Below are 251,554 nucleotides of genomic sequence, written 5' to 3' on the forward strand. Positions count from 1 at the left end.
GTGTTAGAATGACTCAGTCAAAGTCCTTCCCTAAATACCATTGAGATTCTGTGGCAAGACATGAAAAGTGCTGTTCACAGACGCTCTCCATTGGTTTGAAATGAAACAAATGAGAAGAAATTGTACTGTAGACTTTAGTCTAATTAAAGGGGTTGAACAAAAATACCCTGTGAAGCGTTTAGAAATTACAAATGTTTTTCCTACAAAGCGTCTTCATTTCAGGAGCTCAAAAGTAATTGGACAATTGAACTTTACCATAAATAAAACATTCATTTAAAATACTTTGTTGAGTATTCTTTGTACTCATGACTGCCTGAAGTCTGAAACCCATGAATTTCACCACACACTGGGTTTTATCTATTATGATGCTTTGCCAGGGCTTTTCTTCTTTTGTCTTAAGCAAGAGAAAACTCCTGGCTTGCTTTCGCAGTATGATTTGAGTCATTGTCTATCTGCACTGTTCAGCCCTGTCCTACCGACCTTGCTGAGTTTAGCTGAATCTGAACAGAAAGTAAATCCCTGTACACTGTACCCTGTGGAAGCCATGCACACCCATGCCACCACCATGTTTAAGAGAAGATGTTGTGAGTATTATGTCAAGCTGTTCCAAGCCTTCTTTATGCTTTCTGCTTTCAGTGATTCCGTTTCAGGTTGAGCATAGAACACTGTCCAAAGAACACTGGTCCAGATCTGGGCTGGTGTATATAGACGTTTTAGGTAAAGTCTAAGCTGGCCTTTCTACTACAGTTTTTTTTCCAATTGCTAACACACTAAAATAACAAGCATATTGTAGCACAATTATTATTTAAACTGCCACACAGAGATAGGGTTGCCACCCGTCCCTTAAAATACGGAATCGTCCCTTATTTGGCAACTAAATGTTGTGTTCCGTATTGACCCAATAAGGGACACGATTTGTTCTGCATTTCCATAAATGTTCAATCCACATGTCTGTCACTCACATCCACACTAAACCCCTCCTCTCTCCCTCCGCTCTTCTGTGTGCTGCTGCTGCAGTTAACTACAGAACTATTTCTCAGATTAAAAATATGTTTGTACGGATTTCTGTGTATTTTGTGTCAAAATGTTTACATTTTTAAAGAATACTGTGTAAGTGGGGTTTAATTGTTTGGATGACCTGACTTCCTTTCAACTCATGAGAAAGAAAAACAGCAAATACTGTTCAATTTAAGTAAAAATGACCCCATGGTTCAAAGAGTGTCCCTATAGTTATGCACATAAAACGTTATGTTCTCAATTTATTTAGTTTATATTTTAAACGTTTGTTGTTGCACACAAACATATTTCAATTAAGATATAATTAACTGCACTTTAAAGTTTTAAGTTTGATGAATTGCTTTTTTGATTACCTCTTAAATAAAAACACCAGCACACAATAAAACTACCACTGCTGTGAGTGCCCCGCCCAAAAGGTGTCGTGCCTGTGGTGGACATGTCCCAGAGGAGCGGTAGTTGGCGTCCCTTATTTTAAATTCTTAAAGGTGGCAACCCTACACACAGAGTATAACCGTTTCTCAAGTCTCTAAAACTTTATAGAAAGTTTCTGCTTTACACACATTTTGTAATGCATAACACACAACCATCTGACATAAATTCACATGTTTCCATATCAAAACACTGCCATTCAAAACCACACAACATGAGCTAATTGGCTTATATTTGTGCCAACTGGCCAAACACCTCATTGGTTAATTGTTAGCACTTTAATCAGGAAGTAAGCACTATAGAAAGACCACAGGTGAGCCTTTCTTATGTAAAAATTATGGGATGTGCTGCAGAGAGAGGAGGAGGGAGGGGAAGAGTAAGAGGTGGGAAGAATGAGAGGTAGGGGTAGAGCTGCTAGAGGAATTCATGGTCAAAGAAAATTAATTTTAAAAATCAGAGCAGCCTTAGTTGACCGTGTCATCAACCATGGGCTGACAATGAGAGAGGCTGGACAGAGAGTTCAGTCAAACTTGAGCCGCTTTACTGTAGTCTCGGTCATCCAGACGTTTAGACTGGAGAACAGGTATGTAAAAAAAAATCTTTCACATGCAGTACACCACATGTCATACTGTATCAGTTGGGTAATACATATATTACCTTTTTGTTTATTTCCTCTATTGTGTGGGAAATACCTTTAGACAGCATTGTCCAAGCCTTATATATATATATATATATATATATATATATATATATATATATATTTGTTGTTTTTCTAAAGGACTGAGAGATGTGACCACGATGGAGGAAGAGGCCAAATATTCACTGCGATAAAAGAAGCTGCTATTGTAAACTTGGCCAAGGGAAAATAATGAAAATTAGAAAATTACGAGAAATTGAAAGCCACATCATCCAAAAAATATACATATTCAGCAACATATCACGTGTCAGTCATTCCACATTGACTCACATTTTAAAACGAACCCAAAGCATAATCAAACAACTTTGTTTGCCTCTCAAACTCTCAAAGAAACAAAGAGCTCAGAAGAGCATTTGTGGATGTAATTAAAAAAATGTCTAGAGTACACATTGTTTCCTACTGTACTGGATAAACACCATGTTCACTCATTTGTGTTCTTTGTTTTTAGACAGTACTGGAAATGGATGTTCATCTTTATAGATTAGAGAAAGACCAGAGAAAGAGGAAGAAATGTCATTGGCCAGCCATTATAGATGTTTCCGGCCAACGTCGTGGGAACATCACAGTGTGTGATGCACTCTCAAATACGCATGGTGTCCACCACCATTATGCCAACCTTGGACAATACAACACAACCCATATTCTCACATTTCTGGATAGACTCCACAACATAACAGAGTTATTTTCGGCATAGCGATGGAAGGTGTACGACCGGCAGCCCTTTGTGTTGCAGGCTATGGAAAAGGCATGTGATGAAATTGATGTTTCCCATTGTTCCTTTCCGAGTATTGCCTCTGTGCATACAAAGCTTTATTTCCTTGCCTTTATCTCTGTTTTTTTTTTTTTTTTTACCCCTTTTGTGTTTTTGATCTCGATTTTTGGATAATCCCTTGGACTCTGGTTTTACTCTCGTTAGACCCTTGCTTTGACTCTGTTTATGATTTTGGATTATCTCGGATAGTTTTATGTGGTGGTATGTGTGTTTATAGCTTCTGGCCGTTGTTGTTCTTGTACATATTTGTAAATAGTGTAAATCAAACTTCCTCAGATCCAACTCTGCTACTACCTTTCCTATTTGTAAACCAGAGGTTTTTGATGGTACGCCCAGTCGGTGCAGTTGTTTCTTCTTGCAGTGTTCTTTGTACTTTGCTAACTCTCAGCCAGTCTAAAACAGCATTTATTGTGTCACGTTTATCTGGCGAGGTTTTAAATTGGGCTTTTGCTAGTTGGGAGGTGATTCAGGGTAAGACCTACACTGAGTTTGTTAAGATATTTCGTGACGTTTTCAATCATTCTCCTACTGTTTTATCTTCTGGTGATCTGTTGCTTTCTTTAGTTCAGGGATCACATAGTGCAGCTGAGTGTGCCCTGGAGTTCTGCACTACTGCTGCTGGTAGTGGTTGTAATGAGTCAGCTTTACTTACCTTGTTCAGGAGAGGTTTAAGTGAGGAATTACAGAGGGAGTTAGCTTGTCGCAATGATCAACTCATTTTAGAGCAGCTCATTGCCATGTCTATTCACCTGGATAACTTTTTAGCCTGTGGACCCAAGTCTACAAGATCCCCTCGTACTCGCCTTCCTGTATTTCCCCCTATTACCTTGTCCTCTGTGAATTATCCGGAGCCCATGGAGTGTGACACCACCCATCTCTCTCCTACCGAGAGACAGTAATGACTGCAGCAACACCTGTGCCTTTATTGTGGCAACCCAGGACATGTCAAAGCTATGTGTGGGTTACGACCCCAAAAACCTATGGCATCAACATTGGGAAAGCACGTAAAGGAAGTGTTCCCACTTCCGCGTTGACTTCAAAGTCGCTGATAGTAGAAGTGATCATTTAGTGCTGCTCTGTATCTGTTACTGTTCCAGCACCTACCTGTTGAACACCTAACCAACCCTCTCAAGGTTCGGGCTCTGAGTGGTACCTCCATCGGCTACGCCCCATCTCTCACATGACAAGTCCTGTCACCATCCAGACCAGCTTTCTTCATAGAGAGAGACTTTGTTTTTTGTTTTACCTGCTACTATCTATGACATTGTTCTTGATCTCCTCTTGTTTGAAAAACACCATCCCGTTATCTCCTGGGGCCTCATGTACTAAAGGTGCGTACGCTATATTTCAAGCTCACGGTCAGATGTACTAAAAATGACTTGAGCGTGAGAAAGTGTGTTTCCCCACAGGACTTTCATTTCGGGCGTACGTATGACACTTAGAGGCGATGCATTGAAATGGCAACTATTAAGATATCCTTTACGCAGACATTGTAGTAAGCCATTACTGGATAAATTAATCAGACAATTAAACAATAAATTAATCAGACAATTTCATTAGCTTACTGAAGTAATCATTCAACGTCTTTCCACTTAGCCTAGTTTATATAAACATGCATATAATGTTGCGCAGATAGCAGATGGAGATGGCAGCGTTTGCATTATTGGAAAATATTGCTAATGGACGAATTCATTGAGAGCGCATTTTCTGTTACCATTATGTTTTTTTTAGTTCATGAAGATGACTGGCTTATAAACCGTTCCAGATTTCCAAGAGCATGGTTTGGATAAGATTACAAGCTGAGTGTGTGACAGGTGGCTTCTTGGTAAGCAACTCATTAAAAGCATTTAAATGAAAGCATTTATTATCCATCTTAGAACAATTAACTTAAAACATGGGTAATTATTAAATTACTTAGAAGACAGCAGCTATGCTACACATTTTGCGACACTTTTTTGACGAGCATATTATACTCTAGCACAGGGATGGGCAACTTCCATGATGGAGAGGGCCACATTTTTTTCAGCATGACCATTGGAGGGCCACATGACCTCGCACTTCAAATAATTGAATATGAAAAACGCTACAAATGATTTTCAATAAGAACAAATTTTATATGAATTTATATCTGTATGTTTACAGCACCAACATTTATCAACAACTATTTTCTGCATATTAATGCATTTTAATACGGCAAAAGACAAACCGTTTGCTTAAAAAAAGTGCAAAAAGGAACTCCTTCATATCAAAGAACAAAAAGTTTGCTTAAAAAACTGATTGCAAATACAGTAGTTCCTCTGTGTAAAATAAGTTCATTATAACAAGTCCTTCATAAGCAACAAGGACAAAACATTTGCTTATAAAAGTGCAAAAGGCATTTGAACTCATTTATAACAAAGAACAAAAAAGATTTAAAAACTGATTGCAAATAGCTCATTCAATAATAGCAGAAAACTAGACCAAACTAGACCACCAATGAGAGAGCTCTGGTTTGGCCTGCTGGCTCACAATGGACTGGATGTCAATGTCAATTTTCGTGGTTGTTTGGTCAAAAGTAGAATTACGTTTTTTTTTTTTTGGTTTTTTTAAATTATGAAATTATGAAATTATTTTTTATCTATTCGCGGGCCGCACTGAGTGATGACGAGGGCCGTGTGCGGCCCCCGGGCCGCCAGTTGCCCATCCCTGCTCTAGCATATAATAATAATAATTATAATAACATTATACTCTGCGTAATTGAGGGAGGAGACATGGCAGGTGTGATGTTTTCGTGCACTTGCGCTTAATTTCAAGTTGATTGCAATGTACAAAGAGAAAGTACGTGGGATTCTGTGTATGCACGATTCGATACATCCAGATTTTTTGTGCATGCGAAACTTTTCAGCTCTGAGTGTACGGTACAATTTAGTAGGAAGTCCACGCAAGTCTTACAAGTACATGAGCACCATGATGGTTTCCTGGTCACCTTACTGCCATAAGAACTGTATTAATCCTGGCGCCAAGCTCTTCATTCCACTTGATAGCCCTCATACCCAGTCCACTTTTCGTGTTCCCCAAGAGTATTCTGATCTAGCTCTCGTCTTTAGCAAAAAGCAAAAAATAGAGCCACTAAACTTTCCCCACTTTCCCCACCATTTTTGTCTGCTTTGTGTAGTTCAATTGATTTTTTATCCTTTAATTTCTAATATGTATTGGGGCGTGAGGAGGCGGGGGTGTTGTGGGTCCGCCCCACGCCGGCGCGCAAAGCCATGTCTGTCCCAGCTGGTCCGCATGAGGACTGATTGAGCCGCCAGCTAGGACAGGCATATATACTGAGCCTCAGTCCTCACTCGAGAGTGACTTTCACTGGGGAGCTGAGGGCTGAGGCTGCACGGACTCATCTGTAACGCTTTAAAAGAATCTCTACAGACTCTAGAGCCCCACTGGGCTGGAGTTATGTCCTTTTAAGTTCTTTTGGATGTGGTGGAGGGCGTTTAAAATCGAATAAAGGTATGGTTTAAGTTCATTTACTCCCCATGTCTGTGTTATCTGTGTGCTTCCTCCTTCCGGGTCACAGTGGTCACGCCCCTAACCCCAGGGGCCTACAACAGTATTTTCTGAATTTCTCTGATATAACAGCTCAATTCTAATTCTTCAGGTAAAAGGTGCTTCCTCCTTTAAACAGCTATAACAACGCAACTATGTCTTAAAAGCATTACAAATCTGTTATTTCAATTATGCTTTTTAAAACATGTTGAAGCACAGCATAGAGGCTACAAAGTCAAACTATTATGGATTATAACTACACAGATTTTGGGAAGCATGCAAATATCCATAAGTATTGATACTAATGAATGGACATTGCTCATCATTCTCATGTAATAGAGCTAACATTACCTCCATCACCTCAAAGTCCCTGTGTCCCTGTGTCAGTCCACTATATATATATATATATATATATATATATATATATATATATATATATATATATATAAATATATATATATAGTCTATATTGAAGATCTATATTGTGGGCCGGTCTCTTAGAAAAAAAAAAGTGAAGAAAAAAAATCAAACAGACCCCTAAGGACTGTCAGAACGTTTTTTGAACATTTAGAGTTATCTGTTAATCTCACCCTTGGTTTGATGAGAAATAATAAAATAAAAATAATAAAGTCAATATAAATAAAACAAATAAAAAAATTAAATAAGATAAAAGATAAACTAATATAAAACAATCCCAGGCTTTCTGACATTAGTTCACTTTCAAATCATAGAAACAGCTCTTTTATACCATTGCTTTGCTGTTTGATCTACACTTGATCCGACCTTATTTATTAAAAAAGATTTTTCTTTTTTTTAACAAAACAGAGGCAATGCCACGCTCAATGCTGTGCTGTGACGTGCTCCACCATGCCATGCATGCAGCATTTTAGAACGCTGGACGAGATTTAAATTTATAAATTAATATATTTTATATAGTAATAAATGTGACCTGGTGATGAGAAATGAATGCAAACATATAACTATAGATCTGTGTATTTCCCCCTTTTTTTTTTTTAATAATTGACAAGCAGAGCGAGACGAGAGCACGGTGACAATGTGCTTTGATGTTTTTTAAATATAAAAGTGAATTTCAGTAAGATAATATAGGTGAAATAAAATGAATTTATTTTCAGTCTAAGTGCTTTTCTCTTTTCATTTTTTATTTTCTAAACTGGGTTTGAGAGAGAATGAGTGAGAATGAGCATCTATTAAATTCTCAAACAGCAGAATACCTATATCTACTATATTAAGCTACAATTAAAAGTAACTTATAATAACATAGTTACTGTGCACATTTTAAAGAATATTTTCTTTTATAATTTTGAAGATATTTTATTTTATTTTATTGCCGAGTTGTGAGTTGTTTTTTGCTGTGGTAAAGAAGTGATGGGTATATTACTTGGGTTGTGCAGTGCTTATGGTGGTCCAGTCATGGGTTTGCGTTTAATCTGGGCAGTCGCGCATCTCTTTTTTTTGTGGCCAAGATAGAAACACGTCAGAAATGTACCTGAACACACTTTACTTTTACATTACTCCTAAAGTCCAACACTATTTTAAGAATGCCTGCGCAAGGCGTGAAAATAGACTGTTGATGGGGTGTAAGGGTGTTAGACAGTTTGAGGTCCAGAGCACTCTGGAAGAGGTTTTCTTCAAGTATATCTCTGTACTTGACTGCATTCATCTTTCTTTCATTGAATCCAGTCGTCCTGTCGCTGCAGCTGAAAAACATCCACATAGCATGATGCTGCCACCACTATGTTTCACTGTTGGAACTGTATTGAGCAGGTGATGAGCAGTGTCTAGTTTTCTCCACATATACCGCTTTTAATTAACGTCAAAAATTTCAATCTTCATCTGGTCAGACAGGAGAATTTTATTTCTAATAGTCGTGGAGTCCTTAATGTGGGCTTTCATAGGTCTTGCACTGAGGAGAGGCTTCCATCGGGCAACTCTGTCATAAAGTCCTGAATGGTGGAGAGCTGCAGTGATAGTTGACTTTGTTGACTTTGTGAAACTTTCTCCCATCTTCCTACCGCATCTCTGAAGCTCAGCCACAGTGATCTTTGGGTTCTTCTTTACCTCTCTCACCAAGGCTCTTATCCTGAAATTGCTTAGTTTGGCTGGAAAGCCAGGTCTTTGAAGGGTTCTGGTCGTCCAAAACTTCTTCCATTTAAGGATTATGGAGGTCACTGTGCTCTTAGGAACTTTGAGTGCTGCAGAAATTCTTCTGTAGCCTCTCTCTGAGCTCCTTGGACAGTTCCTTCGGCCTCATTCTCATTTGCACTGACGCACTGTGAGCTATGAGGTCTTATATAGACAGGTGTGTGAATTTCCTAATTAAGTCCAGTCAGTTTAATTAAACACAGCTGGACTCCAGTAAAGGAGTAGAACCATCTCAAGGAGGATCAGAAGAAATGGACAGCATGTGGGGTAAATATTAGTGTCACAACAAAGGGTCTGAATACTTATGACCATGTGATTTCAGTTTTCCCTTTTTTTAAATATTTTTTTTCTGTCAAGATTGGGTTGTGAGTGTATATTAATGAGAAATACAGCATTTTTTTTTAACAAATGGCTGCAATGAAATAAAGAGTAAAAATTTAAAGAGGTTCTGAATACTTTCCGTACCCACTCTAAATGCTAACGATGTATTGACTAATTGGGAAACAGGGATTTCCCCGTTTAATTGTGTGGTTGCATTTGGCTTTTTGTTTGAGTGCGTTAGCTACTGCAAACAATAGAAGATTGGGACAATTTCAAATTGTTATGCTGACCTTAAACCAAATGATTTTCAAGCAATAGTGACATGAACAATGACAACAACCAATAGAAGAGCGGTGAAGGGGCTCAGCAGCAGCCGCTGGACAGAAACTGCGATAGAAGTCAGAAAAAGTGATAGAAGTCAGAAAAAGTGATAGAAGTCAGTCTCCAAACACAAGTAGCAACAAAAAAAACACCACTAATAGAAGCTTGATTTTTTTCTAGTCGTTTTTAACAAAGAAAATGCAGCTAAGAGGATTAGGAAAGTCTCTGTTTCAACTCAGAACAGAATGAAAAGTAAAAATGCTCCCAGCACGGATGTTTGCACCAAAAGATCACTGATTCGCTCATTTTGCTGTCAATCAAAAAGGGATTCAGCCTCAGACAGATCATTCAATCATTATGCAGAAGCTAGGTGTCTGGGCCAGCCAAGGCCAGCCCACTGCCCCATAGACCCCCAGAGATGCTGAGCGTCCGATGGGCGGGACAAAGCCCAGCATTTATCCAATGACTCGTCTCGTTTCGCTGCACTCTTTGCTTCACTTTTAAACTCTGTAGACGCCCAGCCTCCGCACTGTTTAAAGCACTGTGAAGCTGCGGGAATGAGTGAGAGGAAAGCCGTGTCGTTACCAGTGATTAGAAGCTAATTCTGGACAAAAGTTGAGAGCGTTGTAGCACATATTAGGTCAACGACATGTACACACAACAGTACATATTTGATCACTTATTTTTTGACATTTTAGGGGAAGCTGAGCTTCCCTTGCAGTCTTAGAGCAATCGCCTCTGGTGGTAATACATTTTATAGTGACTATATTTAAAGTTATTTTATTTTGCACTACTTTGTCTTATTGTGCAGCATTATTTTTAATACAAAGTTTAATAGATGCACATTTTGCAAGAATGATGTTCTTTATTGCATTAATTCTGTCTAAAACTAAGGCAAATGTATAGCAGTGAAACTGTAATTCTTTGCTACACATGGTTAAATTAAAAAAAGGGTGGGAAAGAAGCTTAAAGGCAGAGTTGAACACAATATTTATTTTATAAAATAAAAATAATAAGAACTCACAGTGTGACAAACTGTTGAATAAGGACAAACGTTGTGAGCCTCTGTTAATCACAGTATTGGTATACAAAGGCAGCTGTGGCTAAAAGTGCTTCTGTTTCTGCTCTATTGTTTAACAGCTTTTCTTTCTGTTAAAGTTCACCAGAAGCATGATGGGAAATAATCTAGTTGCAGTCTTGCAAACAGTGACCCTGCAAAATCCCTAGTCTTTGCAAAATCTTAGCCTGTGACTAAAAAGTCTGTGACTAAAAAGTCTGTGACTTGTCTATTGAAAGTCTTTTCAGAGTCTTTTCGAAGTCATCTAGTGTATGGTTATCATTAGATGCCTCTCGATGTGGATGATTTTAAATCAATTTACGAATGCCAAACATTTATTAATACCTGTCATGTACGCATTTTGCATAACGGGTATGCATTTTGATCTCCTAGTATGCTTGTACGATTCCATGTATTAAAATATGCATATAGTGATTTTGCATTTTGGCATGGCCTAAGTTTGTCTGTGTGGGTGTTTGCAGCCACTTGTGCTGTTTATCGAAGCGGATTTATGTCTGGTTACCATGAACAATATTCCAGTAAGGATAATACAGATCAAAGATCAAAATAATACAGATCAAACACAGTTCCACAACATTAAAACCCACACCGTATATATATATATATATATATATATATATATATATATATATATATATATATATATATATATATATATATATATATATTTACATGTCTTGTCAAGTCCTCCCACCAAATTCTTGTTGGTTGATTTCTTCTGGGAGCAGATGATTTTTTTGTGGATGAGTATACACTGAAAGGACAGTTATATACCGTATAATAATGCCATAATAATGACGATTTGTACCACTCCCTGGACAGGGAATAAACCTATTTATAGAATATATTTTACTTTCAATGGAAAATCTCTCATTCAAAATGCTGTGTTGTCCAAGACTATGCTTAATCCCTCTCTGGAAAACTGCCCATAATGTACAGGGACTGTAAAAAAGGAAATGGATTTGCTGTGCTCAAAGTTACTTCTATATACAAATTAAAGTTACCGTATGTAGTCAGTTCTTATTTTTCCGTAGTTCCTCTTAAGGAGGTTTTTCTTGTCACTGCTGCCTTTGGCCTGCTCACAAGGTGCTCAATGCCAGATGTCTGTATAGGTACTTTATGATTAAAACCCTCTGTTATATGCCCTAGATAACTAAACTTGACTTGAACTGGGCCATTAGCTCTCTGTGCAACTTAAGGAACAATCATAGCTTCAGTGCGTAAAACATTTTAATTAACAGCGGCTCCTAACTTTAATTGGGATTATATAAGTCTTTGATCTGTGACATCACCCTCGTCCCAGTTGCAGCACGGTAGGTCTGTTTCTTATTTGCTGGACTCTTCTCTGGCTTTTCTTCCCCTTTTCCGTTGCTGCAACTCCCCTCAGAAAAAGGAGGAGGTGCTGGAGAAATGCGAGTGGCAGCGCTCCAGCTTTCTGAGAGTGTGTCCTGTTTCGGGCTGGGATTCTCCACCACTTCTCCACTGGAGAACACACAGCTGGACGTCCTGACCAGTGTCCTGCAGTGTCTCCTTGGTCTGATCCCCCAGAACCCGGACTCACTTTTACACTTCGCTGTCAGGAAACACCAGAGAGATAATGACTTAGAATCAGAAGATTTGTTATTTTGCAGAATATTAGAGCCTCTAAAAATTCTGTGGAATACCACGTCTTTTATTCAAGGTAAGCAAAACTAAACTACTTTTTAAATGCAGCTTTTTAATGCATAATGCAGTGAGGTTTGCTGGCTAAGGGCTTGCTTGGTTCAGCTCTGTCCAGACTTGGATTGAACTGTAACTGTGAGAGAGAGAGAGAGAGAGAGAGAGAGAGAGAGAGAGAGAGAGGGGGAGAGGGGATGAATTCCTGAATGCAGCACTAGGCTATCTGCTGAAAAATGTAAAGATAAAAAATAATCATCTGCTGTGCACTTACTGTTTTGATTGGGAAAGTTTTTTCAGCTTGAAATTACACACACAAAGCATTGTATGTTAATATGTTACTAAAATGACTTCAAAATATATTAGAAAACACTTAATGGCTAAAATATTATGACAACAAAAATAGGCACTTTACTAACTCCTTCTAATGAACATACTATATTTAAGCTTATGAAAAGACAAATGAGTGAACTGCAGCTACCCCAAGAGTCCATCTGCATCTCCATCTCCAACCCCCCAACTCTCCACAAAAAAATCGAATAACACGTTAATAACTTACTGCAGAAAAAAAGGTAATTATACATCATCTACTCTATCTGTGGTGGGCGAAGGCATTTTAGCAGGTTAAATAAATAAAACTGGGATTTATTCTGCAAGGTAGGATGATGAACACGATGAGTCAGCTCTGTTCTGCTAGTTTTAACTGCTAGAGGAAAGCATGGATTTGTTTAAATTCTTCTGTATGAGCTGCGTTTAGTTGAGCCTGGTGTTGCCTGGTTAAATCACACCCTCGCAGCAGTAAAGACTAAGGCTGAGTGAGACATTTTTTCCACAGCCTTCGCCAGATGGTCAGAGAAGCCTGGGAGAGTTAGGGCGCTGGCACGTCGAGCAGAACCAGATGTCTGTGGATGAAATTACTCATTACTCCCAGAACGAGCAGAGTCACTGGTGCAGATACTTGTTCATTTCATTCATTGTATAACTCCAGCTGTGAGCCTCTGAATAACTGTATGTATGTGTGCACGTACTCGTAACAATTTAAACGTATTTCATGGGAATTGCTTTAAGATGCATAAACACGCTTTGAAAACACTGAGTCTCATACTAAACTATCTCCCAGCTGAAACAAATAAAAAAAATCCCATATAGGCCAGCCAGGGGGCAGTGGTGAGTCAGAATATGGTGCTGGAATTCAATAAATTGGATTAATCCATTTTCTACCTTCATTCAGGACATGACTTCAGAAATGTACAAAGTTCTGTACGCACATAAGGGTAGTTAATCAATATTATTAAGCTAAAGTGAGAGAATGTAACTGGGTTTAAAAGCTTATAAGTGGAGTTTAAAAGGTTTTAACAGGATTTAAAAGCTTATAAGTGGAGTTTAAAAGCTATTTAATTGGAGTTGAAATGTGTTGTTATAACTGAAGATTTAAAACCTTTAAAACTGCAGTTCAAAAGCTTTCTAACTGGAGTTTAAAAGCTTTATAACTGCAGTTTAAAAAGCTTATAACAGGAGTTTAAAAGGTTTATTACTAGACTTTAAAAGATGTATAATTGGAGTTTTAAAAGTTTCTAACTGGGGTTTAAAATGTTTATAACTGGAATTTAAAAAAGTTTATAACTGGAGTTTAAAAGCTATTCACTATATATGTAATTTTACCTTAAGTATAAAACTATGAAATAACTATAAAATTTTACATTTTAAACAGCTAAATTTGGCCAGTTAGCCAGCTAATTCAAGGAATTTAGCCAGTGCTTGCTAACTCAGCTTGCTCATGGTCATTACTTCTAAATCTCACTGTAATTAGAATCCCTAAATTGCTAATCTAAGTTATTTAATTATTAGCAAGCGCAAATTGTACTAGCCTTTAGTTAGCTAACATTTTGAATGTGGAAGTTGTGGAAATGTGGAAAGCAGCCCTGGTTTCTGACTGATTTAATGAACAAACATACTAGTACATATATAAATATAATGGTATTTTTAACTGTATTTTACATTTCTTTATATCCATTGTAAAAACTTTGTTGTAATTATTTTTTTAATTGATTGACACCACAAATAGTCTGGGCCAGGAACTGAGGAAGATAACTTAGCATTTTCACGCCAGCACTATTTGGTCTGGTTAAAACCTATTCTGGTACCCTGCGGTACCCTGCGGATTGATTGACCTATTATCGCACTCAAAACAACTGGATCAAAACAACCAGCCCGAGACCAGCTACAGGAGGTGGTCTCAGTCAGAGCCTGTGACTCTGGGTGGCAGTGTGAATGTAAATCACAGTGTCAGTATGTTCAGTGAATCATACGTGAGTGAACGGAAGCGTTGTCAGCCCTGAGTTTTAGTACGTTCAGTGAACAAAACACCCAGTGAGTGAAGGGGAGCGCCGTCAGCCCTGAGTGACAGTATGTCCAGTGAAGGGAGCACACAGTGAGTGAACGGGAGCGTCAGTACCTTCAGTGATTGGAGCACACAGTGAGTGAACAGGAGCCCTCAGCCCTGAGTGTCAGTATATTTAGTGAACTTTTTAGTCACTCTGCCACCAGATTTGTGGGTGATTCAGTGATTCACAGACCACACAGCAGTTCCCCTACCGGCCTGCATGGTCGCTGCTGAGCTCAACTACTGAACTGAGAAAGGAATGAATCAGCTGAGAAAGTGATTTGATTCAGTACGTTCACTCAAATGATTCTTCATTCAAACGAATCTGACACAACACTAATTTCAAACAAATGGAACGTGCCATAAGCTAGACAGTGATGCAGAGGAATGTTACCTTGAGAAAACTGTGGGAATTAATGGGCTTGTGCTTGGCCTTTTGCTTAATGTGGTGTGTTATAAGTTATGACTACCTAACCTAGCTTTAATGTATAATTTAAGACTAGCTGACCTAGCCTTAATTTATAATTTATGACTAGCTAGGGTGACCAAACGTCCGTATTTCCCGGGACATGTCCGTATTTCACTTCCTGTCCCGGGTTTTTTTTTTTTAAAAAGTGAGGAAATGTCCTGTTTTTTAAATTACCTTCATTGGACCATTACATTTACAGGCACTAGGGCACTGCGCACGGTGCTGCATGTGAAATAATCCCTGAGTCCTTTCAGTGAAAGCAGCCCTCTTCTTAAGGGGGGGGTATGCAGCCTAAAGGGGGCGCCAAATCAAAGTTCCACATAAATTTCCTATCCGGAGAAACAGCTTGCTCAAGCCAGGTGTCCTGGTTTACCCAAATAAAAATATGGTCACCCTATGACTAGCTAACCTAGCTTTAATTTATAAGTTATTACTAGCTAACCTAGCTTTAATTTATAAGTTATTGCTAGCTAACCTAGCTTTAATTTATAAGTTATTGCTAGCTAACCTAGCTTTACTTTATAAGTTATTGCTAGCTAACCTAGCTTTAATTTATAACTTATGACTAGCTAACCTAGCTTTAATTTATAAGTTATTGCTAGCTAACCTAGCTTTAATTTATAAGTTATTGCTAGCTAACCTAGCTTTACTTTATAAGTTATTGCTAGCTAACCTAGCTTTAATTTATAACTTATGACTAGCTAACCTAGCTTTAATTTATAAGTTATTGCTAGCTAACCTAGCTTTAATTTATAACTTATGACTAGCTAACCTAGCTTTAATTTATAAGTTATTGCTAGCTAACCTAGCTTTAATTTATAAGTTATTGCTAGCTAACCTAGCTTTACTTTATAAGTTATTGCTAGCTAACCTAGCTTTAATTTATAACTTATGACTAGCTAACCTAGCTTTAATTTATAAGTTATTGCTAGCTAACCTAGCTTTAATTTATAACTTATGACTAGCTAACCTAGCTTTAATTTATAAGTTATTACTAGCTAACCTAGCTTTAATTTATAAGTTATTGCTAGCTAACCTAGCTTTAATTTATAACTTATGACTAGCTAACCTAGCTTTAATTTATAAGTTATTACTAGCTAACCTAGCCTTAATTTATAAGTTATTACTAGCTAACCTAGCCTTAATTTATAAGTTATTACTAGCTAACCTAGCTTTAATTTATAAGTTATTGCTAGCTAACCTAGCTTTAATTTATAACTTCTGACTAGCTAACCTAGCCTTAATTTATAACTTATTACTAGCTAACCTAGCTTTAATTTATAAGTTATTGCTACCTAACCTAGCTTTAATTTATAAGATATTACTAGCTAACCTAGCTTTAATTTGTAAGTTATTACTAGCTAACCTAGCCTTAATTTATAAGTTATTGCTAGCTAACCTAGCTTTAATTTATAAGTTATTACTAGCTAACCTAGCCTTAATTTATAAGTTATTGCTAGCTAACCTAGCTTTAATTTATAAGTTATTGCTAGCTAACCTAGCCTTAATTTATAACTTATGACTAGCTAACCTAGCCTTAATTTATAAGTTATTGCTACCTAACCTAGCTTTAATTTATAAGTTATAACTAGCTGACCTAGCTTTAATTTATAAGTTATTACTAGCTAACCTAGCTTTAATTTATAAGTTATTGCTAGCTAACCTAGCTTTAATTTATAAGTTATAACTAGCTGACCTAGCTTTAATTTATAAGTTATAACTAGCTGACCTAGCTTTAATTTATAAGTTATTACTAGCTAACCTAGCCTTAATTTATAAGTTATTGCTAGCTAACCTAGCCTTAATTTATGTTATTACTAGCTAACCTAGCTTTAATTTATAAGTTATTACTAGCTAACCTAGCTTTAATTTATAAGTTATTACTAGCTAACCTAGCCTTAATTTATAAGTTATTGCTAGCTAACCTAGCTTTAATTTATAAGTTATTACTAGCTAACCTAGCCTTAATTTATAAGTTATTGCTAGCTAACCTAGCTTTAATTTATAAGTTATTACTAGCTAACCTAGCTTTAATTTATAAGTTATTACTAGCTAACCTAGCCTTAATTTATAATTTATTGCTAGCTAACCTAGCCTTAATTTATAAGTTATTGCTAGCTAACCTAGCTTTAATTTATAACTTATGACTAGCTAACCTAGCCTTAATTTATAAGCTATTGCTACCTAACCTAGCTTTAATTTATAAGTTATAACTAGCTGACCTAGCTTTAATTTATAAGTTATTACTAGCTAACCTAGCCTTAATTTATAAGTTATTGCTAGCTAACCTAGCCTTAATTTATAACTTATGACTAGCTAACCTAGCCTTAATTTATAAGTTATTGCTAGCTAACCTAGATTTAATTTATAAGTTATTGCTAGCTAACCTAGCCTTAATTTATAACTTATGACTAGCTAACCTAGCTTTAATTTATAAGTTATAACTAGCTGACCTAGCTTTAATTTATAAGTTATTACTAGCTAACCTAGCCTTAATTTATAAGTTATTGCTAGCTAACCTAGCCTTAATTTATAAGTTATTGCTAGCTAACCTAGCTTTAATTTATAACTTATGACTAGCTAACCTAGCTTTAATTTATAAGTTATTACTAGCTAACCTAGCTTTAATTTATAAGTTATTGCTAGCTAACCTAGCTTTAATTTATAAGTTATTGCTAGCTAACCTAGCCTTAATTTATAAGTTATTACTAGCTAACCTAGCCTTAATTTATAAGTTATTGCTAGCTAACCTAGCCTTAATTTATAAGTTATTACTAGCTAACCTAGCTTTAATTTATAAGTTATTACTAGCTAACCTAGCTTTAATTTATAAGTTATTGCTAGCTAACCTAGCTTTAATTTATGTTATAACTAGCTGACCTAGCTTTAATTTATAAGTTATTACTAGCTAACCTAGCCTTAATTTATAAGTTATTGCTAGATAACCTAGCTTTAATTTATAAGTTATTGCTAGCTAACCTAGCCTTAATTTATAACTTATGACTAGCTAACCTAGCCTTAATTTATAAGTTATTGCTAGCTAACCTAGCTTTAATTTATAAGTTATTGCTAGCTAACCTAGCTTTAATTTATAACTTATGACTAGCTAACCTAGCCTTAATTTATAACTTATGACTAGCTAACCTAGCTTTAATTTATAAGTTATTGCTAGCTAACCTAGCCTTAATTTATAAGTTATTGCTAGCTAACCTAGCTTTAATTTATAAGTTATTACTAGCTAACCTAGCCTTAATTTATAAGTTATTGCTAGCTAACCTAGCTTTAATTTATAAGTTATTGCTAGCTAACCTAGCCTTAATTTATAACTTATGACTAGCTAACCTAGCCTTAATTTATAAGTTATTGCTAGCTAACCTAGCTTTAATTTATAAGTTATAACTAGCTGACCTAGCTTTAATTTATAAGTTATTACTAGCTAACCTAGCTTTAATTTATAAGTTATTGCTAGCTAACCTAGCTTTAATTTATGTTATAACTAGCTGACCTAGCTTTAATTTATAAGTTATTACTAGCTAACCTAGCCTTAATTTATAAGTTATTGCTAGATAACCTAGCTTTAATTTATAAGTTATTGCTAGCTAACCTAGCCTTAATTTATAACTTATGACTAGCTAACCTAGCCTTAATTTATAAGTTATTGCTAGCTAACCTAGCTTTAATTTATAAGTTATTGCTAGCTAACCTAGCCTTAATTTATAACTTATGACTAGCTAACCTAGCTTTAATTTATAAGTTATAACTAGCTGACCTAGCTTTAATTTATAACTTATGACTAGCTAACCTAGCCTTAATTTATAAGTTATTGCTAGCTAACCTAGCTTTAATTTATAAGTTATAACTAGCTGACCTAGCTTTAATTTATAAGTTATTACTAGCTAACCTAGCTTTAATTTATAAGTTATTACTAGCGAACCTAGCTTTAATTTATAAGTTATTACTAGCTAACCTAGCCTTAATTTATAAGTTATTGCTAGCTAACCTAGCCTTAATTTATAAGTTATTACTAGCTAACCTAGCTTTAATTTATAAGTTATTACTAGCTAACCTAGCCTTAATTTATAAGTTATTGCTAGCTAACCTAGCTTTAATTTATAAGTTATTACTAGCTAACCTAGCCTTAATTTATAAGTTATTACTAGCTAACCTAGCCTTAATTTATAAGTTATTGCTAGCTAACCTAGCTTTAATTTATAAGTTATTACTAGCTAACCTAGCCTTAATTTATAAGTTATTGCTAGCTAACCTAGCCTTAATTTATAAGTTATTACTAGCTAACCTAGCTTTAATTTATAAGTTATTACTAGCTAACCTAGCCTTAATTTATAAGTTATTGCTAGCTAACTTACCTTTAATTTATAAGTTATAACTAGCTGACCTAGCTTTAATTTATAAGTTATAACTAGCTGACCTAGCTTTAATTTATAACTTATGACCAGCTAACCTAGTTTTAAGTTAAATAGCTGACCTAGCTTTAATTTATAAATTATAACTAGCTAGCCTAGCTTTAATTAATAAGTTATGACACAACTAAAATGTGTATGTCATCTTAAATATTATGGATTATTATAAAAAATGTATATTTTAAAATCATAGATGGGATTTGGAGTCACACAGCAATCTCTGGGAATTTTAATAGTTATATTTCATATATATATTTGGTAAAGTTTATAGTTAGAGTGTGGGAACAGGTTTTTATTTTTTCAGTGTTCTTTTTTTTTTTTTACATATCATACTTTTGCAATTAGGCCAATGTACAAGACACTGTGCTTTATAATAACATGTATTTTTGTGTGCACATTTATACATGTAATTTCCTGGGGACCAAAATGGCAACAATTTGGCAGAATATGCCATTTCAGTTTGTTGTAGTCAAGTCATAAATATCAGTGCTGTTAACAGATGATAAATAATCCAAAGAAGGGTCTGGGGGTGCTATGTTCACATTTTACTTCTGTTTCTTCAGGTTTATTGCTTTACATTCTACAGCAAGTCTGTTTATAGTACTTCTGCTGCACGGTTCACAGTAACATTACCTTAAGCTTGCCACTTTGGTGATGTTACACATAGTAAACACACGTGACTGACATCCAACTATACAGAGTAAGTCATTAGCATTTATGAAAATCTCTGTTATTACTGTAAAACAGCATACATATTATACAAAGGTATAAATCTGAATACAAGTAAATATTTTACATATCCTTTATATGATAGATATTGGTAACTGCTGATATATAATTTAATATTAAGGCAAAAAATTGTGCCTCAAAATTATGCTAATTGTTCAAAGATCAGGACTAAGTCTATGTATGACTGAGCGTGAGGGTAGCATTTGCCCTGTGCTAGTTTCCCATCATATGGGAGGAGCTAAATACAGAGATTTTTACTAATACTATCACATTAATTTAGTGCACAATCAAAACAAAATGCAAGAAAATTCTGTAAATATATATTAAGGTTTAATCATAGATTCTTGTAGTGTTTTTTTTTTTTTTTTATAAATAAGTGGATGCAGCACATCTAGATTAACCATGTCTTGTTTGGTTCTAAACTCTGTTAGTGCAGCCCAGTCTATGTATAGTAACTGGACAAAACAGTGATTGTGGCTGTTCTGAATTTTAACCCAAAAGCATTTGCTGGCAAGTGCAATGTTTTTGTGGGAGCACATGTATTTGAAAACCCACAATCAAGCAGCTTTGTAGACTTCGCCAAAAGAGTTTGAAACATACAAACACATCACATTTGTCACTTACATTGCCAGGCATTCAGACATTCAGTGTTACTTCTGTGGGTTAAAAATTAAAACACAAAATATTGAATCAATAAATCAGCAGGTATATATATTCACACAGTTTATTCATATTCTTCAGTAACATTTAATTACATTTAATAATGGGTCATTTGTAGGGGTGTGACGAGACACTAATATCACGAGACGAGACATGATACTGGGTTCACGAGTACGTGACCAGAGGAGATTTAAAAATTAAATTTTAAAGAAAACGTCAAAATGAAAAATGGCTTGAAAACTAGAGTTCTATTTGACAAAATCATATAACACAAACGTAACAGACTGGTTTATCTCACACATTGATTCTATGAGAAATAGAAATAAGAATAAAAAATAAAAATAAAACTTTTCTCGGTCTTATATAGTGCAAACAATAAGTGCAAACCACAACCAGTCATATTAAGACTATGGTTTGTGATTTTTTTTTCTCCTAAATCTCTTGTAATGTAACTATGCATAACCATAACCAGTCATATTAAAGAGGACATGAAACATTTCAGTTTGTACAACTTTAATATAATGTAATATAATGGAATTTATTTGGGGGGGGGGGGGGGGGGGGATTTTTTATATAAAATGTTTGCACACTAAATTATAATATATTTATGTTTGTTACGTTCGGGCATGTTGCCCGTGCAGCACACTGGACGTCACGAGGTTGGTTGGTTGAAGAGCCAACGCATATAGCTAGCGGAAAAGAGCTTATTGTTTGTGGAGATTATGGATGAAGATGAAGCTGAACTAGGCTAACGTGGAGCATTTACTCAGAGATCTTTCCTGTATAAACCTGAGCAGAACTTTTCAGATGCTTTTCTGAGAGTGAGAGGTTTTGGAGGTGTCTATTCTCTCTCTACGTGGAGCCGTGCAGAAACCCTGCAGCCCGTCAACAGCAGGTAGTGCAATTCAGTTAACTAGCTAGTTTATATACATTTAGCTAGTTAGCATGTAAAGTCCAGAGTTCATTAACCCTCTATTGCATGTTGTTGCCATATGGCAACAAATTCTTTTTATGAGTATTTTCAATAGAGAATGACATAATATCCACCACTTTTCCCATTGTGTGTGAAAATGGGACTTTACTTTTGAAATATTTATCAGTTTGATGACATCAGTTAATCAGGAAATCCTGTTTGCCAACCCTTTCCATGTGGATGCGCCACACTGTGAAGGTCACGTCAAAGTGGGAACCTATACATTGCTAGTTTTCAAACTTCAAGACATATTTTGATCATAAAAAAATTCAACATAAATCTGGGATAAGTAAGCTTTCATTTTTTATCATTTAATCCAAATATAAAGTTATACTTTCTCTGTAAAAGGCAAAAATGAATTTGTTGCCATATGGCAACAACATGCATACAGTGACATTCATTCTATACATGTCCTAATGGGCTCCCATTGAGTTACATAGGACAGGGCTATCCTGGCACTGTATTTGCAGATAGGTATATGATTTTAACTTGAAAACATATTTAATTTCTTAACATTATGCTATTTTCACATTTTCATATGATATATTAACAAATATATTAATTTCCTGATCAGAAAAAATATTTTTTGCAAATGGTTTGTTATGGAAAGTGATAGTTCAATATAGGCCTATATAAATGGCTTTTTAGAGTGTTATTATTGAAATTCATGGTAATGTATGAATACAACTAAATGTGTTTTATTGTAAATAAATTATACTACACATTTTATTAATATAATGTTACAATTGTTTAGAATTCCCTTCAATAAGAGCATGTTTTTGAAAGAAAAACAGATTTTAAGGCATGTTCACCGAACCCGCGTTGTTGCCATATGGCAACAAATTACCAAGTACCCCCCCCCCAAAAAAATTTTTTATGATTTTTGTTTTAATTTGAATTATTTAACCAATTTGAAGTCACAAAAACACAATTAAAAAAATATATGATGTTTAATATATATGATGGTCTGTACATCCGACATAAAAACGGAGGAAAAAAGCCTCGAACTGCAGCTTATTTATCCGGCGCTAATGCTCCTGACTCAAACCCCTCTCTTCCACTAGTCCTGGTCTAGAAAGTGCTCGCTCCTAACCCCTAGCATTGAAGCCAACTGGAGGATTATCGCGCTTCAGTTACGGTAGACTCATAGTTTATTGTAGTGAGGCGTTCGAGAACCAACCTCTTGACGTCACTTTCAGAGCTGGGACAAGATGGCGCTGCGCTTACTTAAAATAATGACATTTAGATGGCTTATTATTTTAATTCCATTTCACTGACAACTGTTAAACTTATCAGATTTGTTAGAGTGAAAATAAATTTTGTGAATTGTGAATTAAAGTGTTTCATGTCCCCTTTAAGACTATGCTTGAAGTGCAAACAGAGACAGAACATTTTTTTTAAATACAGTACAGAGCTAAGGGATTAGTACACCTGCCTATGAAACAGTCACGTGTTCGAATTACTTAAAGTATTTACATATGGTTTGTGTCTTGTTGGTCACTCTGTTACGATTCATTGTTTCCACTGGAAAAATGCCAAAATGCAGCCAGACATACAACTTAAAAGTAGCAGAAGCATCTTCTCTGCCAGATTTCGACAGGCCAAGGTCCGGACCGATTGTTAACTTGTGTTAAGTGCTATATCCTGTAAGGTTGTAACTGAATGAAATATATAAAAAATATATATAAAAATAATAATAATAATAATAATAATAATAATAAATGACTCTCTGGCCAGATTTTGTATACATTCCTCGCTTGTCTCTCTGCCGCACTCGGCGTGACTTTAGTTTTCGCCCGTTCTTGTTTTTCCGCCCGTTCTCGGGCTCCCTATCTCCTTATAAAGGCGTTTTTTCATGGCCGCGTCCCAATTCAACAGCCGGAGCAGCGGTACCGCAACCTTGAAATCACGGGTTTGATCCCGCGTTGATTGAATGAAGAGAGCGTTTGGTGATCTTACCCCACACGTGATTGGTCTGTGAGTTTACTGTGCCGCAAAGCACGTATACAATTAAATCCTTCTCAGTAGGTTTGGGTCCGCTTTGGATAACGTTTGGGTCTGGACCCAGACCGCGGTCCACCCATTAGTGACCTCTGTTCTATGCAAATTACATATTCTAAACATACAGTCATATGAAAAAGTTTGGGCACCCCTATTAATCTTAATCATTTTTAGTTCAAAATATTTGTGTGTTTGCAACAGTCATTTCAGTTTGATATATCTAATAACTGATGGACACCCACAAACCGCCACAAACAGAGTCACCTGAGGTGTGCTTTTGCTTTTGCATACCTCAGGCGACTCTGTTTGTGGCGTGCTTGCAGAAATGGCTTCTTTCGTTCATAAGATATTTTACAGTTTTTTCAGTTTATAAATTATTTAATCCTATATAACTAGCAATTGCACCATAATCTGCTTATTGTACTATTTTTTATATATTCTTATTTGTTTCAGTAATCCAATTCATTTTTAGTTGTTTATATTTATTTATAAAATCTATATAAATTAATTTATAATTAGGGATGATATTTCGTTTTAGACCGCGTTTTCTTGGTGGGCTTTTGGTTAAATACTTGAATTTATTGCTCTTTTAATGTGTTTATGAAGAGGTAGAGTTGGTATACAGTGAATTTGAGGAATGTACTTATCCATATTATGGCAAGAACTACTCAACTCTTGCCTGTGGTGCTCGCTCATAAAAAGCATGAACCTGTTTTTTCTCTGTAAAGCTGCTTTGGAACAACTTTTCTTGTAATTGAATTGAATTGAAATGAATTCAACTAAGAAAAGGTTAGTCAATCAAAAAAAGAACTGAAAGTATCTTTAAGTGCAGTCGCAAAGATCATCATATTGTATACTCATTTAGTGATCATTAACAAGACAGAATTCTGGTTGGATAAAAAGAGCAAGTAGCAGAGCTCAATTAAATGTGTGGTTTCTGGGCACGGACTCACAGACAAGTGTTTTAAAGTATAAATATATTTGATTTTGTATATTAATATATTTTAAAACCCAAAATGACATGTTGTCTAGTTTGTGACCTGGTTCACACACTTTTCTATATCCTACATTAATTGTACTACCACCTTTACAAAATCCTAGAAACCTGGCATGTTAAAAGAAATATTATTTTTATGTTCTTAGAATTTTTGTTGTAATGTTGTGTTTCTTTTGCCTCCTACAAAAAATCATCAAAACTATGAATGAACGCATATGGAGTTATGTACTTAACAAAAAAAGGTTAAATAACTGAAAACGTTTTATATTCTAGTTTCTTTAAAATTAGCCACTCTTTGCTCTGATTACTGCTTTGCACACTCTTGGCATTCTCTCAATGAGCTTCAAGAGGTAGTCAAGTGAATTGGTTTTCCCAACAGTCTTGAAGGAGTTCCCAGAGGTGTTTAGCACTTGTTGGCCCCTTCACTCTGCGGTCCAGCTCACCCCAAACTAGGCCAGGTCATCTGCCGCAGCCCTCCATCACTCTCCTTCTTGGTCAAATAGCCCTTACACAGCCTGGAGGTGTGTTCGGGGTCATTGTCCTGCTGAAAAATAAATGATCCTCCAACTAAACGCAAACCAGATGGGATGGCATGTCGCTGCAGGACGCTGTGGTACCCATGCTGGTTCAGTGTCCATTACTTTTTGAATAAAAACCCAACAGTGTCACCAGAAAAACACCCCAACACCATCACAGCTCCTCCACCATGCTTTACAGTGGGAACCAGGCATGTGGAATCCACCCATTCACCTTTTCTGCGTCTCACAAAGACAGCGGTTGGAACCGAAGATCTCAAATTTGGACTCACCAGACCAAAGCACAGATTTCCACTGGTCTAATGTCCATTCCTTGTGTTTCTTGGCCCAAACAAATCTCTTCTGCTTGTTGCCTCTCCTAACAGTGGTTTCCTAGCAGCTATTTGATCATGAAAGCCTGATTTGCGCAGTCTCCTCTTAACAGTTATTCCAGAGATGCGTCTGCTGCTAGAACTCTGTGTGGCATTCAATTGGTCTCTGATCTGAGCTGCTGTTAACTTGCGATTTCTGAGGCTGGTGACTCAGATTAACTTCTGAGAAGCAGAGGTGACTCTTGGTCTTCCTTTTCTGGGTCGGTCCTCATGGGTGCCAGTTTCGATGTAGCGCTTGATGTTTTTTTCGACTCCACTTGGGGACACATTTCAAGTTTTTGCCATTTTTCAGGACTGACTGACCTTCGTTTCTTAAAGTAATGATGGCCACTCCTTTTTCTGTAGTTAGCTGATTGGTTCCTGCCATAATGTGAATTTTAACAGTTGTCCAATAGGGCTATCGGCAGTGTAGTAACCTGACTGCACAACACACCTGATGGTCCCAACCCCATTGATAAAGCAAGAAATTCCACTAATTAACTCTGATAAGGCACACCTAAAAACCACTTCAGCTGACTACCTCTTGAAGCTCCTTGAGAGAATGCCAAGAGTGTGCAAAGCAGTAATCAGAGGAAAGGGTGGCTATTTTTTAAGAAACTAGAATATAAAACATGTTTTCAGTTATTTTACCTTTTTTTGTAAAGTGCATAATGCCACATGTGTTCATTTACAGTTTTGATGCCTTCAGTTATTTTCCATTGGCTTCTGTCATAATCTATTTGCATACTGTGTGTGTCCCCCAATGTAGTATACAGTATGTGAGCAAATAAATGATATAAGTTCAGGAAAATCTTAATTTTAAATATATATGTATATGTATTTGTTAAGTTCATTGTACTTAAAATGATATTACATGAACTTAAAATGTATAAGGTAATCCATTATAATTAAAGGTTTGAGTTTAGTCAACGTATTGGGTTTTGCAGTGTATGATGTTTTATTTTTTTGCATGTTTGTCACTCTTAAATGTTTCAGATCATGAGTCAGTATGCTGAACAGCAGTTTTGTCTCTTTTACAGGCTTCTTCTGGTGCCTATGAAGACGATGTCAAAAATGCGGTTGCTTCCACTGTGCATCCTCCTAGGTGCACTGTTTTTCAGCCACCTCCCAAAACTTGATGCTCAGGACTGTAAGTTTACCCATATTGTTATAGTGGTCTAATACCTTGTCAAACATTGTTTCTGCTAATTGTTTACTATTATTGTGTAAACCTCAGGAAGGATTCCACACACATATACAAATCACAAGGTATACTGGTTATTATCTTTCAGTTTTTGAGGTAATGGCAGTTTTAATACTGTGCATTGGTGGAAAACTGTGTTACATCTGCATAACACATCTATATAAATTGCAGTGGTTAGGGGTTACCTTGGGTGCGGGGGTGGGGGGGTTGGTTGATAATGTTGTCTAAAGGATGAAAAATACAGAGAGAGTGATTTGTCATGATTGCAACACAGGAAACTGAGGCAGGGTGTTTCGCTTTATCATGCTGATGCTGGTGTGTTCTTGTTTAGCTACAGCCAAGCCTAAGAAGCCAGCACTGGTGAAAAATATAATTAATGCAAGGATGGCACAAAAATAACCTTATTAACCCTTCACCTGCACTGTTAACATCACTGTTTCCTTCAAAAATCACATTTAGTGCATGAGTCTTTTATAACTGGTAATTGGTAATAATTAGCACAGCTGTCTTGTGTTTGATACATTTGAGTAATTTATATCAAACAAAAATCCATCTGTCTTATTCATTTCTCCTTTCTTATTTCTCAGGCTATCTGTAATTTACCACAGAATAAAACAAATCTTTATAGAAGGGAAGCTCACATTATCTGTTTTACATTAATATACAGAAGAAATACAATCATAGCGGCTAACCCCACCACAGCTTTTGTTTGTTGAGCTCAGTGTCTTATTCTGTATATGTGAATGATAATAAATGTCTACTTTTATTATAACTGTGAAAAAATAAACCTTTTGAATACAGTGATAAACCTCCTGCTTTCATCTTTTCATTAAATGAACTGCCAATAATAATGAATAAAATAAAGATGAGTATGAATAAATATGTATTCCAGATATTTCTGAATTGGTTTTCTATTTTTATAGATTTCATATTTTTGAATATGAAGATGTAAAGATGAGGCAAAGGTTCATGACTGGTACTTTGAGCAAAATTCTGTAACCTGAGTCTGCATGGTGTGACTGAATACCAGATGAAGATGTTTAAATTTCATAGTTTTTAGAACACCAATTGAAAATTGAAAAAAACAGTGTCCCACTTTTTATTAATTGTCATAAACAAATATTGAGTGGATATTAGGCACAGTGTAGTTCTAATGCTATTCTTCTATTTGTATTTCATGTAGCGAGACAAATAGTTTATTTTAGAAAATCTCCTGTTTACATTGTTTTATACTAAAAATTTAACATTATAATGAACTATACACTATATAACAAGGACTAACGTAAGACCCTAACAGAGTTATATTTGATTTGATCAGTAGAACTGTGGACTTTACTCTGTTACTTTCAGTCGTTAAAGTCTTTTGACCAAAACAAGGCATTTTTAACATTGGCAAACTGTAACATATTAAATTACCTATTATTTAAGTTAGATATATTTCCTACAGCTTAAGTACATAATTACTAAATGTATAAAAAGTGTGGACCAAATCAGGATATCAGTTTTTGTAAAAATGTATACATTTTGTGTGTACAATGAAAAGCCACAATCAGATTTGTTGACAGGTATACAGCATAGATCCACCCGTACCAGTAATCTCTTTTATCTGCCTGACAAAATAGGCCACAGCACTTTATTACATCTCATACAACATAATATTTTTATTATTTTATTTTAGGGACAAATGTGCCTTTTTTCTAAATTTATAATTTATGCTTTTAAATTGGTAACATACCAGGCAAACTACAGCATTATTATATAAAGTTAGGTCCGAGCTTACTGGGAAAAATGGAAAACATGATCATGAAACGTGTGGTCATTAATGTCATTGGTACATTTAATTGGCACATGTTTATTGTAAGATAATACAAACAAACAGACATGAATGCCTCGATTGCTAGGTTTTACTCAATTCTATGGTTAGTAAACACTCAAATAAAGCTGTTTGAGGAGAGTTAAAAGAGTTTGCTAAAGAAAAGCAGATTGTTAACAAAATGTAGGTCAAATGCCTGCAATTGTTAAATGAGCATTTCTGAAATATACAAAACCAAGAAAAAAAAAATTCAGTTCTTTTAAATGTAATTATTAATGCATTAATCAAATCTATTGATTAAATAAAAGGTAGCATTACTGGTTCTCTCCTCCTGCACTTACCTGCCTCCCCACAGAGATTACAAAAGATTACTAACTTACTTTCCCGTTAGTGTGTTAACACTGTAAGGCTCAGTGGTCACTGTAAGAATCTCTGGGTACACAGGAAATGATGTGAATAATGTAGTTTTTCTGCAAAGCTGGGTCTGGCTCTGCTAACACTGATGTTCTGATCCAGCCCAGTGGACATTTTATGGCTTATTTAACATTGATTGAATATTATCAATATTAAGCCATTGACATAACATCTCTCAGTGTATGGGACCCAAGCAAGGAAAAGCTTTCAGCTGCTCCCATTATTAAATAAAAACATTGATAGTGTTACACCACTTATTGCACAGCACTAACTCAGAAACACCTTTTCCAAAATCATCTTAAACCCTGCAGATAAACAACCACAACCCTAATTCAAATTAGTTTAATGGTTTACTATTCTAACTTATTATGTGTAGGTTTTAAAAAAATCCTGTGGAACCCTTGTTTTCAAGACCTGTGCCCGTGAAAACAAGGAGTTTCCCTTAGGAAGTTCACAGTCTAGCGCTCACTCGCTAATCTCTGGATCCAGAGCTTCTTGTTTTGTCTTGGGAATTCCAGCTCCTGATTGTGGCTTTAACAACAATATTGATGTGAAATATTTTGAGTAACTGTTATTGGCCTTAAATAAAAGAAAATGTTTTAGTATCTTCATTGATTCAGTCCACATGCAGCATGATGTTTTTGTGTTGTATTATGCTTTGTGAATATCCATGACTGTGACACTCATATCCAGTCATGTGCGTGCACTGTTTCTTTCTCTTTCATTTTTTAACCTTCACATTTTGCATTTGCTTTGATTCTTTCTTTCTCTTATTCTCTCCTTCAAAGCCCAAGATTCAGCTGACCTTGTACTCTTAATTGATGGATCAGAGAACGTTGGAGCTGCCAACTTCCCTCTCGTCCGTGATTTGGCTCTGCGAGTGATCGAGGGGCTCGATGTGGGCAGGGACATGATCCGGGTAGCCCTGGTGCTCTATGGTGCTGACCCAGAGATAAAGTTCTATCTCAATAGCTATGACAACAAAGCGGACATCCGGAATGTTGTGCAAGGGCTTAAATTCCTGGGTGGAGACGATTCTAATCTGGGGGCAGCTTTGGAACAGGTTACCGAGAGTCTGTTGGGCCCTGAGGCAGGGGGCAGGGCAGAGGAAGGGGTGCCCCAGGCCTTGGTAATTATCAGCGCTGGGCAGTCCACTGATGATATTAGTGAGGGAGAAAGGGCACTAAAGCAGGCCAATGTGTTCACATTTGGTGTTGCGGTGGGCGAGTCAGCTAGTGCCCAGCTGCAGGCTGTCGCAACTGAGAAAAGCTTTGTTCTGTCCGCCCCTGATGTCAGAATGGTGACAGGAATGGGTGATCAGCTGCTTCCGTATATTAAAGGGGTGGCCCAGCGCACCATTGTGATAGAGACTGAATTCACAGCAGGTATGTAATTGTACTAAGAAGGACTCTATAATGAAATGTCAACAAATATTTCATGCATTTTCCTACTGCTGTTGGTCATGTTTCCAAAAAGCGTATCATATTAGAAATATAGATGCTTTAAAAAACATTTAATCAGAAAAAAATAATAATTTAAATATTGAAGAATATGCTGTATGTGGTGACTCTGAAGCTCCCTGAAGAAATTTTATTTTATAAAATTCTAACAGCAAAAGGTAAAATGTTAAAAGGGAAAATATAGGAAGAATGCATGATGCTTGTCATGTTCATTCAAAATTGAAATGCAGGGTATGATGTATTCGGCATTGATGTGATTCTAAATCAGGTTTCACCTAAGATATATTTAAAGCAGTACATCTTCAGTTCCAGCCAATTTCTATTTAAGGTAAAGAATGATGCATTGAAAGTAAATGTGATTTCTGCCAATGTCGCTTGTTGTTGCTTACATACAAGATGCCATCACATTCACCATCATTAGCCTTCACTGCACTGTCCACCGTGGGTGGTAATATTATGTTACTATGGTGTATTCCCAGTACCCACTCCAACTTCCATAATTCACCTACATTCGCCTCCAAGCCCTCACTCCAACTTCCATAATTCACCTGCACACTTTCAGCCCATCACTCCAACTCCCATAATTCATCTGCACCCATCATCAGACCTCACTCCAACTCCCATAATTCACCTGCACCCACTATCAGCCCTCAGTCCAACTCCCATAATTCACCTGCACCCACTATCAGACCTCACTCCAACTCCCATAATTCACCTGCACCCACTATCAGCCCTCAGTCCAACTCCCATAATTCACCTGCACCCACTTTCAGACCTCACTCCAACTCCCATAATTCACCTGCACCCACCATCAGACCTCCCTACAGCTCCCATAATTCACCTGCACCCACTATCAGACCTCACTCCAACTCTCATAATTCAACTGCACACACAATCAGACCTCACTCCATCTTCCATAATTCACCTGCACCCACCATCAGACCTCACTACAACTCCCATAATACACCTGCACCCACTATCAGACCTCACTCCAACTCCCATAATTCATCTGCACCCACTATCAGCCCTCACACCAACTCCGTTAATTTACCTGCACCCACTATCAGCCCTCACTCCAACTCCCATAATTCACTAGCACCCACTTTCAGACCTCACTCCAACTCCCATAATTCACTAGCACCCACTATCAGCCCTCATTCCAACTCCCATAATTCACTAGCACCCACTTTCAGACCTCACTCCAACTCCCATAAATCATCTGCACCCACTATCAGACCTCACTCCAACTCCCATAATTCACTAGCACCCACTATCATTCGTCACTCCAACTTTCATAATTCTCCTGTACCGACTATCAGTCCTCACTCCAACTCCAATAGTTCACCTGCACCTGTTATCAGCCATCATTCCAACCCCCATAATTCACCCTCACCCACATTTACACCTCACTCCAACTCCCCTAATTTACCTGCACCCACACTCAGCCCTGACTCCAACTTTCTTAATTCACCTGCACCCACTATCAGTCCTCACATTTTTCATAATTCACCTGCACCCACTATCAGCCCTCATTCTAAGCTTCATAATTTACCTGCACCCACTATCAGCCCTTTGTCCAACCCCCATTATTCATCTGTACCCCCTCTCAGCTCTCACTTTAACTCCCTTAGTTCACCTGCACCCGCCATCAGCCCTATCTACAACTCCAATGATTTACCTGCACCCACTAGCCTCCCTTAGTCCAAATCCTATAATTCACCTGCACCCACTATCAGACCTCACTCCAACTCCCATAATTCACCTGCACCCACTTTCAGCCCCTCACTCCAACTTCCATAATTCACCTGCACCCACTTTCAGACCTCACTCCAACTCCCATAATTCACTAGCACCCACTATCAGCCCTCACTCCAACTCCCATAATTCACTAGCACCCACTTTCAGACCTCACTCCAACTCCCATAATTCACTAGCACCCACTATCAGCCCTCACTCCAACTCCCATAATTCACCTGCACCCACTTTCAGACCTCACTCCAACTCCCATAATTCACTAGCACCCACTATCAGCCCTCACTCCAACTCCCATAATTCACTAGCACCCACTTTCAGACCTCACTCCAACTCCCATAATTCACTAGCACCCACTATCAGACCTCACTCCAACTCCCATAATTCACCTGCACTCGCCATCAGCCTTTATTTCAACTCCCATAAATCATCTGCACCCACTATCAGACCTCACTCCAACTCCAATAGTTCACCTGCACCTGTTATCAGCCATCATTCCAACCACCATAATTCACCCTCACCCACATTTACACCTCACTCCAACTCCCCTAATTTACCTGCACCCACACTCAGCCCTGACTCCAACTCCCATAATTCACCTGCACCCACTATCAGCCCTCACTCCAACTCCCATAATTTACCTGCACCCACCATCAGACCTCACTACAACTCCCATAATTCACCTGCACCCACTATCAGTCCTCACTCCACCATAAGTCTCCTGGCCTCATCATGAGTACGCTGATCAATCAACCTCACTCTTAAGACCTGTCAAGAACTTTCTGTCCAGATTTCATACCAACACAGGAGATTTTCTATAGGACTCTCCACCATTATCAAGACTTCAGGAAAAACATGTTCTACAACTGCAGAACAGTTTCAGAGAATATTATATGTTTATTTATAACTATTTATTTATAACTTCCAGAGTTTAGGCTTCAGCTGAGATGGGTGTTTGTTTTTGGTTAATTTGTCACTTAAAGCATCCATTAAAGGGTATATATGGAGTGTTTAGAGCAGGCTAACTATGTTCACAAAGGTTTTACCTTTTTTCACATAAAATGAGACTTTAGGGGGCGCCGAGTGGTCCAGCGGTCTAAAGCGCTATGAGCGGGAGGTCACAGGTTCGAACTCCCACTCATGTAGCTTTGCCATCAAGCTGCCGGCGCTCAGTGGGAGCACAATTGGCCCTGTTCCATCCGGGTGGTTAGATGGCGATTTGGGTGATCACTCCTAGGGTGATGTCTCCAGCACAGGGCGTCTGTGAGCTGATGTATCAGAACCGAGCCACTGCACTGTCCTCCAAGCGCGCTGGCTGCTCGGCAATGCTGCATCAGCAGCAGCTCGAAAAGAAGCGGTGGCTGACTTCACATGTATCGGAGGAAGCATGTGTAATGCCTCCTATTGGGGCATTACTAGTGATAGGGGGAGTCCTAATGAGTGGGTTACGTGATTGGCCATGTAAATTGTGGAGAAAATGGGACAGAAAAGAAAAAAAAAAGAATTTAGTTCTTACCCTAAACTCTGCAAAATTGAAAAACAGTTACCAGTAAAACTATTGGCATCCCTTCAATCTTGAAAAAAAGAAACCAAATACAATTGCAAATGCTTTAATATTTATGTTTTGTTTAGATTTGAAGAAGGTATTGTTTGCAAAGTGTGTGCTATCAAATGTTGACGGTGCCAGTAATGTTGTTCAGTCCATTTCTGGTGTTCTGTGTGGAAAGATTTAACAGTGTTGTTTCTCTCTAAACAAAAAAAAATAACCATGCAACTAACAATATAAACAGTATAAAAATAATTGATACATTCAACCGGTTCATAGGAGCGTTGCATGGGTGACAATATTGTTGGCCATAAATATGTAGATGTGTTCTTTACAATATGTCAAAATTTCATGATGAATGCACAAAAAATGCTTTGAAATGACGTTAACTTTAAGATACAGTTTTGGAGATGCAGGGTTTTTGCATGACATCTACAATTTACAAAAATTAATGAACCTCTAGACGCAGTGCCGTTACACACTGTATTTACTCATTAAAGAAACAAAATGTTCTAACTTCATGAGACCCAGACATTTGCTTGGTGTGCATTTTTAATTTCCTAGCTATTCAGAATTAGTAGGACCTAACAAGTATAAAATCTAAACTCTGTCTTTGTACAGGACGTTGTTTTTTCCACAAAAAAAAAGTAGTTTATTTTAACAATTAAAAATGATCCATGCAATTTGCATCCTTATATCCCTGATAAACATAAATACAAGTTCATTTTCACAGTTTATGCTGTAACATGATGTGCGCTGAAGCCAAATTTTAATGCTTGTTACTCTGGATTTTTTCATTTCAGCCTTGGCCGTTTCAAAGAGGGACATAATATTTCTTATTGACAGCAGCATGGGTTCCACCTCCATCAATGCAGTACGTGAATTCATCAGAAAATTTATTGACACAATGCCAATTGGGACTGAAGAAGTGCAGATTGGCGTGGCTATGTTTTCCAACACCCCAAGTGTTGAGATTGATCTCAATTCATTTGACTCAAAGAAAGGTCTAATATCAGCCCTTGGTCGAATTAAACCTAAACCCTCACCTGATGTCAACATTGGTGCTGCTTTGGACTTTGTGAGGACCAATATGCTCACCTCTGGAAAAGGCAGTCGCATTCAAGAAGCAGTGCCCCAGCTTGTATTGCTGATCACCAGCAAGAAGTCTAGAGACAGTGTCCAACAACCAGCTGAGGCCCTACAGCGTGTGGGTGTCCTAACCTTGGCTGTTGGATCCAAGGCAGCTGATGAAGCTGAACTCAAGCAGATAGCTTTTGCGGAGAGCATGGTCTTCATGCTGAAGGACCTTCGGTTGTTATTACGCAATCCCAAACCGATTGTATCCCCACTCTCCACACTCTCAGGTATTATAACCCCAGAGGGACCTACTGAATCAGGTAAAGGTACAAGAATTAGAATTTCAGAATTTTAAAAAAGACCTTAAACTTAAATATACTTTTGCGATTAATTTAAACCATTATTTATGGGAAAGTAATGCTGTTCATTGTATTTTTTCCACACAGAAATTGAAATAACAACTATTCAGACCCAGCGAGTAGTCAGGGACTTTGTCTTCTTGGTCGATGGATCAGACTATGTTGGAAATGCAAACCTACCTTCTGTACGGGAATTCATGTCCGGTATAGTCACCCGACTAGATGTTCGTCCGGAGCGAGTGCGCATTGGCCTGATGCAGTTTGCTGACACACAGAAAACTGAATTCTATCTGAATTCTCACACCACCAAACAAGATGTGCTTACTAACATAGCTCAGCTACGACTGATGGGTGGAAACGTGGTGCGCACTGGAGCAGCACTTCAGTATGCTATCGCCAACCACTTCCAGGCTTCAGCTGGTTCTAGAAGAAATCAGGGGGTCCAACAAGTACTGATACTTATTACTGGAGCTTCATCTCAAGATGAAGTCAAAAGAGTTGCAGACCAGGTAGCACTGGCTGGAGTCCTGACCTTTGCTGTCGGAGCTGGCCAGGTAGCAGAAAATGAGTTGAGGACAGTCGCTTTTGTTCCAAATCTGGCATACTATGAACAGAGCTTTACAGCCTTGCCAAGCCTTGTTGAACAAATCCTGACACCCCTCACCACCGTTGTAGGCAATCATGGTGAGTATATCTGAGTAAATCTGAGCATTTTTAATATACTGTATTCCCTAACTAAATTGTAATGCACTATTGTGTTTTTCCCCTCTAGAAACAGTTACTCCTACAGTCATTTCGACGAGTGGCGGCGAGAGGGATGTTGCCTTTTTAATAGATGGCTCTGATGATGTTAGACGAGACTTTGGTTACATCCGTGACTTCATAATCAAGGTCATTGAGCCCCTCGACGTTAGTTTTGATAAAGTGCGGGTTGCTGTTGCCCAACACAGTGATAGAGCAACCCCTAGTTTCTACCTAAACACCTACAAAACCAAAGAAGAAGTCTTGAGGGCCCTCAGGGGGCTCACTCCAGTTGGTGGCAGGAGTCTAAATACTGGGATTGCTTTAAAATTTATGAAAGACACCGTCTTATCATCAAACTACGGCAGCAGAGCAGCCCAAAATGTCCCTCAGTTTTTAATCGTTCTAACAGGAGGGAAATCAAGGGATAGCGTTAAAGAACCAGCTAATGCCTTAAAGACTGAAGGAGTGGTGCCTTTTGGTGTTGGAGTGAAAAATGCAGATCCTAAGCAGATTGAGGCCATTTCTCACAATCCATCATTTGCCTTCAACGTAAAGGAATTCAGCCAGCTCAGCACAGTCCAGCAAAAGCTTAACAGCTATGTGAGTCTACCGAAGGAACAACTGGACGTCGTCCTCATGGAAGGTACGTGAACTTTTACAATGTTCTCATGGTCAGCAGTGCAAAATTGTTGTGTGGCAGAGGCTGGGACTTTGTGTTTTTGAAAGTCTTTTTTATTATTTATTCTGTCTTAGCTTTTGGCAACAAAGTAGCAAAAGATGTTGTGTTTCTACTGGATGGTTCTGATGTTTCCAAAAATGGCTTCCCTGCTGTTCGGGATTTTGTTGAAAAAGTTGTGGAAAAACTCAATGTGGAGGAGGGCAAAGACAGAATTTCAGTGGTTCAGTACAGCGAGGACTCCTCAGTCAATTTTTATCTCAATACACATACAAGGAAACAGGATATGCTAAACGCAATAAAGGTTTTGAAACATAAGGGTGGAAGTGGGGCAAAGCTTGGAGCTGCCTTGCAGTTTGTGAGGCACCAGGTTTTTACTTCCTCATCTGGGAGCAGACGACTTGAAGGAGTCCAACAGGTTCTGATTTTATTGAGCAGTAGAGGATCTAGTGATGAAGTAGCAGGTCCTGCCTCTGCTCTGCGAGATCTTGAAGTTGTTTCACTGTGTATTGGTGTGGGAAACGCAGATCCAAATGAGTTAAAAGCAGTTGCGTTCCAACCCAGCTTTATACACCAGGTCAGTAGTTTTGATGACCTTCACAAAGTTGAGCCACGACTGGTTTCATCCCTAAAGAGTGTTTCCAGAGACTTGGACTACATATCATACACTGGAATGCCTGACACAGCTGGTAAGAGCTTTCACTTTTATATGCAATTTATTTCCAGGCCTTGTTTATTGGCATTTTTTTATTGTGAAACACTGAAATTGTTTAATATGACACGTTGGCTTTAAAATCTTTTTACAATGCCAGTTTTTACTCTAGAAACGATCTCCGTCTTTTCTTCACTTGGCATTTTTTCTTTTGAAAGAATGTCCTGCCCAAGAAAGTGTTTTTCCTTGGCAGTTTACATGCTCTCCTTGGAATTTTCTCACACATTAATTTCTAAGATGTTCCTATTGTTTTGCCTTTAAACCCTTTGGTTTGTACTTTGTCTCTTGTGTTAAAACGCATCACTGTTCAGTTAATCAACTGAATCAAATATTTCTTCTAATATACCTTGGCTGATGCAGGAGACAACTTCCGAGATATTGTCTTTCTTTTTGATGGCTCGGACCAATCCAGAAATGGACTGCCCGCCATCCGTGAGTTTATTCGAAGAATGGCTGTGGATCTGGACATTGACAGAGATGATGTTCGAATTGCTGTAGTCCAATATAGCGAAGATACTTTAGTGCATTTTGATCTTAACACTCACAAAAGCCAGAAAGACATCATATATGCCATAAGAAACCTCAGGCCCAAGGGTGGAAGAGTTCTAAATACCGGTGCAGCACTGCAATATGTAAGGTCCAACATTTTCACTACTGCTTCTGGAAGCAGGTATGAGCGTGGAGTTCCTCAGCTTTTGATTGTAATGATTGGAGGAGAGTCCAGTGATGATGTGGCAGCTTCTGCTGAAGATCTCAAGACTTTTGGGGTTCTGTCCATTGCCATTGGGTTGAAGAATGCTGTTCAGAGGGAGCTTGAGAGCATCGCATATTCACCTCGGTTTCTTTTTAACCTACCAGTCTTTGGTGAACTCTTATCAGTTCAGCTGGAAATTCTCTCTTTTTTGAAGTCCAAAATGGGAACAGAGCCCCCCACCATTATTGGTAAGAAATGTTCTCTTTATTTGCTTTAAAAATGGTGATTTCATATACCGGATCTTTTCTTGTGATCGGTTTATAACTGGATGTGAAGAAAAAAAACAATGGATGGTCCTTTAATGGATTCAGCCTCCCAATCCTTATGACAATATCTGCTTTGCTGCTAAATCCTTTCATCTATTATTGTCTTCTTCTGTTTCACTTCTAAGTGGAAACTTCCATTGTCTTTTGGAAGACTATTCCTTTCATTAGAATGAAGCCTGTGTTTCATCATTAACTCTTCCTTAAATCAATGATTTCCGAATCATTGTTGATGTTCCATCAGCATAAATTCCTCATCTTCAAACTTTTGCTCAGCGGCTTGTTATTTTGACAACTTTCATAGATTTCAGTCGGGAAGAAATCTATGTTTTTCTAATATACTTTATTTGCGCCCCAAATCTTCAAGAGTCTAACAGTATGGTACAACAATACTAATAGCATGTATTTATTATGTTTAATGTACATTCATAGCATAGTAATTAATAATTTTGTTTTTCTGCTAATTAAAAGACTGGATAATTTATAGGATTTTCATTTTGATTATGCTATTTCATTTGTATCCCAGTTGAATTAGATGCAGAACGGAGAGACGTTGTGTTTCTACTCGATGGGTCTGGCGACACTAGGGATGGATTTCCAATCATGCGTCAGTTCGTTGAAAGAATGGTGGATAAATTTAACATTGACGAGAACAAAGACAGAGTGTCTGTTGTCCAATACAGCACTCAAGCACAAGCTCATTTCCTCCTGAATTCATACTTCTCAAAGAGAGATGTCCTTAAGTCTCTTGGAAACATGCAGCACCGTGGAGGAAGGCCTCTTAACACTGGGGCAGCTCTTGAATATGTTAAGAATCATGTCTTTATTGCATCTGCTGGAAGCAGGCACTTTGAGGGTGTTCCTCAGATTCTTATTCTGGTGACTGGTGGAAGGTCCCAGGATGATGTTCGAGGTCCAGCAGCAGCACTGAAACATGAAAAAATTGTGCCATTCAGTGTTGGCACTCAGACTGCAGACATTATTCAGCTTCAGGCAATATCATATGTCCCTAGTCACAGTTTTACTGTATCGCAGTTTGATAACCTTCAGAGTATTGAGCAGGAGCTTATGTCCTATGTTAAACGAGTGCCTTCTCAGCCAAGGAGACTGCAATCAACTTTAGTGGGTAAGGATTCATTTAACTACTAAGATATCATTTTTGGAATGCAGTATTTAAATGTCTTCACAGACCTGATCTGATCTAAAGATCTTTGTGTAAATGTTTTCTCTAGAGTAAAAAGAAAAATATTAAATTATTTTAAGGAAATATATGGCATGTCAGACTTTTTTAAGAAAATAAATGACATGAATAATCACAATCATTAATCACATCATCCTAATTTCTGTGTTTCTTATTGTACATATGTACACGTTTGTGTGTTTAGTTTTCCTCTGCATCATGCAAAATATAAATATCTCTGAGATGTCTATATGTGGTTTGAAAGGAAATAAGTAATTTTTGGCAATACTTTAAAATAAAAGTACATTAAATAACAGTACCTGTGGCTAAAATAAACATGGTTAATGGTTAAGTAATTTCTCAAGTAATTGGTAATTGACACTAGCTAAAATACATTGTTACACATTGCTATTTTTTACTGCTTAAGAAGGCTGTAAATAATAATGAATAAAGACATTATTTAAACATTTTGTATTGATTAATAATGCCTCATTAATTATATCTGTTAATTAACAATTTTTTTTATGTGAAGTCAATTAATGTATTATGGTAAGATAAGCTATAAATACTTACTACATTTCTTTTTTACCTTCTTACAACAGATGATGGGCAAAAGGACATTGTTGTTTTAATCGATGGTTCAGACAACACAAAAGAAAGCTTCTCAAGTGTAAAAGCTTTTGTCCAGTTGTTGGCCGAGAGGCTGAACATTGGACAGAATCAAGATCAGATGTCTGTAGTCCAGTACAGTGACAAGGCAGCAGCTGAGTTCTTTTTAAATACACATTCAACAAAAAAGAACGTTATAGCTGCCGTAAAACAGCTAAAACACACAGGTGGACAATTGCTAAATACTGGAGCAGCTTTAACATATGCCAATGACAATGTGTTTACCATCCCCTCAGGAAGTAGACGTTTAGAGAATGTTCCACAGATTTTGATACTGCTGAGTGCTGGGCGATCTACAGATGATGTTAGAGGCCCAGTCAAAGCCCTGAAAGAAAAAGGAGTCATTATATTCAGTATTGGCACAAAAAATGCTGACACTCTTGAACTACAAACACTATCCCACCAACCAAATTATTTCTTCATTTCTAACTCAGATGAGCTTTTTACAGTTTCAGAAAACATTTTGTCTTTGATCCAAGGGTTGTCAATAAAACAAGTGGCAACTATGATTCCACCATTTTCTGGTAAGAGATTTAAAATATGTTTCATTTTGATTTAATATGTTACTGTAGTTTTATACTGCTGCTATGATTTGTTGGGTTGTGCTTTACAAAGTCTATCTGCACATGTTGCTGTCTTGAAATCGAGCATTTATTAAATTTTGTTTCAGATTCTATCAAAAGGGATGTGGCATTTCTTGTGGATGGATCTGATGATTCTAGAAACGGCTTTGATGCAATCCGTGGCTTTGTTAAAAATGTTATTGAAAATCTCAATGTAGATGAAAATGGTGACAGGGTCGCCTTTGTCCAGTACAGTCAGAATGCCACAGCCGACTTTTATTTAAATTCATATTCCACCAAAAATGAGGTACTGAATTCCTTACGCTCTGTGAGGCACAAAGGAGGATATCCAGTGAACAGCGGTGCTGCCCTTCAGTTCACTAGTGATAATATATTTACCTCATCCTCTGGAGGCAGGCAACTTGAGGATGTGTCTCAGATTCTATACATGTTTTGTGGTGGCCGGTCAAATGATGATGTCAGGGGTATTTCACAGAAATTAAGGAAAAGTGGAATTAAAGTCTTTACTGTTGGGACAAGAAATGCTGATACTTTGGAGTTACAGACAGTATCCTCTACACCCGCACATGCCTTTTCCATTCCTGACTTCAACCATCTGAACAGCATTTACCAAAGCATTGCGAAAGTTGTGAATGGAGATGAAGAAGGTCCAGAGGAGTTTGTAGCGTCTGAGGGTAAGAGTGCATATGCTTAAGTAATTCACAAATTAAAAAATGGTTTTAACCTATCTAGCGCTTATGTTGATTATCAAAAGTAAGAATGCATTTGAGGTTTATTTTGAGTGCTGTACAAAAGCAGCATGAGCTACAGCACAAACTGTAGTACTTGTCATCTGCTAAATATTAAAGCTTATTTTAAGCATAGCTAATATACAGAAAAATACCTGTCTAACTTTTTCCACCAATTAATTTAATAAATCCAGTCAATCATTCAAGCTAATGAGGAGTTTGTTTTTTGTGTAATAACTTTTGGATAGTCAAAAATTTTGAAATGTAATTAAATATCATTGTTTGCTATGCCTATTGTACGGATAGATCTGACTGTACAAATACTAACCTAAAAAGAGGCTGTCAAATGTACTTAATCATTGAATCAGTCAAATGAATAAGTTAAAAAAGTTTAAATGTTCATATTTTCATTCTAGTTCAAACTCGGGCTGCAAAAAGGGATATCGTGTTCCTCATTGATGGATCTGATGATGTCAGAAACCAATTTACAGCAGTACGAGACTTTGTGGCCAGTTTGGTGAAAACATTGGATGTTGGCCAAAATAAGGATCAAATTGCTGTTGTGCAGTTTAGCAACACTGCAGCTACAAGCTTTGACCTCAACGCTTATACTTCAGTTGATCAGGTAGTGAACGCTGTGCAAAATCTGAGACCACAGGGTGGAAGACCTCAATATATTGGCTTAGCTCTACAATTTGTGAGAGACATGGTACTAACACCTAGAAAAGGAAGTCGAGAGAGTGAAGGTGCCAAACAGATTCTTGTGCTAGTAGCAAGTGGGAGATCAAGAGACTCTCCTCGAGGGCCTGCAAGCAAATTGAAGAATGCTGGAGTAATTATCTATGCCATTGGATCAAGATTAACAGATCATGTTGAAATGGAGGCCATATCTTCACAGACAGACTATGCATTTGCAGTACCTGATTTTTATAATCTGCAAAATATTCAGCAGAGCTTACTGGTAAAACTAGCAGAAGAAAAACACAGAGAAAAAATTCAAGTTGATGGTAAGGATGCTTTCTATTTAAGTTTAAAAAAACTGTACTGCTTGTTCCCTTTTAATTAACATTTTGTAAAAAGACATTTATTATAAGACATGGGTAGTGTTAATGTTCTTTTTTGAATCACCAAATCATGTGTATTCTACTTTCAGCAATTCCAAATAAAATTGAAGGAATGAAAAGAGATATTGCTTTTCTTGTGGATGGCTCAGATAACACTAGACGAGGATTTCAAGCAATACGTGATTTTCTGTACAATATCATTGCAAATCTACCTGTTGGAGTTGATGATGACAGAATTTCAGTAATTCAGTACAGTAACATAGCAGTTGCTAATTTTTATCTCAATTCATTCTCAAGAAAACAAGATGTGCTAAATGCTGTAAAAAGTCTTACCCACCGAGGCGGAAGACCACTCAATACAGGCTCTGCTTTGTTGCATGTAAAAAGTAATGTATTTGCAAGCTCTTCTGGAAGTAGACAAACTGATGGAGTCCCTCAAATATTAATTCTGCTAACAAGTGGAAAATCTAAAGACAGTGTGGTGGAACCGGTCAGTGCACTAAAAAATGTTGGTGTGTCCATAATTACAATAGGAGGACAAAAATCTGACAATGAAGAACTACAAAGCATATCATCTATCAAAAAGCCGTTCTTTGTGGATGACTTATCTTACTTGCCAGATATCCAACAGCAAATCGAAGAGGAAATGTTAACTGTTTATTTACAAAAAAAACAAAAAGAACTAGAAATGGGTAAGTCAACTCTCAATACATGACACAAATAAATGACAAAAATAAAGCAAAATTTATTCAAAGTTTAAGTTATTTCTATGAACATTTTCAATGTCTTAGGCAAACTACACATACAGAGAGACATAGTGTTCCTTTTGGATGGTTCAGATGGAACTAGGAACTCTTTCCCAGCCATGCGCGATTTTGTTCAAAGAATGGTGGATAGATTGAATGTGGCAGAGGGGAGAGATCGTGTCTCTGTAGTCCAGTTCAGCAGAGACCCAGAGGCCCTTTTCTACCTTAACACATACGTAACAAAGGAGAACGTTCTCAACGCTCTCAGAGGACTACGTCACAAAGGGGGTCGACCCCTCAACACTGGAGCAGCTCTCCAGTATGTGAGGGACAATGTCTTCACTGCATCTTCTGGAAGCAGGCGTCTAGAGGGGGTCCCGCAGCTACTGATTTTGTTGAGTGGTGGAAGGTCGTTTGATAACATAGACACACCAGCCTCTTCGCTAAAAGAGCTTGGAGTCTTGACCTTTACTGTAGGATCAAGGGGCTCTGACAATAGAGAACTGCAGAAGATCTCATATGACCCTAGTTACACACTCTCAGTGGCAGAGTTTACTGACCTCCCCAATGTACAAGAGCAGCTTTTCAACAGCATTAGCACCGTACTCGTAGAGGCCACGACTGCTCCTCCAACTCTGATAGGTAAGACAAAAAGAGCATTGATCCATTTCATGCAGTCTTTTTTGAGCTAGATTTTCTCATAGTTGCTCCAAATTCTGCCTGTTGTTTATAGCAGTGAAGATATGAAAACCTATGTACCATCAGAAACTTCCTAAAATCAAGCTACAGTCTTGTTTTTATGACCAATGCAGCTTGTTTACAATGATTTTCCTTTTTAACCTTAATCTCCATAGTACAACCAACTGCACAAAGGAGAGATGTTGTTTTCCTACTGGATGGATCAGATGGCACTCGCAGTGGGTTCTCTGCAATGAAGGACTTTGTCCTAAAAGTTGTGAACAAGCTGAATGTAGCTGAGGACAAAGACCGTGTTTCTGTAGTCCAGTTCAGCAGAGATCCTGAAACCCATTTCTACCTGAACTCGTACACAACAAAGGATGACGTTCTTGACACAGTTAGAGTGCTCAGGCACAAAGGAGGAAGACCACTGAACACCGGAGCCGCTCTCCAGCACGTCAGAGACAATGTCTTCACTGCCTCCTCCGGCAGCAGACGTCTGGAGGGCGTGCCACAGATACTGATCCTGCTGAGTGGCGGCAGGTCATTTGACAACGTTGATGTGCCAGCCTCTGCTCTGAAGGACATGGGAGTCTTGATATTCACAGTAGGCTCAAGGAGCTCTGATAGCAGAGAACTGCAGAGGATTTCATACGAGCCTAGTTATGCTCTGTCTGTGTCAGAATTCACTGACCTTCCAAATGTCCAAGAGCAGCTTCTGAACACTGTTGAGGCTGTTACTGTTTCTGTCACGCCAGCATCACCAACTCCTACCGGTATGTCTGTGTGAAAGAATGCTGTTAGCACATTTTGCAGTACTATTTTTTGTAGCTTTTCTGTTTTCTTTGGTCTTATGTTTGGAAATTCTCATGTAGCCTCCGTAAAGCGATTAGCGCTCTCTTAGACAGGTTTTAACAAATGCCATTGTTGTCTTTCTAGTTGATTTTGACACCTCCAGAAAGGATGTTGTCTTCCTACTGGATGGCTCAGATGGCTCTAGGAATGGATTCCCAGTTATGCTTGACTTCGTACAAAAATTTTTTGAAAAATTATCCATAGATGACAACAGAGACCGTGTCTCAGTGGTGCAGTACAGTAGAGAGCCTCAGCTCCATTTCAACCTGAATACCTACTCTGCAAAGGCTGACGTTCTTGGCACTGTCAGAACTCTAAGGCACAGGGGAGGGAGACCCCTCAACACCGGGTCAGCTCTCCAGTATGTGAAAGACAATGTCTTCACTGCCTCTGCTGGCAGTAGACGTCAAGAGGGTGTCCCTCAGATTCTCATCCTGCTCAGTGGATCAAGGTCGAATGATAACATCGATATTCCTGCCTCTGCTCTGAAAGAAAGTGGGGTCTTGATTCTTGGTGTTGGCACGAGGAATTCGAGCAGAGAAATTCAGAGAATTGTCAGTGATCCATCCTACACTCAGTCTGTTTCTGAGCTTTCTGACCTTGCCAGTGTCCAGCAGCAGTTTATCACCTCGCTCCAAAGTGTGGTTTTATATGCAACACCAGTGACACCCACAGTCATAGGTAAGACAGATTCTCACTAATATTTACAAACTTTAAACACAGCCATTGAAGCTAACTACAGATTGTTGTCCCTATGTTTTTTATTTTAAAGTCTATCAGGTTATTGTACATTTAACTCTGCAGAGAAAAATTCGTACAAGATTAAGTGTAGGGCTTGTCTGAGGGTTTTAGACTAAAGTGTTCTGCCTTCAGAATTGGAATCCTTTCATTAGGATTTTTAGTGCTGCACAGCCTGGTTATCTGTAATTATCTCTAAGAGTTTTGCCAAAACGTAAGACAATAGTTATGCTTTCAAAAGAACATCAAACATAAAGCATGCTTACGAATCCAAGATCAGCCAATTGTATCAAATTAAGAGATTTGAACAGTGTATCGCATAAGACTGGTTGTAAATGATTGAGACAAGATGTGATTTTATTCAGTTCATAATCTCATACTTAAAAAATGTCCATTGTTCAAAGCATACAGCGAAGGCTGACACGACTGTTTTCTATTTACTGCCTGTAGCTGACCGAAGAATGGCCAGGAGGGACGTAGTGTTCCTTTTGGATGGTTCAGATGGAACTAGGAACTCTTTCCCAGCCATGCGCGATTTTGTTCAAAGAATGGTGGATAGATTGAATGTGGCAGAGGGGAGAGATCGTGTCTCTGTAGTCCAGTTCAGCAGAGATCCAGAGGCCCTTTTCTACCTTAACACATACGTAACAAAGGAGAACGTTCTCAACGCTCTCAGAGGTCTACGTCACAAAGGGGGTCGACCCCTCAACACTGGAGCAGCTCTCCAGTATGTGAGGGACAATGTCTTCACTGCATCTTCTGGAAGCAGGCGTCTAGAGGGGGTCCCGCAGCTACTGATTTTGTTGAGTGGTGGAAGGTCGTTTGATAACGTAGACACACCAGCCTCTTCGCTAAAAGAGCTTGGAGTCTTGACCTTTACTGTAGGATCAAGGGGCTCTGACAATAGAGAACTGCAGAAGATCTCATATGACCCTAGTTACACACTCTCAGTGGCAGAGTTTACTGACCTCCCCAATGTACAAGAGCAGCTTTTCAACAGCATTAGCACCGTACTCGTAGAGGCCACGACTGCTCCTCCAACTCTGATAGGTAAGACAAAAAGAGCATTGATCCATTTCATGCAGTCTTTTTTGAGCTAGATTTTCTCATAGTTGCTCCAAATTCTGCCTGTTGTTTATAGCAGTGAAGATATGAAAACCTATGTACCATCAGAAACTTCCTAAAATCAAGCTACAGTCTTGTTTTATGACCAATGCAGCTTGTTTACAATGATTTTCCTTTTTAACCTTAATCTCCATAGTACAACCAACTGCACAAAGGAGAGATGTTGTTTTCCTACTGGATGGATCAGATGGCACTCGCAGTGGGTTCTCTGCAATGAAGGACTTTGTCCTAAAAGTTGTGAACAAGCTGAATGTAGCTGAGGACAAAGACCGTGTTTCTGTAGTCCAGTTCAGCAGAGATCCTGAAACCCATTTCTACCTGAACTCGTACACAACAAAGGATGACGTTCTTGACACAGTTAGAGTGCTCAGGCACAAAGGAGGAAGACCACTGAACACCGGAGCCGCTCTCCAGCACGTCAGAGACAATGTCTTCACTGCCTCCTCCGGCAGCAGACGTCTGGAGGGCGTGCCACAGATACTGATCCTGCTGAGTGGCGGCAGGTCATTTGACAACGTTGATGTGCCAGCCTCTGCTCTGAAGGACATGGGAGTCTTGATATTCACAGTAGGCTCAAGGAGCTCTGATAGCAGAGAACTGCAGAGGATTTCATACGAGCCTAGTTATGCTCTGTCTGTGTCAGAATTCACTGACCTTCCAAATGTCCAAGAGCAGCTTCTGAACACTGTTGAGGCTGTTACTGTTTCTGTCACGCCAGCATCACCAACTCCTACCGGTATGTCTGTGTGAAAGAATGCTGTTAGCACATTTTGCAGTACTATTTTTTGTAGCTTTTCTGTTTTCTTTGGTCTTATGTTTGGAAATTCTCATGTAGCCTCCGTAAAGCGTTTAGCGCTCTCTTAGACAGGTTTTAACAAATGCCATTGTTGTCTTTCTAGTTGATTTTGACACCTCCAGAAAGGATGTTGTCTTCCTACTGGATGGCTCAGATGGCTCTAGGAATGGATTCCCAGTTATGCTTGACTTCGTACAAAAAATTGTTGAAAAATTATCCATAGATGACAACAGAGACCGTGTCTCAGTGGTGCAGTACAGTAGAGAGCCTCAGCTCCATTTCAACCTGAATACCTACTCTGCAAAGGCTGACGTTCTTGGCACTGTCAGAACTCTAAGGCACAGGGGAGGGAGACCCCTCAACACCGGGTCAGCTCTCCAGTATGTGAAAGACAATGTCTTCACTGCCTCTGCTGGCAGTAGACGTCAAGAGGGTGTCCCTCAGATTCTCATCCTGCTCAGTGGATCAAGGTCGAATGATAACATCGATATTTATGCCTCTGCTCTGAAAGAAAGTGGGGTCTTGATTCTTGGTGTTGGCACCAGGAATTCGAGCAGAGAAATTCAGAGAATTGTCAGTGATCCTTCCTACACTCAGTCTGTTTCTGAGCTTTCTGACCTTGCCAGTGTCCAGCAGCAGTTTATCACCTCGCTCCAAAGTGCGGTTTTATATGCAACACCAGTGACACCCACAGTCATAGGTAAGACAGATTCTCACTAATATTTATAAACTTTAAACACAGCCATTGAAGCTAACTACAGATTGTTGTCCCTATGTTTTTTTATTTTAAAGTCTGTCAGGTTATTGTACATTTAACTCTGCAGAGAAAAATTCGTACAAGATTAAGTGTAGGGCTTGTCTGAGGGTTTTAGACTAAAGTGTTCTGCCTTCAGAATTGGAATCCTTTCATTAGGATTTTTAGTGCTGCACAGCCTGGTTATCTGTAATTATCTCTAAGAGTTTTGCCAAAACGTAAGACAATAGTTATGCTTTCAAAAGAACATCAAACATAAAGCATGCTTACGAATCCAAGATCAGCCAATTGTATCAAATTAAGAGATTTGAACAGTGTATCGCATAAGACTGGTTGTAAATGATTGAGACAAGATGTGATTTTATTCAGTTCATAATCTCATACTTAAAAAATGTCCATTGTTCAAAGCATACAGCGAAGGCTGACACGACTGTTTTCTATTTACTGCCTGTAGCTGACCGAAGAATGGCCAGGAGGGACGTAGTGTTCCTTTTGGATGGTTCAGATGGAACTAGGAACTCTTTCCCAGCCATGCGCGATTTTGTTCAAAGAATGGTAGATAGATTGAATGTGGCAGAGGGGAGAGATCGTGTCTCTGTAGTCCAGTTCAGCAGAGACCCAGAGGCCCTTTTCTACCTTAACACATATGTAACAAAAGAGAACGTTCTCAACGCTCTCAGAGGTCTACGTCACAAAGGGGGTCGACCCCTCAACACTGGAGCAGCTCTCCAGTATGTGAGGGACAATGTCTTCACTGCATCTTCTGGAAGCAGGCGTCTAGAAGGGGTCCCGCAGCTACTGATTTTGTTGAGTGGTGGAAGGTCGTTTGATAACGTAGACACACCAGCCTCTTCGCTAAAAGAGCTTGGAGTCTTGACCTTTACTGTAGGATCAAGGGGCTCTGACAATAGAGAACTGCAGAAGATCTCATATGACCCTAGTTACACACTCTCAGTGGCAGAGTTTACTGACCTCCCCAATGTACAAGAACAGCTTTTCAACAGCATTAGCACCGTACTCGTAGAGGCCACGACTGCTCCTCCAACTCTGATAGGTAAGACAAAAAGAGCATTGATCCATTTCATGCAGTCTTTTTTGAGCTAGATTTTCTCATAGTTGCTCCAAATTCTGCCTGTTGTTTATAGCAGTGAAGATATGAAAACCTATGTACCATCAGAAACTTCCTAAAATCAAGCTACAGTCTTGTTTTTATGACCAATGCAGCTTGTTTACAATGATTTTCCTTTTTAACCTTAATCTCCATAGTACAACCAACTGCACAAAGGAGAGATGTTGTTTTCCTACTGGATGGATCAGATGGCACTCGCAGTGGGTTCTCTGCAATGAAGGACTTTGTCCTAAAAGTTGTGAACAAGCTGAATGTAGCTGAGGACAAAGACCGTGTTTCTGTAGTCCAGTTCAGCAGAGATCCTGAAACCCATTTCTACCTGAACTCGTACACAACAAAGGATGACGTTCTTGACACAGTTAGAGTGCTCAGGCACAAAGGAGGAAGACCACTGAACACCGGAGCCGCTCTCCAGCACGTCAGAGACAATGTCTTCACTGCCTCCTCCGGCAGCAGACGTCTGGAGGGCGTGCCACAGATACTGATCCTGCTGAGTGGCGGCAGGTCATTTGACAACGTTGATGTGCCAGCCTCTGCTCTGAAGGACATGGGAGTCTTGATATTCACAGTAGGCTCAAGGAGCTCTGATAGCAGAGAACTGCAGAGGATTTCATACGAGCCTAGTTATGCTCTGTCTGTGTCAGAATTCACTGACCTTCCAAATGTCCAAGAGCAGCTTCTGAACACTGTTGAGGCTGTTACTGTTTCTGTCACGCCAGCATCACCAACTCCTACCGGTATGTCTGTGTGAAAGAATGCTGTTAGCACATTTTGCAGTACTATTTTTTGTAGCTTTTCTGTTTTCTTTGGTCTTATGTTTGGAAATTCTCATGTAGCCTCCGTAAAGCGTTTAGCGCTCTCTTAGACAGGTTTTAACAAATGCCATTGTTGTCTTTCTAGTTGATTTTGACACCTCCAGAAAGGATGTTGTCTTCCTACTGGATGGCTCAGATGGCTCTAGGAATGGATTCCCAGTTATGCTTGACTTCGTACAAAAAATTGTTGAAAAATTATCCATAGACGACAACAGAGACCGTGTCTCAGTGGTGCAGTACAGTAGAGAGCCTCAGCTCCATTTCAACCTGAATACCTACTCTGCAAAGGCTGACGTTCTTGGCACTGTCAGAACTCTAAGGCACAGGGGAGGGAGACCCCTCAACACCGGGTCAGCTCTCCAGTATGTGAAAGACAATGTCTTCACTGCCTCTGCTGGCAGTAGACGTCAAGAGGGTGTCCCTCAGATTCTCATCCTGCTCAGTGGATCAAGGTCGAATGATAACATCGATATTTATGCCTCTGCTCTGAAAGAAAGTGGGGTCTTGATTCTTGGTGTTGGCACCAGGAATTCGAGCAGAGAAATTCAGAGAATTGTCAGTGATCCTTCCTACACTCAGTCTGTTTCTGAGCTTTCTGACCTTGCCAGTGTCCAGCAGCAGTTTATCACCTCGCTCCAAAGTGTGGTTTTATATGCAACACCAGTGACACCCACAGTCATAGGTAAGACAGATTCTCACTAATATTTATAAACTTTAAACACAGCCATTGAAGCTAACTACAGATTGTTGTCCCTATGTTTTTTTATTTTAAAGTCTGTCAGGTTATTGTACATTTAACTCTGCAGAGAAAAATTCGTACAAGATTAAGTGTAGGGCTTGTCTGAGGGTTTTAGACTAAAGTGTTCTGCCTTCAGAATTGGAATCCTTTCATTAGGATTTTTAGTGCTGCACAGCCTGGTTATCTGTAATTATCTCTAAGAGTTTTGCCAAAACGTAAGACAATAGTTATGCTTTCAAAAGAACATCAAACATAAAGCATGCTTACGAATCCAAGATCAGCCAATTGTATCAAATTAAGAGATTTGAACAGTGTATCGCATAAGACTGGTTGTAAATGATTGAGACAAGATGTGATTTTATTCAGTTCATAATCTCATACTTAAAAAATGTCCATTGTTCAAAGCATACAGCGAAGGCTGACACGACTGTTTTCTATTTACTGCCTGTAGCTGACCGAAGAATGGCCAGGAGGGACGTAGTGTTCCTTTTGGATGGTTCAGATGGAACTAGGAACTCTTTCCCAGCCATGCGCGATTTTGTTCAAAGAATGGTAGATAGATTGAATGTGGCAGAGGGGAGAGATCGTGTCTCTGTAGTCCAGTTCAGCAGAGACCCAGAGGCCCTTTTCTACCTTAACACATATGTAACAAAAGAGAACGTTCTCAACGCTCTCAGAGGTCTACGTCACAAAGGGGGTCGACCCCTCAACACTGGAGCAGCTCTCCAGTATGTGAGGGACAATGTCTTCACTGCATCTTCTGGAAGCAGGCGTCTAGAAGGGGTCCCGCAGCTACTGATTTTGTTGAGTGGTGGAAGGTCGTTTGATAACGTAGACACACCAGCCTCTTCGCTAAAAGAGCTTGGAGTCTTGACCTTTACTGTAGGATCAAGGGGCTCTGACAATAGAGAACTGCAGAAGATCTCATATGACCCTAGTTACACACTCTCAGTGGCAGAGTTTACTGACCTCCCCAATGTACAAGAACAGCTTTTCAACAGCATTAGCACCGTACTCGTAGAGGCCACGACTGCTCCTCCAACTCTGATAGGTAAGACAAAAAGAGCATTGATCCATTTCATGCAGTCTTTTTTGAGCTAGATTTTCTCATAGTTGCTCCAAATTCTGCCTGTTGTTTATAGCAGTGAAGATATGAAAACCTATGTACCATCAGAAACTTCCTAAAATCAAGCTACAGTCTTGTTTTTATGACCAATGCAGCTTGTTTACAATGATTTTCCTTTTTAACCTTAATCTCCATAGTACAACCAACTGCACAAAGGAGAGATGTTGTTTTCCTACTGGATGGATCAGATGGCACTCGCAGTGGGTTCTCTGCAATGAAGGACTTTGTCCTAAAAGTTGTGAACAAGCTGAATGTAGCTGAGGACAAAGACCGTGTTTCTGTAGTCCAGTTCAGCAGAGATCCTGAAACCCATTTCTACCTGAACTCGTACACAACAAAGGATGACGTTCTTGACACAGTTAGAGTGCTCAGGCACAAAGGAGGAAGACCACTGAACACCGGAGCCGCTCTCCAGCACGTCAGAGACAATGTCTTCACTGCCTCCTCCGGCAGCAGACGTCTGGAGGGCGTGCCACAGATACTGATCCTGCTGAGTGGCGGCAGGTCATTTGACAACGTTGATGTGCCAGCCTCTGCTCTGAAGGACATGGGAGTCTTGATATTCACAGTAGGCTCAAGGAGCTCTGATAGCAGAGAACTGCAGAGGATTTCATACGAGCCTAGTTATGCTCTGTCTGTGTCAGAATTCACTGACCTTCCAAATGTCCAAGAGCAGCTTCTGAACACTGTTGAGGCTGTTACTGTTTCTGTCACGCCAGCATCACCAACTCCTACCGGTATGTCTGTGTGAAAGAATGCTGTTAGCACATTTTGCAGTACTATTTTTTGTAGCTTTTCTGTTTTCTTTGGTCTTATGTTTGGAAATTCTCATGTAGCCTCCGTAAAGCGTTTAGCGCTCTCTTAGACAGGTTTTAACAAATGCCATTGTTGTCTTTCTAGTTGATTTTGACACCTCCAGAAAGGATGTTGTCTTCCTACTGGATGGCTCAGATGGCTCTAGGAATGGATTCCCAGTTATGCTTGACTTCGTACAAAAAATTGTTGAAAAATTATCCATAGATGACAACAGAGACCGTGTCTCAGTGGTGCAGTACAGTAGAGAGCCTCAGCTCCATTTCAACCTGAATACCTACTCTGCAAAGGCTGACGTTCTTGGCACTGTCAGAACTCTAAGGCACAGGGGAGGGAGACCCCTCAACACCGGGTCAGCTCTCCAGTATGTGAAAGACAATGTCTTCACTGCCTCTGCTGGCAGTAGACGTCAAGAGGGTGTCCCTCAGATTCTCATCCTGCTCAGTGGATCAAGGTCGAATGATAACATCGATATTTATGCCTCTGCTCTGAAAGAAAGTGGGGTCTTGATTCTTGGTGTTGGCACCAGGAATTCGAGCAGAGAAATTCAGAGAATTGTCAGTGATCCTTCCTACACTCAGTCTGTTTCTGAGCTTTCTGACCTTGCCAGTGTCCAGCAGCAGTTTATCACCTCGCTCCAAAGTGCGGTTTTATATGCAACACCAGTGACACCCACAGTCATAGGTAAGACAGATTCTCACTAATATTTATAAACTTTAAACACAGCCATTGAAGCTAACTACAGATTGTTGTCCCTATGTTTTTTTATTTTAAAGTCTGTCAGGTTATTGTACATTTAACTCTGCAGAGAAAAATTCGTACAAGATTAAGTGTAGGGCTTGTCTGAGGGTTTTAGACTAAAGTGTTCTGCCTTCAGAATTGGAATCCTTTCATTAGGATTTTTAGTGCTGCACAGCCTGGTTATCTGTAATTATCTCTAAGAGTTTTGCCAAAACGTAAGACAATAGTTATGCTTTCAAAAGAACATCAAACATAAAGCATGCTTACGAATCCAAGATCAGCCAATTGTATCAAATTAAGAGATTTGAACAGTGTATCGCATAAGACTGGTTGTAAATGATTGAGACAAGATGTGATTTTATTCAGTTCATAATCTCATACTTAAAAAATGTCCATTGTTCAAAGCATACAGCGAAGGCTGACACGACTGTTTTCTATTTACTGCCTGTAGCTGACCGAAGAATGGCCAGGAGGGACGTAGTGTTCCTTTTGGATGGTTCAGATGGAACTAGGAACTCTTTCCCAGCCATGCGCGATTTTGTTCAAAGAATGGTAGATAGATTGAATGTGGCAGAGGGGAGAGATCGTGTCTCTGTAGTCCAGTTCAGCAGAGACCCAGAGGCCCTTTTCTACCTTAACACATATGTAACAAAAGAGAACGTTCTCAACGCTCTCAGAGGTCTACGTCACAAAGGGGGTCGACCCCTCAACACTGGAGCAGCTCTCCAGTATGTGAGGGACAATGTCTTCACTGCATCTTCTGGAAGCAGGCGTCTAGAAGGGGTCCCGCAGCTACTGATTTTGTTGAGTGGTGGAAGGTCGTTTGATAACGTAGACACACCAGCCTCTTCGCTAAAAGAGCTTGGAGTCTTGACCTTTACTGTAGGATCAAGGGGCTCTGACAATAGAGAACTGCAGAAGATCTCATATGACCCTAGTTACACACTCTCAGTGGCAGAGTTTACTGACCTCCCCAATGTACAAGAACAGCTTTTCAACAGCATTAGCACCGTACTCGTAGAGGCCACGACTGCTCCTCCAACTCTGATAGGTAAGACAAAAAGAGCATTGATCCATTTCATGCAGTCTTTTTTGAGCTAGATTTTCTCATAGTTGCTCCAAATTCTGCCTGTTGTTTATAGCAGTGAAGATATGAAAACCTATGTACCATCAGAAACTTCCTAAAATCAAGCTACAGTCTTGTTTTTATGACCAATGCAGCTTGTTTACAATGATTTTCCTTTTTAACCTTAATCTCCATAGTACAACCAACTGCACAAAGGAGAGATGTTGTTTTCCTACTGGATGGATCAGATGGCACTCGCAGTGGGTTCTCTGCAATGAAGGACTTTGTCCTAAAAGTTGTGAACAAGCTGAATGTAGCTGAGGACAAAGACCGTGTTTCTGTAGTCCAGTTCAGCAGAGATCCTGAAACCCATTTCTACCTGAACTCGTACACAACAAAGGATGACGTTCTTGACACAGTTAGAGTGCTCAGGCACAAAGGAGGAAGACCACTGAACACCGGAGCCGCTCTCCAGCACGTCAGAGACAATGTCTTCACTGCCTCCTCCGGCAGCAGACGTCTGGAGGGCGTGCCACAGATACTGATCCTGCTGAGTGGCGGCAGGTCATTTGACAACGTTGATGTGCCAGCCTCTGCTCTGAAGGACATGGGAGTCTTGATATTCACAGTAGGCTCAAGGAGCTCTGATAGCAGAGAACTGCAGAGGATTTCATACGAGCCTAGTTATGCTCTGTCTGTGTCAGAATTCACTGACCTTCCAAATGTCCAAGAGCAGCTTCTGAACACTGTTGAGGCTGTTACTGTTTCTGTCACGCCAGCATCACCAACTCCTACCGGTATGTCTGTGTGAAAGAATGCTGTTAGCACATTTTGCAGTACTATTTTTTGTAGCTTTTCTGTTTTCTTTGGTCTTATGTTTGGAAATTCTCATGTAGCCTCCGTAAAGCGTTTAGCGCTCTCTTAGACAGGTTTTAACAAATGCCATTGTTGTCTTTCTAGTTGATTTTGACACCTCCAGAAAGGATGTTGTCTTCCTACTGGATGGCTCAGATGGCTCTAGGAATGGATTCCCAGTTATGCTTGACTTCGTACAAAAAATTGTTGAAAAATTATCCATAGACGACAACAGAGACCGTGTCTCAGTGGTGCAGTACAGTAGAGAGCCTCAGCTCCATTTCAACCTGAATACCTACTCTGCAAAGGCTGACGTTCTTGGCACTGTCAGAACTCTAAGGCACAGGGGAGGGAGACCCCTCAACACCGGGTCAGCTCTCCAGTATGTGAAAGACAATGTCTTCACTGCCTCTGCTGGCAGTAGACGTCAAGAGGGTGTCCCTCAGATTCTCATCCTGCTCAGTGGATCAAGGTCGAATGATAACATCGATATTTATGCCTCTGCTCTGAAAGAAAGTGGGGTCTTGATTCTTGGTGTTGGCACCAGGAATTCGAGCAGAGAAATTCAGAGAATTGTCAGTGATCCTTCCTACACTCAGTCTGTTTCTGAGCTTTCTGACCTTGCCAGTGTCCAGCAGCAGTTTATCACCTCGCTCCAAAGTGTGGTTTTATATGCAACACCAGTGACACCCACAGTCATAGGTAAGACAGATTCTCACTAATATTTATAAACTTTAAACACAGCCATTGAAGCTAACTACAGATTGTTGTCCCTATGTTTTTTTATTTTAAAGTCTGTCAGGTTATTGTACATTTAACTCTGCAGAGAAAAATTCGTACAAGATTAAGTGTAGGGCTTGTCTGAGGGTTTTAGACTAAAGTGTTCTGCCTTCAGAATTGGAATCCTTTCATTAGGATTTTTAGTGCTGCACAGCCTGGTTATCTGTAATTATCTCTAAGAGTTTTGCCAAAACGTAAGACAATAGTTATGCTTTCAAAAGAACATCAAACATAAAGCATGCTTACGAATCCAAGATCAGCCAATTGTATCAAATTAAGAGATTTGAACAGTGTATCGCATAAGACTGGTTGTAAATGATTGAGACAAGATGTGATTTTATTCAGTTCATAATCTCATACTTAAAAAATGTCCATTGTTCAAAGCATACAGCGAAGGCTGACACGACTGTTTTCTATTTACTGCCTGTAGCTGACCGAAGAATGGCCAGGAGGGACGTAGTGTTCCTTTTGGATGGTTCAGATGGAACTAGGAACTCTTTCCCAGCCATGCGCGATTTTGTTCAAAGAATGGTAGATAGATTGAATGTGGCAGAGGGGAGAGATCGTGTCTCTGTAGTCCAGTTCAGCAGAGACCCAGAGGCCCTTTTCTACCTTAACACATATGTAACAAAAGAGAACGTTCTCAACGCTCTCAGAGGTCTACGTCACAAAGGGGGTCGACCCCTCAACACTGGAGCAGCTCTCCAGTATGTGAGGGACAATGTCTTCACTGCATCTTCTGGAAGCAGGCGTCTAGAAGGGGTCCCGCAGCTACTGATTTTGTTGAGTGGTGGAAGGTCGTTTGATAACGTAGACACACCAGCCTCTTCGCTAAAAGAGCTTGGAGTCTTGACCTTTACTGTAGGATCAAGGGGCTCTGACAATAGAGAACTGCAGAAGATCTCATATGACCCTAGTTACACACTCTCAGTGGCAGAGTTTACTGACCTCCCCAATGTACAAGAGCAGCTTTTCAACAGCATTAGCACCGTACTCGTAGAGGCCACGACTGCTCCTCCAACTCTGATAGGTAAGACAAAAAGAGCATTGATCCATTTCATGCAGTCTTTTTTGAGCTAGATTTTCTCATAGTTGCTCCAAATTCTGCCTGTTGTTTATAGCAGTGAAGATATGAAAACCTATGTACCATCAGAAACTTCCTAAAATCAAGCTACAGTCTTGTTTTTATGACCAATGCAGCTTGTTTACAATGATTTTCCTTTTTAACCTTAATCTCCATAGTACAACCAACTGCACAAAGGAGAGATGTTGTTTTCCTACTGGATGGATCAGATGGCACTCGCAGTGGGTTCTCTGCAATGAAGGACTTTGTCCTAAAAGTTGTGAACAAGCTGAATGTAGCTGAGGACAAAGACCGTGTTTCTGTAGTCCAGTTCAGCAGAGATCCTGAAACCCATTTCTACCTGAACTCGTACACAACAAAGGATGACGTTCTTGACACAGTTAGAGTGCTCAGGCACAAAGGAGGAAGACCACTGAACACCGGAGCCGCTCTCCAGCACGTCAGAGACAATGTCTTCACTGCCTCCTCCGGCAGCAGACGTCTGGAGGGCGTGCCACAGATACTGATCCTGCTGAGTGGCGGCAGGTCATTTGACAACGTTGATGTGCCAGCCTCTGCTCTGAAGGACATGGGAGTCTTGATATTCACAGTAGGCTCAAGGAGCTCTGATAGCAGAGAACTGCAGAGGATTTCATACGAGCCTAGTTATGCTCTGTCTGTGTCAGAATTCACTGACCTTCCAAATGTCCAAGAGCAGCTTCTGAACACTGTTGAGGCTGTTACTGTTTCTGTCACGCCAGCATCACCAACTCCTACCGGTATGTCTGTGTGAAAGAATGCTGTTAGCACATTTTGCAGTACTATTTTTTGTAGCTTTTCTGTTTTCTTTGGTCTTATGTTTGGAAATTCTCATGTAGCCTCCGTAAAGCGATTAGCGCTCTCTTAGACAGGTTTTAACAAATGCCATTGTTGTCTTTCTAGTTGATTTTGACACCTCCAGAAAGGATGTTGTCTTCCTACTGGATGGCTCAGATGGCTCTAGGAATGGATTCCCAGTTATGCTTGACTTCGTACAAAAATTTTTTGAAAAATTATCCATAGATGACAACAGAGACCGTGTCTCAGTGGTGCAGTACAGTAGAGAGCCTCAGCTCCATTTCAACCTGAATACCTACTCTGCAAAGGCTGACGTTCTTGGCACTGTCAGAACTCTAAGGCACAGGGGAGGGAGACCCCTCAACACCGGGTCAGCTCTCCAGTATGTGAAAGACAATGTCTTCACTGCCTCTGCTGGCAGTAGACGTCAAGAGGGTGTCCCTCAGATTCTCATCCTGCTCAGTGGATCAAGGTCGAATGATAACATCGATATTCCTGCCTCTGCTCTGAAAGAAAGTGGGGTCTTGATTCTTGGTGTTGGCACGAGGAATTCGAGCAGAGAAATTCAGAGAATTGTCAGTGATCCATCCTACACTCAGTCTGTTTCTGAGCTTTCTGACCTTGCCAGTGTCCAGCAGCAGTTTATCACCTCGCTCCAAAGTGTGGTTTTATATGCAACACCAGTGACACCCACAGTCATAGGTAAGACAGATTCTCACTAATATTTACAAACTTTAAACACAGCCATTGAAGCTAACTACAGATTGTTGTCCCTATGTTTTTTATTTTAAAGTCTATCAGGTTATTGTACATTTAACTCTGCAGAGAAAAATTCGTACAAGATTAAGTGTAGGGCTTGTCTGAGGGTTTTAGACTAAAGTGTTCTGCCTTCAGAATTGGAATCCTTTCATTAGGATTTTTAGTGCTGCACAGCCTGGTTATCTGTAATTATCTCTAAGAGTTTTGCCAAAACGTAAGACAATAGTTATGCTTTCAAAAGAACATCAAACATAAAGCATGCTTACGAATCCAAGATCAGCCAATTGTATCAAATTAAGAGATTTGAACAGTGTATCGCATAAGACTGGTTGTAAATGATTGAGACAAGATGTGATTTTATTCAGTTCATAATCTCATACTTAAAAAATGTCCATTGTTCAAAGCATACAGCGAAGGCTGACACGACTGTTTTCTATTTACTGCCTGTAGCTGACCGAAGAATGGCCAGGAGGGACGTAGTGTTCCTTTTGGATGGTTCAGATGGAACTAGGAACTCTTTCCCAGCCATGCGCGATTTTGTTCAAAGAATGGTGGATAGATTGAATGTGGCAGAGGGGAGAGATCGTGTCTCTGTAGTCCAGTTCAGCAGAGATCCAGAGGCCCTTTTCTACCTTAACACATACGTAACAAAGGAGAACGTTCTCAACGCTCTCAGAGGTCTACGTCACAAAGGGGGTCGACCCCTCAACACTGGAGCAGCTCTCCAGTATGTGAGGGACAATGTCTTCACTGCATCTTCTGGAAGCAGGCGTCTAGAGGGGGTCCCGCAGCTACTGATTTTGTTGAGTGGTGGAAGGTCGTTTGATAACGTAGACACACCAGCCTCTTCGCTAAAAGAGCTTGGAGTCTTGACCTTTACTGTAGGATCAAGGGGCTCTGACAATAGAGAACTGCAGAAGATCTCATATGACCCTAGTTACACACTCTCAGTGGCAGAGTTTACTGACCTCCCCAATGTACAAGAGCAGCTTTTCAACAGCATTAGCACCGTACTCGTAGAGGCCACGACTGCTCCTCCAACTCTGATAGGTAAGACAAAAAGAGCATTGATCCATTTCATGCAGTCTTTTTTGAGCTAGATTTTCTCATAGTTGCTCCAAATTCTGCCTGTTGTTTATAGCAGTGAAGATATGAAAACCTATGTACCATCAGAAACTTCCTAAAATCAAGCTACAGTCTTGTTTTATGACCAATGCAGCTTGTTTACAATGATTTTCCTTTTTAACCTTAATCTCCATAGTACAACCAACTGCACAAAGGAGAGATGTTGTTTTCCTACTGGATGGATCAGATGGCACTCGCAGTGGGTTCTCTGCAATGAAGGACTTTGTCCTAAAAGTTGTGAACAAGCTGAATGTAGCTGAGGACAAAGACCGTGTTTCTGTAGTCCAGTTCAGCAGAGATCCTGAAACCCATTTCTACCTGAACTCGTACACAACAAAGGATGACGTTCTTGACACAGTTAGAGTGCTCAGGCACAAAGGAGGAAGACCACTGAACACCGGAGCCGCTCTCCAGCACGTCAGAGACAATGTCTTCACTGCCTCCTCCGGCAGCAGACGTCTGGAGGGCGTGCCACAGATACTGATCCTGCTGAGTGGCGGCAGGTCATTTGACAACGTTGATGTGCCAGCCTCTGCTCTGAAGGACATGGGAGTCTTGATATTCACAGTAGGCTCAAGGAGCTCTGATAGCAGAGAACTGCAGAGGATTTCATACGAGCCTAGTTATGCTCTGTCTGTGTCAGAATTCACTGACCTTCCAAATGTCCAAGAGCAGCTTCTGAACACTGTTGAGGCTGTTACTGTTTCTGTCACGCCAGCATCACCAACTCCTACCGGTATGTCTGTGTGAAAGAATGCTGTTAGCACATTTTGCAGTACTATTTTTTGTAGCTTTTCTGTTTTCTTTGGTCTTATGTTTGGAAATTCTCATGTAGCCTCCGTAAAGCGTTTAGCGCTCTCTTAGACAGGTTTTAACAAATGCCATTGTTGTCTTTCTAGTTGATTTTGACACCTCCAGAAAGGATGTTGTCTTCCTACTGGATGGCTCAGATGGCTCTAGGAATGGATTCCCAGTTATGCTTGACTTCGTACAAAAAATTGTTGAAAAATTATCCATAGATGACAACAGAGACCGTGTCTCAGTGGTGCAGTACAGTAGAGAGCCTCAGCTCCATTTCAACCTGAATACCTACTCTGCAAAGGCTGACGTTCTTGGCACTGTCAGAACTCTAAGGCACAGGGGAGGGAGACCCCTCAACACCGGGTCAGCTCTCCAGTATGTGAAAGACAATGTCTTCACTGCCTCTGCTGGCAGTAGACGTCAAGAGGGTGTCCCTCAGATTCTCATCCTGCTCAGTGGATCAAGGTCGAATGATAACATCGATATTTATGCCTCTGCTCTGAAAGAAAGTGGGGTCTTGATTCTTGGTGTTGGCACCAGGAATTCGAGCAGAGAAATTCAGAGAATTGTCAGTGATCCTTCCTACACTCAGTCTGTTTCTGAGCTTTCTGACCTTGCCAGTGTCCAGCAGCAGTTTATCACCTCGCTCCAAAGTGCGGTTTTATATGCAACACCAGTGACACCCACAGTCATAGGTAAGACAGATTCTCACTAATATTTATAAACTTTAAACACAGCCATTGAAGCTAACTACAGATTGTTGTCCCTATGTTTTTTTATTTTAAAGTCTGTCAGGTTATTGTACATTTAACTCTGCAGAGAAAAATTCGTACAAGATTAAGTGTAGGGCTTGTCTGAGGGTTTTAGACTAAAGTGTTCTGCCTTCAGAATTGGAATCCTTTCATTAGGATTTTTAGTGCTGCACAGCCTGGTTATCTGTAATTATCTCTAAGAGTTTTGCCAAAACGTAAGACAATAGTTATGCTTTCAAAAGAACATCAAACATAAAGCATGCTTACGAATCCAAGATCAGCCAATTGTATCAAATTAAGAGATTTGAACAGTGTATCGCATAAGACTGGTTGTAAATGATTGAGACAAGATGTGATTTTATTCAGTTCATAATCTCATACTTAAAAAATGTCCATTGTTCAAAGCATACAGCGAAGGCTGACACGACTGTTTTCTATTTACTGCCTGTAGCTGACCGAAGAATGGCCAGGAGGGACGTAGTGTTCCTTTTGGATGGTTCAGATGGAACTAGGAACTCTTTCCCAGCCATGCGCGATTTTGTTCAAAGAATGGTAGATAGATTGAATGTGGCAGAGGGGAGAGATCGTGTCTCTGTAGTCCAGTTCAGCAGAGACCCAGAGGCCCTTTTCTACCTTAACACATATGTAACAAAAGAGAACGTTCTCAACGCTCTCAGAGGTCTACGTCACAAAGGGGGTCGACCCCTCAACACTGGAGCAGCTCTCCAGTATGTGAGGGACAATGTCTTCACTGCATCTTCTGGAAGCAGGCGTCTAGAAGGGGTCCCGCAGCTACTGATTTTGTTGAGTGGTGGAAGGTCGTTTGATAACGTAGACACACCAGCCTCTTCGCTAAAAGAGCTTGGAGTCTTGACCTTTACTGTAGGATCAAGGGGCTCTGACAATAGAGAACTGCAGAAGATCTCATATGACCCTAGTTACACACTCTCAGTGGCAGAGTTTACTGACCTCCCCAATGTACAAGAACAGCTTTTCAACAGCATTAGCACCGTACTCGTAGAGGCCACGACTGCTCCTCCAACTCTGATAGGTAAGACAAAAAGAGCATTGATCCATTTCATGCAGTCTTTTTTGAGCTAGATTTTCTCATAGTTGCTCCAAATTCTGCCTGTTGTTTATAGCAGTGAAGATATGAAAACCTATGTACCATCAGAAACTTCCTAAAATCAAGCTACAGTCTTGTTTTTATGACCAATGCAGCTTGTTTACAATGATTTTCCTTTTTAACCTTAATCTCCATAGTACAACCAACTGCACAAAGGAGAGATGTTGTTTTCCTACTGGATGGATCAGATGGCACTCGCAGTGGGTTCTCTGCAATGAAGGACTTTGTCCTAAATGTTGTGAACAAGCTGAATGTAGCTGAGGACAAAGACCGTGTTTCTGTAGTCCAGTTCAGCAGAGATCCTGAAACCCATTTCTACCTGAACTCGTACACAACAAAGGATGACGTTCTTGACACAGTTAGAGTGCTCAGGCACAAAGGAGGAAGACCACTGAACACCGGAGCCGCTCTCCAGCACGTCAGAGACAATGTCTTCACTGCCTCCTCCGGCAGCAGACGTCTGGAGGGCGTGCCACAGATACTGATCCTGCTGAGTGGCGGCAGGTCATTTGACAACGTTGATGTGCCAGCCTCTGCTCTGAAGGACATGGGAGTCTTGATATTCACAGTAGGCTCAAGGAGCTCTGATAGCAGAGAACTGCAGAGGATTTCATACGAGCCTAGTTATGCTCTGTCTGTGTCAGAATTCACTGACCTTCCAAATGTCCAAGAGCAGCTTCTGAACACTGTTGAGGCTGTTACTGTTTCTGTCACACCAGCATCACCAACTCCTACCGGTATGTCTGTGTGAAAGAATGCTGTTAGCACATTTTGCAGTACTATTTTTGTAGCTTTTCTGTTTTCTTTGGTCTTATGTTTGGAAATTCTCATGTAGCCTCCGTAAAGCGTTTAGCGCTCTCTTAGACAGGTTTTAACAAATGCCATTGTTGTCTTTCTAGTTGATTTTGACACCTCCAGAAAGGATGTTGTCTTCCTACTGGATGGCTCAGATGGCTCTAGGAATGGATTCCCAGTTATGCTTGACTTCGTACAAAAAATTGTTGAAAAATTATCCATAGATGACAACAGAGACCGTGTCTCAGTGGTGCAGTACAGTAGAGAGCCTCAGCTCCATTTCAATCTGAATACCTACTCTGCAAAGGCTGACGTTCTTGGCACTGTCAGAACTCTAAGGCACAGGGGAGGGAGACCCCTCAACACCGGGTCAGCTCTCCAGTATGTGAAAGACAATGTCTTCACTGCCTCTGCTGGCAGTAGACGTCAAGAGGGTGTCCCTCAGATTCTCATCCTGCTCAGTGGATCAAGGTCGAATGATAACATCGATATTCCTGCCTCTGCTCTGAAAGAAAGTGGGGTCTTGATTCTTGGTGTTGGCACCAGGAATTCGAGCAGAGAAATTCAGAGAATTGTCAGTGATCCTTCCTACACTCAGTCTGTTTCTGAGCTTTCTGACCTTGCCAGTGTCCAGCAGCAGTTTATCACCTCGCTCCAAAGTGCTGTTTTATATGCAACACCAGTGACACCCACAGTCATAGGTAAGACAGATTCTCACTAATATTTACAAACTTTAAACCCAGCCATTAAAGCTAACTACAGATTGTTGTCCCTATGTTTTTTATTTTAAAGTCTGTCAGGTTATTGTACATTTAATTCTGCAGAGAAAAATTCGTACAGGATTAAGTGTAGGGCTTGTCTGAGGGTTTTAGATTAAAGGCTTCTGCCTTCAGAATTGGAATCCTTTCATTAGGATTTTTAGTGCTGCACATCCTGGTTATCTGTAATTATCTCTAAAAGTTTTGCCAAAACGTAAGACAACAGTTATGCTTTCAAAAGAACATCAAACGTAAAGCATGCGTACGAATCCATGATCAGCCAATCGTATCAAATTAAGAGATTTGAACAGTGTATCGCATAAGACTGGTTGTAAATGATTGAGACAAGATGTGATTTTATCCAGTTCATAATCTCATACTTAAAAAATGTCCATTGTTCAAAGCATACAGCGAAGGCTGACACGACTGTTTTCTATTTACTGCCTGTAGCTGACCGAAGAATGGCCAGGAGGGACGTAGTGTTCCTTTTGGATGGTTCAGATGGAACTAGGAACTCTTTCCCAGCTATGCGCGATTTTGTTCAAAGAATGGTGGATAGATTGAATGTGGCAGATGGGAGAGATCGTGTCTCTGTAGTCCAGTTCAGCAGAGACCCAGAGGCCCTTTTCTACCTTAACACATACGTAACAAAGGAGAACGTTCTCAACGCTCTCAGAGGTCTACGTCACAAAGGGGGTCGACCCCTCAACACTGGAGCAGCTCTCCAGTATGTGAGGGACAATGTCTTCACTGCATCTTCTGGAAGCAGGCGTCTAGAGGGGGTCCCGCAGCTACTGATTTTGTTGAGTGGTGGAAGGTCGTTTGATAACGTAGACACACCAGCCTCTTCGCTAAAAGGGCTTGGAGTCTTGACCTTTACTGTAGGATCAAGGGGCTCTGACAATAGAGAGCTGCAGAAGATCTCATATGACCCTAGTTACACACTCTCAGTGGCAGAGTTTACTGACCTCCCCAATGTACAAGAGCAGCTTTTCAACAGCATTAGCACCGTACTCGTAGAGGCCACGACTGCTCCTCCAACTCTGATAGGTAAGACAAAAAGAGCATTGATCCATTTCATGCAGTCTTTTTTGAGCTAGATTTTCTCATAGTTGCTCCAAATTCTGCCTGTTGTTTATAGCAGTGAAGATATGAAAACCTATGTACCATCAGAAACTTCCTAAAATCAAGCTACAGTCTTGTTTTTATAACCAATGCAGCTTATTTACAATGATTTTCCTTTTTAACCTTAATCTCCATAGTACAACCAACTGCACAAAGGAGAGATGTTGTTTTCCTACTGGATGGATCAGATGGCACTCGCAGTGGGTTCTCTGCAATGAAGGACTTTGTCCTAAAAGTTGTGAACAAGCTGAATGTAGCTGAGGACAAAGACCGTGTTTCTGTAGTCCAGTTCAGCAGAGATCCTGAAACCCATTTCTACCTGAACTCGTACACAACAAAGGATGACGTTCTTGACACAGTTAGAGTGCTCAGGCACAAAGGAGGAAGACCACTGAACACCGGAGCCGCTCTCCAGCACGTCAGAGACAATGTCTTCACTGCCTCCTCCGGCAGCAGACGTCTGGAGGGCGTGCCACAGATACTGATCCTGCTGAGTGGTGGCAGGTCATTTGACAACGTTGATGTGCCAGCCTCTGCTCTGAAGGACATGGGAGTCTTGATATTCACAGTAGGCTCAAGGAGCTCTGATAGCAGAGAACTGCAGAGGATTTCATACGAGCCTAGTTATGCTCTGTCTGTGTCAGAATTCACTGACCTTCCAAATGTCCAAGAGCAGCTTCTGAACACTGTTGAGGCTGTTACTGTTTCTGTCACGCCAGCATCACCAACTCCTACCGGTATGTCTGTGTGAAAGAATGCTGTTAGCACATTTTGCAGTACTATTTTTTGTAGCTTTTCTGTTTTCTTTGGTCTTATGTTTGGAAATTCTCATGTAGCCTCCGTAAAGCGTTTAGCGCTCTCTTAGACAGGTTTTAACAAATGCCATTGTTGTCTTTCTAGTTGATTTTGACACCTCCAGAAAGGATGTTGTCTTCCTACTGGATGGCTCAGATGGCTCTAGGAATGGATTCCCAGTTATGCTTGACTTCGTACAAAAAATTGTTGAAAAATTATCCATAGACGACAACAGAGACCGTGTCTCAGTGGTGCAGTACAGTAGAGAGCCTCAGCTCCATTTCAATCTGAATACCTACTCTGCAAAGGCTGACGTTCTTGGCACTGTCAGAACTCTAAGGCACAGGGGAGGGAGACCCCTCAACACCGGGTCAGCTCTCCAGTATGTGAAAGACAATGTCTTCACTGCCTCTGCTGGCAGTAGACGTCAAGAGGGTGTCCCTCAGATTCTCATCCTGCTCAGTGGATCAAGGTCGAATGATAACATCGATATTCCTGCCTCTGCTCTGAAAGAAAGTGGGGTCTTGATTCTTGGTGTTGGCACCAGGAATTCGAGCAGAGAAATTCAGAGAATTGTCAGTGATCCTTCCTACACTCAGTCTGTTTCTGAGCTTTCTGACCTTGCCAGTGTCCAGCAGCAGTTTATCACCTCGCTCCAAAGTGCGGTTTTATATGCAACACCAGTGACACCCACAGTCATAGGTAAGACAGATTCTCACTAATATTTACAAACTTTAAACCCAGCCATTAAAGCTAACTACAGATTGTTGTCCCTATGTTTTTTATTTTAAAGTCTGTCAGGTTATTGTACATTTAATTCTGCAGAGAAAAATTCGTACAGGATAAGTGTAGGGCTTGTCTGAGGGTTTTAGATTAAAGGCTTCCGCCTTCAGAATTGGAATCCTTTCATTAGGATTTTTAGTGCTGCACATCCTGGTTATCTGTAATTATCTCTAAAAGTTTTGCCAAAACGTAAGACAACAGTTATGCTTTCAAAAGAACATCAAACGTAAAGCATGCGTACGAATCCAAGATCAGCCAATCGTATCAAATTAAGAGATTTGAACAGTGTATCGCATAAGACTGGTTGTAAATGATTGAGACAAGATGTGATTTTATCCAGTTCATAATCTCATACTTAAAAAATGTCCATTGTTCAAAGCATACAGCGAAGGCTGACACGACTGTTTTCTATTTACTGCCTGTAGCTGACCGAAGAATGGCCAGGAGGGACGTAGTGTTCCTTTTGGATGGTTCAGATGGAACTAGGAACTCTTTCCCAGCCATGCGCGATTTTGTTCAAAGAATGGTGGATAGATTGAATGTGGCAGATGGGAGAGATCGTGTCTCTGTAGTCCAGTTCAGCAGAGACCCAGAGGCCCTTTTCTACCTTAACACATACGTAACAAAGGAGAACGTTCTCAACGCTCTCAGAGGTCTACGTCACAAAGGGGGTCGACCCCTCAACACTGGAGCAGCTCTCCAGTATGTGAGGGACAATGTCTTCACTGCATCTTCTGGAAGCAGGCTTCTAGAGGGGGTCCCGCAGCTACTGATTTTGTTGAGTGGTGGAAGGTCGTTTGATAACGTAGACACACCAGCCTCTTCGCTAAAAGGGCTTGGAGTCTTGACCTTTACTGTAGGATCAAGGGGCTCTGACAATAGAGAGCTGCAGAAGATCTCATATGACCCTAGTTACACACTCTCAGTGGCAGAGTTTACTGACCTCCCCAATGTACAAGAGCAGCTTTTCAACAGCATTAGCACCATACTCGTAGAGGCCACGACTGCTCCTCCAACTCTGATAGGTAAGACAAAAAGAGCATTGATCCATTTCATGCAGTCTTTTTTGAGCTAGATTTTCTCATAGTTGCTCCAAATTCTGCCTGTTGTTTATAGCAGTGAAGATATGAAAACCTATGTACCATCAGAAACTTCCTAAAATCAAGCTACAGTCTTGTTTTTATAACCAATGCAGCTTATTTACAATGATTTTCCTTTTTAACCTTAATCTCCATAGTACAACCAACTGCACAAAGGAGAGATGTTGTTTTCCTACTGGATGGATCAGATGGCACTCCCAGTGGGTTCTCTGCAATGAAGGACTTTGTCCTAAAAGTTGTGAACAAGCTGAATGTAGCTGAGGACAAAGACCGTGTTTCTGTAGTCCAGTTCAGCAGAGATCCTGAAACCCATTTCTACCTGAACTCGTACACAACAAAGGATGACGTTCTTGACACAGTTAGAGTGCTCAGGCACAAAGGAGGAAGACCACTGAACACCGGAGCCGCTCTCCAGCACGTCAGAGACAATGTCTTCACTGCCTCCTCCGGCAGCAGACGTCTGGAGGGCGTGCCACAGATACTGATCCTGCTGAGTGGCGGCAGGTCATTTGACAACGTTGATGTGCCAGCCTCTGCTCTGAAGAACATGGGAGTCTTCATATTCACAGTAGGCTCAAGGAGCTCTGATAGCAGAGAACTGCAGAGGATTTCATACGAGCCTAGTTATGCTCTGTCTGTGTCAGAATTCACTGACCTTCCAAATGTCCAAGAGCAGCTTCTGAACACTGTTGAGGCTGTTACTGTTTCTGTCACGCCAGCATCACCAACTCCTACCGGTATGTCTGTGTGAAAGAATGCTGTTAGCACATTTTGCAGTACTATTTTTTGTAGCTTTTCTGTTTTCTTTGGTCTTATGTTTGGAAATTCTCATGTAGCCTCCGTAAAGCGTTTAGCGCTCTCTTAGACAGGTTTTAACAAATGCCGTTGTTGTCTTTCTAGTTGATTTTGACACCTCCAGAAAGGATGTTGTCTTCCTACTGGATGGCTCAGATGGCTCTAGGAATGGATTCCCAGTTATGCTTGACTTCGTACAAAAAATTGTTGAAAAATTATCCATAGACGACAACAGAGACCGTGTCTCAGTGGTGCAGTACAGTAGAGAGCCTCAGCTCCATTTCAATCTGAATACCTACTCTGCAAAGGCTGACGTTCTTGGCACTGTCAGAACTCTAAGGCACAGGGGAGGGAGACCCCTCAACACCGGGTCAGCTCTCCAGTATGTGAAAGACAATGTCTTCACTGCCTCTGCTGGCAGTAGACGTCAAGAGGGTGTCCCTCAGATTCTCATCCTGCTCAGTGGATCAAGGTCGAATGATAACATCGATATTCCTGCCTCTGCTCTGAAAGAAAGTGGGGTCTTGATTCTTGGTGTTGGCACCAGGAATTCGAGCAGAGAAATTCAGAGAATTGTCAGTGATCCTTCCTACACTCAGTCTGTTTCTGAGCTTTCTGACCTTGCCAGTGTCCAGCAGCAGTTTATCACCTCGCTCCAAAGTGCTGTTTTATATGCAACACCAGTGACACCCACAGTCATAGGTAAGACAGATTCTCACTAATATTTACAAACTTTAAACCCAGCCATTAAAGCTAACTACAGATTGTTGTCCCTATGTTTTTTATTTTAAAGTCTGTCAGGTTATTGTACATTTAATTCTGCAGAGAAAAATTCGTACAGGATTAAGTGTAGGGCTTGTCTGAGGGTTTTAGATTAAAGGCTTCCGCCTTCAGAATTGGAATCCTTTCATTAGGATTTTTAGTGCTGCACATCCTGGTTATCTGTAATTATCTCTAAAAGTTTTGCCAAAACGTAAGACAACAGTTATGCTTTCAAAAGAACATCAAACGTAAAGCATGCGTACGAATCCAAGATCAGCCAATCGTATCAAATTAAGAGATTTGAACAGTGTATCGCATAAGACTGGTTGTAAATGATTGAGACAAGATGTGATTTTATCCAGTTCATAATCTCATACTTAAAAAATGTCCATTGTTCAAAGCATACAGCGAAGGCTGACACGACTGTTTTCTATTTACTGCCTGTAGCTGACCGAAGAATGGCCAGGAGGGACGTAGTGTTCCTTTTGGATGGTTCAGATGGAACTAGGAACTCTTTCCCAGCCATGCGCGATTTTGTTCAAAGAATGGTGGATAGATTGAATGTGGCAGATGGGAGAGATCGTGTCTCTGTAGTCCAGTTCAGCAGAGACCCAGAGGCCCTTTTCTACCTTAACACATACGTAACAAAGGAGAACGTTCTCAACGCTCTCAGAGGTCTACGTCACAAAGGGGGTCGACCCCTCAACACTGGAGCAGCTCTCCAGTATGTGAGGGACAATGTCTTCACTGCATCTTCTGGAAGCAGGCTTCTAGAGGGGGTCCCGCAGCTACTGATTTTGTTGAGTGGTGGAAGGTCGTTTGATAACGTAGACACACCAGCCTCTTCGCTAAAAGGGCTTGGAGTCTTGACCTTTACTGTAGGATCAAGGGGCTCTGACAATAGAGAGCTGCAGAAGATCTCATATGACCCTAGTTACACACTCTCAGTGGCAGAGTTTACTGACCTCCCCAATGTACAAGAGCAGCTTTTCAACAGCATTAGCACCGTACTCGTAGAGGCCACGACTGCTCCTCCAACTCTGATAGGTAAGACAAAAAGAGCATTGATCCATTTCATGCAGTCTTTTTTGAGCTAGATTTTCTCATAGTTGCTCCAAATTCTGCCTGTTGTTTATAGCAGTGAAGATATGAAAACCTATGTACCATCAGAAACTTCCTAAAATCAAGCTACAGTCTTGTTTTTATAACCAATGCAGCTTATTTACAATGATTTTCCTTTTTAACCTTAATCTCCATAGTACAACCAACTGCACAAAGGAGAGATGTTGTTTTCCTACTGGATGGATCAGATGGCACTCGCAGTGGGTTCTCTGCAATGAAGGACTTTGTCCTAAAAGTTGTGAACAAGCTGAATGTAGCTGAGGACAAAGACCGTGTTTCTGTAGTCCAGTTCAGCAGAGATCCTGAAACCCATTTCTACCTGAACTCGTACACAACAAAGGATGACGTTCTTGACACAGTTAGAGTGCTCAGGCACAAAGGAGGAAGACCACTGAACACCGGAGCCGCTCTCCAGCACGTCAGAGACAATGTCTTCACTGCCTCCTCCGGCAGCAGACGTCTGGAGGGCGTGCCACAGATACTGATCCTGCTGAGTGGCGGCAGGTCATTTGACAACGTTGATGTGCCAGCCTCTGCTCTGAAGGACATGGGAGTCTTGATATTCACAGTAGGCTCAAGGAGCTCTGATAGCAGAGAACTGCAGAGGATTTCATACGAGCCTAGTTATGCTCTGTCTGTGTCAGAATTCACTGACCTTCCAAATGTCCAAGAGCAGCTTCTGAACACTGTTGAGGCTGTTACTGTTTCTGTCACGCCAGCATCACCAACTCCTACCGGTATGTCTGTGTGAAAGAATGCTGTTAGCACATTTTGCAGTACTATTTTTTGTAGCTTTTCTGTTTTCTTTGGTCTTATGTTTGGAAATTCTCATGTAGCCTCCGTAAAGCGTTTAGCGCTCTCTTAGACAGGTTTTAACAAATGCCATTGTTGTCTTTCTAGTTGATTTTGACACCTCCAGAAAGGATGTTGTCTTCCTACTGGATGGCTCAGATGGCTCTAGGAATGGATTCCCAGTTATGCTTGACTTCGTACAAAAAATTGTTGAAAAATTATCCATAGACGACAACAGAGACCGTGTCTCAGTGGTGCAGTACAGTAGAGAGCCTCAGCTCCATTTCAATCTGAATACCTACTCTGCAAAGGCTGACGTTCTTGGCACTGTCAGAACTCTAAGGCACAGGGGAGGGAGACCCCTCAACACCGGGTCAGCTCTCCAGTATGTGAAAGACAATGTCTTCACTGCCTCTGCTGGCAGTAGACGTCAAGAGGGTGTCCCTCAGATTCTCATCCTGCTCAGTGGATCAAGGTCGAATGATAACATCGATATTCCTGCCTCTGCTCTGAAAGAAAGTGGGGTCTTGATTCTTGGTGTTGGCACCAGGAATTCGAGCAGAGAAATTCAGAGAATTGTCAGTGATCCTTCCTACACTCAGTCTGTTTCTGAGCTTTCTGACCTTGCCAGTGTCCAGCAGCAGTTTATCACCTCGCTCCAAAGTGCGGTTTTATATGCAACACCAGTGACACCCACAGTCATAGGTAAGACAGATTCTCACTAATATTTACAAACTTTAAACCCAGCCATTAAAGCTAACTACAGATTGTTGTCCCTATGTTTTTTTATTTTAAAGTCTGTCAGGTTATTGTACATTTAATTCTGCAGAGAAAAATTCGTACAGGATTAAGTGTAGGGCTTGTCTGAGGGTTTTAGATTAAAGGCTTCCGCCTTCAGAATTGGAATCCTTTCATTAGGATTTTTAGTGCTGCACATCCTGGTTATCTGTAATTATCTCTAAAAGTTTTGCCAAAACGTAAGACAACAGTTATGCTTTCAAAAGAACATCAAACGTAAAGCATGCGTACGAATCCAAGATCAGCCAATCGTATCAAATTAAGAGATTTGAACAGTGTATCGCATAAGACTGGTTGTAAATGATTGAGACAAGATGTGATTTTATCCAGTTCATAATCTCATACTTAAAAAATGTCCATTGTTCAAAGCATACAGCGAAGGCTGACACGACTGTTTTCTATTTACTGCCTGTAGCTGACCGAAGAATGGCCAGGAGGGACGTAGTGTTCCTTTTGGATGGTTCAGATGGAACTAGGAACTCTTTCCCAGCCATGCGCGATTTTGTTCAAAGAATGGTGGATAGATTGAATGTGGCAGATGGGAGAGATCGTGTCTCTGTAGTCCAGTTCAGCAGAGACCCAGAGGCCCTTTTCTACCTTAACACATACGTAACAAAGGAGAACGTTCTCAACGCTCTCAGAGGTCTACGTCACAAAGGGGGTCGACCCCTCAACACTGGAGCAGCTCTCCAGTATGTGAGGGACAATGTCTTCACTGCATCTTCTGGAAGCAGGCTTCTAGAGGGGGTCCCGCAGCTACTGATTTTGTTGAGTGGTGGAAGGTCGTTTGATAACGTAGACACACCAGCCTCTTCGCTAAAAGGGCTTGGAGTCTTGACCTTTACTGTAGGATCAAGGGGCTCTGACAATAGAGAGCTGCAGAAGATCTCATATGACCCTAGTTACACACTCTCAGTGGCAGAGTTTACTGACCTCCCCAATGTACAAGAGCAGCTTTTCAACAGCATTAGCACCATACTCGTAGAGGCCACGACTGCTCCTCCAACTCTGATAGGTAAGACAAAAAGAGCATTGATCCATTTCATGCAGTCTTTTTTGAGCTAGATTTTCTCATAGTTGCTCCAAATTCTGCCTGTTGTTTATAGCAGTGAAGATATGAAAACCTATGTACCATCAGAAACTTCCTAAAATCAAGCTACAGTCTTGTTTTTATAACCAATGCAGCTTATTTACAATGATTTTCCTTTTTAACCTTAATCTCCATAGTACAACCAACTGCACAAAGGAGAGATGTTGTTTTCCTACTGGATGGATCAGATGGCACTCGCAGTGGGTTCTCTGCAATGAAGGAATTTGTCCTAAAAGTTGTGAACAAGCTGAATGTAGCTGAGGACAAAGACCGTGTTTCTGTAGTCCAGTTCAGCAGAGATCCTGAAACCCATTTCTACCTGAACTCGTACACAACAAAGGATGACGTTCTTGACACAGTTAGAGTGCTCAGGCACAAAGGAGGAAGACCACTGAACACCGGAGCCGCTCTCCAGCACGTCAGAGACAATGTCTTCACTGCCTCCTCCGGCAGCAGACGTCTGGAGGGCGTGCCACAGATACTGATCCTGCTGAGTGGCGGCAGGTCATTTGACAACGTTGATGTGCCAGCCTCTGCTCTGAAGGACATGGGAGTCTTGATATTCACAGTAGGCTCAAGGAGCTCTGATAGCAGAGAACTGCAGAGGATTTCATACGAGCCTAGTTATGCTCTGTCTGTGTCAGAATTCACTGACCTTCCAAATGTCCAAGAGCAGCTTCTGAACACTGTTGAGGCTGTTACTGTTTCTGTCACGCCAGCATCACCAACTCCTACCGGTATGTCTGTGTGAAAGAATGCTGTTAGCACATTTTGCAGTACTATTTTTTGTAGCTTTTCTGTTTTCTTTGGTCTTATGTTTGGAAATTCTCATGTAGCCTCCGTAAAGCGTTTAGCGCTCTCTTAGACAGGTTTTAACAAATGCCATTGTTGTCTTTCTAGTTGATTTTGACACCTCCAGAAAGGATGTTGTCTTCCTACTGGATGGCTCAGATGGCTCTAGGAATGGATTCCCAGTTATGCTTGACTTCGTACAAAAAATTGTTGAAAAATTATCCATAGACGACAACAGAGACCGTGTCTCAGTGGTGCAGTACAGTAGAGAGCCTCAGCTCCATTTCAATCTGAATACCTACTCTGCAAAGGCTGACGTTCTTGGCACTGTCAGAACTCTAAGGCACAGGGGAGGGAGACCCCTCAACACCGGGTCAGCTCTCCAGTATGTGAAAGACAATGTCTTCACTGCCTCTGCTGGCAGTAGACGTCAAGAGGGTGTCCCTCAGATTCTCATCCTGCTCAGTGGATCAAGGTCGAATGATAACATCGATATTCCTGCCTCTGCTCTGAAAGAACGTGGGGTCTTGATTCTTGGTGTTGGCACCAGGAATTCGAGCAGAGAAATTCAGAGAATTGTCAGTGATCCTTCCTACACTCAGTCTGTTTCTGAGCTTTCTGACATTGCCAGTGTCCAGCAGCAGTTTATCACCTCGCTCCAAAGTGCGGTTTTCTATGCAACACCAGTGACACCCACAGTCATAGGTAAGACAGATTCTCACTAATATTTACAAACTTTAAACCCAGCCATTAAAGCTAACTACAGATTGTTGTCCCTATGTTTTTTTATTTTAAAGTCTGTCAGGTTATTGTACATTTAATTCTGCAGAGAAAAATTCGTACAGGATTAAGTGTAGGGCTTGTCTGAGGGTTTTAGATTAAAGGCTTCCGCCTTCAGAATTGGAATCCTTTCATTAGGATTTTTAGTGCTGCACATCCTGGTTATCTGTAATTATCTCTAAAAGTTTTGCCAAAACGTAAGACAACAGTTATGCTTTCAAAAGAACATCAAACGTAAAGCATGCGTACGAATCCAAGATCAGCCAATCGTATCAAATTAAGAGATTTGAACAGTGTATCGCATAAGACTGGTTGTAAATGATTGAGACAAGATGTGATTTTATCCAGTTCATAATCTCATACTTAAAAAATGTCCATTGTTCAAAGCATACAGCGAAGGCTGACACGACTGTTTTCTATTTACTGCCTGTAGCTGACCGAAGAATGGCCAGGAGGGACGTAGTGTTCCTTTTGGATGGTTCAGATGGAACTAGGAACTCTTTCCCAGCCATGCGCGATTTTGTTCAAAAAATGGTAGATAGATTGAATGTGGCAGAGGGGAGAGATCGTGTCTCTGTAGTCCAGTTCAGCAGAGACCCAGAGGCCCTTTTCTACCTTAACACATACGTAACAAAGGAGAACGTTCTCAACGCTCTCAGAGGTCTACGTCACAAAGGGGGTCGACCCCTCAACACTGGAGCAGCTCTCCAGTATGTGAGGGACAATGTCTTCACTGCATCTTCTGGAAGCAGGCTTCTAGAGGGGGTCCCGCAGCTACTGATTTTGTTGAGTGGTGGAAGGTCGTTTGATAACGTAGACACACCAGCCTCTTCGCTAAAAGGGCTTGGAGTCTTGACCTTTACTGTAGGATCAAGGGGCTCTGACAATAGAGAGCTGCAGAAGATCTCATATGACCCTAGTTACACACTCTCAGTGGCAGAGTTTACTGACCTCCCCAATGTACAAGAGCAGCTTTTCAACAGCATTAGCACCGTACTCGTAGAGGCCACGACTGCTCCTCCAACTCTGATAGGTAAGACAAAAAGAGCATTGATCCATTTCATGCAGTCTTTTTTGAGCTAGATTTTCTCATAGTTGCTCCAAATTCTGCCTGTTGTTTATAGCAGTGAAGATATGAAAACCTATGTACCATCAGAAACTTCCTAAAATCAAGCTACAGTCTTGTTTTTATAACCAATGCAGCTTATTTACAATGATTTTCCTTTTTAACCTTAATCTCCATAGTACAACCAACTGCACAAAGGAGAGATGTTGTTTTCCTACTGGATGGATCAGATGGCACTCGCAGTGGGTTCTCTGCAATGAAGGACTTTGTCCTAAAAGTTGTGAACAAGCTGAATGTAGCTGAGGACAAAGACCGTGTTTCTGTAGTCCAGTTCAGCAGAGATCCTGAAACCCATTTCTACCTGAACTCGTACACAACAAAGGATGACGTTCTTGACACAGTTAGAGTGCTCAGGCACAAAGGAGGAAGACCACTGAACACCGGAGCCGCTCTCCAGCACGTCAGAGACAATGTCTTCACTGCCTCCTCCGGCAGCAGACGTCTGGAGGGCGTGCCACAGATACTGATCCTGCTGAGTGGCGGCAGGTCATTTGACAACGTTGATGTGCCAGCCTCTGCTCTGAAGGACATGGGAGTCTTGATATTCACAGTAGGCTCAAGGAGCTCTGATAGCAGAGAACTGCAGAGGATTTCATACGAGCCTAGTTATGCTCTGTCTGTGTCAGAATTCACTGACCTTCCAAATGTCCAAGAGCAGCTTCTGAACACTGTTGAGGCTGTTACTGTTTCTGTCACGCCAGCATCACCAACTCCTACCGGTATGTCTGTGTGAAAGAATGCTGTTAGCACATTTTGCAGTACTATTTTTTGTAGCTTTTCTGTTTTCTTTGGTCTTATGTTTGGAAATTCTCATGTAGCCTCCGTAAAGCGTTTAGCGCTCTCTTAGACAGGTTTTAACAAATGCCATTGTTGTCTTTCTAGTTGATTTTGACACCTCCAGAAAGGATGTTGTCTTCCTACTGGATGGCTCAGATGGCTCTAGGAATGGATTCCCAGTTATGCTTGACTTCGTACAAAAAATTGTTGAAAAATTATCCATAGACGACAACAGAGACCGTGTCTCAGTGGTGCAGTACAGTAGAGAGCCTCAGCTCCATTTCAATCTGAATACCTACTCTGCAAAGGCTGACGTTCTTGGCACTGTCAGAACTCTAAGGCACAGGGGAGGGAGACCCCTCAACACCGGGTCAGCTCTCCAGTATGTGAAAGACAATGTCTTCACTGCCTCTGCTGGCAGTAGACGTCAAGAGGGTGTCCCTCAGATTCTCATCCTGCTCAGTGGATCAAGGTCGAATGATAACATCGATATTCCTGCCTCTGCTCTGAAAGAAAGTGGGGTCTTGATTCTTGGTGTTGGCACCAGGAATTCGAGCAGAGAAATTCAGAGAATTGTCAGTGATCCTTCCTACACTCAGTCTGTTTCTGAGCTTTCTGACCTTGCCAGTGTCCAGCAGCAGTTTATCACCTCGCTCCAAAGTGCGGTTTTATATGCAACACCAGTGACACCCACAGTCATAGGTAAGACAGATTCTCACTAATATTTACAAACTTTAAACCCAGCCATTAAAGCTAACTACAGATTGTTGTCCCTATGTTTTTTTATTTTAAAGTCTGTCAGGTTATTGTACATTTAATTCTGCAGAGAAAAATTCGTACAGGATTAAGTGTAGGGCTTGTCTGAGGGTTTTAGATTAAAGGCTTCCGCCTTCAGAATTGGAATCCTTTCATTAGGATTTTTAGTGCTGCACATCCTGGTTATCTGTAATTATCTCTAAAAGTTTTGCCAAAACGTAAGACAACAGTTATGCTTTCAAAAGAACATCAAACGTAAAGCATGCGTACGAATCCAAGATCAGCCAATCGTATCAAATTAAGAGATTTGAACAGTGTATCGCATAAGACTGGTTGTAAATGATTGAGACAAGATGTGATTTTATCCAGTTCATAATCTCATACTTAAAAAATGTCCATTGTTCAAAGCATACAGCGAAGGCTGACACGACTGTTTTCTATTTACTGCCTGTAGCTGACCGAAGAATGGCCAGGAGGGACGTAGTGTTCCTTTTGGATGGTTCAGATGGAACTAGGAACTCTTTCCCAGCCATGCGCGATTTTGTTCAAAGAATGGTGGATAGATTGAATGTGGCAGATGGGAGAGATCGTGTCTCTGTAGTCCAGTTCAGCAGAGACCCAGAGGCCCTTTTCTACCTTAACACATACGTAACAAAGGAGAACGTTCTCAACGCTCTCAGAGGTCTACGTCACAAAGGGGGTCGACCCCTCAACACTGGAGCAGCTCTCCAGTATGTGAGGGACAATGTCTTCACTGCATCTTCTGGAAGCAGGCTTCTAGAGGGGGTCCCGCAGCTACTGATTTTGTTGAGTGGTGGAAGGTCATTTGATAACGTAGACACACCAGCCTCTTCGCTAAAAGGGCTTGGAGTCTTGACCTTTACTGTAGGATCAAGGGGCTCTGACAATAGAGAGCTGCAGAAGATCTCATATGACCCTAGTTACACACTCTCAGTGGCAGAGTTTACTGACCTCCCCAATGTACAAGAGCAGCTTTTCAACAGCATTAGCACCGTACTCGTAGAGGCCACGACTGCTCCTCCAACTCTGATAGGTAAGACAAAAAGAGCATTGATCCATTTCATGCAGTCTTTTTTGAGCTAGATTTTCTCATAGTTGCTCCAAATTCTGCCTGTTGTTTATAGCAGTGAAGATATGAAAACCTATGTACCATCAGAAACTTCCTAAAATCAAGCTACAGTCTTGTTTTTATAACCAATGCAGCTTATTTACAATGATTTTCCTTTTTAACCTTAATCTCCATAGTACAACCAACTGCACAAAGGAGAGATGTTGTTTTCCTACTGGATGGATCAGATGGCACTCGCAGTGGGTTCTCTGCAATGAAGGACTTTGTCCTAAAAGTTGTGAACAAGCTGAATGTAGCTGAGGACAAAGACCGTGTTTCTGTAGTCCAGTTCAGCAGAGATCCTGAAACCCATTTCTACCTGAACTCGTACACAACAAAGGATGACGTTCTTGACACAGTTAGAGTGCTCAGGCACAAAGGAGGAAGACCACTGAACACCGGAGCCGCTCTCCAGCACGTCAGAGACAATGTCTTCACTGCCTCCTCCGGCAGCAGACGTCTGGAGGGCGTGCCACAGATACTGATCCTGCTGAGTGGCGGCAGGTCATTTGACAACGTTGATGTGCCAGCCTCTGCTCTGAAGGACATGGGAGTCTTGATATTCACAGTAGGCTCAAGGAGCTCTGATAGCAGAGAACTGCAGAGGATTTCATACGAGCCTAGTTATGCTCTGTCTGTGTCAGAATTCACTGACCTTCCAAATGTCCAAGAGCAGCTTCTGAACACTGTTGAGGCTGTTACTGTTTCTGTCACGCCAGCATCACCAACTCCTACCGGTATGTCTGTGTGAAAGAATGCTGTTAGCACATTTTGCAGTACTATTTTTTGTAGCTTTTCTGTTTTCTTTGGTCTTATGTTTGGAAATTCTCATGTAGCCTCCGTAAAGCGTTTAGCGCTCTCTTAGACAGGTTTTAACAAATGCCATTGTTGTCTTTCTAGTTGATTTTGACACCTCCAGAAAGGATGTTGTCTTCCTACTGGATGGCTCAGATGGCTCTAGGAATGGATTCCCAGTTATGCTTGACTTCGTACAAAAAATTGTTGAAAAATTATCCATAGACGACAACAGAGACCGTGTCTCAGTGGTGCAGTACAGTAGAGAGCCTCAGCTCCATTTCAATCTGAATACCTACTCTGCAAAGGCTGACGTTCTTGGCACTGTCAGAACTCTAAGGCACAGGGGAGGGAGACCCCTCAACACCGGGTCAGCTCTCCAGTATGTGAAAGACAATGTCTTCACTGCCTCTGCTGGCAGTAGACGTCAAGAGGGTGTCCCTCAGATTCTCATCCTGCTCAGTGGATCAAGGTCGAATGATAACATCGATATTCCTGCCTCTGCTCTGAAAGAAAGTGGGGTCTTGATTCTTGGTGTTGGCACCAGGAATTCGAGCAGAGAAATTCAGAGAATTGTCAGTGATCCTTCCTACACTCAGTCTGTTTCTGAGCTTTCTGACCTTGCCAGTGTCCAGCAGCAGTTTATCACCTCGCTCCAAAGTGCGGTTTTATATGCAACACCAGTGACACCCACAGTCATAGGTAAGACAGATTCTCACTAATATTTACAAACTTTAAACCCAGCCATTAAAGCTAACTACAGATTGTTGTCCCTATGTTTTTTATTTTAAAGTCTGTCAGGTTATTGTACATTTAATTCTGCAGAGAAAAATTCGTACAGGATTAAGTGTAGGGCTTGTCTGAGGGTTTTAGATTAAAGGCTTCCGCCTTCAGAATTGGAATCCTTTCATTAGGATTTTTAGTGCTGCACATCCTGGTTATCTGTAATTATCTCTAAAAGTTTTGCCAAAACGTAAGACAACAGTTATGCTTTCAAAAGAACATCAAACGTAAAGCATGCGTAGGAATCCAAGATCAGCCAATCGTATCAAATTAAGAGATTTGAACAGTGTATCGCATAAGACTGGTTGTAAATGATTGAGACAAGATGTGATTTTATCCAGTTCATAATCTCATACTTAAAAAATGTCCATTGTTCAAAGCATACAGCGAAGGCTGACACGACTGTTTTCTATTTACTGCCTGTAGCTGACCGAAGAATGGCCAGGAGGGACGTAGTGTTCCTTTTGGATGGTTCAGATGGAACTAGGAACTCTTTCCCAGCCATGCGCGATTTTGTTCAAAGAATGGTGGATAGATTGAATGTGGCAGATGGGAGAGATCGTGTCTCTGTAGTCCAGTTCAGCAGAGACCCAGAGGCCCTTTTCTACCTTAACACATACGTAACAAAGGAGAACGTTCTCAACGCTCTCAGAGGTCTACGTCACAAAGGGGGTCGACCCCTCAACACTGGAGCAGCTCTCCAGTATGTGAGGGACAATGTCTTCACTGCATCTTCTGGAAGCAGGCTTCTAGAGGGGGTCCCGCAGCTACTGATTTTGTTGAGTGGTGGAAGGTCGTTTGATAACGTAGACACACCAGCCTCTTCGCTAAAAGGGCTTGGAGTCTTGACCTTTACTGTAGGATCAAGGGGCTCTGACAATAGAGAGCTGCAGAAGATCTCATATGACCCTAGTTACACACTCTCAGTGGCAGAGTTTACTGACCTCCCCAATGTACAAGAGCAGCTTTTCAACAGCATTAGCACCGTACTCGTAGAGGCCACGACTGCTCCTCCAACTCTGATAGGTAAGACAAAAAGAGCATTGATCCATTTCATGCAGTCTTTTTTGAGCTAGATTTTCTCATAGTTGCTCCAAATTCTGCCTGTTGTTTATAGCAGTGAAGATATGAAAACCTATGTACCATCAGAAACTTCCTAAAATCAAGCTACAGTCTTGTTTTTATAACCAATGCAGCTTATTTACAATGATTTTCCTTTTTAACCTTAATCTCCATAGTACAACCAACTGCACAAAGGAGAGATGTTGTTTTCCTACTGGATGGATCAGATGGCACTCGCAGTGGGTTCTCTGCAATGAAGGACTTTGTCCTAAAAGTTGTGAACAAGCTGAATGTAGCTGAGGACAAAGACCGTGTTTCTGTAGTCCAGTTCAGCAGAGATCCTGAAACCCATTTCTACCTGAACTCGTACACAACAAAGGATGACGTTCTTGACACAGTTAGAGTGCTCAGGCACAAAGGAGGAAGACCACTGAACACCGGAGCCGCTCTCCAGCACGTCAGAGACAATGTCTTCACTGCCTCCTCCGGCAGCAGACGTCTGGAGGGCGTGCCACAGATACTGATCCTGCTGAGTGGCGGCAGGTCATTTGACAACGTTGATGTGCCAGCCTCTGCTCTGAAGGACATGGGAGTCTTGATATTCACAGTAGGCTCAAGGAGCTCTGATAGCAGAGAACTGCAGAGGATTTCATACGAGCCTAGTTATGCTCTGTCTGTGTCAGAATTCACTGACCTTCCAAATGTCCAAGAGCAGCTTCTGAACACTGTTGAGGCTGTTACTGTTTCTGTCACGCCAGCATCACCAACTCCTACCGGTATGTCTGTGTGAAAGAATGCTGTTAGCACATTTTGCAGTACTATTTTTTGTAGCTTTTCTGTTTTCTTTGGTCTTATGTTTGGAAATTCTCATGTAGCCTCCGTAAAGCGTTTAGCGCTCTCTTAGACAGGTTTTAACAAATGCCATTGTTGTCTTTCTAGTTGATTTTGACACCTCCAGAAAGGATGTTGTCTTCCTACTGGATGGCTCAGATGGCTCTAGGAATGGATTCCCAGTTATGCTTGACTTCGTACAAAAAATTGTTGAAAAATTATCCATAGACGACAACAGAGACCGTGTCTCAGTGGTGCAGTACAGTAGAGAGCCTCAGCTCCATTTCAATCTGAATACCTACTCTGCAAAGGCTGACGTTCTTGGCACTGTCAGAACTCTAAGGCACAGGGGAGGGAGACCCCTCAACACCGGGTCAGCTCTCCAGTATGTGAAAGACAATGTCTTCACTGCCTCTGCTGGCAGTAGACGTCAAGAGGGTGTCCCTCAGATTCTCATCCTGCTCAGTGGATCAAGGTCGAATGATAACATCGATATTCCTGCCTCTGCTCTGAAAGAAAGTGGGGTCTTGATTCTTGGTGTTGGCACCAGGAATTCGAGCAGAGAAATTCAGAGAATTGTCAGTGATCCTTCCTACACTCAGTCTGTTTCTGAGCTTTCTGACCTTGCCAGTGTCCAGCAGCAGTTTATCACCTCGCTCCAAAGTGCGGTTTTATATGCAACACCAGTGACACCCACAGTCATAGGTAAGACAGATTCTCACTAATATTTACAAACTTTAAACCCAGCCATTAAAGCTAACTACAGATTGTTGTCCCTATGTTTTTTATTTTAAAGTCTGTCAGGTTATTGTACATTTAATTCTGCAGAGAAAAATTCGTACAGGATAAGTGTAGGGCTTGTCTGAGGGTTTTAGATTAAAGGCTTCCGCCTTCAGAATTGGAATCCTTTCATTAGGATTTTTAGTGCTGCACATCCTGGTTATCTGTAATTATCTCTAAAAGTTTTGCCAAAACGTAAGACAACAGTTATGCTTTCAAAAGAACATCAAACGTAAAGCATGCGTACGAATCCAAGATCAGCCAATCGTATCAAATTAAGAGATTTGAACAGTGTATCGCATAAGACTGGTTGTAAATGATTGAGACAAGATGTGATTTTATCCAGTTCATAATCTCATACTTAAAAAATGTCCATTGTTCAAAGCATACAGCGAAGGCTGACACGACTGTTTTCTATTTACTGCCTGTAGCTGACCGAAGAATGGCCAGGAGGGACGTAGTGTTCCTTTTGGATGGTTCAGATGGAACTAGGAACTCTTTCCCAGCCATGCGCGATTTTGTTCAAAGAATGGTGGATAGATTGAATGTGGCAGATGGGAGAGATCGTGTCTCTGTAGTCCAGTTCAGCAGAGACCCAGAGGCCCTTTTCTACCTTAACACATACGTAACAAAGGAGAACGTTCTCAACGCTCTCAGAGGTCTACGTCACAAAGGGGGTCGACCCCTCAACACTGGAGCAGCTCTCCAGTATGTGAGGGACAATGTCTTCACTGCATCTTCTGGAAGCAGGCTTCTAGAGGGGGTCCCGCAGCTACTGATTTTGTTGAGTGGTGGAAGGTCGTTTGATAACGTAGACACACCAGCCTCTTCGCTAAAAGGGCTTGGAGTCTTGACCTTTACTGTAGGATCAAGGGGCTCTGACAATAGAGAGCTGCAGAAGATCTCATATGACCCTAGTTACACACTCTCAGTGGCAGAGTTTACTGACCTCCCCAATGTACAAGAGCAGCTTTTCAACAGCATTAGCACCGTACTCGTAGAGGCCACGACTGCTCCTCCAACTCTGATAGGTAAGACAAAAAGAGCATTGATCCATTTCATGCAGTCTTTTTTGAGCTAGATTTTCTCATAGTTGCTCCAAATTCTGCCTGTTGTTTATAGCAGTGAAGATATGAAAACCTATGTACCATCAGAAACTTCCTAAAATCAAGCTACAGTCTTGTTTTTATAACCAATGCAGCTTATTTACAATGATTTTCCTTTTTAACCTTAATCTCCATAGTACAACCAACTGCACAAAGGAGAGATGTTGTTTTCCTACTGGATGGATCAGATGGCACTCCCAGTGGGTTCTCTGCAATGAAGGACTTTGTCCTAAAAGTTGTGAACAAGCTGAATGTAGCTGAGGACAAAGACCGTGTTTCTGTAGTCCAGTTCAGCAGAGATCCTGAAACCCATTTCTACCTGAACTCGTACACAACAAAGGATGACGTTCTTGACACAGTTAGAGTGCTCAGGCACAAAGGAGGAAGACCACTGAACACCGGAGCCGCTCTCCAGCACGTCAGAGACAATGTCTTCACTGCCTCCTCCGGCAGCAGACGTCTGGAGGGCGTGCCACAGATACTGATCCTGCTGAGTGGCGGCAGGTCATTTGACAACGTTGATGTGCCAGCCTCTGCTCTGAAGAACATGGGAGTCTTCATATTCACAGTAGGCTCAAGGAGCTCTGATAGCAGAGAACTGCAGAGGATTTCATACGAGCCTAGTTATGCTCTGTCTGTGTCAGAATTCACTGACCTTCCAAATGTCCAAGAGCAGCTTCTGAACACTGTTGAGGCTGTTACTGTTTCTGTCACGCCAGCATCACCAACTCCTACCGGTATGTCTGTGTGAAAGAATGCTGTTAGCACATTTTGCAGTACTATTTTTTGTAGCTTTTCTGTTTTCTTTGGTCTTATGTTTGGAAATTCTCATGTAGCCTCCGTAAAGCGTTTAGCGCTCTCTTAGACAGGTTTTAACAAATGCCGTTGTTGTCTTTCTAGTTGATTTTGACACCTCCAGAAAGGATGTTGTCTTCCTACTGGATGGCTCAGATGGCTCTAGGAATGGATTCCCAGTTATGCTTGACTTCGTACAAAAAATTGTTGAAAAATTATCCATAGACGACAACAGAGACCGTGTCTCAGTGGTGCAGTACAGTAGAGAGCCTCAGCTCCATTTCAATCTGAATACCTACTCTGCAAAGGCTGACGTTCTTGGCACTGTCAGAACTCTAAGGCACAGGGGAGGGAGACCCCTCAACACCGGGTCAGCTCTCCAGTATGTGAAAGACAATGTCTTCACTGCCTCTGCTGGCAGTAGACGTCAAGAGGGTGTCCCTCAGATTCTCATCCTGCTCAGTGGATCAAGGTCGAATGATAACATCGATATTCCTGCCTCTGCTCTGAAAGAAAGTGGGGTCTTGATTCTTGGTGTTGGCACCAGGAATTCGAGCAGAGAAATTCAGAGAATTGTCAGTGATCCTTCCTACACTCAGTCTGTTTCTGAGCTTTCTGACCTTGCCAGTGTCCAGCAGCAGTTTATCACCTCGCTCCAAAGTGCGGTTTTATATGCAACACCAGTGACACCCACAGTCATAGGTAAGACAGATTCTCACTAATATTTACAAACTTTAAACCCAGCCATTAAAGCTAACTACAGATTGTTGTCCCTATGTTTTTTTATTTTAAAGTCTGTCAGGTTATTGTACATTTAATTCTGCAGAGAAAAATTCGTACAGGATTAAGTGTAGGGCTTGTCTGAGGGTTTTAGATTAAAGGCTTCCGCCTTCAGAATTGGAATCCTTTCATTAGGATTTTTAGTGCTGCACATCCTGGTTATCTGTAATTATCTCTAAAAGTTTTGCCAAAACGTAAGACAACAGTTATGCTTTCAAAAGAACATCAAACGTAAAGCATGCGTACGAATCCAAGATCAGCCAATCGTATCAAATTAAGAGATTTGAACAGTGTATCGCATAAGACTGGTTGTAAATGATTGAGACAAGATGTGATTTTATCCAGTTCATAATCTCATACTTAAAAAATGTCCATTGTTCAAAGCATACAGCGAAGGCTGACACGACTGTTTTCTATTTACTGCCTGTAGCTGACCGAAGAATGGCCAGGAGGGACGTAGTGTTCCTTTTGGATGGTTCAGATGGAACTAGGAACTCTTTCCCAGCCATGCGCGATTTTGTTCAAAGAATGGTGGATAGATTGAATGTGGCAGATGGGAGAGATCGTGTCTCTGTAGTCCAGTTCAGCAGAGACCCAGAGGCCCTTTTCTACCTTAACACATACGTAACAAAGGAGAACGTTCTCAACGCTCTCAGAGGTCTACGTCACAAAGGGGGTCGACCCCTCAACACTGGAGCAGCTCTCCAGTATGTGAGGGACAATGTCTTCACTGCATCTTCTGGAAGCAGGCTTCTAGAGGGGGTCCCGCAGCTACTGATTTTGTTGAGTGGTGGAAGGTCGTTTGATAACGTAGACACACCAGCCTCTTCGCTAAAAGGGCTTGGAGTCTTGACCTTTACTGTAGGATCAAGGGGCTCTGACAATAGAGAGCTGCAGAAGATCTCATATGACCCTAGTTACACACTCTCAGTGGCAGAGTTTACTGACCTCCCCAATGTACAAGAGCAGCTTTTCAACAGCATTAGCACCGTACTCGTAGAGGCCACGACTGCTCCTCCAACTCTGATAGGTAAGACAAAAAGAGCATTGATCCATTTCATGCAGTCTTTTTTGAGCTAGATTTTCTCATAGTTGCTCCAAATTCTGCCTGTTGTTTATAGCAGTGAAGATATGAAAACCTATGTACCATCAGAAACTTCCTAAAATCAAGCTACAGTCTTGTTTTTATAACCAATGCAGCTTATTTACAATGATTTTCCTTTTTAACCTTAATCTCCATAGTACAACCAACTGCACAAAGGAGAGATGTTGTTTTCCTACTGGATGGATCAGATGGCACTCGCAGTGGGTTCTCTGCAATGAAGGACTTTGTCCTAAAAGTTGTGAACAAGCTGAATGTAGCTGAGGACAAAGACCGTGTTTCTGTAGTCCAGTTCAGCAGAGATCCTGAAACCCATTTCTACCTGAACTCGTACACAACAAAGGATGACGTTCTTGACACAGTTAGAGTGCTCAGGCACAAAGGAGGAAGACCACTGAACACCGGAGCCGCTCTCCAGCACGTCAGAGACAATGTCTTCACTGCCTCCTCCGGCAGCAGACGTCTGGAGGGCGTGCCACAGATACTGATCCTGCTGAGTGGCGGCAGGTCATTTGACAACGTTGATGTGCCAGCCTCTGCTCTGAAGGACATGGGAGTCTTGATATTCACAGTAGGCTCAAGGAGCTCTGATAGCAGAGAACTGCAGAGGATTTCATACGAGCCTAGTTATGCTCTGTCTGTGTCAGAATTCACTGACCTTCCAAATGTCCAAGAGCAGCTTCTGAACACTGTTGAGGCTGTTACTGTTTCTGTCACGCCAGCATCACCAACTCCTACCGGTATGTCTGTGTGAAAGAATGCTGTTAGCACATTTTGCAGTACTATTTTTTGTAGCTTTTCTGTTTTCTTTGGTCTTATGTTTGGAAATTCTCATGTAGCCTCCGTAAAGCGTTTAGCGCTCTCTTAGACAGGTTTTAACAAATGCCATTGTTGTCTTTCTAGTTGATTTTGACACCTCCAGAAAGGATGTTGTCTTCCTACTGGATGGCTCAGATGGCTCTAGGAATGGATTCCCAGTTATGCTTGACTTCGTACAAAAAATTGTTGAAAAATTATCCATAGACGACAACAGAGACCGTGTCTCAGTGGTGCAGTACAGTAGAGAGCCTCAGCTCCATTTCAATCTGAATACCTACTCTGCAAAGGCTGACGTTCTTGGCACTGTCAGAACTCTAAGGCACAGGGGAGGGAGACCCCTCAACACCGGGTCAGCTCTCCAGTATGTGAAAGACAATGTCTTCACTGCCTCTGCTGGCAGTAGACGTCAAGAGGGTGTCCCTCAGATTCTCATCCTGCTCAGTGGATCAAGGTCGAATGATAACATCGATATTCCTGCCTCTGCTCTGAAAGAAAGTGGGGTCTTGATTCTTGGTGTTGGCACCAGGAATTCGAGCAGAGAAATTCAGAGAATTGTCAGTGATCCTTCCTACACTCAGTCTGTTTCTGAGCTTTCTGACCTTGCCAGTGTCCAGCAGCAGTTTATCACCTCGCTCCAAAGTGCGGTTTTATATGCAACACCAGTGACACCCACAGTCATAGGTAAGACAGATTCTCACTAATATTTACAAACTTTAAACCCAGCCATTAAAGCTAACTACAGATTGTTGTCCCTATGTTTTTTTATTTTAAAGTCTGTCAGGTTATTGTACATTTAATTCTGCAGAGAAAAATTCGTACAGGATTAAGTGTAGGGCTTGTCTGAGGGTTTTAGATTAAAGGCTTCCGCCTTCAGAATTGGAATCCTTTCATTAGGATTTTTAGTGCTGCACATCCTGGTTATCTGTAATTATCTCTAAAAGTTTTGCCAAAACGTAAGACAACAGTTATGCTTTCAAAAGAACATCAAACGTAAAGCATGCGTACGAATCCAAGATCAGCCAATCGTATCAAATTAAGAGATTTGAACAGTGTATCGCATAAGACTGGTTGTAAATGATTGAGACAAGATGTGATTTTATCCAGTTCATAATCTCATACTTAAAAAATGTCCATTGTTCAAAGCATACAGCGAAGGCTGACACGACTGTTTTCTATTTACTGCCTGTAGCTGACCGAAGAATGGCCAGGAGGGACGTAGTGTTCCTTTTGGATGGTTCAGATGGAACTAGGAACTCTTTCCCAGCCATGCGCGATTTTGTTCAAAGAATGGTGGATAGATTGAATGTGGCAGATGGGAGAGATCGTGTCTCTGTAGTCCAGTTCAGCAGAGACCCAGAGGCCCTTTTCTACCTTAACACATACGTAACAAAGGAGAACGTTCTCAACGCTCTCAGAGGTCTACGTCACAAAGGGGGTCGACCCCTCAACACTGGAGCAGCTCTCCAGTATGTGAGGGACAATGTCTTCACTGCATCTTCTGGAAGCAGGCTTCTAGAGGGGGTCCCGCAGCTACTGATTTTGTTGAGTGGTGGAAGGTCGTTTGATAACGTAGACACACCAGCCTCTTCGCTAAAAGGGCTTGGAGTCTTGACCTTTACTGTAGGATCAAGGGGCTCTGACAATAGAGAGCTGCAGAAGATCTCATATGACCCTAGTTACACACTCTCAGTGGCAGAGTTTACTGACCTCCCCAATGTACAAGAGCAGCTTTTCAACAGCATTAGCACCGTACTCGTAGAGGCCACGACTGCTCCTCCAACTCTGATAGGTAAGACAAAAAGAGCATTGATCCATTTCATGCAGTCTTTTTTGAGCTAGATTTTCTCATAGTTGCTCCAAATTCTGCCTGTTGTTTATAGCAGTGAAGATATGAAAACCTATGTACCATCAGAAACTTCCTAAAATCAAGCTACAGTCTTGTTTTTATAACCAATGCAGCTTATTTACAATGATTTTCCTTTTTAACCTTAATCTCCATAGTACAACCAACTGCACAAAGGAGAGATGTTGTTTTCCTACTGGATGGATCAGATGGCACTCGCAGTGGGTTCTCTGCAATGAAGGACTTTGTCCTAAAAGTTGTGAACAAGCTGAATGTAGCTGAGGACAAAGACCGTGTTTCTGTAGTCCAGTTCAGCAGAGATCCTGAAACCCATTTCTACCTGAACTCGTACACAACAAAGGATGACGTTCTTGACACAGTTAGAGTGCTCAGGCACAAAGGAGGAAGACCACTGAACACCGGAGCCGCTCTCCAGCACGTCAGAGACAATGTCTTCACTGCCTCCTCCGGCAGCAGACGTCTGGAGGGCGTGCCACAGATACTGATCCTGCTGAGTGGCGGCAGGTCATTTGACAACGTTGATGTGCCAGCCTCTGCTCTGAAGGACATGGGAGTCTTGATATTCACAGTAGGCTCAAGGAGCTCTGATAGCAGAGAACTGCAGAGGATTTCATACGAGCCTAGTTATGCTCTGTCTGTGTCAGAATTCACTGACCTTCCAAATGTCCAAGAGCAGCTTCTGAACACTGTTGAGGCTGTTACTGTTTCTGTCACGCCAGCATCACCAACTCCTACCGGTATGTCTGTGTGAAAGAATGCTGTTAGCACATTTTGCAGTACTATTTTTTGTAGCTTTTCTGTTTTCTTTGGTCTTATGTTTGGAAATTCTCATGTAGCCTCCGTAAAGCGTTTAGCGCTCTCTTAGACAGGTTTTAACAAATGCCATTGTTGTCTTTCTAGTTGATTTTGACACCTCCAGAAAGGATGTTGTCTTCCTACTGGATGGCTCAGATGGCTCTAGGAATGGATTCCCAGTTATGCTTGACTTCGTACAAAAAATTGTTGAAAAATTATCCATAGACGACAACAGAGACCGTGTCTCAGTGGTGCAGTACAGTAGAGAGCCTCAGCTCCATTTCAATCTGAATACCTACTCTGCAAAGGCTGACGTTCTTGGCACTGTCAGAACTCTAAGGCACAGGGGAGGGAGACCCCTCAACACCGGGTCAGCTCTCCAGTATGTGAAAGACAATGTCTTCACTGCCTCTGCTGGCAGTAGACGTCAAGAGGGTGTCCCTCAGATTCTCATCCTGCTCAGTGGATCAAGGTCGAATGATAACATCGATATTCCTGCCTCTGCTCTGAAAGAAAGTGGGGTCTTGATTCTTGGTGTTGGCACCAGGAATTCGAGCAGAGAAATTCAGAGAATTGTCAGTGATCCTTCCTACACTCAGTCTGTTTCTGAGCTTTCTGACCTTGCCAGTGTCCAGCAGCAGTTTATCACCTCGCTCCAAAGTGCGGTTTTATATGCAACACCAGTGACACCCACAGTCATAGGTAAGACAGATTCTCACTAATATTTACAAACTTTAAACCCAGCCATTAAAGCTAACTACAGATTGTTGTCCCTATGTTTTTTTATTTTAAAGTCTGTCAGGTTATTGTACATTTAATTCTGCAGAGAAAAATTCGTACAGGATTAAGTGTAGGGCTTGTCTGAGGGTTTTAGATTAAAGGCTTCCGCCTTCAGAATTGGAATCCTTTCATTAGGATTTTTAGTGCTGCACATCCTGGTTATCTGTAATTATCTCTAAAAGTTTTGCCAAAACGTAAGACAACAGTTATGCTTTCAAAAGAACATCAAACGTAAAGCATGCGTACGAATCCAAGATCAGCCAATCGTATCAAATTAAGAGATTTGAACAGTGTATCGCATAAGACTGGTTGTAAATGATTGAGACAAGATGTGATTTTATCCAGTTCATAATCTCATACTTAAAAAATGTCCATTGTTCAAAGCATACAGCGAAGGCTGACACGACTGTTTTCTATTTACTGCCTGTAGCTGACCGAAGAATGGCCAGGAGGGACGTAGTGTTCCTTTTGGATGGTTCAGATGGAACTAGGAACTCTTTCCCAGCCATGCGCGATTTTGTTCAAAGAATGGTGGATAGATTGAATGTGGCAGATGGGAGAGATCGTGTCTCTGTAGTCCAGTTCAGCAGAGACCCAGAGGCCCTTTTCTACCTTAACACATACGTAACAAAGGAGAACGTTCTCAACGCTCTCAGAGGTCTACGTCACAAAGGGGGTCGACCCCTCAACACTGGAGCAGCTCTCCAGTATGTGAGGGACAATGTCTTCACTGCATCTTCTGGAAGCAGGCTTCTAGAGGGGGTCCCGCAGCTACTGATTTTGTTGAGTGGTGGAAGGTCGTTTGATAACGTAGACACACCAGCCTCTTCGCTAAAAGGGCTTGGAGTCTTGACCTTTACTGTAGGATCAAGGGGCTCTGACAATAGAGAGCTGCAGAAGATCTCATATGACCCTAGTTACACACTCTCAGTGGCAGAGTTTACTGACCTCCCCAATGTACAAGAGCAGCTTTTCAACAGCATTAGCACCGTACTCGTAGAGGCCACGACTGCTCCTCCAACTCTGATAGGTAAGACAAAAAGAGCATTGATCCATTTCATGCAGTCTTTTTTGAGCTAGATTTTCTCATAGTTGCTCCAAATTCTGCCTGTTGTTTATAGCAGTGAAGATATGAAAACCTATGTACCATCAGAAACTTCCTAAAATCAAGCTACAGTCTTGTTTTTATAACCAATGCAGCTTATTTACAATGATTTTCCTTTTTAACCTTAATCTCCATAGTACAACCAACTGCACAAAGGAGAGATGTTGTTTTCCTACTGGATGGATCAGATGGCACTCGCAGTGGGTTCTCTGCAATGAAGGACTTTGTCCTAAAAGTTGTGAACAAGCTGAATGTAGCTGAGGACAAAGACCGTGTTTCTGTAGTCCAGTTCAGCAGAGATCCTGAAACCCATTTCTACCTGAACTCGTACACAACAAAGGATGACGTTCTTGACACAGTTAGAGTGCTCAGGCACAAAGGAGGAAGACCACTGAACACCGGAGCCGCTCTCCAGCACGTCAGAGACAATGTCTTCACTGCCTCCTCCGGCAGCAGACGTCTGGAGGGCGTGCCACAGATACTGATCCTGCTGAGTGGCGGCAGGTCATTTGACAACGTTGATGTGCCAGCCTCTGCTCTGAAGGACATGGGAGTCTTGATATTCACAGTAGGCTCAAGGAGCTCTGATAGCAGAGAACTGCAGAGGATTTCATACGAGCCTAGTTATGCTCTGTCTGTGTCAGAATTCACTGACCTTCCAAATGTCCAAGAGCAGCTTCTGAACACTGTTGAGGCTGTTACTGTTTCTGTCACGCCAGCATCACCAACTCCTACCGGTATGTCTGTGTGAAAGAATGCTGTTAGCACATTTTGCAGTACTATTTTTTGTAGCTTTTCTGTTTTCTTTGGTCTTATGTTTGGAAATTCTCATGTAGCCTCCGTAAAGCGTTTAGCGCTCTCTTAGACAGGTTTTAACAAATGCCATTGTTGTCTTTCTAGTTGATTTTGACACCTCCAGAAAGGATGTTGTCTTCCTACTGGATGGCTCAGATGGCTCTAGGAATGGATTCCCAGTTATGCTTGACTTCGTACAAAAAATTGTTGAAAAATTATCCATAGACGACAACAGAGACCGTGTCTCAGTGGTGCAGTACAGTAGAGAGCCTCAGCTCCATTTCAATCTGAATACCTACTCTGCAAAGGCTGACGTTCTTGGCACTGTCAGAACTCTAAGGCACAGGGGAGGGAGACCCCTCAACACCGGGTCAGCTCTCCAGTATGTGAAAGACAATGTCTTCACTGCCTCTGCTGGCAGTAGACGTCAAGAGGGTGTCCCTCAGATTCTCATCCTGCTCAGTGGATCAAGGTCGAATGATAACATCGATATTCCTGCCTCTGCTCTGAAAGAAAGTGGGGTCTTGATTCTTGGTGTTGGCACCAGGAATTCGAGCAGAGAAATTCAGAGAATTGTCAGTGATCCTTCCTACACTCAGTCTGTTTCTGAGCTTTCTGACCTTGCCAGTGTCCAGCAGCAGTTTATCACCTCGCTCCAAAGTGCGGTTTTCTATGCAACACCAGTGACACCCACAGTCATAGGTAAGACAGATTCTCACTAATATTTACAAACTTTAAACCCAGCCATTAAAGCTAACTACAGATTGTTGTCCCTATGTTTTTTTATTTTAAAGTCTGTCAGGTTATTGTACATTTAATTCTGCAGAGAAAAATTCGTACAGGATTAAGTGTAGGGCTTGTCTGAGGGTTTTAGATTAAAGGCTTCCGCCTTCAGAATTGGAATCCTTTCATTAGGATTTTTAGTGCTGCACATCCTGGTTATCTGTAATTATCTCTAAAAGTTTTGCCAAAACGTAAGACAACAGTTATGCTTTCAAAAGAACATCAAACGTAAAGCATGCGTACGAATCCAAGATCAGCCAATCGTATCAAATTAAGAGATTTGAACAGTGTATCGCATAAGACTGGTTGTAAATGATTGAGACAAGATGTGATTTTATCCAGTTCATAATCTCATACTTAAAAAATGTCCATTGTTCAAAGCATACAGCGAAGGCTGACACGACTGTTTTCTATTTACTGCCTGTAGCTGACCGAAGAATGGCCAGGAGGGACGTAGTGTTCCTTTTGGATGGTTCAGATGGAACTAGGAACTCTTTCCCAGCCATGCGCGTTTTTGTTCAAAAAATGGTAGATAGATTGAATGTGGCAGAGGGGAGAGATCGTGTCTCTGTAGTCCAGTTCAGCAGAGACCCAGAGGCCCTTTTCTACCTTAACACATACGTAACAAAGGAGAACGTTCTCAACGCTCTCAGAGGTCTACGTCACAAAGGGGGTCGACCCCTCAACACTGGAGCAGCTCTCCAGTATGTGAGGGACAATGTCTTCACTGCATCTTCTGGAAGCAGGCTTCTAGAGGGGGTCCCGCAGCTACTGATTTTGTTGAGTGGTGGAAGGTCGTTTGATAACGTAGACACACCAGCCTCTTCGCTAAAAGGGCTTGGAGTCTTGACCTTTACTGTAGGATCAAGGGGCTCTGACAATAGAGAGCTGCAGAAGATCTCATATGACCCTAGTTACACACTCTCAGTGGCAGAGTTTACTGACCTCCCCAATGTACAAGAGCAGCTTTTCAACAGCATTAGCACCGTACTCGTAGAGGCCACGACTGCTCCTCCAACTCTGATAGGTAAGACAAAAAGAGCATTGATCCATTTCATGCAGTCTTTTTTGAGCTAGATTTTCTCATAGTTGCTCCAAATTCTGCCTGTTGTTTATAGCAGTGAAGATATGAAAACCTATGTACCATCAGAAACTTCCTAAAATCAAGCTACAGTCTTGTTTTTATAACCAATGCAGCTTATTTACAATGATTTTCCTTTTTAACCTTAATCTCCATAGTACAACCAACTGCACAAAGGAGAGATGTTGTTTTCCTACTGGATGGATCAGATGGCACTCGCAGTGGGTTCTCTGCAATGAAGGACTTTGTCCTAAAAGTTGTGAACAAGCTGAATGTAGCTGAGGACAAAGACCGTGTTTCTGTAGTCCAGTTCAGCAGAGATCCTGAAACCCATTTCTACCTGAACTCGTACACAACAAAGGATGACGTTCTTGACACAGTTAGAGTGCTCAGGCACAAAGGAGGAAGACCACTGAACACCGGAGCCGCTCTCCAGCACGTCAGAGACAATGTCTTCACTGCCTCCTCCGGCAGCAGACGTCTGGAGGGCGTGCCACAGATACTGATCCTGCTGAGTGGCGGCAGGTCATTTGACAACGTTGATGTGCCAGCCTCTGCTCTGAAGGACATGGGAGTCTTGATATTCACAGTAGGCTCAAGGAGCTCTGATAGCAGAGAACTGCAGAGGATTTCATACGAGCCTAGTTATGCTCTGTCTGTGTCAGAATTCACTGACCTTCCAAATGTCCAAGAGCAGCTTCTGAACACTGTTGAGGCTGTTACTGTTTCTGTCACGCCAGCATCACCAACTCCTACCGGTATGTCTGTGTGAAAGAATGCTGTTAGCACATTTTGCAGTACTATTTTTTGTAGCTTTTCTGTTTTCTTTGGTCTTATGTTTGGAAATTCTCATGTAGCCTCCGTAAAGCGTTTAGCGCTCTCTTAGACAGGTTTTAACAAATGCCATTGTTGTCTTTCTAGTTGATTTTGACACCTCCAGAAAGGATGTTGTCTTCCTACTGGATGGCTCAGATGGCTCTAGGAATGGATTCCCAGTTATGCTTGACTTCGTACAAAAAATTGTTGAAAAATTATCCATAGACGACAACAGAGACCGTGTCTCAGTGGTGCAGTACAGTAGAGAGCCTCAGCTCCATTTCAATCTGAATACCTACTCTGCAAAGGCTGACGTTCTTGGCACTGTCAGAACTCTAAGGCACAGGGGAGGGAGACCCCTCAACACCGGGTCAGCTCTCCAGTATGTGAAAGACAATGTCTTCACTGCCTCTGCTGGCAGTAGACGTCAAGAGGGTGTCCCTCAGATTCTCATCCTGCTCAGTGGATCAAGGTCGAATGATAACATCGATATTCCTGCCTCTGCTCTGAAAGAAAGTGGGGTCTTGATTCTTGGTGTTGGCACCAGGAATTCGAGCAGAGAAATTCAGAGAATTGTCAGTGATCCTTCCTACACTCAGTCTGTTTCTGAGCTTTCTGACCTTGCCAGTGTCCAGCAGCAGTTTATCACCTCGCTCCAAAGTGCGGTTTTCTATGCAACACCAGTGACACCCACAGTCATAGGTAAGACAGATTCTCACTAATATTTACAAACTTTAAACCCAGCCATTAAAGCTAACTACAGATTGTTGTCCCTATGTTTTTTTATTTTAAAGTCTGTCAGGTTATTGTACATTTAATTCTGCAGAGAAAAATTCGTACAGGATTAAGTGTAGGGCTTGTCTGAGGGTTTTAGATTAAAGGCTTCCGCCTTCAGAATTGGAATCCTTTCATTAGGATTTTTAGTGCTGCACATCCTGGTTATCTGTAATTATCTCTAAAAGTTTTGCCAAAACGTAAGACAACAGTTATGCTTTCAAAAGAACATCAAACGTAAAGCATGCATACGAATCCAAGATCAGCCAATCGTATCAAATTAAGAGATTTGAACAGTGTATCGCATAAGACTGGTTGTAAATGATTGAGACAAGATGTGATTTTATCCAGTTCATAATCTCATACTTAAAAAATGTCCATTGTTCAAAGCATACAGCGAAGGCTGACACGACTGTTTTCTATTTACTGCCTGTAGCTGACCGAAGAATGGCCAGGAGGGACGTAGTGTTCCTTTTGGATGGTTCAGATGGAACTAGGAACTCTTTCCCAGCCATGCGCGATTTTGTTCAAAGAATGGTGGATAGATTGAATGTGGCAGATGGGAGAGATCGTGTCTCTGTAGTCCAGTTCAGCAGAGACCCAGAGGCCCTTTTCTACCTTAACACATACGTAACAAAGGAGAACGTTCTCAACGCTCTCAGAGGTCTACGTCACAAAGGGGGTCGACCCCTCAACACTGGAGCAGCTCTCCAGTATGTGAGGGACAATGTCTTCACTGCATCTTCTGGAAGCAGGCTTCTAGAGGGGGTCCCGCAGCTACTGATTTTGTTGAGTGGTGGAAGGTCGTTTGATAACGTAGACACACCAGCCTCTTCGCTAAAAGGGCTTGGAGTCTTGACCTTTACTGTAGGATCAAGGGGCTCTGACAATAGAGAGCTGCAGAAGATCTCATATGACCCTAGTTACACACTCTCAGTGGCAGAGTTTACTGACCTCCCCAATGTACAAGAGCAGCTTTTCAACAGCATTAGCACCGTACTCGTAGAGGCCACGACTGCTCCTCCAACTCTGATAGGTAAGACAAAAAGAGCATTGATCCATTTCATGCAGTCTTTTTTGAGCTAGATTTTCTCATAGTTGCTCCAAATTCTGCCTGTTGTTTATAGCAGTGAAGATATGAAAACCTATGTACCATCAGAAACTTCCTAAAATCAAGCTACAGTCTTGTTTTTATAACCAATGCAGCTTATTTACAATGATTTTCCTTTTTAACCTTAATCTCCATAGTACAACCAACTGCACAAAGGAGAGATGTTGTTTTCCTACTGGATGGATCAGATGGCACTCGCAGTGGGTTCTCTGCAATGAAGGACTTTGTCCTAAAAGTTGTGAACAAGCTGAATGTAGCTGAGGACAAAGACCGTGTTTCTGTAGTCCAGTTCAGCAGAGATCCTGAAACCCATGTCTACCTGAACTCGTACACAACAAAGGATGACGTTCTTGACACAGTTAGAGTGCTCAGGCACAAAGGAGGAAGACCACTGAACACCGGAGCCGCTCTCCAGCACGTCAGAGACAATGTCTTCACTGCCTCCTCCGGCAGCAGACGTCTGGAGGGCGTGCCACAGATACTGATCCTGCTGAGTGGCGGCAGGTCATTTGACAACGTTGATGTGCCAGCCTCTGCTCTGAAGGACATGGGAGTCTTGATATTCACAGTAGGCTCAAGGAGCTCTGATAGCAGAGAACTGCAGAGGATTTCATACGAGCCTAGTTATGCTCTGTCTGTGTCAGAATTCACTGACCTTCCAAATGTCCAAGAGCAGCTTCTGAACACTGTTGAGGCTGTTACTGTTTCTGTCATGCCAGCATCACCAACTCCTACCGGTATGTCTGTGTGAAAGAATGCTGTTAGCACATTTTGCAGTACTATTTTTTGTAGCTTTTCTGTTTTCTTTGGTCTTATGTTTGGAAATTCTCATGTAGCCTCCGTAAAGCGTTTAGCGCTCTCTTAGACAGGTTTTAACAAATGCCATTGTTGTCTTTCTAGTTGATTTTGACACCTCCAGAAAGGATGTTGTCTTCCTACTGGATGGCTCAGATGGCTCTAGGAATGGATTCCCAGTTATGCTTGACTTCGTACAAAAAATTGTTGAAAAATTATCCATAGACGACAACAGAGACCGTGTCTCAGTGGTGCAGTACAGTAGAGAGCCTCAGCTCCATTTCAATCTGAATACCTACTCTGCAAAGGCTGACGTTCTTGGCACTGTCAGAACTCTAAGGCACAGGGGAGGGAGACCCCTCAACACCGGGTCAGCTCTCCAGTATGTGAAAGACAATGTCTTCACTGCCTCTGCTGGCAGTAGACGTCAAGAGGGTGTCCCTCAGATTCTCATCCTGCTCAGTGGATCAAGGTCGAATGATAACATCGATATTCCTGCCTCTGCTCTGAAAGAAAGTGGGGTCTTGATTCTTGGTGTTGGCACCAGGAATTCGAGCAGAGAAATTCAGAGAATTGTCAGTGATCCTTCCTACACTCAGTCTGTTTCTGAGCTTTCTGACCTTGCCAGTGTCCAGCAGCAGTTTATCACCTCGCTCCAAAGTGCGGTTTTATATGCAACACCAGTGACACCCACAGTCATAGGTAAGACAGATTCTCACTAATATTTACAAACTTTAAACCCAGCCATTAAAGCTAACTACAGATTGTTGTCCCTATGTTTTTTTATTTTAAAGTCTGTCAGGTTATTGTACATTTAATTCTGCAGAGAAAAATTCGTACAGGATTAAGTGTAGGGCTTGTCTGAGGGTTTTAGATTAAAGGCTTCCGCCTTCAGAATTGGAATCCTTTCATTAGGATTTTTAGTGCTGCACATCCTGGTTATCTGTAATTATCTCTAAAAGTTTTGCCAAAACGTAAGACAACAGTTATGCTTTCAAAAGAACATCAAACGTAAAGCATGCGTACGAATCCAAGATCAGCCAATCGTATCAAATTAAGAGATTTGAACAGTGTATCGCATAAGACTGGTTGTAAATGATTGAGACAAGATGTGATTTTATCCAGTTCATAATCTCATACTTAAAAAATGTCCATTGTTCAAAGCATACAGCGAAGGCTGACACGACTGTTTTCTATTTACTGCCTGTAGCTGACCGAAGAATGGCCAGGAGGGACGTAGTGTTCCTTTTGGATGGTTCAGATGGAACTAGGAACTCTTTCCCAGCCATGCGCGATTTTGTTCAAAGAATGGTGGATAGATTGAATGTGGCAGATGGGAGAGATCGTGTCTCTGTAGTCCAGTTCAGCAGAGACCCAGAGGCCCTTTTCTACCTTAACACATACGTAACAAAGGAGAACGTTCTCAACGCTCTCAGAGGTCTACGTCACAAAGGGGGTCGACCCCTCAACACTGGAGCAGCTCTCCAGTATGTGAGGGACAATGTCTTCACTGCATCTTCTGGAAGCAGGCTTCTAGAGGGGGTCCCGCAGCTGCTGATTTTGTTGAGTGGTGGAAGGTCGTTTGATAACGTAGACACACCAGCCTCTTCGCTAAAAGGGCTTGGAGTCTTGACCTTTACTGTAGGATCAAGGGGCTCTGACAATAGAGAGCTGCAGAAGATCTCATATGACCCTAGTTACACACTCTCAGTGGCAGAGTTTACTGACCTCCCCAATGTACAAGAGCAGCTTTTCAACAGCATTAGCACCGTACTCGTAGAGGCCACGACTGCTCCTCCAACTCTGATAGGTAAGACAAAAAGAGCATTGATCCATTTCATGCAGTCTTTTTTGAGCTAGATTTTCTCATAGTTGCTCCAAATTCTGCCTGTTGTTTATAGCAGTGAAGATATGAAAACCTATGTACCATCAGAAACTTCCTAAAATCAAGCTACAGTCTTGTTTTTATAACCAATGCAGCTTATTTACAATGATTTTCCTTTTTAACCTTAATCTCCATAGTACAACCAACTGCACAAAGGAGAGATGTTGTTTTCCTACTGGATGGATCAGATGGCACTCGCAGTGGGTTCTCTGCAATGAAGGACTTTGTCCTAAAAGTTGTGAACAAGCTGAATGTAGCTGAGGACAAAGACCGTGTTTCTGTAGTCCAGTTCAGCAGAGATCCTGAAACCCATTTCTACCTGAACTCGTACACAACAAAGGATGACGTTCTTGACACAGTTAGAGTGCTCAGGCACAAAGGAGGAAGACCACTGAACACCGGAGCCGCTCTCCAGCACGTCAGAGACAATGTCTTCACTGCCTCCTCCGGCAGCAGACGTCTGGAGGGCGTGCCACAGATACTGATCCTGCTGAGTGGCGGCAGGTCATTTGACAACGTTGATGTGCCAGCCTCTGCTCTGAAGGACATGGGAGTCTTGATATTCACAGTAGGCTCAAGGAGCTCTGATAGCAGAGAACTGCAGAGGATTTCATACGAGCCTAGTTATGCTCTGTCTGTGTCAGAATTCACTGACCTTCCAAATGTCCAAGAGCAGCTTCTGAACACTGTTGAGGCTGTTACTGTTTCTGTCACGCCAGCATCACCAACTCCTACCGGTATGTCTGTGTGAAAGAATGCTGTTAGCACATTTTGCAGTACTATTTTTTGTAGCTTTTCTGTTTTCTTTGGTCTTATGTTTGGAAATTCTCATGTAGCCTCCGTAAAGCGTTTAGCGCTCTCTTAGACAGGTTTTAACAAATGCCATTGTTGTCTTTCTAGTTGATTTTGACACCTCCAGAAAGGATGTTGTCTTCCTACTGGATGGCTCAGATGGCTCTAGGAATGGATTCCCAGTTATGCTTGACTTCGTACAAAAAATTGTTGAAAAATTATCCATAGACGACAACAGAGACCGTGTCTCAGTGGTGCAGTACAGTAGAGAGCCTCAGCTCCATTTCAATCTGAATACCTACTCTGCAAAGGCTGACGTTCTTGGCACTGTCAGAACTCTAAGGCACAGGGGAGGGAGACCCCTCAACACCGGGTCAGCTCTCCAGTATGTGAAAGACAATGTCTTCACTGCCTCTGCTGGCAGTAGACGTCAAGAGGGTGTCCCTCAGATTCTCATCCTGCTCAGTGGATCAAGGTCGAATGATAACATCGATATTCCTGCCTCTGCTCTGAAAGAAAGTGGGGTCTTGATTCTTGGTGTTGGCACCAGGAATTCGAGCAGAGAAATTCAGAGAATTGTCAGTGATCCTTCCTACACTCAGTCTGTTTCTGAGCTTTCTGACCTTGCCAGTGTCCAGCAGCAGTTTATCACCTCGCTCCAAAGTGCGGTTTTATATGCAACACCAGTGACACCCACAGTCATAGGTAAGACAGATTCTCACTAATATTTACAAACTTTAAACCCAGCCATTAAAGCTAACTACAGATTGTTGTCCCTATGTTTTTTTATTTTAAAGTTTGTCAGGTTATTGTACATTTAATTCTGCAGAGAAAAATTCGTACAGGATTAAGTGTAGGGCTTGTCTGAGGGTTTTAGATTAAAGGCTTCCGCCTTCAGAATTGGAATCCTTTCATTAGGATTTTTAGTGCTGCACATCCTGGTTATCTGTAATTATCTCAAAAAGTTTTGCCAAAACGTAAGACAACAGTTATGCTTTCAAAAGAACATCAAACGTAAAGCATGCGTACGAATCCAAGATCAGCCAATCGTATCAAATTAAGAGATTTGAACAGTGTATCGCATAAGACTGGTTGTAAATGATTGAGACAAGATGTGATTTTATCCAGTTCATAATCTCATACTTAAAAAATGTCCATTGTTCAAAGCATACAGCGAAGGCTGACACGACTGTTTTCTATTTACTGCCTGTAGCTGACCGAAGAATGGCCAGGAGGGACGTAGTGTTCCTTTTGGATGGTTCAGATGGAACTAGGAACTCTTTCCCAGCCATGCGCGATTTTGTTCAAAGAATGGTGGATAGATTGAATGTGGCAGATGGGAGAGATCGTGTCTCTGTAGTCCAGTTCAGCAGAGACCCAGAGGCCCTTTTCTACCTTAACACATACGTAACAAAGGAGAACGTTCTCAACGCTCTCAGAGGTCTACGTCACAAAGGGGGTCGACCCCTCAACACTGGAGCAGCTCTCCAGTATGTGAGGGACAATGTCTTCACTGCATCTTCTGGAAGCAGGCTTCTAGAGGGGGTCCCGCAGCTACTGATTTTGTTGAGTGGTGGAAGGTCGTTTGATAACGTAGACACACCAGCCTCTTCGCTAAAAGGGCTTGGAGTCTTGACCTTTACTGTAGGATCAAGGGGCTCTGACAATAGAGAGCTGCAGAAGATCTCATATGACCCTAGTTACACACTCTCAGTGGCAGAGTTTACTGACCTCCCCAATGTACAAGAGCAGCTTTTCAACAGCATTAGCACCGTACTCGTAGAGGCCACGACTGCTCCTCCAACTCTGATAGGTAAGACAAAAAGAGCATTGATCCATTTCATGCAGTCTTTTTTGAGCTAGATTTTCTCATAGTTGCTCCAAATTCTGCCTGTTGTTTATAGCAGTGAAGATATGAAAACCTATGTACCATCAGAAACTTCCTAAAATCAAGCTACAGTCTTGTTTTTATAACCAATGCAGCTTATTTACAATGATTTTCCTTTTTAACCTTAATCTCCATAGTACAACCAACTGCACAAAGGAGAGATGTTGTTTTCCTACTGGATGGATCAGATGGCACTCGCAGTGGGTTCTCTGCAATGAAGGACTTTGTCCTAAAAGTTGTGAACAAGCTGAATGTAGCTGAGGACAAAGACCGTGTTTCTGTAGTCCAGTTCAGCAGAGATCCTGAAACCCATGTCTACCTGAACTCGTACACAACAAAGGATGACGTTCTTGACACAGTTAGAGTGCTCAGGCACAAAGGAGGAAGACCACTGAACACCGGAGCCGCTCTCCAGCACGTCAGAGACAATGTCTTCACTGCCTCCTCCGGCAGCAGACGTCTGGAGGGCGTGCCACAGATACTGATCCTGCTGAGTGGCGGCAGGTCATTTGACAACGTTGATGTGCCAGCCTCTGCTCTGAAGGACATGGGAGTCTTGATATTCACAGTAGGCTCAAGGAGCTCTGATAGCAGAGAACTGCAGAGGATTTCATACGAGCCTAGTTATGCTCTGTCTGTGTCAGAATTCACTGACCTTCCAAATGTCCAAGAGCAGCTTCTGAACACTGTTGAGGCTGTTACTGTTTCTGTCACGCCAGCATCACCAACTCCTACCGGTATGTCTGTGTGAAAGAATGCTGTTAGCACATTTTGCAGTACTATTTTTTGTAGCTTTTCTGTTTTCTTTGGTCTTATGTTTGGAAATTCTCATGTAGCCTCCGTAAAGCGTTTAGCGCTCTCTTAGACAGGTTTTAACAAATGCCATTGTTGTCTTTCTAGTTGATTTTGACACCTCCAGAAAGGATGTTGTCTTCCTACTGGATGGCTCAGATGGCTCTAGGAATGGATTCCCAGTTATGCTTGACTTCGTACAAAAAATTGTTGAAAAATTATCCATAGACGACAACAGAGACCGTGTCTCAGTGGTGCAGTACAGTAGAGAGCCTCAGCTCCATTTCAATCTGAATACCTACTCTGCAAAGGCTGACGTTCTTGGCACTGTCAGAACTCTAAGGCACAGGGGAGGGAGACCCCTCAACACCGGGTCAGCTCTCCAGTATGTGAAAGACAATGTCTTCACTGCCTCTGCTGGCAGTAGACGTCAAGAGGGTGTCCCTCAGATTCTCATCCTGCTCAGTGGATCAAGGTCGAATGATAACATCGATATTCCTGCCTCTGCTCTGAAAGAAAGTGGGGTCTTGATTCTTGGTGTTGGCACCAGGAATTCGAGCAGAGAAATTCAGAGAATTGTCAGTGATCCTTCCTACACTCAGTCTGTTTCTGAGCTTTCTGACCTTGCCAGTGTCCAGCAGCAGTTTATCACCTCGCTCAGATTTGGTCTGACAGGTAAGACACTTTTGATGTTTATATTACCCTCACTTAAAGTTTGGTGGGAAAAAAAGCATATTTTTGAGTAACTAAGGCAATTACATCAAATATTATTTTTGTCTTATATTATTTCTAGTAATAACCGAAACAACCAGCATGTAAAATTATTTGTTTCATAAATAAAACAAAAAAATGTCACATTCAGACCGATTCTGTTTTGTGCTGATGGGATAATTTGTGGTCTTGGAGAATAACAGCCTATTGTCTTTGTTACTTTGACTAAATGTTTATATTTTAAAAACTGTTTTCATTTACATTCACCCTTTGTAAAATGACGTAGATACACAGGTAAAACTGTGTAGTTCATAGTTCATACACTGCAGTCATGCCTAAAATGAAAAGAAATAATACAATGATGTATTAACAGAAAAACTAAAATTATGTTTTATAAGATTCATAAAAGTTGCCTATTTTTAGCCACATGTAAATGTATGTTTTAGTCAAATGTTAAACTTTCTACACCTGGGGTGCATTTTAAATCATTTGGGGGTTCCACACAAGCTAAATGCTGCTTTACCCTGTTTCTGTGTGCTACTAGATTGCCTGTTTTTCTATGATCTAAGTGATCTACTGGACCTTTAGATATATATTTTGGACTAAAACCACAGATCACATTGTGAATATTTATTGAACAACAATAAGTTCAGTTTTTTTATATCCCTGGAAACCAGTGAAATTGGGTGGTATGCTCTGTTCTCTTAGCTCTGGTTATATATTTGCAGCTATGTTTTAAATTTGCTTCAGCATTAATACTTCAAGGTTTTTTCCAAACCTGTAATTGAAGTATAATGAACCTAGTTCAAACAAATTGCTTCTAGAATTTACTTAATATATAATTAAGTGGATCCCATAATTAAGTAATTAGTTTTCACACACATTTTAAAAATACAGTAAAAATACAGTCTGTTTATAATCGATTGTTTGTGAAACATTTCTGTCTTTCCCTTCTTTCAGTTTTCATGTTAGGGTTGTGTAAATGGATTGAAATGTTGATATTATTAATACTATTGTTGATGAGGTTGATAACTTTAGTATTAAAAAAAGTAAAGGGAAACTTTGTTAAGAAACCTTGCAAATTCAAATGTAAGTTTAAATAAATCAAATTGTCTCAAGTAGTTGTTTTTCTCTTGTTTGTTTTGACCATGGCTTGTTTGCCATTTTCAACTCTCGTTATCCCACGTATTGCACTGCTTGCAACTCATTACTGACCTCAGCCTGTTTTTTGATCATCCAACTGAATCTCCCAATCTGCATTACATTGGTTTTGCTAGTTTTATTTCTTTGAGTGTTCTAAATCATGACCAGAGATTGTATTGTAATGAAATGGAACTACTTCACTACTGTACTTAAGTAGTAAAATGCTGTATCCGTACTATCTGTTAGGAATCATTCCAAACCCACATTATCACTAAAGCCAGAGCAGTAGATGTCACACTGTCACAGGTTTTGATAAAGGTGCTCTTAACCTTAAGTTGATTTTACAATAGTGATAGACCAACATGTTTTATAATGCTGACTATGTTAAAATTGCTTGCTGCTTAACGACTTGCTGTTTATCTTCTCTTTTGGGTAAATTTGTTTAGAGAGTTAATTTAAGACTTAATGTAAATGTTCTCTGTCCTGTTCTCGTGCTAATAAATAAATAAATTGTGACCATCCTTTAGCCCAAACATCTGAAATGATATAAAAGATTATGATATTTAAACGTATTTCTGTAAAAACTACACAAAAAACACAACAATTGTACTTTTACTTTTAGTACTTGAGTAGAATTTTTTAGAATAAACTACCTGCAATACAAAAGTACAAATCATTTTAAAATGTTTAGTACTTCTACTTACGTATGCTTAAAGAACACTTCTACTTCCACTCAAGTCACTTTTTTGACAAAGTACCTGTACTTTTACTCAAGTCTGGATATCTAGAACTTTATACATGTCTGATCATGACACATTGCTCTGCCAATGAGAGATTGATCCACGCCCTTACACATCCCACTCTCCGCCCTATATAAACTGTCACTTCCTCTCTACCTGCGTGTCAAATAACTTTGCATGTGGTGTTGGCGTCCACTTCTTACCTGTTCCATGATGATCCTCTACCTGGCTGTCTTCTATGACGTGCTGCTTGTCCACCCCAGCTCCTCCGGATGCCTTCCCAGCTTCCGGTATATTTAGTCCCGACTTCCGTGGCTGGCGTCTCCTCTCCTGGCTCCTCGGCTTGGTGTGGCCACTACCGCAAGGCCTCTACGCATTCCTCGTGTCTTTGCCGGACTTCAGCGGCTTCTCCTTCTCAACGCTGCTGCCCCTCGCACCCCGCTGGCCGCTCTTCCTCTGATCCTCTTGGTTCCCATCCCCATCTTCCCTCGCCTTCCCCTTGTCTTCTCAAACCATCCCCCAGTCCTCCCACGCCATACCCCAGTCTTCCCACATCCTTCCCTCGTCATCCCTGCCCCTCCCTTCATTAGAGGCCTGCCCACCTGCTTCTGGGTCCCACCCCCTCCGGGCCATCCTCACCTTAATTATCATAGTCTTCTTCGGCATTTTTATCACCGTCATCTTCGCCACCATCATCTGCCTTCATTAAAGCAATCATAATCATCGCCGTCATCTTTTTCGTCATCTAACAATCATTGCCTTCATCACAGTCATCATCATCCTCCTCCTCACCACCATTGCTCCTGCTCTGCAACATGGAGCAGCAGCTATCTCTTTTGGGGCATTTAGACCTGTGCATCATTGCTCAAGGTCGTTTGACACCATCTTCCCACTTTAACCGATTCCTGACGCCCAGGACCTCATCCTCAGTGATGTCATTCCCAGTACAGTCCCACATATGAATTGGCTGGCAGAGCCTTAAACACCTCACCTCATTCATTCCTTACCTTTCTGTCCTTGGACCTCCACAAGGCCTTCCTTATCTTTGCCAGCATTGTTGCATTTGGCTTACTCTGCATTTTTACGATTGTGTTTTTCTTAAATTTAGTCTAATTACAGATGTAAAGCTTCTTAATGACAAAGCGAGTGCTGTACATAATATAATGTTTGTGTATATATATATATGTGTAATTAAATAAAGAAAAACAAATCAACAGGCAAAAAAACCTTTTGTTTTGGAACCCTGCAGGTTTCTTCTCAGAGCTGCTTTTGAAGATTATATGAAAGGGAAGGCAAACTTATCCTTGACAGCCATTAGAAGCTTTAGTAGTCCAGTGAGATCCGTGGTTAATAATATGCCAGCAGTGGAGACAACCATGATTCAAGTTGTTTAAGTTTATCCAGCCTACAAACAGTCAAAATAAAATAACTTTATTTTTTGTCCACTTTTATTTTTAAATTCTTATACAGAATTACTGCCTTTGTATCTGTACCTTTAACTGTTTTTATCACAGTCTTCTCTCCATTTCTTTTCATATAAAATTCCCACACAGTAGCTAGGACATTAACACAAAACTACTGGAACATTGAGTGGAGGGGGGACCAAATGTGCTCTCTGAGACTAACATCAGTATTTAACGCTGTAATATATATATATATATATATATATATATATATATATATATATATATATATACATATATATATATATATATATATATATATATGTATATATATATATATATAAAATACTGAATTTTGTTTTTTCTTTTCCTTACAGGGTCCCAGGGTCCCAAGAAGGATGTTGTCTTCGTGATCGATGGTTCTGACGGTGTTGGAAGAGAGTTTCCCATCATCCAAGAGTTTGTTCGCAGAGTAGTGGAGAACTTAAACGTTGGCGAAAACCAGATCCGCATTGGCGTAGTGCAATACGGAGACACTGCACGTCCAGATATATACCTCAACTCCCACAACACCAAAGAGGGGGTTCTAAATGCCATCAAGGAAATCAGACAGCTAAGAGGAAGACAGCGCAACCTGGGAGGAGCTCTGAATTTGGTTGCTCGCGAGGTCCTAGATCCGAGTCGGGGTGGCAGGAGACCGGAGGGTGTCCCGCAATTCCTGGTAGTGATTTCAGGAGGAAGAGCTTCAGACAATGTCAAAACCCAAGCAGATGCCCTGAAGAGGTCCGGAATTGTGCCTTTTAGTATTGGAACGAGGGATGTTGACCAGCAAGAGCTGCAAGTGATCTCCTATGTTCCCAACTACGCCTACACCGTAGATGACTTACCTGGTCTTTACACTGTCTCGGAAACCCTTCTCAACACCCTAACAGAGTTGTCTAATGAACAATTGGCCCAGTTGCGACCTGTTTATCCCACTGTGCCAGGTAATGATACAAATATAATACACTATTTTTCTCATACATCTTTTTTGTTATTGTTCTGAGTATTAATTATAATATTTGTGCAACCAACATATCCATATGTCAACGTCTTAAATCAGCTGTCATGTAAAACTGTTTTTATATAACTTTTACACATGTAACATGTTACGCCCAAATGTGATTTCATGGCTGTTTGTTTGTCCTTTATGTCAAACCACAGAAACGCCGTCAATAACAACAGGAAAAAAGAAAGATGTCGTTTTCCTCATCGATGGAACAACTGCGATGCGTAGTGATTTCCCAGCTATACGCGATATGATTCAGAGGGTGGTGGAGAAGTTAGATATTGGCTTAGACAAGGTGAGAGTTGCGGTGGTTCAGTACAGTGAAGACCCCAAGTTAGAGTTCCTCCTCAATGAGCACTCCACCAAGGAAGAGGTTCGCCAGGCAGTAAGGAGAATCCGAAGCAAAGGTGGCAGAGTGCTGAATACTGGTCAAGCCCTGAACTATGTCACAAAAAACATCTACCAGAGATCAGCTGGCAGCCGCATTGAAGAGCGCGTGCCTCAGTTTCTCATCTTAGTGACTGGAGGAAAGTCAAACGACGACGTAGCTGACCCCGCCAGTCAACTGAAGCTGAATTTGGTGGCTCCTCTGGCAGTTGGATCAGGCAGTGCTGATTCTGAGGAGCTGAAACTTATCTCATTGGCTCCAGAACAGGCGTACATAATCCGAGACTTCCAGCAACTACCATCAGTGGAGCAGCAGCTTTTGGCTACAGTAAATACTATGACCACTGAGGAAATCATCACACGTGTGCAAAATCAGAATATAGGTACAACAGTGGCTATTTTCTGATATTTTTAATGTGTATGTGTAGATGTATATGTATGTAAGTAAGTATGTTACATAGGGTTGTCACTGAGAGAGGACAGAAAAAACACTTTCATAGTTATGATGTTCTGACCTGAATAACTGAAGAGGAAAATAGTCTACAGCCATCTTACAAATGATATTAAACAGCAAAATTGACCATATCTAACCAGCCCAAGAACATGATTCCGAAACCAAACATCAGCCATTAATTCAGCTTAGTATCCAAGCTAACACCCCCAATCCTTACTGCGGAGTTCAGCTAGCATTGAGCCTCTAGCTGCATACTGGTGCTCTGAATTTAAAGACTGAAGTGAACTATAACCATAATCACATATCATACCAAACCACAGAACCCAATAATCTAGCCATCACAGTGCCATTCATCTTTAATCAAACCACAAAACCTACTAATCTAACCAGCATGATATCATCTATCTGTTATCAAACCCAGAACCTTCTAGATAGATAGATAGATAGATAGATAGATAGATAGATAGATAGATAGATAGATAGATAGATAGATAGATAGATAGATAGATACTTTATTGATCCCCGAGGGGAAATTCTAGACATCCAGCAGCAGGTATGTATTGTACACAAAGTTACAAAAAGATAAAATATAACGATACATATAAATACAATAAAATAAAAAATAAAATAAAAAATTATAAAAGTACAGTCTTTAGTGTGTGTGTAATGGAGAAAGAAGGCAGTGCAGTCTACTCAGAACATTCTTATCTAACCAACACAGTGCCATCCATGTGTTATCAAACCCAGAACCTACTAACCTAACGAGCATGGTGTCGTCTATCTGTTATCAAACCCCAGAACCTACTAATCTAACCAACACAGCTCTGTCCATCTGTTTTCAAACCCCAGAACATTCTTATCTAACCAACACAGTGCCATCCATGTGTTATCAAACCCAGAACCTACTAACCTAACGAGCATGGTGTCGTCTATCTGTTATCAAACCCCAGGACCTACTAATCTAACCAGCACAGTGCCATCCATCTGTTAACAAACCCCAGGACCTACTAATCTAACCAACACAGTGCCATCCATGTGTTATCAAACCCCAGAACCTACTAACCTAACGAGCATGGTGTCGTCTATCTGTTATCAAACCCTAGAACCTACTAATCTAACCAGCACAGCACCATCCATCTGTTAACAATCCCCAGGACCTACTAATCTAACCAGCACAGTGCCAACCATCTGTTATCAAACATCAGAATGTACTAATTTAACCAGCGCAGAAACATCCATCTGTTCTCAAACCCCAGAACCTACTAATCTAACCAACACAGCGACATCCATCTGTTATCATCCACTGATAATATTGTTTTGAAGTCGTTACTTAAATGTTAGGATCAGAGTGCCAAACTGCAAAATAACTTCATAATCATACATTTGCTAGTACTGTATTTAAGCGCAGTATATTTTCATTCCTTGCAGGACTCAATCTGGGAAAAAAAGACATCATCTTCCTCATTGATGGATCCGACAGTGTTGGGGCAAGCGGAATTGCACACATCCGTGACTTCATCGTAAAAATAGTCCAGCAGCTCAATGTGAGGCCTGATCAGGTGCGTGTGGCTGTGGTACAGTACGCCGAAAAACCCCGGACTGAGTTTTCACTCAGAACCCACGACAACAAACAGTCAGTCCTCTCAGCCGTGAAGAGGCTGCGGCAGGTAGGCGGGCGTGGAGGGAACCTGGCGGAGGCTATCGACTATGTGATCAGAAACGAGCTAAAGGAATCTGCAGGAGCGCGGCGTACGGAGGCCTCTCAACATCTGGTGGTGCTCACAGGTGGACGGTCCACCTCTGACGTCTCTGCCTACGGTCCGATACTCAAATCCTCTCAGGTGAACTGTATAGGAATTGGTGCTGGGGCAGCAGATCAACGCCAACTCAAACAGATTACAACCACAACAGAGGACCTCATACAGGTACCCACATTCCCAGCCCTACCCACCATCCAGGACAGGTTTATTGCCAGACTGAATGGAACAATTATAGTGGAACTTCCACCAACTCCAGGACCCAGTAAGTAAAACCCTTTTTAAAAATACTTAAATCCCTTGCATTTTAGGGTATATTTACACCTCACTTAGTCCAGACCAAACAGGAAAATTATACATTGTTACATTTTATTTCTGTTTTTTGTTTAAACTTTCAATTTTATAATTTAACAAAAATAAGGATGTACATGCACCAAGGGTGCACAGTGCGCTTAGTGCTTCTGCATGGCTAGAGCAGCTTACTGTTGTCTGTTGTCATGGTTTTAATCAGTCAGTGGCGCACCTGTATTTTTCAGCGCCGCCAACATAGAATTTTTTTAAACCTCTATGCGACTATAAGATTCCAAGTTATAAAGTTTTAATATAAATATTAATAAACATTTAAAAAATATTGCACATTTTTCCCACAGTCCCTGGTCCGAAGGCCAAAGTTGCTGACATTGTCTTTTTGGTCGATGGCTCAATAAATCTTGGGAAAGACAATTTCAAAGAGGTCATGGAGTTTATCGTCAACCTTATTGACCTTTTCTTCACTGAACAAGACAATCTTCAGATTGGCCTGGCACACTATGCCTCAGATGTGACTGATGTTTTCTATCTTAATACATATAATAACAAGGATGACATCATCAACGCCATTGGCCGAGCAGAGTACAAAGGAGGTCGGAGGATTAATACCGGTAACGCCATCAAACACATTCAACAAGCGCACTTTGTGAAGGAGAAAGGAAGTCGGAAGGATGAAGGTGTCCCTCAGATCCTGATGATAGTCACCGGTGGACGTTCTCAGGATGATGGTAAATCGGCAGCACTCGGCCTTAAAGCTACTGGCGTGCGGATTTATGCGGTTGGTGTTGGTGATATTGAAGATGAGCTGAATGATTTGGGCAGTGAGACGACAACTGTGGCCCGGGCCAGCACCTTCCAGGAGCTGTCTGAGCTGAATGAACAAATTTTGGAAACCCTTGATGATGAAATCATGGGAATTAAACTGTGTACGGGAGTGAAGGATACTGCAAAGGGTGAGTCAATAAACTAAATTTCTTTAACAATCAAAAAAGTCCTAATGAAGAAACAGCTTCTCAGAGATTTGCTTGTTATACCTAACGGCATTCATTTTTCAACAACTTTAGCTTGCAACTTGGATGTCCTCGTGGGCTTTGATGTGTCGTCACAGAACATCTTTTCGGCTCAGAGGTCTTTGGAGTCCAAGATGGCCGGCATCTTACAGAGAATTACTCAGATACAGGGGATCAGCTGCTCTGGCGGTCAGGCCCCATCAATTCAAGTTGGTCTGTTGGCGATGGACTCCGCCTCTGAGCCGGTTCATCTGGACTTTACTGATAACCATTCTCAGCTCATGGAGTCCTTCAGGGCTCTGCGCAGCCGTGGACCGTTTGTCCTTAACGGGAAAACTATTGACGCGTATACTGCAAGGTTCAGGAGCCAAGCTTCAGATAGAGTCAAGGTACCCTTCCCTTATACTTATTTATCTCTTTACTTTAACTACAGCTGTGTCAATCAGATTTTTTGGACTAAAAAGCTGTGTATATGCCTATGCCGTGTATTAAAAAACATGTGTTTGTAATATTTTTTGCACTGTTTTTTACACACCTGCAGGTTGTAATCCACCTGACGGATGGATTGGATGCACAGTATAACATCTTGAAAGAGCGAGTTGAGCAAATGCGGATTGCAGGTATGAAAGGATCTACCATCAGAAATACTAAAAATGATTACCATTATGTCAATGATGGGTTCTGTGCTTAACAGTTACTACTGTAAATAAGAATGTACCAAATGAAACACCATAAGCCTGAATTAAAAATGTCTTTCTTTTAGGAGTCAATGCCTTCGTCTTAGTTGCACTGGAGAGGGTTCCCCGGTTCGAGGATGCAGTACTTCTGGAATTTGGAAGGGGTTTTAGATACACTCGACCTCTGCGCGTCAATCTAATGGACTTGGACTATGAACTTCTGGAGGAATTGGTATGATTATATTGTATGATTTGCTTGCAATGGCACTGCTTAAAGGTCTTGAGCGGTACAGCTACGTAAGCACAATTTTTTGTATATTCAGACCAGGAGTGTCAAACCTGTCCATACTGAGTCTGTCTGGCTGCACATTTTAATTCCAGTCAAGCAGAAGTTACTTCTGTCAGTGTTTTGAAGACTGGCCGAAAGATTAAACAGAGGAATCAGGTTTAGCTGCTGGTTGTTTAGAATGAAAACTTGTGGACAGTTTTGACATTCCTGTACTAGAATGGAATAGATGATTGATTTGGTACAGTGGTGCTTCAACATTTGTGAACCCTTTAAAAATATATGAAAATATCCTCAGATTTGCAACCATGTCCTAAAATAGATAAAAAGAACCCAGTGAAAGAAATAAGGTTAAAAATGATACTTGGTCATTTACTTATTTGGGAAGGAGAGAGAGAAAACAGAGAGGGTTCTAATTGGCCTGTTCTCTGCAAAGAGTCTGTGAGACAGCCAATCAGTTTTTAGTGTTGGCGGGCAGTGTTTTTCCCCCCTCCCGGACGGGAATTGTTCAGTGAGTGAGAGAAAGCAGATCATGGCGGAGGCAATATTAATAATTATTGTAATATGATATGAAATGTTTTTGATGTTGTGCAATTTTTTTGTGATATTATAACTGTCAATTTTTGTCAAATAAAGGCTTTTTTTCCAAAAAAACAAAAAACAAAAAAGGAAAGCAGAGGCAGGGCCTTCCAAAAAAAAAGATAAAACTCATTTCACCTCTGAATACTCTAAATTTAATTTAAAAAAAAGAAAAATTAATTAATATAAAAGTAAAATTTCGTTATCCTTTGGTGTGTGTGCAATATTTTTTTTTTTTTTTGGGTGGGGGCAACCTCCCTGAAATCAACTTTTGCAACTTGGGATGTCTGTAATATACAAGTTGAATTGTTTCCATAATCACTTTTCATTCTCTTATTTCCCCTGTTTTTGTAGGACAACATCGCTGAACGAGAATGCTGCTCTGTGCCCTGCAAGTGCACCGGTCAGAGAGGAGACAGAGGAGCCGTCGGGCTTCCTGGATCAAAGGTCAGAAACCTGCTCAGCCTGCAGTTACACGCGAAGCTTCTGTAGATAAAAACATTGGCATTTTATTAAAGGATAAAAAATAATTTTAACTGAAATATCATTTTGTAATGTTTCTAAAAGGGGTTGCCAGGTGGTCAGGGCTACAGAGGGCATCCTGGTGATGAAGGTGGACCGGTGAGTAAAGTCTATCTAATAATAATAATAATAATAATAATAATAATAATAATAATAATAATTGATCATATAGTCTGCGTGTGAATTTGATCATCAAGTCTATGTGTGCATTTAACACATTTTCTTTCAAAATATAATATTACAGGGAGAACGGGGCCCTCCAGGTGTGAATGGGACTCAAGGTTTCCAAGGGTGTCCTGGACCAAGAGGTGTAAAGGTGTGATGAACTGAACATTTTTATAATACAGCTTTCTCTTAAATCTCAGCACATTCAACAAATTCACATTCAAAAATCGTTTATTCTGTGTTTTAGGGTGCACGTGGATACAATGGTGAAAAGGTATGAACTGCTGTATATATTGTATATATTTTTAAATATGTCTTAATTGTGTTTAAATATTAATATAAGTCAATGTTGCTTTTAATTCTTTAGGGAGAAATAGGAGAAATTGGTTTGGACGGCATTAACGGGGAAGAGGTAAGTTGTTTTTGTTAAAAGATTTTTTTTAATAGCAGAGTTATTATTATTATTATTATTTCTCTAATTAAAACTTGTGATTTCTCAGGGCAAAAGTGGAGTTGCAGGCCCACCAGGAGATCGGGGCAACCCCGGACGACGGGTAATTTCCCTTATCTTAATGGGTTTTTAAACCATTGTAAATAGTTATCCCTCCTATTATGTTTGGGGTCAATTGACCCCATTCCGTGTTTAACGCCGATAAATAAGCAGTTAATATCAATTTATTTACTTCATATTTGATGACCTTTCCTAATTTATTGGGGACAAATGGGTTAACATAAAATGAGAAGGTATATTTTTTGTGTCCTGTACACATTTTCTATTCATCAGTGTTGTTTGGGGTGAATTTGACCCCAGACTGTTTTAGCTGTATAAAACATAAAAAAAAAACTGAATTTTACACACATTTATGTGAAATGATTTAAAGGTCAATTTGACATGGAATTTTATTATCTTTAAAAAACTTTAGAGCCCTAAAATAACCTAATTAGGTCTGTATTAGTGCAAGAAACACTGATAGTTCATTCGTCAGGGGGGAAAACATCATTCTCATGAGAACTTTGATATTTCTCATTCAGTGGAGGAATATATTTTTCCTACAAAGTTTTATATTACAAAAAAGCTTTACTTAGAAATAATAAAAAGACATTAAAATACCAATAAGATCTCTATTTTCAGTTAAATTAATGAGATTTTATGGTGATGTGCATATTTCTCCATAGTCGCATTACATGTATTCTGATTGTAAAAGGGGGGTGGGTGGGTTTTTTAATGGCTATTTAAGTAGTCAACAAACCCATTTAGCATGTGACATAAACTTAAGTAAAAATCTTAATATTATATAATCATTTTCTGTAGTTAAAAATAGCTGGAGACAAATTGACCCCAAACATAAAAGATGTTAGTTTATTTGAACGTAATAGGAGGGTTATATGTCTACATATAAATGTATTCTTTCTATGGATGTAGGGTCCTAAAGGTGCCAAAGGACAAGCAGGAGATGTGGGCCAGACCGGTATACGTGGGGATCCGGTAGGTATTTGCCAAATTGCAAAATTTGGCACTAGACTTTATTATAAACAACGTCAATTTCAGTTGATGAACCTTTTAAAACAAAATTACAAACATATTTTGATCTTTCCTAGAAAAACATTAGTACATCCGCTTGTAATTTGTGCTCATTTGTTAATCCTTAGAAACTGTAATTAAGATTCTAGAACAGATTTCTAGTTATAAAATCCCAAAACAGAAAAGATTCAGACAGTATGTGAAACGCAAATAAAAATCTTCTCTCATTTAAAACATTTTTGACTTTGTAATGTTGCCATTCCTTCTCACAACACTTAAAAGACATGAAGGCACTGGAAAAAATGTTTCAGTTATTTTGTCCCATTCTTCCTGTAAACAAGTTTTAAGGTGTGTAACAGTACGGGGTCTTTATCACATACTGTTGTGATTGTTGTTGTTGGTAAATGTTCAGTGATCTCTTGTTCATGTGGTTTTATCAGCCGTTGTGGAATGACGGTTTTTGACGCAGTGTGGTTGAGAGATCAGAGATACGGGTGTTCAGCTTAGGCTTGTGCTCTTACCCTTTGCACACTGAAATTCCTCACCGTTTCTTAAATGGATTAATTATACAGATTGATTATATCATTTTCTCACTTATTTATTACTTTGAACTGGAGATCCTCTGGAGATACTCCGCCTTTTGTACACAATGCTTTTGTAACAAATCATAATTATAATTACCTGTTAACATCACCTGTTTTAAATCTATGTTACCAGCTTTGATTGAAATGTGTTTTGGGGATGGATGCAGGAATGGATGTATATTAATGAATGAAAAGATATTGAGAGATAAAACAGGAATTGTCTTAGGTTCATACTGTCTGCAATCAAATAAAATAAACATTAGAACATTGTATTTTCCATACTGAGCAACTTTTTTTCATTTTGGGGTTATACATTCGCTTTAGCTGTTTTAAAAATATTTGACTATCACATAACATATTTTATTTGGAACATTTTTATTAACATAGTTTTAGCTAGTAAAGAATATTGGGACCTACGTTTCCGACTAATCCTTGTTAAACAAATTCAAATGAGCAAACTTTGTTTCCATCTGTTGACCTTTATTCTTTTTTTTTACTGTATTTATTGTTCTTGTTATGCTTTTTTGTTTTTTGTGTACATAAAGCCTTTATCCTATTTGTTGTTGTTTATTTACTGTTATAATGTGAAAGATTTATAATTAACATTGTCTGTGTTAAACAGGGAACAACAGGAAAGGACAACAATCAGAGAGGACCTAAGGGAGACCCAGGCGATGCTGGGCCACCGGTACAATTTCTTACTGTCTCCTTACATTAATCATTAATTAGTGTTTTATATGTAATCAATGCTAACAGATTTTTTTTTATCTTTCTCAGGGAGAGCCTGGCGAGGACGGCAGGAGAGGAGGTGCAGGAGAACCAGGGAGACGGGTATATTTACAAGCAAATATTTAGACACATTCACAAAACATAACAGCAGCAGACAGGAGGCTCATTTGCTTTAGTGTGTTTTAAAAATGTTCCATAATGGCAATGTGCTAGCTGAATTTTTGTTTTACACTACTATAAATATTACAACTAGCACTGTAATGAAGTTCATTTATACTATCAACTTGATTGTGATGTTGATGGCAAATTAACAGCATAATATTTTACGTTCACGTTCATACCCATATATTTGGGTCTTAATAATACCTGTTAACTTTGTATACTCCTCAGTTATTCAGAAAATGCAGTGTGCAGTATACAGGCAGAATGGCTCCTTACACTGCACAGATATACAGTAATGTACACTTCGTTACAAATTATTATGCAATTGAAATGTTTCTCAGATCATTCTGGTCAATGCAAATAATAGTCAGTATAATTTCATAGGCATGACCCGTTAAAAGTAAATCCAATTTTATTGAACAAATTTCCCAATGATAACAGTATTTTTTTTTATGAAAACTCAACAGAGTTTCAAAACATTTTATAGGTTGTAAACTGCAGATAATCTTTTTTTTTTTTTGAAGCATTAACTGGTCACATTTACTAAAATCAAAAACTATTTCAATCAAAACATCTAAACAGGCCAATTTACATGTTAACATAGAACCCCTTCTTTGAAATCACCTTCACAATTCTTGCATCAATTAAACTTGTTGTGAGTTTTTGGAGAGTTTCTGCTTAAATTTCTTCGCAGAATGTCTGAATATCCTCCCAGGGGAGTTTCTTTCCTTTTATGCTCATATTAGCCAATGGCACAAGTCACAAGCAGCAGCAGAGATCCTTTTTCTTTCCCATATAACTGTTGCCTGCATTATAATGTGGAACAGTGCACTTTGTGTTTTTTATTTTGAAATAACACTTATCATTGGGGTGTTTGTTCAGTAAAATTGGATTTATACTTAATGGCTCATGACTTGAAACTACTGTCATTTGCATTGACCATTTAGAAAAAACTAAGAAAAATATTACTTGCATAATAATTTGGAACACGGTTATTATATATAATATATAATCCAAAATGTGATATGTGAGTATGAGTAGTGTTTAAGAGTGTGAAAGACAGGTTGTGTGTGTTAAGTTTATGGTGTGGTTGGACGCCTCTACATATGCAATGGTTTAACATTTAAGGTTCATAGGGTCAAACCAGATTTTTTTTCTATATAATTTATGTAATAATGTTAATACAAAAGTAGTCGTCTTTCCTTTGTTGTTGAATGACTTGTCATCCCCCCTGTTTTCTTAGGGTGCTGATGGTAGACGGGGTCCACCTGGACAAGCTGTGAGTAGCCCGTATTCTTTTTGTGAATTTGTGAATAATGAGTGGATTGTTTGATTTTATTGTTCTTCTGACTGATATTTTACACTTCACTCATCCAGGGAGCTGCCGGAAGGCCAGGTGAGGGTGGTCTTCCTGGAGAACCTGGAATTGGAGGGTCTCGGGTGAGTTTTTTGAAAGCTGAAGATTTACAGTATTTACAGTCTTCACCTGAACGCACGGATATGAGTATTCTGGGGGCTATGTCTGTCTGTATGTCTGTCTGTCTGTCTGTCTTTCTGTCTGCCTTCCTCTAAAGTTTAGGAACTTTAGGATTAAATCCACTTGGGTTAGAAATATTAGAATGTAAAATTTGGGAGCAATATTCAGGCAGGTGGTATCCAGATGATACCACAAGAAAGCATAATGTTTTTTTTTTTCACAGGGTCCCAGTGGACCAATCGGAGCCCCAGGAATCAGGGGAGAAGACGGCAACCCTGGACCGAGAGTAAGAGCCCAATCCTTACAACACATATGCGGCCTGAACCCCACTGTATCTTTAATATGCATTGTTACATTCAGGATAGAATTTTTACATATATGCAGACATGTATAAAATACTAGAGATCTAGACTCAAAAAAAGTGTTTTGAGTAGAAGTTTGAAGTGTTCTTTAAACTTCATACTTAAGTATTCAAAATGTTTTGTACTTGTATTGCAAGAAGTGTATTCAAAAGTATTTAAAAGTAAAAGTACAAGTAATCTGCTGTGTAATTGTTCCAGAAATAAGTCAAACGTTTGAATAACCTATTGTTTATATTATTTAAAATGTTTAGGTTAAAGGACACTCACAATTGGCTGTAGCAACAGAACCAGAACAGGAATATATTTGCTATTGCAAAATCAACTAAAGCTGTTGAAGGCCAAGAGATAAGAGCAGCTTCATCAAACCCTGTGACAGTGCAGAGCAACTACCGCTCTGGCTTTAGTGGAAATGTGGGTTGGGAATGATTCCTAACATTTTTGTCATTTTAATGAGCATATTAGGGGTGTTAAGCCACACCCACTCCCTTAAAAAAACATATACTGTAAATGAATGTGAGAAGAGTTCCCAGGAGGGGTGAGATGGTCAAATATAATCATTTAGATTCAAATCAGAGAGAAACTATTATGTACAGGGGGCAGATGTGTTCATTTTTAAACATATTTTCATCCAATTTGATCCAATTTAAACAGCTAAAAGTGGAAAGCTGCTTAAAACTCAGTATGGATTTTTCAGGGAATCTGCTTACACTAAACAATTAAATACTGTTTATTCTTTCACATGAATCTGAATATGGCCCTTTATTTTGAAAAACAAACCCAATATCAGTGACTGGTAGATTGACTGGCTGGCCACAGACACCCACATACATACACGCACGCGCACACACACACATGCGAGAGCGCACACCTGAACACACACAGGACGTATTGGGACAGTAGTGGGACAGAACAGAATAAAGAGCGCTGTTTATTGTTGTGTGTGCTCGCGGGACTTGCGATACCCCTAAAACACCCATAAAACATATATCAGTGTTAAAGGTTTAAACTCAGTGAAAATATGTAGCGAAGTAAAAGTGGAAGTAGAAGAAAAAAATGATACTTCAGTAAATTTTACAGCATTTTACTACTTAAATACAGTAGTAAGGTAATTCTACTTCATTACTACACATCTCTGCATATATGCACATTTAAGGTGCACACCACAAGAGTAAAACCAGTACTGACAGTAAGACTCATGTGACCAGCTCAGTTTCACAGTATAAAAATCACCTTAAATGGGAGAGAGAGAGTTTTATGTGATGCTCACTTTATCATAAAGATACAGGATACTATAAGAGAATAAAATGGGAAACCATGATGGGGATGGAGGGGTGCTGTTCAGGGAAAAGTTTGGGAAACCTGCCCTCAGCTGTTAATAACATGCCATGCTAAAGTTAAATCAGGGTTAGCTAAAGCTGATTATTGTCTACAATGGTAATTCAAATAAAAAGGATAAATCATTTTCCCCCCACTGTACTGAAATTGTGTGAACCCTGGTGTGTGTACAGAACCATGACTACTGTATACTATTATTAATCATGATGATAATAATTCTGTCTTTTGTTGTTAAGGGTGCTGGAGGAGCTCAGGGACCACCCGGAGAGAAGGGCAGACGAGGAGCTGTTGGCCGCAAGGTAAAATGCCCTATGTTTCACTTTAATTATATTATATCTACAAATTCCCCTATGCCTATTTCTGAATATTTGTTTTTTTTATGTTTTACATCATCTAGGTAGTTCCTACAAGTGTTAGATTTATACAACAAAAGAAAAACACACACTGCAGCTTTTACATAGTCATTTCACTTTAAACAAATTCTATTGACAGCCCACTGAGTCTAAACGTACTACTAATTATTTTATTCTATTACATCAAAAGCAGTAGTATTCCTAAATGGGGAGGGAACAAAAATTCTAATTAATGGTATCAGTGTTCTGCATGACCATTCCTGCAACATCTAGTTCCAAAAAACGAAATTGGGTTATCAAAAGGTTTTTTTTTTTTTTGTTTGTTTTTGGCCGTGTCAAATGTGTTTAGGTACTTAGGTCACATGCACTTTTAAAAGAGAATCCAGCATTGTTGGCTGGCTACCAATTGCAGCAAACAAGGACCACACCACAACACAGAGAACTTTTAAAAGTACTCTTCCTATGCAATTACACATAATCACCAGAGAGATCTCTAAATGCCTTAATCGAACTATCCCTTTAACTAGAATGTGTCTGGTAATGTGAACAGACTAGATTCAGATACAGATGTGGAACATAGTCACAAGAAAGTCTGGAAAAAGTAAAGGGTCCATGGCTATAGCTCTGGAACTCCATTGTACCACAGCAAGAACCATTATTCACTAATGGAGAAAACCTGGAAGATTGTTGAACCTTCTCATAAACGGCAGATGCACCAAATTCTTACCAAGAGCACATCAGCAGCTCATCCACACAACCCCCAACAACATCTTAGTCTAAGAACCGGACTCAGTTACAGTAAAAAAAAAACAACCTCAAAGAATAAAGACCACACACAACTACACATCACACAAACCTCAAAAGACTTTTGGATGATGAGTCACAATTGGGTCATTTTACAATCCATTGGTCTGGTTACATCTGGCATAAGACTAACCATAAGAACATCACACCAGAAGATAAACATGGTTGTGGGAGTGTGATGGTCTGTGACTGGATAACTCCTGAAGGAATAGCTCAGCCCACAAGAAGCTGGGCTCTGCAACAGGACAATGATTCAAAGCACACAGACAGATCCATCACTAAATGTGTAATCAGTGTAGCCCACTTAAACAATTTGCACAGGTAAAGTGGGTCAAGTGATGTAGACCATAGACTGTGTATATCTGGACAGAGCATCGTCTCTCAAAAATAAAGCCACCACAGGTCGGGCGCCCCCTGCTGTTCGGTTTCAGAAGGCTGTGTAACCCCACCCATCCCCATAGGTTTCAATGGCAAAACAGAAAACTTTCAATCACGTTTTTTTCTAATATACTGTAATTCTACCTCCATTATTTAAATGCAACAGCTAGTGTAACCTCTGCTTATATTGTCAAAATTTTATAGCCTGTGACCTCGAGGCAGCCCTCAGGGGCGGGGTTATTTAAATGAGTAGGCTGTCTCTCCACACTCTTTCTCCCTCCTCTTGTCTCTACTGCGCAGACTCGGGTATCAGGATCGGTAACATGGTGGAAGATTTTGGCTTTATTTTCATTGAATGAACGGGAATGGCAACACGGCGTCCATCTTTTTTTACAGTCTCTGATGTAGACTTATCACTACCATCTGATTGCTGTTGTTACTGCGAGAAATACCACAAGCATTAATATAGATTTCGGGGCAAGGAATTATTTTCATGGTTGAAAGTAATTTTTATTAAATAGAATGATTGTTGAAAAGCTGCTCTGTATGTTTTATCATGTTACTTTAGCTTATACTAAAAATGATGATTTGAAACATTTGAATGTTAAGCACTCTTGTACACACACTGTTGTATTTCTCTTTTTGACATGCACTCACGTTTTCTCCGTAGGGTGAACCTGGCGATCCTGGACCTAAAGGTGCCGTAGGACCACTGGGACCCAGAGGAGAACCTGTAAGATATGCATGTTGTGTTGGCATTGTCATATTATAAAACAAACTATCATACTAATAAATCTAAATAAACAAAAACCTTACTTTTTTATCTATTTAGAATAGTGGTATCTAACATCAGAGTACACAACAGAACAGTTATCTAGTGGGTTTAAACAAAACCAAATCAAAATAAGCCACTTCTGACACCAATCTTTACAACTAAAAATTGCTCCTGTGTTTTTGAAAGTGTTTTGAAACAGTACTGCAAAAAAAAAACCTTGTTGGCATGTTTGAGAATGTTTTATTGCTCTTATGATAAATTGTCATATTATGCTTTTCTATGTCTACCATGTTTCCTTTAGTGCACTGAACTACACTGGTCTCATAAAACCAGCAAAAAAGGTTTAAATAGCAAAAGACTATAACACTGTTAACAACAAATGCAACAATAAAACAGTTAATAAACATTAATAACAAATTAATAAAGAATCTGATTAAGTCTGATACAACACAGCTGCTTTCACAAACACACTGAGTGAGTTTACACACAGAACATCAGTTTCTCAGTAATCTGATCAATGCATTTACATGAACTTGCATGAGCAGATTTTAGCTTTGCAACCAGCCAATAATCTCACAGAATGAAATGTAAACATCAACATGGTCGGTTTGCATTTCTCTAGAATATCGGCTTAAAGTAGCTTCGCTAGAGTCCTATCAGTACAGTTAGCATAGCGTAGCTTTGCTACTTATCTAACAAATTAGCATCCATTCCACCAGTATAACACAAATTTGTATCAAATTCCAGCTTTCACCAAGATTACACCTTTTAATGTTTAATGTAGTCAGTAAGCTTGTATAATGCAAAAATGCATTTAAACAGAATTACCATGAAAAGCCCATGAAAATATTAAAACTTTTTGGGTGTGTGAATGCATAGAGCCACCATGTAGGACATACTATTTACCATTAGCCAGAAAATAGGTCCCAAATATGGCGTTCACCAAAAAAAATCACATCACATGTCTGAAAGCCTAGAATATATAGCTCAATCTGCTTTAAATTTAAACAGGAATGAATTTTGTAAAAACAAACACTACTACTACTTCTGTTTCACTCTGAACTTCAATCTCTCCTCACAGGGGGACGACGGCCGAGATGGATTCGGAATATCCGGCCCTAAAGGGAGAAAGGTGAGTTTTGGTACTTTAAGCTGCATTAAAATTCTGTACCACCTCTTAAAAATATTTTACATAATCTAAGTAACATTATTTTAAATTTTAATACTAACTTTCCATGCAGGGTGATGAAGGTTTTCCTGGATATCCTGGTCCAAAGGCAAGACTTAATCAAACTTTTTTATTTATATATATATATATATATATATATATATATATATATATATATATATATATATATATATATATATATATATATATTAATCATTGTTGTACATTTCTCAACAAAATATCTGCAACTGTTTATTCAGGGAGCAGCCGGTGAGCCCGGAACCAAAGGAGAACCTGGTCCCAAAGGAAACAGTGGACAGAGAGTAAGCTCCCTGCTTTCAGCTCATTTTATATGTGAATTTATTTGCTGAACATATTTACAGCTGAAAGTGTAATGAATGTGAATTGTGGTTTATAGGGTGTTGCTGGTGGAATTGGTGACCCTGGACAGAAGGGAGATGTTGGCTACCCTGGACCTTATGTGAGCATTTTGTTTTGTTTTGGTTGGTTTTTAGTAAATTTACAAAACAGCATTTTAGAACAATCATTTTAATATGAAAGACGTCCATCCAGAAATGTGTACATCCGTGCTCGTATCTTTAATGATTGATTTTTAATGGGACAACACTATAGAAATTTGACTTGGATATAACTTAGTCAGTGTACAGCTTTTTCTGTGCTCTGAAAATAACACAGCCTCAAGCTGGCAAGTGAGTATAAATACCTCACAGTAAACATGTCTAAACTGTGCCTAAAGTGACAATGTTTTGTGTGACCACCATTATTATCTATCACTATGTTAACCCTCTTGGGCATGGAGTTCACTAGTGCATCACTAGAAACCTCTTCTACTCCTACATGACGACATCACAGAGCTGCTGGTTTTAGACAATTTGCGATCCTCCACTTCCCGCTTGAGGATGCCCCACAGATGCTCAACAGGGTTTAGGTCTAGACTTGGCCAGTCCATCACCTTTACCTTCAGCTTCCTCAGCAAGTCTCACCAATTAGTACATTAAATCATTGTTATTACACATTACAGTCCCGGGGGTCTCTTGGGTGTTCTTTAGATCAGAATATCTAAAAGTTTAATCAGATAACCTAAAACTGTAAAGTACTAATAAAGACTAATACAGGAATGAGCATGCTCAGTAGCAGTGAACAGTCTTCTGCTCAAACAGGACTAAGGACATGAGGAAAGACAGCGAGACTTAAATATTGTTAAATATGGTAATCTTTACGGAATCAGGCTTATGTTTAGACAATGCAACCTGAATGAGTAAAACACACACCTCTCTCATTGGCTCCTGGCACCATGTATTTGCATATCCTCTCAGTGACTCCACTCATCAGGGCCTACCTTCTCTTAGGTAGACATGTACATAATATGTAATAGTTGGCTGACCGGGCTTAGTGTTCAAGGCAGTAAGAGCAAGGTAATTAATTTTCTGCTGCTAAAAGAGTGGATTTGAGTTGGCTAGAGACTAATGTAGAGCACTAATGTAGAGTTATGCCATTGAAAAAGGTGGCATCTATCAATGATTCAGTTATTAATAGTCAAAGAGGTTAACTGGATCTAACTGATTAAATACATGCAGCTACTCTTAACTGTGAGAAAAAGTTTCACAAGCTGCATTTTTATGAAGAAAGAATTCTCAGTGTGATAAAACATACCTTAAAACCGTAGCAATCTACATGCAATAGAGTTGTGAGCCCTCATTTAAATATATTTGCTTTTCCATACACTGTTAAACTGTGTGTACACTGAGATGAGTGTTTAGTTTTTTTCCTGCTAACAGGCCACTGTTAAAGTTTTAGCTCGTTGAGGGTTTAAAACTGGTGAGGAACCTTCAAGGAAGCTTATGAAACATTTTCTTTAAGACCTTTTCATGAAGGTTTCTCAAAGCATTGTAAGGGGTTTCTGCCACAGTTTCAAATTTAAGAACCGCTAAAACCCCTAACCCCTGAAACCAGTTCTCTCGATACATCATTTAGGCGTGTGTAGAAGATTTTGTAGGATGTGGATTTTTTGGAAGCTGCCTGAAGCTTTGTGAGGTGAGCTATATCCAGTGTTGTGTGGAACTGAGTCCAGATGTTGTTTGTTTTATTCAGGGCCAGAAAGGACCTAGAGGCCCGGGCGTGGTGGTAAGGGCAATATCTTGTCATCCTATGGTCAAAGCCTTTGTTTTTTGTTTTGTTTTTTACCATAAGTATGACAATAATAATGAGATGATTTACTAAATTTGCATGTCCTGTTTTTTAGGCCTCAACTCAGTGTGACCTCGTCAAGAAAATCAGGGATAACTGCCGTACGTATTCGTCGACAGCTTACTTAATTCTTTCTAATATTCAATTTAATTTTTAATAATCATTTTCACACTTTCAGAAAAGTGTTTTGGTATTACTTGGGTATGTTTAAATTGTATGTAATTTTGAACTTATGTTTACATTTATGGCAGTAACTTTGTTGATGTCAAATTCAGTGTATTAATTCTGTGAGGATTATAAATACATTTTTTAATTTTTTTTTTTCTGTTGTAGCCTGCTGTTATGGTAAGTGATCAGTTCTCTTATTACGCAGTATCTCCATCTATTAATAAACTGAATGAATACTTTTTAATAGCTAATATGAAGAAGCTTGAAACATGTAGCAGCAGCGTATTTGTTTGTTTGTGTTCTCAGGAGCTCAGGAGTGCCCGCTCTACCCCACTGAGCTGGCATTTGCCATGGACGCATCAAGTGGCGTTTCACGAGCAGCTTTTAATAATATGAAAGAAACCGTGCTGCGCCTGGTGCGAAACATCACCATCACAGAGAGCAACTGTCCACGAGGAGCTCGAGTGGCTCTTACTCTCTACAACAGCGAGGTGACCACCGAAATCCGATTCGCAGACGCCCTGAAGAAGCGAGTTCTGGTGGAGCGAGTGGAGAGCCTGCAGGCCCAGCAGACCAACAAGCAGCGCAGTCTGGAGACCGCCATGAACTTTTTGGCACAAAACACCTTTAAACGTGTGCGCAGCGGCTTCCTGGTGCGCAAAGTGGCTGTTTTCTTCGTGAGCGGAAAGGTCAATCCCACACCCGAGTTCAGCGCTGCTGCACTGCGGCTTTACGACGCTGGAATCTCCTCCCTGTTCCTATTGGCCAGCGAGGATCGCCCACTCGCTCGAGCCCTGCAGGTCAGTTAACCAGCGAACGCACTTGTTATCATAACCTCCAGTAAATACATGGTGCACCACATATTACAGTGTTGGAATTAGGGGTGGGCGATATGGCTTTAAAATAATATTACGATATTTTATGGTATTTTTTTACGATAACGATTTTTTTGGCGATATGACAAAACACTACATTTGAAAAAATATTTAGAATTTTATTATTGGATGCAATATGATATGGCTAACTGAGATATTAAAAAAAAATAATTTGATCAGATTTGTAACAGAAGTCAATGATTCAGAATGTAATGATACTAATAATAACGCACTTCAAATATCTCCATATATCCAGGATTAAAGCAAAATAAATGATACTGGACAGATATTATCTGTCTCTAGTAGATATATAATGGGAAACAGTGTGAATTTTTCTTTTGCTAAAAACAGCAAAAAAGTAGAACCCTGACGAGATAAATAGAAGTGGGTGATATGGCACGATATTTCAGGGTATAATATCGTTTACAATATTCAAAATTGTTGGCGATATTATCATTTCCGATACGATATGGCTCACCCCTAGTTGGAATAAACACTGTCCAGAATGATATAGTTCCACTTGCTACAGTGTTAAAAAAAACTCTGTCACAAGAGTTTATATTTTTTGTTAATTCAACACTGGATAGAGTCAATTACTAAATATAGGCGACACTTATCAGTGTTAACACGTGTGATAACAGTGACACAAGTACAGAGTTTCTAAGGGAATAAATTAAATTAAATGAAAAGTAGAGGTACAGAAATTTCATGTGGGAAAATAAGTTAGTTGTAATGTAGGATGAAATAAGCAAACTTTGTTAAGAACAAGACAACCCATACCAGACTGCCACACCAGCAGCATTTCTGTCATAACATGCTATTTCTCACATGGAGACATTTGTCCACCCTTAACCCCAACATCCTAACCACCAGCAATGGATTAGTGAAGTAAGATTTTGATTGTACAGTTTAACTCCCTGTTAACAGTACGTATGTATATATGCTTACATCTTTCATTTCATGAATCTGTTCCAGATCAATAACACTGCAATTGCCCAGGTTATAGTCCTACAATCTCCTGGAAGCACCGCTTACAACACAGCCATCAACAAGATAATGAACTGCCACGTCTGCCTGGGTAGGACTACATCTGCACCCAAAGTGATAGCAATGCATTTATCAGTCTGCATTCTTGCCTGTATTTGTGTTCTTGTCAAGGAAGTCGGGGAGTGTCTTTAATCGCAGCCCAAGTTTGCAGCTAGCGGAGTACATTGCATCGGGAGTCCGCATTTGCGGACCTAGTTCCATCCGATATCCCAGAATTTAGTGTGATAAAATAAAGATTGAAGTTATTTTAGGCAAGAATCTCATTGTTTAGATTTAAAAAATGCGGTTAATTTTTTAAGACCCAGAGGACATTTTTATTGCTTAAATGTTGCTCTATGATGTCTCAGGAGACATATTTGTGATTCTCCCTTGTCTCATTTAGATATCAACTTTGTCACAGATGTTTCTCCTAAAATTGCCTAGGAGAAATAAATTTAGACAAAAATGAGACATGAGATTTTCTGAAATCTGATTTTTTATGCTAAATTGTGTAGTTCATGTTCTGCGTTGTTTAGGTATAGTCTATTAATTTGAGAAACTTTTTTTTTATGGTCTACTTTTATTTAAGCTTTTCTGTATTTAGTAAACTAGTACTGTTATTTTTTTTATCAAATCTGAGCACAATGTAAGACTGTATTGAGATCTGTAGTAAAACTCCGGAGGAGATGCATGTGAGATTATGGAAGTCTTTGTCTCAGGAGAAACATCTGAGCAGCAGGAGATTTAAAGTAAAATCTCTCTTGGGTTTCCTTCTAATCTCATATCTGTCTAGGAGAAACAACAGAGACATTAAGGAAATCTCCTTTTTAATTTTTGTTTCCTATGGGGAAATCTGAGTTTTTAGAGATGTGGCGATTAGTACGACAGCCAGCTAGCATTCCTTGCTAGCTAATCATCAGCTCTCATGTTAATGTCAAAGTATGCAGATGTTTTAATTGCAGAATAACCGTACTGCATTCTCCCGTCCTCTGGAGTTTGTACTCGTGGTAGTACGCTAGTCCAAACTTAGCATACTCTGTATTAAGAAACAGCTTTAATGTTGCACTCTAACTGAAAGAGAACATTCTGATTCTTTCTTTCAGACTTCTGCGCTCCTGCTCAGATATGTGACTTCGAACCGCCCACCAGCACCAGGGGCCGAAGGGCATCCGTCACCGACCTGGACATTGACATGGCTTTCCTCATCGACAGTTCCGAGAGCACCTGGCCCACCGTCTTCACAGAGATAAAACAGTACCTCGCTCATGTGGTGGATCAGCTGGAGATCTCTGCAGACCCGGCCACGACCATGCATCACGCTCGAGTGGCGCTGGTCCAGCACGCACCGTACGAGTACCTACACAACAACAGCGGCATCCCCATCAGCATCGGATTCGGCTTAACCGACCACAAGTCATCACAGGATGTCCAGAGCTTCCTCTTGGACAAACTGTACCAGTTGGAAGGCGGCCGCGCCCTGGCGGCGGCCCTCGAGAGCACCGTGGAGAATGTGTTCGAGAAGGCGCCGTACCCTCGCCACCTGAAGGTGCTGATGCTGCTGGTGACCGGGCCAGTGGAGGAGGAGGAAGAGAGGCTGGTGAAGGCCGCCACTGAGGTTAAATGCAAAGGTTACTTCATCGTGGTGATCAGAATCGGTAATCCGATCCCTGCTGGAGACGCCCGTGTCCTCGCCCAGGTGGCTAGTGAACCTTCAGACGTCTTCTACAAGAATGCAGATGGACCATTGGGCTTCTACGACAGTCACCTTCAGATGTTTGCCCAACTGCTGCCCAAGTACCTCAGCCGTAAGTGAAGTACTGTTGGTTTAATGTCCTGGCGAATGTGGTATAAAATACTGAACTGTGTTTGTTGACCTCTAACTCGAATAAAAAGTGTGTGTGTGTTGCTATTAAACACTTATTTACTTATTTACTAACATATTTAAATTGGCTAATTAGACATACTGTGTAGTGTCTGGCCATTGCCTAATGTTCTAATGTACACAGGGATTGGGCAACCTCTACCTCCTGACTCCTTCCTGGACTGGAGTCTGGTCTGGACAGAATAAACCAGATAAATCTCATTCACAGATTATGATGTGATTAATACAGCCAGAGCAGCATTCACACATTTTTAAATGTTTTTGTTAATTTTACTGGTGAAAACAGAGTAAGGCCACTCCCACAAGAATGCAGAGTTCTGATAAAAGGTGTGGAGGAGAGATCTAAGAATAGATAAGACAATATAATATTTGATCAGTTCCACATTGGAGAAACCTAAAGTTATACCAGCAAGGCAATGGAATAGGATAGAAGTGTCAATACAAAAATAGAAAAATAGAATTCAAATAAAATTGTTTTATTGTGTCACAGGCAACACAGGTGCACACATAAAGGGCAAACTTAACAGGTCCCAATAGTAAAAACAATAAAAAAAATAATAAAACACAATAAATACAAATAGGAATAAGAAATATACAATTCCCCACATAACTTATACTCTACATTATTACACATACATTATTGCACTGTAGAAGATAGTAGTAATTAAACTATAAATATACGTGTACATTTTTGTTTACATAAAACAATTGAATAAATGTCAATCCAAGTGAGAGGAAAGAGGGGCTCAAAACACAGCGGTCACACTTGGCACCGTATAAAGAGCGTCTTTCCAGGGCTTTAACCCTCCTATTATGTTTGGGGTCAATCATTTCACGTTTAACGCCTTTAAATAAGCAATTAATATCATTTTATTTACTTCATATTTGGTGACTTTTCCTAATTTATTGGGGGAAAATGGGTAAACATAAAATTAATGAGATGGTATATTTTTTGTGTCCTGTACACATTTTCTATTCATCAGTGTTGTTTGGGGTGAATTTGACCCCAGACTGTTTTAGCTGTATAAAACATTTAAAAAAACTGAATTTTACACACATTTGCGTGAAATGATTTAAAGGTCAATTTGACATGGGTGGTGCAGAGAAAACATCATTTCTCATTCAGTGGAGGAATATATTGTTCCTACAAATATATTGATGGTTTACACAACATAGCGGTAATGCAGAGATATAAAAGGTATATCTGAAGGTTTTATATTACAAAAAGCTTTACTTAGAAATAATAAAAAGAAATTAAAATACCAATAAGATCTCTATTTTCAATTTTAGTTAAATTAATGAGATTTTATGGTGATGTGCATATTTCTCCATAGTCGCATTACATGTATTCTGATTGTAAAATGGGGGTGGGTGGGGTGGTAGATTTTTTTAATGGCTATTTAAGTAGTCAATAAACCCATATAGCATGTGACATAAACTTAAGTAAAAATCTTAATATTATGTAATAATTTTCTGTAGTTAAAAATAGCTGGGGTCAAATTGACCCCAAACATAAAAGATGTTAGTAAATTTAAATGTAATAGGAGGGTTAAACATTAAAACCTTATTTTATACTGAATTACCTTTTCTTATATCCAATTTTGTTTGACAAGTTTGTTTTTTTGTGCTCTGTTCTGCAGTGGAGAACGCCTTCTACATGTCCCCTCACGTCTCCAAAAAATGCCAGTGGTATCAGAGTGACCAGCCAGGCAAAGTGCCTTTCAGATCAGTACACTTGCATGAGTATGTCTTCTCATACTGTTCACTTCACCTGATGTATTTGTTATTAGTTATAGAATGTTTAACTTTCTTGCTGATATAACATCTACATATTATTTTGTTTTGTTTTAGGAAGAGCCACAAACATGAAGGACAGCAAGAGGTCCATGGAGAAAAACATAAAGGCATGTGGATTTTTATTTGAATTAACATGAATTATGACTGAGGTGGACAGACCTCAAAAATAAGAAGTAAAAGTTCTTCACATCTACAGTTGTGAAATGTGTTAGTTGGGGTCGGGTTTAGTTTAAATGGTCCAGTAAGTCCAGTTTTCTCCTGCTTTACTTTATTGTAATGAAACATGATATGAAGGTAGTGGAGTAACATTAAAACGTACCAAAGTGTATTTATTTTCAGAATATTTTAATCTATTTAAGAAAGTGTAGATACTTAAAACAAACTTAACACCAACCCACCAACACACATACACACACACACACAGCTGTATAATGGACTGTTAGGTCACCGTGTTGAATGCCAGGTGTTGGGAAGGGGCCAGCGCCGGGCAGCAGGGAAGTGGATCTGAATAGAGCCGAGTGATGGAGCACAGCTGACCGGGTTCAGGCCGAGAGGGAATGCTGTTTATAATCCAACACCAGCGCCTGACTGTACTAACACTCACACACTCACACAGCAGAGTATAAACTATCCTCACTGTAGCATAAACATTTCACCCTACAGTCTTCCAGAACAGTAGATGCTGTTACTGCAGCACAGGACACACACTGCTGCCTGACGCAGACCCTCGTCTAGGGGTAGGAGGGGCATATAACATGGTGAAGGTGGGGTAAGTGGGTGGCTGCATGTAAGACTGTGAGGGAGAAAACCACAAAGAGGAGAAGTACCCATTTACTGAAACCACATCTCAGTTTATACACTGTTACAAAGGATCCTCAAACTACAGCCGTACATTTACATATATTAGATGACCAGATGTCCTCTTTTTCCTGGACATGTCCTACATTTGAGACCTAAAAAAATGTCCGGGGGGGGGGGGGGGGGTTGAGTGGGTGGGGGATTTTAAAATTGTCCGGGATTTTGTTTGACTGCCCACAGTACAGTGATTAGAATTGCCACTACGTTCCATCCCACTGCATTCCAGGTTTCTCTGTATCGCAAATGGTCAAGACTGAGAAGTGCTGGATGAGCAGCAAGTGTATATTTTAGGCTACATAATTTTATTTTAGATATTTAGGTTAAAGCTGTGTTGAAAGGCTGCAGGGTTTGAGTTTGTAGCCTCTATGCTGTGGATCAACATGTTTTAAAAAGCACTAAAACAAGTGAAATAACAGATTTTAGAACTGATAAATGATCAGTTGATTTAAAAAGTAAGCGTAAAAATCTAAAAAGTAATATTAGCAAAAGGTATGCCCACACTGAATAAGAGCAAAACAGAGTCAAATGCTTTTAAGACATAGTTGCGTTGCATGAATTCATAAAGCAGCCCTGTTTGTAGCCTTATACAAATACATGTTATAGCTGTTTAAAGGAGGAAGCACCTTTAACCTGAAGAATTACAATTGAGCTGTTATTACAGAGAAATTCAGAAAATACATATTAGACATGAAAAAAGGTGTCCTCCTTTTCAGAAACCCAAATCTGGTCACCCTACATATATACAAAGATAAATTGAATTAAATGCCTTTAAACTGAAGACGGAAGGGCTGAACTCAGAACAGCACCAAAGATGTCTACCTCAAGAATTGGTGGGTACGCTTTACAGAATGAAGTGCAGTAGTGTTGAATGTAATGCAAACTATTGTTTGTGTTTGTGTTCATTTGTATGTTCAGATAAAAAAGCAGAAAAGCTGTTCCTGGTTAATGTCACCGCCACTCTAAGCTCACGTAGTATGCTACGTTATATTTACTATCAATTATGATGCGTTGTGGGAGTTTATTGTTTTACAGTCACATTCGAATTACACTTCATAATTTGGACACTGAGAAAAACGGACGACGTACTTCATGGAGCCCTAAAATGTAAACAAGGAGCCGTTTTGGTCAAGTGTTTGCATATGCATGAAGACTGCATCACATAACATGCAGTACACACCAAAATGCTTGGGGGCAGTGCAGCATTAACATCACAGTTTTGAAGAATAATAATTAAAATAATTAAAAGTTCTTGTCGCCTTGGCAGAAGTGGAGGCCTATGGTGGATTCCTTTAGTAACACGTAGCGCAGGGGAATTCAACCTTTTCTACCTTACGGCCCACCTGTTTACAACTTGAAAGCGTCAAGGCCCCCCGAATAATATTAATAATAATGATGATAAAAATAATAATAAAAAAATATCTAAAAAAATATAGAGTATAATAAACTCTTGCTACCCTGAAACGGTGATTTAAGCTTTCAAAATATAGTACATGAACTTCTTACTGGAAATATGATCTAATATTGTGCTTCTTTTGTATTTTTACCTTTAAATATACACATAAGAGTAGCACGGTTTGACAGGGTAGCACAACTCGACAGAACATCTGATGACTCAGCTTGCTGTGTGGGCGTATCCGTGACATTTTTTTTTTATTCAAATGAAGTAACAGGTGTAGTCAATCATAAGTTTAAGATTTTAAATCAACCTCACTGTGATCTGTAATCAGGGGCGCAACTACATACTTTTTGGGGTGTATGCAAACGTAGTATCTGCGCCCCTGGGGGGAGAGATACATTTTAAAATCTCCAGGGGAGGGGGTGTGGGGGGAGATGTGGAGCGATATGTTTTAAAATCATCCACCGTGCAACCAGCAAGCTGATTGGCTGTTTCTCCAGAGAGGACATTTATTTGGGGCTTTGATTTGGCGCCCTCCTCTAGTGCAGCGCCCCTATGTGTCACATAGGCTGCATACCCCCTTTTTGCGCCACTGTCCATAATTATATAAATCCATTTTCAGCTACTCCTCCGTGGTTGACAGGCAGCTGTTCTGTGTGTAGGAGGCTCGTATATGCCTCTCTCACACACAACTTTTTGTCAGAGGGCGGGGCTGTGCTTATGCAGCTGCTCTCTCTATTGAAATGAATAGAATGTGTTGTGCTGGTGGACGGTGAGAGGATGCGTCTTTCTTGTGTGCGCGCCGCACTAAAACTAAAACCGTACACCGTACATGTAGCAAGTGCACAAGTATTTGAACAGCTATATATTCACAATGCAGCTGATTGTCTTCTCTACACAAACAATTGACCAAACAGCGAGTATATCTCTATCTGTAAATTTTCTTTCTAGCTGTGACAATGTGACAAATATGACAAAGTGAGCAGTAGCTGTACCTCTAATGTAATGTATTGTTTGTGTTTGTGGCCATTTGTGTGTTCAGATGTAAAAGCAGAAGAGCTGCACCTGGTTAACGTCACCTCCACGGGCTTCGCCTTGACCTGGGTCAGTGATGACCCCCAGGCCACTCATGAGGTCACGGTCACCCGCCTGCAAGATCACAGCCTGGTGTTGCGCAAGAATGTGACAGACAAGCATTTAACACTCGATCAGCTGGAAGCTGCCCAAACCTATCACGTAGTTATCACTGTCCGCAGCGTACAGGGACACGTCACCAGGATCTTCAAAGGCATCGTTACCACAAGTGAGCATCCACTCAGAGAAAAATGGACGACGTACTCAATAGAAACATGAATAAGGAGCCATTTCGATCATGTGTTTGTGAATGCATGATGGTTGTCCTGCTGCATCACATATCGATTGTGCACATCCTTAGTGATAATTACATCTGTACACTGTGTTCTTGCCACTCTGGCAAGAGTAAAGGCCTCTAGTGGATGCCTTCAGCAACACATGTTGCACATTGAAAAGTATATTTACAATGCAGCCGTTTGTCTTCGATTTACCAAACAGCGACTATTTCTCTAGCCTTAAATTTTACTTCATATGTTTGACGTGTTATGATCAGAACATGCTGTGACTTACTTCAGTATATTAACCCAATATATGCATCTATATGAATGTCAGGCCATTCATTTTAAATGAATGGAAATTATTTTACATCAGCAAAGGCAAAGTGTTTGAAAAGTATGTGAAAAAAATTACTATAATGACTAATATAGTGTCAACTTTTTTTAGTAGACTTTTGGTAGAACTAAAGGAATCAGGATTTTATATGAATCAGAATGAATAAGGCACTTTTTTTATTCACATGGATTATTTTGGTCATTGGTGAATTCAGTGTTTTGCACATGTAGCATCAGATCATGTAAAATAAATACTGTAACTTCACTCTAATATATCTGTGTGTTTGAACAGAAGCAGCAGAGGTGAGAGATGTTCCTGGTGCTGAAGCGACGGGGATGGTGTCCACCGCACCACTGAGTAAACCAGAAATCGGTAAGTAAATGGATCTTCCCACAAAGTCAAACTGTACAATATATTTATGCACAAAATTGACTAGAATAGAATTGTATGGCTGCTTTGATTAATATTTTAATATACTATTATTTAATTCAATGTACTGTGCAGTATACATACCTGTCAAGTCTCCCGTTTTGGCCGGGAAACTACCGTATTTTACTCCTCTTTCCCGCCGTCCTCCCGTATTAGTATTTTCCCGTAAATTTCCCGTATTATACTAAATAAAAAAATATATAGGCCACAGGCGACAATGCACTGTGTGTCTCTTAACCAATCGTGTTGCCGGTTCAAGGAGAAAGTCCCGCCTTTCAGGAGAAACAGCCAATCAGCTTGCTGGTTTTGCGGAGCGCAGTTTAGTGTGGGGGAAGCCCCGCCCCTCCCCTCGCTGTGAGTTCAGGCAGCTAGTCGGAGCAGCTGTCGTTAAAAATAATCTGGATATACGGAGATTTTTCTAAAAGAAAGGTAACTAACCATGTAAACTGTGATGAGATTGTTTCTGATAGCTGGTTAAAAAGACTCTTCTCTGAATCAAAACATAAATTAAACCCATTGTGTGTTTAATAAAATCCAGCTTGTGACTCAGTTAGCTTAACTTTAGAATTAGCTAGATAGATATTCAGGGTTTGAGAAAAATCTACATACATATAATGCCCTGCCCTGATGTGCCTGATCAGCCAAAACCTATAATTTCCAAACTCTAGTTCAGGGCTAGTTTTAGGGTTTGTTAGAATTTGTTTAAATCTCAAGTATTGTGGTGTAATGTATTATTTAGAAGGGGTAGAAGAGATGGTTGAGCTGGAGAGAGAGAGAAAATGTGGAGAGGGCTGAAATTAACTGAACTGATCAGGAGTGGACTGAACGATAGAAAGAAGTATTAATGAAAGATTATTAATTGTGTAGGCCCCTTAGGACTATTATTTACTTATGGAATATATCTGATCCATGTCCCTTTTGTAAATTTGTGCACCCTTCAATTTCAATTTTAAATCTATATATATATATATATATATATATATATATATATATATATATATATATATATATATATATATACATATTAATTTTTAGCCCTCGGTTGGGCTGTTGGGGCGGCGGAAAAAATCCCTTATTTTTAAGTCCAAAACTTGACAGGTATGAGTATAATATAACACTTATACATTTTATTGTGAAGAAGGTTTCTGATGTTTGAATGGAAAAGAAAGAAATTTAGCTCCACAGCAATACAGGAGCACAGGACATGATCTAACACCCACAATTAGCTAGATATTAGCTAAAATAATTCTAGATTGGGGCAAGGGACCTGCTTATTAGAAAAGATGGAAGGATAATAATAACATATTGAATTTATATTTTCAAGTACTGAATTTGGAATGGAAGTTAAGCTGAAGTTAACATTATTATGAATAGGTGGCTGCTCTCCAAAGTCTAGGCTGCATCCGAGGTGGTTTGCACTTTTTAGCCACTACATTACTGAGGACAGTTCCAAACTCAATGGCCTTCATGAACAGCCCAGAAATGCAGTCGAATTTGAAAGATACAAAATATGTATCCTATAACTCACAGTGCACATCCAACACAAGAGGAAAAAAGAAAACAGCAGCATGAAAACTGGGCAAAAATGATGGAAAATGAATACTTTGGTGCGGAAAATAGATTTAAAGTAATTTATAAATTAATTATTGGATTAAATAAAAGGAAAGAGGTTCACGTCTGATCATGTTCCATATGTGTGACAACCAGACTATTGAGAAGAGTCTTCCTAGGAGGACCCATCTCCTACCTCCACTGCAGCCTTGACTTTGGAAGGCTTTTGGAGCTTATGATGATAGACCTCCAACCCCCCTTAACCCAAAAGCTGCATTAAAACCATTAGGCATACCAGAGCAGTGATGTCAGTCTGTGCATGACCACCAAGCGCCTTTCACTACACTGTTACTGGACCCAGAGCATTGCACTAATATTACTCTGCAACAGCTAACATGTAATTGCATTAAAACAGAATAATATTCTGCAATGATTGTACTCTTACTCCACCCCCACCCCCCCCCACCCCCCCATATAAAGTGAGAGAGACAATATGATTAGTGTCTGGTGTTGAGTAGGCTGCATTTTCTGTTCACTGGAGAAAATACCATATTTTTTTGCACTATAAGGCGCACCAGATTATAAGGTGTACTATCAATTAATGTCTATTTTCTGGCCTATTTTCATAAATAAAAGGCGCACCGGATTATAAAGAGCATTATGCGACACTAGTATGGAAAATGGGTGTGGCCATGTTTTCCTTTTAATTCAGCAGGTCTCTGGGCTGGGTGGTGTTGGGAAGGATTAGTTTACTATGTATAGTAAATCTAAGTAAAAAAAAAAAATAAATAAATATATATATATATATATATATATATATATATATAGTTAAACTAAAAAAACAAACAAAATCACTGTATTTTTTTTACTTTTCTGAAGTAAGAATGCAAAATGAAAAAATGTGAAAAGACACATATCTGTAACTTTTACAATTAACACTTCTTTACATTTCTTCCACACTTTCAGTTTAATGTCTCAGCATTATTTTACAGATATAATCCTGTAAAAGGAACTGGAAACCTGTAATCAATATATTTTCATGTGTTTCCTAGTAACTAATCTGTGTGCACAGGCTTTAGCATTTGAATCAGTTCAATTGAACTAAACATATAAAAATGAATGTTTTATTCAGTCTTCCTCACTGAGTTTATACCCAAAATTATTATTGCTGTGTTCAAACTGCAGGCAAATCAGATTCGTTCCTCAAATCGGATCTGTTGAGATGACTGTCTCAGATCAACCAGAGCACCAGGACATACCGTGCTGCATAATGAACACTAATACATTTTTGTGGCAAGTAGTTTTTTAAGGTTCCTCAGCACTCAGGCGACGAGTCACTCTCATCGCCCCACAAGTCTGTCTCGCGTTCATGTCTTGGTGTGTATCGACAGGTTTGGTTAGCATGCTGGCTAATAGGGGTGCAGGAAAAAATGTATTCATGCTTGAATCGCGTTTCTAACAACATTGAACGATTAAGAATCGATTCTCATTTTCAAAAAAAAAAAAATTCTTTTCGGGGGTGCAGCTACTGTACCGCGGAGCTTTTTAACTGTCTCGCGGAGCTCAGCTACTGTCCTGCGGCACTCTTTAACTGTGCTGCGGAGCTCTTTTTATCTGTTAAAGAGCTCCGTGAGACAGTTAAAAAGCTCCGCGTGACAGTAGCTGAGCTCCGCGAGACAGTTAAAAAACTTCACGCGACAGTAGACCCAGTTAGCCAAAACTGGTTTCTGGTTGTCCAGACTATCAAAGAATATTCCGGATCTAATTGAGATATGCCAAAAATCTGATTTCATCTAGCAGTCTGAGCATATGCCATATGTTTTTTCACAATGCTTGAGTTGTTTGGTTCTAAAGCATACAGATACAGATTCTAATGCTTGTGTTGTAGCTGTAGGTGCTAATATTTATCTATCCTTGATGCTCTTCATTAGTAAAAGCAGCTGATATCACTAACTCACTCATCTTTCCATAACTCATCACCTTCTGTTTTGCATGTTCTGGCTAATCACTTTACAGACCTATGCTCACTTGACTATGACAGTGGACTACCGTGCAAAGACTATGACGCTAAGTGGTACTTTGACAAAAAGAACGGATTCTGTACCCAGTTCTGGTATGGAGGTTGTGGAGGCAATGACAATAGGTTCGAGACTGAGGCACAGTGCCTCAAACGCTGCATGAACACAGGTAGGTTGGGGGAGCAGAATTATTGGATGCAGTGGGTTTATAGGTTTATTTGCAAAGTGCTTTTTGTGTGCTTCTAATAAATGGTGGGCATTTGTGCATATTTTATGTCAAATGTTTGGCTGGTTTCAGTAGATAATGTTGGAAAATACAGTTACAACCGAAAGCATATTTTAGCATTTTAAAGTTACATAATCATCATTTCACTGTGTGTACCTGTGTGTATTTTTCTCATTTATCTTGAGACTTTATTTATGCTATTTCTGTAATGAAACATGGTAACGTTCTGTAATGTATTTGATTTACACATGCTTTAAAACCATACAAAAACACTAATGTTACCACTAATGTTCTGTTTTTCTTTTTTTTGACACCCACAGTTCTGGAGCCACAGCCTCTACAGGCGGACGAGGGCAGACCTGAGGGTCATTCTGCTCCAGGTAAGTCTAACAAAGAAGCCAATTATAAACTTGTTTTTTTGTGATCTGCCTTTAAGCCATGCATTTATGAAAATGTGTGCACTATTTATGTAAACTATTTTGCTACATATTCATTATATATATTTAATGCAGCTCAGAATGTCCCTGAAAAGTTTCTGTTTCTCTAAAAACATTTTAAAAAATACTTCAGTTTAAAGTTAAATGTATTAAATGTATTAGCGAAAGTAATCATAATAAACACAGTAAACATTATCGTACTGGTTGTACTCTGCACATGGGGCATAGATGCGACTCTGGGAATGATGGGGTCTCAGTAACAACACGTGTACAAACCTCACTACTCACAGCCCATAATGTCTACCTGGATCCCACCTCCCAGAGCCCATGTTCCACCCATGTGACCAAACATAAGCATGCAGGCTGTGAAATTAAGATGGTGAATGGATATTTGTTTGTAGATGTGAGTTAAAGAAGCACATGAGGAAGTTTACTTTTACAAAGAAAGACTGGGTCGAAACATCCCATAAATAGTTAAAGCTGTTGCGTAGAGACGGTTAATTAGTATTTAGCATGTGCTGTCTGTGTAAAGTATAGAAAAGAGTCCCAGTTTAAGCTGCAGGTGTGCAGATGTGTGTGGGACAGTGTGTGTTGGGGTAGCGTTTTTGCAGGATAGAGTCAGTGGTGAGTAGAGTCATAACCTGCTGTAGGGTCCTGCAGTCCAGGGTGATGCAGTTCCCCAACCAGACAGTGAGACCCCCCAGTCAGATCCCTCCCTATCGTGAATCAGTGGACAGTAGAGAGGATGTTTTCTCGTTTTCTCGTTATCCTCTGTAGAAACTATAGACCGTGTATAGCTGGACAGAGCATCTTCCAGCTGTTCGGTTGCAGAAAGCTGTGTAACCCCACCCATCCCCATAGGTTTCAATGGCAAAACAGCAAACTTTCAATCACATTTTTTTCCAATATACTGTAATTCTACCTCCTTTATTTAAATGCAACAGCTGAACGGCGACACGGCGTCCATCTTTTTTTTTACAGTCTCTGGTAGAAACTAAAGACTGTTTCTAAACTAAACTGAACTAAAGTGCTGAGATTTCATCAGTGGTTGGTGGTGTCTAGATTAGGTGGTTAGTAGGTGGAGAGCAGTCATTACACAGATCCTCCTAATCTTAACAATCATCTCTAACCTTTAATCACTGATCCCATTACTACAGAAAATCAGAGGTTATTAGGAATTCGGTCAACAGTTCTGATTTACATGAACTTGGGTAATCAGATAATAGTCTGGCAATAATCAGATTTTTGCAACCAAAAAATAAACTGCTATGTGATCATACATCAGTTAGAAGATGTAGATTATTTAACTCAGTTTTAGCACCATTCCCAAAGTGTTTGGACGTAAACTGACCTGTTGTTCATGGTGATAAAGCCTCATCCCTGTGTGTGCGTGTGTGTGTGGATAGTTGAGTTATTCATAGCATTTGTTGATGAGGGAAAAAGTGTGATCAGAATAGTGCTGAAGTTCTGAGACGGTCCACTCAGATCAGGATGTGGCCGAAAAAGGCTGAAGAGCCTTCCATGCACCACCAGTGTTTGAGTAAACATGGTTAATGTGTTTACTCGTAAAATCCGCGCCGGCAGCACTAACAATTGAATGATGAGAGCATCTAACCACAGTGAAGTCTTCTCAGTAATCAACATCACAGTCTTCACAGCAAACCCTGCCTTTTGGCATAAACTTATGTCAAAGTTCAAATCAACTTATTTTGAGTGCAAGTGTGTGACCATTGAATTAACTCTAGTGCAGAGTTAAAGTAACACTTCTATCTTTTAACTCTTTCTTAAAAAAATAGGTTCATTTGAAGAGAAACTACACTATAAACGTGTATTATGAATGTGTTTATTTTTACTTGTTTAGTAAATATTCCCATTACGTAGGGAAATAAATCCAGCACAGGTGACAGAGCCCCAATTTAGCCCAGTGTGCGAATATTATTCCATTACTCTATATTCAGTTTCCAGCGGTCACTGTGTAGCACTGTAACGGGCAGCTTTGTGAGGGTTTGTGAGGGGAAAATGCAGAGTGTACTTGTTACATAACTCATAAAACAGTGAGCTCTTTCTGCTAAACTGCTACTCCAATCCCACTATGAAGTCTTAATGGAATTAAAGCCTCTGACTGGAGAAGAATGTATGAAATCAGTGCAGATATCTGATTTCTTTTTATATGTTATACATCAAATGTAAATGAATTAAACACTAGGCAGTTTCCCAGACAGGGATAAACCTAATTCTAGACTTATATATAATTTTAGTTTTCTAATTTAAAATGCTGTTTAGTACTGGGAAACTGACCTGTAGAGTGTGTATGATGTTCCTCTTTTGGTGTCTGTATGTTTGTTGTATTTATTCATTTATGTTTTTTATGGTTCTGTTTTTAGGGGTGGACATATGTAAGCTGCCCAAAGAGGAAGGCACCTGTATCAAGTTTGTGTTAAAATGGTTCTATGACTCTGTCAGTAACAGCTGTACCCGCTTTTGGTACGGTGGCTGCGGTGGCAACCTGAACCGCTTTAACACTCAGGAGGAGTGTGAGAAAGAATGTGGAAAAGGAGGTAAGCTATACAACACACCCCATAACTTCAATTACTATTTAAATTCTTGACAAATGTTTTATTTATTTAAACTTATTTTTACTGTATTTACTAAACCTGGCATCTCCAACATTGTGATAAGTCATATGAGATCTGAACAGTATACTGGACTAACCCACCCATATTAAACCTCAGCTCTTATTTACCAGACTAACCCACCTTCATTAATCCTCAGCTCTTATTTACCAGACTAACCCACCCGTATTAAACCCCAGCTCTTATTTACCACACTAACCCACCCATATTAAACCCCAGCTCTTATTTACCAGACTAACCCACCCGTATTAAACCCCAGCTCTTATTTACCAGACTAATCCATCCATATTAAACCCCAGCTCTTATTTACCAGACTAATCCATCCATATTAAACCCCAGCTCTTATTTACCAGACTAATCCATCCATATTAAACCCCAGCTCTTATTTACCAGACTAATCCATCCATATTAAACCCCAGCTCTTATTTACCAGACTAATCCATCCATATTAAACCACATCTCTTATTTTTAACCCACCCTTATTAAACCCCCAGCCCTTTTTACCACACTAACTCATCCATATTAAACCCCAGCTCTTATTTACCAGAATAACCCACCCGTATTAAACCCCAGCTCTTATTTACCAGAATAACCCACCCGTATTAAACCCCAGCTCTTATTTACCAGACTAATCCACCCGTATTAAACCCCAGCTCTTATTTACCAGACTAATCCATCCATATTAAACCCCAGCTCTTATTTACCAGACTAACCCACCCGTATTAAACCCCAGCTCTTATTTACCAGACTAACCCACTAATATTAAACCCCAGCTCTTATTTACCAGACTAACCCACCCATATTAAACCCCAGCTCTTATTTACCAGAATAACCCACCCGTATTAAACCCCAGCTCTTATTTACCAGACTAATCCATCCACATTAAACCCCAGCTCTTATTTACCAGACTAACACACCCGTATTAAACCCCAGCTCTTATTTACCAGACTAACCCACCCGTATTAAACCCCAGCTCTTATTTACCAGACTAACCCACTCATATTAAACCACATCTCTTATTTTTAACCCACCCTTATTAAACCCCCAGCCCTTTTTACCAGAATAACCCACCCGTATTAAACCCCAGCTCTTATTTACCAGACTAACCTACTCATATTAAATCCCAGCTCTTATTTACCAGACTAATCCATCCATATTAAACCCCAGCTCTTATTTACCAGACTAACCCACCCGTATTAAACCCCAGCTCTTATTTACCAGACTAACCCACTCATATTAAACCCCAGCTCTTATTTACCAGACTAACCCACCCGTATTAAACCCCAGCTCTTATTTACCAGACTAACCTACTCATATTACAGTTTTTCTCCATTGGTTTGGCTCATTTCTTGAAACTGAGATGACATTCTCAAAATAACATGGACAAATTCCCAAACTAACTTGCAGTTTCTCATAACAGAATGGCATTTCTCATTGCTTTCATCACATTTCAAATGCTTTGTACATGTCTCAAGCACTTAGTACATCTTTGCAAATGGTTTTGTACAAGTAGCCTACACTTAACACAATCATCCTACATTTAGTACATTTTCCAAAAGAATGCATCTTGTTGATCTATCTTAATTGGTTAGTTCTCAGTGTAATGGTTGTTCTCTTCAAAACATGTCAGCACAATTTCATCATATAAGTCATCATCTGCAGAATAGTCTGCTCAATTCTCAAAATGAATTAAGAAATTGTAATACAATACAGAACACATATTTTGGAACATTTCATAAATTCATTACAATCAGGTGAGAAGGTAACAGGTGAAAGCAGGTTTTGACGAAAATGAGTGTCCCACATTACTGGTGACCAATCCATCAGTTTGTTGTCTATTATTTTGAATGCTGGCATTGCTCTATATACAGTGGATATAAAAAGTCTACACACCCCTGTTCAAATGCCAGGTTTTTGTGTTGTAAAAAAATTAAAGCAAGACAAATAATTTCATAACTTTTTTCACATTTAATGTGACCTATAACCTGTACAATGCAATTGAAAAACAAACATAAATCTTTACAGCGAAAAAATATAAAACAAAAAACTTAAAATCACCTGGTTAAATACATATAACTAATACTTTGTTGCAACATCTTTTGCATTTATTACAGCACTCAGTCTTTTTGGGTAGGAACCTATCAGCGTGACACATCTTGATGTGGCAAAATTTGCCCACTCTTCTTTGCATAACTGCTCAAAATCTGACAAAATGTGAGGGCATCTCCTGTGCCCAGCCCTCTTCAGATTACCCCACAGATGTTCAATGGGATTCAGGTCTGGATTCAGGCTGGGCCATTCCAAAGCCTTAATCTTATACCGCTGAAGCCATTCTTTTGTTGATTTAGATGTGTCCTTTGTGTCATTGTTGTGCTGAAAGATGAAGTTCCTTTTCATCTTCAGTTTTCTACCAGAGGCCGAAGGTTTTTGCCAATACTGACTGGTATTTGGAACTGTTCAAAATTCCGTCCACCCTGAATAAAGCCCCAGTTCCAGCTGAAGAAAAACAGCCCCAAAGTATGATGCTGCCACCACCATGCTTCACTGTAGGTATGCTGTTCTTTTGGTGACGAGCAGTGTTGCTTTTGCGCCTAATATACCTTTTGGAATTATGTCCAAAACGTTTAACCTTGGTTTCATTAAACCATAACACATTTTCCCACATGCGTTTGGTAGATATCAGATGAATTTTTGGAAAATTAAGTAGAGCTTAGATGTTTTCTGGATGTTTGTTTTGCACAGACATATGAAGAAGTCGGCAGATTGTTGTCACATGTACTACACAGCCAGTACATGCCAGAAATTCTTGCAGCTCCTTCAGTGCTGCTGTCGGCCTCTTGGCAGCCTCCTTGACCAATTTTCCTCTTGTCTTATCATCAATTTTTGTCAAATGTCTTGTTCTTGGTAATGTCTTGTTGTGCCATGTTTTCTCCACTTGATGATGACAGTCTTCAAAGTGTTCCATGGTATATTTAATGACTTTTGTAGCCTTCACTTGACTGATATCTATGAATAATGAGATACCTCTGATGCTCTGGCATCTCTTTGTGGACCATGGCTTGTGCTGAAAGATGTGGCTACAAAAATATCAGGACAAGCCTACTAAAACAGTTAAACTTTATTTGGAGTTGATCAGAGGCACTTTAATTGTTGACAGGTGTGTGCTGACTCCAATTTAAAGTGAGTTTGAAGGTTATTGGTTAAATTTGAACACAGCAACACCCCTAGTTAAAAAAGGGTGTGCACACTTATGCAACCTCAATATCTCAGTTGTTTATTTTTACTTCACCTCCCTGAAAGATTTCTGTTTGCTTTTCAATTGCATTGTACAGGTTATAGGTCACATTATAGGTAGAAATTATTTGTCTTATTGTAATTTTTTTTACATCACAAAAACCTACCATTGGAACAGGGGTGTGTATACTTTTTCTATCCACTGTATACATCTTGGCCTGGTGCTAGTTCTTTGATGCTAGTCCTGTGATTATATAACGATGATATAGTCCTGTGATGATATAATGATTATATAGTCCTGTGGCGATCAGTGTAGAGGATGGCTCAGGCATTCTTCCCACAGTGCATTGCTAAAGAACATATCAGATGCAATGTTGATGAGAATTTATGGCCAAACAGACTGCAGCGGATGGATGGCCAGGAAGGTGATGGAGAGAGGGGAGTGACACAGAGTAGTCAGAATGTTACTGTATTGCATTTGTGATGCTTGACTATTTTTTTACCTACTGTAATGTATTTTGTTTTGTTTTTGCAGGTTTTTGTAATTTGTATACATAGTATATTTGATACATTTTCCTTAGTATTTTCTTTTCTTTCTACCTACAGTAATGTGTAAAAATGTACTTGTAAATAAAAATAGTTACAATTTCCTCAGCAGAAAGAGTGCAGTGTGTGTGGTGTGAACATTGTATTCCTTTAGCTAGACCTCTGCCATAAAGACAAAACATCTAAGCATTTTGACTTGCAGTACTTACACAATGCCAAAGGGACAATGCATTTTGGGGGCACTGATGATTTGTGTGAGAAAGGAAATCAGTTTTGACACGTGGGTAAACTGTTTTTGGAGCGATATGAGCAGTGATGAGGATCCATGTAGTTTTGCTGCACCGTCCAGTTTATTTTGACAGATGGACAAAATTAATGAAAATGTGCCAAAGCAATTGAGAAGGATCTATGCCATTTTTATGGTACTGACTATTTATATGGGAGAGGGACTTCATTTTGAAGCAAGAATGAACGTTTTGGGAGACATATGACATTTTGCTGGTTATCTGAAGTGTTGTGAAGAACTGTAAGTCTGTTTGGCCAATTTACCTTTTAGTTATAGGAATGTCATCTCAGTTTCAAGAAATGAGCCAAACCAATTGAGAAAAACTGTAAATCCCAGCTCTTATTTACCAGACTAACCCACCCGTATTAAACCCCAGCTATTATTTACCAGACTAACCTACTCATATTAAATCCCAGCTCTTATTTACCAGACTAATCCATCCACATTAAATCCCAGCTCTTATTTACCAGACTAATCCATCCATATTAAACCCCAGCTCTTATTTACCAGACTAACCCACCCGTATTAAACCCCAGCTCTTATTTACCAGACTAACCTACTCATATTAAACCCCAGCTCTTATTTACCAGACTAACCTACTCATATTAAACCGCAGCTCTTATTTACCAGACTAATCCATCCATATTAAACCCCAGCTCTTATTTACCAGACTAACCCACTCATATGAAACCCCAGCTCTTATGTACCAGACTAGTCCATCCATATTAAACCCCAGCTCTTATTTACCAGACTAATCCATCCATATTAAACCACAGCTCTTATTTTTAACCCACCCGTATTAAACCCCAGCCCTTTTTACCGCACTAACTCATTCGTATTAAACCCCAGCTTTTATTTTATGCACTAACCCACCCGTATTAAACCCCAGCTCTTATTTACCAGACTAACCCACCTATATTAAACCCAAGCTTCTATGTACCAGATAAGATCTTATAAGAATTACATATAACACAACCACTATGTTTTCCTCTAACACGTAAAAAACTCTGTTAATCATTGTACACCAGCAGTGCAATCTCCCATAAAACCTTAGATCACGAGAGCATTGAACCTATGTATCTTATGAACACATTGTATGCAAAATGCAAAGCTAATACTGTTCAAAGCACATCAAACCTTAAAGTTAGAAATGTTTCTAACAAGATATAAAGATTCATATGTAATTACTTTTTAGCTTGTAGGTTCAATTTGGTAACTTGTTTTGTGTTACAGGTATTTATATAAATGTTTTTTTTACATTCTACTTTCTTTTTTCATCAGCACATGTGAAACAGGTGCCCGTCATTGCTGCAGTGAGAACATAGGGATACACTGATGAAGATTCAACACTCGCCTCTGCTGCGAAAAAGCACCAAAGCCAAGATGCCTGCACTGGATTCTGCCAAAGGAAAACCTTTGAAGTAATACTTTTCCACAAAAGGAGAAAACGGCCAAATGTGTTGCTGCATGATATTTTCGAACTGGTGCTATATAGTGGATTTTTAGTGTCTAAACAGTAAAACTTCCAGGATGAAAGAGATTGTCTTTGTTTTGTTTTGTTTTATTTTCATTTGTTTTTGTTTATGTTCTCCACAGGAGTTTGCAGTTTTATAGAAAAAGCCATGTATGAATGTGATAAGAGCATATCAGTAAACCTGTTTTGTTATAGAGCAGGATGTTCAGCCTGGTTGTCAATCCATAGAGTAAATTTAACTCTCAAAACCATTCCAGATTTTACACCCTCGTTTTACTTCCACTGCTGCTTTTAAGAGTCATTTATTTTTTATTTTTTTGGTTTGACTTGTCACATGCTGGGACCGCTCTCACTCATAAAAGCTGTTTTTCATTTAAAGAATCCACATTGATGTTTACACATCAAACTGAATCTGGCAACGCTAAAAACTCTAAATTACGATGACTGTCACTTCTTTTGCCAGTGAAGATCATTCTTTCCTTTTAAAGGAAATTCTTTGGAACCACTGTCTCAAAACACAGATGTGCGGGTAAAAAAGAAAACACTTTATTTGCATAGCCCACTGAAAATACTCACATACACATGCATTCAATATCATATACCCTTTACCATTTTGACCTTTACTTTCCCCTGTTCTGAAATACATAACAATCACATGAACAGACTAAACAGGCTGAACATGGGGCGAGGGAGGGGCACTACTTTTTTTTTGTTGTTGTTTGTTTTTAACTTTGTGTTTTCAGTAGAGATGGAATGGAAAAACATGAATAAATGAAGTCTTTATATTAAACTTTGGCTTAAAGTGTCTTTCAGTTTCTGGGCGTTACGGAGGGAAATGACTAGTTGGAATAACTTGTTCACTCGTCCCTCTTTTCTTTAAACGACTCCACGGCCCAAGTGCCAGTTTACCTCAGAACAGACCCTGAACAGGCTGCTGAGTTCTGCTGTTCTGATTCTGCCGTTTTTTCCAGGTCCATTCAGAACCGTGTAACAAATGTGCTGTACGGTTGGTGTAGAGCCGGTCTGCTGAGGAGGAAAGCTGTGACTCAGTCTGAGAGGAATGCACTTTTATGGCTCTGGAGATCAGCGACCCCAGAAAGGCAGAACAGATGGGGATTTACGTGCAAACGCAGTAAAGCTGAACTCCTGTGGTTGGCACGGATTTGTGGTTCAGATTTTGTACTGCTCATCCTCAGCTCTAACATAAGTGTTTCCATGACTGGAGAAATTGTGCAGAGTTTGGCAATCTGGACAAATCTTAAGCAAATCTGGTGTGGGTGCGGTCAGAGGGAGAGTGGCGGTGAAGGTTATGGGGGAGGAGGAAGATTCACCACTTTTTTCTTAATTTCAGGAAAATCCACCACCTACGCTTCCTCTACTAAATCTGAAAACTGAAAACTGAAAACACGAGTGGGAGTCTGAAGAGAGATTTTTATGCACAAATTTGCAGACCACTGTTGAAACAGCTTCCATGGGAACAGAATTAATTAGTGTGAACTGTGAGGGTTTCCTTATTGTAATCGTAGAAAAGAAGACATTCACTAATAAATATTTAACCACACCGTAAAGAGAACACTGTGAAATGTACAGTAACTTACTTGCAGCAATTAGCTAGTTAGAGTAGTAATCATACCAACAAAAATATTAAACTTGTTAAAGCCATACAAATGCATTTATTTTAACATTTTAAAATTACAAGCTGTTAGGTTTTATTAAAAATATCACTTATTGTATTTTTTCAACATTTTAAAACATTTATTAATATTTTAATTTACAACACTTCTATTCTGAACATACAAAAGATAATCATTAAAAGAAACATTTAAGTGTGAAAAGTTATTTAAAAATTATCTAAAAAAAGTAATGTAATGAGTAATGAGTAATGAACTTTACAAAACGGAGCTAGCCTAATGATAAACCCGCTCACAGACAAAAACAGACAGTTATCCAGTAATGTTACTCCTACACCAACCTGATGATCTAAATCGACTTAATGCAGCCAGATAAAACAAATATATATATATATATATATATATATATATATATATATATTAAAGATAATTTAACACATTTTGATAAAGATTAGTGTACTAGTTTCTCATCTTTAGTGTTTCTCTCTCACAGTGCAGCTAGGGTTAGCTAAGTAGCTGCAGAGCAGTACCACAGACTGGCAGCAGGAGCCGATAAACACCACAGTAAAGGTTTATTAATATACTCTACTCTTATAAACTGAAGGGAATAAAGCTTTTAACTCCTCTTTTCATGCTAGGTATCAGTTACTACATCTTCACAAACACAGACTGTTTACCACCTGAAAGATACCAGCTAAAAAAAGCCTAGCATAGCATTAGCACTCTGAGGTAACCCACCAGCATACGACCGCTAAACTGTAAGACTGGCTGCCTTTCTCTCTACATTTATATGTACTCACATAAATTAATTTCATAAAAATTTAGTATGTTTAAGTGTGTTTTATCTAAAATATGATATTTCCAAACATTTTGAGTTGAACATCTGCACCTACATATGCATTTAAAGTTAAATCAACCTCCTCTTCTTTGTTGAAAGTCATGTGTGTTAAATAAAAGTGGCAAGTTTAAGGTAGTCTTACTGTGAGTCTTGCAGTGAAAGTAGTAAAAATTAACTTTTATAATCTTTGGAGAATTTAAAGCAATAAAACTGATGAAATCATCTGTTTACAGCACTTATACATATGACCTTTTTCTGCTGCATCCAGCCTCGTAACCTTACCTGGATATTTTGGATATTATCTTATTTAGAGCACGAGTGTTTACACCTGTAAACACTTCTGAAACCAGGCTTTTAAACCCACAGACATTTTTCCAATTTAGCTGAAGGTCCAAAACAACACAGTCCGACTATTTCCAACAGTAAATGTTAAGCTGCCTGCAATGAAACTCAGCATTGCAGACTTTTAAAAATATCTGTATATGAGCCTGAAAAAATACTTTGTTTTTGGGAACTAATTGTACAAAGCCCTGCTTGTATTTTTGTATTTGATTATAAGAATAGGTTTTAGACGCAAAATATTCTCTAAACTCGAGTAAAACTGTGTTTTGTTCATCAGGCAGCGTATGCATAAACATTTGGTGTAACTTTCTGTAATCAAGTTTTTACAGTTTTAGACATCTAGAAAAGTTCACTTAGCACAGGAGGCTTACATTTCTTACATTGTTCTCCAATTTAATCAAGAACTTACTGATATATGATCCAAAACGTTGAATGAATGAAATGTTAGCATTAGCATTAGCTACTTTAGAGGATCAAAAATGATCTTATGTTAGTGCACCATAGACCACGGCATTTTGTAGTCAATGCCATGTTGTTTATGCCCACATTTTGGGTTCAGTGTCTAAACAGCATTTCTATATAACCAAAAACTTCAAAAGTTTCAAAAACTTGTTTCAATCACATTCTGTGGTAAATAACTATGTTCAGAACCCTATACGTTTTATTTTGGGTCCTTTTTTACATGAACATGACTGGATCCTCTGAATTACAAGATCATTTAGGGGTCATAATGAGAATAATTGCTAGCTTTATGTTAATGCTACAGTGCACTGAACTGACATCACAGCATAGTGGCAGAGAACGCAATCAATCCAGCGGAGATATGACAAAGACTGTGGAACTCCGGTCAGACCATGTTTTAGATTCTTCTTCTTCTTCACAGAGGATCATTTAGCGTTTAGAGAGGTGAAAACACTAAGTCTGGTGATGTTGAGCAGTGTGATGTTGAGCAGTGTAGTTTGTGTTAGAGCTTTAAAAGGCAGATAATAAGAGAAAGTGAGCTCTAGCTGCTCAGTGGTTCTCAGTGCTGGTTCAGGAATAGTGCTTTCCTGTGGGCTTTAGTATTTATTTAGAGTCATTGGTCTATACTAATTACAGCACACCTGGTTCAAGTTATTAACTAACTAATCAACTAACTGCCCTCACTGAGGCAAGCTGGGTGTTACAGCAGGAAAACAGTCAAACTAGCAAGACTGTGTTACTCCAGATTCAGAGAGCAAACCCAGCTTACTGAAGAACCAATAAGACTTTACTTGGTCTGAAATGCTTAATATAAAAAGGCTTAATGTGGGTTTTCTTCAAAGACTTAATGTGGGACAATCAGGGTATTTGGTCGGTTTGATTACAGCTCATACTCATCAAGTCAAGTCAAGTCAAGAGGCTTTTATTGTCATTACATCTGAGTACAGGTACACAGGTGTAGTGAAATTACCATGGTGCAACATAGAACAACAAGCAATAGACAACATAAAGTGCAGGAGTGACGACAGTGCAACATAAAATTATAACACTAAATAACAATAAATACAATAAATACAAAGGAAGAGACAAGACAGGACAGTGCAGTACCGATACGGTATAATAAAGTGAATAGTGGGGATAAGGTGCAGAGATGTGTGACATACTGTGACATATAGAACATATATAATCACAGCAGTTACTGAGGTAGAGTTTACAGTTTTTAAGAGTGCAGCAAATATTGCTGAAGGGAATAAAGTCATGTCAGCCTCTGTGTGCTGACTGGGTGTGTGTGTGTGGGTGAAGGAGTATGGAGTATATACTAGCATGGAGTAGTGTGTAGAAAATCCATCTGTTTTTCTAATTAAACACGCAAATATCACTCAGATAAACTATCCATTTGCAGTGCCGAACCACCATACGTCATCTCAGTGTCAGGCTAGCAGCTGCAAACCAGCAGCTCCAGGACGGATGTAGACACTTTAAACATGGTGTTTTTTCCTTCCTGCTAAACTAATTCCTTATTTTACACATAAAAAATGTATAGATATTTGACTTTACTCATGTTATTTAATAAATGTTGAAGTTGTGAACATGTTCAAAATTCACTGTTCAGGTTTTTGCATGGTTTTTAAATATGTTTGCATTTTCGGCACGGTGGTGTAGTGGTCAGCACTGTGGCCTCACAGCAAGACACTCTGGGATGGATTCCCGGTCTGTTCTGTGTGGGGTCTGCATGATCTCCCCATGCTTGAGTGGGTTTCCTCCGGGGAAACCGAGTTCCTCCCACAGTCCAAACGCTTCTGCTGCTTTTTCCTCTTCTTAATTTGGCATGATAGTGCTGTTTAAGTACTATATTTGATTTCTTTTTCTTTTGCATGATTTGCAGTTTTCCATAGTTTGCAGTTCATAATTCAATTGCATGTTCAGATTATTTATTTATTAAATGATAATTTTTTTATTACTTAAGTTTTTTGTTTTTGGGGTACTTCATTTCAATAACATTAAGGAAATTAACATGTTGACATAATTTCAGAGGAAAATTGAAAAAGAAACATCTAATACAACTACTTGTAGAGTAGAAATGAAAGGCAATGGGTTTATCTTGATTTACATTAGTAATTTAATTTATAATATAATAGTAATTTAATGTAAATACTGCTGTGATTGCTGATGTCTGGATCATTAATGTCAAAATCATAAACAACGGTTATAACCTGCAGGAGCAGTTACCTCCTCCAGAGCTGTAGATGGCACAAGATTAAAAATCTCTTGTCCTGGTGCTGCTGGTCTGGAGCTGCAGGCCTGGCACTGCAGTGATGTATGGCGGTGCGGCACTGCTAATGGATGATATTGGATACACTGGTAAAGAAGTTCTTCCTTCTTCAACTTCTTCAACACGGCATTTTTCCTTGCCTCTGTCACCCAGTTTGGGTTCTATGCAAGGACGTTGCCGCCATTAAATCTAAGCACGTGTATCCTTCACATTTCATAATTATTCATTTGAATCCCCCCCACATTTAACATAAAATATTAACCCTTATATAAAATGAAGCTTTGTTTTAGATTAAATTCTAAAAAGTTCATTTTTATTTGTACAATAGTTTACAAAAAATGTGAAAGCTAGTGCTGCTGGCAGGGGAGCTGTGTCGGACTCTATAATAGTCATTGAGTTATGTCCCTTTTATACATAAATTTAGGTGTTTGACAACCTGTTAGAAAACACCAGAATATGACATCTTATTTATTAAAAATGTATGGGGAGGACCCCCAGAACAACACAAGTCCTACAAACAGTTCTACCAGGAGACGCATGAAAAAAATGCGTACAATTTGAGGCAAAATCTGAAGTGTGAATCTGAATTGAAATCTAAATGTCTTTAGTGGATGCCTCTTCATCAGCCCAGTTCTTCTCACATCTGGGGCCTCATGTACTAAAGGTGCGTACGCACAAAACATTGCGTACGCCATATTTCATGCTCACGGTCAGATGTACTAAATTTGACTTGAACCTGAGAAAGTGCGTTTCCCCACGGCACTTTCGTTTTGGGCGTACGCCTTTTTTTGTTCGTAAGTATTAAGTTTTTGTCATTTGGTGACACTTAGAGGCGATACATTGAAATGACAACTAATAAGATATCCTTTATGCACACATTGTAGTAAGCATTATTGCTTAAAATAAAGTCAATTAATCAGACAATTTCATTGGCTTACAGAAATAATAATAATAATAATTATTATTATTATTATTATTATTATTATAATAACATTATACTCTACGTAATTGAGGAAGGAGTCATGGCAGGTGTGATGTTTTCATGCATTTATGCTTGATTTCAAGTTGATTGTGATGTACTACGGGAAAGTACATGGAATTTTGTCTATGCACGGTTTGATAAATCCAGATTTTTTTTGTGCGTACAGAACTTTTCAGGTCTGAGCGTACGGAACATTTTAGTAGGAAGTCCACGCAACTCTTAGTACATGAGGCCCCTGGACCCTTGCAGATTCTGCTGTGTGTAGAAAGCAGGGCCAGTGCCAAACACCAATGCAACTGAATGGGACTGCTACATATTTAACTGTCCCCAGAAAACATATTTTACCACTATGATTTTCATTTTAAAACACAATTACAAAGTGAGAAATGAGCAAAAATTAGGGGGTTTCTTACAGTGATCATCGTACCTTAAAGGGTTAATAAGCGCAGAGCACACAAAGGTCACGGCTTTACTGATATCCTGATATAAACAGTGCTTCTTCAGTATTCTGAGAGGTTCTGTTATTCCAGTTTTTGAGATGTTTGCTAGAGCAGTAACTGAACTCCCTCTAGTTATATCCATTAACAACAATAACAGGGCCAGGAAGTACAGCAGGCTGACCCCTAACAGTTCCACAGAGTACATTTATCACAGGCCAACACCAACCATCACATTCACACCGCCCAAAAATAATTTCCTTACGTACACACAGCACTCAGCCACTTTCTACCTTCAGAACCTGCTGTCGGGTCTTTAATGGAACATATTTATCAGTTTTACTCAAGGCGGTGTCCTACTCTTCTAATTTTATTACACATAGGGCCCATTCCCTTTCGCTATACTCTTCACTCCCACTTCCTTACTATTACCTACACCACACTAACAAGACCCTCCACCTCACTGTAAGGTTTCTGTGGCCATTTATATATAAATCAGCAACATTTAACACACATGACGAATCAACACATAACAGTAGGGTTGATGGCTGTATATGATACGATCAGCAACATTTAACATGAACACAAAATACCTAACCTTCTCTTTACCCAAACACCATCCCATCCAGTCACTACGTTGCTCTTCACATTAGGTTTAGTTGAATTAGGCCCACAACCCTTTCAAAAGTCTTTTCCCAGACCTCTAGGAGTAGGTTGTGGATGGGATGCAGCAGCTCCAGCTCACCTTCTTTTAGGACCTCTGCTGCGTATAGTGGGCAGGACAACAGCACCCACAGACCACACACAAAAAAACCCACACACCAATACACTTACACAGAACTAAACTGAACCCCCTCACCACTCCACACACACACACACACACAAAGACTGTACTGAACCCACCTATCACCCTACACACACCCACAGACCAAAATGTCTCTATCCCTGTCAGCAATTTAAGCTGCTTCTTACAAAATAACAATAAACTCTCTACCTCACTCTACCCTCAACTGCTTTGATCATGTATGCTCTATATGTTACAGTATGTTACACATCTCTGCTCCTTATCCTCACTATGCACATTTCATTGTACCATATCTGTACTGCACTGTCCTGTCTGTTTCATTATCTTATCTGTTGTATTTATTGTAGTGTTATAGTTTTATGTTGCACTTTCGTTACACATTTGCACTTTGTTTGTCTGTTGTATTGTTGTTATATGTTGCACCATTGTTATGGAGGAACATATTTTCAATACACTGTGTAACTGAACTCAGATTTAATGACAATAAAAGCCTCTTGACTTGACTTGGTGTATCCTTATAACTCTGTAAAAGTTGCAAAAGTTTTTTTCTTGTTATCACACTGTTCATGGTTAGGTTATGCATGATACATAATCCAGCGTAGTTTTATACACATATTGATGTTTATAAAAACACATCAATATGTTCAACACTGAATATCAGACAATTAACAAAACAAAAGTTAAAGAAATAATTGAAGAAACAGAACTGAGAATTCAGAATTTGCTCAGCACACAGCTCTCCATACAAAGACAAAACAACTAATTTAACTTTTATCATTAAAAAAAATATTTACATGTGCATCAATTAAAAAATACAGTGTAAACCTGATTAAAACCGTTTATATATGTTAAATAGCTTACTCACCCATTATGAAGAAAAACTATTTTTCATTGGGGTATTTACATCCTTCCGTCGAAATTTAATCCATCAGAGTTATGAAATAAAATAAATAATATACACTTTTTTTAGTTCAGCCACAAATGTCCTATTCAAAATCCATTAGAGTATTTTAATCAGCACAGTTTGTTCTTTAAGAATTAGGCACACAGTGTGAGGACTTTTATATTGAAAACTGTTCAGAACTCATTCATACTGCGCGTGAATTCTAAACGGTCCGTCCTCTTTGATTGACATCCATATCGTCCAATTGCAGACACTTTCAGCTTTCATATTAGCCACCGCAGACAAAATAGACCAATCAGAGCCAGAGATATTCCCGTGCGTATCCGCCCACGTCTCCACCCACCGGAGAAACTCTCTAGCGCAACTCCCCGTTTACACAGCAGCCGCACGCGCGATATCATTGGCCTGGAGGCTGTCAATCAGCGGGAATAGGCGAATCAGTAGTAAATCTGGAAGCTATCTAATTAATAGATCATATGTAGGGAAAAAAATGAGTATTTCAAAGCAAATTGTGGTCAATCAGTAAATGAAATATTCTTATATATATATATATATATATATATATATATATATATATATATATATATATATATATATATATATATATATATATATATATTGTTATTATACTTTTTGCATGTTTAATTATGAAAGGAATGGTTAATTTTTTATTAATTTCGGTCAAGCTCAGGCATATAATTTGTAGCATTTATTTAAACATTTTATGAAGTCTCTGACCTAGGATGTCCACCCTGTTACGGACATATGCATAACTATTTTAAAGACTTATGGTTTAAATGATGTACAAAACAATCTAGGAGCCAATATGTCCCTTTTTAGCTTTTAAATATATATTTTTAATTTATTCTTTATTTTTAAAAACAGATATTTTATGAATTGTGTCTGAATTCTCACCAACACATGATTTCATTTCATGGATGGATGGATGGATGGATGGACATGATTTCACTTTTTTATATTTAGAATAAATTCTATAGGTATTCTGCTTATTTTTAAGGATGCATGCTTTGTCCTCTTTTTAGGCAAAATATTACAAATAAAATGTCAATTATTTGTACCATCTTAATTAAATTATAGACAGAAAACCTGTATATAACAGGGTGGACATAGCCATAACAGGGTGGACAAATAACACATGATAAATTATGTGATTACAAATTATTATTTTTTTATTGATGGATTTTTCTTATCACATAAAATTTGACAAAGAGAAAAAAGAGAGAAAAAATACATAAATGGGTAACCAAAAGTCAAATTGGTTCTAGCAATACATAAGGCACTAAATAAACAATGTGTTGTGTCTTTACATTTTATTATGAAAAAAAGCAGCAATTAAACAGTCATTTATAAATATTTAGAACAAATAATAACGAAGGCTAACAAATAGTAACAACAAGCAATTAAAAAAACAACTTCTGAAAGCAGATTTCAAGCAGATTTGCCTGTCTGCCTATCTGTCCACAATTTCTCTCTCTCTCTCTCCATGTAACTCTTTTATCTCTCTGCAGCACTTAAGGACATTCTTTAAGAGATGCACACTTAAAATCAATATTAAGAAAACATATTTTTCATAAACATAATAATAAAGCAACGCAACATTTATGCACTTCATAAATACATTATGTTGTCCATTCTGACATAAAGTTAGCCATTATCCAGTGTGTGAGCAAAACCAGGCTAGCAAAATAGTGAAATGAGACAAAGTATTGTATGCTTTTTAATATGACTATTTTCAAACAGTCTATTTTCACAGCCTTTTCTCACATTTTTAATAACAGGGTGGACATGTTGTGGTTGACCATGTCAGACTGATGGGATAAAATTAGAAAAAAACATTAGCGTTAGGATTTAGCCACTCATGTTCCACAGTGTTTTCTCCCTAAAAAGATGATACAAACTCCAGGAAATTATGTCAGTATGTAAAACAGCTTTTCATTTAAAGAGACTGAACTTAGACAGTAATTTAAAGGAGTCATTTAAAGGAACGTTCAAAAAAACATTATAATCTGTGACAAAATTAAAGCCATTTAGAAAAATAAACTATAATTATTAATATACAGTGATCAGTATGTAGCTTAACAAAATGTTGGCTGCTTATGGACTGTGTAAGCAGAATTAGTTTGATATCATCATGTACTTTCAAGATATGAAGATTTGTGTGGGACAAAAATAGGCGATTTTCATTTTTTTTGGAAAAAAAAAATCAAAATATATAACTTTCCAATTATTATAATTACTTTACTGTTTACTTACTGTTTGCATCGCTGGCTTTGGTAAGAGTCTGTGCAGGGATGAGTTTTAGGGAGGGGTTGGTTTGAGGCTGGTTTGGCAGTAAGGTGAATGGCACATGCTGGTGGCAGTCATTGGCAGTTATAAGGGGAAGGCAGCAGGGACACCCAGTCAATATTGATGTTACACAACACAAGCATCAACCCACACAGGAGAGCAGTTCAGCTCAGTAAAAGGAAAAACACTGTGGTGACTGCACCCACTGCGTAAAGTGAAATGAAGGGTAAACAGTGTAAATACTACAGACAGTGTCTGATTATTACTAAGGACATGCTGTACCGTTCCATGCCTGTGCCGACCCGTTAATGAGTGTGCTCACCTTCAGTGTGTAGTCTTACCCACCACAATAAATTATTATAAATTAATAATAAACTCAACTACCCAAACAAAGCAAGGGCTAATTTTTGCTTTAAGTTAATTGAATAGATTGTAAAAGTTTTTTTTTTTTCACAGTCAATGATTTTAGGAATTAGGATTAGAAAGCTTTTGTGTGTGGTAGATTTTACCTATTTAGTTTTAGCACTTAAGGTTCACAATGTTTATTAACATTTTAATAGCTTTCCTTGCGCAAAAAAAAAAATGTAAACAATTTTCAATTTAAATTCTCAATTCAGTTGCTTATTTTCTGAAAATATTGATTGTCATTTATGAAGCTGATTTATAATTCTATTAAAAGTTGATTATAAGCAGATTTAGTTGGATCAGACCTGCTGACTGCAGGTTCTGAAAGGTGACTCACAGCACTGATATTTTGGCTTTAAACTGAACCCATGAAGTTTTAAGTACGGTTAATTTATGTTCAATCTGCAGCAGGAAAGAGCTGTGCTGTGCTGCTCTTATTATCTTCAGAGCTGGCCCCATTACGTCTAGATAAGGGGAACCCTCAGGACCTTCAAGACTTTGAAATAAACCCTGATGACCTCTGGGTGGTGAAACTAATGTTATCGTTATACATACTGTATATTTAAAAATCACTAATAAACCAACACCAGTGTTTTGATTAAGTTTTTAGTTTTTTTAGTTTTTTTTTTTTTAATTAATTAATAATAATACTGTATGGAGTTGAACAAACATCCATATTTACGTTCAACAGACAAACCACAAGCACTCTTCTTTTAAGTACAATTTTTAAGTTAAGATTTAAGTTAAAGTAACTATTGCATAACTGGTCTATCGTACTTGTTTAAGTTTATTCCAATGACTACATTAAGTCGTTTCACTCAATATATGCATACTGTAGTTGTTTTTCTATCCAAAAAGGGGCACCACTAAAAAATCTAAATAAACAATAACATCAAGTTCGGTTGAATTAACGCAGATTCTTAACGGGATGCATTATAAAAACCAAGGTTACATCATTAGCCTTTTCTCAAAATCATTCATTCACATAGATTAGCTATAGAGTGAACAGTACTGAGAGCACAACCAACAAACACAGAGTTACTGCAGCTCAGGAAATGATGCGTTTTCTTACAGCCAACAACACAGAGACCAGACAGATAATCATAATATATGATCTATAATTTACTTAAGGTAGCCCAGAGGGGAATCACTACACACTGATGGTGAGTGTAAGAAACTGGGGTACACACCCAGTATGCAGTATTCCAGTATTCCATAGACAGAAGCCAATGGAAAAGAAGTTGTCAATGTCAACAGACTAAACTCAGTTATTATGAGTTAGTTTAACTTAAAGATTTCATTTTGAATCCGTTTGAAAAGTTGAATAATGCTGAAAAATATCCACTTTAAAAACTTAATTTATTTGAGTTCAAACGACTTCTGGGTTTACAGTGTAGGTAAACATTTGTGGCCACAGGCAATAATACAATTTAACTAAATTAAGTAAATAAAACTGCATTTAAGTGAGCAGAACTTTAAAATAAAGACAAACTAATTTTCAGCAGTAAAGCATACTTTAGAAATCCATTAAATATTATTAAACACTGTACCTTATGTACTAAAAAGACATTTAAAGAAAATGCACTTTATTTGGGTAGAGTTTACTCCATAGTTTGAGTAAATATTACCTTCTCTAAACAGCTGACACTAGAAAAATAAGTGAAATTTACTCAAATTTCTTAGTATATTATACAAAAAGTACACATTTCCTGTTTGGCTGCTGGCATCTTTTATTTGCATGATGGGTGCAAACACCAACCCTCACTCACCATCAGTGTTTTTTCACCAGGGCTACCTTTGCTTGAGTAGTTAGTTGTCTTTTAGTAAGATTTAATTGACAGGTTGTAGTGGTGTATACTATAACAGGCCACAAGTTACCTTCACAAGGGACTGTTTATTTCATTTTATGGACAAATTGAATCTGAAATGTAATCAGCAATCAACATTTTATCATTTTGCATGAACTTTAAAAAACAAACATGGAAATGTTTAAAAGAAAAAAATCTCAAAATCAGTCAGAGAAATCACTGGGTTATATGGTTCTGTAGATTTTTTTCTTAAAATTTACATTTATTCACTTGTTTACAATGTTATTGACTAAAATTGTCATATGGTGTGACATGAATGTTATTGTGTATTAAATTAAAAATGGGTATTATGTGATAATGTAAGTCAATTTATCCTGATTATTTATCATTACCATATAAAAGCAATACTATATAGCATTGCTCACAGGCAAATATGTTACCTTTTGCATTGTTTTTTTATTATCTAAACAAATAGGAATACGTTTAATCAAATTCTCAAAGATTCAAAAGAGATTCAAAGAGTTTATTGTCATATGTACAGTACAGAAACGGGTTTCAGTGTACAATGAAATTCTTTCTTTGCTCTTCGCCAAGAATGCCAAATAGAAGATAGAAAAAGTGCAAAAAAATACAATAAGGTTACAAATATTAAACTAATTGTCAAAGACATAAAAAAAATAAAAGTTACTTAAGCAAAGAAATGTATAAAAAAAGTGCAAGTGCGAAATAATGCAGTTATGGACATTAACTATATATATTAAAAAAAGATTAACAGTAAAGTGACGGCTGCAATGTAAACATGTTGAAGTAAAGTGCAGGGTTATTCCTGAGTTGTGTTTAGAGTTTGAAGGCAGGGTCATTCCTTAGGTGTGTTCAAGAGTCTGATGGCCGTGGGGAAGAAACTGTTCTTTAACCTTTTTTTTTTTTTTTTTTTTTTTTTTTTTTTTTAAAGGCAGGAGAAAGTACTCTTTTTACTTCTACTGATTTCAGAAGAAACAATCAATGAACAGGAGTCCCATGACTTTTGTCCATGTAGAGCATGAATCAGATAAATTCAGTCGATCACAGACAGGCTGACATTAGACAAAGACAGAAGGACAAAAGGACAGAAGGACAGCCTCCTATAAAAATGATTAGATTCATCTGGATTATAAATGACATTTACCCAGATTATTCCAGACAGTGTTTTTACAGCAGAACAGTCTGGTCTAAAAGTAGCTTTTCAAAGTCAAAGTTCATTATTTATCAGCAGATATTTGATAATACAGAAACAAAAACTGGGAAAAGCCTGTTGAGATTAATTTAAATAACCTTTTTATGTTCAAAAGCTCTTGTGGTGCTTCAATAAATCTGGTGACTTTGGTAGGCCAGTCTCTTTCTTATGGTGGAGGCATGAAAGCTGTCCTTAACTTTTGTGACCTCATGGATGAGTCGTTTCTGTGCTCTTGGGGTAATTTTGATCAGCCGGTCACTCCTGGGAAGGTTCACCACTGTTTCACATTTTTGCCATAGTGAATAATAGCTCTCACTGTGGTTCATTCACTGGAGTCTCAAAACTTTAGAAATGACTTTATAACCTTTTTTACAATAACAGATCTCAAATAATTTCATTTTCTTTTGTTCCTGAATGTATTTGGATATTGGTACGCTGATGTTTAGCTTTAGAGTTTAAGTCTACTTTGGTCTCTTTGTCAACAGAACAGGTGTGGCAGTAATCAGGTCTGGGTGTGGATTGAGAAATTGAACTCAGGTGTGATAAACCAGAGTTAAGGTTATGTTTTAACTGGATTTTTGGATTTTTTTTTCTCTCTTAATAATAAAATTAATTCACACTATCATGCTGCTTTAGCACAACTTGCACTCTGGACTTCATTTTGCTGCTACTCGCCTACTCTCCCTATTGTTGTGTATTTCTCTTGATATCTATTTTGTTCTATTTTATTTCATCTTTTTAAACCATTTTTTCACATTTATCTATTTTTTTTTTTTTTTTTTTTTTTTTTTTTGGCCCAACCACCACCCCCCCTCTTCGGAGGACAATTAATACTTTATTTTTATTTATTTATTTTATTTTTTATTATTATTAATTTTTTTTTTTTTATTTTTTTTTTTTATATATATATATATTTTGTGTGGATATAGTTGTGGGAGTTCAGGGTTGGAAGGATCGGAGTGTGAGGTACAGGAGGGGGGTACAAGAAGAAGAAAAAGAAAAGAAGAAGAAAAAAAAAAAAAAAAAAAAAAAAAAAAAAAAACTAAACAAAAAACAAACAAACAAACAAAAAAATAATAATAATAAAATAAAACAAACATAAAATAAACAAACATACATATATACACATACTCACATATCTAACTATACATATGCTTATACATATACACACATACATAAATATACATAGATATTAATACATACACATAAATACATACACACACACGCACAATTACTTCTATTCTATTGTTTTTTGCAAAAATATGTCATGTGTTACGGATTATGTCATGAAATGCCTACCACAATGGAGGCAAGAAACCGCCACCATGCCCCTGCGATCCAGAGGCAGATAGGGAAGAGCCCAGTGGACCCAGACCATCCACAGCCCATTAGGAGCCCAGAAGACCCGCGGCCACACATCCCGATGGTAACCATGTGCACACCCCAGATGAGGACGGGGGAGACTCCAGACGAAGCCCCCATGGCAAAGAGCAAGAGTCCAGAGAGCCAAAGGAAGCGAGCAGCCCACCCCCCGGCAGGCCAGCACCCCCTGCACGAGCCGAGCATGCGGCCCCCGAGATCCCAAGCACCCGGGAACAGCCCGACACCCGGCAGGCCCCCCCCTCCCACGCCAAGGGGGCCCAAGCCACCCCCAGGCCACGGCCACCAAGGGGGCGGGCCAGAGACCACATTAGGGCATCCGGCCACGCACCCATGGACCCACGGACGCCCACCCCCCCAGGAGCGGCAGTGACGATCGGCGGAGAGCAGCGTGGAGCGGTAGGGAGGGCAAAAACCCGCCCTACGCAACCATGTCCCACAGGTGTCCATGCTCAGTCAGCCCCAAACCCAGGACCAACTGTTCACGCATACATGCACATTCACACACCCGTCACACACACATCCGTCACACATACACCCGTCGCACACGTGCACATTCACTCACAGACCAGTCACACACACCAGTCACGCACACCAGTCACGCACACCAGTCACGCACACCAGTCACACACACCAGTCACACACACAGAACATACATAAACACCTAATGCGGGCATGCGGGCACCAGTACCGAGCCAGCGGCAACCTAGGGAAGCAGCCAGCCCGGCCCCGAACAACCACCCGACCCACACCCCAGGCAGGGTGCACGAAACCAGGGTGTGAGAAGACCTGACCCCCCTCCTTCCCCCACCCAGCATGTTGCAGTGATATGAATGTGTATAATGAGAAGAATGAATGAAAGCTACAGTGCTATTAAAATTGGAGGGACAGCTGTAATATGAGAACTGAATAACAGCACCCAACCACACTGCCCCCCCAAAGGCCCTCAATGTCTAAAATGCAAAAATAAAATTGAGGAGCAGGGAGCACCTGCCCCCCAAAACCCTATGTGTAATATGATGTGTGTAAGCTGTATGATGAGTTTGTATGTGTAATGCGATGTTAGACTGAGTAGGAGTCGGGGAAGGGCAGGAAAGGACCGAGGGGCAGAGGACTACCCCCCGGAGGAAGAGAGCCAACTACTGCTGGCTCACTAGGCACCCAGTTCCATGCACCCAACCGCAGTACAGGGAAGGCAAGTCCAGGGTGTAGAGCGGCTACGGCCCCAGGACACCGCCGCTCTGCAAGACAGCGCCCCCATCCCCACACTGCAATACAACATAAATACACACCCCACTCACATACAAAAGACAACAGATATTACACACACGCACACACACACACGCACACACACACACACACACACAGACACATTTACACTCAACATCCCACTCTTTCTCATACACACACAGTGGTCCTGAGCCCAGGACCAACCGGTCTTAAGTGGGAGACTGCCGCTTCCCCACCTGAGCGCCCCTACCTCCCCACAGGGAGGGCACCCAGAATCCCGGAATGCCAACCAGACACCCCAACATGGACCAAACCACCACCCCCCACGACGGCGCGACCAAGAGAGGCATAGACCCTCCCCAGCGCAGGGAGGGACCCAAACAGGCGACAGACGCCCACGGGCACCAGGGCCCCGGACTCCGCACCCCGACCGCCACAGGGGAACCCAGCCAACCGGACAGGGCCAGCACCCACCACCATGGGCCCCCCAGACCCACACCCCAAGACCACAAGAGCATACATCCAGCCCCCCCCCCACCAACAACCAGGGCCCGCACACAGAAATCACCAAGCGGCAGCCACCGTCCCCAGTCCAAGGGCCATCAGACACCCGAATCCCCCGATTCCCCCCCAACTGTTCTTTAACCTGGTGGACTTGCATTTTACACTTCTGTACCTCCGGCCTGAGGGCAGAAGTGTGAACAGTCCATGCTGGGGATGGGTGGAGTCTTTGAGGATGGATGCAGCTCTCCTGTGGACTCTGTGGTGGTAGATGCTCTGCAGGCAGGGCAGTGGAGTCCTGATGATCTTCTCGGCAGTCTTCACCACTCTCTGCAGACGTTTGCGCTCTGCCACAGTCATGCTGCCGTACCACACGGTGATGCAGCTGGTCAGGAGGCTCTCGATCACACAGCTGTAGAAGTTGTTGAGGATCTTGGGAGACATCCCAAACTTCCTCAGTCTCCTCAGAAAGTACAGCCGCTGTTGAGCCTTTTTGACCAGCTGCGTTGTGTTTATTGTCCATGTGAGGTCCTGACTGATGTGGACGCCCAGGTATTTGAAGCTGCTCACTCCCTCCACTTCAAGTTCCCGGATGAACAGTGGCTGATGAGGTCTCCTCCCCTTTCTCATGTCCACTATCAGCTCCTTTGTCTTGACCGTGTTGAGAGCGAGATTGTTGTCTTCGCACCATAACACCAGCCTGGTCACCTCACTCCTGTAGGCCGCTTCATCTCCGCCAGTGATGCGTCCTATCACCACGGTATCATCAGCGAACTTCAGGATGATATTGTCCTTGTGTGAGGCGACACAGTCGTGGGTAAACAGTGTGTAAAGGATGGGGCTGAGGACACATCCCTGTGGGGTGCCGGTATAGGTGGTGATGCTGGCTGAAGTCCTGTTGCCAATCCTTACAGACTGGGGCCTGCCAGTGAGGAAATCCAGGAGCCAGTCGCAGAGGGAGGGGTGCAAGCTGAGTGTGGACAGCTTGTGGGTGAGTTTGTGGGGGATGACCATGTTGAAGGCAGAGCTGTAGTCCACAAAGAGCATCCTAATGTAGGAGTCTTTGTTTTCCAGGTGTGAGAGGGAGTAGTGGAGGGCAGCAGAGATGGCGTCTGAGGTGGATCTGTTATGACGGTAGGCATACTGCAGTGAGTCCAGGGTGTCCGGTATGCTGTGCTGGATGTGGGCCAGCACCACTCTCTCGAAGCACTTCATAATGATCGGAGTGAGTGCTACTGGCCTGTAGTCATTCAAGCAGGTGGGGGGGCTCTTCTTGGGGAGGGGGACGATGGTTGTGGTCTTGTAGCAGGTGGGAACAATGCTCTGGCTGAGGGAATGATTGAAAATGGAGGCCAGAACACCAGCCAGTTCGTTCGCACATGCTTTGAGGGCCCGCCCAGGAATGTTGTCTGGTCCTGCTGCCTTGCGGGGGTTGATTTTACTCAAAGCTCTGCAAACTTGGCCTGGTGATATTGAGAGTGTGGAGGAGGGGGGTTGGGAGAGCTGGGTGTGTGTACCCCTCTCAGTGTTGTTGCTGGAGGTCTCGAAGCGGGTGTAGAATGTGTTGAGATCATCCGGTAGGCTGTCTGTGGAGCTGATGGTGCTGGTGGTGCTCCTGTAGTCTGTGATGTGCTGCAGGCCTTGCCACATCCTCCTTGAGTCAGCAGTGGAGTAGAAGCCATCCAGTTTCTCCCTGTACTGCCTCTTGGCCACTGTGATGGTCTTCCTCAGTTTGTACTTCGCAGCTTTGTACTCAGTCTCATTGCCTGACCTGAATGCAAGAGAACGAGCACGCAGCATGTGTCGTACCTGGTTGTTGACCCAAGGTTTCTGGTTGGGGAACCTCTTCACCTGTACGGTGGGCACGATGTTGTCCACACACGTGCTGATGTAACCGGACACGTGCTCAGCATACTCCTGTATGTTGATTGAAGAGTCCCCCATAGTGGCTGCAGCCTCAAACATATCCCAGTCTGTTGTAGCAAAACAGTCCTGCAGGATGCCCTCAGTCTCCGGAGTCCATATTTTCACTGTTCTGGTTGTGGGGGTTGTCTGTTTCAGTCTCTGCCTGTATAATTCTTTCAATATACTCAAAATTATTTTGGGAATACCTTGTTAAAAAGTACCAACATTTTTGTAACCTTTGCTGGCACTATTCCTCATATGTCACAATAAAGAGTTTATGATAAATAACCAAGATCCTTTTTTTTTCATTCTGTATGTTTCACCTTATGACATGGTGTCACGCCATATGACGAATCACACCACAATCACAACAATCTGTATGCAAAAATCTGTATTAGCTGCATTTAGCAAACAAACTTGGTTTGGCAAGTCACTGAAATTATATTCAGTTACAGCAGAATCACAAAATTGTTGAAGAACAAGTGAATTCTACTCATTGTAGTGAAGAATTTACTAATCCACTTACTGTATTCATTCGATGTTGCACTTTTTATTTTAATCTGTCAAATGTTAGCTAATTCTAATAATCTTTAGTAAATCATTGAACATTTTATACTAAACGCATCATTTATTTTTAAAATAAGAATGAGCAAAACAATGATTGATCAGAAAGCTGATGATGTATTGCTAAAATCAGTGTGCCAATAAACATTGTAACACATTTGACTTCTACTTAAAGAAACAAACAGAAGAATGTGTTTATAATATATGCCTTTCCTGGTTTTGTGCTGCACTGGATGTTCAGGTGCAGCTACAGAGCTACAGAGCTACAGAGGACCGCAACTGGGTCAGACTGAATTTTTCCTTTTGTCTAAGTGAGTCTAAGTGAGTGAATCTGCATGAATGAGTGAGTGTTACTGTTTAAATATTACATTTGTGAATAATATACTATAAAATGTGTTAAATGAATGAAATATCTAAAACACGTAACTATTAGCTATAACATATGTATCTAATAGCATTATTTATGTATTTAAATTCAGTTTATATCATATAGTGTGACAAAATCATATGGTGTGACAAGAAACCACCATATGACGTTGTGTCACACCATATGACATTTCATGTACTTTAAAGCTTTATTTTAGCATCGCAAAACAATGCTAACTACAATAATGACAATATAGTTTTAAAGGTAATATTGACTGAAAAGTAATTTATTTGGGCATTTTTGTGTAAAATGTGTCACACCATATGACAGTGCAAAATGGAACTAAAGCAGGAGTGCTGGATGTACTTGATTTTTCTGAAAGCATAAAGAGCAATAATTTATCTTGCAACTTTCAGTGTGCTTCTGAGGTGTTGTTCTTCCTCCCCAAGGTCTTCAAACAATAGCGCGTTTAAAAAGGAGTATGGCGTCACACCATATGACATTTATTTTTTGGGACTAAATGTTTTAGTTAAGGTTGCTTTAAATTATTATGCCGGAAATTTTGGCCAATTAGATTTACACTTAGACATGTAGGTTATTAAAATATGATTGATTAAACAGAAAATAAATTAATTCGCTTGTTTTTATTCAAAATCTTTCACTTCTTGATATGTGATTGGGACAGTCATTTTTTTGACATATTATTCTATAATTTACATATATTTGAAAAAAGAGGTCACATAATATCAACCACCCTTTTACAAAACATTGTTCTTTTATGGGAAAAAAAGTTTTTAAACATGTTGTAAAATGAGTATTTAATTAATGAAGTGTATTTTACATTTTATGTAACGTTATTGTATGTATGTGACTTTAAAGAAAAATATTTCTACTGGTTTCAATGTGAAAAAAAAATGTAATTGTTTTTAAACTGTTGTGAATAAAAATGTAATGGTGAGAAACTTAAAAAACTTTGCTGTGAATCGGCTAGAAGAAGAATTTTTTTATATTAAAAAAGACATCTTGATATGTCCTAAATGAATAATAATAATAATAATATGATTAACAAACAATATTATAGAGAATGATATGCAACCATATTCCTCTTTCGAGTAAAGACTTTAATACCAGTAGCCCTGGGTGAGAAGACTAAATAGACCACTGGAGTCGCCATGTTGTTTATGCCCATATTTGGGGTTCCGTGTCTAAGCGGTTCAGGTGAATGGAAAAAATGAATGGGCTTTTCAAAAACCTGCCTCTGATCTCATCTCATTCTGTAGTTAATAAATATGTTCTGAACCCTGTATGTTTTATTCTGTGCAATGGCAGTGGACTGGATTCTGCTCTACACCAGCAAACTTCGGTCAGATCACATTTTGGATTATTATTCTCATTAAAGTATTTAAACAGGTGAAAACTCCTTTAGTCTGGTGATGTTGAGCAGTGTAGCCTGTGTTAGAGCTTTAATAAGAGAAAGTGGTTCTCAGTTCAGGAGTAGCGCTTCCCCACGGGTTTAGTATTTAATCACGCTGAGACTCAATAAGAGCCTAAAACACTTAATGTAAAATGGCTTAATGTGTCTTTTTTATATAAAAAACTTAACTTAACTTTGTCTTAACTTTTTGCAGTGTAATAAAAAAATGGGATGAATCTCATTTTATTTAAACTCATAAATATTGAAAATATTCAAAAATATGTTAATCCATCCAATCGTATACATGGTGGCCTGGCTTGGTCATGGCTTTTCATTTCCTCTATAACCCTATATGTGAACATAACGACAGTATGTTTCTTGTGCTAAACAGAACTGTAAAACAGATGTGATTAACGATGCTGTTAAAGGATGGGGTTCTGAGTGAGGAGTTAGAGCTGTTCCTAAACAGATTCCACACCAATTAATGCCCGTTTTCATCTGGGGCAAATATTAGTGCCAGCTTTAGGATGCACTTGTTGACTTTCGTGTAATGATGGATCAATCTTGTAAAGATCAAAGTCGCTGTGTGATTTTCGGGACACGCCGCTGGATATGCAGGGTTACAGTTACAGTCTCACGCAGCTTCAAACACACTTTAATATTTTCTTCCTTGCATGTTTATGAAAAACAGTAATGTTTTATCTATTTTTTTAAGTGATCAATAAAGTAGATCACAGTAAGTTTGGTTCCCATATGTAGTGTTTCCTCCTCTGGCCCAAATGTCTTTCATGTATTTACAGTAAACACTGTTTCAAAGTAAAACAGTTCATGATATGGTTATCAAACAACAAATCAAAGCCAGGCAAGCCGATCTACACGACTGATCGCTTAGAACACAGAAATTCTTACTTGATGAAAGGTTTTCTCTTCTGTTTAATAGGAGTTGTAATTGTAAACTATGTATGTAAATTCAGTATATTATAGCTTGGGTGAAGAAGAATATGGAGCTTCACCCAAGCTTCTTCCCGATTGGCTCCTGACATCATTTATTTGCATAATGGGTGTGTCCTGCACCATAAACTTTCCATTGATGTGTAGTTTTACCCACCAGGGCTACCTTCCCTTGGATATTGCATTATGCATTTTTTAAGGTTGACTGTGAACCTCCAGTGTTGTTATAAAAGCAAGTCTTCATTTCCTTTGCTGTAAAGTGTGACTTCATGCTAAACGAGAACTGCAATGAATGACCTCTAAACTGGGTTTTTTTTTTATTCAGTATGCAGTCTGACAATATTCTGTATGAATAATAAAAAAAAACATAATAATAAAAACACAAGCTGCCCATGTCTCTATAAGCAACAGTCATATTTTGGTGCTGAACAAAACCTGGGAAAAGTACCCACTGTTGATAAGGCTGCACACTAGTGAGTTAGTGTTGGTTGAACACACATATTATGCAAACAGACAATGTCAGAACTAGGGGTGTGCCATATCTTATCATACACAATAATATCGCCAACATTTTTAAATATCGTGAATGATATAATACAATAAAATATCGTTCCATGTCACCCTCTCCTAATTATCAGATCTGGGTGCAACATTTTACTGTTTTTATCAAAAGAAAAATTCACACTGTTCTCATTTTTCCATTATATATCTACTGAAGACAGATTATATCTGTCCAGTATCATTTATTTTACTTTAATCCTGGATATATGGAGATATTTGGAGTACATTATTAATATTATTAGTATCATGACATTCTGGATTATAGACTTCTGTTACAAATCTGATAAAATTCTTGTTTTTAATTGTTAAGCTAAGTTAGAGGTGTGCTGTATCATATCATATCATATTGTATGCAATTTTATTGTCATTTTATTGCAGTATTGTACTCTTTAAATTATTCTTATTATTTTTAACTCACTGTTTTGTTATATCGCCAAGAGTATCGTTATCACGAAAATACCATTGTGATATTAATTTAGGGCTATATCGCCCACCCCTAGTCAGAACCAATACTTACAATAACTTTGTTTACATTAATTGTGGAAGTATAAGTTGCCAAACCTAGAAAATACATATTAGAGATACTTTGCTATTTAAAGTATGTGCAATTTAACTTAATTGAGTAACTAAAACCTTATGTACACTTAAATATTACATAGTATGTAAACATAGCTTGAAAACTAAGCAGTGAAGGTGAATTAAGAGCAGGAGAAGTGAAATACACTGTGCAGCACACAAAAAACTATGTAATACTAAACCAATAAACAGTACTGAACTCAAGCTCTAGTCTAACTTACAAAATAAACATTTTTCTATGACTTTATCCAACTCCAGAAATCTAATATAAAAACTGTATTCCAGCTTTTACAACAGGTAGTGTTTTACCTGTAATTAAATAAGTTGAGTTTCACAGTTACAGTGAATCTTTTCTATAGTAGGTACAAAAAGTGGAATAAAGCAGAGAGAATAGAGCTCAGTGTAGACTCTGTGACTTACAGTATACAGAATGTCAGTGCTGTCAGAACTGAGCTCACGGTTTATATCTGAGGTGATTAAAGGCCATCAGGATATACAAACAATGGTCCCGCGACTCAGACATGTGGTACTGTGTCCCACTGAGCTCAGTTTTAGAACTATCACTGTTCTACTGCTCAGAATGGAGAGTGTAATTTTATCTCATTGGGATCTAAATGGTGTGTAGCGTTGGAGTTATTTGCCAAATAGTTGAATATTTCGGGTTTTAACCAAGATAAACCAACATACTGCCACAGACTCCACAGAGATTTCATTAAACTCTGCCCATTTATTTTACTTCTTTAGTAGAATACAATAAAACCACCCCATTTCCCAAGTATACACTAAAAGCGAACAAACTACAGAATCTGCTAAATACATTTGAAGCAACAATTTGCACTCAATTAGTTTTTTAAGTAAATATTTTTGCACTGAACACACTGAAAAAAATGAGGCATAAAATTTACTTTAAAAACTTTTGCAACTTTCTGCATTTGCTTTTTTTAAATAAATTTAATTTCATGTAAATTTAAGTAACGTGAACTCAGTTTTTAAGAATTAAATGTTATATAGAGTAAATAAGTGAATGGAAATTCAGTCAATCCTTTCTTTTAGTAAACTTTACTTCATTTATTTTTGCTAAATCAATCCTTTCTATTAGTAACATTTACTTTATTTCTGCATACAATATAACGTAATTACAATTACTTAGTTTATATTACTCAAATAATTTATGATACATAATATATTATAATATTAAAAGTTAAAATATTTTTAGTTAAAACACATATTACACTCTCTTAACACATGGATGGCATGTAATAATTTTTTTTAATATACAAAATAAATCTTTGAGATTATGTAAATATTTGAATGTGTGTTTTAACTAAAATTATATATAGTAATATTGTATAAATTAAGTAATTGTAATTAGGTAATACTGTATGCAGAAATTAAGGTTACTAAAAGTAAGGATTGATTCAGCAAAAAAAATGAAGTAAAATTTACTAAAAGAAAGGATTGACTGAAGTTCAGTTCACTTATTTACTCTATATAACATTTAAGTCTTGAAACCGAATTGAAGTTACTTTAATTAACATTTAATTAAATGTACTTAAAAAAAAGCGAATGCAGAAAGTTGAGAAACTTTTTTAAAGCAAATTTTACGCATATTTTTTTTCAGTGCAGCTGAGACACAATTTAACCTTTCTTAGTACATTACACAAAACATCTTTACATGTACTTCATACATCGTTATAAAAAAGTTTTAATAAAGTTTCTCCAGTAACTAAGCTGGAGCAATATTAGCATTAGCCGCCAACCGCAGCGCTAGCTCTTTCGCCGTTCAGAGGTAAGTACACGGACTGTAGCCTGCGCATTTACCATGTTAAAACATGCCACGTGGGACGAACCGCTAGCTTACAGCGCCTTTTGTTACTGAGTTCCTCAGTGTAGTGCTGTCAGGTGGCATTTACAAGTGCAAAGTGCTGCTAACTGTGGGTAGCGCTGCTGCTAACTGTGCTAAAATACTGGAAATCTAAGCTTACTCTAAGTAAATGAATGTGTGTTATTTACCCAAATAAACAGTTTTTAAGAGAGAAAGATGTGTAGACTAACATCTAGCCCTCGTTTAACTCATTTTTTTTTTTAAGAATTAAAGTTTTGTTTACTTTTGTTTGTTTACTTAAAATCCAGCGCGCCTTGTTCATTGATAGTGTGCAGGGAAACAGGGATTTAGGTAGTTAAACTCTGGCAAGGTGTTGTGTAGTGTGTGTGGAGCTACATAAACCCTGAAAAAGAGTTTAAATGAACTTGTGGGAGTTAAGTTCTGCTGTGTGTAGAAAAGTAATTTTCAAATGATGATATTTTTAACTTATTCTTGACTTTTTAAACATAATTGCTGTGATAACTTTTAATTACTGTCTAATTACTATTGGTCTCCTGAAAGGGCTCTAAATGAGCAGTATGCTTAAATTCTTTTCATTTTATGGTTTTATGGTTTGGGACTGGGTTTTTTTGTGTGTGTATTTGTAGCTTGCTGCATCAGGGAATCACCTAAACATCTGAAATGGAAAATGGTGAGGTATTCTAATGGCATCCCCTCACGTTTGGTTTAGCTATAAATATGTCAGTGTTGATGATGAAGAAAGTAGTGTTAGGATATGTTAGGATGCCCCGGTACTCTGTAGAAGGTTCTGGCCCCGTTCCTGGTTAGTGTGAGGGCCTCTTCAGTTTACTCCGCGGAAGGGGCAGATCTAAACATGCTTATCCAGTCTACCATTTTTTACCTCAGTGTCGTCTTCTGAGCTAATTCAGCCTGCAGAGCGAGGCCTAGGCTGCAGCTGGAGCAGTCAGCTGGAGGCAATTACCTTCAAACGTCTGCAGGAAAACACCATATCCTGTTTTTTAAAAAATGATCCTAGTGTAAGCGGCTCATCCACACAATATGACAGAGCTAAAAAAAAACATGACATCATTACCAGCATTTATCTTAAACACGACGTTACACACTGTTCAAACTTTTTCACAATACATTTACAGTGTTTAACTTCTTAAATCACATTTTTATTTGCACAGAACATCAGTGACACAGTGCATACAGGAGATATTATAAACTCACAAAGTTAAACTGTGCCTCTCCTCCGAATCCAAGCCTGACCCGACTCTGTGTAGCCCTGCAGCTCCAGGCGCTGTGAGTCAGCGCTCCACATGGAAACGTTTGCTCCTAAGATGTGGTCATGGCTTTTGTTTACATAAATTTAATAAAGCATTTACTCTTCAGCAGTTTGGAAAAAATTAGCCCCCCGTTCTCAAAGAGCTTTTATACTCCCATGTTCTGTACAGGAAAAAAAAAAGAGAGAAAAGTTCATATTCATCAAACTAACAGAAAGGGGGCAAAGCCCAAATCCACTGTAAAAAAATTGGATTAATACATAATAATCAAGTTAATTGAGTAACATTTAAAAGTAATAAAGTAAGCTACTGTATGGGAAATTCTGAGTTAAAGCCACATTAACATTAAAGCATTTAAAATGTATTGTCCATTGCGTCACACTCACTTTACTTGGGTAAATTTTACCTACACTAAACAGCTGTGACATACCAGGAAATAAAGTAAAGTATACATAACATACATATTCTTAGTATATCACACAAAAATACATCTTTCCTATTGGCCCCTGGCATCATCATGTTTACATAATGGGGGTGGCCCCAACCCTCACCCACATCAGTATGTTGTCTTGCTCTCCTTTATGTGTTGCATGAATAATCAAGTGTTTTTGTGTACTAAAAAGTACTAAAAAGCATTAATTAAACTACGCTTTGCTTTTTGAATGGGTCTCAGCTGTTTTGTGTAGGTAATATTTACTTAAATATCTGGGTGAATTCGACCCAAAAATACAGTGTGTACAAAAACATACATGATAATGTTTAACTGCTGAAAATGAGTTGAGATGATTTTTACTTAAAATTCTCCATTCAGTTACTTAATTATTTGATGTAAATGTTACACCATAATTCACAGAAACTTGTGCAGATCACACAGAGGGTGATTTCCCCACAAGCACACTGACTCTCTTCTCTTTTGTTGAACAGTGTATTGCATACTGCAGTCAGTGGCTGCTCTCCTCATTAATAATGTCTCTGCAGGGGCTGTTTCCCTCAGTGTTTGCAGCAAAGCCCCTCTTTAGTCCTGTTTTTATTTGATTGGAAGTTTAGCACTGTTTCTCATTAAATGCACTTCACACATTAGCATTTGTACACCTTTCCTAAAAGCACCCTACAACCTACACCATGCACCGTCCACCATGCACCCTACACCCTACCGCTCAGCACAAACTCTACTCTTCAGTGTTGATAATAACTCGCAGTTATTTACAGCAAAATACCTACAGGGGCGGAGTTTTTGGAACACTCTAGATAGGTTTGAATGTGTTTTTGGTTCGCCAGATCACTAAAGGACGCTCCTCTGTCTGTTTTAATGCATGCACAAGCTAAGACATCCCATAATACTTAAGAGCAAACATGCATCAGTACTGGAATAATCAGAAACCTATAGTAATTCGATTCTGAACTCATTTTTCAGGGCATGTAAAAGCTTTTAATGAAACAAAGACACACATCTGCTTCTCAGTCAGGATCTGGCCGGAATTCAGAGTCGTTTAAAACTGGACTGTAGTTTTCTCTAAATCAGGTTTAAATTAGAGCAGTGGGAGGCTGAGCTGCAGAACGTCCTAAAGAAAGGAAAGACTGAACAGATTAATCTTTTCTCAATGCTGATTTACCTTTACAGCTTTGCTGCAGTTTGAAGATACGATTAGATACGATTAGAGTTCATACCATATTGTGAGCCAATATATAACCTACATTACACACCCAGAAAACAAAAAGTTTACCAAAAAGTTGAGTTTACCTTACATTTTTTTAGTACATTACACACGATGTGCATGCTTCCTATTGGCTCCTGGTATCAATAATTAGCATCATTTTTTTGTGACATTTCAAACCCTCACTCACCATCAGTGTGTACTCTTGCCTGCAACAGCTACCCTCCCATGGGTATTCAATATATTTTATAATAGTTGACTGCCTGTTCACAGTATTGTAGGCCATAGGAACAAGTTACCATATTCTTCACTCTAATGTATGACAGCAAAATAACTTATATAATGGGGAAATAAGCTGGCAGAAGCAACTAAAGGCCATTTAACTGACACAAATCTCTCTTTCCCTCCTTTCTCTCTCTTTTTCTTTCTCTTTCTCTGTGAAGCATAATACATGTTCAACCCATAAGAGCCCAGATCCATTTCAGATTATTGATACCAAATTCAAAATTGAATCAGATAATAAGATACGTCAGGTTAAAATCCTGATGTAACACATATGACACAAAAACAATTTCATAAATTGAGATGAACACATGAGCTCTTTAGTTACTGTCCTCAGCAAGCTGTCCGTGCTGCCGTGCGCCCCGCCCACCACACTCACACTCAGAGCACACCCACACCTCCACATCCATGCTGCACATCAACTGCACATGCCCAGAGCCGCCGCTGACTGACTCCGCCCACGTAATTACAGAGCAGGATGTAAATATAAATGCGTCTTCAGTGTGACACGAAAATTAATCACTGAATTTACTTCACACAGCCTCAGTCACTCACTCACCTCATTCACCACGTAGCCTGTCACTCACCTCGTCCACAGTGTCTCCCTCTTTGTGAAAAGCTAAACATCTAGCTAGTTACCTTATTATTGAACAATTTGTCTACAATAGGTTTGAAAATAAAGAAAACTTAAGAAATCTTAAAAAAAAAATAATAGAATAACAGTTCTGGCTAACTACTGCTCTTATAGTTATTTTAGAGTTAGAGTTAATTTGTAACATTTCTAACATATTTAGGGTGTTTTTACTCACTTTTTTTCTCTCCCACAACATTAATCCTTTACAGCTTCAAAAACATGTATTATGCAAATTAGGCAATGGCGTCATTTAGCCACTTCTGGCGACTTTTAGGACAGCCAATAGCTCCTTTCCTTACTGAGAAGTTGGCAACACTAGTTTTATTTCAAGGACTAAATCAGCACAGGGACTAAATCAGTTCTGTAATTTAATTTTGTATTTTTTTTTAAAGTATTTTAGCAATGCATATCACACTACACATTTAATTGTTTTGTCTTTCTGCCAAAAAAAAAAGAATTTCTTAATGAATCATGAACAATCTCAGAATACTGTTCAGTAGAATACAGAATTCAATCAGTTGATCAACTCAGCCCACTAATAAATAGGCTTACTGCATTTGCCTAGGTCTGTTATTTGGAAGCACCATTGGAACCACCACCGGAACCATGTGTAGTCCACTCCGCTAGGGAAACTTAAATCAAGCTTATTCTTAAGTAAAAGCAAAATGAACCCAGTAGTTTGAATAAATGAACTGAAGAAAAAAAAATAAAAGTACACGCTCCAAAAATGTACTCAAAAAGGGTTTAAATACAAAGAAATTTTAAACTGACATTTGAAAGTGATGGATGTATGATCGTATGTCTTACCTGTCACACCACGCATCATACACAAGGTGCACCGGATTACAAGGCGCACTGATGATTTTTGGGAAAATTAAAGGATTTAAAGTGTACATTATAATGCGAAGAATATGGATACTGTATGTTTATTGTGATATCAAACATTATAGGTAAGAAGTCTGTATACATGTTTTCACCCCTTTTGAGGGATTCAAGTCTTAATTAGGGGGGTCAGACCCCCCAATAAACCAACCCCCAGTACCAATAATATGCACCCTGGTTGTTGATAAAGGTGTGTAAAGTAATCTCGTGTTCATGTGGTGACAGTTCTTGATGCAGGGCATCTGAGCAATATGCCATATGTTCGTACGCCTGTGCTCTCACCCTTATATACATTTGATTTGTGCTTGATGCTTCAGACATACTTTTTAATTCACTCTGAATCTCCATGACCTCACTAGACCAGTGTCTTTTCTTTAATTTGTTAATTTGATGTTTTCGCTTTATATGATGATTATGGCCCTTTGCATCATTGTGGATAAACTGTCTGAGGCTGCTCATGGTCTGTCATCCCTCCTGCCCTTATTGTTTAGATCAAGCTTGGTGGCTTCAGTGCGGGTGGTTTAAAGTCTGGGTGGGAGGATAAGCTGTGTTATTTACCTTCATTCTTTTTTGCATTTCATTTGTCATATGATATGGAAGACCAAGCTAGCCATCAAACTACTGTCACCACTGGTAAAGATGAGCAAAACACTGTAGAAAAAGCTAAAATGTGTCAAACAAGAAAATGTATTTCTAATGTAACTGTTATTCTGAAATGCTATCAATGTATTTTCAAAACTTAGCCTCATAAATTTACAGAAAGCACTATGGGAGTTTAGCCAAATACATGCTGTCCTGTATATAAACACCATGTGTTCACAAAGCGTGTAACATCTGAAATAATGTCTGTTCAACAATGTGTCTCCAATAAATACAATAAACAATGGAGCAACTTGGAGCCTGTCAACAAGCCTCGAAACAATTCCTTTTTTATTAACACATCATGCCAACTTGTTTATCATGAGAAGCTTCAAGTTTCAATTTAAGAATCAAACTAATCACAATAACTTTATACTTTTTTGACTTAAACCTTCTTTACGTTTTTTATCAATTCTAATTCCAATTCAACATAAAAAGTATGTGAACCCTTAGGGATTACCTGGATTTCTGCAAAACTTGGTCATTAAATGTGTTCTAATCTTCAACTAAGTCACAACAATAGACAAACACAGTCGGCTTAAACTAATATCAAAATATATGTTTGCATGGTTTTATTGAACACAACATGTTAACATTCACAGTGAGGGGGGGAAAAAGTATGTGAACCTTTGGATTTAATAAATGGTTGATCCTCCTTTGGCAGCAGTAAATCTAAATCAAACGTTTCCTGTAGTTGCGGATCAGACCTGCACAACAGTCAGGAGGAATTTTGGACCATTTCTCTTCATAAAACTGTTTCAGTTCAGCAATATTCTTGGATATCTGGTGTGAATCGCTCTCTTGAGGTCATGTTTTGGGTCGTTGTTCGGTTGCATCATCCATCCTCTGTTGAGCTTCAGTAAGCGGACAGATTGTCTTATGTTTTCCTGCAAAACACCATCCTCCAACATCAAGACTTTAGAGATACTTATGTAACCATTTCCAGCTTCATGCAAGTCAACAATTCTTGAATGTAGGTCTTCTGAGAGTCTTTTTTTGTGGGAGGCATGATTCACATCAAGCAATGCTTCCTGAGAACAGCAAACTCCAAACTGGTTTGTATTTATAGCACAGGGCAGCTTTAAACACCACATCCAATCTAATCACATCCTGGCTCCAATTAGCTATTAGAAAAGTCATTAGTCTAGGGGTTCACATACTTCCCCCCCCACTGTGAATGTTAACATGCAAACATATATTTTTTGTGTGGTATTACTTGAAGACTGTGTTTGTCTATTGTTGTGACTTAGATAAAGATCAGAACACATTTAATGATTAATTTAATCCAAATAAATCGCAAAAGGATTCACATACTTTCTCTTGCAACTGTATCTTCTGTCAAAGTGTCACACAGCAAACTTGTAGCTAGCTATAAACAAAAATTAGCAAGCTAACTGTTTTAGACAAAGCCAAACAGAAACGCAAAAACCCATTTTAACCGAGCGTAATCCACTCATAAGAAAGAAGACTAGACTTTTGGCCTTTGTCATGCTGATTTATCATTTGGCCGCCAGACCAGAATGTGGTTTATTCTCTAATAAACAATCCTCTCGAAGATTTGAGTCTGACATTTTCCAGAAGTGCTCTCTGAAAGTAAAGGCATACTGACCTTGCGTTTGGACACTTTGTGCCTCAAAGATGTTTCACAGTAGGAACCATTTATGGACACTGTTCAATAAAAGTGATCGTTCCATACATATGTTAAACCCAAATCTACAGAAAGTGCTTTGTTTAATCGCTAATAACTGTCATTACAGGTGTAAAAACACTTAAATCTGTAAAAACTTCTGAATCTGATTACTGCAGCACTCCAGAATACTCCACTTAAGAGTAAACATGCACTGAGACATCCCAGAATACTCAGGTTAAGAGTATACACACACTGAGACATCCCACAATACTCAGGTTAAGAGTACATATGCACACACTGAGACTCCTTCTGAATCTGATTAATGCAGAACATTAGAGTTTGTTAACGCATGAACGTGGATAATCAGATAATGGGAAAATAAAAATTCAAGCCTAACACTGTCCCGCCCGAGATCTACAGTCTAATGACTCTCACTCAGTTCATTTACATTTATATAATAATCTAATTATTGCAGAATATCAGTCAGACAGATTAGTTTAGATTTTTGCTGCAAACAGCTAGAAAAACTCGCAGAATAAGACATAATGCAAACATCACGTAAAACCTACGCCTTTGCACCTTTCACACTCCAGTTAAGAGTTTACACACACTGAAACATCCCAGAATATTCCAGTTAAGAGTATACATGCTCTGAGACATCCCAAAATACTCAGGTTAAGAGTACATATGCACAGACTAAGACATCCCAGAATACTCCAGTTAAGTGTCTACACACACTGAGACATCCCAGAATATTCTGTTTAAGAGTATACATTCTGCAGAACATTAGACATCCCAGGAACATTAGACATCCCAGAATACCCAGTTAAGTGTCTACACACACTGAGACAACCCAGAATATTCTGGTTAAGAGTATACACGCTCTGAGACATCCCAGAATACTCTGGTTAAGAGAACACAGGTACTGAGACATCCCAGAATACTCCGGTTAAGAGTATACATGCACTTAAACAGCCCAGAATACTCCAGTTAAGAGTATACTCGCTCTGAGACAACCCAGAATACTGGGTAAGAGTATACAAGCTCTGAGACATCCCAGAATACTCAGGTTAAGAGTACAAATGCACAGATTGAGACATTCCAGAATACTCCGGTTAAGAGAACACATGCACTAAGACATCCCAGAATATTCTGTTTAAGAGTATACACACTCTGAGACATCCCAAAATCGTCCAATTAAGAGTATTGAGACATCTCAGAATACTCAGGTTAAGAGTACATATAAACACACTCAGAGACATCCCAGAATACTCTGGTTAAGAGAACACATGAACTAAAACAGCCCAAAATACTCACCCTTTGTTTAAGAGTATACACACACTGAGACATCCCAGAATACTCCAGTTAAGAGTAAACATGCACTGAAACATCCCAGAATACTCAGTTTAAGAGTATACACACACTGAAACATCCTAGAATACTCTGTTTAAGAGTATACACACACTGAGACACCCTAGAATACTCCGTTTAAGAGTATACAAACACTGAGACATCCTAAAATACAGTAACACCAGTGCACCAGTCCAACCCCTGGTCTGCTAAAGGATAGTGTGGAGAATTCAGCCCAGGTCTTTCCTCCACTCTAAATGCAGTAACACTATCTATTTCAATACTGCTTTACTACAATACTGCTTTCCTACAATACTGCTTAACTACAATACTGCTTAGCTACAATACTGCTTTCCTACAATACTGCTTTACTACAATACTGCTTAACTACAATACTGTTTTACTACAATACCGCTTAACTACAATACTGCTTTACTACAATACCGCTTAACTACAATACTGCTTTCCTACAATACTGCTTTACTACAATACTGCTTTACTACAATACTGCTTAGCTACAATACTGCTTTCCTACAATACTGCTTTACTACAATACTGCTTTACTACAATACTGCTTAACTACAATACTGTTTTACTACAATACCGCTTAACTACAATACTGTTTTACTACAATACTGCTTTACTACAATACTGTTTTACTACAATACCGCTTAACTACAATACTGCTTTACTACAATCCTGCTTTGCTACAATACTGCTTAACTACAATACTGCTTTACTACAATACTGCTTAACTACAATACTGTTTTACTACAATACTGCTTTACTACAATACTGTTTTACTACAATACCGCTTAACTACAATACTGCTTTACTACAATCCTGCTTAACTACAATACTGCTTTACTACAATACTGCTTAACTACAATACTGCTTTACTACAATACTGCTTAACTACAATACTGTTTTACTACAATACTGCTTTACTACAATACTGTTTTACTACAATACCGCTTAACTACAATACTGTTTTACTACAATACTGCTTAACTACAATACTGCTTTACTACAATACTGCTTAACTACAATACTGTTTTACTACAATACTGCTTAACTACAATACTGTTTTACTACAGTACTGCTTAACTACAAAACTGTTTTACTACAATACTGCTTTACTACAATACCGCTTAACTACAATACTGTTTTACTACAATACTGCTTTGCTACAATACTGTTTTACTACAATACTGCTTGACTACAATACTGTTTTACTACAATACTGCTTTACTACAATACTGTTTTACTACAATACCGCTTAACTACAATACTGCTTTACTACAATCCTGCTTTGCTACAATACTGCTTAACTACAATACTGCTTTACTACAATACTGCTTAACTACAATACTGTTTTACTACAATACTGCTTTACTACAATACTGTTTTACTACAATACCGCTTAACTACAATACTGCTTTACTACAATCCTGCTTAACTACAATACTGCTTTACTACAATACTGCTTAACTACAATACTGCTTTACTACAATACTGCTTAACTACAATACTGTTTTACTACAATACCGCTTTACTACAATACTGTTTTACTACAATACCGCTTAACTACAATACTGCTTTACTACAATCCTGCTTTGCTACAATACTGCTTTACTACAATACTGCTTAACTACAATACTGTTTTACTACAATACTGCTTAACTACAATACTGTTTTACTACAGTACTGCTTAACTAAAATACTGTTTTACTACAATACTGCTTTACTACAATACCGCTTAACTACAATACTGTTTTACTACAGTACTGCTTAACTAAAATACCGTTTTACTACAATACTGCTTTACTACAATACCGCTTAACTACAATACTGTTTTACTACAATACTGCTTTGCTACAATACTGTTTTACTACAATACTGCTTAACTACAATACTGTTTTACTACAATACTGCTTTACTACAATACTGTTTTACTACAATACCGCTTAACTACAATACTGCTTTACTACAATACTGCTTTGCTACAATACTGCTTTCCTACAATACTGCTTAGCTACAAAACTGTTTTACTACAATACTGCTTAACTACAATACCGCTTAACTACAATACTGCTTTGCTACAATACTGCTTTCCTACAATACTGCTTAGCTACAAAACTGTTTTACTACAATACTGCTGTACTACAATACTGTTTTACTACAATACTGCTTTACAACAATACTGCTTTACTACAATACTGCTTTACTACAATACTGCTTTACTACAATACTGCTTAACTACAATACTGCTTTACTACAATACTGCTTAACTACAATACTGCTTTACTACAATACTGCTTAACTACAATACTGCTTAACTACAATACTGCTTTGCTACAATACTGCTTTACTACAATACTGCTTAACTACAATACTGCTTAACTACAATACCGCTTAACTACAATACTGTTTTACTACAATACTGCTTTACTACAATACTGTTTTACTACAATACCGCTTAACTACAATACTGCTTTACTACAATCCTGCTTTGCTACAATACTGCTTAACTACAATACTGCTTTACTACAATACTGCTTAACTACAATACTGCTTTACTACAATACTGCTTTACCACAATACTGTTTTACTACAATACCGCTTAACTACAATACTGCTTTACTACAATCCTGCTTAACTACAATACTGCTTAACTACAATACTGCTTTACTACAATACTGCTTAACTACAATACTGCTTTACTACAATACTGCTTAACTACAATACTGTTTTACTACAATACTGCTTTACTACAATACTGTTTTACTACAATACCGCTTAACTACAATACCGCTTTACTACAATCCTGCTTTGCTACAATACTGCTTTACTACAATACTGCTTAACTACAATACTGTTTTACTACAATACTGCTTAACTACAATACTGTTTTACTACAGTACTGCTTAACTACAATACTGTTTTACTACAATACTGCTTTACTACAATACCGCTTAACTACAATACTGTTTTACTACAATACTGTTTTACTACAATACTGCTTAACTACAATACTGCTTTGCTACAATACTGTTTTACTACAATACTGCTTAACTACAATACTGTTTTACTACAATACTGCTTTACTACAATACTGTTTTACTACAATACCGCTTAACTACAATACTGCTTTACTACAATACTGCTTTGCTACAATACTGCTTTCCTACAATACTGCTTAGCTACAAAACTGTTTTACTACAATACTGCTTAACTACAATACCGCTTAACTACAATACTGCTTTGCTATAATACTGCTTTCCCACAATACTGCTTAGCTACAAAACTGTTTCACTACAATACTGCTGTACTACAATACTGCTTTACTACAATACTGCTTAACTACAATACTGCTTTACTACAATACTGCTTTACTACAATACTGCTTTACTACAATACTGCTTAACTACAATACTGCTTTACTACAATACTGCTTAACTACAATACTGCTTAACTACAATACTGCTTTACTACAATACTGCTTAACTACAATACTGTTTTACTACAGTACTGCTTAACTACAATACTGTTTTACTACAATACTGCTTTACTACAATACCGCTTAACTACAATACTGCTTTACTACAATACTGCTTTACTACAATACCGCTTAACTACAATACTGTTTTACTACAGTACTGCTTAACTACAATACTGTTTTACTACAATACTGCTTTACTACAATACCGCTTAACTACAATACTGCTTTACTACAATACTGCTTAACTACAATACTGCTTAACTACAATACTGCTTTACTACAATACTGCTTTGCTACAATACTGCTTAACTACAATACTGCTTAACTACAATACTGCTTTACTACAATACTGCTTTGCTACAATACTGCTTTACTTTGGAAACATCCATTTCCAAAGCTAAGTTTATTTCAATTACTACAGACCAGCTGTAAGCTCTTAAGCAATGGATTGTTTGCTAAAAATCACCCCATTATTTTCACATATTCTTAAATGTACTGATCAATTTACTTTACCCTGATTAGACTGTCATGCGGATCAGTACTCATCTGGTCAGTGTGGAGGCAAGACCTGGGCTTAATTCTCCACACTAACCTCCAGCAGACCAGGGGTGGGGTGGGGTTGGGTCTGTCTTAAACTCAGCGCACATGTTCACCATATGCTTCACTGCATCTGTCTTCGGCCCCTGACCTTCAGAACTCAAACTCTGCAGACGCTCTGTAACTCGCCTTTGATCACTAAATAGCCGGATTTGCATTTTACTGAAACATAAATTCCTCAGTGATAACATCATTCAAAGAAAACAGCAGATTCCTTAAACTGAACCTGTCCTAAAACTTTCAACCCATGTTACCTCATCACACTATATAAAACTAATTCCTGCTCACTAACAACAACTGAGCACTATTATCTTTTAGTATATATACAGTTAAGTCCTTAAATATTTGTACAGTGACTCAATCTTCATGATTTGGGCTCTGCATGCCATCACACTGGATTTAAAATAAAACAAATATGATACAGTTGAAGCATAGACATCAGGTTTTATTCGTGTGGTTGAACAAAAATATCCTATGAATTGTTTAGGAATTACAATCATTTTTCAGGGGATCAAAGGTAATTGGACAATTGAACTTCACCATAAATATAATGTTCATTTTTTTAATTATGTTGTTGAGAATCCTTTGCAGGCAAAGAATTCCTTAAAGACTGTGACCCATGAACATCACCAAACACTGGGTTTCATCCTTTATGATGATTTGCCAGTCTTTTACTGCAGCTGTCCTCAGTTATTGCTGGTTTGTGGATCTTCCTGCCATTAGTTTTGTTTTAAGCAAGATAAATGCTGCTTAATCAGGTTCAGATCTAGTGATTGACTTGCCCTCTGCAGAATATTCCACTTCTGTGCTTTAAAAAACTCCTTGGTTGCTTTCTTAGTGTAGTTTGGGTCATTATTCATCTGTACTGTGAAAAGCTGTCTAATCAACCTTGTTGCATTTGGTTAAATCTGAGCAATAATAAATGTACACTTGTACATTAGAGAATGTATCCTTCTGTCTTCTGCCACATCTTCAGTAAACACTATGACCCAGTGCAACTGGAAGAAGCAATGCATGCCTATGCCACCACCATGTTTTACAGAGGATGTGGTAAGTTTTGTGTTAAGCTTTTTCAAGCCTTCTCCACACTTTTTTCTTCCCAATGCTCCAGTAAAGTTTGACCTTAGTTTACCTGTCCAGAAAAACGCTGTTCCAGAATTGGGCTGGCTTTTTTATGTTTTTTGTTAAAGTGTAACCTAGCCTTTCTATTAATGACCTTCAGCTTGTGGTGAAGCCTCTGTATTTGCTCTGATGAAGTATTCTCTTTATGGTAGACTGAGATACTGACACACTTACTTTCTGGAGAGTGTTCTTGATTTGGATGGATGTTGTGAAGGGCTTTTTCTTCTCCATGGAAAGGTTCTGTGATTATACCCCACTGTTATCTACTCTGGACATTTAGGGTTTTTTTTTCTGAGCTCACTACTGCATTCTTTTTTTCCCAGAATGCACCAAACTGTTAATTTGGCCACTTTTAACATATCTCATGTCTCTGACGGGTTTCTTTCATTTTTCAGCCAAATGACGTTCTGTTTTAATTCCATTAAGCGTTCCTTTAACCACATGTTGTGGGTTTTATAGCAAGAGCTTCCAAATGCAAATGCCACCTGGAAACAGCTCCAGACCATTTACCTGCTTAACTGATGATGGATTAATGAGGAAATGCAATCATGCAATCCTGTGATGTACAATGAGTCCATCTTTGTGGGGGGAGTGGCCAACAAACCACAGGTACTTCTGTCCATTGGAGGATTCACATTTTATTGTAACAGAAGGGTCCTCATCTTTGCAGAAATTGGGTTTCTGTTGCTAATAATCAATCTGTTTCTGCAAAATTCGATTTTTCTGATGTGTAAGAATAAAAAAATTCAATAAATGTAACCCTTTCAAGACAGATTTTACTCAGTGTTCTCTGTAGTGAACAGCAGGACTCACTGCTGCCCAGTTTACCCAGTTTCCATACTGAGGAAGCAAAGCTCTTATTTACAATTCAGTATTGTGAAGCAGATTATGAGGGTTCTGGACAACAACTAAATCAGCAAGAGACACTGATCTCTGGAGAAAATATTTTGGTATTCATATTTCATTGTCCTTAAAGGGTAACTAAAGCCTGTGATTTTAGCTGACTCTACCCTCAGCTCAAAATTGATGCTAAAAAAAGGGAGGGGTACTGAGTGATGTATGGGTTTAGGGGTGGAACATGAGGGATAGCTATTGTTATTTATGTTAATTAAATGACAAGAAACGTTAACAAAAATCCCATATGATTTACACAACGGTAACTTTTCTTTCTTTCAACATAATTCACATATAAAGAAAATCTCACTATATTATTTTCTAGGGGTGTGACGAGATCAAAACGGACGATATTTCTCGTCAAGCTTAAACCTGTCTCGCAGGGCAAAAAAACAGTTAAGTGTGGAGTTTTTAAGAGGGATCTGGCAACCCAGTAGCGATAGCCATAAAGTATGATGGCTAAGCAGTGAGAGCAGCTCTCAGCAGAAGAGGAAAATTCCAAACCATTTGTAAATACTGTAAGTCAATCGTACACGTGACTGTTTAATAGGCAGTGGTACTAATCCCTTAGCTCTGTACTGTATTTAAAAAAATGTTCTGTCTCTGTTTAAACTTCAAGCATAGTCTTAATATGACTGGTTATGGTTATACATAGTTAAATTACAAGAGATTCAGGAGAAAAAAAAAAACACAAACCCTATGCTTAATATGACTTATAACATATATATGACATATAATATATGGTTGTGGTTTGCACTTATTGTTAGCACTATATAAGTTTTATTTTTATTTTTTATTCTTATTTTTATTTCTAATAGAATCAATGTGTGAGAGAAACCAGTCTGTTAATTTTGAGTTATATGATTTTGTCAAATAAAACTCTAGTTTTCAAGCCATTTTTCATTTTTGACGTTTTCTTTAAAATTTTATTTTTAAATCTCGTCTCGTTCTCGTGAACCCAGTATCGTGTCTCGTCTCGTGATATTAGTGTCTCGTCACACCCCTATTATTTTTGGATGTGAGAAGGATATACAATCTTAATCTTGCTTATCCTATACAGATTAAGAATAAACCTAATATAAATGTGAAGTGCGATCACCAGAACAATTCAAACCAAAATGAAGTTTACAGTACCCCATGAGCCCAAAGACAAGATTGCACATTCATCTAAAAGCATTTATAAGAAACTCACACAGAGAACGACCAGCACTTCTCTCCTACTGTTATTCCTACTTAACCCAATCTCTGCTTATGACCCTAACAACAGTAAATACCTCCGCCATCATAAAAAACAAACGCAACATGAAAAACAAGCCATAGGTTTATGTGCCAGAACCAGATGCATTTCTTATGCTTGCTGTGGGAACAATTACAGACAGCCGGCCCACTCCCCCGACTTCTGCTCGCTTAAGACAGTCAGTCAGCCCAGGAGCAGATGTTCACCGTCCTAAGAACAGCAGAACACATCAGATGCAGTGCAGCTGGGCTGTGATCCTGTCAGCGGCCCAAGATCGCTGTATTTCTGTGTAAAGATGTTTATCACATTTGGTCAGTCTGTGGAAATTCAATAACAGGCTGAAAAATAATCAACTGACCGTTCCATGTTCCTCCCCTGCGAATGCTGCGCTGGCTACTGGAGCCTCCACACACAACTTTTACATAAACACCAAACTCTGTGTGAAGAGTTCCTGTCCCAATACTTTCACAATGAATTTGCACAAAGAAGGAAGGACAGAGCCGATGGGATTATGTGGGTAATCCTGCTCTACGGATACAGCAAAGAGCCATACATCAATCATTTTTAGTATGTTAGTATACTCTAGAGTTTCACATGACAACTATGTCATAATACTATGTCATGCTCACCATGATTAACCTTAACCTGAACAACATCTAAAGAAATCAACAGAAATGTACCACATTTTGCATGTTTTTGCACGTTTGTCAATTTTGTCTATCTTAACTGTTTCAGATCATCAAAAACATTAAAATATTAGTCAAAGACAATGCAAATAAACACAAAATTGAGTTTTTAAATGAAGGCTTTTTATTATTAGGGAGAAAAATCCAAACCTACATGGCCCTGTGTGAAGCAGCAGGGGCAGCAGCAACAGCAATTAAGCTCTCGCAACTTGCAGTGAGTGTTACAGATCTGTGGAGGAATTTTCCACTCACGAAATTGGAGGGTTTTTGAGCATGAAACTGTTTTAAGGTCATGCCACAGCATCTCAATCGGATTCAGATCAGGACGTAGACTAGGTGACTCCAAAGTCTTCACTTTATTATTTTTTTTTTCAGCCAGCCAGAGGTGGACTTGCTGGTGTGTTTTGGATCATTGTTCTGCTGCAGAACCCAAGTTTGTTTCAGATTGAGGTCATAAACAGATGGCTGGATTTTCTCCTTCGGGACTTTTGTTAAACAGCAGAATTCATAGTTCCATTTATCACAGTTTTCCAGGCCCTGAAGCAGCAAAACGGCCACAGATCATCACGCTATCCCAACTGTATTTTACTGTGGATACAGTGCTCTTTTTAAAAAATTAGGTGTTACTTATATGGCAGATAAAATTTGACACACACCTTCCAAAAGTTTAACTTATTATAGTATTTTCCAGAAGTCTTAGGGATCATCAAGATGTTTTCTGTCAAAATTAAGACAAGCCTTAATGTTCTTTTTCTTAATAATGAAAACCTTCATCAAAACTGCATTTTGTGTTTACTTCTGTCGTTGTTTTAACGAACATGGGGGGAAAAAATCATTAAGGGGCTAACACGTTTTCACACCACTGTGGATCATCAGGATTGTTTTAATTGGAGGTCCAAACTAATATAAGGTTTTCAGCTTACATTTATTCATTTCTAAGACAATAAAGCATCCCTTCCTTAATATTTAGTTGCACACTTTAGCAGTAATGACAGCCTTCCAATGTTTCTAGAAGCCATCTATAAACTTCATGTATTTCTCATATAATATTTTCTGCCACTTCCTTTGGAGTTTGTTCAAGCTCCTGAATGTTTGTAGGGTTCTTTTCCCCAGTGTCAGGTTTCAGCCCAGCCCAAAGAATAGGATTGAGACCTCGACTGATTGCCAGCCATTTTTGTATAGTGTTTTTACCCTATTTAACTATTCCTTTTGCATGTGTGCTTTGGATCATTGTCTTGCTGGAGGACCCATGATCTTCAACATAAAACGGTTGTACATTTGCTCTAAACTCTTTTGACAATTCCTTTAATGATTTCTGTGATACAGTGAAGCCCTTCAGTACCACCCACAGCACAGCAGACCCACAGCATTGTGGATCCTCCACCGTGCTCAACTGTTAGTAGGGCGTTCATTTCCTTTACACTTCAGTGCATTCGTTTGTAAACAAACTGTTGGTGTGCATTACCAAAAGCTCTCTTTCTTGTTTCATCCATCTTGTTTCATGAGGCTTGTCCCGGTACTCTTTGGCAAACATGAGTCATTCCTTTTTGTTTCTTTTCTTTAGCAGTGGTCTCTTCCTTGGCCTTCACCCATAAAGCTCAGCTTGGTTTAGTGTGTGGTGTACGAGGTTTGCTGAAACCATGACCCCAGACTGTTCCAGACTGGCCTTTAGGTCTTTGGGTGTTTGGCATGGTGTTTTTCTAGCAACCAACCTTCAACAGACATCAATTTTCCTCTTCCCTCCATGTCCAGGGAGGTTACTGAAAGTTCCATGTTTGGCAAACTGTCACAAACAAACCTCATTATGAACTGTTGAAGCAGGCATACCAAGATATTTGATGATTAGCTTATACCCTCATACAGTTTCTTTGTCCAGCATTGTGACAAAAGAACAAGGAATAGCATGACTTTTTAAAACACTAAACATATCACTCATATGGTCATTTATGTCACATGGGCACTGACAATTTATCACAATTGATTCTCATTTATTTATTGAGAACAGGTAAGTGAAATTTTGTTTCCATACTGATTAACTGAAATGGGTACCAATATCAGTGCAACAGATCTTTAGGTTTTTCCTCCACTGTGTTTTGTTATAATTTGTTATGTTTTCAATCAAGAAATCACTTAAATAGAACCTGACTGATAATACACAGCAGACCAAAAGATACTCAGAAGCTAGACATCGTGCCAATATCCAAATAAACACAGGAATTGGGGTGGGTGATATGGCACTAAAATAATATCACGATATTTCACAGTATTATCGCTATAAAAAATTCTCGATACGCGATATAAATTATTATTACTTTTTTTTTTTCAAGAATACACTACTGCAACAAAATGAAAATTTCATTTTATTATTGCATACGATTTATGTAACACCCCTACCTGAGATAAAAAAAAAATTCAAGAATTTGATCAGATTTGTAACAGAAGTCAATGATCAAGAATGTCATGACGACTTATATTGCACTCTAAATATCTCCATGTAACCAGGATTAAAGTAAAATAAATGATACTGGACAGACAGTAGATATGTAATGGAAAATTAAAACAGTGCCAAAAAAGTAGTACCCTGATGTAGTAAGTGGGGGTGAGTGATATGGCACGGTATTTTTAGAGTATAATATCGTTCACGATATTCAAAAATGTTATTATTGCGTACGATATGATATGGCAAACCACTATACAGGAATAAATGAGAAAGAAATTAAATGAGATCTATCAGCCTGAAAAAAAGGTTATGAAGACATTTTGGGTCTGTTTTGCTGCTTAAGGACCTGGAAGACTAAATGGAACCATGAATACCACTGTCTACCAAAAAATAGTAAAGGAGAATGTCCGGTCCTCTGTTTATGACCTCAAGCTGAAACAAACTTGGGTTCTGCAGCAGCACAATGATCCAAAACACACCAGCAAGTCCACCTCTGAATGGCTGAAGAAAAACAGTGAAGATTTAGAGTGGCCGAGTTAAAGTCCTGACCTGAATACTGTTGAGATGCTGTGGCATTGGAGGGTTTACAACTATTCTGTAAAGATGAGTGGACCACAAATCTTTCACAGCGCTGTAAAAGACTCATTGCAAGTTACCGCAAACACTTGATTGCAGTTGTTGCTGCTAAGGGTGGCCTGGCCAGCTATTAGGTTTAGCAGGCAAACCCTTTTTCACACAGGGCCATGTAGGTTTGGATTTTTTTTCTCCCTTAATAATAAACAACTCAATTTAGAAATAGCATTTAGTGTTTACTTGTGTTGTCTTTGACTAATATTTAAATTAATTTGATGATTTGAAACATTTATGAGTGGAAAAACTTCCCACTGTTGGTGGGTAAAAGGAAGGAAGCACAGATGAAAGAAAGAATGGACACTGAAGAATAGTGAAACTATTCTACAAACACAAGATTTGACACATGTTAACTATTAACCATTGCTACTGCCAGAAATCAGGTCCCAAATAGGAAGGCACAAAAGGTCTTGTAAGGACTGTACAAGACCTGTGAACCTCTTTGATGTCACAAACAAGTCATGCAGTCTGTGATGAGGACTGCAGGAATATAATTCTTTTTTTTCTACCAAAGCTGAAAAGATATGCATCACTATCAGCTGATGTTCATTGGTTTGGTCTAGCATTTGCTGTTTGACTGTAAATAATATTTGAATAATGTGTAACACTAGACCGTCTTATGGAGAAAAGAGAAAACCCACTTATCAGATACCCCTCTCCAGAGTGCATCTTTCAGTCCATACAGTGACTAGCTATTAGCACAGCAACACAACAGAAAAATGGTCCCTGTCACACTGCACTAATAGATAATTACATGAAACACTTCAATGATTACTACACCTACTAGAACTACTACAAAGCTGGGTGCTGATGCCCTGTATTCAGACCACCCTTACAGTCAGTGATTGACTGGTGTTTTACCAGAAAAGAACAAACCACTGCAGATACAAGATTTCCCCATGCACAGCAAATGTGAAACAGTGCATAACTAACAGAGGTGGGAAAAGTACTGAAAAAAATTGTAATTGAGTAAAAGTACATTTACTTTGCTAAAATTCTACTCCAGTAAAAGTACCCATCTAAAAATCTACTCAAGTAAAAGTAAAAAAGTAGTCAATTTAAAATGTACTTTGAGTAAAAGTTAAATATTTGATTTAAAAAAGTACAACAAATCAAAAATTAAATAGTTTTTAATGAACTATTATTCCACATAATAATTTGGACCTTTCAGGCAGTATTTGTTCACACCACCCCATAAAACATTTTCAAGAACAAGTGACATAGGTTTCTATGATCCATTTTTTTTCTTTACTGTTAAAATGTTATGGTCATATAGGTGACTATAAAACGTATTTTTATAGTTTTACAGACTATTTTTTTATTTTACAGACTATTTTTTTATTTTTTTCCCCTAGCATTTTATTTTGTACTCACTAATTGGGAGTTTTCCAATGTAGCAAAGTAGATTACTTGTGTTAAAATGTACTTGAGTAAAAGTAAAATTACCTATTTTAAAAGCTACTTAAAAATTACAAATTATTCATAAAATCTACTCACCTACAGTAAATTGAGTAAATGTAATTAATTACTTTCCACCTCTGGTAACTAACTACTAACAATAAGGAGCAGTTACTTGTTTATTTAGCGCTGTGGCTAATAACTTTGTAGAACAAGAAAATCCTCAAAGTCCAATATTTTAACCAATTTATTTGCTGCACTGCTGTGTATGTGGATGCTTCCACTGATAAATTTGACATTTCACAAAAAAACTAAAACTAAACAAAACAAAGCCGAGTTCAAAAGTCTTACAGACAGAGCAATGCACAACCTTCCATTAAAGCACAACTGAGAATATTATATATTTATTACCAGATCACAATACAGCTCATGGTGATCACAATAACAAACGCACTCCTGCATTTGTCCAATAAACGGAATTGAACATGTAATACACGCACAAGGATCGATGCATTTAGCCTCTGTTCACACAGCAGATAAAATTCACCTAAATTTGGTCTTTTCTCTCCAGTGACACAGATGTAGTCTGTGTAGCAGTGTCTGATATTTTCCGTTCTAATTTGAGCCACTTTTATAAGAGCCAATAAAATCCAAATCCGAAACAAATCAGTCTGAACAGCCAGACTGGAATGAATGTAACTTCCGTTAATACAAAGAGCAACAGTAAGTGAGGCGATCAGTGGTGGGATAGTGAGGTACCACCCCAATATTTTGACTGGTGTCTCTGTTCAAACTGATGCAACTGCACTGATTTTAAATGTGATGGCTGAACATGACCAGATGAGGGAGCTGCTGCAGCATCAAAATCAAATAGAAGCTTAAAAACAAAAGTTTAAAGAAATGAAAGACACAACCTAACAAAGTGAACATGACTGAATAATGCTGTCCAAACACTGGAACTGCTTGATAGCTCCTGAGATGCTGGAGAAGGTGAAACCGAAACTTCACATGAAGCGCTGCTCTTTAGCGCATGAGTGTCAGTTTAGGAGCGTGTACTGTTCAGACTAATGTGAACAGCCTTAAACATCGGATTTGTTGAGAAAATCATATTTGGGTTACTTTTATCTACTGTGTGAAGGTGTCCTCAGTGTTGTTACTCCATGACAGGAGTAAAGCAGTAGTTTTTGGAATGCAAGGAGTGTTTAACTGTCTGCACTGTGCAAACCTATTAGCCTAATTAACTAGATTTTACTTAGTCAAAACATTTTGGAACTGTTAATAAATTATGCAAAGCAATAAATCAGTGACTATTGCTTTCCTATTGTTATGACATGTTTTTGTGTTTATGTTGGAGCACAAACAGACCAGGCCATGCAAAACCTGCATGCTAACGATGCATATGAACTAAGGCTGCTAAACAGAACATATATACAGATGAATGAGGAGGCAGGCAGGGCGATGCTTTAAAGGAAATGTCTGCAGGAGAAGATCAGTATGAGCCGAGAACTGAAGGGATGCACTTGTGTCTTCTGTACGAATGAAGTAGGTGAGAGGATAAGAAGATTTATAATTTTTTTTTAATCAGGCTTTATCAGTTCTCAAGGAAAGCCACGTAGTCAGTGAGTCTGGCCAGCTGCTGCTCGTTTGGAACCAAAGAGACTGGAGGCGGATCTAGAGAGAGGAGAGAAAAAGAGGAAAGAAAAAGAGGGGATGGGGGGGTGGGACGTGTGAGAGAGAAAGAGAGAGAGAGAGAGAGAGAGATAATGAAAACCATGGTGAAACAGTCTGTCTAAAGGAAAGCACAGAGCACCAAAATATGAGAAGACAAGAGCCAAGAAAAAAGAAGAGTCTGGCGAGGGCCAGGGAGGGGAGGGGTGAGTGGCAGTGGGAGGGGGGTTGTTGGGACGGAGGGAGTCAGTGTGGTGGGGGGGGGTCGATGGGGGCAGTACTTCATGTGTTTCCATGTGAATGTTATGAAAACCATGGAGAAAACAGCCTGGGAGAGAGTGACTGGAACATTATAGAGGAATGACTCAGATGTGAAGGGTCTAAAAGGGGAGGGGGTGTTAGTTGGAAGGGGGGGGTGGGAAGTCCCCTCTTTCCTTTTCACACAAAATGAAACAGTGCCCCCACCTGGTTTCTGTGGCATTATCATGCGAGTGTTGGGATCCGCCTGCCATCCATGACTGACCACACCTGCAAAAATACAGAATACATTTTAAAAATTAATGGCAAACTACGGGTTCAAGCACAAACTGGCACAATGACACCTCTTACAGCATAGACTGGAGAGGCATAGCAAGGTTAATGACGATACACAGAGATTGAGTTTTGTTGAATCAAAAGGTTCAATTTCTGGCATAATATGCAAATGCAGACCTAGTTCTAAATTATATGGCACCAATTGTTCATCTGTATGATATGGAGAATATGGTTTAGATTTAACTTTTTTAAAACTCTTAGCTTCTGTCACACTTGTATTGCCTAAACCTATGCACAGACCTATGCATTTACAGATAATTAAAATGTTTTTATTTTATTTGCTTGTCGTTTGCTGTAAATATTGTTTAACCTTTAATTTGTTCAGTGCAAGTCTCACTAAAGAGGCTCCTTTGTAAAAGGAAGCTGCAGTTCCTCACGCAAACACTAGAATAAACTATAGAGCTGGTGCACAGATGGAGATGCTTATTACATTTACATTTATGGTATTTAGCAGACACCCCTTATCCAGAGCGACTTACAACAGTGCTTCAAAGTTACTTAAGATATCCAAAGCTAGTTTGTAGACTAGGATCAAGAGATATATAGAACTTAATCATGTTTAGAACCCTGGGAACTTTTTTTTTTTTTTTTTTAGTTTAGGAACTCTTTAAAAAGATGTGTCTTCAGTCGACGTTTGAAGATGGCGAGTGACTCTGCTGTTCTGACAACTAGTGGAAGTTCATTCCACCACCTTGGTGCCAGCACAGAGAAGAGTCTGGATGTCTGTTTTCTGTGTGTTTTGAGTGATGGAGGTTCGAGCCGAGCCGTACTGGAAGCTCTAAGAGCTCTTGGTGCAGATCTGGCTTTGACCAGATCTGCACCAAGAGCTCTTATTAACAGCTAGTGTTGTACTTCCTCTGTGTGTGCAGGTTCATCTCAGTCAGTCTGAGTAGTGTGTGTGTCAATCTCAATCTCTATTTTAAACTATAGAATGTGTAAAATTATTATTATTTTTTTTCCTGAGTAATTAATTCCCCTCTTCTACATTATAAGCTGAAATGCTAGAGAATATGTATTAACTGTATTTGGTATTATTTTATTGAGCAAGTTTTTGGGATGTTTAAACAGCATGTTGAATATTCAGGCACAAACTTGAGCCCATTAGGGTCAGTGGATTTAAAATCTAGCCAATAGTGGTTAAAGGCTCTTTTTCATATTGCAGCCTTGTGATATTATCAGTATTCCAAAAGCCAATACTGCGATCATTTGATCATTTTATTTACTTACCCTTTACAGCTTCTTCAACTGAGTATCCCACAAACGAGGCAAAGTCCTCGGCACTGATCGAAGTATAAGCTTGAGCTACGAGTCCATACGCCCTCCTGCGGGTAGACTCTAGAGGTAAAATAAAAACACAGGTTAAAAAACAAGCTTATTGAGTGATCTATCAAGCAAAATAAGACTCACAGAGCAATGCACATTTTCAACAAGTCTGGTGGAAGACAATAGAAGAGTCTAAAAACTAAGCGCAGATGAACAAAACACATCAATTCAAATTATGCCTTCAAACTGTGTTTAACACTAAAAGGACTAATGCTGTCCAACACTTTAGTGTCCAACGCCTTTCTAATAAAACACAGTGCATCTACACATCAACCTCCAATAAACACAGCAAGTTTCAGCACAATAGAAAACCCTGACAGGCAGCTCAGGTCTGAGGTAAATAAATAATACTATATTTGACTGGGACTGATCCACAGTGCCTCTCCCCTCATGTCTCTTTCATGCAGCATTGACACTGTTAGGGAGCATGGTACAATTACAGGACAAAACAAATAAGAAATAAATCTAATAAAAATAAAATCCAAACTAAACTCTCTCAAAATAGGACTTCAGTGTCAAATCAACACTAATTTATAAAGACATATATTTAAATTTGACGTAATGAGAATATTAAATATATTTATTTTCCATTACTTATTTTGTCCAGTATTTTTCCTACAGTCCCTAAAGTGGAGTTCATTGCCAGAAAGAGACATGATGAGTGGAAAGCGACTGTAGCTCAATCTTGGTAAAATATAGTATGTTATAAGTAAAGTAAGGTAAGGTAAAAGCTCAGTAAGATAAAAGTTTAGTAAGGTCAGTGCATATCAATACAAAACCGTATTTTCACTTTAAAATGAGCTTTAGAAGTTTTGTTGCTTATACACAATAGCAGACATGGGAACAAGAAATTAAGTGGCAGCTAACAAGTAAGTCTGAAATATGGACACCAACATCCCAAATCAAGTCCCAAGTCTTAAACAAGTTACCAAATATAATGGCTAAGCACAATATTACCCAAAAAATTAATAACCTAGTAATTTACAGCAGGAAAAAAAATGTTGCAGTTCGGGAGTTCTGTGAAAAACAGAATCTCTACCGTGAGTCTGCATTTACAGTTTGCATGAAAACACACTAAAAAGAAAGCTGTACAAGTGTTTGTATTAGAAAGTGAGTAGATCTTGTGCTTTGGTTACTCAACTAAGCAACCTGAACAGGACTCTAGACTAATTTTTTGCACTGGTGCGCCTAACTTTTTTCCAGCACAAATGTTAGGTGCACCCAAATTTTCAATTGCATTGCCTTTAACATCGCAGTTTTACAGGTTTATTTTTTTAGTGATGTCCATCTAGGCAGTACTGACTTGTAAAACAATCTGGTCAGCATAAAGTTTTTTATTTGAAGCACAATTCTATGAGGAAGGTAATAGACAGAAAAGTGCTTTACTGATCTTAAATTTCATCTTAAAACTCTCAAGATTAATGGTAAAATTGTGCACGTGTTTAAGGGCTTCAAACTGAACATCTTATAGCTCAATATCTTATGGATTGTTCTCCATGACCCAAGACCAGTTTTATATAGTTTGATGCACCTTTATTCACTTTAATAAAACATCATTTTTTTCACACATGCCAATGGTTACTTAAATACATCTTAAAGAGTAACTACACCCTAAGCCATTTTTACATTAATAGTTGAAATGTGTTGCACTGCAGTAATAATCTACACCAGGTCTGTTTAAAACACTTAAAATTAGATGCAATTATTAAGATAATTTAGATATTTGACCATATTTTGATCAAAAATGTACTTAGTAAGGTCAAGATAAAATAAAATTGATTTTCCTTATTGTTCTTGGTTAAAAAGTGTAAGCCTACAAGCTGATCTGATGACTTATTATGACACGTATCTGACACGTAGCTGCAATGGCTAATGGCTACCTGGCTAACTGTATTTCCGAGCTGAATTAATCACTGTTTTTTTTTTTTATAACAGATTGATTTCTTAGTGCTAGTTAGAGTGGGTAGAGTCTGTGGTTTGATATTAGATGTGGATTATGGCTGTAGTTCACCACCTGCACAACACTGGATTACAGCTGACAGCTTAATGCTAGCTAGGCTAACTGACTGCTGGTGTTAATGGAGATGGCTAGCGGCTTACGGCTAACTGGCCATGCTAACTGTATATCTAAGCTTTTGATTCTGAGTGATGTTGGAATATAATTATCACAGTGGGGTTCCGCCCTTCACTCGCTCTGGTTTAGACAGGGATAGGAGCCTTGAAATCACAAGGAGACGGCTGGTCACGCTGGTGCGACCAGAAAAAAAATAAAAAGTTGCACTATTGTGAAATAAGGTTGCACTCTAGAGCCCTGCTGAACAAATTAACAATCTGCAGGCCTATTATTGGCTATAAACCATTTGTATTTGTATGAAATCAGTTATGTAGTCTCTCAGGATTTTTCTTTTTTACATTCAATTAAAACCAAAACGATATTCCAGTATTTTTAAAGGCTTTTGGCTGGGAGTGTCTTCCAGAAGACTCCTGCAAAGAGAAGCTGAACAGCAAACTCAACATAACAAATAATATTATCCATGAAACGTAAATGTAAAGGTAAATTTATGTAAACATATGATTAAAATAGCACTGCAGAGGTAAATACATATATATATCCATTTTCAATAGCACTGCTAAGGTAAATGTGGGATTAGAACTAGAGCTTAGATCGGGCCCCAAAAATCCACGTTCTGGTGCACGTTCTGCCCGAGCCCGACCCAACTCGACCCATAAACTGTCATTATGAGCCCGAGCCCAACGGCCCCATAAGCTGACTGTTTTCGGGGGTTTGAATGAGCGAAATCTGTTCAGAATGATGTTCATTAACATTGCAACACTGAAGAAGCATAGACCTATTATTTAAGAAAAATGTGTAAGAACAGCTGCGCACAATCAGCGGACAAGTGAAGAAACTCATGTGTGCACCCTGGAGCCGGTGATTATAACATTCTAACGTGTAAAACGTTTTTTCTTTTTTTAACAGTTTGATTTTATTTGCTTTTATCTCCCTCACGCTCATATTCTAATCCTAAACATAATTCTGCAGCTTTCTCAGTGTTTTCGGTCATTATTTTGTGGATTGCGCTCGCACTGTAAACCAGAACAGGAAGGTGCCGTGCGCTTTCAGAGTGCCCTTTAGTTCACCTTCTACTACTGTACGTGTACAAGTCAGTCATTGTTATACGGGTGGTTTTGGCTCCCTACAGTGGTGTACCTCCAACAGAATGTCCTGGGTACTTTTAAACATGTTGTCTGGTGATTATTTTAGCAGCATTCATGCTGGCAAGTTTGGCCCTAAAACATGACCCTAAAAGCCTGGCTGCATAAGTTGCTGAGCAAGTCAGTGGAGAAAGAAGGGGACGAGGGCCATAAACAGGTTTCTCCCCCCACCCGTCCTAGCATGACATACTATTCTAAGCTCTCCATCATATCTGGCATGCCGACATTTTAAATATAGCCTGCCTCTCGGACTGTGAGAGACGAGCTAAAAGAGATGACCAGGCTTCAGAGGGCAGGACAGACATGTTTGTTGTAGGCTGGAAAAGTAGAGGAATTAAACACAACATTTCATTAATAAATGTGAATTCAATTCTAGATTTGTATAAGTGTTCAGTGTAAATCTGCAGGACAATGACTATGACAAAAGCACAAGAATAGCTTTGGAAGAGCTGAAAAACTATTTACAGCATTGACAGACATGAACAGCAGCAGGACCACACCGTACAGACTGGCATGTGTACCATTTATTTCTGCCAGAAATACAGAAGAAAAAAAAAACACCAGGATATACTGAGCACACAGACACATAATCAAACAACTAAAAATACAAAAGTATAAAAATGGCACCAAGATATCGTCCAGTATTCATACTGCTTAGCAGCAACACGCACCATAAACCAGCTCAAATCTATAAATATCTGCTGTCCGTCATTACGCCTCCGGGGTTTTTCCCCTCTCGGCTTCACGCCATTCTAGCTCCCTGATAACTGATACGCTGTACACGTGCAGTTTACTCTTCCTCCTCTTCCTCTGCATCTTCAAACTCTTCCTCATCGACTGCTCCAAAGTCCATCTTGGACAACAATGCCTCAACATGTTCTGTGGACAGGGTAAAATGGTCCATTCTCTCGAAACCAGGCTCAGGTCTCTCCTCAGCTAGCGAGCTCTTGGAGGCTTCTTTGGTCTGTGCGATAAGGCCCTTGGAAGACTGCAGGAACTCTGCGGCACCGCTCTGCTCGAGGGCACGCACTGCGGTATCGGTGAGCTCCGTTCCAGCCTGAAGGCGGTCTCCGTAACGTCTGGCCAGCTGCCGCAGGGCTGCCACTTTCTCATCCTGGTCTTTGCCAATTCGCTCTAAGAGAATACTCTTCCGCTCCTCGAGGGCGGTGTAGAGCGTGTCGAAGCACTCACTTAACCTCTGTTTCGCACGCTGGGCATTGTCCTGAACTGCTTTACAAGCGTCCTCCATCTGATTTAACAGGGCCTGAAGCCGCCCGTTGCCCGTCACCAAAGCGTCAATGGCATTGCTTAGCTCACCCTTTTGGGCCTGGTAAACGCTGGCAAGGGGCGACACTTCACAGTCCTTGTGCTGACCGAACACTTTACACATTGAGCAAGTGGGAACCTGGTGGGTCACGCAGTAAATATTGATCTTCTCCTCCTCGTGCTCCTCGCACATTGGTTCGGTGGAGGACTTAGGCTTTAGAGGAGGCTCGGACGCTCCACTGCCTCCTTCTTGCTGCTGTTTATAAATGTCGATAATGTTCTCCACCAGAAGATTCCTCTGGAGCCCGTGCACACCGTGACGATCAAGAACCACCTCGAAGCGGCAGGTGGGGCACCTGAAGACCCCACCGGAAAACCTGTACGGGTTTCTGGAGTCGTAAAGGTCGCTTGCACATCCTCGGCACAGGTTATGCTGGCAGGGAAGGATCACCACCGGTTTAGTGAACATATCTAAACAGATCGGACAACTGAGCTGTTTCTCCAGACTCTCCATGTTGTTCGGAGACCCCAGCAGGGATCCAGTCCTTTGGATTTCCATCTGCGCTCTGTGGGGAAGTAAGAAATCTTTCGCAGAATTTGACAGTCACTGTACTTTTGCCACTACTGTGTGTGCATGCCCGTTCAGCTGTTGGTTCTGGTGAGCGCACAGTGGCCCAGGGCTTTATACCACCCCCCTGCAGCTGGTGACACCTAATACCCCCCAGCCAATCAGGGCACACATTCTTCTCAGTTTGTTTTTAAGTCTGTTTTCAGAGAAGCTACACCCCCAACCTTCCACCAGCTTCTAACCGAGGTAACGTCATGCTCCTCACCCTCCTAGTGACAAAATCTCCACCAGAAAACATCTCTGATAAACATGACACATGTGACAAAGACACGGATCTGTCTCACCACATTTAAACTTAAAATAATCTTATTTACTGTCTTGCCAAACTCACTCCTTAATATAGTTATTCTGACAGCTTTCAAATAAAAACTACACAAAGCTGCTAACATTTGGTGTGTTTATATTTTAAACAATAAGAACTACTATTTTTTAAGTACTGCACAACAACCATTTGAGGTCAAATGGTACTAAAGTCTAAAGTCCAAATATGTACTAAATACATAAAAATGTATCTCACAGATAATCAGTTAGGCTTCATTTTTGCCTTTTTACTGAGTAACTTGAGCAAGGTGTTTCTGTAACTCCGCACTTAATGTGAAAGTTTACAGCTGCATGGAGGAAGGACTATATTTAACTTTCCTTGATCTTTGGGAGGTGCGAGCACACAGTGATCAAATGGAGCTGTTCTTGAAATGCAATCAACAAGTCAACACATTCTGAAAAAAATGGGAAAGGAAAAAAAAAAAACACAAAACCACCTGCCATTTACAAACTCATTTTATACAGTTCCAGAATCACACTTCACAACAGCCTAAAATACCTGTACTCCAAATCCCACACTGAAAGTCCACTGTAAACAAAATTCTCCATTTAAATCTTCACAAAAGTAAGTAATAATAACAACAACAACAACAACAACAACCAACACCAACAATCTAATACCTATAACTGCTGCTGGGGTTGATACGACATAAGGCGGTGTAAGATAGACGATTAGGCAAGAGCTCTACATGTCCATGGCTGACTGCCTGATCCACAGTCTGTACAAACAACAGCAGCAGCAGCACACCCTAAACAATTTAGGCTACTTTAAGCCCGGCCTTAGCACTGTCCTGCAGCAGCAATATAAGTAAATAATGAAGTTGGCTGTGCTAAATAAAACAAAAAGCTTTAAAGTTCACTACAATAATGTGAAGGAACTAATAAACAGACAGATAGATAGACAGACAGACAGATAGATAGACAGACAGACAGACAGACAGACAGACAGACAGATCTATAACTATAAAATGTGTGAGTGCCACTGTTACAGGTTTACCAGCCACAGTTACAATGCTGAGACTTCACTGGTCAATATAAGGCTAGAGATATACTTGTTATCAATGAGTTTATTAAGGTGTGATGGCCTACGGGTGCATCCAGTCTGTTTGATGTGTTGGTTTTACACGTCCACATAAAATAAAAAACACAACATGTACGCAATGTGCAGGGGTATCTCGCAATATGATAAAGTCACGATATGTTGCTCAAGATCACGGTACTATGATTCTGTTATACTCAATCTATCAATTATCTACTATACTTTACGGCATCTGCGTTACTGAAGAGGATAAAATACTTAGTAGCAGGATTAACTGGTGTTAATTTCACAAAATTTAGAAAACCAATATTCTTTACCACAGGTTTACACTGTTTATTTGATTATAGGGCCCCCATGTGGAGTAATGAAGCAGTCATTTAGTAACTTATATATTAAAGTATTGTAACTACTTAGCAGTAAGTCTAATTTGCGGGGGAGGGGGCTATGGGAATTTAGAGCGCCCAAAAATAAAACTGTAAATATCTGACACCATGTATCAATAATGTATCACAAACAACAAAAAACTATGTGACACAGGCTAGTATATGAGTCTATACAGTAATTTATCTACACTAGAACTCTGCACTAATTTATTAATTTATCTACACTAAAACTCAATCAATTTATCTTTACTAGAACTCTACAATAATTTATTAATTTATCTACACTAGAAATGTACACTAATTCATTATTACTGCTCCTATATTCAAATAAACATTACAGAACTATTATAGAAAATGCTCCCACATGCCAGAGGATATTTTCAGGACACTCTAGACTCAAATATGCTCAGTAATAAAAAATAAATAAAAATACAAGCCATGCTTAAAATAATTAAAGAATAGAAAGCACCCCCCCCCCAATGGCCGTCACGCTGGAGCTCTTTACATGAGAACCTGTCTAAACCTCTACTATAAATAGCACAACCCTGTTTATTAGGGCTGTAACTGTACACTAAAGTAACGGTTCAGTACACAAAACAGTTCAGACCCAATGCTTTCAGAACAGCAGGAAAAATAACAAAACGTGTTCATTTTTATTTTACACACCAGTCACCTTGAGCTCATTTCAGCACAGCACATTGCTTAAGGTTAACAAATAAATGCAGATTTCCCCAGACCTTTACATGACTAGGTCTGGACAATAACTCGATATCGGTATTTATCGAGATAAGAAATGTCAGTATAGAGCGGAGGCAGAGCAGGTGCAGAGCGAGGGTAGAGTCAGTGCAGAGCGAGGGTAGAGTGAGAGTAGATAATACTGAGAATCACAATAATACTGAGAAATTCCAGCATTAAAAAATGTAACATGATTTGAAGTGTTTTTTTTTTTGTTTTTTTTAAGTGATTGACACCTCTAATATAATTAAATTTTAATAAGCTAATGCTGATATTTCTTAAAAAGAACTTAAACACTGTACTAAACTATTCGTAGTTTAAGCAGTTAAAACAGTGCTGTTGTTTTCATTCTTAATAAAGCGCCACAACCAGGCTCATTGTTTGTTTGTTCCAACAAGATCCAAAAGATGGATCCTCTTGTGATGACAGTAGGAGAGAACCCTGGTTTCAAGAATTTAATAAAAGAGCTCGAGCCCCATCACAACATTCCATCCTAAAAAACAAAACATGATTGTAATGAAGATTCATTGTTATTATGAAGTTAATAAAGAGAAGCTATACAGAATGCCCAGCCTTTTTATTTTTTCCACAAACCTTATCGAAAACATACCGAACCGTGGGGTTTATACCTGTTACACCCCTTTAATCGATAATAATCATCATAATATTTTTCCCCAGCCTGATTAAAATACCTCTTAGTGACTCCATTACAGGAAGAATGGTTTCAGACCACTGGTAGGCAGCGATGGTGCTGTAAATTCCCGGAAAGTCTCGCTGCCAGATTCTCTGTCCTACTGCCCATATAGCTGCCAGCTCCGGGTTTGCCTGTGGAGAGATGTGTGATTTTCAGGACAGCAGTTTAGATAATAACTGTTATTTTGTATATGACATCCTTTTATTCCAAAGAAAAACTTACAACAAACCAATACATTTAACTTAAAATAAAACTCTGCTAAAACAGATTTTTCTCTACAAAAGTAAAGCGATAAAAAATAAACTGAATTAGCACAGTTAATGAGAGCTACAATGTGCAGCCTGTCTCTTCTTGTCTCTAATAAATTCTTAATTATCTGTGATAAATGCCTGATGAACTATAATTAAACATTTTTACTGTTCATTATTTTATTCAAAAATATTAATATCTTACAGCAAAGAGCCAGATGAGACAAATGATAGAGAGAGATAATAATAGCAGATAAAGTGTGTTTTTAAAGTACATACAATCATAAAATACGTAATAATACAGAGAATGTTTGTACACACAGAACAGCAGTGTCCTTATTTTAACACAGTGGATAAAAAGGACAAGCAGACTAAATTTTAAAACATTACCGTTTTCATTGCCTGTGGAATCCGCTTCCAAAGATATCTGGCATTGTTCCTGCAAAAACACAGAACATATAAATTGTTACCTAATTTAAGTGATCAATTGATAAGGAATTACCATAAAGGAATTAGATCGTGGTCAGATATGGCCAAAAAATAATCACCATGTTATGTGACAAAGAGATTTATTTTTTAAATTAATTTCAAGAACATATAACTGCAAAGCTTTATTTAGTATAACAGTTTAATATATTCAGGTGACACAAAACATACTGTAATCTAATTTTGACTATTTAATAAACAGTAAATTCTGATTCTGTATAGAATAATAACAGTAAAATGTAACAAAGATAAAGTATTGTGACAAATATCTATCGCAAAACTAAAGTGCCACATAGTGCTGCATATAAACTGCAAACGTAAACAATTAAAAGCTAATACAGAAAATAGTAGGGCTGGGTATACTGATTCTATTTTCACATCCGGTGTGCATTTTTCATGTTCCGAAATATTGTAGCATAGCTGAAAAGACAGCTGTAATGGTTCAACAGGCAGCAAATTATATAATACTGTTCTCCACTCAAAGTGCTGAAGGGAACTGTGTGGAACAGCACAGCCAAAGACCAGAGGAACAGTACGCTAGCTAGCATTAGCATTAAAAAAACAATCTGATAGTAAACAGCTTGAAGAGGCTCTGCATCTTTATTTTGCACTTTCTCCGCTGGTCTGGTATGTTTAGTTAAGTGTGTAAGTTGCTTTTAAGCCCTGGGCCTCCTGAAATCAGTGGTCTAAGGTTCATTTTAAGTGGACTCGGGTATGGAAGCTCACCATGCCTGGGTTCGCATGCGGGTCATGTGATTGGTTTATTTTGTAACGTGGCGCTTCCACATATTGCATTCTCTTCCCCGTTTATCTTTAAATGCTTTCTGAACACACTTTCACTGGACTGGATTGAGAGTACTGTAATCAGCACAGAAATAAACTGTTGACAGGGTATAAGACAGAAACAAGCATTGCGACGTGCCTTGCACAGGGTGTACAATATCGCCCTTAATGTTTTATATTCTACATATTCCTGGAATAAGTCACAAATAGTCACAAACCTAAATAAAAGCCCAGTACAAAGATATATATAAAGTAAGAAGAGTAAATAAAAAAAAATGCAATATACTGTGCAGCCATCAAAATCTTTTTTTTTTGTCATATCACCCAGCACTACACAATACTGCTGATCACTATTGTCATATAGCTTTTGTTTTGTGCCAAAAATGTTTGTGACATTACTGTCTATAATTAAGCACATTCCTAAAATGGAGGATGTGCGAAAACTTACATGTCATTGTGGAGAAGATACAGAGCCAGTAACTGAGAATACACCTGTGGAGTAGCGATGCCACCTGGAGCCTGCAATCACAGCAAACAGCAGACAATGAGAACAGAGCATTAAAGAGAGTTACTAAGATTGATTAATCACATCAAAACTCCAGCAGAGACCCAAGCGTATTATTGCGAGAGGCAGTTTAAGATTAGTAGCTGCATGAACAACTGATTCAGGTGGGTCATGTGACTACACAGAATTACATTTGGGATGTGTGAATCATGTGACTACAAAGAAATACATTAGAGATGCGTGGTGTGGGTCTTGTGACAAGTCAGAACTGATTTACAGATCTGCAGATGTGATAATATTACTAGTAAGAACTATGTTATGGTATATAAAAGGGAGAATACTGGTCAGCTCATCAAGACTACAACATTTCACTAAACACCTGCCGAGTCCAGACACAGAGTCCATTCACTCGTAAATTACAATTCTGCTAAATTATAAGACTGCAAATATAAATCAACGCTGATTCAGTGTTATGGATTTGTGTTGTTTGTATTCTCTAACAATAAATATGTATATCTTGTTTGTATTGTATTCTTTTAGACTGTACTTTGTTCTTGCCAGAAAGGAATAATAATAATAATAATAATAATAATAATAATAATAATAATAATAATAATAATAATAATTCTCCTAATTTTATAATTGATATTGTTACTATTCTAACTACTACTACTACTACTACTACTACCACCAACACCACTATTATAATTAATATTATTGTTATTAATGTTATTAGAGGGAAGCAGCTTTCTCCTATAAGCATTATTGTGAGTGTTAAACATTCAAGGCATTTAAATAATCATTGATTCAATGTCAGAGTTTAACTCTAACCGATGCTGTTTAAAGGTTGTTTTTCCATCATCAACATTAAGGGGTAAAACACTGAGTGATTAATGTTTTTAGAGGCTGTTTGGTATCAATTCAATTCAATTGTAGATATTAGAGCTGCAGTAAGCGGGGGGGTTCAGTAGATGCAGAGTCCACGTCCAGATAGGAATGATCCGCGCCAGGGTTTCGCTCCCACTGCCTGAGCAGCTCCGCAGCATCTCGGAGATACACAGAATCAGACCTGCGGCCGCAGCACAGCTACGGCGCGGATTTTCTGGATCTGGATTCTTCTTATGTTCAGATAAACAACCTCTGTTTTCAGTGATCCCGCACATAAACCGCGGAACTGTTATAATAAAGACCCCGGCCGCTCCGCCAGCGCTCACTCACCAGTTCACCACTTCATTACTAAACTAGCTAACCTACTTCACTAAATAAACAACGCTAAACTAAACTAATCTACAGTAATCCTCAGTCCGAGCTCCCCACACTCTCTCTCTCTTCCTCACCTCCAGCTCCTGCGCCTCGCACTGATCCAGCAGCTTCTCACAGCTCTCCCCCATCACCACCACCGCCACCGGCATGCTCGCTCTCCGTTCAGGACCCAGCAGCTCCCCTTACCCTCCGTTCCCCGCCGCTGTTACCCACTCTTAACCTCGGTTAGCTCCGGTTAGCCGGAGCTTACAGTGCACTGGCTTCTTCTTCACCGCTCGGCTTTCTTACACGCTCCTGGCAGCACCGCCCCTGCAGGCCGCCTGCAGTATTACAGCGCCGGGCTGCAGGTAGTGATGACAATCGAAGCGAGGAGTCCCGAGTCGGATCCTGGCTGCGTCCTTTCCTGCTCCTCTTCTCCAACGCCAGAAGAAGGTGGAGGAAATGAGGAGGAGGAGTGGAGAGAAGGAAAGTAATTGGGGGAATGGGAAAGCTGAGCCCTTTTAATAGGATGGCGACAACTGATCCACTGAGCCAATCACAATGCTGGTTTTCAGCGCCCTAACACTGCCAGCCAATCACAGCTGCTGCAAACAGTCAGCAAATATAGGAAATCGCCTCAGCAACAACAATACAGTTAAAAACTGTTTTCTCCTACTGCTCTGTTACAGTTTAGTGTCCTTTACTCCCAGTTCTAAGCACTCTCGCCATCAGTGTCAGTAAGCTTTGTGTTTACCAACACTTAATTAATAATATTTAAATGAACAGACATTTTAATATTCATTAAAACAGAGTAGAATAATTCGTTTATTTTATACACAGACATTCCAGGATACTGTGGGTCAGGATTCATTCATGCTGTTGTATAACCCTTTATACAGCAGGAGTCACTAGTGAGCAGTATTCAGTGAGGCTTCGGGTAATGAGCAGTCATAAGCTGTGTCTCAATTCAGAGGCTGCATCCTTCGAAGGACGCGGTCTACGAAGGTGTGTCCTTTGAAGGATGGGTAGGCTGCAGCGGCTCTACTGAAATGGGACAGTCTATCCTACGGAGTTTTTCCTGTTTCCTGTTTGAGATTCTACCCGCCACAACTAAACTCAGAGCTGAGAAATGAGCCAGAGATTTTGATTTTCGTTTTGCTTCAGACCACAAAATACCAAATTAATTAAGTCCAGGTTAATTATCTGTGCAATTACTTAAACATTTTAAATGTGAACGAGTAGAACTGAACATAAACAAATAGAGGGCATTTGAAATGAAGTTGGAAAAAAAAAGAATGACTTAGAATAATGTATTATTTAATTTATATATATATATATATAGACAGTTCAATGGGGAAAACAATAACAAAGCTACTGCGCATGTCTGTTCCTTTGACGCTTCCGGTGGCGCTATTTTCAAGTATACAGCTGTCAAAATGAGAGCGCATATTTCGCAAGTCTCCCGAACACAAAGCAAACAGGTCAGAAATTAATAAAAAGTGATCAAACCTCTTTTCCTGATCTTTTTGATAAGGATTTAAGAGGAAAGTTTTTTCCTCTGATTTAAAACGCTTGCCAGAGGTGAACTACCCAGATGTGATCACTATCTCCTTGAAACAGGGCGTGTTTACACCAGACAGGCAGTGAAAGCGTACCACAGTTTGGACGGATATAATTACTTTCTCAGTGGAAAAGTTGGGAATATTTGTTCCTATAGGAGAGAAGCATCACTATAGTGTATTTTGAGGTTGTAGCAAGTCAAACGCTATCCAACACGTACTCTGCATGATTTGTATAAGAAGGAGGGAGACATTGTGAGAAAAGCGAAAGCACGCGTGTCTACTATGGAGGACCAAAAAGTATAAATAAATAAATGCATAAATATATAAATGTTAAAATAAATAAATATATTAATAAAGGCACATATAAATGAATAAATAAATAAATACACATATAAATAATTGTATAGGTAAATAAATAAATGAATAAATATGTGGAAATGTGGAAATAAATCAATAAATAAATGTAGAAATGTTATAATAAATGAATGAATAAATAAATAAATGTTGAAATAAATAAATAAATAAATAAATGTTGAACTAAATAAGTGCACGTATAAATGAATAAATAAATAAATATATGAATAAGAAATGTATTTATTAATGTATTTATTAACCTATACAATTATTTATGCATGTTTTAATTTATTTATATATTTATTTATTTATTCATTTATATGTGCATTTATTTATTTATTTATTTATTTATACATTTATATGTGCATTTATTTATTTATACTTATGTCATTTTTGGTCCTCCATAGTTTACTTGTTAAATAACAATTTGAGAATCTGCTGGTAATGAACTGATTTTCAGTGTTTGTGACTCTCAGATTAGGGGAAGTTTGCAGTCATGTTGCAGCAGTTCTTGTGGCTGTGGAACAGTTTTTAAGGGAAGGTTTAAATTAAATCACATCCACTGTTTTGAACGCTGTTTACCGCAAAACGGAAGTGTCCTAGGAACAGCTACGTCACTTCCTGCACTCATGAATATTCCTCTGAAACGGTCTATAGTATTATGTAGTTTATAGATATATAAATACTATACATATAAACTAAACAATACTTATACAAAAACTAAATAATACATTAATACACACACACACACACATCTTTACTTTGCTAAAAGTCTACTCAAGTAAAAATAAAAGTACCCATCTAAAAATCTACTTGAGTAAAAGTAAAAAGTACTCAATTTCATTTATTATTTCATTTATTATTAATGACCACACAACAAGTTGGTGGAATTTACTTACGGTACAGCATAACATAACATGCTCACATCTATGTCTGTATCAAAACAACAAACAACACATAACAGTGAATAGACAAATACATACATAAACAGTTAAACCTGGTTTAGTAAACGTACAGCAGTTGGGAAAAAACTATTTTTAAATCTGACAGATTTAGTTGACAGTGACCTGTAACGTCTTCCAGAAGGCATAAGTGTAAATAGATGATATGCAGGATGGGAGGGGTCTGAGGTGATTTTTATTGCTCGTTGTGTGATGCGTCTGTAATATAAAGTGTCAATGGATGGGAGGATGTGCCCTGTGATTTTTGATGATTTATCTACTATACTTTGCAGTTTTTTGCGTGAATGGGTATCCAAATTCCCATACCACACTGTTATGGATGAGGTGAGTATGCTTTGAATGATGGCAGTGTAGAACTGAAGAAGGATATTTTTCCTAACTCTGAATTTTTTTAGTTGTCTGAGAAAGAATAGCCTTTTGTTGGCTTTTTTGTAGAGTTGGTGTGAGTGTAGTTTCCATTTAAGTGTGTTGCTGATATGGGTTCCCAGAAATTTGAATGAATCAGTGATGATAATGGGTTGCGAAAAAATAGAGATGGGTATTTTGTATATGGGTGTGCGAGAAAAATCAACTATGAGTTCCTGAGTTTTTAATATGTTAAGCTGTAAATTGTTATTTTGGCACCAAGTGACTGCTTGGGCAACCTGTTCGCGATAGTGATGTTCGTTATTGTTGGTGATAAGACCAATTATTGTTGTGTCATCTGCATATTTGAGAATAGAAACTGAACTGTGGGTAGATGTGAGGGTGTTTGTGTAGAGTGAGAATAACCACGGTGAAAGAACACAGCCCTGGGGGGCTCCTGTACTAAGGGTCAGAGTTTGGGAAGAGAGGTTACCCATCCTGACTCTCTGCGTTCTTTTTGACAAAAAATTGTGGATCCAGTAACATAGAGCAATATCAATGTCCATATCCCTAAGTTTATTGAAAAGATTGATGGGATTAATAGTATTAAAGGCCGAACTAAAGTCAATGAACAATATCCGAGCATATGTATTAGGGGATTCCAGATGTTGCATAATCCTATGAAGGGCCAGGTTGACTGTATCATCAACAGATCTATTGGCCCGGTACGCAAACTGATAACTGTCCATGGAAGGAGAAGAGTGTTCTTTTATGGAGTGAATTTTGTGCCAAAAGTTTTACACAAAAAAAATAAATCCGCAATCAAAATGTTAGGAATCAAAAGCAAAAATTGTATGTTACAAATTCAAAAGAGAAAAAATATATAGCAAATATATATTTTTAAATATAATTGGTTATTTTATTATCCTTTGCAGTATTATTTCAGTTTGGTCTTTGCTTTTATTTTTGTGTTTTTGTGAATTTTCTGTGGATTTTTTTTTGGATTTTTCTGTTAAAGACTTTTGCTTCTGGAATCCCTCTTTTGCTTCTGCTTCAGTTTTTTGCTTCTGAGTTTTGGCACAGTTTTCACGGGTGGGCGGGGCTTAGAAGAAGGGGTTCCCCTTGAATCTCCATTGGTCAGCTGGTTCTGGACTGGCGGGTTCCCTGAACCCTCGTCTGAGACTGACCACGCCCCCAAACACCCGCCAGCTTCAAGCGTCCTTCCAAACACGGAGTGAACAGCAGCTTCCAGCAAACAGCAACAGCAGCAGATACTTTTACAATTAAATATTATACAAACGTTATGTTTAATGTTATATTATGTTATATTATTCTCTGTTTCACTCCATTTAAAAGCTCACATTAGCAAGATGTGCTAAATATTCACGCGCAAATTATGATAGTTACCTAGTCAATGAGCTAGTGAGTTAGCTAATTACCTAATCAGTGAACTAGTCAGTTATCTTAGTGAATGAGCTAGTGAGTTAGCTAGTTACCTAATCAGTGAACTAGTCAGTTATCTTAGTCAATGAGCTAGTGAGTTAGCTAGTTACCTACTCAGTGAGCTAGTGAGCAACCTAGCCAGCAAACTAGTGAGTTATCTAGCCAGTGAACTAGTGAGTTAGTTACCTACTCAGTGAGCTAGTGAATTACTTAGTCAGTGAACTAGTGAGTTACCTACTCAGTGAGCTAATAAGTTAGCAGGTTACTTACTCAGTGAGCAAGTGAGTTACCTAGTCAGTGAACCAGTGAGTTACATAGTAAGTGTGCTACTGAGTTAGCTACTTACCTACTCAATGAGCTAATGAATTAGAATGCTACCTAGTCAGTGAACTAGTGAGTTACATAGTCAGAGAACTAGTGAGTTAGCTAGTCAGTGAACTAGTGGGTTAGCTATTCAGTGAACTAGTGAGTTACCTAGTCAGAGAACTAGTGAGTTAGCTAGTCAGTGAACTAGTGAGTTACCTAGTCAGTGAACTAGTGAGTTACCTACTCAGTGAGCTAGTGAGTTACCTAGTCGTTGAGCTAGTGAGTTAGGTAGTTACCTACTTTCAGCATGAATATTTAGCACTCTCGCTAATGTGACTTGTGAACATAACGTTTGTATAATATTTATCTGCTGCTGTTGCTGTTTGCTGGAAGCTGCTGTTCACTCCGTGTTTGGAAGGACGCTTGAAGCTGGCGGGGTGTTTGGGGGCGTGGTCAGTCTCAGACGAGGGTTCAGGGAACCCGCCAGTCCAGAACCAGCTGACCAATGGAGATTCAAGGGGAACCCCTTCTTCTAAGCCCCGCCCACCCGTGAAAACTGTGCCAAAACTCAGAAGCAAAAAACTGAAGCAGAAGCAAAAGAGGGATTCCAGAAGCAAAAGTCTTTAACAGAAAAATCCAAAACATCCACAGAAAATTCACAAAAACACAAAAATAAAAGCAAAGACCAAACTGAAATAATTTTCAAATAACTGCAAAGGATAATAAAATAACCAAGTATATTTAAAAATATATATTTGCTATATATTTTTTTCTCTTTTGAATTTGTAACATATAATTTTTGCTTTTGATTCCTAACATTTTGATTGCGGATTTTATTTTTTTGTGTAAAACTTTTGGCACAAAATTCACTCCATATTCTTTCAGGTATGAGAGTACAATCCGTTCAAAAGATTTCATAACAACAGATGTGAGAGCAATTGGTCTATAATCATTAAGATGAGAGATTTTGTTAGTTTTAGGCATGGGAATAATAATAGCGTTCTTAAAGCATTTGGGAACTATACACAGTCTGAGAGAGCAGTTAAAAATGAAAGTAAAAATTGGAGCTAACTGAACTGCACAGTGTTTCAGAACAGTTGAGGTGACACCATCAGGACCTGTTGCCTTCCTCTTTTTATTTTTACTAAAAGAGGCCCTTACCTCCTCCTCCTGGATATAAAATCGAGGTGAAGGAGGGGGGGTTGGAGTGACAATGGATGGAATAGGCTGCTGTTCGAATCTACCATAAAAATTATTTAACGTATCAGGTAGGTCACTGTCGCTGTCTGGCAAGGGGCAGGTCCTTTTATTATAACCAGTCATGTTTTTTAATTTTTGCCAGGTTGATCTGGTATCATTTGATGTTATCTGCTGTTCTAATCTTTGTGCATATTTGAATTTATTGCAGCTCTGAGTTCATATTTAGACGCGGTATACTGTTCTTTATTTCCCTCTTTGAAAGCGGTGTTCTTTTTCTTGCGTAAGAGTTGAATGTCCTTTGTGAACCATGGCTTATTGTTACTGTGTATTTTCACTGTTTTGGTGGGAATGCACATATCCACACAAAAATTAACATATGACGTCACTGTATCCGTCAGCTCGTCCAGGCTGGTCGCAGCTGCACTGAATACATCCCAATCGGTGCACTCGAAGCAGCCTCTCAAGGTGTCTATACAGGCATTGGACCAGCACGGAACAGATCTGGATTTTACACAGTTGGATTTAAGCTTCTGCCTGTATTTAGGAATAAGCAGGAGAGTGGCGTGGTCCGACCGGCCCAGCGGAGCCCTCGGGAAAGTCCGGTAGGCATCGCTAATCGGGACATAACAGTGGTCGAGGGTGTTAACGCCTCTGCTCGGACAGGTAACTTGTTGAATGTAGTTAGGAAGATCCGCCGACAGATTAGCATGATTAAAGTCCCCCAGTGCGATGACAATTGCGTCAGAGTGTGAATTTTCCACAGAGTTTATATATGTTGCCAGTTCCGCTGCGGCTACATTAGCATTAGCTGAAGGAGCAATGTAAACACCGATCAGAATCACTGAAGCAAACTCTCTGGGAAGATAGTGCGGTCTACACTTGACAGCGATATATTCCAGATGAGGACTGCAGTAACTGTTGAGCTCTGTGTTGTTATTAGACCATCGTTGATTGACCATAATACATATGCCGCCACCTTTAGATTTTGAAGATAGCTTGACTGACCTGTCGGCACGATGTAAAGAGAAGCCGGGTGGAGTTACTGCCAGGTCAGGCACGTTATGATCCAGCCAGGTCTCAGTCAGGCAAAGGGCAGAGCAATCCTTAAAATCCTTGTTGGTTTGAAGCAGAAGGAAAAGTTCATCGATTTTATTTTTCAGTGATCTGACGTTGGTGAGGAGTAGAGCTGGTAGTGGTGGCCGGAATGGGCGCTTCCTAAACCGGCTGAGTACACCGGCCCGGCGTTGTTTTCTCGCCGGCTTAAGTTTCCAGGAGCATGGGTACACAGGATTATTTGTAGCCAATATCTCAGCAGGAATAGTAGCGAGCGTGGCTTCGTCAATTGCATACGGATTGCCTCTGAGGGAGAACAAGAACATAGTTACTCTTAATTATTTGATGTAAAAAAGTAAAAACAAATCATAAATTAAATTGTTTTTAATGAACTACTATTCCACATAATAATTAGGATCTTTCAGGCAGTATTTGTTCAGACCACCCCATAAAACAAGTGACATAGGTTTCTATGATCCATTTTTTTTCTTTACTGTTAAAAAGTTATGGTAAACAAGGTGACTATAAACTGTATTTTTATAGTTTTACAGTTCGTTATTATTTTTTAACTTGCCATTGCTATGCTTTAACTGCTATTTGCATGTTATAACTATAACTATAAACTCTTAACATATAACAACATAAACATGATACTAAATATACAAACTAAATAATATAAATGATATATAAATAATATTTATAATATGTATAAGTATTTATTAGTGATGCTACCCTTGAACCTGAAGCTTCGAGGCGTGTGTTGAAAAAACGACACGCATTGGTTCGAATCACTGAGCCGATGCTTGATTCGTTCTACAAAGATCACGTGACCAATGACGTCCGAAGCTTCATTTCGGCACACAACCACGTGACTGCTTCAGGGAAAGATTCAAAAGCGGCAAATCCTGGCGCGCAGTTCGAGGGTTGTTAGCGGAGAGAGAGAGAGAGAGAGAGAGAGAGAGAGAGAGAGAGAGAGAGAGAGAGAGAGAGAGAGAGAGAGAGAGAGAGAGAGAGAGAGAGAGAGAGAGAGAGAGAGAGAGAGAGAGAGAGAGAGAGAGATAGATAGATAGATAGATAGATAGATAGATAGATAGATAGATAGATAGATAGGATAAGATATAGATAGATCATATATAGATAGATAGATAAGATATAGATAGTAGATAATAAAATATTAGAATGGAACCAGTAAGAAAAAGAGGCCGTTCTGAAGTTTGGGAACACTTTGAACTTTTGCCATCAAATAAGGTAGAAAATTATTATTTAGAAAATATAAACTTTGAAAGAAAACTATGCCTTTTAGACATATGGCATTTTATTAGTTCTGTAAGAGTGTACAATAATTATATATATATATATATATATATATATATATATATATATATATCCTCATAGTTCAATGTGTGTACTGTCATGGCATACATCCAGTAAAAGTGTTGCCTTATGGCAACATATTTTGAAATAACCAACTGAACCCCAGCACTGTGGAAATTTTTTTATTCCTAAATAAAAACTAAATTACACATGTACATAACCACGTCCATTAAATATGTGCCCCCTGCCCCTTACACAAGCACCTTCACCTTTATGAGCATACATTTCTTTCATCAAATTCTTCCATATCCCCCATGCAGCATATCTACATGAGCCTTGCCTATGGAACAATAGGCAATGGACTAGTGATACATGTTACAAACCCTGCTTGGAAAGATGTGAATAATAGTGAATAATATAATTTTAAAATTTGGTATATTAACAGATTAATAACATGGTGAAGGGAAAAAAGCAACAATGTGAATGCAATTAGAATTACAAGTGTAGTTTCTCCAGTGTGCCTTATCAAGGTACATTCTAAGTGTATTATATATTAATTAAAAATATATTACAGTTATGTCTTTTAATATAATGCATTAAATTATCAAGACATCAAAGTATTCTTCCATTTCCTTTTTTCAGTTTTTATTTAAACCTCAAATGTCATGTAAATGCACTGGAACAGGTTTAAAAACTGTAAAAAGACAAAAAAAACGCCCCTCGTCCTTTAAATACACAAAGCACTTTCAGGTTTTGCCCACCAGGTGCCGCTGATGTCCACTGTGTTATGAAGCTCCGAGTAATGAACCTTTTTTCGATACAATTAGGAAAAAGGCTTCAGTGCTTCAGAAAGCCTCGGTTTGCCATCACTAGTATTTATATATGTTTAAACTACATAATAATACATAAACTACATAAACTACATAATACAGCTGACTCCTCTGCTGACATCGCCCTTTTTTGCTGAAATAAGCCGACACGCAATGAATCTTGGGATACTGTAGGCTGTGAAGGATACACCCGGTGCATCCTTCATTTCTGAAGAAAAGAAGCAGCATTTTTTTAGGCTGCATTTGAAGGACTTTTTGAAATGGGACAGCCTAGTCGCACTGTGGTGACGTAATCAGCCTTCAAATGAGTCCTTCGAAGGATGCAGCCCACACCTAATGACATCATATATCTATGGGTAACGCTGCAGGGCGGGTGTAAAATGCGAGGCATATGTCAAACATTTTCGATTGGCTTAATAAAAGTGATTGACAACGAAAATCTAGTATCTGATTGGCTGCTCCGCAGGTTCCAGATTTTTTTTTTGAAAGATCTGTTAACATGATTGGGCGCAGTAGAAAATGACTGACATATGCTCCGCCCTTTATCTGTCTGTACCTGTTTTCTTGTGGATTCGGGAAACGTCATCAGTCGCAGCCTAAGTACTTGCTCCTCCCACTTTATCGAGGATGCATGGAAGGTGACTTGTGTGAACTTCTTACGGCCCGATAACCCAGAATGCACCTCGCAGCAGTATCAGCGTAATGCAGAATGAGAAGGTACATAACTGTAAGCACCTGTACGTTTTCAAAACAGTACTGCTGTGGGCTAAAACAATGTTTTAAATTATTTTCAGGCAAGAATGTAGCGGTTTAAACTTCAGATGTGGTTTAAGAAAACGGCTAGGTAAAAATGTGCTCCTATGTTTTCGGAACAACGCTTTCCACTCCTCTAAGAGGGTGATGTCATCAAGTACACAGCTGTTCCAATTACACAACAACCGTCCCACTTCCTCCCGTTCTCGGGAGTCCGCACTTGGGATCCGAACTTCCCAAGTTTACAGACTTGTGTACTTGTGTATTGAGAAACGGCCTAGGTCTCTGCAGTCCGGAGTATTGGGCGTGTCGAAAGGTATGGGCGCGTCGAAAGGTGTAGGCGTGTCGAAAGGTGTGGGAGTGTAGAAAGGTGGTGTACACAAATTTTGGGTCTGAAAAATGTTCTATAATAATAATATTTAAAAAATAATAATAATCGATTATATCATTTTATTATATTTTTTTCAGTGGTAAATTTCACTGATTACAGCAGCTTAACTGTAACAACAGTTCAACATTGTTTTGGAGCTTAAGCTGAAATGGAAAATAGTCACAGGTGTACTGGGGGACAGATGCTGGGGACAGAGTCTGAATATGTATGTATGTTTTAGGAAAGAATACTTAAGGCATGGGACATTGCTAAGATGACTCTAAAGAAATGAAAAAAATTAAATTGACTCATGACAAACACGATGAAACGTAATTTATAGTACATGTTTCGTACAGATTAAAGAAAAGTCAGTGCAGTCACAGTTCCACAGTTCCTGAAAACAGTTCCAGAATCTCCACATGGATTGTTGGCTGTGTTGTTGGCTCAGCAAAAATTTTAAAAGGGTACTTGTCAGGTTCCTTAATATTCAAAAGCTTCGGACATCTCAGCTCCTGATCCCTGACCATTCCTTTAAGTAAATGGTAATTGTCTTTGGTTTAAAAATGCATCTGCAACTTTTCAGCACCTAATAAACAATGTACTGGGAGACATTCTGACATATTCAGCCTAGCTAGATGCTAGATGTGATGTTTGTGCAGGAGCTTTCATTCTTCAGGAAGATCTCAAGAAGATTCTCTATCCTGTCTGTTACTATTGCCACAAATTTAACAAGTACCAACAGAATTAGTCTACTATGGAGGAGGAAACTTTGGCTGTGCTGTTGGCAGTTCAACATTTTAATGTGTAGATTAATACTTCTCTTCTTTCTTGTTGTGTACACTGTTCACAATCCTTTAGTCTTTTCATCTTAAATGTACAATCAGAACTAACGTCTGATATGATGGACCCTTCTGACCCAAGACTAACATCTGGAGATCTGGCACAAGAACCTAATAAAATGGGTATGTTTCTTTTCAACAACCTTGACCAATGACAAACTGTGGGGACTGGTCAATAGGGGTAGCTGGGGTGCCACCCTCGTTAATTGATCCAGAAAAGCAAGTTTATGCTTGCTTGCTTATGTTTTTAGACATGTTCTATTTGAGAGATTTTTTTATTCTATAGGTCTGGCAGCAATCAGGCCTGCTTTTCAAAAGAATGCTCAGCAGACACAGTAAAAAAGAGGAAAAAAAAGAATAACAGATGTAAACCAGACCTTACTCAGCCCAGCAGAGGGTGACAGCTTCTTGCTGTTAGACCAGGTAACCATTAAACTCAGACTCGTCCATTAGGTTGCCAGAAGAACTGCATTCAATGCTATATATTGCGTTTGGTGATGTGAGGCTTGAAAGCTGCTGCATAATAATGGAACAAGCATTCTGTAAAGCTCTATATGCTCTACTGTTCTTGAGTTAATCATAAGCTACATAAAGTTTGTAGGCCTGTAGTGACTGACTCTGTTGACCCCGCTCTGTTATTTTCACACTAATTCTCACACTGACAGTGTGAGTTGCTGTTGTTCCCAGTCATGTCCACTGTGCTGTAATATCACTGACAGTTGGCTGTGGAATATTTAGTGTTGAGGAAATTTCACGACTGGACTTGTTACACAGTACTGCATCCTGTCACAGTACCACGCAGGAGTTCACCGAGCTCCTGAGAGTGACCCAGCAGCAGTCTGCATGCCTAGGTGCTGTTTTATACACCTGTGGCCAACGAAGGGAACTTAGTGGAACCTGTGTTCAATGATTTGAATGGGTGAATGAATACTTTGGCAGTATATTGTATATCTGGTATATTTGGCATAAGCCTCTTAATGAGAGATGCACTTAGCTCAAACCTCTAATCAATTAGATCAATACCTTTAAAGAGAAAAAATTGTCATCACTTTTTTACATGAAATGTTTAGTATTATGGCATTACTCTGTTGAAAATGGCTTTTGTAATTGCTTGTAAAAAAAAAAGAGAGAATTTTATTGAAAATTATTTAATTTTAAAATGCAATAAAATGAATCAATATTTTATGTAGGCACCCTTCTGTATGTGCTCTGTTTTGATTGGCTAGCTCACATCAAGCAGACAGACATCAGCAGCTGCATAGCTTAGCATGGCATTGTTAACCTTGTTTGTAATTATTTTCAGAGATTTAATTCATAAGAAATCCAGCCACTGACTGCAGTGTAAAAGAAGGAAGTAAATCAGTTTTGGGTGAACAGACAGGGTGCACAGGGTCTGTAAAGACTGCAGGAGTCTTGGAGGTGAGCAGCACAGTGGTGTGTGGAGGCTACGCTTTTTAGGAGGCAGAGGTTAGCTTTTTATCATTTCTGTTTTGTTCTGTTTACTAGAAGGTTGTTTTCCATTGGATGTTGATTTGAACAGTTTGGAATGAGTCGCTGACCACTTAAGATCAAATTGCGTTCAGAGTTTGGTCAAAAATAGTTTATTCTGTGACCATCTTCAAAATGACCGGGCTGTTATATCCACAATTATATCCACAATTGTGTTATATACACAAGAACGACCTCCTCTCTGTTTGAATGGGAAAAGCAAAATACTGAAAACCAAGGGTCTAGTTAACATTTCAACATCACATTTTACATCACTGATGAAATCTGATTATGAAGTATTTTACTGTATAGCCCCATATTGTAAGGAAACTATGATTTGTCAGCAGTTTTTTTGGCTGTTGCACCTGCGCAGATCTACTCACTAAAGGGGGGTGTGGGGCTTCCCCACAAGCACACTGACCAACCCCCTGTCAGTGAGACAGGCAAGGAGATGTGGAGTTGGGCGTGGCAGGGAACCTTAATATAAATAATAAGTAAACAAATAAACAACAAGGGAACAAACCAAAACAAACGAGAGCTTAGGAGAAACAAATGGGTAGGGTAACTGAGAAAACAAACGAGGAACATAAACAAGACTAAATAAACTAAACAGAACAAGGAAAATAAAGAAGGAAAATAAACTAAGATAAACAAGAAAAAACAGGGGTAATAAACAGTGAGGTACAAGGTAAGACAGAACAACAGAAGTTGGTGCAAAGACCGACCAGGATAAGCGGGAACACAGGGGTATAAATGCACAAGAAAGGAAGCGAAAATGGGAGACACCTGGGTAAACTGGTAACCCCCCCAATGTGCAACTGGGGCCCAAACAACAAAAAAAAAAAAACAGGAGCCGGTCAAGAGAGGCCAGAAGACAAGGAACAAGACACCAGACAAGACCAGGTCAGAGAACACAAGAGAGGAGACTGGACAGGGAACGGACACGTGGGCTGGACAGGGGACTGCACAGGAAACTAAGACTGGACATGGATCTGGACAGGGAACGGAGACTGCACAGGGGGCACAAGAGGAGACTGAACAGGGGACATGACAGGATAAAAAGACTGAGACTAGATGGGGGACTGGACGTAGGGCACAAATGGAGACTGTAAATAGACGGGGACAGGAGTGGCGGCATCCGCAAATGCAGGTTCCGGAGCGGCAGCAGTCGCGAATGCTGGTTCCGGTGCGGTGGGAGTCGTGGAAATGGGAATTTGCGCTGCTGCTGTCTCTACGGGAACCACAAGCACGGGAATGGGTGCAGCGACACAGGACCTTGAGCCGAGTTGTGGAGCACGGCTCAGCTGCCGCGGGAGCAGTGGAGCGTGGCTCAGCTGCCGCAGGAGTCAAGGATCGCAGCTCAGCTGCCGCGGGAGCAGTGGATCGCAGCTCAGCTGCTGCGAAAGAAACTAGCTCTGTAACTGCGAAGAAGCTAGCTCTATAGCCGCCGAAGCTAGCGCTGGAGCCTAGGAAGCTAGCTCTGGAATCGCTGGGGAAGCTAGCTCTGGAGCTGCCAGAAAGCTAGCTCTGGAGCCGCTAGGGAAGCTAGTGCTGCAGCCGCAGGGGAAGCTAGGTCTGGAACCACCCGGAAAGCTAGGTCTGCAGCAGCCAGGAAAGCTAGCTCTGGAACCGCCGGGGAAGCTAGCTCTGCAGCCGCCGGGGAAGCTAGCTCTGGAACCGCCGGGGAGGCTAGCTCTGGAGTCATCGGAAAAGCTAGCTCTGCTGTCGCTAGGGGAGATAGCTCTTCAGTAGCCGAGAAAGCTAGCTCTGGAACCGCCGGGGGCGCCAGCTCTGCAGCCATCAGAGAAGCTAGCTCTGCTGTCGCCGGAGTGGTGCCCCTCACACACTACCATACTCTCTCTCCAACTGACCATGCCCACTGAGCAAACACCTGCAGACCAGAGCCAAAGTCTCTATAAAAACACATTATAACATTAGCCTTGATTCTGTGTTCAGAATTTCCCATAAAGTTTGTAGTCAGAATTCTGGCCTGCAGCAGAGCAGTGCTATTTCAGGATGTCTGATCATACCACAGCGCGGCGGCTCTATTATTAGCTGCAGTCCTGCAGAATGATTTCCACTGTCCCAAAATAACATGCTCATCTCCACATTAGCAGGAGTTTTGGAGGTAATGGTGAAGGCAGGTTATTAACGCGCGAGTGTGAAATGTCTGAGGAGATTAGATTAGATTTTCCCGCCAAATCAGATTTGGTTCGGACGCTGAGGGACGCTCTGGATCGGCAGGACTTCTGCATGGTGGAGGATCTGCTCAGAGGTCTGACCAAAACTAGCCCAAACAGTATTATTGAGCTGTCTAATGACGAGTGGATGAAGGACCCGGCTGTGCAGCTCCCCCCGGCTGTGCTGCTGGGTGAGTCCTAAAGTCTTTGAGTGCTGATATCAGTGCTGATTTTCTCAATCTAAAAAACTACAGCAGAGTTCAAGTGACCCTTTATTACCAGCAAATATTAATACAGCTGCAGATTCTCTATTTACAACTGTAACAACAGAGATAAAAAGAGAGTGAAAAAGAGAGAGTGATAAAAAGACAGCAAGTGATATAGAGAGAGTGATAGAAAGAAAACAGAATGATACAAAGAGTGAAATAGAGTGATAAAAACAGCAAGTGATAGAGATAAAAAAGTAATAGTGAGAATTATAAAGAGAGCGACATATAAGAGAGTGTGAGAGTGATAATGAGAGTGATAGAGTGAGACAAAGAGTGATAGAGAGATAAAAAGAGTTTGAGAGTGTGATAAGAAGTGATAGTGATAGAGATGGAGAGTGATAAGCGGGACAGAAAGAGACTAATAGAGAGAGATGGTGAGACAAAGTAATAAAGTGATAGAGAAAGAGAGATGGTTAGAGAGAGTGACAGAGTGATTTAAACAGCTCTGGAAAAAAATAATAGACCACTTTTTAAAAATCAATATTTGGTGGAATAACCCTGTTTTTAATCACAGATTTCATGTACCTCGACATATTTTCCTCCACCAGTCTTACACACTGCTTTTGGAAAGCTTTACACCACCCCTGGTGCAAAAATTCAAGCAGTTCAGCTTAGTTTGATTGGATTGTAATCATCCGTCTTCCTCTTGATTATGTTCTAGTGGTTTTAAATTAGGTAAAATCAAATAAACTCATCATTTCAAGTGGTCTCTTATTTTTTCCAGAACTGTATATAGAGAGATGGTAAGAGAGAGTGATATAGAGACAGAGGTAGAGTGAGAGAGAAAGAGAGATGGTGAGACAGAGTGATAGTGTGATATATAGAGAGAGATAGATGGTTATAGAGAGAGAGAGAGAGAGAGAGAGAGAGAAATGCTATGGCAGTGAGAGAGCTCAGGGCTTTAATAAATGGAATGCCTTTGGACTCAACTGGACAGTTTAACGACCAGCTGCACAAATGAGCTCAGAACCAGACCCAGCCAATCCCAGTCCTGACACATGGAGTCACACGGTCCACACGCACCTCTAAAAGCTTTCTGCTGGTTTAACTAACTAACTGGATCTACTAGTCATGCTAGCCTAGTTAGCCACACTTTAGAGAGAAAAACGAACAGAAAATGATTTCAAACTAGTTTACACATGTTGATTCAGTTTTACACATGGTCTGATTCTGGTTTATTAGCATAACAGTGTCCATAACAGTGTTCTTTACCAGTTACTAAGCTGTGCTTATTAAATACTGTATAATGAGTAAAGACTGTGATGTAACAGTTTTGGAATTTGGGATGTAAACAACTTTATTTTCTGTGAAACATACTCACTCTTCTCATTCCTCTGAAAAACAACCAGTTCTTCATCCTTTTTGGGTGCACATAGAAAAGTTCTGCTGATTAATTATCCACATCATAAAATTCACATAATAAAAACAAAAAACATCATACATTTGCATATAGGGTATGCATGATATAAATGCAGTTCACAGAGCTACATATGTGGTTTTATACAGGTATACACTGTAATTGAATGTAGAGGGTTGTGACCTCTGCTGGATGAGAGGTTAGCATGTCAGCTATCTGCTGGGATCACACTGCACATTCCTGGGCATCTGTCTGAGCGATGTGATTGGAGGACAGTGCAGAGCTGCTGTTATTTTTTCTCAGGAGTTGTACTATTTCCAGAGCAATGCGCTGTGATATCAGCACCAGCGCACTCCACTTAGCCTTACATCTGACACGTTTACAATTCTGACCTCCCGGGTTTGATTGTGTCTGCTATCATGTGTTTCGGAGTAAACAATGATGAAGTCTGTGTCTGCCATCGGAATGTCATGGCAATCACATGCCACCTGTGCTAAAAATACATCATGTAGGGCAATAGAGGTTGTATAAATAGTCACAGATTCAGCAGGTAAGGGATCCGGACGGACCCGTTCTGCAGTGATGTTCTCACAGGATGGAGATACGTTTGTCGTGAGCCCTGTACCCACCTGTACCCGGCCGGCCGACAGGAGGCCAACGTCTTTAGACAGTGATGGTGACAGAGGCAGAAAGTGCCGGGAAGGCCGCGGGAAGCCGGGGCTGGGCTTCCCCTGTCCCCCGGTTCTGGTGGAGCTCCTGAGCCGGCACCGGAGGGACGTGAGGGATGGTTTCTCGGACCCTGAAGAGCTGAATCAGATCATGGTGTTCCAGAGCGACGAGCTGCGCTGGACCGCACAGAAACGCGGTGAGTGGGAACCTAAACAGAACCAGAACATTTGTGTACAACAGTAATTATAAAACAAGCCATAGATGACAACAAAAATCATTGTCACAATTATATCTAACTACTTTTTAAAATGCACTGCACTGCTGTATAATCATATTTACATATTTTGTTTTTAGGCAATAACTTTGCATCTCCAAGTCATGTTTGAACATTTCTATTCGTCAGGAAATACTGACAAGGTACACATCATGAATAAATTGGAGATACAAAGTTTTTTTGTAGGACAGCAGCAAAAGAGCTCTGTACTATAAATACTACATATAAATTATTTCTATTGAATGTGTTTGAATGATTATTAAAATATATATACTTCTTCTTTACCTACTGTTGTTTTATTATTGTTTTATATCACCCGACAGCTGTTAAAGCATTTTCACTGCAAGTTGTACCATATATATCTATGTTTCTGACAAATAAACTTTGATTTGATTTAAATTGACAAGGGGGCATGTGCGTCTATGTTAACCAATAAAATCGCACCCTGTTTCTTCCACCACTGATATTCAAGCAAAATAATCAGTTGTTACCTCAGTTCACAGCGGTTGTCATAGGCTCCAATCAGTACAGCCTAACTCCTCATCCAGTAAGTGGGCTGATGTGGTGTTCATCTCAGAAGACCTATGTTCAAGAATTGTTGACTTGCATGAAGCTGGAAAGGGTTAGAAAAGTATCTCTAAAAGCCTTGATGTCCATGTGTCCACAGTAAGACAGACAGACTACAGATGGAGAAAGTTCAGCACTGTTGCTACTCTCCCTAGGCGTGGTCGTCCTGTAAAGATGACTGCAAGAGCACAGTGCAGAATGATCAATGAGGTGAGAAAGAATCCTAGAGTGTCAGCTGAAGACTTACTGAAGTCTCTGGCACATGCTAACATTTTTGTTGAGAAATCTACGATAAGGAAACATTAAACAAGAATGGAGCTCATGGGAGGACACCAAAGAGAGAGCCACTGCTGATCAAAAAAAACCATTGCTGCACAATTGAAGTTTGCAAAAAAGCACCTGGATGTTCCACAGCAGTACTGGCTAAATGTACTGTGGACAGATAAAACCAAAATTGAGTTGTTTGCAGGGAACACACAATGCTATGTGTGGAGAAAAAAGGCACAGCACACCATCATCAAAACCTCATCACAACTGTGAAACATGGTGGAGGGGCATCATGTTTGGAGCTGCTTTGCTGCCTAAGGGCTTGGACGGACTGCCATGATCAATGAAAAAATGATTTCCCAAGTTTACCAAGACATTTTGTAGGAAAACTTAAAACCATCTGTCTGCCAAATGAAGCTCAACCGAGAGTGGATGATGCAACAGGACAGCGACCAAAAACATCTGGACAGTCCTGACCTCAACCCAATTTAGTTGCTGTGGCATCACTACAGATCTCCAAACTTCACGTAGTCTCGGATTTGCTCAAGGACAGTAGAGTGTAGAGCTTAATGAAATGGGTTTCCATTACCAAGCAGCCGCATCCAAGCCTGCCTTGTTCCGCAATACTACTGGCCTTGTCCCATATTACTACCAGCTTCTTCCCACATTACTACTGGTCTTGTACCACATTACTACCAGCTTTTTCCCACATTACTACCAGCTTCTTCCCACATTACTACCAGCTTCTTGCCACATTACTACCAGCTTTTTCCCTCATTACTACTGGTTTCTTCCCACATTACTACTGGTCTTGTACCACATAACTCCCAGCTTCTTCCCACATTACTACCAGCTTCTTCCCACATTACTACCTGCTTCTTCCCACATTACTACTGGCCTTGTACCACATTACTACCAGCTTCTTGCCACATTACTACCAGCTTCTTCCCACATTACTACTGGCTTCTTCCCACATTACTAATGGCCTTGTCCCACATTACTACTGGCTTCCTCCCACATTACTACCAGCTTCTTCCTACATTACTACTGGCCTTGTACCACATTACTACCAGCTTCTTGCCACATTACTACCAGCTTCTTCCCACATTACTACCGGCTTCTTCCCACATTACTACCAGCTTCTTCCTACATTACTCCCAGCTTCTTCCTACATTATTACCAGCTTCTTCCATCATTACTACCGGCTTCTTCCCACATTACTACCAGCTTCTTCCTACATTACTCCCAGCTTCTTCCTACATTATTACCAGCTTCTTCCATCATTACTACTGGCCCTGTCCCACATTACTACTGGCTTCTTCCCACATTACTACCAACTTCTTTCCACATTACTACAGGCTTCTTCACACATTACTAGATGCTTCTTCCCACATTACTACCAGCTTCTTCCCACATTACTACCAGCTTCTTCCCACATTACTACTGGCCTTGTACCACATTACAACCAGCTTCTTCCCACATTACTACCATCCTCATCCAACATTACTACTGGCCTCATCCAAAGTTACTGCTGGCCTCATCGCACATTACTTCTGGATTTTTCCCACATTACTACTGGCTTCGGCCCACATTGCTACTGGCTCCTCACACATTAGTACCATCCTCATCCAACATTACTACTGGCCCTATCCAATATTACTGCTGGCCTCATCCCACATTACTTCTGGCTTTATTCGGGAGATCACTGTTTCGAATCCCGGTTATGCACCTGCCATCAACTGCGGGAGCCCTGAGATTACTCTATAAGTGACGAGGGAAAATCAGCATAAGGCATCTGTGAGCTGATGTATTGGAGTCACTGCGTATTCCTACCTGCAGAATTTGGGTTTGATTCCTGTTACTGATCTGAAATTATTAAGTGGAGTAAAGTTTTCAGAATGTAAATAACCTATTTTACTGCAGAGGAAAAAGGGTTTTGTATAATCTACACTTGTAGCCTGTATACGGGCAAGGCATGTTACGGGTAAGCCCCCCTACTGAACAATTCTGTGGTCCCAGGTGCTAAGAAATCCGTGCTTAGTCAAGTTTGTAAGCTTTTCGTACTAAACTGTGTCTGTGTGGAAAAGCCACCAGAATGGTTACCTTTTGCCTTTGGTCCTACAGTGAGGTGTTTGCCTGAGGGCAGCAGTTTAAACCAAGAGTTTAAAGGATAAGATGTGTCTTTTAGAAGGGCAGCCAGTGATCCTGTGCAGTGATTATGGAAAACCCCACACAGATCATTATAGCATATATAGCATTATAGCATATATCATAATAGTGATTCGCCAGGCCACTGGATATTAAATATTTCTGCCCTTTGCCCGGTTTCTTGTCCATTACAGTTTGTATTTTTCTCTATCCCAGATCCCACTGTGTATTCAGCTCCAGCTCTTCAGGTCAGATTTCAGGCTCAAGGAGCTGCAGTTTATGGGGTTGGAGGGATTCTGGTATAAGTACACTGAAACCCATATGTCACTAGGTCCTTTTACTGATATTGTTCAGGCTTTACCTTGTTCATATATGCAGCTCGTAAATGGTAATTTATATATAAATTGTCTAAGACTGTATAATTTGTACCACCAATCAAACAAGATTGCACCAAAAAAAGGGGCAAGGGTATTGTGCTGCCCTTATCTGTCAGTATTGGTTGCAAGTTTGGTTGGGAGGCCTTAATGACATATGGAATCCATTGACTGGCTCCACATTTGTGTCACCTTATCGTGCAAGATCCAGAGTTTTCATATTTTTGGTGTGCTAAAACTGTGGTACGTCCCATGCTAATATTATGGTAGCGATGTTGAATAAAGTTAGTAGCTGTTGTGCTAATGTGGTAGTGATGTTGATAAAGCCATTAGCTATGGTGGTAATGTTGTGGTAGGGATGTTGAATAAAGCCAGTAGCTGTTGCAGACCTGTAGCTCATACAGTATTACTACATGGTAATGATGTTGGAGGAGATTGGATGCTAGTGTGAAAACTCCATTTCATACTTAATTACTCTGTTGTGTTTTATGAGTTAGATACCAGCCTAACATGCTAACATTGTAACTGATTTTTTTTTGTTTTTGCAACACAGTAAATGGAAAAAGGAATCGTAATTGGTCTAATTGGTCAAAACGGTAAAACACAACTTTGGTAATTGTTTTGCCGGCAGTGTAGAAAAGGCCTCAGTGTGGTGCTGTGCAGTTCCTTATCTGTTCAAAACTCTGGACTCCAGCTCCATATTTTACTGCACTTCTAAAAATGGATGTGGTTCGACTCAGTGAGAATAATACTGAAGCCTGTAACGTAGACTGGACGTCTGGCAGTAAAGCGTCGACACAATTCATCACCTCCACTCTGTCATGCGAAGCTTATCTACTCTTGAGGTGCCCAGCGAGAGGCTGTCATTACTGCCGTGTCTACAGCGTACATTCCTCCCGCATAGCTCTGTTACTGCGTTAGCATTAGCGACTCACAGGATTCCGGAGGATTGGGGAAGTCACAGGCATGCAGCTACATCTGTCCCATACCCACTCACTCTGAGCACTCAGCTTCTCTGAGCTGGCCACACCCAGAACCCATCAGCACCCATCCTTTCTTGTTTGTCACAACACATTATATCACCAGGAGTCTTTTTGAAGCAGAACTGTACATCAATACTACAGAACATCTGTAGCTTTAATGTTTAATGTTTAATAATTGTACTTGTAATGAAGTTGCTCATCGTAACGGAAGGTGATCGAGTTCCAGTGTAAATATGTAAAGTAATAAATTTTTGTAGCTTAAAGGGGTGTAGGGTCTCTAATACATCAGCTGCTAAATGTGGACTCAGTAAAGCTATGGGTGACTGATGGACAACAATGGATTTCTATTAATAGAAGAACAAAAGTGCTGTGAGCCGGAGGAAAATATGAGTAGGCCTATATAAGCTGAAGTCTGTGAAAACGTTATCCATTTAGCGGAGATGCTGAGAACGCTGCGATTCGAAAGCCTTTGCTCCACTGTGCAGCTAAACGGCTGGCAGGCCTTACTGGAGGATACAGGCCGGCAGCCCGGGCAGGACCAGCGGGGGAAGGCGGACGTCCGCTCGCTCAGGCTATACCGAGCCGTGATCACTGGAGACTCCAGAGCGCTCCGGACTCTCCTGAAGAGAAACTACATAGAAGTTGATGTTTTTTACAACGTGAACCGGGAAGAGCTGCAGTGGCAAACGAATACAGCGACTTCATTCGGACCTTCGGGTAAAAAACTTGACAGTGCAGAAACAATAAAGTTTTTCATTGTTTTTTCTTTTGATAATGATCTAATCTGACTTTTAACAATTACCACTATGTCACCCTACCCTACTGCTCAGTTATGCTGCAGGTCACTAAAACTTTAACCTTTAACCTTTAATGTTTTTTTCATTTGATATTATCTTTTAAACCTAAACAGATTTTTAAAATTTTGGTTTTGTCCATTTTTCTTGAAGGTAAGCTTAAATGACTGAACCTATGATTTCACATTACTGTTCAGTATATTGCCACTTAAAATAACACAAAAATGTAGATTTTAAGTTGTTGGATTGCGAAGGATCATTCAGATCATTGATGTGCTAGACCATGGTACCACTGTCAGTCTTTAAACAGCTGATCACATGAACTTCAGACTGGCTGTTATGAAAAGATGTTGTGTGTGTGGTTTCAATTTTGTTGCAGCAACGTTATCAGATGATATTATGAGGAGGGCAGCCACTGAGCAAAATATGAATGAGAGTTCCCTAATCAGGGCACCTGTTTACGGATTAAGTCCCGACCTTAAATAAAGAGTGGGAAAGCCACTCCCCTCCCACTGATGTGGTGTAAGGTCCTGGCCCTGTTTCCTGTCTGTCCTCGTGCCTGTGTTGTCCCACGTGACCCGTGCCCCTGTGTTCTGCCTGTGTTTTTCCACTCACCTGTGTTCTTTTGCAACTCCGCCCCTTCGTCCCAGGTGTTTCATGTTTCCTGTGTGTGTGCACCTCTATTTAAGGTCCGTGTTCCATTTCCCCGGTGTCGATCCTTGTACGTTTTTACGTCTGTTAGTGGTCCGTGTGTTTCCCCAGTTTCCTCAGTCCAGTTTTCAGTTATTCCCAGTAAGTGTATTCCAAGTTTTGTTTTGTGTTCATTTTTGTAATAAATCCCGTTTATGTTTGCATTTGCGTCCGCCTCCTCGTCCTCCCTGCACCCACCCTGACATGTGGAGATCTGTGCAGATGCAGTAAACAGAACAAGCCGAAAACGTTTTCATTTTTGAGCAAAATTCTACAAATTCTTCATTCTTTTTTCAATGAGTGATTCATAATATGTTGTTGAAACAGTAATTTGACCCTCCATTTTGGATACTTTGGTCTCTACTTATTCACAGAGAGTGAAGGCTGGTCTAGCATGAGCTTGCATTGCAATCAGATGGCAAAAATGGATTCTGACTGAACAGACTTGGTGGTGTTCTTCACCCAAAGTTCGGTCAAAGTCTTTATAGGCAAATCAGTTCACTCGGAGGTCCTCTCTGCAACACAGCTGGGCTCATATGAGGCCAGCCTCCCATCTGTTGAAATGCAGAGAACAAAATACTCAAAAGTGAAGGTCTAATTACCATTTAACCATTATATTTTACATAAATTCGAATACATATCTGATATTGCTTGGATTAATAATGGACAAATAATGGTCTAGCACCCTCACAAATCATTGGGGGTGGGAACCTTCTTTCACTCACAGCAAAAGCAGCAAGCTGATTGTGTGTTTTTGTCAAGGGGCGGAAATTTATCCTTAAAGGGTTCTGGATTGGTGGTACAAGGACTCATTAAGAACATCTCTGGTTTAGTCTTCGCTGGTGGAGCCGGTGGAGTCTCTGTTGCTCAATGTGCTCAGCGGGGGAATAAAAAACAACCCTCTCCCCACAGTTTAACAAAAACCCTAAATAAGTCAAGTAAAAAAAACGCTAAGCATGCTGGGAGCTTTCCTGTTAGAAAGGCTTAATCTTGACTCCGTCTTGTACTGCTTTCCGCAGGTCTCTGGTCACTAGAGTATAAGCGGGAGCTGACGAGTCCGCTCTGCATAGCGGCGGCGCAGGGTTTCACCGAGTGTCTGCAGTACCTGCTGGAACACGGCGCTCATCCCAACCTCAGCGCCGGAGGCAAGGCTGCCCTGCATGAAGCCTGCGCTAACGGCAACACCGACTGTGTAGAGCTGCTCCTAGATCATGGAGCCAATCCCAACCAGCTGACTGAGGACGGGCTGACCCCCCTGCACCTCTGCACCACACCCCAGTCTCTCCGGTATGAACTTATTTATTTACACAGATAATGATAAAATCCAAAATGTCCAGATTTCCTTACAAGTTTCCTTACACTGAGGACTAAACTTCAGTTTATCAGCAGTATGCAAGTGGCCAGTTGATTAGGTTCACCTAACTTGTTCCTTGTTTCATTTGCTGGATGATTAGTTTGTGTACAATTAGGGGCATACCAAACATTTGCCAACTGAAATTAAGTTAAATATACATGTAATAAGTATATAAATACACAACTGTATCAGAGACAATACAGAATTATTTAAACAGAGCAATGTGTAATTTATTAGAAGTCAATGTTACAGTGTTTTCTCTAGGATTTCTTTAGTAGCAGCAGGAGTTTAGCTATTGCTTTTTCTTTAAAAAGTAAAATGAGTGGTCCAGTGGACTGAGGCTCTCTCTTTTTGTTTAAAGCAGCACTAGGTAGGATTTCCTTGATTTTTGATCTTTTTAAAAAAGTAAAATTACAGCTTGAAACTCATTGCAGCGCTGCATTGAGGTGTAGTAGGAGGAATAGCGGTGCTCTCGTGTCTGTGCCGGAGCTCCTCTGAGCTCAAACCAGACTCTGTAAGTTTTCTGAGGCGGCCGCGACCAACGCTCGCAAGAACTGCGACCTGCTTTCCGACCTTTAGTTCTAACAGTTCTACAAGAACTACCGGTTCATTCTTTACAAACTAACATACAGGCACTCTGGCAGAAGCTGGAAAGAGACCGAATATGTCTGTGAAAGCCAGAAAACGATAAAGAGAAACTAATCGGCCTGAAACATTTATTACACTCTGCAACTGTAGGGGGAGCCCACGAGCACAAAATCTCAATCTTACCTAGTGGAGCTTTAAGGCTACAATCCTGGGTCATACTGGGATTCCATCAGCAGCCAGAGTCTGAGAAAAGAACAGTGGATCATCAAGCAAACATCAATATGAATACAATCTCGATCTGACGAAAATCTAATTAGGGTTGGCAGTCTAAACACAGCCTTTGTGTGTGTAATAAAATGAAATGAGTTTTGTTGTGTGGAAGTATTTGTATTTAAAGGAGATGCCGAGTTATTCTTGAAATTCTGACTGACGTTAATGTATTGCAGAGCAGGATAACGTCAGTACCATTGATTTACAGTGCCCTATTTTCTTCTGTTTAAACAGCTGTGCTAAAGCTGTAGTGCGTCACGGTGCCAAGGTCCACCTCCCCAGTGAGGAGGAGGAGGAGACACCTCTACACGTGGCAGCGAGACACGGCCTTCCACACCACGCCCAGCTCTACCTGCGATACGGCGCCCACATCAATCACACCAGTAGCTCTGGCGAGACACCGCTGGGGCTGGCCTGCAGTGAAGCCCAGGACAAGCTGGAGGAAGATCAGGACGAGCCCCACCTCCAGCTCTGTCACCTCCTGCTGGCTTACGGAGCTAACGTCAACCTGTCCGACAGCGAGAGACGCACCCCTCTGCACAAGGCCGCCCGCAACGTCCAGGTTAAACTAGTGCAGCTGCTGCTGGATCACGGGGCAGATATTAATGCTATTGACTACAATGGTTGTTCCCCACTTTCCTGCGTCCTACAAACATCCAACATCCGGCAGGAGTGGCAGCCACACATCGTTGTTCAGACACTGTTAAACCACGGCTCCATTAAAGTGTGGCCGCAGGCGTTACTGAAGGTTAGTAACCTTTGTTTTTTAAACATTATTCTGTAACTAAACTTATTAACTTAACTTTAAAGTAAAAAAAGGGGCAACGATTCTTCAGAGTGATGCCACGGAAAAAACACACCCAGTCGTGTCTGAAGTGAAGTTTAGTGATTTAGCCTTCTGTTTTTTTGACAAAACAAGGTATGACATGAAAAGACAAGACATCCATACTTGTGCTGGGTAAAGATGGAATTTGCCCTCTGCCTGTAACTCAATCAATCCCACAACTTTGTTGTTGATGCTCAATGCTCAATCTGCAAAGCCACCATTGCCTATTTCACCCATACAGGGTGAAAATGCTAACAGCTAATGCTCATATCTAGCAATGAACTGTTCATATCTCATCAACATCAGGGCTATCAGGTATTGATGCTTTAATGATTTACATAAAGAGACTTTTGTAAATATGTTGCCTTCTAAATTAGAAAAATAAGTGTACATGGAAGGCATCAAGTCAGCATTTCTTACATTTCAGACGCAACCATTGAATCATCAGTAAATGTTTGCTAGTAGGACCATTTTAGTAAATGTAATGCAAATGTAAACAATAGTGTTGTAGTACTTAAGTCTGGTTTTTATCTCAGGACTTGTTGTGAGAGTGGTTTTGACCTCAATGGGGCTCGGTCTTGTCTCTGTCTTGGGGTGCGGTGGACCCAGAATATTTTGCCCAGGCCAGTCTTGGCGACTCTTGGTCTCAGTCTTGACTTAATTTACTAATAAAAGTCTTGGTTTTAACTTTGGTAAATAACATTTTTTAAAGAATCTTCCCTTGTACTGTAGGGGTTCTATACTCTCACATATATTAAATCTCGTGAGAATGGGCAATTGCACAGAGCATGCGGAAGAATAATTTTAAGCTGGGCGAGTGTGATGCGGTCTCTTTTCAGAGCAGATGAATATGTTTCCAGGTTATGTTCAGTTCGAGAGAGAGAGAGAGAGAGAGAGTGTGCTCAGTCAGAAACTTCCCTTCAACTGCACACTTTGTTTTTACAATGAGTGAATGAGCTACTGAGTTCTGAGTTTCCCCTTCTAAAGTCTCCATTGCTCCACCAGCCACTCGCGTTCAGTAAAACTGAGCCGGATCCTCTTTTAGAGGTTGTACATGTGACGTAAATACATAAAGACGCGTGACGTGGCCAGAAGAACTCCCGAGAAAAGTGACCCGACACCCCAGTTTTTAGAATTAATATATTAGGCTTAGTAGTGATAGTTATTCCAGCACACTGGTACCGTTACACACAATATTTTGTCCCTTTTTTTGTCCCATTAGCAACCAAGAGAGTACAGTAGGTCATGCTGTTTCTCTCTGGGTGTAGGTGGTGCTCTCTCCTCTCATCACTCCCACTGTGGTGCTTTCTTGATGGGCTACAGTTGGAATAAAGCAGAGTCTGAGATTACCTGTATCAGAGGAGGCATGTACTCGTTCTTAGTGTTGGGAGCATCGCAGTGATGATGGAAGGACTTATAAGTGGGTGCGAAAACTGTCCTTCCAAAATAGAAGAACAGTTCATGATGCACTCATACTTATCAAAACGATCAGAACTTTTATTACTAAGAATAAAAAAAAAACAGTCTAACCAGAACCAAGTCCAAACCCCTAAAGAACCTTTATCCACGGGGTTCTTAGGCTAAGCTAATTGCCGTCTTTACAGTTGTATTTACATTTTTAATAGAAATAGCTTTTACCTGTTTATCTGTTAAACCATACGGTTTTCTGTGCTTTTGTTTTTAGGTTTTAACAGCGTGTGCATCATCCCCAAAAACTGTGGAGATTCTGTTTAACTCCTACAACCTTGTTCCTGTAACATCCAAATGGGCAGAGGCTATACCTGAGGATCTCTTCCAGGTAGGTGTTTATCTTATCACTGTTACATCTGGATATATAAAGTACTTTTACTTAAATGTTCTTTTTTTGAGATTTTCAGTTATAGACCAACACAAAGTAGCATGTAATTATGAAGTGGACTGAATCTGTCCATAGGAAAACTATATGTTGTGCACTCCACAAATATGGCCTGTGTGGAAGAGCAGCAAGAAGAAAACCGTTGTTAAAAGAAAGATATAGGAAGTGTCATTTGCACATTCCCATAAGCCATTCTCAATGTGAAACATGGTGGTGGCAGCATCATGCTGTGGGGATATTTTTGTCAGCAGGGACAGGGAAGCTGGTCAGAGTAGATGGGAAGGTGGATGGAACCAAATACAGGGCAATCCTGAAACAAAAAATACTTCAGACTGGGAAAGAGATTTCTTTTATAGCAAGACAATGTCCCTAAACATACAACCAGAGCTAGAGTGAAATGGTTTAGATCAAATAATCTTTATGTATTAGAATGGACCAGTCAACAACCTGACTTAAATCCAGTTGATCATCTGTGGCAATGTATGGAAATTGCTGTTTACAGACGCTCTCTATTTTGTAAAGAAGAATAGGTGAAAATCTCAGTCTCTAGATGCACAAAGCTGAGAGAGACATAGCCCAAAAGACTTGCAGCTGTAATTGCAGCGAAAGGCGGCTTTACTCATTATTGATATAAGGGGGCTAAATACTTTTGCACATCACACATAGATTTTTATTTGATAACAATTTAAAAACATGTATCATTTTCATTCCTCTTTTATTATGTGCTACTTTGTGTTGGTCTGTCACTTAAAATCTCATTATAGAGTGTATATATATATATATATATATATATTATAGTGTATATATATATATATATATATATATATATATATGAGATTATATATTAGTGGTGTTAAAGTAAATTAAAGCAAGTATAATTTCAATTAACATTCTGTAATTAATCACAATTAAAAAATATTTGTGTTATTTGTGCATATTTAAATGTAAATAAAATAATGAATGTAAGATTGGTGAGAAAAAAAATATTTTGTTTATATTAGTGGAAAAATTAACACTATTTTTGAGAGGGAGAGCTTTAGCATGAAACAAGAGCAGCTGTGTGTGTGTGTGTGTCATGTCTTTGCCCTGTTTCATGTCTCTGTGTGTTTTCCTCACGTGACCTGTACTCCTCTGTGTCTCTTGTCAGTAGATTTCCACCATGTGTTTCTCATTTGTAGCTCCGCCCCTTCCCCAGGTGTTTCTAATCTAGTGTTTCCTGTTTCTTTAAATAGCCCTCGTCTACCACTTTGTCTCCGTTGGTCTTTGCACTAACCTCTGTTGTTTTGTCTCTCTGTGTTTCTCCGCGTTTCCTAGCCCTAGTCCTTGCTCTGTGTTTTTCTCTGTTTATTTCTTGTTTGGTTTTTTTTCTAGTTTCTTGTTTAGCTCCGTGTTCCCTAGCTCCCTGTATATACCCTGCTTTGTTTTTGTTTCTAATATATTCCTTGTATTTATATATCCCTGCCCTGTTTAGTTTTGGTTATTTTTTCTATATTTTTTTATATATATATATATTTATTAAATTATTCGTTTCGTCCCTACCTGCACCTGTGTCCGCCTCCTCGTCTCCCTGCCTGGGTAATCCGTGACAGTGTGTTTGTGAGTGTGTGTGAGAGAGAGAGAGAGAGAGAGAGAGAGAGGTAGTGAGAGTTAGTTACAAGATTTCGTCAATATTTCAATATAAATAAATCATTATTAATCATCTGAATTCGCCAGTATGGAGACTGTTTACATCAATAAAAAAGATGCCAATACGTCACCAGACTATGAAAAAAAATTACAATTTAGAATTAAGGGAGGAAGCTAGAGCCAAACTTTACAAAAATAATATTTTGATAGTTTTAGTTATATTTATTCTGTTTGGAATCATGGCTAAATGGTTTTGTGAATGATATACTTGGTCTATTATGTTGTTAAATGATGTGCTTCTGTATTAAAGCATGTAGATAATTCTTAAGATAATTCCCTGTTTTTGTTTCTGCAGCTGCACAGGCCGTTTTATGAGTCTCTGTTTGCGCTGGAGTATAAGCCGCGCTGTTTACAGCACCTCTGCAGATCTGCCCTGAGGAAACACTTCGGGAAACATTGCCACTCGCTCATCCCACGCCTGCCCATCCCTCGCTCACTACAAGACTATCTCCTGCTAGAACCTGAAGGCTTTATTATCTAAAACACCTGAAAAAAACTGGCTTCAAAGGACAGACTGAAGTTAAACTGATACTGTAGAGTAATGCTGTGAAAGATCTGTACTAATGTTTATCTGTGCTTCTGTTTGTTGCTGTGCTGTAAACTGTTTGATGTAATAATGTGTTGTTAGTATTCTGTACATAGGCCTGTGTTACTGGTTTGTGTTTGGATACTGGAATAAGCATGTCTCATAACTTTTCAAAAGTTTCAGTAATACATACATACTGCTTTCTGATGAAAATGTCTCTAAATAAAAAATAGGATATACTTTTCCACACAAACACTGCTAGTAAATTTAATAGATCATATATTCAAGGACTACTCATTCACGTTACAATTCTTGGTGGATTAATTTAGAATTACTTTAGTTAGTGTTATTTTGTAACTTACTCTCATTGAAGTATATATTAGTTACTGCATCTTAGTAGATTTAAATAAATACAGTGGTTAGACAATGAAACTGAAACACCTGTCATTTTAGTGTGGGAGGTTTCATGGCTAAATTGGAGCAGCCTTGTGGCCAATCTTCATTAATTGCACATTGCACCAGTAAGAGCAGAGTGTGAAGGTTCAATTAGCAGGGTAAGAGCACAGTTTAGCTCAAAATATTGCAATGCACACAACATTATGGGTGACATACCTGTGTTTAAAATCAGACAAATTGTTTGTGCACGTCTTGCCGGTGCATCTGTGACCAAGACCAAGCAAGTCTTTGTGATGTATCAAGAGCCACGGTATCCACGGTAATGTCAGCATACCACCAAGAAGGACGAACCACATCCAACAGGATTAACTGTGGACGCAAAAGGAAGCTGTCTGAAAGGGATGTTCGGGTGCTAACCCGGAGTGTATCCAAAAAACATAAAACCACGGCTGCCCAAATCACGGCAGAATTCAATGTGCACCTCTCCTGTTTCCACCAGAACTGTCTGTCGGGACAATAAATTATTCTGGTCTTAAACCAGGTGTTTCAGTTTCATTGCCCAACTCCTGTATATCTGTATCTTATTAAATTAAGTAGCACCATATTAACCCATGCATCTTCCCTATTGGTTCCTGGCACCCCACCCCCACACAAACACACCACTAACTCACCATTGTGTGTAAGAATTGGATTGTGTTGGGTATTTAGTTAGCTACAGCAGTCCAATTTCAAAACACCACAGAGAGTAGTCTTCCCCGCCCACCCCTCCCCAGACTCGAGGCTCACTCATGTTGCCAAGATGAGAAGGCTGAATAATAAATAAGAATTTGCAGCAAATGTTGCTGATAATAATAGAGAAAGTTCAGTCTCTGTGTGTTGAGTGATGGGTGATTGTAATGGGTTGGGGAGCAGTAGCTCTCCAGCCCAGAAGGTTGTAGGAACCAAGTGCAGAGCAGCAGATCTCAAAGCAGGTAAACCCAAGAAAAAGGGGAAAATAATAATAATAAGAATAATAAGAATAATAAGAATTAATATATAATAGTATATATATATATATATATATATTAATAGGATCTATAATAATATTATAGATATAATTATTATTATTAAACCCCGCTCCACGCGGGGATTGAACCCAGGCTGTCGCGGTCGCAGCCCAATGCTCTAACCGCTGAACCAGCGAGCGGATTGGGATGCGGCCGCTTTAATCGCCCTTTAGAGCTTCCACCGAAAGGGGCGGAGCAACGAAAACGGGCGGAGAGGGAAAACAGGCGGAAAACAAAATTCACGCCGAGCGTGAGTGAGAGAAAGGGGGAGAATTGTAAACGAGACTCGCCGTGGAAGCTACGGCTACCTCTTATAAAACGAGGTGAAGGAGTAACTGAACAAAAGGGGCTTCCAAAGAAAACAAAACTGAACTGAGGTGTTTGTGGATTTAAACGCTGCTCTACCAGAGAGGGGAGGAACAGCACGGGAGAGAGAAGGTAAACAAACCGCGCCTCGCGGTGAGAAACACAGACTCGAGAGGGGCGGCAGAATAGAGCACACCGCTTTGCTCCACCAGACTAGAGAGGGAGAGGAAAGGGATAGAGGAAGATACTTATGCGGGAGAGGCACGCCAGCGATGCTGATCAATGCTCTCTCCAAAGGGGATAGCAGGGAAGAAAAGAGAAAAAGAGCCGAGGCTCGCTCGAAAATCGGGCATAGATTCGCTCTCACGAGCTTCAAAGATCCAGCGCCGAGTGGCTAGTTGGCGTTGCTTATAAGCTGTTGAAAGCAGGTGTTGATAATTAGCCAACTAACCCTCGGCGCTGGCCTGGCGCGCCCTCCGATGCTCTGGAGGACGCCTCGGTTGGCCACCAGCCCTTACAGGACCCCCTCCCCGAGGGGCGGCACCCGACGGCCCCAAACCCGCCGCACGGTCCCGCCGAAAAGCCCTGATCAGTTCTGGGTCCAGGATGTGCCTAGCGGGCACCCAGGACCGCTCCTCCGGCCCGTACCCCTCCCAGTCTACCAGATACTGGAGACCCCCGCGTACCCTTCGGGAGTCCAGCAGCCGTCGGACGGTGTAGGCGGGGGCACCATCAATGGTACGGAGACCCGGAGGAGCAGCAGGACCCACAGAACAGAGGTAGGGCCTAAGGCGGGAGACGTGAAAGGTCGGGTGGATCCTTTTAAGGGCAGGTGGCAGGGCGAGTCGGTATGACACCGGATTGATTCGGCGAAGGACCTTGAAAGGCCCCAGGTACCTAGGGGCCAGCTTGCGCGGGGTACCCCGCAATGGAATATCCTTCGCCGACAGCCAGACCCGTTGGCCGATCCGATAAGAGGGGGCGGGCTGCCGTCTTCTGTCAGCATGCCGTTTTTGGGTCGCCCTGGCAGACAGGAGGGCAGCCCGGGCCCTCCTCCAGGCCCTGCGGCAACGGCGGACCGTCTGGTCAGCTGAGGAGACTCCGGTGACCGTCTCCCGTCCGGGGAAAGCAGGCGGAGCATACCCAAACTGGCACTCAAAGGGTGACATCCCTAGAGATGAGTGCCAGAGGGTATTATGGGCATACTCCGCCCACTTTAGCTGTTCGGACCAGGTGGATGGAGCCGAAGAGGCCAGACAGCGGAGGGTACGTTCGAGGTCCTGGTTAACCCTCTCTGTCTGGCCGTTGGACTGGGGGTGGAACCCTGATGACAAGCTGGCTTCTGCCCCCAGCAACCGACAGAAAGCACCCCAGAACCGACTGGTGAAGTGTGCCCCACGGTCCGACACGATGTCAGAAGGCAGTCCGTGGACACGTACCACCTGGTCGAGCACCACTTCGGCTGTCCCCTGCGCGCTCGGGAGCTTGGGCAAGGCTACAAAGCGCCCCGCCTTGGAGAACCTGTCCACTATGACTAGTATCACGGTGTTGCCCCGAGACGGGGGCAGCCCCGTGATAAAATCTAGGGACAGGTGGGACCAGGGACGCAAGGGGACTGCCAGAGGGTGCAGCAGGCCCGAGGGTTTGGTTCTGGGGTCTTTGTTTTTTGCGCATATTGCGCAGGCGGTCACATGTTTGCGCACGTCCTGTTCCATGCGGGGCCACCAGAACTGACGCCGCAGGAGCTCGAAGGTCCGAGTGACCCCTGGATGCGCAGCTTGGGGTGACGAATGCCCCCAGGTAAGTACCCGTCCCCTGAGGGGAGCGGGTACGAACTCTCGGCCCGGAGGGCCGTCTCCCGGACCCGGATCAATCCCTTGGGCCTGCCTCACAGCATCCAAGAGGCCCCAGCGGAGAGGTGCCAGAATCCTGGCCGGAGGCACGATGGTGGAGGGATCGCCTGGAAGAGGGAGGGGCTCCCACTGTCGAGAGAGGGCATCCGGTTTGACATTTTTTGACCCGGGACGATATGACAAGGTAAAGTCAAACCGGGTGAAGAACAGTCCCCATCTGGCCTGGCGTGGGTTCAGGCGCTTGGCCTGCTGAATGTACGCCAGATTTTTGTGGTCCGTCCAGACCAGAAAGGGATGTTCTGCCCCCTCCAGCCAGTGCCTCCACTCCTCCAGGGCGAGCTTCACTGCCAGTAGCTCTCGGTCTCCCACATCATACCTCTGCTCCGCAGGGGTTAGCCGGTGGGAGTAGTAGGCGCATGGGTGCAGTCGGCCATCCGGTCCCGCCCGCTGGGACAAGACCGCACCCACGCCTACTTCCGAGGCGTCCACCTCAACGACAAACGGGAGTCCGGGGTCAGGCAGCCGTAGAACCGGAGCCCTGGTCAGTAGATGCTTGATAGCATCGAACGCTTCCTGGGCTTCTGTGGACCAGCTGAACCGCCCTGACGTCTTCCTCGTCAGAGCGGTTAGCGGGGCGGCCACAGTGCTAAAATTCCTGACGAATCTCCGGAAGAAGTTAGCGAAGCCCAGAAAGCGTTGGACCAGGCGCACAGATGTGGGCCGGGGCCAGTTCTCGACTGCCTTGACCTTGGTGGGGTCCATGCGCAGGGTGTTATGGGACACCACAAAGCCCAAAAACGAGATGGACTGCGCATGGAACTCGGACTTCTCCAGTTTGACGTAGAGGTGGTTTTCCAGGAGTAGTTGGAGAACCCGTCGGACATGGGTAACGTGTTCATCTGCCGAGCGACTGTATATAAGAATGTCGTCTAGGTAGACGAACACGTACCGGTCCAACGCCTCCCGGAGCACCTCGTTGATATACCCCTGGAAGACTGAGGGGGCGTTCATCAACCCGAACGGCATAACCAGGTATTCATAGTGCCCGGACGGGGTGATGAACGCCGTCTTCCATTCGTCACCCGCCTTTATCCTAACCAGGTTGTAGGCACTGCGCAGGTCCAGTTTGGTAAAAATGGTAGCCTGCTGCAGTGCCTCAAAGGCGGATGACATCAGGGGTAGGGGATAACGGTTCTTTACCGTTATTTTGTTGAGACCCCGATAGTCTATGCAGGGCCTCAACCCGCCATCCTTCTTGCCCACAAAAAAGAACCCGGCACCAGCCGGGGAGGAAGAAGGTCGGATGAATCCCAGGGCGAGGGCCTCCTGAATGTACTCCTCCATCGCCCGGCGCTCAGGGCCAGAGAGAGAAAACAACCTTCCCCTGGGAGGACTAGTCCCAGGGAGAAGGTCAATGGCCATGTCACAGGGGCGGTGGGGGGGCAGGATTTGGGCCTTTTGTTTACTAAAGACCTCTCGGAGGTCCAGGTAGTCGGAGGGTACCCGGGAAAGGTCAGGACCCCCGGGATCAGGATCCACACCCTGAAAAGCCCTGGGAGGTTTGAGGCAGGACGATCGACAAGCGGGCCCCCATGTTACCACCGAACGAGACAGCCAGTCAACATGGGGGTTATGTCTCTGGAGCCAAGGGAATCCCAAAATCAGCTGCAAGTCAGGAGCACTGATGACGTACAGCGTGATCTGCTCAGAATGTGGCCCGACTCGCAGCATGACAGGGCGTGTTTGGTGGGTCACCTCCCCTGGCTCCAGGGAGCGCCCGTCGATCGCTGCTATTGGTAAAGGTTCCCCTAGGGGAACCAGCGGCAACGCAAGCCTCCTAGCCAAGGCTGCGTCTAGGAAGTTGCCTGCCGCTCCTGAGTCCAAAAAAGCTGGGATGCGAACCTCAGAATGCCCACACCCCAGTGTGGCATTCAGGAACACTCCCGTAGTGTGAGGGGACCCTGGCCGGTCCGTTAAGGGGCCCTCCTCCCCTAACGGACGTTGGCGTTTAATGCCAGCTCGGGACAGGAGGCGCGCTGGTGCCCTGGAACCCCGCAGTAGAGGCATCTCCCTTCACGCATGCGTGCCTCACGCTCTTGACGGGGAAGGCGAGTGTGCCCCAACTGCATGGGCTGGACCCCGTGGTCAGTTGGGCCTTCAGTGGCCCCTGATGGCCCACTACCTGCGAAGTGGCCACGGGGCCCCCGGGGGATGGTACCTGAGCCCCGCACCCTGCGCCTCTCCCTCAAGCGGTTGTCCAGCCTCTGGGTGAGCTCAATGAGGTCATCAAGCAATGCTGGAATGTCACGATGAGCAAGCTCATCCTTGAGTTCCTCATTGAGCCCATGGTGGAACGCGCTTGCCAGAGCGCTGGGGTTCCACCCGCTTTCAGCCGAGAGCGTGCGAAACTCTATGGCGTACTCTGACACCGACCTCCTACCCTGTCGTAGGTTCAGGAGGCGGGTCCCTGCCTCCTCTCCTCGGACTGGAAGGTCGAACGTCCGCGTGAGGGCTGCCGCAAACAGTTCAGCGGTAGCGCAGACGTCCGGTTGGTGTTGCCATACAGGGGTGGCCCATGCCAACGCCCTTCCAGAGAGGAGGGAGACAATGTACGCCACTTTGGCACGCTCTGACTGGAAGCGGGACGGCTGAAGCTCGAACGCGAGGGAGCACTGCAAAAGAAACCCCCTGCAGCCTCCTGGCTCCCCCTCATACCGCACTGGGGCTGGTAGTGGGGGCTCTACTCGAGGCCCCACAGAGGGTGCAGCAGCCAGGTGTTCCACCTCAGGCCCAGGCTGGGCTTGCTGTACAGGTAGGGGGGGATTAGGAGCGAGTACAGCAGTCAGGCCCTGCAGCTGGGCCAAGATCTGCTGCAGGACCTGCTCATGTCGCCCTATGACAGCTCCCTGGTTGCCCAGGGCGAGCTTTACCTGCTCGAGATCCGACTGCTCCGCTGGATCCATGTTTGGGCTGGATCTTTCTGTAATGGGTTGGGGAGCAGTAGCTCTCCAGCCCAGAAGGTTGTAGGAACCAAGTGCAGAGCAGCAGATCTCAAAGCAGGTAAACCCAAGAAAAAGGGGAAAATAATAATAATAATAATAATAAGAATAATAAGAATTAATATATAATAGTATATATATATATATATATATTAATAGGATCTATAATAATATTATAGATATAATTATTATTATTAAACCCCGCTCCACGCGGGGATTGAACCCAGGCTGTCGCGGTCGCAGCCCAATGCTCTAACCGCTGAACCAGCGAGCGGATTGGGATGCGGCCGCTTTAATCGCCCTTTAGAGCTTCCACCGAAAGGGGCGGAGCAACGAAAACGGGCGGAGAGGGAAAACAGGCGGAAAACAAAATTCACGCCGAGCGTGAGTGAGAGAAAGGGGGAGAATTGTAAACGAGACTCGCCGTGGAAGCTACGGCTACCTCTTATAAAACGAGGTGAAGGAGTAACTGAACAAAAGGGGCTTCCAAAGAAAACAAAACTGAACTGAGGTGTTTGTGGATTTAAACGCTGCTCTACCAGAGAGGGGAGGAACAGCGCGGGAGAGAGAAGGTAAACAAACCGCGCCTCGCGGTGAGAAACACAGACTCGAGAGGGGCGGCAGAATAGAGCACACCGCTCTGCTCCACCAGACTAGAGAGGGAGAGGAAAGGGATAGAGGAAGATACTTATGCGGGAGAGGCACGCCAGCGATGCTGATCAATGCTCTCTCCAAAGGGGATAGCAGGGAAGAAAAGAGAAAAAGAGCCGAGGCTCGCTCGAAAATCGGGCATAGATTCGCTCTCACGAGCTTCAAAGATCCAGCGCCGAGTGGCTAGTTGGCGTTGCTTATAAGCTGTTGAAAGCAGGTGTTGATAATTAGCCAACTAACCCTCGGCGCTGGCCTGGCGCGCCCTCCGATGCTCTGGAGGACGCCTCGGTTGGCCACCAGCCCTTACAGTGATTTAGTACAGTCTTTTTGTGTGTGTATAAGGAGTGGTGGGGGGTTGCAGTTCAGTCCCTGTGTGTGTTGGGTGTGTGGTGAGGGGTCGTTTCTGTCTCTATATGTTGAGTTTGGTAGTGGAGGCTCAGATGCTACAGTATCTTTTTCCGGACGGCAAGGATGGGTGGGGTCATCCACAATGCTGGTGGCTTTGCGGCTGCAGCGTGTGGTGTGGATCTCGGTGATGGAGGGGAAAGAGACTCAGTTGATCTTCTCAGCTGGGACCACAGCCACCAAGAAAACCATTGGTAACAGATTATTCTGTAATGGATTTTAATCCTGCAGTACATGCAAGGTCCCCCTGCTAAAGAAGGCACATGTACAGCCTGTCTGATGTTTGCCAATGAACACCTGGATGTTTCTGAAAGTGATTGGAAGAAGGTGCTGTGTTCAGATAAGTCAAAAATTTAGCTTTCTGGCAACTTAACTCCCCGTGTTTGGAGGAAGAGAAAGAACACAGCCTCCACTGTCATGCATGGAGAACATTACGTTTTGGGGGTGTTTCTCTGCTAGAGGAACAAGACTCCTTTACTGCATCAATGGGAGAATGGATGGAGCCATGTACCGTAAAATCCTGAGTGACAACCTCCTATCCTTCACCAGGACATTAAAAATGACTTGTGGCTGGGTCTTGGCTGTGATACAAATCACTACAAATCCACAGAAATAAAAGCGTTTTACTGGGATTAAAAGCGTGAATTCAGCTGTAACTGGAAATATCTGTACAAAACTGTGCTGGACTGAGGTCAGCTTTCGACATGTGTTTACAAGCACGTGCCCAACCATGTGAATGGAGGCCATGTGGTTACCTTGTGTTTACTCCTGCCCCCCTCGCACTTTCAGGCAGCAGCAGCCTGTCACTCACACAGACACAGAGACAACGCAGAGACAACTTCTTGTGTCAAGAATCAAAACATTACAACATGACGTGTTTGATTTAATTGCCATAGATGACATCGCACGTACTGCGCATGTGCACATTGCAATGACGATGCTTAAACAATATATTGTGCAGCCCTATTACAAATTACCACACAAACACAAATCAACACAAATCTACACAAATACAAATTCCAACAATTCACCACAAATCCAAACAAACTAACACAAAGTACCACATATTCACAGAAATCCACATGAATCACCACAAATCCACAGAAGTCCCCATAAATCAACATAAACTACTGCAAATCACCACAAATCCCCCAAAATCACCTAAAATCCACAGAACTAACTACAAATCCACAGAAATACACACAAATCACTACACAAACACAAATAACCACAATTTCACACAAGTAACCATAAAGTCAACATAAATCACTACAAATCACATGCAAAAATACACAAAAATCTATGCAAATCCACATGAATCACCACACATTAGTGCTAGGCAGTACCGCCAAAAAAGCATTTCACTGTATTTTTTTTCAAGATTCGGAGAGTGTTATGGTATATCACAGTATTTTTTTATTTTTTGCATGACTGGGCTTTAATATAGCTTTGAGTTCATGTGCTCTTAGGAGTACATATAATATAAAACACCAAGACTTTAAATTAAGGCTTTTGATTAGTATTGGGTTTACTTTGTCCCAAAAATTTACTCAATATATGAAGAAATCAAATGTCATTAGCAAAAGAAAAAAAAAACTTTACCAAAATGATTGATAAATCACAGTAATATAAAATAATCTTGTTGATCACCGTCACTGTGTACTGTCTAACTGTCTCATTGGCAAGATTCGAATACATTACTTTACTCTCCTTTTGTCCCACCAGGTGTAAGTCACAATAGCCATTCAAAACCAGGAGAGAGGAGCAGCCATTATGACATTATGTCTGTAGAAAAATGCACAAATAAATACAACAGTAAAAAAATAGTCTGGAGTCCTTTGTAGCATTTATTATTAAAGTTATTATATAACTTTTTATTTTTTACGTGACTGGGCTTTAATATAGGTTTGTGACTTACTGTACTGTTAGGAGTACATGCAATATAAAACATAAGGCTTTAATTTAATGCTTTGATTACTATTGGGCTTAAAATTTCCAAAAAAAAATTATTAGGAGAAATCAAACTTTATTATCAGAAAAACAACTTTAACATGGCTTCATTTACAAAACTAAATATTTTAAATAGTTCCATAAAAGTATAAATGGACCTAAAATACTATTCAAAGAGATATCTGCACAAGTAAGACACAAGTTTAATATTCATTTACAATGGTATTATTGAAACCAATAGAAAATCACTCACAATTTCCTTCTTTCTCCAGTTAACAAATACATTCAAATCATCCTTCAAGCTATAGTATTAATATATTTAATACCCACAAAGATCACCACAAATCCAAAGAAATCACAAAACATCCACACAAATCACCACAAATCCACACAGATCACCAGAAATCACCACAAATAACCTCAAATCCACAGAAATCACCACAACTCCCAACAAATCCACATGAATCACCAAAAATCCACACTAATCACCACAAGTCAACAGAAATC

General features: G+C 40.0%; 6 protein-coding genes across 9 annotated transcripts; 4 read left to right on the plus strand and 2 right to left on the minus strand.

Moving 5' to 3' along the window:
- Positions 1-11,760: 11,760 nt before the first annotated feature.
- Positions 11,761-150,060, plus strand: LOC103046416 (collagen alpha-3(VI) chain). 3 transcript variants are annotated; one of them, XM_049484680.1, is made up of 45 exons: positions 11,761-12,004; positions 26,539-26,648; positions 29,718-30,314; positions 34,491-35,084; positions 35,211-35,807; positions 35,896-36,510; positions 108,075-108,683; positions 108,901-109,515; positions 111,015-111,608; positions 111,994-112,605; positions 112,717-113,051; positions 113,204-113,282; positions 113,426-113,571; positions 114,559-114,651; positions 114,772-114,825; positions 114,971-115,042; positions 115,139-115,165; positions 115,259-115,303; positions 115,392-115,445; positions 116,315-116,377; positions 117,620-117,685; positions 117,775-117,828; positions 119,132-119,167; positions 119,266-119,328; positions 119,589-119,651; positions 121,299-121,361; positions 123,268-123,330; positions 124,454-124,504; positions 124,614-124,649; positions 124,801-124,863; positions 124,959-125,021; positions 126,653-126,685; positions 126,804-126,849; positions 127,082-127,093; positions 127,223-127,716; positions 128,767-128,869; positions 129,921-130,622; positions 132,340-132,442; positions 132,551-132,603; positions 135,793-136,053; positions 136,728-136,808; positions 140,433-140,603; positions 140,981-141,040; positions 143,482-143,655; positions 149,078-150,060. In XM_049484680.1, the coding sequence occupies exons 2-45, from the start codon at positions 26,555-26,557 to the stop codon at positions 149,119-149,121; spliced, it is 8,853 nt and encodes a 2,950-aa protein (XP_049340637.1). In that variant the 5' UTR covers positions 11,761-12,004; positions 26,539-26,554; the 3' UTR covers positions 149,122-150,060. The 3 variants fall into 3 exon arrangements, with proteins under 3 accessions (XP_049340637.1, XP_049340638.1, XP_049340639.1); XM_049484681.1 differs by lacking the exon at positions 140,433-140,603 and having other exon boundaries at positions 11,762-12,004; XM_049484682.1 differs by lacking the exon at positions 29,718-30,314 and having other exon boundaries at positions 11,763-12,004.
- LOC125804907 (collagen alpha-3(VI) chain-like) lies at positions 49,310-50,297 on the plus strand. The gene has a single exon (XM_049484684.1). It carries the CDS (start codon positions 49,533-49,535, stop codon positions 50,067-50,069), a length of 537 nt encoding a protein of 178 aa, XP_049340641.1. The 5' UTR covers positions 49,310-49,532; the 3' UTR covers positions 50,070-50,297.
- Positions 62,708-63,564, plus strand: LOC125804906 (collagen alpha-3(VI) chain-like). The gene has a single exon (XM_049484683.1). The coding sequence runs from the start codon at positions 62,931-62,933 to the stop codon at positions 63,465-63,467; it is 537 nt and encodes a 178-aa protein (XP_049340640.1). The 5' UTR covers positions 62,708-62,930; the 3' UTR covers positions 63,468-63,564.
- A 45,983-nt stretch (positions 150,061-196,043) lies between the features above and the next one.
- cops8 (COP9 signalosome subunit 8) lies at positions 196,044-211,363 on the minus strand. Its single transcript, XM_007238334.4, has 7 exons — positions 211,041-211,363; positions 209,647-209,717; positions 208,320-208,368; positions 207,680-207,812; positions 199,304-199,411; positions 197,948-198,010; positions 196,044-197,485 (listed from the first exon to the last, which is right to left on the minus strand). Exons 1-7 carry the CDS (start codon positions 211,113-211,115, stop codon positions 197,406-197,408), a joined length of 579 nt encoding a protein of 192 aa, XP_007238396.1. The 5' UTR covers positions 211,116-211,363; the 3' UTR covers positions 196,044-197,405.
- trim63b (tripartite motif containing 63b) lies at positions 203,118-205,008 on the minus strand. Its single transcript, XM_049484759.1, has one exon. It carries the CDS (start codon positions 204,438-204,440, stop codon positions 203,406-203,408), a length of 1,035 nt encoding a protein of 344 aa, XP_049340716.1. The 5' UTR covers positions 204,441-205,008; the 3' UTR covers positions 203,118-203,405.
- A 14,522-nt stretch (positions 211,364-225,885) lies between the features above and the next one.
- On the plus strand, positions 225,886-242,445 carry asb18 (ankyrin repeat and SOCS box containing 18). 2 transcript variants are annotated; one of them, XM_022663758.2, is made up of 5 exons: positions 225,886-226,135; positions 235,356-235,623; positions 236,783-237,296; positions 239,059-239,172; positions 241,211-242,322. In XM_022663758.2, the coding sequence occupies exons 1-5, from the start codon at positions 225,931-225,933 to the stop codon at positions 241,394-241,396; spliced, it is 1,287 nt and encodes a 428-aa protein (XP_022519479.2). In that variant the 5' UTR covers positions 225,886-225,930; the 3' UTR covers positions 241,397-242,322. The 2 variants fall into 2 exon arrangements, with proteins under 2 accessions (XP_022519479.2, XP_022519478.2); XM_022663757.2 differs by lacking the exon at positions 225,886-226,135 and adding an exon at positions 228,153-228,435 and having other exon boundaries at positions 241,211-242,445.
- The last annotated feature ends 9,109 nt before the right edge of the window (positions 242,446-251,554 follow it).

The sequence above is a fragment of the Astyanax mexicanus genome, chromosome 11 (assembly GCF_023375975.1).
Source record: "Astyanax mexicanus isolate ESR-SI-001 chromosome 11, AstMex3_surface, whole genome shotgun sequence".
Lineage (NCBI taxonomy): Eukaryota > Metazoa > Chordata > Actinopteri > Characiformes > Acestrorhamphidae > Astyanax > Astyanax mexicanus.

Bases quoted from the DNA above. Each gene is read 5' to 3' on its own strand.
- LOC125804907 (XM_049484684.1), top strand. From the start codon at position 49,533: ATGAAGGACTTTGTCCTAAAAGTTGTGAACAAGCTGAATGTAGCTGAG.
- trim63b (XM_049484759.1), bottom strand. From the start codon at position 204,440: ATGGAAATCCAAAGGACTGGATCCCTGCTGGGGTCTCCGAACAACATG.
- asb18 (XM_022663757.2), top strand. From the start codon at position 228,153: ATGTTCTCACAGGATGGAGATACGTTTGTCGTGAGCCCTGTACCCACC. The intron at 235,624-236,782 runs GTATGAACTTAT...CTGTTTAAACAG, and splicing joins ACCACACCCCAGTCTCTCCG to CTGTGCTAAAGCTGTAGTGC. The intron at 237,297-239,058 runs GTTAGTAACCTT...TTTTGTTTTTAG, and splicing joins GGCCGCAGGCGTTACTGAAG to GTTTTAACAGCGTGTGCATC.
- LOC103046416 (XM_049484680.1), top strand. From the start codon at position 26,555: ATGAAGACGATGTCAAAAATGCGGTTGCTTCCACTGTGCATCCTCCTA. The intron at 117,829-119,131 runs GTATATTTACAA...CTGTTTTCTTAG, and splicing joins CAGGAGAACCAGGGAGACGG to GGTGCTGATGGTAGACGGGG. The intron at 119,329-119,588 runs GTGAGTTTTTTG...TTTTTTTCACAG, and splicing joins CTGGAATTGGAGGGTCTCGG to GGTCCCAGTGGACCAATCGG.
- LOC125804906 (XM_049484683.1), top strand. From the start codon at position 62,931: ATGAAGGACTTTGTCCTAAATGTTGTGAACAAGCTGAATGTAGCTGAG.
- cops8 (XM_007238334.4), bottom strand. From the start codon at position 211,115: ATGCCGGTGGCGGTGGTGGTGATGGGGGAGAGCTGTGAGAAGCTGCTG. The intron at 208,369-209,646 runs GTAAGTTTTCGC...GTGTTTTTGCAG, and splicing joins TATCTTCTCCACAATGACAT to GAACAATGCCAGATATCTTT. The intron at 197,486-197,947 runs GTGGGGGCACTG...TCCTCTCTCTAG, and splicing joins GATAATGCCACAGAAACCAG to ATCCGCCTCCAGTCTCTTTG.